We start from the raw sequence: 288,358 nt of genomic DNA on the forward strand, positions 1-288,358 counted from the left end.
GAGTTTATCTCTCCAAAGTCCTCTGCCACTGAGGTGGAGATAGTGTGCAAGGCAGAGGCTCGCCCTATCCCCTGTCAAGGGTTTTGACCCATGTTGAATCAATAGACTGGGTAGATGTGGGGATGAGCTGTCGCCGCCCATTATTCTATCCCAGAACAAACTAAATCAGTAGACTGGGTGGATGTGGGGATGAGCTTTCGCCGCCCACATTCACACCAGAATAGGAGAACTGCGCAGTTGGCACGAGACCACTCCAAAGATACAACCTTCTTGTGGGGGGTTCCACATCACCACTCTACTGTAAGGATGCCATCAAAACAATGTTAAGCAAGGGTCCTATACTATCAAGCAAAAGACCACTCTATTGAAATGCAGTAATTCAAGACAACACAAAAATGGATGCAGTACTGACAAATTCCCCAATGCGGTGCTAGCGGTCTAAAATCTGACAGGGAAACTGTATTTAGGAATTGCAAGAGGGGCAGGGACTTCGAAGCTTGTTGGTTAATTGAAAATCTTAGCCACCTGCTGTTCCTAGAGGCCAAGAGGCTGAGAACTCCTAACACCCCAGAGACTCACCACAGGAGGCAGGACATCACATGGCCCTTCTGAGTGAGAGGGAGGGGGTTTCCCCTTCAGCCTGGAGGAGAGAGACAATAGCCCCTTTCTGTTGAATGGGGTATGTTAATTTTGAGTGTTTCCTGTCAACAGCCCTCTGCCAGCAAGGAGAGACATGTGATCACTGACCCACCCAGAATTCTGGAGGCGGACCCAAACACTTTTGGGAGTTGAATTACAACAAATATATATTTTAAAGAAACAGTGATAACTTATTCTAACCAAATGACAGAAATGTACAACTTTGAGAGTCGTAGTTTGAAAAATGCCCTGACGATTTGAGTCCAAACTCCAATTTGTACCATCTTCTGGGGCAAAACCCTGCTAATTATGAATATTGTAGACAATGTGTTTAAGCTAGAGACATGGAAAGTTACTGGGATATATGTGGAAGGGAAATGTACCTTCGTATAATTTTTGATGAAAATCCCATATTGCACAACCCACTAAAATCGAAAATAAGTTGCCATTTTTGAATGCAAGCTCCTAGAAACGCCAGAGTCGGGACAGGGACTATCTTTAGTAATATATGATGTGTGTACGTGATGTCAAACAACTGTGTACCTGGGAAATATGTATTTGGATCAGGAATAGATTTGTGTGCACATTGACCAGGGGACTGACATTTCTGCAGGTCATAAAAATGACATCACTCTGACACACTATCCCTTCCCAAATCAGGGACCAAAGAATCTATTGACCTATCAAATCAAGAGAGGGGCAGGCTTAGTGATGCTAGCCTCTCCACCCACTTTTTAAAACACATAAAAAGAGACTGCTGGGACAGATAGAGAAATTCAATTCCATTTTCTGCGGGACGCTCTGCCGGGAGACTCCAGACTTCACATCCAGCAATCTCCAAAGACCAGAACTTTTCTTCAGAACTTAAAGCAAGGGCCTAAACCCACAAACTGAGAACTTTTCTCAGCAGGCCTCCGCATCCTTAAAATCATTTGCAAACTATTCAACAGCCGGGCGAGCTGTTTGAATTCCCTGCCAAAAACTTTTGCCGGAACCGCAGACCAGACCCAGACCGCTGTGAGCAGAACCAGAGATCCGGATCGCTGTGAGCAGAACCGGTGCCTGATTGACCCGCTGAGCAGAGAGAACCGCCGCTGGACGTGTTGACCAGATCCGTGACGAGGCCCATTCATTTCAAAATTAGGAGTGAGCATCCGCCAGTACTGTGCAGAACCCAATCTCTTAGTTAAAATAATCTAATCCAAACTATTTTAACCTAATTAGAACAGCCTCCTAGAAATCATGTCATCTGTCATTTGTAAAGCTGCACAACTGTCACCTGTCAATTCTACAGCTGCAAGCTGTCACCTGTCATTTTGAGTTTTACTTTAAATCCGAAAATCTACCTTTATTAAATCGTCTGTATCTCTTGAACCGTTTGGGCTAGAAACGAAATTTAACTTTCATTTTAAAGCTGTGATTCTCGGCTTTCCAACGAAGCGAGAACATGTCAAAATAACAGCTCCATTCTTTCCTTTGTTAAAATCCGTTTGCAACCTGGTAATAACTCATAGAGCATTGCTAAAGTGAGCCTGAACTAATACCAACAAGCATCTCTCGCTCACCCTGAACCTCTAGAGGGAATTCAAAGTAATTTTAGCACCTTTTCACTTCCTTGCAAACCACATTAAAGTAATTTGCCTGTGTTTAAAACTCATCCCTGTTTTCTCTAAGCTTGCTGGGGGAACTGGAACTGTGTATTGCATTATAAAGTGTGATTTGTTGGGATTCTTGAAGACTGTGTGCTCTCCTTCCATTTCTTGTATTGCATAGGGGGGAGTGAATTGTCAAAAGAAAAAGTGATCATATTACCTTTTGCTAAAATCATAACAAGTTATGTCTGTACTGCATTTTATTCCACCTTGCATTTCCTTGAAACCATCAAGCATTTTCAGCTACATCATCCTCTACACTACTCCTAAGTAACCAAATCAGTGTACCCCAGTAACATTATCCATTGTTGATCATGGTCATATTCTGAAGTGTGATATCAGTTATCAATTTATTTATAAAGTGTGATAGATATATATTGTTGAATTGTCCAAATAAACCTTTTAAATTTGCAAAACTAACCTACTTCTTGGCTCAGTGGGGTCAGGGGGATTCTAAGAGGGGGGTGTTATACAAGGGTTGTCATCCAGAGTACTGAACTAGACATAAAAATACATCAATAAGGGTTTTCCTCAGCATCCCAGACTAGGCATTGACTTAGCTGTAGTGTTGATTGAATATCGCTTACACCCCTAACAGTTCCCAGGGAACATTGGGGGTGAACGTCTGCTGGAACAAGGCCTGCCTCCCTGCCAGTCACAATGGTACCCAGAACTTTAATGTGTTGAGGGACATCTGCAGTTATGGGTCAGCCTCCCTATGTGTGGGCACATGGGAAAAATGACTGAAACTTATCCTTGATTCCCTGGAGTAAGACTCCCAGCAACCAAGAATTTAGGCATCCAGGATCCCTGTGTTTTCACCATTACATTAATATGAACTGTGTTTCAAGCCTGTTTGCCTGTATCAAACCATCAGGACACTCCAGAGCTGCCTTTGGCCCTCACACACTCTACAAACTGCTGAATTTTGCATAAAACCACACTAGCTGATCAAGCATTGCCCCATTCAAACTTGAAGCTCATCATTGGACCTATCGCCATAGAACCACCTCTTTGAGCCACCAGCAGTTTTGTTTGATCTTCATCAACAGTTGACCAGACCCTAGGGGATCCTGGGTGATCCACTGAACCAGGACCTTCAAACTCCACACTGGAGCTACTCAGCTAGAACTACAGTCCAGTCACCAGCCAGTTCGCCATTGAACCAACTTTCGAACTGGCGCTGGTGGTCCACATGATGCTCATTTCCCTGAGCATCTCCTTCGAACTGCATGAGCTCCTGTTCAACCTCTGCTTGACATCTGCTCCATGTCTAGAACAACCTGACTGCTGTTCTCGAACTGCTGAAATGCTCATTTGAACCTGTTTGCTGAAACACCACGCTTTGAGTAAGTCATTGCCTCAGCTGAAACTACAAGCTCTTCATTGCATCTGTTGCCTTCGAACATCTGCTCAACATGGCCGCATCTTCACTGCCAATCTTCATTGCAAGTCGAACCGAGCCTGTTCGAGCCCCAACCATTAAACACTGCATGAAACAGTTTGAACCGGACTGCGTCTCCAGCCTCTTCACCACTGAATCAGCCATCAAACTGACCCTAGCGGCACTCACGATCCACAGCCCCTCAAACACTTAATCTAACCAATCCCAGAAGGACTTCAATGCCAGTCACCAACTTCCCACAATATAACCAACTATTAAACCATCGCTGGTGACTCCCTGTGATGAATTGCCATCTGTCATGGGTGTGAAAGCCCTGACTTTTTTTAAATTAAATGATAAAATGATACAGACAATTCCATCTCTAAAAGGGAAATCTGCTAATCAGATTCCACTTTCATAAGCTGGCTGCCAAACGCGTAGTGTGCACTTGCAACCTGCTGAATAGGTATCCCGATTCGCAGCACCTGCTCTACCAGTGGCACAGAGCAAGTTCAGAGGTCACAGGTGCCATCTTCACAGCTGCAGTGACATCCAAGTGTCTTTAGCACAGGGGCTGCATTTAAAATATGCATCCCTGTTCCAAAAACTGCATAACTCTGAAGTTCCTGTCCTAGTGTCACACTATACTGTAAAAACTAGCCAATACATGAGTTAGGGAATGGTCGCTAGCATCTCTCAGAATTACCCCAGCCACATGAAATTAATTTTGCACATATGTCAGCCATGTGGGCCCAGTTCAGCTATGTAAGGGTTATGTGTATTCTCCCAGACAGGCCAGACCCTTTGCCACTGGCAGGAATGTAGCCAGCTGGGAGTGCATCATTGTGTTTCTTTGTAAGGACAGGGACAACCACTTCACAGACTGCTGGCCTTAGAACAGGAATCAAAGGGCACACCCATTCACAAAGAGTCAAGCCTCACACCCGGGGCTGCATTTCTAAAGGACTTTGCTTTTAGAGAGGAGAGAGCGAGGTGGGTTTAGAGTAGTCAAGGTAACTCTGCTAAAGGGAGGCATACTTCCACCATCTTGAATCTCTCTGCCTCTCTTTTTTCTGTCCCTCCACTTCCTCTGGAAAAGGACTTTGGGTGTCACATCAGAAGGGCAAAGGCCACTTATTTCAAGAGCAGAGATTTGACCCCTAAAGCAGGCTAGCTTCAGTCCAATCACGTGGAGACATTTGCCTATAAAAGAAGGGGTCTCACACCATGTCTTTGAAATCATTTTAGAGAACCTTTGGATAATTACTTGAGAAGATCTTGTTGGACCTTTCTGGGAGATGTTGCAATGTATTACCTTGTCTTGCCCTGTCCTGCTGGCCACCTACATATACTGTATGGAATGTTGGGGACTGTAATGATTGGCCACTCAGGAGAAAGTTTGTTGAGTGTTCTATGTGAGTGTTCCATGAGTGTCCGTTGGGGCATGAGATGGGGGGGTGTGAGGATGGCCGGTGGGTGTGCTGCATGCTTTCTGTCCTGTATCATAACAATGAGTAACTGGAACCCTGAACTGTAAATGTGTTCAATAAAGACTACCGGGCTTTATACTAGTGGCTCCACAGCTGGTCTGTGTCTGGACATCTGGCCTTTCTACTTCATTTCAAAATAGGAGAGCTGTCCTTTCCAGAGTCATCCAGGTGTGAGGGGAAAGCAGGTCTTCCAATCAGAAGAGTGTTCTGTCCCCACACATCCCCAGGGACTATTGGGGTTATCTGCTGCTGGAAGAGGACCTGCCTGTCTGCCAGTCCCAGCAGTACACAGGACCTCACCTTGTTGGAGGACCCCTGCAGTTGTGTGCTAGCCTCCCCGTGTATGGGAGCCCAAGAACAAGGACCCATTCTGTCCCTGAATTCCTGGAGTGGAACTCACAGCAACTTAACAAGTGACCACCTGCTGGAGCAAGACTGCCTCTCTGCCAGCCACAGTGCTGTGCAGGACCTCACCATTTTTAAGGACCCCATGCGGTTGTGTGCCAGCCTCCCCTGTATTTGGAAACATGAGAAAAGGACTCATCCTGCCAATGATTCCCTGAATTGGGACTCACAGAACCCTGAGAGCCATGACAGCCAGAATCATAGTGTTTTGTGACATTGAACTGCTTGGAGCATGTTTCAAGAACTGTTCAACACATTTGAACCAGCCTGACCCTCTGTTGCTGCTTGTTGGTCTCTCCTGGTTTGTACACAGCATCAAAAAGTCAGGTTTGGCACTGCTGAACCACCAATAACTGCAAAAAAGGTATTATTGACCGGTAACTGCCCCCTTGGGCCATTTGTGGTCCCTATAAACTGGGTAGATCACTTTTCTGCCTTTTTGCTCACAAGAACATCTCTTTTTTCAAGACCATTGTTGCTTTTGCTTGCCTGTCACCCCTGATTCATTACCCAGAGGGCAGGATCCACTATCTTTGCTTATTCTGTGTCCTTTCCTCAGGGATGGGTTTTGTGTAGTGTTTTTCTAGTTAGGTATCATTGTGCATGGTGTTTTTAATTAACGTGTATATACTTTTATAGAACCTTGATTGGACATTCCTTTATTTTGGACTGTTATACTTTGCTGTGTTGCGTTGCTGCTGAACCACATTCACACCCCTCTTAAGAGTATAGCTTTCCCTTGGTCTATGTTACCACAAAAGGCAAAGGAGATTTATCTCTTGACTGTATCTGTTTTACCTTTATGATTGTGTTGGCTCTTGGTTTGTAGAAGTGTTGGGCTGAGTGGGTGTTTTAGCCTCTACTTTTACTTGTATTCCTGAAGGACATAAGTCAATTCATCACACCCTCACAATCAGCACTTCTTCAACACCGCTCCCTGTTTAGGACAACACTGCTGCTGCACTCAAACCTCGTTGATCCAAACAAACAGCACCAAGAAGCCTGGTTCAACACTGTTGAACCGTCAAGAACTGAAAAAGGTGTTATTGATTGCTAAGTGCCCCCGTGGTCCACCTCTGGGCCCTAGACTCTTGTAGGTCAACTGTAATCCCTTTCTTCACCAAAGCGTATCATTAATAAAATAAAATGTGTTTTTACTTCCCTCACTTTCTCTTTTCTGCCCCTCCACCTCCACTGTCAAAGCACTTGGGTGTGACATCAGAAGGGCAAAGTACACTTATTTTAAGAGCAGAGATTAGACCCCTAAAGCAGGCTAGCTTTAGTATAATCACCTTGAAAAATGTGCATATAAAAGAGGGGTCTCACATCATGTCATTGACATTATCTTGGAGCACCCTTGGATCATCACTTGAGAAGATTGTGTTGGACCCTGCTGGCAGAGCAGGCCTTTCCAGAGTCCCCCAGTTGTGAGGGGAAGGTAGATGTTCCAAATCAGAGGATTGTTCTGTCCCCAACCATCACAAGGGACTATTGAGGGTTATCTGCTGCTGGAACAGTACCTGCCCATGCCAGCACAGTGGTACACAGGGCCTCACCATGTTGGATGAACCCTGCAGTTGTGTGCTTGCCTCCCTGTGTATGGGAGCGTGAGATCTATCGTGTCCCTCAATCCCTGGACTGGGCCTCTCAGCAACCTAAGAAGTGACCAGCTTCTGGTCTCTCTCGCCTCTCTGCCAGCCACAGTGCAGTGAAGACCTCACCCTGTTTAAGGACACCTGCAGTTGTGTGCCAGCCTCCCCTGTATTTGGCAACCTGAGAAAAGGACTCATCTTGTCCACGATCACTTGATTTGGGACGCAAAGCAACCCTGATATGATATATGATGGTTATTTATAACGCGCTTAATACACAGAGGTTTCCAAGCGCGGACCCTGGGATTTAACCTGTGGTGCTCCGTGTCGGCTTGCTTCCAAGGCGAGCATGTTGCCCCTGAGCTATCCTCCCTAGACTGTCTTGGCTCCTGAGAGCCAAGACAGCTGGAATCATAGTGTTTTTCGACATTGAACTGCTTGGAGAATGTTGGAGCATGTTTCAAGAACTGTTCGTCACATTTGAACCAGCAGGACCCTCAGTACTGAGAGACTATGGGTCTCATTACGACAGTGGTGGTAGCCATGCCGCTTTTAGCAGCATGGGTACCCCCATACCGGGTACCGGATACCGGGTCCAGGTTCCCTCAATGGGGAAATACCAGGCCATTCCGACCATGGAGGGCCCGGTATTTCCCCATTCAGGGAACCCGGACCCGGTACATCCCCATCCCCATTCCCATTTGAGCCCCCATATGGCTCAATGGGCATGGGGAGGGTGCTAACAACGGGCCCGTTAATGATGGGCCCGTTGTTAGCATCCTGGTCTGCTGCGGGACCCGCTAAGGAGGACTGGTTTTACCAGGTGTCCTTAGCGGACCCGCAAGCAGACCTCGTAATGAGGCGGTAGGGGGTTAATGGCACCAGCAGCTCTACCGGCGCCATTAACCCCTACCGCCGGGGTCGTAATGAGGCCCTATGTGTCTGAGTGAATTTTATGTATTATTACAATTGCACACAACACCCTAAAGTGCAGTTAGGATACTTTGTGTTCTTATATCTTTTTCTTTAGTGGCTTTTTTGGTTACTTTTACTATGTGCCTGGGATGGGCTGCTGGCATCAGATATCTTTCTACTGTGCTTCATACTTTTTACTTGTGCACATTTTAATTTACCGCAAATGGCTTCTAAAGGTGGTAGCACTCTAAAATGGCTGTTCCACGGGGTTAATGCATGTCAAATGGTCATATTATTCTTTGCCCTTCTTCCTGCTTTCTCAGGTCCATAATTGCCATACATGGGTACCCCTTTCCCCAGGGAAGCTGCTGCCTTCCTGGCAGCGGCAGTTTGTGTGTGAGCCAGATCTAGGTGATGGGACAGTCTTTTCCCAGTCCACATCCTGGTGCCCGAATGTCAGTTTCTGTGAAGATGTTGTGGAAAGTGGCTCTGCATAATTGGATAGCCACTGCCAATTTAAATGAAGCATATCCTTTTCATTGGTGGACTTGGGAGAGGTTCCAGTTCAGATATTGGACAAGATCAGGACTCCTGAAGCCATTCTTCGGATCATCATTTTTTGTGTGCCTTTAGATAATTTTCTAAAACTTTTTTAACCTTTACAAAATGATGATCACTTTTAAAACATGAAAACATATAAACATATATTAAATTAATATTCATGTTCTTTAAAATCCCTTGATTTAATCAATTATTCTAATATAAAAATAATTCCTATACTTAAGACTTCTTCCAATATTATGTATCCAATAATCCATAATAACTACCATTTCAAATGTAAACATGTTACCATAGAACAGATGCCGGTTTAAGGCTTGTCATAAATTCTTCTATAATTCAACATGTATTAAAGCAATCTGTTTGTTTACACAATTCCAGTCCTTAAACGCAGCTAACGATAGTGTTAGAGAGGACACATTTAAAAGAGTTCCAAAATAATAATTCATTCCCCAGAGAGACAATTTGACCCATCACACCAAATATTTTGAAATAACAATCCTCCAAAACCGTACATTTAGTAAGAAGATGCTCTGTTGACTCCAGATCAAGGCTACATAATCTACATAACATTTGCTCTCTTGGTAAATTAATTCAACTCCTATTCTTAATAAGGAAGGTAATACATTAAATCTGATTTTAGAGCAAAATATCTCAAATACCGGTTGTCCCATGTAAAGAGATAAGGGAATGGTTAGAGCCATAAAAGCCTTTGTTCAGAATATTTTTTTTTTACATGCTTTTCTCCTGGAGATGTACAATATTAGATAATCGATCCCATTCGTAAGCCTTCTTTGAATAATCCATTACAAAGAAGTTCAGGGCAGTCAACACATATCAACACATTTTGATGATTATAAAAGCCAAGCTGTGTTTCACCATGATTTATCTTATGCGTTAACATTCTTTTCTTAATTTTTAGCAAAGTACTTAGTAATACCAGGCCTAATTCCAAACGCATTGCTTCTACTATTGTACTCTGTGGCAACCCCAGTCTATGTCGCCAGATGGAACCCTCCAACACTTGGAGCCATTTTAGTTCTTTATTGTTGTACATTTCCAAACTCTATAGAATGCTAGGGAGCTAGTCCCGGATTAGTCCCTCAATAAAACAACCAGCCTCACTAGTGGTAATCTTTCTTACCATCCTGAATTTGTTCAAAGCCCTTGTGGTAACATATTCTCCATTGGCTTCTACTGAATAATTTGGAGTGATAAGGGCACCCAAATATGTATACGTCTTCACTTTTTCAACTGCTTCTCCCTTGATTTTTCAAATAACATTTCTTGAAACTTTCTTATGGCCTACCTCCATGATCTTTGTACATTTCTAAGCCGTTTGCTTTGGAGTATGACTATAGAGCCGCTAGCGCCCTCTGTAAACCGATGGGAGTCTTATCATGTAGAATCGTACTATCGGCATACATAAGCCATCCTATTAGCTTCTTTCCTATTTTTGGAGGAGATACATTGTCCAAATCCAAAGCAGCACCAAGGTCGGCCACATACAAATTGAATAGTGCCGGAGCAAGAACGCATCCCTGCTTCAGTCCATTCCTTGTCTCAACATATTCAGTTATGTTGCCATCCTGATTAGTTTTCAAAGCAGCACATGTCTCGGAGTAGAATTGCCTAACCGTATAGGGCAAATCCTCATCTATACCATGTTTTCTCAGTTTCTCCCATAATCTGAGTCTATCCACACTATCAAACACTTTACCAAAATCCATATAAGCAAAGACTATATATTTTTCTTTCTTAAACAGTGACTGACAAATTAAGTATTATAAGGTCCAGGCTTACCCATCTTTTTGCAGAAACCCAATTAATGTAATTATAGTATTTTATTTGTTGTCTTTTTTTCCCATTGTTTTAATCAATCTAATCGTAGTGTACAATATAATTTTACTGGGGCATCTAACATAGCCAATAGTCTATAATTGGCTGTGATGCCACGGTCACCTTTCTTATGAACGGGAATTAGTAAAGATTTTTTCCAGGTGACTGGGATGATACCTTCTTCTCCAATCCAGTTAATTAATATACCCTATATTCTTGCCCATGTCTCTGGGTGTTCCTTTAGTACCATGTTTGATAACCTGTCTGGGCCAGGTGCTCTCAAAGTTTTCAATTTTGTAATGGCATGATCTATTTCATCGTCCATAAATTGTATTATTTTATCATAATGCATTGGGTTGTTGAAGTGAGCTAGAGGACTATTACTCTTAATACCATATTAATCTTTCACATAAATGTCCAGGTCACCTTTCTTTATTGGGTTCACGAGTGGCTGGTTATTTGGTTGCATAATCTCCTTCACTTTGTGCCACCATTTTCTCAAATTATTGTTTCATAGAAATTTAAGTAAGAAAGTCCATCTAGCAGTCCTACTAGAGGCTTTATGTTATCTTGTCCACACGTTATACTTAGTCTGTAGCTTTCTAATGATCTTATTGCTTTCTAACAAGGAGATACATTAACTTCTTTGTAATTGCTTTACTTTTGAAGGCTCACTCCCCATCTTACACATGCAAAGACAAATGAATATGAAACACCCCAATGGGGAATGAGAGTAAGAGAACAGGTTACAAGAGTTAAGTTTTCTTTATAAAGAATTGGCATCCAGAGAACTCTGCTGCCCTGAGAGTGCTCTGGCAAACAATACAAAGATATTGGCTTATGAAGGGAAAATGCGCCATCACTGACATCACACTATATGGGACTACAAATGCTTGGGATTGGGTGAATAACATTGACACATATATGGCTATGGGTGCTGCTTCATCTGGATTGGTTGCTCCGTTGGTGGGAGGGTGAGCATCACGTGGTCCAGCTGCCAGTATCCAGGAGGGGTGAGGGTCAGTTCTCAGTGACGCAGGGCATACACTAACTAAGCTAGCATAAAAAACTACTACTAGACATATAATAAACAATGACCATTAGTACAAGCTTAAGTAAATCTTCTTTGAACCTATAAATTGCATGCATAAAATCAGAGCATCATTCATTATGACTTATATGGAATCACCAGCCTTAGGGGTCTTGGTCAGTGTGATAACATCAATCATGGGGTGGGTTTGAGCACCCCATGATCGATGGTCAAAGCAACTATGGGGCATGCTGACATTTGTTAGTTCTAAGGTGCAATATACTGAACAGAGGTCTACTTTTTAGTAGGGGGCATACTGGGGAGGGCTTCACAGGGACCACGTGATGCTCACCCTCCCACCAACGGAGCAACCAATCCAGATGAAGCAGCACACATCTCTGGTACATCAAGAGAATACCTTAAGGGGCACAGGGTTATAGTGTCAGTAATTTTCCAACAGCGGGTGGTAGGAGGGCACAGGCAGGTTTGTAGAGATGGACGAGCTACAAGTCATGGTTCGGGCCGGTTCACACACAGGACAGTGATCTCAGAGGAAGAGTGAGATGTTACATTGGTATATTTGTTTTAATTGTCCCGGTGCTTCTGTGAGAAATGGAGCTGTGGAGTTTTCAAACAGAGTGAGAAAAGGTGGGGGCTATGAGCGCGGAGTGCGTGGTGCTGCAAAGGGGAGAGAAGCCTTTTCGTATTATCACAGTGAGGCCTAGTCCAAAGATGGAACCGAGGGCACACAAAATGGACGCCAAGTGTCTCCCACAACAGCCCTACTTAAAACGCAGGCAATGGAGGTGTCCCCTGCTATTGTGCGAGCAAGTGGTCTACATTGTGCTGAACGTGTGAGGGGGCCTAAATGACCCCTCACTCTCACACACTTTCCAAGTCTTTCTTAATATGTCCCTGTTGGCCTTCCTATTTCACAATCATAATACTTTGCCCTATTTGTCATATCATTAGCATAGACTTGTTTTCTTAGTCCATATTTAGTGGCATAGTTGTCTATTATGGTAGCTGTCTCGTGGTTACTTATGTTTACTTCAACTCGGCCTAAGGCCAACTTTGAGTTTAAAGCTGCAACATGTTTGTCACTCCAGCTAATTCTATTTCTGGTGGAATTTACCTTGATTATTCACTCAATTTATGGGACACTATAATCGTGAACACTGGGATAATTTACTAAAAGAATTGTATGATGGCTATAGGGTGACATTTTATGCATAAGTGGGATTTGATCATTATTTGAGTCCACACTCATAAAAACAAAATCAATCCAACTACTACTTGTACCCAACTACTGCTTGTACCATTCGTCCAGGTATAGTGGGCATTTAAGGAGTCAGCACAGAAGGGGGTAAAATATTTAAATTCCAATGTGGTCAAGTTCAACCATTTTTGGTGGGAAATCTTTTTCCCCAAACATATTTCTATATTTACATCTATCAGTAGCAGTTCCATCCCTTGCTGGCCATTATTAGAATTAGCATTGAAGTCTCCAGCTATCATAATCCCACCCTGAGGGTGGTACACCGTGCATTTCATCTGTAATTCAACAATAGCACACATATTTGTCTTTGTTATATCACCCACCCCTCCCCCGAGGGTAATGCAGATTAATCAACAGGGTACTGTGATGGCTCAGAAATGTAAGGCAGACACATTTTTGAGGGTTTTTTCAACAAGGATATTTTTTAAACAAAAGTAAAACATTCAAACCCTATCTTGCCCTACTCTATCATGGTTTCACTGCCTAAACAAACTAAGGAAAAACACTCAAACTTAACATGTCTGGCCCTCACAGTTATACAGTGACATTAACAGAGGTATATGGCAACTTGTATGTAAAAGACTTGTGTGCGCATCACCTTATAAGGTAATGTTCTTAAACTGGGTGAATTCCCCTTCTGTGGGCTTTTAATTCAATGTTAGGTTTAGCACAAAATATTAAGAAAAACCAAAGTTGAAATACAGTTCAAATGCAGTTCCTGGCAATGGTTATTTGGATCAAATGAAATGTCAAGCACTTTCAGTTCAACCCCAGAGAAGACCCTTCTCCTCTGGGAGATAGAGTTCAATAAGTTCATTATAAAAACCATATTGTTTCCATTGCAATTTCAAGTAAAAATATAACTTTGTGACTCAGAAAATATCACAGTTCCTCCTCCTGGGCACCATGAAGCACACCAACATTCTTAGGAAAATATCACAGTGCTCCATCATTGGCTCCATGAAATGTTCCAGCTTCCTCAGAAAAGGTCACTGTGGGTCTCCCTTGGCACCATGAAATGCAAAGTTTGGTTCATAGTACTTTCCTCTTGGCACCATGAATCATTAGGTTTTTGGCTCACATTGTTTTCCTACTAACACCATGAAACATAAAGGTCTTGGCTCTCAGTGCTCTTCTGCTGGCACCATGAAACATGAGACTTCTCTCACAGTGCCTTTGTCCTGGCACTATGGAAGATAACAGCTTCATCTTTTACCAGGGTGTTGGGGAGAATTCTCTGTTCAGGCTGAATTTCCTAACCTAGTGAGTCCCCCAGCAGCTTTGCGGGATTTCTGGAGTTTGTTTTTTCCATCCTGCCAAGAGTGAGACTCTTTTCCTCCCACTCTTGGACATGAATGTGTGTAATTCCTTTGAATGTCAATGTGTTCTATGGGCTATGGGGTCTTTTACTCCATAAGGTCTCATATGTTTTTCTATGTGTGTTACACCGCACCCTACGTGCCGTAACACTGGGGCGTCCTAGCGGACCTCCACCATAGACTCCATACCCGGGGACTGACTACTGTCTCCTCGGACATTTAAAGTCACCATTGGCTTTACTAGACCTAAATTTAATTAACAGAACTAGTACAAACCATCTTATTGTGGATGTGCTAGTAGGGGTAATTCGATTACTCCTGGGTCTGTCACTCAAGGGGGCACTGTCCCGTCCCCCCTCGTCGAGTTTTGGCTGGTGGCAGTGGAAACTACTTGTTATGTTCGACCCCGAACATAACCCTATGGGATTCGTCCCATTGTTGGAGATTGATACTTTTCCTCGTTAATCTCTAACGTACCACCGGTCTACTTATCTTAAATAAGTTTATCGGATGGTATTTTCTGCCAGAACTCGTTTTTTTTAAAATGGCGTCTGTGTTCGTCTCTGTGACTCCTAAACCAAAGGTTGAGCCCTTTGTTCCACTTTTGGCGGGCCTCTGTACAGAGACCCTCCAAAGTGGTGCCATTCTGTCTGGGTTACCACAGGGGTGTGGGAGGGGGTTTAGGCACCCTGGACCGAGTTGCGTTGCCAACTCCGGTCGCACTCTGGATTGATTGGCCCAAGTGGTGAGCCTCCCCGCTCACCACTTAGCGAGTGTTGATTGACAGCTAGGCTGAATGAATGGGGGTTTTCTGCATAAAGGCAGGGCTTTTGGGACTGGATCTTCAGAAGTCGCCACAGGACCTAAGAATCCGACGAGGGTAACGCTGAGCCGACCTGCAACGACGACACCTCCGGTGGAGCCCTGCTGAACCGACTCACCACTTCCCGACGACAGAGGAGATCTCCCTGCCGGAGAGTCTCTTCCCCTGACTGGTGGGAACAACCAGTCCCCTTTGCTTTTTCTTCGCCTCAGGACGTATCAGGACAGGTAGTCGAATTGCCCGTGCAGAGCACCCCGGCAACCGGATAGCCACTACCCCTGTACCGCAACCAAAAGGTGGTGCCTTGTGACGGAGCACTCCGCGGCTGGTCTCTTCCCTGGTGCTGCACCGGACTTCACTTTTCTTCGACGACGAGATCATCTCTACTCTTGGCAAAGACCCGACGTGCATCCACCACCAGGAACAACTGCCCCCGCCGGAGCTGTCTCCCCACAAACAAGGTACCGTGTCTGCCTGGCGTCCCTTTCGATCGGTTCGAGTGAGGTGTCTTAATCCTCGCCTTTCCGTTGGGTCGCCTCCAAGCTTTTTCTAGCGTGTTGTTCTGAACTGGTTCAATCTGCCGATAACAATTTGCTACAAAGACTCAAACGCATTTCCACTAGAGACTTTTTGGGACAAATCGCCTTGCCTCTCTCCGAGTGGGCCTGGCCTCTGAACTTTATGATCTATTGTGGTTCTTGTCTTCGTGTCTTGCATTTTTCCCGTAAAGTATTGAACTGTGTTGACCTCGTAACCTGCCTATTTTTCTCTCCCATCCTAACTGATATTAGAGTGCCATCTAGGTTGAGGTATACACCTATGTCTGAAAATAAGTGATACCGGTAGAACCTAGACTTGTCGAAATATTGTTAGGGGGATTGATCGTTTCTTCTTCGTAGAGTAATTGTAATTGAATTGTTTGCCGTGATAGTGCCATAGTGTTTTCTATAGATGTTCCGTTATAAATAAATACCTTAATATCTTTACACTGAAGCCTTGTTGCGTGTTTGCTTGTCTTACTGTGAAGAATTGTCCTATATTGTATACTCCACATACTGCTTAACTCTTCTTGAGAGAAGTCTGACTGCTCAGCCACAGCTACCAAGTGAATCTGTGTGGTACAGACTGCTACCAAGTGGGTTTACTGCCAAACACCTGTAGTCCTAAATCTTTTGCAGTGGTCCCAGAGGGAACTGTACAGGTTTCCGCCTAACACAGGATGATTCACTCCCAGTCTTCCACCTCTTCTGTCTGGTCCACTCGCCTGCCAGACCTAACTATTTCAAGTGTGTACCCCACATACTTGTCTCTGAAATTAAACTCAACAACTTCTTCCACTTCAAACAGCGTTTGACATTTCTGTACAACGTTAATGTAGACAAGAAATTCACAAATACCCTTTTAGCTCTGCTGGACAAAAGATATCTTTGCCTCCTTTTAAACACCCCTTTCCTTCTTATATTAAGCCACCAACCAATTATCATTCCATTCCACCTCCATTACTTTTAACCATATAAGTCATTGACCAATAACCGTCTCTCTCATACCATAGTTATTCATATACCAGCTTTACCTTTAACAATGTGATGCCAGCCCCCTTTCTTTGGTAGTAATATTTTTTTCTCCAAAATAACAGTTATTGCAGTCTCTTTCGGCTGAGGGCAGAACCTGTTCACCTCTTCGCTTAAGGTAAGGCTTGTTCGGTCTTTCATGGTAACTTAATAGAGGTAAAATGCTTGTATAACAAGATACATGGTCCGGTCTTTACCGAGGCTTGGTAATTGATTTGCAGTCACTTTTATATGCATGCGACCACTCTTAATGTTGTTAAAGCTGCTGCTCGGGTCAGCTTTGTTCATCTTCAATCTGTCACGAGTGAAAAGCAACTGGTACAGTTGCCTGCCTGCATTACCTGCAGGCTTGAGAATGTGCAGCAACACTCACCGGCTCCTCGGCCTCCATCCAAGGCTGCAGTGCTTGAAACTAGGGGTGTCTTCTTGATTGGGCATGATTCTCTCTTCAAGCTGCCTTCGGTTCCACCCCACTGGCATGGAGTTTGTCTCTTCACGACCCCCTGGGGCACACAAGTCTTCATGCACGGTCTCCTGCATGCTTCTCACTGCGAAAACTCTGCAATTGTTCACCTGCATGAACGCTTTTTGACTTTACGCTTTCTGCTGCTAAACCTCTGCAAATCAAACTTTGGGGGGAAAAGGAACAGCTCAAGTTTGGAAACTGGAATAAGTAGATGGTAAATCCTGGTGCCCCTTCTTTCTTCCCACATCTGCGGATTTCACCAGCAAAGTGCCTTTTCATGGCCACCTCTTTCTGCCCCAGCAAATACTTCTGCTGCAACTACTACTACTACTCCTACCACGACTGATCGTACTGGCCTGCACCTGAGGGAGCTTTTTAAGCTTCCCAGTCTTCCTTAGGTGTGGGCTGTTAAGCCTAATTGCCTGACCTTCAGGCCTGTGCTGCTCTTCAGCTCTCTTCTTCATCCCAGTAATCCTGGGATTACAGGACTTGGAGTCCCAATCAACAAAATCAGGTCTAAGTTGAAATTCACAATGTTTAACTTTAGATCTGTTTTGGTTACACATTTTAAAGGGTACTTTATCATGTTTACTTGCAGTAGGAAAAGGCAGTTTACTCAAGCCACCATTTATAGATTTCCTTTCTCCAGGGCTTGATGTTTAATAATTTTAGGTTTAACAGGTTCCGCCTTAAAAGGGAAATTTAAAGATGTGACATCCATTCACCCATATTCCTTAACTTAACGGGAATTATACACATTGTAATGACAATGAGCTATTGAATGATTCAGTATAGATGAAAGGTAATATGGAGTATACCGCGTCTCATTTCAAGGGATCCTTTCACCTTCCTGGGACCTATCACGTCCCAGGTGATTCTTCTACAGTCCACCACCCCCAAGACCAGGATCAGGAACCATCTGCCTTTCCTTGGCCACGTAGGAGGAGACTTTAGGCAGGAGTACATTCAGGGATACATAGGATTCATCACAATACACTTTAGAAAATGTACAACTTTTTCATGGAACTGTATTGCCAATATATTTTCTTTTGCAGTCCTAGTTTCTATCTGCTGCACCACCAACATGATGCGCAATCCAACGACCAATCACCCTTTATGCCTACATAAGGTTCTTGTCTTAGCTAAGCTATTAAAGCACACATACCCATCAAAATAAAAATAATGTAACAACCATGTCTCTTGCAAAACCTAATTGTCATTAACTTTACTTACCTTTTTGAACTTTGTATCAGAACCACTGGCATCATCCAAATCTCTTAGTAAACCTATCTGAAAAGTTAACTTTGCAACTGGTGACTTTACAGCAAAAGGCCCCCAAACTATCTTAGGGCTAGACTCATTAAGTGTTAGGAAAACTGTTCTGCGGTTATTCTAAAGTTTTGTTACTGATTTTCATGTGTCTTACTACTTACCTGTATTACAGTGGGTATTTAATCATATGCTTTCTTCCTTCTCCTAAGGGTGAATGTGGATATGGGTTTTATAGTCAGTGTTTGACAGTATTTGCCTAGAGGTGTATTTTAAAGGCCTAATACATCATTGTGTATTTTACACTTACTCCTCTAACTGGAATTATTGGTGTTGTTCTGTGTGGACTAATTGTAACCATTGTCACAGCCATTTGGAGTCCAAGCCTTGCTGCTCTGCTACTTTACCTTGATTCTGTATGGCTAGACATCAGGGTATCTCCCTTCACCATAATAGCCCTGCCTCCCAAAATCCAACCCTGGGGTTGATTTTGGAAATCCATCTTAACAACAGAGTTTCTGGTGATCATTTTCTTTGTGGTAACCAACTCCTTGGTAAGGTTAGCTAACCTCAGATTACTGTCACTGGTTGGTTGGACCCATAACTTTAATTTGCATATCTTGTAACAAATCAGTGACCACTTTTTACTTCTGCATTATACTGCAGCTCCTTGTTCCTGCCCACAAAACCTTTCACCATATAGCCCATGATTGGACTAGGTCTGGATTAAGCAACCACTTATTTCAAAGCTCCCGTTGTGGACTGTGAAAGATTGCATTACTCACACTCCGGTGCATCTAGTGATGATATTTCTTGGTATCCTCAATAACTAGGGACCAGTCATAGGAAACTGGACACCACATGTCCACAAACTATACTTATTTAATCGTGCAAAGATAATTCAAAACCAAATGGCCAAACCTTAACTTTACTTATCTGATATCTCCAGGTTTATGGTTCTGTTGTGACCTGGCTTTTGTTAGATTTATCTATGTCTGGGTAAGCCACTCATCACCACATTTCACGCCCCGTTTTGTGAGTCATGGTGTAATTCAGAATTCTGTCTTAAGAACTGAAATGTCTTGGTAACATAAATGAATCTTGCTTCATGCATAGTTATATCAAAAGTATAGGGTAGCAGACTATACATTGCTTTACGGAAAACCCAATTTCTATACTAACTGGCGTACTTTGAAACTTCAGTTCTAAAGAGTGAATTCTGAAATACACCTCCCCAATGCCAATAGTTTTTATACTTATAGTTTTTTATTGCATTTTATGTTTAGCATGGAGGAAAGGAATGATGAATGACAGCACAAGGAGGAGGACATTACAGCATGGGAGGGAATGAAGGGCAGTGCTGGGGTGCCGCAGTCACCGTGGGGTAGGAATACAAAATGAATAGCAACACGAGGGAGAATAAAAACATTCAATAGATGAAAGCTAGGTCAGCAACAGTACACGGGAGCATTGTACAATATTTGAAGGAAGAAGTGACTGTGCAAACAGGGACAGGAGTGAGAGGACACTTGAGGGTGGAGCAACAGCACAAACTCATTGACAGTGCAAGGGTCGGTGGAACAACAGCCCTAGAAGGGGAAGCATAGACAACGTAACGAGAAGGATTAACAGCGTAAAGGTTGAAGGGGCAACAGCACAAGGGGGAAGAAGCAACATCATAAGGGGAAAGGAGCGACAGTTAAGGGGGAGGAGTGACAGCACAAGGGGAAAGGAGCTACAGCACAAGGGGAGAAGGAGTGACAGGGCAAGGGGAGGAGCGACAGCACACGGGGGAGGAGCGACAGTGCAAGATGGGAGGAGGGACAGTGCAAGGGGAAGGAGAGAGTGCAAGGAGTAGGAGGGCAAGTGCAAGATGGAAGAGGGAAATCAAAAGGACAGAGGAGGGAAAGCGCAAGGGGAGGAAGAAAAACACAAGGGGGAGGGGGAAGTGCAAGGTGGAGGTGGGAAACTGCAAAGAGGGAGGTGGGAAAGCAGAAGGGTGAGGAGGGAAAGCACACAGAGGAGGAAGGAGAGCACCAGGGGAGAAGGGAAAGTGCCTGTCGTGGTGGGAAAGTACAAGGGGTGACTTGTGTATAGGCGCTTTGTAAATTCCATATAATAGCACAAGGGGGGAAGATCAAGGGGGTGAAGAGGGACAGCACAAAGAGGAAGGAGGGACCGCACAAGGGGGGGAAAGGACAGCGCAAAGGTGAAATGGGACCGTACAAGGGGGAGAAGGGACAGTGCAAGGAGAGGAGGGACAGCACAATGGGAAGGAGGGATAGCGCAACGGGGCAAGAGGGAACATGCAAGGGGGAGGAGAGAAGCCACAAGTGGGAGAGGGAAAGCACAGAGCGGGAGGAGGGAAAGTGCCAGGGGGAGCTGGGAAAGTAGAAGGGGGACAGAAATAGCCCAATCGAGCAACCCTGCATGATGAAAGAAAGATTACTGTACACTGCGTTGAAAGTGACATAGACGCGTGGCATGGTACAATCCCCCTGATTTGGAGAAATGCAATTAAACAAACCGCTATTGAATTACATTGTTTTAATAGAACAAGAAATAACATTTAGTGTGTTGGCCAGTGAATCCACATTATTTCCAGTTGTCAGGCCAACCACAAAGTCAGCTTTCTGGCAACCCCTTATCTCTCTCTTTTTTTCTGTAGCCAAGGTGTTGGTGATATTGTGGGGCCATGCCACCAAAATGCTGCAAAATCAAAAACAAACTCTTCCCTGGGATACGTTCATCCCTGCTGTTGGGGCCGTATTTCAGCTCCTGCTTGGTTGGGAAGCAACTCAACTCCCTGAATTTCTTAGGAGCAGTTACCTGGCCCTTCACTTTATATTTCAGTTTATGGACTCTTAACATCCAAAAGCAATCCCCGCAACACAAATTTGTACCTGTGCCTGCAATATTTGGAGGGCTTGTCCCCTGGCAAACACTGCCCGCTTTCATCAGTAGCATGCCAGGCCAGGGATTAGGAGGGTAGACCTGGGTACATACGAGGCAACACATTCTTATGACTGCAACTATTGCTGACACTCATCTGCAGGCTCCATTGTAAATGCAGAACCATGGATTACTGGTCCTAGCCACACTAGCCACTGGAAGTTCCATTAAGCAAATATGCTTGGACTTCCCATGTGTCCAAATAGTGTTCACATAACACATTCTCATGAGGCTGCTTACTTGCTACGGCCGGCCACTTGATTGGGTGTCGCAGAGATGGAACACACTGAAATAACAAATGATCACTCTTCTGGGTGTGTGCAGATTTTATGGCATATTGGGAGTTTATATTATATACATTCTCTTTTGTTAATAATCCCTGTACCCTGGGTTACTGGGCAGTCATTTGAATAAACAAAGCTGAACATAATATTTTACATATAAATACCACATCATCCTGCCCCTTGTCTTACAGAGCAGTGGAATCTTTGAGCCTGCATTTTGCAGTGAATGAGACATAGGCATGGGCACTACCAAGGCTGGGCACTGGCTGTGGTGATTTGTGCAAGGGATGTGTGTTCAGGAAAAGAACGCCATCTATCTTCAAAAGGAAGACCCATAGTAATTTCCAGGAAACACTGATGTTATGCACAGGTTGCACAAAACCCAGGTCTATTACAAATAATGTATGCGTACAACCAAAACAGCTGAGAACGTGCCACACTGACATCAAACAGTAATATTCAAAGATGAAAACCACAAAATCAGAATAATTTGCTAAACGGTCTAAACATTATTTGTAACTACATTGTGAACATTCTATTGGCTCTTGCATACACAAGCTCTAAGTCAGCAGACATTACGCTAATTGTTTATTACATGTCCCTTCTCTGATTGGGTTAGTGCATTTCCCCATTCTTATTGGTTACTACGTTATCCCATGACATCAGAAGTGCCAACCACAAGGTGTCCAATTAAGAGAACAGTGGAGAGAGTGAGCCTACCCCGTCACCTGTGGCAACATATTACATACATTGAAGACTCTGAACTGTGTGGCGAAAAATCTTGCTTTCTCCCTTTCACTCCGAAGTTCTACAACAGCTCTCCGTCAGGTGGGAGCTCGGCCTTAATGCTATTATATCTTCTCCTGCCCATGCCAAGGACACAAACCTTCAGCTCTGTGCTATTATTCCATGATATGTTTGAGTTACGGTGGAGAGATTGTTCATGGAAAAATACAACCGTGACCTAATTCTTTGGACAATAACTCATTTTTGCTCTGCTCACACCCAGCCATGGCTCTTGGATTTGCTGCAGGAATAAAACCAAATTCAGTCAAGTGCAAGATATGTCCTGAAACCACAACAAAGCAAGGCGGTAATGCAGTTTGCTAATGGCGAAGCCTAACCCTAATGCAATCAAAGATGCCGGAGATGCCCACTTCAATATTGTTCACGTAGTTCATATCGCCTCCTATATTTGTGGCATTGCACCTGCATGTTTACAATGTGAAATGATAATTAACCCGTTGAAGACACATATTATATGACTTAAGTACAAATTCAACATGTCATTAAAGTGAGCATTCCACTCCGTATACGAACATGTGCACATTCTAATATTCAAATTTACGCTTCCCAGAAACCCCACTTGCGTCGATAAACACATTTTGAGAAATTGTGAGGCCAATTCTCGAATTAACAGGCCCACTCAGCCTTTCATCATCACTCAGCCTTTCATCATTCCAAGGTCTATATAATGAGTGCGAGTGAGCTGGTCAATATTGACATCTGTTATTCCCAATACTAATAAATGTCAAAAACTGAGATATCTGATGCCATATGTTATTACTGTAGCAGACGCCTCCTGGGAAAGGCCACCCTTGTAAGCACTCCAGTTCTCTGGTAACAAATGGTTTCTGCCTAATCCAGTCCCAGTGTAAATGTATTTGGGCTGTACTATTTATACCCTGACAAAAAATAGGAAATCTACTGAGTACCTCAAAAACAGTCAATGGTGCACGATTCTTACCTTGCACTGCAGCTTGGTGGCCCAGTGCGCACTCTCCCACCCTTCGGGCTGCAGCAGCAAGTAGATAGCGATGTGAGTGGGCCCCTGGTGGAAGCACAAGCTGGCCGGGGAGCCGTGTGGACAAGGCGGGCTGGAAGGAGACAAGTCCAGACCGCCGCTGATGTTGGTTGGCGGAGATTCGGCAGCCCGGGGCACTTAGCGGCTGGCTCGTCCCTTTCCAGTCTTGTATTGATATTGATATTTTATTTCTATCGCGCTCGTACACAAGTGTTTCAGAGCGCGACTTGTAGTAGGGGGCACGTAGAGAGAGGGAAGCTTCTGGGATCCCAGTCCTCTGCGGCCACTGCCATTGCTGCTGCAAGGTAACATACATGGTGTAGCTGTTCCAAGAGCCAGGTGAGGGAGACGGGGTGTTTCAGAAGAAGTCAATGAAAATTGACAGAAAAATTCACCACGTTCCAGGGTCAAGCTGGCAAGGAAAATGGGTATGTGCACCGACACTAGAGAGGAGAGAAGCAATTTGCCTCTAAACAGAGCTAATATCCAGCTCAGTGGAAGGATGGCCTTCCCTGATAGCGCCTTTAACTTTGGCAACCCTAAACAGTGAAAAAAAACATCACTGCACCCTGCTTTGAAAGTGGCACAGCCAAGTGACATGGTACAGTACTCCTAATTGGGAGAACATTAGTTAAGCCACTATTGGATTACAGCAGCACAATAGAACAAGAAATACCATTTAGTGCGGCAGCTGGTGAATACACAGCATTTCCAGTTAGCAGGCTAACTGCAAAGTCAGTTTTCTGGCAATCCTTAACTCTCTCTCTTCTCTGTAGCAATGGTGTTGGCGATAAAAACCAAAATGCAACATTTTGTTGCAAAACCACATACATACCTGTCTCTCGGCATTGACTAACAAAATCATCAGTAGATAGGCTGGCTCCGCACAGGAGAATGTTTGCCCGAGAGGCAGTTACAGCCTACATTTGATTCATTAGGTTACTTTGATAACTGCAGTCTTTTCTTCCAATGATGATTGCAGAGAGGGTGGACATTCCGTGGCAACTCAAATCTATGGTTTCAATACTTTTACAAAGCATTTTATGAAGTGACTCAAAACTAGATTGCCTCTACTGTTCCTCCTCTGAGAATCCACAGTTTAGGAAAATAGCTTGAATACCAGAACCAATGGCAACATTGCAAATATGGGTTTGCTCCATAGTTTGCAACAATTCTCCAGAACATGCATAACATCAAATCACTTTATTATGCTTTTACTGATTTGAGAAATAATGTCCCTTTTATTAGTTAAACTCTACTTCAGAAGCTTTGCATGCCCTTAAAACAATTGCATGAAGTCAAATATGCTTAATTCCATTGCAAGCAGGATGATTGGCACTTTTAAACTATGCTGAGTTAGATAGTAGAAGAACTGCATGCACCCTCTTGAATAGGACCACGCCTTTCTGCATTTCCACGGGAACAACGCATGTGCACCTATAAATGCAGTATTTAGCAATTCATGCATGGTTTATAGCTGCTAATGAGCACTGCACCCTATCTGCTGATTGGTGTAAAGAGAATAGTAACACAAAACCCATGCAGTAAAAGTAATCCAAGAGACCATATTACCACTGCACTGTTTTGCAAGGTTTATTACATGCAAAAAGGTCTCATACGGTCCTGTCGAACCGAACGGACACAGAGTTTGTCACGCCCCATGAAATTACAGGTTTCACAGCGGAAAACTGCAAATCAGCATACATAAACCAAAATGTTATCACACCACCCTCATTGACTACCACCTATAGAACATGCTAATGTCCCCTATATTCCATGGACCAATTGGCCACACCTTATCTAAACCCATTCCCCTGTTCACGTGGCGACCATTAAAATGAGGTAGGGGATTGGCTAATAAATAAATTGTTACAATAATAAATTGTGACCGTCACGTGATGTGCACCAGTCTGATCCAGACACATTCAAAGTAAAACTGGCAAGGCCAACTCTGCTTTGATGAGACAATGGCCTTCTCATTATCCCAGACGCCACAGCACACACAAGCTGCACAACCGAGCATGTGCTTAATTTATTGGCATCACCTCTGCTCCTCCTATCCCAAATCACGGAAAGTTCCAGACACGGCTCCCCCCTTATCTCCTTCAGATCCCAGGAGCCCAGTAATACTGTTACCAGTGCACCACTGTTGATCCTGAATTCCAGGGATTTATTTGCTTTTGGTTATGCGTCTACTTGTAATTCAAATAAGATGACTGATCCCCGGGTGAGGGCAGTAGTGTTCTTAATGTTTGCCTGGCCTGTTGGCATCATAAAACCTGGCGCCCTACTCTCATGAATTTGTCCTTCAAAGTGTGCATCCCTACCTGCCCTCTCCACAGATAACATTCTGTTCCCACTGCATTCAGAACTCCAGCTGGATACAATTAACATTTATGGGTGCAATGCGTGTTCCTCTGACCTCTGCTTTTCTACAGGGGGACGTAAAAGGGATTTTTCTTGGGACTGAGCTAAACAGAGCCGCAGCTCCACATTAAGGCCTGAGTTCTATTATGTTCATTTTGTACTAGGCCTTAAATTCCAATATGGCAGCACTCCTGCCATGTTAACACACTTACTTTGCTCCTGCCACAATACCTTTCTAACTCCATCTTCCACCTGCTTCAGCTCTTTCCTCATACCTCATTGAAAAACTTTACTCTGTATAAAACTCCTAAATGCAGGGCCTATACCACTGCCCTATCTATAACCTCTGCAACTGCAACATCAATATATTTGTTGCTCCTTCTGTGTTGCTGTATGTGGGTGTCTAATAGTGATATGTGTGCCTTAGGCCACACCAATCTCACTCTGCTCATATTGTGGTACCCACTAATAGGTTAGTCTCAGCCTGAACCTTTTTGCATGGCTGGGACTCTGTAAGTGCATCCCAACATTGGAACAGTAGTATTTTTGGCACTAAGGATTTGGTTAAGAAGTGCATTTTAGTGCTGATGGCTGTATATACATTTTGTTTGTATCATTTTCCATAACAAGAAAACATATTATTATGTAATATAAAGCAAAACATTTTATGATCATGTCACACTGAGCACCATTGCTGGCTAAATACTTGTTCAGGAAATACTGTCCTGCTTCCATCCTCCCATTTCTAATCTATGGTTTTGCACAGAGCCATTACTGTTAGGCACCAAGGGCCCATAACCTCCTCTTTTAATAGAACAATTGTCCATGAGATAAGAAAATAAGGGCAAGCATGCCAGATCAGCTGAGGCTTGAAGGCTGTAGAAACTCTGGCAGACCCCGCAGTATGGTTCACCTTTGTGGCATTGTGCCACAGGGCACTAACGTTACGCAGTTAGTCCTACCCTACCTATTTTGCAGTGGTGTCACTTGCATTGAATTGATTTATGCATATCACTGAAGAAGCAACTGTTCATTTTTATGGGTCAATGACCAGGAAACCAACTCTAGAGTATACGGGATGATGGACAATGAGAAGTAAAGGACAGTGTTAAAGTGACTAAAGTCTTTCAATCTTCTGCATATAATACGGACTTTATATGTAAATGACTCTGTATTTGGCAAACCATGAGTGGCAGTTCAAGCCAGTCACAGCAGACACTCAGTTTATTACTCTGATTACGATGGTGGTGGAAATAATAGAGAGTCAATATTAGAATCAGAATTGATTGCACATGTTCTCCCCAGTACTCCTGCATTGTGATGACACTGTGTTTTCTGGAGGTGTTGAGTTAGAAAGCTCCTACCTTTTGACGGTACATGGTTCCCTTGTGTTATAAGACCAAGGGGGTATTTTTCCATGAAAGGGATTTGTTCTATGCCTTCACAGTGCCCAAGGGAGGTTGAGCGCTTGACAGGCGAATCCCATTCAATGTTGCATAGTGTGTTTAAGATGTGCAATGTATCCCTCAGATTGACCACTCATCAGCTCCATGCATAGTTCACATAATGATCAACCAGCATCTTGAAACCATAATGTGTTTTTGTCTCATGCACCCGACTCTAGAACATTCTTTGTTGGTTTTGCTATGGCCTCCCCTCTCCTGTGATATTGTTGCTTGTCCTCGCTGGATACAAAAAGATCCTGTGGTTCGCTCCTGGCTGATCTTGTGTTGATGGTCATGAAACAACTCTAAGACGACAGCGTTGTGGGCTCAAATGCAGCAGCCACTGAATGCCCCATGTTTCTCTTCTTAGAATGCAGATCACACTTCCTAAGCTACAATCGGAGTATTGGGGTAATTTCACATATCGGGCCACCATGGTCGGTGTGTTGGTGCTAAATAAGATATCTGAAATAGGCACTTGGGAATCTTCCCAATATTACCACAAGACTGCTTGTGGTCTGATCATCATTATCTTGTTTTTGAGCTTTTTTTTTTCTTCTTCTCTCAAGAAAATAGCCATTTTATGAAGCAACCAATTTTCATTAGAAATAATAGGAAGGTCACCACCAAGGCTTTTGCTTCCTTAACTGTTCCATCACTACCTGCCCTGGAAGAGGATATCCCCCTCGCTGATTTCATACACCTTTTTAGGACTACTATCAATCAGGCGTTTGAAACCTTAGCACCCTTGAGAAACTCTTCTCGGAATAAATTAGCACAACATAATCTCTGGTTCTCACCGGGCATCATGTCTGCTTGGACAGCAAAATGCAAAACTGAGCGTAACTGGCAGAAGCATCATTCCGATGCCTCCCTTCATGCCTATAAGGTGGCTGTGAAGGTTTTTAAGAGCACTTTGTTCAAGGCTAAAGAAATTAAATTCAATGCTAGAATTGTTTGTAGTCTTACAGAAACTAAGGGGTATTCCAGTTGAAATGCATTCTGAAGTTGCTAAAAAATGGTGTCAATCGATCCATGATAGCTTTGTCACGAAAATCCAATTACATCAACAATGTATATCTGATCAACTTAAATCACTACACATTTATGAAAACGTAATACCTCACTCTTACATAGCAACCAGCACTGAAACAACCTCTTTTGCCTTTCCAAAAAATTCTGAAAGAGGAGTTACTGATATGGTACTTAGGATAAAACCAACATCATGTACATGGGATACTTTCCGTGCCTCTCTGTTTCAAGAGTTGTTGTGCTCTCTTATGCCTTGGGTGACTAGAATTATCAATTGTTCCTTTTGAAAAGCCTCTGTCAAGGAGGCTTGGATTACACCTTTATTAAAAAAGGAAAATCTTGATCCAAGTGAACCTGGACATTTTTGGGCCATCACAAATGCTCCTTTTGTGTTGAAAATCCTCAACGAAATGGTGTAGGCGCAATAGCAAAGCTTTGTGGAAAAACATAATATTCCTGCACCTGAACAGTCTGGGGATTCATGTGAATCATGGGATCGAGACTGCACTTTTGAATCCAATATCCAATATAGCAGGAATAATTGACAATGGTGGTTTGGCATTATTATTACATTAAGATCTGTCTGCCGCCTTTGATCATGTCAATCACACTCTTTTGGAAGATAGACTGATCAAGGTTGGCAGATGCACTACCTCTGCAGCTTGCTGGTTTAGATTGTTTCTTGGCCCTAGAATTTTGAATGTGACCAAGGAAAATGCGCAATCACAAATGGCTTCTCTCATGTGTGGCGTACCTCAAGGTTCTTGCATTTCGCCATGACTGTTTAATGTTTATTGTAGGCCATTATGTGATTTGTTAGCCTCAATTGGGGTACGGTTCGCAAATCATGCGGACGATACTCAGATTGTGATAGAACTATCATCCACCTATAATAAAGATGTAGACAGGGTCAATTAAGTCTTTAAGGCAATACAGTCTTGGATGGCTATGAATTCCGTGGCTTTAAATAATACAGAAACTGAGTTGCTTATTCTAGGAATTCAACAAATGTTAAAACAACTTGATGCACTTTACAACAGTTTCAGTATCGCAGGTAACAATGTCATGGTCTCTGAATCTGATAAAACATTAGGGGTATTTTATGATTCTCAATTATCTTTTAAAAAACATATCTCTCATAAAATCGTTTTGTTCTTATTTTGTTCATTTGCTATAGTAATAGTCTTCATGTTGGAACTTCTGAATCTAATGTAAAAAGTGTACAGGTAATTCAAAATGTTGCAGTACACACTGTTTGTGGAATTGGTCACCCATCCCAAGTGTCTGTGGCTCGTAGAAAAATGCACTGGCTTTCGGTCAGTCAAAGAACCTAATCAAAAGGCACCATTTGGTGAAGTCCCTCCCTACCTCTCTTCACAGGTCAAGAAGGTTCCCTTTAGGTGGACTCTGCGTTCCAACAAAAATATCTTAATCAACCACAAGTTCTTCTAAGGAGGATTGTTGGCTCAAGCTTTGATGCTTGGGCACCAAATCTTTGGAGCTCTCTTCCTTCTGATCTTAAGGGATGTGTTTTGACTGCTCAATTCAATAAAAAGACATTTCTTTGATATGTGTATAGGTTAAATTACCAGTTATTATTGCTTTGTATCTTCATTTGTCTTTGTTTTGTTGTTGGTCATGTGAGTGCCCTTAGGCTTTTGGGTGAGTATTACTATAAGATAGATAGATAGGTAGATAGATAGATATATAGATAGATAGAGATGGTGTTTCAAAGTTGTTTTAAAATGATGTTTGTTTAGCAATAAGAGAGTTGTTGGGATGTTTCAGAAATCTGCATGTGAAGATCTCATAGTGTCTGGTAGTGAAATTCAAGACGATGGCCCAGCCTTTCTAATATGCTTTAGGTTGGTGTGCCCGGTTTCACCACACCTGACATTTGTTTGTAATTTGCAGTCAACAGAGGTGAGATTAATCTTCCCCATTGATCCTTTTCCACCTTGCTTTTTCTGCCACTTGTTCAAAATTGGTAAAGAAGGCCTGGGGAGAATATGTGCACAGGTGGGCTGGGTCACTACCACCTTGAACTTGGAAGTTACATTCAGCTGGCCATCTACACATTCTTTCAGAAGCCCCTCAAGAGGATTTTGCGGTCTGGATCAAATGCAGGTAAAAAAGTTAGAATTGCTCATAGGTGAACAATTGGAGGGAAGTTCCTACTGGTCAGGTATCCTAGCCTACTTTTTGGGTCTCAAGACCTTACTATGAAGATATGGGAAGGAGGCAGAAGTCCAATCTGGCGGGGATAGATGACATGATTTCTGGAAGTTTTACTGCTTCCCATAGAGGATAGGTCTCAATGAGAGTACCTTATTAAGGTTCTTTGACCTCTTGGTGCTTGTCTTGGTGTTGTTCAGTTCTTCATCTGTCGCACAGTCAAAATCAATCTCCTCTGTATTGGTGGAGACTAGTTTGGCGAGAGTCTGGAGGGGATACAGGAATTCTCAACTGACACTTGACTGTCCAAGTTCCAAGTTTGGGAGTTGTGCACTCAGTTACTATTCTGTCCTTTTCACCCACTGGTAGAAATATAAAGGGAGGTCATTTTACTCACTGGACTAGTGCTCTATTATTATGCATGGATGATGGGGTAGAGTCTCCTATCTCAAGGTCTGTGCTCCCTATTCTGACACCATAGGTAAAGGCCCAGGGATCAACAGATGACTCAAAACCATTTTGAAGTTCATTCTAATTTCATTTATGGGTTTGACTAAAAAAACACTGATAAGAATCCAAATAGATGAACAAACAGTATGCAAGATGGATCGTTAATTTCCTCAGTCCTTCCCTCTCTCCCTTATTCCAAGGCTGTCTCCAAGGTCACCCACAGAATCTGGAGATTTAAAGGGACCCAAGCACTTTTATATTGATTTCCTTGGCTGTTACAGGGTGTCATCCGGTTCTCGCGTTAGTTCTTCGTAATTCTGTTACCAAGCGCTACCACCCAGAAATCCTAAGTTTTCTGAAAAGGATCAGTCTTCAGATGCAGCATCAACAGTTGGGCACCAGGGAACAACAACATGTCCCGTCTGTTAGATCTCAGAAATTATTTGTCTCAAACCAGGGCTGTCTGTTTCAGGGTTACATTGCTTAGTCTCTTGATTCTGCCTTGACTCTTGCCTAATGGCCGCCTCGACCATCAATGCGTTCTTGCTGTTTCTCCTTTTGCCTATCTATTCTCTTCTCAGTTGTTAAAACTTGGGTTTCCCCTTTTCTCCACTATCTCCCTCCTAATGCACTTCTTTCATCTCTTCTCTTTTCTATGTCATGAGTTGTTTGTCTTTCACCTTCTCTCCTTCCTCTACATTTCATGGCTACTCCTCTAATTCCTCTCCTTCAATATTTAGAGTCCTCATCTTGCCATTGGTATCTCAGTCCGACCTCTTGTCTTTGTCCACTTCCTCCTCTCCATTGGCCTCTGCCCCATGTGTGCCCTGCCTATGCTCTGAATAGACACAGGGTTGTCTCAAATATTTTATCAACGTTGTGTCCATCCCCACAGGTATATGACAGGATACCGTGCCTTTGAATCCTAGGGTAAACTTGCCGCAAACTTCCAGTTCAAATCCTGGATTTATTTTATGGTTGCATCCAGCCAAAAAGAGCATATTCAGTATGATTCATTGATCTTATTTGAATCAGATCAGCTCATCAGAGCCCTAGAACATTGTAAAAGAAGTTTACACATCAATGTAAGGTCCTTTGTGGTTTTCTTTTAGGTTCCAAGCGAAGAAGCAGAAAGAGCAGGCTCACACCTGGACCGTATTTTTAAATGGGAAATCATATTGTGCCTCCTTCTAATATATATTGGCCTAAGCCTAGTCACTCTGCGAAGAAAACTGCGTTGCAAAGTTCCAATTTTAGATCGACTTCGCCGCCATTTTAGGATCATCCGCCATTTTGATTTCTGTTCACATATGATTCTGTGTTCTAAAATGATGGACTGTGTTTCCAACTTGTAACAGAGCCTTCCCGACCTTTGCACCAAGTTAATGGTTAGACTGTCCGAGGGCCGAAAGTTTAGACTAGATAATGAGACCTTGTCCCACACATGACTTGTGGTTTTAGGATTGTCTGCACCAATAAGCCTCATCCACGAACACACATCGAAGACAATACTGTGAAAATGTCGAGCCTGGACACGGGCTGTAACACATTGTGAAGGGATATGTGCTAAGGCTTACTGCTAAATCTGGGAATACACTTTGCCATTGTAACTTGTTTGTAATGTAAACCAAATGTAATCCATGTGCATATTATTGCATGAGCCATAAGTGAACTCGGCACGAACACAGATTATTAACTTGCAGAGAAGCTGGACATTATTACTAAATTGTATAAATAAGTGAATGTCCAGATGTCCAGTACCTCTCACTCCTCACACTTAAGGGCTGGTACTCACTGTGATGTACTGAGGGCCAAATAGCTATCTGAATTTGTTTCTTTGTAACTGCGCAGTAGAATAAAGATCTGTGAATCTTTATAGCCAGTGTTTGGTGTTTTTCCTTTTGTGGTACTCAGCCTCGATATTTCCTTTTGCTTTTAAAGTATGTAAAGTATTTCTCTAGGTTGTGTGCCTCTTTATATTGGTGTTTGTTCATTGTGTTTTTAAATTTCCACCAATAAAACAGACAAAAATGTTATTTCTTTTTGTGACTTTTCTCTTTTGCCTTCTAGTAACATTAAAAAATTTGAAAAGGCAGAGCTGAGTTGAGATGCAGTCTGATATTACTGTCTGTTGCAAGACTGCAGCAGTCCACAGAGCGGTGCAGAGTTGTGTTGAGGTTAAAGTCTGACTACTGCCTGTTGTCTGCGTGTCTCTCTACTGTGTTTACAGTTAACCTGTTTGTTTTCATGGGAGAAGAATGAGAAGACTCTTTAAAGACTGCAGCAGTCTTCAGCATGGCTCAGAGCTTCATTGAGGTGCAATCTGAGAGTACTGCCTGTTGCCTGCATGTTTTTTTACTGTGTCTACAGCTAACCTGTTAGTTTCTGTGGGAGAAGAAGCAGCAGTGCAGAGCTGTGTTGAGGTGCAGTCTGAGACGTCTGAGCAGACTGTGGTTACCTGCCAGGATTCCCTGCTTTCAATTTGGGTAAACGTCTCAGCTGCCAATTGTAAAAACCAGCTGGGTTGGGCTAACTATTTCCTTCCATTACCTCTCTCACCTGTGTCTGTGATTAGCCCAGAATTGCCAACCAGGGAAGTGGGGCCAGAGCCAGATACAGTGTTACTTGGAGTGGAGGAAATAAGGCGTGCATCCCCTTTGGGAGTCACCATGAAGCCTCCAGCTAAGACTTCTTCTGAAAAGATCTCCTTGGTTTTTCCTTTAAAAGGAAAACAATCAGTGAAGATTGGTAATGGTCCCGTGTCACCCTCTCTACTGCCACTGGCAGTTTCTGACCTGATGTTACTGATTGCTCAATATTGCCAAAGAGGGCCATTGATGACCAGAGCTTTCTAGATTCTCCTCTGGAGATGGTTCAGATTTTGATTCCTCATTGTCTTTGATTGACTCCTCGCCTCCTTCAGACCTTCCATGAATTCAGCTGTACATTTCACAATGCACCACGGGGGGGCTGCCCTGTGAGCAATCAGTGGTGTAGATAAACCAGGTTTTATGTATTTTAGTATCATTGTATGAGAGTCTTAAAGTTGAAACCAAAGCGAACTCTGTGCTTTCAGAATCCCTTTTCTTCAAATTTGATAACATAAAACTACATGTGTCACCTAAGAATTTGTGTTTAACCAAGCACTATGTAAACTCAAGGACCAAGTATTAACACAATCAGAGAATGCCTCTGAGATGAAGTCCACAGTGGCAGCCTCTGAGTCAAAGATTGGGGACCTTGGCATGGAAATACTGGCCACTAAAGTTGTTATTGCTATGGGCAGGACTGTGCCTTCCCCTCCTCAGGAGGTGGCACTGGTTACTGAGGTCATTTGTGTGGGTGAGCCACGCATATGAATGGGGGGGATCAACCGTGGCCCAGTGATGTTAGGATTATTAAATAGGGCCCTTCCTCCTATTCCCTTGAAAGTGGTAAAATGGAAGGGTCCTCTGAGGAAAAAATAAAAAGAATGTGTCCAGCCTTAAAGTTGAACACACAGGAATCTCTGCAATATTTGAGATCCCTACTCAGTGAAGACAGCACTGTCTAAATCTATTTTGAGATGTTTCTCAAGTGTGGATACATCATTTGCTCTTGCTGATGTCCTCATGGTGGCATCGTCTTTGAACTTTCCTGCCCATGCTCCTTGTGTGGAGGTATTGCTGCTTCAACAATAGTCTTAGTAGCAACATCTAGTCTCCCTAAGGAAACACTGAAGACGATTGATTGTCTCCTTACCTGTAGCTCATAAACAGCCTGTGTTACCCCAGCTGGTGAACATTTGATGCAGAATCATCAAGAAAAGGAGCTGTTGGCAGCAACACTTGGAAAAAACCCAGACCATCTTGGACAGTGGCTCATCTCAGACGAAAGTATGGCTGTCCGCCTGCCTAATACGGCCATTAATAACTATAGAATTAATATGGGTGGCCAATCTGAGTACCCAACATTGGGCCAGGGGCAGTGGGTGGTATCCAAAAACAGGTTAGAGGGATAGACGATGTGATATTTCAGTCTGAACCTTTATACAGAATCTTATTTCTAAGTGTTATCCCAGAAAACAGATAATTGAATCTTAATCAAACAAACATCCTTTGTCTACTCTTGGAAGTGCCATTTTTAGCAGGAATTTAAACACACGATTTAAAGAGAGTACATTTTATTGACAGACATAGGACTAATAGATCTGTTGTGTATTTGAACTCTAAACTTGTTCTTGATATAGTTTAACAAGAACATGAATCCCTAGGGGTATACGGGTTCGACCTATCACAGTATGTAGAGGCAAAACATGATTGATACTGCAACTAAAGGGTTTCGGTATGAGGAACAATTGGATGAGGAAATCCAGGCCCTTAAACATAAGATGACAGCCTCAGAAGAGACTAGTGATTGGTCATGGCTATTAAATGCAACACAATGTTAACAGGAAACAGCCTCAGGCCCCAGTAACAATGCATGAGTGCCCTTTTTCTAAATTTTTTTTGCAACATATGGGGCCACACTCACGTATTCACTAACTCTAGTGCGGGCCGTGAATTTAAGTCCCATATGGTGGTTTGCCTACAGGTGACCTAGCTACAATTTCCACCCCTATTCGCTGGATAATCATTGATATTTCAGGCGTTGAGGCAAATTGAAATGGGTTGCCGGTATGGCAGCCTTTTAACCTTGGTGAGATCAGAGAAAGATATTGTAGTTTTGATGTCTGTGAACTCTTATTTTGTTACTCTTTTGACCCACCTGCAAATAGCTGGAAATGTGATTTTCCATTTTTTGTCATTAATGTACAAGAGGATCTCGGGTCAGGTTGACATCTTAAAATATTTAACAAAACATATGAATGACTGGCGTGACAAAAATATTGATGGACACATAATACTTGTGGGTTACTTAAATTCTGAATGTATTGATCTAATTTACCAAAAGAAGAATAATGGGTGTGATGTAGTACAAGTAAGCAACTCAAGAGTAAACAATGGTTGGGATGTTTGAGGGGGTTGTGCCTGTATCCATTGAGTGAGTCTGTACTGGGAGATATCCCACAACATCCGACTTGTACTAAAGATAAGGTTTGCACAACCATTTATTACATCTTTGCAGGAGGCTGGTTGTATGATAACTGTAGTAAGTTGACCATCACCTCCACCCCATTTAGTGACCACTCTATGTTGATGGATAACATAACTGTGAACAACTTTGAGGATTTTATTAAGGGATTTATATAGTTTAACCAAAGCCGTAGTACTGTAGGATGGGTAAAAAAAAACACCATATGCAACTCCACGTGTATAAAATGGAGGTTGCAATGGAAAAGTGTGCAATGAGGAAGGCTGTTAGGTCTCTAGAGAAACGCTTCGATCTTACCCATGAAATTAGGAGGACCCTGATTAGGTAAACACGTCAGTCATACAGGAATTGGCTCAGTTATGCCTGTGTTGAAAGAAGCCAAGAAGACGCAGAGCTATGTTTGCCACCTTAGGCAATAAAATCGCCCAGGTCTTTTGGTGCCTAATGAATAACTTGCAACTTTCGCAACCACCCAGTTAGGGTCTGAATGACATATTGAACCCATAACTCTTTGATTATGATAACGTCCTTGAGGTAATAAAGAGGATGAGTTCCTCTTGTGCACCTGGCCTCAATAACATTTCGAATTTCATGTTTAACAATGATGCTGAGGCATGGGCTGCAACCTTGATGTGATATGACATGATAGTTTATTTATATAGCGCATATACACAATGTGTTTCAAAGCGCTTCAAGGCAAGGGAGGGAACAAGGGGAAATACAATGACATTCTTACAGGCCATGAACAGTAAGTATATGAAATTAACCAATCATTCTCGGCCTGATGACATTTCAGATAGTGCAAGAGCTTAGACATAGACTAGGAAGGGAGGGGGAGAGTGGGAAGGAAATGGAAACAGACATGTGACTACTGTTCTAGACCTGACAACATTTCTGGTAGAGCCGGAGAAAACAAGAGGTGAGGGAGAGGGGTGCAGAAAGGAAGGGGAGGAACAAAACAAGCGACTATCATACTAGGCCTGACGACATTTCAGATAATGCTGGAGGGGTGTGGGGAGGGAAAAAACAGTAAGGGAAGGGGGGAGGAGACAGACAAGGTGGCTATCATACTAGGTCAAGGGACAATTCTGATAGAGTAAGTGCATAGAAGAAAGTAACAGGCTGTTTTGTTTTAAAGTGTGGCAAGTTTGGGGTCTCTTCCTTGCTTCTTGGTCCATGGCAAGAAGAGAGTTAGAGCTAGCCCCCTAAATTATAGACCGATAGCTATCCAAGATGCAGAAAGCAAGGTTTTTGCATATATCTTGCTGTCCCATCTTGAAGCCTGGGCTTATGAGCAGGTAGATTGGAAATATGGCAAATCAGATTACACAGGAATCTGGGCACATCTTTGAATGGCCAGATCATTAAAAGTATTCAACAGCTTGCATGGGAGGGAAAGTATGACTCAATGTTCATTGCCTCCATTGACCGAACAGCCGCCTTTGATGCTGTGGACCGTAACCATCTTTGCTCCAAAGTACACCAGTGGGGAGTCCCTTTTGGTCTTTAATGGTGGGTTTGTTCTCAGACTCCAAAGTTCAAGTCTGGCTGAATCATTCTGGATCATTATCCCAGCAGATTAACACATTTTGTGGTGTCAGGCAGGGTTGCATATTGCCCCCTGCCTGTTTAATCGTTACATGTCTGACATAGGTGATCATCTAAACTACCTTTATTACCCCAAAGTTCCATCTAAGGCCTTTTTTGTAGTCCTCCATGGACGACTTTCTTATTTTTAATTGTACTCCGGTAGGACTCCAAAAGCTAATTGATGCATTTATTCTCTTTATGGATATTCACGCTCTTCAGACTAATCCAGTAAAGAAAGAAATATTGCAATGTTCTAAGGGCAGGAAAGAGAATGCTTAGAGCCACTTGGGAGAGTGGATTTGTTGATCTATTTAGGATTCATGTTACAATCTGAACTTGATCAAACAAGGCTTCAAGAGTGGCTTAAGAATTGTACCTCAGCATATGCTAACCAATTGGTGAGGGTGGACTCCCGTTTCGGTTGAGACACCTAGAAACTATGTATTAAGAATTACGAAGGTGAAATGGTTCCAAAAATCCTTTATGACATGGATGTTTATCCTCTATCAACCCTGGAAGAGTTGCCAACTCTGGAAAGCTTTCGTCTAGTGAAGATTGTGCATGTACCTAACTCAGTACCGATACATTCAATCAGATACCAGTTGGGTATTGTATCCTTGAGAGCGAGTTTACTTTAGAAAATTATGTCACTGGTGAGAAAGATTTTATGTCCATTGATGAGTTCTCAGTTTGAGGACCTTTAAGTGATGTTGGTGGCAAGAGGCAGTAATTGGTTGAAGGACATTTATGCTCTCTGCAGTGCTCTTCTTTTTCAGATGGCCATTTCCTTGACGAAATTAAGGGATAATCCCTGTAAGGTTAAGAAACATTTATTTGATAATTAATGTATTCAAACAATAGAGAAATTGCATTTGTATCCTTCACTTACCCATCTGCAGGAGGCCCACAAGAAATTAGGACCAGTGGCACCCTCTTTAGCTATTTATACAGACAAGTGTGCAAGACATGCATTTTTGCATTTTAGATGGAACTTGTTTATGACCAAACAGACTATGGTTAGAATTGGTTGTTTTTAGGCGGACCAGACTGAATGTCGGTTGTGTAAGGTTGAGTCTGAATGTGAAACTCTTAAACATCTGTTGGTAGTCTGCCCAGCCTTGCAGGGTATGAGGTGGAACCACTAAAAAACATTCTCTGGACTCTTTGCATTGGGTGACGGAGATCTGGTCTGGTCCGCTTACTTGTCTGGTGATACTACCTCCACCGTTATTGCAGTTACCAATTTTTTTAAAACCTTGAAATTGGAAGAACCCTATGACACATTTATACATTCTTTAGTTTAGGTAGAGTGTGATTCATAGGAGTGAGAGTTTATTTTAAGTTATAGTTATTTTAGGATTTTTTGTATATATTTGATTAAATTGTTTGTATGTTTTTATGACTTTTATGTGTAAGGAATATTGTCTCTGTATCTTAATTGTTTTCTATTCTTGATTGTTAAGGGTTATGTTTTTAACCATATAACAATAAAAAAGGTTTCCTTTTCCTAATTCTTTCCTCAAAAAAATCATAAAAAAGAATGACAAAATACTGTTTTACAATGTCTATGTGTATGGTTGTTGTTGCTGTATCATCTCACAGCTATTCTTATGCGTGTGTTGATTTGTCATGTGGTGCTGTTTGCATTAGTGGTAAAGTGATACATTTTGTGTTAGTATAGTAGGTATTATAGGAATTGTAGTGTAGTTATTGTAGTAATTGGAGGATTTGTAAATTTTTAATCACATGTTGCACATATATCTTCTCAGAATCTTGGGTAGTTTGATTCCCTTCCCTTTTGGAGTCTGAGGATGTACTTCCCATTTTTCTAGGTTCACATGTATAGCACTGGTGCTCTATTCTTGGTATACCAGCAATGGGGAAAGGTGGGAGAAGTGGAGGAGCTGTATTTTTCTTCAGAGGATAGATAGGAGTGTTTCTCTCAGAGGCAGGGGGTGAAGGGCCTTTATAGTGGATGTTGTGGAGACATGGGTGGCAGGGCCACAATTGGATGTTTCAGTAGAACACGTTCCTCAAGTGGGTAGAATGGGCGACAGCAAGAACCCTGGATGAGGAGTGTTGGACTGCTCCTGTCTGGGTATGGGGCAAGGAGATGGAGGACTTCTCAGGGCAGCAGAGCAAAAGTGTTGCTGCAGGTACAGGGAGACTGCCAGGAGGAGGTTTGGGGAGAGTACCCAAACATGGTGGTTCTGCAACAGGTGGTGGACCTTCTGAGAGAGAGAAGAGGTGAAGTAGGTAGTGGATGAAGCTGAGCATATGCTGGAAGAGGAGCCTGCTGCGGCAGAAGGGGCAAAGCAGGCCACAGGGAGCAGTGAACACTTCCTCTGTACACAGTCCACATGTTCCTGTGCATGGGACTATTTTCTCCTGCCACCAGGGAAGACCATGGGTGGGAGAGAGAACTCAGTATTTTTCACAGTGGAGGGATGTGGGAATTGCATTAAGTGGAGGCAGAATGGAAAGGGGAATGGTGACTCGCTGGGGATAGCATACATGGGGAACCACATTCACAGGTGACACAAAGAAGTATGCAAGATGCACAAGTCCACTACCCCTGCTAGTGACCTGGTTGATGCCACCAATCACTCCAGCAGTGGAAAGGAGGCAAAGGTTCTGAGAACTTTCCAGACTATCATGCGACATGCAGAGGTATTATTGTGGGAAATCACCAGGCACAATGAGCTGCACTGCCCACAGTGGTGGTCAGCATGAGGACACACATGAAACTGCACCACTCTTTCCACCTTTAGAGATTTGTGGAGGTGAAAGAATGAGGCAAACATGGGATATGGATTGGCATCATAGGGATTCTACCCCTGAGAAATGTAGCGGTTCTGTGCACTCTGTGGAAATAGCATGCAAACTTAAAATTTTGGATGTCTTTTTTTTTCTATTATAAACTATAATTGAGCGCTCCCCCTTCTCTTATCAACGAAATTGATACTGAAATAAATGAAATAATAATTGAGCGCTCCCCCTTCTCTTGTCCCTTTATGTTCATTGTATATATTAGTAATATATGACTACAGTTTCCTTAGGCTACATCACCGCTAACAAGGCAAGACATCTACTAAACTAGAGATAAAAAGAACATCTTTTTAGATTCCAGCAAACAGTCAACCTTACAGTGTGGGAGAGGGACAAGAAGGTGGAGAAGAGAATCAAGAAGCAAAGATGGAGGGAGAAGAAAAGAGAAAAAATATGCTCTTTATATGCAGAGTCTACCGTGGTGCTCCTCCAATAGAAAATGCATGAAAGGATTAATATTTTGAGAAAGATGCTTTCTTAGTTGTTGAGTCTGTAAATAACTTTCTCGCCTCCGATATATATATATTGCTCAGCCACCACGAGTATGAGGGATGTCCTTCTCTTTCCATAATGAATCCATTGCTCAATTTAAAAATGGAAATAGGATTTGAATTCAGTGGAGTGTTCCTATAAATTATGTATAAACATGATATATCAACATAGGAGCATTATTAATACATGTACATTTTCCTTGAAATTTTAATATTACAAGTCATTGTAAAATGTAGAATGTCTGTGGATGCAGAATTCTTTTGTGATATTGAATATGTGGGCCTCGATATTGGGACAGGTCATTTGACAGAAGTTATGAGAGAAACCTTGGTTTCACTATCTTATGATCAGAACTCCCTAAGGGAGAGGGGATCCTCACGCAATCACATGGCAAAATGCAATGGGCTTATCAAAATGAAGAGGAGCATAATTGGGAGTGCAGTATCTGAATAGAACCAATGATAGTCCCCTGGTATGTGAAAATACAGCATCAAATGATGCTTCATGGATGGAGTAATCAATTATAGGAGGCCAAACACACAGAGAATAGGTTTTAATAATAATAATAATAACATTATTGGTGAATCTGCAAATAAAGGGACCTTGCATGACAGGGGAAGTGCTGAGTTGGGTACTACCTGCACGTAGCTGATGGAAATCTCTCTTGAGAATGCTTTTTCCAGTGGGAGCCTGAGGCAAACAACTTGCCGAAGGCAGAACCACATTGTGTGAGTGGGAAGTTTAGTGCAGGGAACAGATTGGAAAGAGTGCTTACCTGGATGAGCTGACCAGAGCTGTTGATGTCCTTACCTGTCCAGTGTCTTTAAAAGACAAACCAAAAGTGACTACAACATCCCCAGCAAATGTGGCTGTATGTAAACCCCTGATATAAATTGAAATATTTTTAAGGGAATCATTTACCATCTAGGTCACTAAAGGGTGTCTCGGATCTATGAGAAACTTTACAAGAGTATATTTTAAATGGTGTGCTTCAGGAACTATAATTGCAAAGGGGAAATAATATTCTCTGAGTGTAGCCAAATACATGAATTTCAGAGTTTTCACAGGTTTACGTGTATGCCTAGGTTTGTGAGATGGTGTACATCATGTCACAGATTTGAAGGATTTGTTCAACCTCTTGACCTTGGAAGCCCTGGTTTGCATAATGGGCCTCATTATGTGTTTGTTGGTAATTTGGTAGGAAATCTGCCAAATTATGGTAACGCTAATTGCATTGGGCGGTATCTCGGCGCAATTAGCGCTGGGCTACCACCCAACTCATGATGAGGCCAGTACATTCAGCACTGCGCAATTTTAAGGATTTTTGTATAGCCTTTTGTGTCCCTATATATAAAATCAGCATATGAGTAACTTGGGAATATTAGGAATATTTAATTCTATGAGCAAGTACTATCATTACAAAAGATGTAACCTAATCAAATATACAAATTAAATCCAGTTTTGAGGACCTTACAGGCTTCATAACTCAAACTAATGTTAAATGAATTAACTATTGGCTTAATCCATTTAGATCGAATAGCAGGATACAATGGACACGTGAATAGCATGTGACATTTGTCCTTAAACCACATTTTACAACAGGGACAGTTTGCGGATCATTTACAATCCATGTGACTGGTAAACTTTGCAATGGGTAATATATCCATGCTTATTTTGAAGAATTTCTCGCATGGGTAGTCAATGTATTTTTCAGGACCCAATGTGTGATTGGTTGTCAGGCAGTTTGATGCCAGGTGGTGCTACGCACAATAATCCAATTGGTCCTTCAGTGCCCAATCTTCAAAATAACTGATTAACATAGGTTTTGATTTGTTCCCGTATTAACTGTGCTGATCCCAAAATGACTTGAATGCCCAACATAGTGCACCTTTTGTTGATATTCTTAAACCTTAGTAAGGATATACCAACTTGTTTTTAAAGAATGTTGCTGTGCCCCATACGAGAGGTATGCAGGTCATAGTTATTCCACAGCCTCCCCCAATACAGTAGGGGTTGGATAATAACCGTATACTTCACTCCTAAAATGCCCAATCCCAAAGTTAAAGGGATGGAAAGGGTGCTAAATTTGCAGTAACTCAATATTTCTGCACAATAGCTAGCAGCTAGGTGCTGGTACTTTATATATTTCTAGTGCATGGGATAACAGTTTTCCTCCAAATCGGGTGGCAAAGCTAACAACTGCCCCTACATTATTTCACTCTTATCAATTTGGGGGGACCAATTTGATGTATTTTGGAGGCATAGAACAAAATAATAGGTCTCCATATTTTGCATGATCTCCTTATTTAATAAGTAATTAGAAAAAGGAAAACAGTGTTGGACAACTGGTGAACATACCATGATTTTGGATTTCGCGATGTTTCAGAGCAAGTGTTTCTCCTTGCATTTCTGTGCAAACAATTTGTGTTGATATTGGAGGCTAGACAGGCAACTTGAAATTAGGATGACATTGTCTGCAAACAGAAGTAGGGGCCACTTTTTGCAATCAAGCATTGGTGCATCCAGGTTTGTTTGGTCGATGACCTCTGCTCTCATTAACGTAAAGCAGAAATAAAAGGGGGGCAAAGAAGCAGCCTTGGCTCACACCCTTCCTTGCAGGAATTAGGTCAGTACATTTGCCCCTGCCACCCCAGCGTAACACTGAGTTGTTTGATTAAAGACCCAAATGCTATATGGCAGTGAGATATTGGGCTACTGCTCTTGTGAACCCCTTGAAGTAGCCCAACTGCAATTTTAGCGCCAGAATTAGGGCTTCCAAATGGCTGTCCGACCAGTGCATTGAGAGTCGAGCTGGGGATTCAGACAATCACTTCTCTGGCACTAGCCAGACATCTAGCTTATTTTGCAAAAATGCAACAAAGTGAAAACATCAACATGCATCTCCAGCTAGGACTCTCATTCATGGAAAGCCGCCCAAACATATTTAAGTCACATTGGTAGAAATCTGGAAGCATGCTTTGAGAAAGGTTCCCGGCTGAAAGAGGAAGAATGAATTATGACCAGCCTAAAGAAGAAATGAAGAAACAAATTGGCTGCGGGTGGATGGGAAGAAAATGTGTGCTCTACCGTCCCTCACAGTTTATGCTCAGTATAAGAGGGCCCTGGGTGCCCCAAGCCCAATAGTAGATCGAGAATCCATGGAGGGACGAAGACTTCTTCTTAAAGCCATGCTCAACTTGCTGCCATGAACCACCTGGCTAAAGGCTCCACCTAAATACTACTGCAATATGGGTGTAGAGGAAGATTTAGTGCAATTTATCCTGCTGGGTCCATTTTTTAAATGGTAAAGGATAAGATGGTTAAGACCTTATTTTCTCGAAACAAATGTCATATCTTGTAAGGAGGCAATGTTTTTAATTTTTAACTGTAATTCTTAACTGTACCAACTCAATGGGCCTCATTACACGCAAGGCGGTAACCATGCTGGTTGCTGCCGGTATTTTACCGAGTCCGCCATGGTGAATGGCGGAATTACCGCCCCATTCCAAGGTGTGCGGGGCGTTAATTCCCCATTCACCATGGCACTTCCCCGTTCCCATTTTTACCCCCATTCTGTTACCGTAATTACCTTCAGAGTCCCTTTGCGGGTCCTGAACTTAACGGCTGGTAAAACTAGCCGTTAAGTTAGGGACCCACAAAGGGACCTCATAGTAAGGCGGTAAGGGATTACCGGTACCCTTACCGTTACTGGTGATCCCTTACCGCCATCCGTGTAATGAGGCCCAATGTCTTTATGACCTGATTGAATATCTGGATAAGACTTTAGAGAAGAGGCTTGGCATAATACACTTTAAAATATGTTTGTGAGGGAAAGTCTGAAGGTGATGAAGCACAGAGGATGATGCTTTATCTGGACTGTGTTATATTTTACAGATATTTGAAAAAACATTGAGAGTATGTAAGTGGCTTATGCATTTTATTAATGGTGAAACATGAATAACATGTTTAAAGAAAAAGATTAAAGAGCAAAAATAGCTCCTAGTAAATTAAGGGGGATCTGTATATTGACAAGACAGTGCCCCAATGAAGAACATGTAAAGGTGTGAAAAGCAGTCTGTGGATTTATAAAAAACAGGTATATGGTCAGTTTTCCTTTTTTTTTTTTTTACAAATTTGTATATAATCAGGAATAATCTGAACACTGATCCCCAATGGAGGCTTCTTTCCTGAACCCAGCCTGTACTTAATTAAATTATGTTCCCAAGTAAATGTGTCTAACCTGTTTAGGAGTTAACCTTTGGAGTAAAACCTTACACAGGCTATCCAAAAGAGAAACAAGATGATAGTTCGAAGGCAGGTCACAGTCTCCCTGCTTTAAAATAGGAATTATGGTAGCCCCTCTACAGCTATTTGGAATTATATGTTTATTATTTGGTTGGTTAAAATGCTTGCTTAAAAAAGGCACCCACGTGACTGGATCATTTTTAAATAGATCTACAGGGTGGTAATAAGGTCCTTCTGCCTTGTTGCTATGTTGTGACATTAAGGCTTCCCAAACCTCCACATCAGAGAAGTCCAAGTTTGTATTATCAGACCTGGCATAGATCTTAAAATTAGAACAACATATCCAATTTTGGATCACCTTGTTGTATTTCCTCCCCATTATCTGAGGAATAGAATGCCTTAAAATGGTCAGACCATGACTGGCCATTGATATTATTAGCCACAAACTGTCTAAATGTATGTTACCTCTTCTGACAATCAGCCAGAACTGCTCTGTGTTTATCTCTCTATCTGCTCTATCAAGAGATTCCCATAATGCTAGGAAAAGTTAATTATTTTCCTAGCAATACAGTCCTTATTTTTTATTCTTTTGTCAGATATATGGCTGTAATTGGCTTCCTTTATAGATGTTTAGTTCACAGAACAGATCTTGCTTGGACTTCCTGTGTTCTCTTTCGCACCACCGTCCCTTGTTTTGACCAAGTTTCACACAAGCATGTAGACAGAGTAGTCCAATATAAAACCTTGTATTGTATGTACATGCTGAAACCTTAAACCAACAGCACACTACATTTAGAGTAGAAGTATCTCTAGAATAAGGAAGTTATAAGTGAATCCTATGTATGTTTTTCTCTGAAACCAACACTTGTAGATGGGGTAAGAGAAATACAAGCGAAATATATATATATTGTACATTTCTGAAGAGAATATTATGATTTTTGGATTAAAAGGTGATGCAGGAAAGCGGTAACAATTTGAATATTATCCTACACATAATTATATACATTTGTCAAGAATGGTTATATCAATTTGAATTCATACGAATTGTTACGAATTGTTCGTATCATGAATTTAAATGGTTACGAGATAATAGCAGGCAGGTCATTTTCCCCTTCTGTAGCAAGGTTTGTTATATTAGGGGATGGTTTTATGGGGTCAGAAAATCGCCTTTAACTTTAATTTCAATTTATTATTTAAAGAAAAACAGAATTTTCAGATCGGAAATAGCCTGTTTCTTGTCCGAGAAATTTGGGGGAGGGGGATTCTATTCATATTGAATATGTAAAACAGATTTAAAAAAAACCCTCAGAGTGTGTGTGTGTGTGAGAGAAAGAGACACACAGACGGCCAGCCTGACAGATATATATAGCACTTATAGCAAGCATGAAATATGTAACCCCTATTTGCTCCAGGGAGTACAAGTGTTGACAACACCTTGGAAAGTTAAGGTGATTCATAGTTATTCTTCTCAGTGCCACATTGTGTAAAAGCATAAAGATAATGTACATGTCTATGCATATCTAAGGATGTGGCCTTTCCCTCTGTGCACAGAGTCACACACAATACAGCCACACCTCTCTGGTGAGGCTGAAGGAGGGAGAACATTTAGTCTTGACTTCCTCTTAGTGCTTTTACTCAGATGAGATTTTCCTGGAATTTCTAGCAGGTCTCTTCCTATAGGTAAGGTCATAAGTATATTCAAATGTATATTCTTGACATTGCACACACCTAAAACATGATTGTGGTTAATTTGCACCCGGGAAGGAAGCTCAGATTAACAGGTGGCTGGAACAGTGTGCGATAATACACAGTGTACCGCCTGCTGTTTCCAGCCACCTGAGGCCCTTTAATGGGTGGCGCCATCTTGATTGTGCGGAGGCAACAGGGATTCTCTCTGTGCACCACTGGCATTTAAGGTAGATAAATTGAGGCAATGCTGCAGAGAGTTACTATAGGCTTCACGTGAGAGCACTGGCCATAATAAACAAACAGTGATTAACGTGCAAATAGCTATATGGTTCTACCCACCTGCAGGCACTGTGATCAGGCTGGTCCTTACTGTTCTAAATAGACACAGCTAAATATGCAAGCAAAAAGGAAGTACATTTTTATTCTACAGCTCGCTCGTTCAGATACTGCCATACCCAACCACACCCCAGAATATCCCACTCAAACCTCCATTTACCAGTTTCTTTGAACATGCACCGTCTACATCCGATAGAAAAGGCATGTATTTGCTCTGTAGAGCATTGCTGTTCGAGATGCTCAGATAATTGAAATATATACACATTATCTGCATTAGGAACTCATTGACAACCCATATGGTCTCCCACTGAGAGGGCAGAACACTGCTGCCCTACTTAGCACGTTGCAACAAGGTCACATACATGCAGATGGCGGAAACACGCCTGAAGGCAATTAAGCTCTTAGTGCATTCTGCAAATAAAATAATGAAACACATACCAGTGTCGTAGGTGGTCTACAGATAACTATGATGGGGCACTTACAAGAACGCTTTTCAGAACCTATATATATACCAAAACAATAAGCAAACATTTCCAAAATGCAATCTATGAATAAATTATACAATATTTAATAACTACTTCTCAGATAAATCAGGCAAATCCTAATAATTATCAGAAGCATTTATAAGATGTGAACCTGTATAATTCCCATTGCTGTGAATCGTGGACCTTTGCACATATGGTGTCAAGAGATATGATGAATAGCGATCTGGAAAAGGTGTGAAAGCCCTGTATGATTTTTATTAAAAAATAAAATGATGAGGGTAATTCCATCTCTCAAAGGGAAATCTGCTGATCAGATTCCCCTTTCATAAGCACCATACCATAATCATAGAGTGTACGTATGCCTAACTGCATCAGCATCCTGATTCAGAGTGCCTTCACTACTAGTGGCATATAGCAGGTTCAGAGGCAACAGGTGCCCTCTTGATAGCTGAAATGACACCAAGTCGCTTCAGTGCACGGGCTGCTTTTAACATGTGCACTCTTGTTCCAAAAACTACATAACTCTGAGGATGTTGTCCCGGTGGCACATATATCTGTAATTAATAGCCACACCTGAGTTAAGGTATGGTGGCCAGCATCTTTCAGAGTTATCCCAGCCACATTAAATTGATTTTGCACATGTGCCAGCCCTCCTTGCCAGTTCAACTGTGGAAGGATGATGTGTATTCCTCAAAGACAAAGTTAACCCCGTCCACTGACGGGTCTAGCCTTGTGGGATTGCTTCCCTTTGTTCCTTTTTAAAAGATAGGTAACACCATTTCCCCGAAGACAGTCACTTCACAGGACGCTGGCCTGGGAACTGAAACCAAAAGGCTCACCAATTCGCATAGAGCAAGGCCTCACACCAGGGGACTGCATTTCTAAAGGCCCTTTCATCATATTCAGCAAGGGAGAAGGTGGAACTAGGATAGCCAGATATGGGTCTGTACAGTCTTTCGAAAATTCTGCCATCTTGATTCTCTCTGCATCTCTTTTGCATTCCTGTGCCGTCCACTTCCTCTGGAGCAAATAACTTTGGGTGTGACATCATAAGGACAAATTCCACACATTTCAAGAGCAGGAATTAGACCACTAAATCAGGCTACAAAAGAGGAAAGACCTTATGCATATCAGGCTTGGCCACCCCCTAAAGGGGCAGTCCTGCCCAAACTGTTGGTCACATCCCTTCTGCAAGAGACCACAAACACCTTTCGGCCTCGTTGTATCCCTGCTACAGACTCAAGCTACTCCTTGCTGATGTTTCTTTGGATGTGAATGCCTTGTCCATGTTTGTAGTTTCTGCATTCCTGCAGCAATGGATTCACATGCATGTTTTGCAGTTTACATGTCAACACTGTCTGCCAGTGTTGCATTGTCATTGTGCAGTGTTGTACTGTTGCATTGGTGTGTAGCTATGTGGGCCCTATGCATTGTGGTTCCTGGAGTCCGCTGGTTATGTATCAGTTAATTATTAGTTCAGAATGCATTGCTGACATACTACTGCATTGTCCACCTGGGCCTAGTTCTGTGGGTTTGTGGATGCCATGTGTGGTATGAGGGGCCATGCCAGGGCATGCAGTGATCAGTAGTAGTAATGCCCCTTTCACATTGAATTGAACTTGTGCTGCAACATTGTATTTTGTGAAGGAACTTATACCCAAAAAGCATCCATGTACGCTGTCCTCTGTAGTACTCCGTGTACGCAGGCACGGTGCTAATATGCATGACCATGGCATTCGGGGTGGATCCAGGAAAGCAGGTGCAACAGTGTGTTATTGTCAGGTCAGCGTTGCACGTAACCTGCACATTCATGGAGTGGGACTGCTCCGTGTTGCCTCTTTCGATGCCTGTTAAGCCAGAATGATCTTCCTACATACCTATATTTTTTCAGATTTGCCATAGTGTGTTATTGTAAGGGTTGCCATATGGAATACCAATGCATTTAATTTACATATTCCATTTCTCCTTTTTCCCTAATATTTTCTAGCGATATTCAGCTCTTTTCTATGTAATATTTATAACATATAATATATTTAATTTCTAATATTCTTGGCATAAACATGCATTTCTTTATTGTTAACTGTATGTTTTTTTCAGAAGGCATGGTTGAGTAGGATAAAAAAGTGTCAAGTAGTGGGGTAAGACAGAGTGTCTCAGTGAGGTGAAGTAGGGTGGGTAAGCAACATAAGGTACAGTGGCTGGGTGGGGTGAGCTAAATTGGTGAGTAGGTTGGGGAAGTGTGGGTGAGTGAGGTGAGCTTGTTTGGCCTAGTGGGGTGAGTTAGTGTGGGTAGGTGCAGTTAGCTAGAGTGGATGCGCGCAGTGAGGCAGACTGAGGGTGAGCAGGATTAAGGTTTAATAACTGACCCCGCAGTACTCACCTTCAAGCTCAGGGCCCAGCAAGATTGGTAGATTACACCTATGCTGACATTGATCCTGTGATCACTCAACAGTATTGCTTTAAGTTGCCAAACTGTTTTCTTGTCGACTTGTTTCAGCAACCTGTCTACATTCTGGCGCACATGCCTAAAGTAAAGCATAGAAAAATCTCATTGTAGAGGAGCAGGTGGACACATTCTCCCTGGTCTCTGGCCCCTCAGTACCATCCTATTGGAATAATCCCTTTTCTTCAAATTTGATAACATAAAACTACATGTGTCACCTAAGAATTTGTGTTTAATCAAGCACTATGTAAACTCAAGGACCAAGTATTAACACAATCAGAGAATGCCTCTGAGATGAAGTCCACAGTGGCAGCCTCTGAGTCAAAGATTGGGGACCTTGGCATGGAAATACTGGCCACTAAAGGTGTTATTGCCATGGGCAGGACTGTGCCTTCCCCTCCTCAGGAGGTGGCATTGGTTACTGAGGTCATTTCTGTGGGTGAGCCACGCATATGAATGGGGGGGCCCAACAGTGGCCCAGTGATGTCAGGATTATTAAATAGGGCCCTGCCTCCTATTCCCTTGAAAGTGGTAAAATGGAAGGGTCCTCTGAGGAAAAAATAAAAAAAATGTGTCCAGCCTTAAAGTTGCACACAGGAATCTCTGCAATATTTGAGATCCCTGCTCAGTGAAGACAGCACTGTCTAAATCTATTTTAAGAGATGTTTCTCAAGTGTGGATACATCATTTGCTCTTGCTGATGTCCTCATAGTGGCATCGTCTTTGAACTTTCCTGCCCATGCTCCTTGTGTGGAGGTATTGACTGCTTCAACAATAGTCTTAGTAGCAACATCTAGTCTCCCTAAGGAAACACTGAAGACGATTGATTGTCTCCTTAACTGTAGCTCATAAACAGCCTGTGTTACCCCAGCTGGTGAACATTTGATGCAGAATCATCAAGAAAAGGAGCTGTTGGCAGCAGCACTTGGAAAAAACCCAGACCATCTTGGACAGTGGCTCATCTCAGACGAAAGTATGGCTGTCCGCCTGCCTAATCAGGTCATTAATAACTATAGATTTAATATGGGTGGCCAATCTGAGTACCCAACATTGGGCCAGGGGCAGTGGGTGGTATCCAAAAACAGGTTAGGGGGATAGACAATGTGATATTTCAGTCTGAACCTTTATACAGAATCTTATTTCTAAGTGTTATCCCAGAAAACAGATAATTGAATCTTAATCAAACAAACATCCTTTGTCTACTCTTGGAAGTGCCATTTTTAGCAGGAATTTAAACACACGATTTAAAGAGAGTACATTTTATTGACAGACATAGGACTAATAGATCTGTTGTGTATTTGAACTCTAAACTTGTTTCTGATATAGTTTAACAAGAACATGAATCCCTAGGGGTATATGGGTTCGACCTATCACAGTATGTAGAGGCAAAACATGATTGATACTGCAACTAAAGGGTTTCGGTGTGAGGAACAATTGGATGAGGATATCCAGGCCCTTAAACATAAGATGACAGCCTCAGAAGAGACTGGTGATTGGTCATGGCTATTAAATGCAACACAATGTTAACAGGGAACAGCCTCAGGCCCCAGTAACAATGCATGAGTGCCCTTTTTCAAATTTTTTTTGCAACATATGGGGCCACACTCACGTATTCACTAACTCTAGTGCGGGCCGTGAATTTAAGTCCCATATGGTGGTTTGCCTACAGGTGACCTAGCTACGATTTCCACCCCTATTCGATGGATAATCATTGATATCTCAGGCGTTGAGGCAAATTGAAATGGGTTGCCGGTATGGCAGCCTTTTAACCTTGGTGAGATCAGAGAAAGATATTGTAGTTTTGATGTCTGTGAACTCTTATTTTGTTACTCTATTGACCCACCTGCAAATAGCTGGAAATGTGATTTTCCATTTTTTGTCATTAATGTGCAAGAGGATCTCGGGTCAGGTTGACATCTTAAAATATTTAACAAAACATATGAATGACTGGCGTGACAAAAATATTGATGGACACATAATACTTGTGGGTGACTTAAATTCTGAATGTATTGATCTAATTTACCAAAAGAAGAATAATGGGTGTGATGTAGTACAAGTAAGCAACTCAAGAGTAAACAATGGTTGGGATGTTTGAGGGGGTTGTGCCTGTATCCATTGAGTGGGTCTGTACTGGGAGATATCCCACAACATCTGACTTGTACTAAAGGTAAGGTTTGCACAACCATTTATTACATCTTTGCAGGAGGCTGGTTGTATGATAACTAGTAAGTTGACCATCACCTACACCCCATTTAGTGGCCACTCTATGTTGATGGATAACATAACTGTGAACAACTTTGAGGATTTTATTAAGGGATTTATATAGTTTAACCAAAGCCGTAGTACTGTAGGATGGGTAAAAAAAAACACCATAGGCATCTCCACGCGTATAAAATGGAGGTTGCAATGGAAAAGTGTGCAATGAGGAAGGCTGTTAGGTCTCTAGAGAAACGCTTCGATCTTACCCATGAAATTAGGAGGACCCTGATTAGGTAAACACGTCAGTCATACAGGAATTGGCTCAGTTATGCCTGTGTTGAAAGAAGCCAAGAAGACGCAGAGCTATGTTTGCCACCTTAGGCAATAAAATCGCCTAACTCAGTACCGATACATTCAATCAGATACGAGTTGGGTATTGTATCCTTGAGAGCGAGTTTACTTTAGAAAATTATGTCGCTGGTGAGAAAGATTTTATGTCCATTGATGAGTTCTCAGTTTGAGGACCTGTAAGTGATGTTGGCGGCAAGAGGCAGTAATTGGTTGAAGGACATTTATGCTCTCTGCAGTGCTCTTCTTTTTCAGATGGCCATTTCCTTGACGAAATTAAGGGATAATCCCTGTAAGGTTAAGAAACATTTATTTGATAATTAATGTATTCAAACAATAGAGAAATTGCATTTGTATCCTTCACTTACCCATCTGCAGGAGGCCCACAAGAAATTAGGACCAGTGGCACCCTCTTTAGCTATCTATACAGCCAAGTGTGCAAGACATGCATTTTTGCATTTTAGATGGAACTTGTTTATGACGAAACAGATTATGGTTAGAATTGGTTGTTTTTAGGCGGACCAGACTGAATGTCGGTTTTGTAAGGTTGAGTCCGAATGTGAATCTCTTAAGCATCTGGTGGTAGTCTGCCCAGCCTTGCAGGGTATGAGGTGGAACCACTAAAAAACATTCTCTGGACTCTTTGCTTTGGGTGAGGGAGATCTGGTCTGGTCCGCTTACTTGTCTGGTGATACTACCTCCACCGTTATTGCAGTTACCAATTTTTTTAAAACCTTGAAATTGGAAGAACCCTATGACACATTTATACACTCTTTAGTTTAGGTAGAGTGTGATTCATAGGAGTGAGAGTTTGTTTTAAGTTATAGTTATTTTAGGATTTTTTGTATATATTTGATTAAATTGTTTTATGTTTTTATGACTTTTATGTGTAAGGAATATTGTCTCTGTATCTTAATTGTTTTCTATTCTTGATTGTTAAAGGTTATGTTTTTAACCATATAACAATAAAAAAGGTTTCCTGATCCTAATTCTTTCCTCAAAAAAATCATAAAAAAGAATGACAAAATACTGTTTTACAATGCCTACGTGTATGGTTGTTGTTGCTGTATCATCTCACAGCTATTCTTATGCGTGTGTTGATTTGTCATGTGGTGCTGTTTGCATTAGTGGTATAGTGATACATTTTGTGTTAGTATAGTAGGTATTATAGGAATTGTAGTGTAGTTATTGTAGTAAGTGGAGGATTTGTACATTTTTAATCACAGGTTGCACATATTACTTCTCAGAATCTTGGGTAGTTTGATTCCCTTCCCTTTTGGAGTCTCAGGATGTACTTCCCATTTTTCTAGGTTCACAAGTATAGCACTGGTGCTCTATTCTTGGTATACCAGCAATGGGGAAAGGTGGGAGAAGTGGAGGAGCTGTATTTCTCTTCAGAGGATAGATAGGAGTGTTTCTCTCAGAGGCAGGGGGTGAAGGGCCCTTTATAGTGGATGTTGTGGAGACATGGGTGGCAGGGCCACAAGTGGATGTTTCAGTAGAACACGTTCCTCAAGTGGGTAGAATGGGCGACAGCAAGAACCCTGGATGAGGCGTTTTGGACTGCTCCTGTCTGGGTATGGGGCAAGGAGATGGAGGACTTCTCAGGGCAGCAGAGCAAAAGTGTTGCTGCAGGTACAGGGAGACTGCCAGGAGGAGGTTTGGGGAGAGTACCCAAACATGGTGGTTCTGCAACAGGTGGTGGACCTTCTGAGAGAGAGAAGAGGTGAAGTAGGTAGTGGATGAGACTGAGCATATGCTGGAAGAGGAGCCTACTGCAGCAGAAGGGTAAAGCAGGCCACAGGGAGCAGTGAACACTTCCTCTGTACACAGTCCACATGTTCCTGTGCATGGGACTATTTTCTCCTGCCACCAGGGAAGACCATGGGGGGGAGAGAGAACTCAGTATTTTTCACAGTGGAGGGATGTGGGAATTGCATTAAGTGGAGGCAGAATGGAAAGGGGAATGGTGACTCGCTGGGGATAGCATACATGGGGAACCACATTCACAGGTGACACAAAGAAGTATGCAAGATGCACAAGTCCACTACCCCTGCTAGTGACCTGGTTGATGCCACCAATCACTCCAGCAGTGGAAAGGAGGCAAAGGTTCTGAGAACTTTCCAGACTATCATGCGACATGCAGGGGTATTATTGTGGGAAATCACCAGGCACAATGAGCTGCACTGCCCACAGTGGTGGTCAGCATGAGGACACACATGAAACTGCAACACTCTTTCCACCTGTAGAGATTTGTGGAGGTGAAAGAATGAGGCAAACATGGGATATGGATTGGCATCATAGGGATTCAACCCCTGAGAAATGTAGCGGTTCTCTGCACTCTGTGAAAATAGCCTGCAAACTTAAAATTTTGGTTGTCTTTTTTTTTCTATTATAAACTATAATTGAGCGCTCCCCCTTCTCTTATCAACGAAATTGATACTGAAATAAATGAAATAATAATTGAGCGCTCCCCCTTCTCTTGTCCCTTTATGTTCATTGTATATATTAGTAAAATATGACTACAGTTTCCTTAGGCTACATCACTGCTAACAAGGCAAGACATCTACTAAACTAGAGATAAAAAGAACATCTTTTTAGATTCCAGCAAACAGTCAACCTTACAGTGTGGGAGAGGGACAAGAAGGTGGGGAAGAGAATCAAGAAGCAAAGATGGAGGGAGAAGAAAAGAGAAAAAATATGCTCTTTATATGCAGAGTCTACCGTGGTGCTCCTCCAATAGAAAATGTATGAAAGGGTTAATATTTTGAGAAAGATGCTTTCTTAGTTGTTGAGTCTGTAAATAACTTTCTCGCCTCGGATATATATATTGCTCAGCCACCACGAGTATGAGGGATGTCCTTCTCTTTCCATAATGAATCCATTGCTCAATTTAAAAATGGAAATAGGATTTGAATTCAGTGGAGTGTTCCTATAAATTATGTATAAACATGATATATCAACATAGGAGCATTATTAATACATGTACATTTTCCTTGAAATTTTAATATTACAAGTCATTGTAAAATGTAGAATGTCTGTGGATGCAGAATTCTTTTGTGATATTGAATATGTGGGCCTCGATATTGGGACAGGTCATTTGACAGAAGTTATGAGAGAAACATTGGTTTCACTATCTTATGATCAGAACTCCCTAAGGGAGGGGGGATCCTCACGCAATCACATGGCAAAATGCAATGGGCTTATCAAAATGAAGAGGAGCATAATTGGGAGTGCAGTATCTGAATAGAACCAATGATAGTCCCCTGGTATGTGAAAATACAGCATCAAATGATGCTTCATGGATGGAGTAATCAATTATAGGAGGCCAAACACACAGGGAATAGGTTTTAATAATAATAATAACATTATTGGTGAATCTGCAAATAAAGGGACCTTGCACGACAGGGGAAGTGCTGAGTTGGGTACTACCTGCATGTAGCTGATGGAAATCTCTCTTGAGAATGCTTTTTCCAGTGGGAGCCTGAGGCAAACAACTTGCCCAAGGCAGAACCACATTGTGTGAGTGGGAACTTTAGTGCAGGGAACAGATTGGAAAGAGTGCTTACCTGGATGAGCTGACCAGAGCTGTTGATGTCCTTACCTCTCCAGTGTCTTTAAAAGACAAACCAAAAGTGACTACAACATCCCCAGCAAATGTGGCTGTATGTAAACCCCTGATATAAATTGAAATATTTTTAAGGGAATCATTTACCATCTAGGTCACTAAAGGGTGTCTCGGATCTATGAGAAACTTTACAAGAGTATATTTTAAATGGTGTGCTCCAGGAACTATAATTGCAAAGGGGAAATAATATTCTCTGAGTGTAGCCAAATACATGAATTTCAGAGGTTTCACAGGTTTTCGTGTATGCCTAGGTTTGTGAGATGGTGTACAGCATGTCACAGATTTGAAGGATTTGTTCAACCTCTTGACCTTGGAAGCCCTGGTTTGCATAATGGGCCTCATTATGTGTTTGTTGGTAATTTGGTAGGAAATCTGCCAAATTATGGTAACGCTAATTGCATTGGGCGGTATCTCGGCGCAATTAGCGCTGGGCTACCACCCAACTCATGATGAGGCCAGTACATTCAGCACTGCGCAATTTTAAGGATTTTTGTATAGCCTTTTGTGTCCCTATATATAAAATCAGCATATGAGTAACTTGGGAATATTAGGAATATTTAATTCTATGAGCAAGTACTATCATTACAAAAGATGTAACCTAATCAAATATACAAATTAAATCCACAGTTTTGAGGACCTTACAGGCTTCATAACTCAAACTAATGTTAAATGAATTAACTATTGGCTTAATCCATTTAGATCGAATAGCAGGATACAATGGACACGTGACTAGCATGTGACATTTGTCCTTAAACCACATTTTAGAACAGGGACAGTTTGCGGATCATTTACAATCCATGTGACTGGTAAACTTTGCAATGGGTAATATACCCATGCTTATTTTGAAGAATTTCTCGCATGGGTAGTCAATGTATTTTTCAGGACCCAATGTGTGATTGGTTGTCAGGCAGTTTGATGCCAGGTGGTGATACGCAAAATAATCCAATTGGTCCTTCAGTGCCCAATCTTCAAAATAACTGATTAACATAGGTTTTGATTTGTTCCCATATTAACTGTGCTGATCCCAAAATGACTTGAATGCCCAACATAGTGCACCTTTTGTTGATATTCTTAAACCTTAGTAAGGATATACCAACTTGTTTTTAAAGAATGTTGCTGTGCCCCATACGAGAGGTATGCAGGTCATAGTTATTCCACAGCCTCCCCCAATACAGTAGGGGTTGGATAATAACCATATACTTCACTCCTAAAATGCCCAATCCCAAAGCTAAAGGGATGGAAAGGGTGCTAAATTTGCAGTAACTCAATATTTCTGCACAATAGCTAGCAGCTAGGTGCTGGTACTTTATATATTTCTAGTGCATGGGATAAACGTTTTCCTCCAAATCGGGTGGCAAAGCTAACAACTGCCCCTACATTATTTCACTCTTATCAATTTGGGGGGACCAATTTGATGTATTTTGGAGGCATAGAACAAAATAATAGGTCTCCATATTTTACATGATCTCCTTATTTAATAAGTAATTAGAAAAAGGAAAACAATGTTGGACAACTGGTGAACAGACCATGATTTTGGATTTCGCGATGTTTCAGAACAAGTGTTTCTCCTTGCATTTCTGTGCAAACAATTTGTGTTGATCAATTGGAGGCCAGACAGGCAACTGGAAATTAGGATGGCATTGTCTGCAAACAGAAGTAGGGGCCACTTTTTGCAATCAAGCATTGGTGCATCCAGGTTTGTTTGGTCGATGACATCTGCTTTCCTTAACGTAAAGCAGAAATAAAAGTGGGGAAAAGAAGTAGCCTTGGCTCACACCCTTCCTTGCAGGAATTAGGTCAGTACATTTGCCCCTGCCACCCCAGCGTAACACTGAGTTGTTTGATTAAAGACCCAATTCTATATGGCAGTGAGATATTGGGCTACTGCTCTAGTGAACCCCTTGAAGTAGCCCAACTGCAATTTTAGCGCCAGAATTAGGGCTTCCAAATGGCTGTCCGACCAGTGCATTGAGAGTCGAGCTGGGGATTCAGACAATCACTTCTCTGGCACTAGCCAGACATCTATCTTATTTTGCAAAAATGCAACAAAGTGAAAACATCAACATGCATCTCCAGCTAGGACTCTCATTCATGGAAAGCCGCCCAAACATATTTAAGTCACATTGGTACAAATCTGGAAGCATGCTTTGAGAAAGGTTCCCGGCTGAAAGAGGAAGAATGAATTATGACCAGCCTAAAGAAGAAATGAAGAAACAAATTGGCTGCGGGTGGATGGGAAGAAAATGTGTGCTCTACCATGTGTGCCCAGCATAAGAGGGCCCTGGGTGCCCCAAGCCCAGTAGTAGGTCGAGAATCCATGGAGGGACGAAGACTTCTTCTTAAAGCCATGCTCAACTTGCTGCCATTGACAAAATGAACCACCTGGCTAAAGGCTCCACCTAAATACTACTGCAATATGGGTGTAGAGGAAGATTTAGTGCACTTTATCCTGCTGGGTCCATTTTTTAAATGGGAAAGGATAAGATGGTTAAGACCTTATTTTCTCGAAACAAATGTCATATCTTGTAAGGAGACAATGTTTTAAATTTTTAACTGTAATTTTTAACTGTACCAACTCAATGGGCCTCCTTAAACGCAAGGCGGTAACCATGCTGGTTGCTGCCGGTATTTTACCGAGTCCGCCATGGTGAATGGTGGAATTACCGCCCCATTCCAAGGTGTGCGGGGGCGGTAATTCCCCATTCACCATGGCACTTCCCCGTTCCCATTTTTGCCCCCATTGCGTTACCGTAATTACCTTCAGAGTCCCTTTGCGGGTCCTGAACTTAACGGTTGGTAAAACTAGCCGTTAAGTTAGAGACCCGCAAAGGGACCTCATAGTAAGGCGGTAAGGGATTACCGGTACCCTTACCGTTACTGGTGATCCCTTACCGCCATCCGTGTAATGAGGCCCAATGTCTTTATGACCTGATTGAATATCTGGATAAGACTTTAGAGAAGAGGCTTGGCATAATACACTTTAAAATATGTTTGTGAGGGAAAGTCTGAAGGTGATGAAGTACAGAGGATGATGCTTTATCTGGACTGTGTTATATTTTACTGATATTTGAAAAAACATTGAGACTATGTAAGTGGCTTATGCATTTTATTAATGGTGAAACATGAATAACATGTTTAAAGAAAAAGATTAAAGAGCAAAAATAGCTCCTAGTAAATTAAGGGGGATCTGTATATTGACAAGACAGTGCCCCAATGAAGGACATGTAAAAGTGTGAAAAGCAGTCCGTGGATTTATAAAAAACAGGTATATGGTCAGTTTTCCTTTTTTTTTTTTTTACAAATTTGTATATAATCAGGAATAATCTGAACACTGATCCCCAATGGAGGCTTCTTTCCTGAACCCAGCCTGTACTTAATTAAATTATGTTCCCAAGTAAATTTGCCTAACCTGTTTAGGAGTTACACAGGCTATCCAAAAGAGAAACAAGATGATAGTTCGAAGGCAGGTCACAGTCTCCCTGCTTTAAAATAGGAATTATGGTAGCCCCTCTACAGCTATTTGGAATTATATGTATATTATTTGGTTGGTTAAAATGCTTGCTTAAAAAAGGCACCCACGTGACTGGATCCTTTTTAAATAGATCTACAGGGTGGTAATAAGGTCCTTCTGCCTTGTTGCTATGTTGTGACATCAAGGCTTCCCAAACCTCCACATCAGAGAAGTCCAAGTTTGTATTATCAGACCTGGCATAGATCTTAAAATTAGAACAACATATCCAATTTTGGATCACCTTGTTCTATTTCCTCCCCATTATCTGAGGAATAGAATGCCTTAAAATGGTCAGACCATGACTGGCCATTGATATTATTAGCCACAAACTCTCCAAATGTATGTTACCTCTTCTGACAATCAGCCAGAACTGCTCTGTGTTTATCTCTCTATCTGCTTTATCAAGAGATTCCCATAATGCTAGGAAAGGTTAATTATTTTCCTGGCAATACAGTCCTTATTTTTTATTCTTTTGTCAGATATATGGCTGTAATTGGCTTCCTTTATAGATGTTTAGTTCACAGAACAGATCTTGCTTGGACTTCCTGTGTTCTCTTTCGCACCACCCTCCCTTGTTTTGACCAAGTTTCACGCTGGATACTTCTATTCTAAACACAAGCATGTAGACAGAGTAGTCCAATATAAAACCTTGTATTGTATGTACATGCTGAAACCTTAAACCAACAGTACACTACATTTAGAGTAGAAGTATCTCTAGAATAAGGAAGTTATAAGTGAATCCTATGTATGTTTTTCTCTGACACCAACACTTGTAGATGGGGTAAGAGAAATACAAGCGAAATATATATATATTGTACATTTCTGAAGAGAATATTATGATTTTTGGATTAAAAGGTGATGCAGGAAAGCGGTAACAATTTGAATATTATCCTACACTTAATTATATACATTTGTCAAGAATGGTTATATCAATTTGAATTCATACGAATTGTTACGAATTGTTCGTATCATGAATTTAAATGGTTACGAGATAATAGCAGGCAGGTCATTTTCCCTTCTGTAGCAAGGTTTGTTATATTAGGGGATGGTTTTAGGGGGTCAGAAAATCGCCTTTAACTTTAATTTCAATTTATTATGTAAAGAAAAACAGAATTTTCAGATCGGAAATAGCCTGTTTTTCTGAGAAATTTGGGGGAGGGGGATTCTATTCATATTGAATATGTAAAACAGATTTTTAAAAAAACCCTCAGAGTGTGTGTGTGTGTGTGTGAGAAAGAGACAGACACACAGACGGCCAGCCTGACAGATATATATAGCACTTATAGCAAGCATGAAATATGTAACCCCTGTTTGCTCCAGTAAGTACAAGTGTTGACAACACCTCGGAAAGTTACGGTGATTCATAGTTATTCTTCTCAGTGCCACATTGTGTAAAAGCATAAAGATAATGTACATGTCTATGCATATCTATGGATGTGGCCTTTGGCTTGGGGACTTGCACTTTCATGAGGAGGTGTTGGAGTTAAAAGAAGTGCTCGCCTCTAATGGCGACTAAACTATGTGGCGTTTCATCATCAGTTGGGTAAGCCGAGTGTGCCGGAAGTGTTGGCACAAATCTTCACTGGTCTGCTTCTTTAAGTGTGACATGCTCATGTAAAGATGTATCATTGTATTTTGCTAGAATGTAGCAGTGATGCACAGTGCCACTATTCTGAAGCAGTTTAAGAAATGATCAAAAGGCAACAAAAGTGTATGTGGTAACTAGTACAGTTCATTCATTGTTAAAAGCTTGAATGTAATAGTGATATATTGGGATGAATGAGCCGTTGTGCCTGTCATGCATGTTGTGTGGGAACATGTATTGCCCTTGGCTCACAGGAAGCACAGAATAGCTACCAACGTGATTTTTGCCATTGTTCTGTGCAACCTTGCCCTATAACCAATGCATGGTCAACACCTTTCCCTCTGTGCACAGAGACACACACAATACAGCCACACCTCTCTGGTGAGGCTGAAGGAGGGAGAACATTTAGTCTTGACTTCCTCTTAGTGCTTTTACTCAGATGAGATTTTCCTGGAATTTCTAGCAGGTCTCTTCCTATAGGTAAGGTCATAAGTATATTCAAATGTATATTCTTGACAACGCACACACCTAAAACATGATTGTGGTTAATTTGCACCCGGGAAGGAAGCTCAGATTAACAGGTGGCTGGAACAGTGGGCGATAATACACAGTGTACCGCCTGCTGTTTCCAGCCACCTGAGGCCCTTTAATGGGTGGCGCCATCTTGATTGTGGGGAGGCAACAGGGATTCTCTCCCTGTTGTCTCCCCACATCTCCACCCCCTGCCAAACCCACAAAAACAAACCGTACCCTTCCCCAAATCCCTCATTGCCTCCCCATTTACCTGCTGCACCGGAGCATTGTATTCTGGCCCCAGCACTCCTACCCACAGCCACCGCCATGGAGTCCCTCCACTCTATGGCATTGGCCATTTTTTTTTTCAAGAGAGATTAGGCTCTCACAATATGAGCCAAGCTCATCTCCTAAGAAAAAACAAATTCAACTATTTGCACCGCGGCCAACCCTGGGGTGCCAATAGCTATGACGCTCCACTGGAGGGGGTACATGGCCATAATGGCACGCAGCATTCACTGAGACGCTTGCTTTACTCAGGCTTGCCTAGGCTTGGGCTGGCGGGCTGGTACAAGCCATGTACACCCCCAACCCCCGACTGGGGTGTGATTGCTACATTGCAGCGCACAGTATATGCTACTTCCCTCTTTTCCATTTTCATTAGAGTATTTGCCAAGTTAGTGGCTACATACAAAATGGTGCTAGCCTGTTGATCCACTCCTCTAAAGACTCATAAAATACACCCTGAATATCCGTCATTATTATGCAGCATCTAGACTGTATTCTGTGCTTCTCCTTTTCATTTTTTATCCCTGCTTTACACCCACATATATGACACTACAAGGTACAACACTCATTTTTAAGAGTCTACAATGGGAAGTTGCACCACTGGCATTTAAGGTAGATAAATTGAGGCAATGCTGCAGAGAGTTACTATAGGCTTCACGTGAGAGCACTGGCCATAATAAACAAACAGTGATTAACGTGCAAATAGCTATATGGTTCTACCCACCTGCAGGCACTGTGATCAGGCTGGTCCTTACTGTTCTAAATAGACACAGCTAAATATGCAAGCAAAAAGGAAGTACATTTTTATTCTACAGCTCGCTCGTTCAGATACTGCCATACCCAACCACACCCCAGAATATCCCACTCAAACCTCCATTTACCAGTTTCTTTGAACATGCACCGTCTACATCCGATAGAAAAGGCATGTATTTGCTCTGTAGAGCATTGCTGTTCGAGATGCTCAGATAATTGAAATATATACACATTATCTGCATTAGGAACTCATTGACAACCCATATGGTCTCCCACTGAGAGGGTAGAACAGTGCTGCCCTACTTAGCACGTTGCAACAAGGTCACATACATGCAGATGGCGGAAACACGCCTGAAGGCAATTAAGCTCTTAGTGCATTCTGCAAATAAAATAATGAAACACATACCAGTGTCGTAGGTGGTCTACAGATAACTATGATGGGGCACTTACAAGAACGCTTTTCAGAACCTAGATATATACCAAAACAATAAGCAAACATTTCCAAAATGCAATCTATGAATACATTATACAATATTTAATAACTACTTCTCAGATAAATCAGGCAAATCCTAATAATTATCAGAAGCATTTATAAGATGTGAATCTGTATAATTCCCATTGCTGTGAATCGTGGACCTTTGCACATATGGTGTCAAGAGATATGATGAATAGCGATCTGGAAAAGGTGTGAAAGACCTGTGTGATTTTTATTAAAAAATAAAATGATGAGGGTAATTCCATCTCTCAAAGGGAAATCTGCTGATCAGATTCCCCTCTCATAAGCATCATACCATAATCATAGAGTGTACCTATGCCTAACTGCATCAGCATCCTGATTCAGAGTGCCTTCACTACTAGTGGCATAGAGCAGGTTCAGAGGCAACAGGTGCCCTCTTGATAGCTGAAATGACACCAAGTCGCTGCAGTGCACGGGCTGCATTTAACATGTGCACTCTTGTTCCAAAAACTACATAACTCTGAGGATGTTGTCCCGGTGGCACATATATCTGTAATTAATAGCCACACCTGAGTTAAGGTATGGTGGCCAGCATCTTTCAGAGTTATCCCAGCCACAATAAATTGATTTTGCACATGTGCCAGCCCTCTTTGCCAGTTCAACTGTGGAAGGATGATGTGTATTCCTCAAAGACAAAGTTAACCCCGTCCACTAACGGGTCTAGCCTTGTGGGATTGCTTCCCTTTGTTCCTTTTTAAAAGACAGGTAACACCATTTCCCCGAAGACAGTCACTTCACAGGACACTGGCCTGGGAACTGAAACCAAAAGGCTCACCCATTCGCAGAGAGCAAGGCCTCACACCAGGGGACTGCATTTCTAAAGGCCCTTTCATCATATTCAGCAAGGGAGAAGGTGGAACTAGGATAGCCAGATATGGGTCTGTACAGTCTTTTGAAAATTCTGCCATCTTGATTCTCTCTGCCTCTCTTTTGCATTCCTGTGCCGTCCACTTCCTCTGGAGCAAATAACTTTGGGTGTGACATCATAAGGAAAAATTCCACACATTTCAAGAGCAGGAATTAAACCACTAAATCAGGCTACAAAAGAGGAAAGACCTTATGCATATCAGGCTTGGCCACCCCCTAAAGGGGCAGTCCTGCCCAAACTGCTTGGTCACATCCCTTCTGCAAGAGACCACAAACGCCTTTCGGCCTCGTTGTATCCCTGCTACAGACTCAAGCTACTCCTTGCTGATGTTTCTTTGGATGTGAATGTCTTGTCCATGTTTGTCGTTTCTGCATTCCTGCAGCAATGGATTCACATGCATGTCTTGCAGTTTACATGTCAACACTGTCTGCCAGTGTTGCATTGTCATTGTGCAGTGTTGTACTGTTGCATTGGTGTGTAGGTATGTGGGCCCTATGCATTGTGGTTCCTGGAGTCCTCTGGTTATGTATCAGTTAATTATTAGTTCAGAATGCATTGCTGACATACTACTGCATTGTCCACCTGGGCCTAGTTCTGTGGGTTTGTGGATGCCATGTGTGGTATGAGGGGCCTTGCCAGGGCATGCAGTGATCAGTAGTAGTAATGCCCCTTTCACATTGAATTGAACTTGTGCTGCAACATTGTATTTTGTGAAGGAACGTATACCCAAAAAGCATCCATGTACGCTGTCCTCTGTAGTACTCCATGTACGCAGGCACGGTGCTATTATGCATGACCATGGCATTCGGGGTAGATCCAGGAAAGCAGGTGCAACAGTGTGTTATTGTCAGGTCAGCGTTGCACATAACCTGCACATTCATGGAGTGGAACTGCTCCGTGTTGCCTCTTTCGATGCCTGTTAAGCCAGAATGATCTTCCTACATACCTATATTTTTTCAGAAAAATTGCATTTGCCATAGTGTGTTATTGTAATGGTTGCCATATGGAATACCAATATTTACATATTCCATTTCTCCTTTTTCCCTAATATTTTCTAGCGATATTCAGCTCTTTTCTATGTCATATTTATAACATATAATATATTTAATTTCTAATATTCTTGGCATAAACATGCATTTCTTTATTGTTAACTGTATGTTTTTTTCATAAGGCATGGTTGAGTAGGATAAAAAAGTGTCAAGTAGTGGGGTAAGACAGAGTGTCTCAGTGAGGTGAAGTAGGGTGGGTAAGCAACATAAGGTACAGTGGCTGGGTGGGGTGAGCTAAATTGGTGAGTAGGTTGGGGAAGTGTGGGTGAGTGAGGTGAGCTTGTTTGGCCTAGTGGGGTGAGTTAGTGTGGGTAGGTGCAGTTAGCTAGAGTGGATGCGCGCAGTGAGGCAGACTGAGGGTGAGCAGGATTAAGGTTTAATAACTGACCCCGCAGTACTCACCTTCAAGCTCAGGGCCCAGCAAGATTGGTAGATTACACCTATGCTGACATTGATCCTGTGATCACTCAACAGTATTGCTTTAAGTTGCCAAACTGTTTTCTTGTCGACTTGTTTCAGCAACCTTTCTACATTCTTGCGCACATGCCTAAAGTAAAGGATAGAAAAATGTCATTGTAGAGGAGCAGGTGGACACATTCTCCCTGGTCTCTGGCCCCTCAGTACCATCCTATTGGAATAATAGACAAACAGCCACAATTGGGGACCCATGCATGAATCCTTGCAATATTTCTGTACCACGTCCAGTATATGAGAGACAATATGCACCCAGGAAACCATTTAGAGTGTACCCACTAGATGATATAATGGAGGAAAGTTACCAAGAAGGATGCTCATTGCCGAGCTGTTGAAATGCAGCCATGAACAGAATCAATGTATGTTAAAACAAAGTCTGAGAACAGTGAAAGAATGTCATAAAGAAGATATAAGAAACTATGGTGAAACAATATGAAAATACTTAAGGATGACAATGTCACTGAAGAACTAAAAGAAATGTGTAGTCAATGATACCGTTAGATTTAGAGAATGAAGTGACTCAGAGGACAGTAACTGTAAATATGCCAAAATGCAAGTTAGGAAGAACATATAGAAGCTTGCTTATGAGAGGTATATAGTCAAGGTTTAGGATGACCATTAGAAGAAGATGGACGATGGCTCATGTCAAGCAACCCAGATATCTCAAAATAAGAGCCCAGGATCTTAAAGTGAAAAGATGATGAAGAAGTTGTTTTTCCCTTGCAAAGTAGAGGAGTACACAGGCGTAGGACCAAGGATGCTATTTCGAAAGATGAGGGAAAAGTACAAAGGGAGTCAAATGAGCAGAGCATGTGCAAAGGATATATTTCTCAAGGTTAAGAGGACCAAGAACATTTACGGATGCCAAATATTGGACAATTAAATGTGCACACAGTTAATATGGGATAGAGGAGCAACTGCATCCAATATAATTGAATCAGATAGTGTTGAATACACTGTCAAAATGGACACATTCATTGTCTTGTAACACATGATGAAGAGCTTGCAAACAAGGACTATTCATTAGGCTTGAAGCTTAGAAAATGGTGTGCCTACACTCCCTCTAATGTTCCAAGACTGTGCAGACTGGCAAGGTCAATCTTTAAACAGAGGAAATTGGGATGCTGCCTACTGATGAGAGGGTGGACTAATTGGAAAAGCAATGATAAAGGTGACGTATCTCAAAGCACCTAGGTTTTGTGTTTATGTATGTGCTGCTAGCGAGATGATTGTCCAAGGTTGGATTTGGGTTGCCAACCAATTAGAAAAGCCTACCATGCTCTTTTACATACAATGTTGCAAGTATTATTTGCAGGGATGTCCTATAGGGGTCACCAGGGGTCAGACTTGCGACCCCCAAAGTCTGCCTTGCTACCCCTCTGGTCTTCCTTGCTACCCCGAAATGTTCTTTTTTTTAAATGTCTTTTATTTTTTATTAAACAGGCTCCTGGGCTGTGGCCAGCAGCATGTGGCTTTTTGTTTCTGGAGTGGCTGTTTTTTTCTGATAGCTGTAACTGGTAAGATAGCTTGAGCGTTCATTGCTGAAATGTGTGTATGTAATCTGCAGGTTGCAGATTGGACTCCCAGCAAAGTCAACTCACCCTTTCAACCTGCTGAGGTTGATAAATGAGTACTGTAAAGACATGTATAGCACTTTGCAAAAATATGATAACATTATTTGTTGCCATTTGCCAGTATAACATAGCATTATTGATAGCATGCAAAGTACAGGATTTACAACACAGCCAAGCCCAATTTAAAACTGCAGAAATTCATAGCACGCATAGAAACTAATAGGCCGATTCATGGAATAATTAGCACGGCGCAAGTGGGCAAAAACGTGCGAATCGCAGTGGAATAGCGAAAATCGCAGTGCAAGTGCGAAAATCGCACGAAAAGCAGCGCACATCGATTCATGGAAGGCCGTGCGCGAGAAAACCAGCGGATGTGCGATAAAAAAGTGCGCGGCGCACGTTGGCGCACAGACCATCTAACTGCGTGCGCCAGGTCACAGCGAAAATCGCAAAGGCCACAGCGAAAATCGCACATAGCGCGGCGCACGCAACAAAAGTAGGCGGAACACTGGCGTAACACTCGGAATGGGGAACAACTTGCCAAAACGTGGGCGTCACGGGGGAAGTACAGGGCACAAGTGCGCGGAACGCCCACACGCTCGCCTACAACACGTATTCATGGAATAGAATAGGGCAAAAAAGCACACGGTCAAACCAGCGCACAGGCACAAACACGACCGCCACAAGAAAGCAGGCGGTAGCGTCTCTGCGGCTGTAAGAAATGTGCGCCAAAAGGTATATAGTATAGCACCTATATACTGCCATGATGAATGTCCTATACTGTGGCCCTCCAGGACAAATGACGTGCAAAGGGGTACCCACAAACACGGACACCCGCTGACAAAAAATCCGTGTTTGTGTATACCGGGGTGCGCGGGAAGTCTCACACACGATTACATCAGGGTACGTGTATTTCAGGGGTGCGCGGGAAGTTCCACACGCGATTCCAGCAGGGTACGTGTATTTCAGGGGTGCGCGGGAAGTTCCACACGCGATTGGCCCAGTGCGAGCAGGGTACGTGTATATCAGGGGTGCGCGGGAAGTTCCACACGTGATTTCAGCAGAGTACGTGTATTTCAGGGGTGCACGGGAAGTACCACACGCGATTTCATCAGGGTACGTGTATTTCAGGGGTGCGCGGGAAGTTCCACACGCGATTGGCCTAGTGCGAGCAGGGTACGTGTATTTCAGGGGTGCGCGGGAAGTTCCACACATGATTTCAGCAGGGTATGTGTATTTCAGGGGTTCTGGGGAGTACCACACGTGAATTGGCCGTGTGGGTCCTCCCAGGTGTACGCTCCACAACCTCCACGGACCATGCAGGCAGCCCAAACCACGGGGGACTACCCTGCACCCCTGCTCATGTCCCGCAGGCAGCCCATCCACCATGGGCATGCCCCCCAGCCAACCCACATGTCACCTTGCACTACTGATCAACAATGCATGTCTCCCACCACCCCCACCCCCCAGCCACCAGGGGCACCCACCACCAGGCCCCCACTCATGTCTCCCACCACCCCCACCCCCCAGCAGTGCAGGGCAACCCTCCACCAGGCCCCCACTCATGTCTCCCACCACCCCCACCCCCCTGCCACCATGGCCACCCTCCACCAGGCCCCCACTCATTTCTCCCACCACTTCCACCCCCCTGCCACCATTGGCAGCCCCCACCAGGCCCCCACCCATGTCTCCCACCACCCCCACCCCCAGCAGTGCAGGGGCAGCCTCCACCAGGCCCCCACCCATGTCTCCCACCACCCCCACCCCCCAGCAGTGCAGGGGCAGCCTCCACCAGGCCCCCACTCATGTCTCCCACCACCCCCACCCCCCAGCAGAGCAGGGGCACCCTCCACCAGGCCCCCACTCATGTCTCCCACCACCCCCACCCCCCTGCCACCATGGCCACCCTCCACCAGGCCCCCACTCATGTTTCCCACCACCCCCACCCCCCTGCCACCATGGCCACCCTCCACCAGGCCCCCACTCATGTCTCCCACCCCCCTGCCACCATGGGCAGGCCCCCACCCATGTCTCCCACCACCCCCACCCCCCAGCAGTGCAGGGGCACCCTCCACCAGGCCCCCACTGATGTCTCCCACCACCCCCACCCCCCAGCAGTGCAGGGGCACCCTCCACCAGGCCCCCACTCATGTCTCCCACCACCCCCACCCCCCAGCAGTGCAGGGGCACCCTCCACCAGGCCCCCACTCATGTCTCCCACCACCCCCACCCCCCAGCAGTGCAGGGGCAGCCTCCACCAGGCCCCCACTCATGTTTCCCACCACCCCCACCCCCCTGCCACCATGGGCAGCCCCCACCAGGTCCTCACAATCCCCAATCATGTGCGTAATGGTCAGCCTCCACAGCCAAAAAGCCCTACCAAGTAACCCATTCACCCACATGGAAATGGAAATCACATGTTACACCCCCAATGTTCATGAAGCTAATGAACCCATGTCCGTCACACACAATGGTTGCAATTGAATGGAAAAACACCCAACATGACATGCATGAAACCAATGAGATGATACCACACAGTGAAGTATGGAAACAAAAAAATTGTATTGAAAAAAATAAAGAATGCTAAAGAAAGGAAACAAACTACAATGGGAATGAGAAAAAATAAGCTTGCTGTCCGTATAAAAAAAAAAACTGCAAATCAGAATCCAAATAAATTTTGTCCAAAGTCAAATGTAAAAAAATCTCCATGCAATAAAGAACTATGTAAAAAACTACCAAGGGTCCATGAGCCCAACTGAACAAAGGAAACCTACTAAATAACCTACCTAAAAATCAACTATATACAAAAAGTGGAGCAGTGTCCGTCGACTCCAAATCATAATAAGAAACAAAGGAAACCTAAAACTAAAGAACTATATACAAAGGCGGCGGGCAAGTCCAGCGACTCACTCCGTGGTGTCCCGGGCCAGGGCATCATCGAACTCCTGTTCGATGTCCCAGAGGCGGTCCAGTTCCATGGCCCGAGGGTCCGCAGGGACGACGCCGTGTCCTCCTCCAACCCCCTGCGGATTGCCTCGAGGCACTCGGCCCGCCTCAGGGCCTCCGCATGGAGTTCTCCGCCCTGACCATTGTGAGCCGCGCCTCTTCCGCCCGCCGCCGCTCCGCACCTATGGCGTGGCCCAACCGCTGCCACACGGAAGACACTCTCTGTCCTGGGTCCCCCTGCCCTCCGGCCGATGCCTGCCCCTCCGATGTCGAAAGCCCAGAGCCTTCATGTCTCCCACCATGTTGCTGCTGCTGCTGCTCTGCCTCTGCCCGTGCACTGCCTCCTGCTGCCTGCACATCCTCCGCCGGCTGGGGTGCAGTTGTTGATGTGGTCACCCCTGCTGGACCTCCGACTCCCGACTGTGGCAGGGATGCCTCCTCCACCAGCCTGGCCGCACCGTCAGAGGCAGCTCCACAGGGCACCCAGGTGACTGATGGGTGGGAAGATGGCACAGAGGACGACTGGCGCGTAGGGGGTCCAGTTGAGGAGGGGGTTGGAGCAAGCCCCATCAGACGGCGGAATCCGGCCTGGGTGACCTGTCCCAGCAAGCTGACGTGGTCAACAAGCCATTCGAGATGACGTGCAGTCTCTCCATGAAAAGACTGCAGGTCACCTCGCATGGCCCGTTGACGCAACGCCACACCAGCCAGGACAGGCTCAACCCGGACCTGGATGGCCACGTCTGCAGGCAGAGGAAGGCCAGTTGACGTCAGCTCATCCCCTGCCTGAAAACGGGTCTGGACGTAGGCATCCCTGCTGGTGCAAGATGATGCAGGGACAGGATCGGGGACAGGATTGCACACAGGCACCTCCGCGGCGGCCTGTGCTGCCTCCTGTCCCTGGTCCTGCACTGCACCACTAGCACCAGTGGGATCCCCACCTCCAGACCCCGTCTCTGGTGCTTGCACGGCCTCCTCCTCCACCAAACCCCCCACCAACCTGGATGACTCCGTGCCATCTTTCCCTGTTGGGCCCTGTGGGGTCCCAGCTGCCCCTTCTGCTGCCGAGGAGTCCAACTGCAACCTCCGCCTCTTGGACCTCCCCCCGGCAGCTGCGGCCTGGGACGCGGCACCGGACTCCTCACTCCCCGACGAGATGACAACACGGGAGGGGAGCCTGGCCTTGCGTCTCTGGCTGGTGATCGGATCCCCGCCGCTGTGCTCCACAGCACCTTCTCCGCCCTCTTCATCAGTTGACGCTGCAGACAGGGAGAAACAAAACACAGGCATCAGGGCACTGTACAATGGACACATACACACATGACAGTTGCACATGAGTGGCATTGGCAAACCTCAGACATGTCATCACAATCCCCAACACACATGTCACTGCAACTCGCACACATGAGCCATACCACAGCCATATCGCAACTGCCACCACCATCCCTACACATACAACAGCATCAGCAGCCAAAGGGGAGCCAGACATCACATGCAACACAGGAAGTGCACAACACATGTACACCCACCACCACACTTGCATGCATGTCTACACCTCTGCCAAGTGTTGCACTGTTCAGACGGGCATCCATGTCACATCTGCCAATCAGGCTTCCACATACCGCTGTCACATGCATCCATGTTGCATCACTGTTGCACCCTTGTCAAATACACACACATGCATCCCCACCCATACTCGACCCCATACAAACAGATGTGCAACCTGCACAATACCGAATAATCGCCACACGCACTGCTCACAATCAGGATGCATGTACACTCACCACTCGACTCCAGACGGGTCTGCTTCTCTAGGACCTGGACGTGGAGCGCTGGGGATATGCGTTCCAGGACCCCCATCTGTTCTTCCGACAAGTGGCCCCGGCGCCCCTTGGCATCCGCTGCCTTCAAGAGGCGCCGGGCCTTGTTCAGGGTCCTGGACCTGAAGTCCTCCCAGCGCTTCCTGACATGTTGTAAGTCCCGGACTGCCACCCCCTCCGCGTTGATGGCAGTCACGATGTCAGTCCAGATCCGAGTCTGTCCTTCCTTGTCGGCGCGGGAACTTCCGAAGAGGGCATCATACTGCCCCAGGACTTGCTCCACCAGGACACCAACTTCGGTGGCACTGAAGCTGGTGCCCCTCTGCCTCTCTGGCCGGGGGTTGTCAGTGGTCACAGATGGTGTTTGCCCCGACATGACAACCCTAGAGGCAGGAGTGGGTGGGCAACTGGGTCCTGGGGCTGGGCTGTGGAGCGATGGAATTCCAGTCGGGAGTCTTCGATTCCAGCAGGGGTGGTCACAGCAACAGCACCCCTGGCTGATGTGCAGGCAGCAAATGGCAGTGCACGTGGGCAGCAGGCAGTCAGGCAGCAGCAGATGGCAGGTGGGAGCGTGCTCGGGGCTCTGGGGGGCAGTAGTTCGGCCTTCTGGGCAGGAGCGTGGTCTTCCGTGTGCTTACGCGTGGCCAGCTTGGTACGGAGTGATTTGGCATGTGAAAATCCTGCACGTCAGCGTGAAAATCGAGGAAAGGCCCTTAGCGCGTCAGCACGCATACGCGATTCTATTGGACCAAAGGCCCTCAGCGCGTAAGCGCGTCTGTGACGTGACCCGCACGGGTGTTTCCCACACAGCACGTAATGACAGACCACACATGGAAAGACTGCACGTCCGAGTGTCATCGCGTGTAATTGGACAAAAGTGCGCGTAAACGCGATTGGCCTATGTACCTGTATATCTGGGGTGCGCGGCCACTTACACACGTAAGTACTGTATCCCGGGGTGCGCGGGAATTTCCACACGCTATTGGACTGGGTACTGGATTTCAGGTGTGCCCGGGTCACACGCTCGCCTACAACACGCGCAACGCATAAATTTGCGCGCTAACAAAATAACAAGCTCAGACCCAGGATGAACATACCGTTCCTAGCAGCAGTGGGCGTGGGCTACCAAAGGAGGAGGAGGAGGATAGTCAGGGCCAGAATATTCACACCCAGAACCAGCCTTTTCGGGATGCCTGATGACCAGGTGCATGGGAGGTACAGGTTTCCACCCCACATTATACTGGACCTGGTGAGTGAGTGGGAGGATGACCTCACATCACCCACCCTGTGCTCCCAAGCACTCAGCCCCCTGGAGAAGGTCCTCAATGTACTGCACTTCTTAGCCACTGGATCATTTCAGCGGACAAGTGCCATTGTGGGTGTTGTATCACAGGCCACCCAGTCACGCTGCCTACACCAGGTCTTGAACATCATCACTGCACGCCCATCAGTCCGCAGGCACATATACCTGCCCAGAACACCTGCAGAAAGGCATGCTGCCGCCCTGGATTTTTACGGTGTAGCACGATTCCCCAAAGTGCTAGGTGCCATCGACTGCACCCATGTGGCTCTACGTCCCCCCAGGGCATCAGAGCACATCTATAGGAACTGCAAGCACTGGCATTCCATCAACGTGCAGGTAGTATGTAATGCCAAGGGAATCATCACCTCAGTATATGCCAACTATCCCGGGTCAACCCACGACAGCTTCATTTACCGAATGTCCACCCTAAGCCGGGACCTAGAAGCTGGGCGGCATGGCGATACATGGCTGCTTGGTGAGTATCAATGCCACTGCACATGCATGCATGTCAGATACTGAGCAAAAGGTCACAACCCCACCAATGATACCAATCACCACCTCCACAGGGGACAGTGCCTACCCTCTCAGCCCCCACATGATGACGCCAATTCGGAACCCCACCACGCCACCCGAGGTAAGATATAACACAGCCAACATTACAACCCGGGGCATAGTGGAGCGCACATTCGGAGTGCTACAGTCACGCTTTCGCTCCCTTGACCGTTCTGGCGGCCAGCTGTTGTACGCTCCCCCAGTAGTGTGCAGGATCATAGTGGCAGCATGTGTCCTGCACAATGTTGCAACACGCCGGGGCCTGGCCGTGGACATGGTGGTGGCACCACATCCCCAACCACATGCACAGCCGCTGCGCATGGGAGGGGAAAGGGCATGGGGGAGGCAGCCCGTTTACAGCTAGTGGCTAATTACTTCACATAGAAATCACACCCCTGTGGAGTGCACACTGCCCTGGCACATTCCATCTGACAATCAATGATGACTCAACCTGACACTGATCCTGAATGTCTGGAGAATGAACCGTTAAAACCATATCAGCCTGAGATTGTTCACCTGGAAGTGTCACAATGTGTGCATCCCTACCCACACAGACACCACCAATGCAGTTTTGTGAAGTAACACATTCAAGCAGCTAAAATAAATACCCATTTGCAAAATGCAACAAGAGGACAGTGCCATGTCAGCCAACCCAACCCCAGCACCGCCACACGACACACCGTGCCATGTCATGCTATTTGCAGGTAAACAAAGTAATCCCCACAACATGACACTAGTGTCACAATGTACAGTGTCCCTATTAGAAACTTTCAACACCTGAAATGCTCACAGTAATGCCGGACCAACAACAAACTTGAGCAGGTACTACCATCAACATGACATCACAAATGTTAAATATTAGTAGTCTCACCACCTGGAAATGCCTGCACTCCCACCACTGTGCAGTGTTGGTGCCATGTAGAGTTGTAGGTGCACTGCTGCCAACATGGACCCCATCTCCAGACTAGAGGGCCTTGTGTAGACATGAGGAAGGGACCTGCAAATTGGGAGGTAGACACAGAAGATAAGTTACACATCAATGCAACATGCAGTGTACAACACAACAGCAATATGCACTAGGAATGTATACACAGTATTGACTAGACTACCCACACATGTAGTGGGAGTCCAATGTCACCATGTACGTCAATGTCACTTGGGCACACCCTTTGCAAGCCCATGGTAACGGGAAGCAGGAGGGGTGTGTGTGACTCAAACCCAAGCATCTGAACCAAATACATTACAAGCCTGCATGTGCCCAGCCACAATGCAGCGTATGCCCACAGGAACCACGGAAGCCAACAAATCGTCCCAAAAAAATTGGGAATAAAATAAATAAAAATAAAAATAAAAATAAAAAACAATCAAAAATGGCCATTGATCGGCCCGGAGGGGTTGGGGAGGCCACCCAGGAGGTCCGAGGACAGGATGCACACCAGAACCCACCTGCGTGGATCCTGGGGAAAAAAAACACCTCCCTGGGCTCATGGCCCACACGGCTACCCTATTGTGGGAGTATCACTGCTGTCGCTATTATCACCCTGTGCAGCTGCATCCGGAGGTGGTTGCACTATGGGAGGCAGCCCACGCAAGGCCCTAGTCTGCTCCTCCATGGCTGCAAGCATGTGGGTGTGGTAGGTCTGGTTCTGGAGGATGAGTGTGCGGAGGTCCCCATGCAACAACTCACGGGATGCCCGGACCTCCGCCCTCGTTGCCTGCATCTCAGCTGAGAGCGTACGGGTGAGACGCTCCAGCTGCTGTTCTGTCCTTTGGTGTGTTGAAGCCTCAAGCTCAACAAGAGTCGTCCTGAGGTGAAGGAGCTCCTGCCTCAGGGCTTCCCTGTGGCCCTGGGACTCAATGGAGATGGCCTCCTGCAGAGTCACCAGTGCCGCCCGCCTGTCCCTGTTGGACCCCAACATGTCCTCCCTGTGTGACTGGCAGATGGAGTCGGTTGCCTGCTCTAGTCGCTCCATCAGCCTTTCAGGGGGGACATGGAAGTGGCCACCCTATCCATGGCCTGAACCATCATCTCGGATGATGCTGCCTGTTGGGTTGCCATACCGTAAATGGATTGCTCCCATGCGGTATTGCCAGGTGGCATACGGCCACCACGTCGGCGGGCACCACACCTGTCTGGCACTGCCTGAGGCTGCAGGACTGCATTCCCCCTCTGATCTACTGGCCCAGGAACAGGATCAGATGTCACGGAGTGTGACCCTGCATCCGTAACCACCAAAGGCGAAGCTGCCAACACAGACATCCCCATTGAGGGTTCTGACCCTGGTGCAGGTGGGTGGGACAGAACAGAATCCCTCCCTGAAACACTCACCTGCGACGGCACGTAGGTCTCATCCGAATCAACACCTGAGTACAGCTCGGGGGAGGTGCAGCCAGAGACACCCCTTGAGAGCACGACCTGCAGCAGTTGTGGGTTCTCACCCACCACCACACCACGTCCCTCACTGGTGGTTGGTCGGCCTTCGGACCTCTCCTGGGTTTGCACCATCTCCACAACCCCAGCAGTATCAGGTGCGTCTTCCCCTGCAAAGACACAAAAACAAAGAAATGGAAACAGGCATTAGCACCATGGCACACAATGAGGGCTGAGAAGCAAGAGAACCAGTACTTGATTGACACATGTCCCACATGACTAAAACCCTCCCATGCATGCACCCTCACTGCGTATGAAGGTCAGGCAAATGGCACACACTGATGACACCAAGATGGAAGATGAACACATTTTCTGCATGCTGCCTGGCAGTGGCATCACACATTGGCCTGTGATTGCCAGGTGAAACACACATGCCATCACACAGATGGCATGTACCATTGCTATTGAGTGAAGATGGAGAGGAGGGCAGCACCTATTCATTCAGTCCAGTTCCCGCATGTAATAGCTTTTCTAATTCAAACAGGTCAGATTCTTCACCTGGAGCTGCCAGTCCGAAATGGTCCAATTGCACAGGGACATGTTTGAACAAATGATATCCAGGTAACAAAGTCACTCCACTTTACCATAGCCATGTCAGACATGTGACTAGAGGACTGCGACATGCCTAGTAAAAGTGGTGGAATGCAAACAATCTGACTAAATGAACAGTGAAAAATTAAGCAACAATGTTGTGGCAAGGTGACACTTCAAGGGCAACTGGCGTGCAGTTGGGCTAGATGTCTACTGTTGGCAGAAGGGATACTGCTATGGCCAAATGCAGCTGCGCAGGATGTATTGCATGAAGCACATTTCTGACCCATACGACTCAGGCGCACACACTCTCACCTGGCACACAAACAGAAGCCCTCACACACACCATGCACATGGATGACACACACATGCATGTGCACTCACCGGACAATGCCTCGTAATCAGCCAAATCTCCCACGCCTTGGATCTGTTCCTCCGTGACGTAGGTCCCAGCGACTGACTCATGTGGAGTGAGTTCCATGTCTACTACTGGAGACCCACCTCCAGTCACTAGAGTTGCGGCATGACTTGAGGCCAGCTTACTCTTTGCCCTGCGCTTTAGGTCATTCCAGCGCTTGTAGCAATCATTGGCTGTGCGCCTCACGATTCCAAGGGCACTTACGATGTCCGCAACGGTCTGCCAGTGTGCCTGGCGTTGTGCAGGTGTGGTCTTGGATCCTGCAACAATGACCATCTCGTTGTCATGTGCGGACACATACTCGACAAGTGCATTCAGTTTGTCATCCGTGAAGCTGGGCTTCCTGGACGGGCCGGACTGTGTAGCCGTGTCTGGGGCATCAGCCTGTGCCGTACGAGCACTCTTCCTCTTCCGCTTGGAAGGTGGTGGTGATCCTGAGTGTCCTGTGCCGCTCTGGACACTAGGGGCAGGAGCCCTGGTGGACTCTGTATCAGGAGTGTGGGATTGCACACTCAGCATGGGAGTTGGTGCAGGCATTGGCTCTAGTGTGATGGTGTCAGGGGGAATGTCAGCAGCATGGACTAGGACCGACACTGTCCGGGCTGGGTGTGTGAGGGCTGGGGTGGATGGAGCCGCAGCTGCCCCTGCAGCCTCTCCGCCCTGCCTACTTGGTGCAGCAGATGACCTTGCTGCCCCAGATGCATGTGGCATGGTGACATCAACGTGCACCAGCACACGTGTCATAGGCCTGCTGACCTGGAAGTCAGCCATGGAGTCAGCCAGGTCTGGTGCCACAATGGGCTGGTCCAACAAGGGCTGAGCATGGATGGTGTCAGCCACATCAGCCTCAACGGGAGGGGGGGGATTATGGGTGCCCTTGACTGGTCCTCCACACATGGGGGGACAGGCTCACCCTGCAAGTAACGACCACGTCCCCTACCGGATCCACCACGGCCACCACTTGTGGCTCTTCCACCTTTGCCACCCTTACCGAATCCTCGCCTCCCAGCCATGGCACTGATGTTAATGTGCATATGGGAGTGGCTGTAAACTATTGTCCTGGGCAATTGGGGGTCAAAGGGGTTGGGTACCAGATGGTAATTGTACCCTAGTGCTCTTGCAAGGCTGATTGTAACCCCTGGGGAAAGATGACGGGTCACGCTACGCACAGGAGCCCCAAAAAAGGGAGATGACGTGCACGCAACCCCTCCTAGACCACGTGTGCAGAAAGAAAAACCTGCACTACGCTGTGGCACCCAGTAACACAAGAATGAACGTATGCGTGTCACACGCAGCCTAGAATGACCTCTGAAGGGGTAGGCTACACACGGGGCAAGCACAGATGTTCGATACGTGCATGACTCACCGTCTGCCAGGTAAAAGAGCGTGAAAAAGGAGCGCGTTTGGTTGGCAACACCTCCGCCAAAAGAAGATTTGTACGCTGTCTGAGGAGACAGGACAACAGTAGAAGGGAACACTGTTTGAGGGAACAGGCCCAGGTAAACCAGTAAAAGAGAAAAAAGAGAAAAAGCTGTCAGAGGTAACAGGGAATACGAACTTGAAACGCCGTGAAGTAAATCGCGTGTGAAACGACAAGAAGTACAGAATTCACCCACTCGCTCTCCACGAAAAGCACGTACAAGGAAATGGTGTTCTACACGTACCTTTTATACAGGCCCACACGTCCAGCGTCACTTACGCGGCGTGTACGCGCTAGGGCCATTTCCACCAATTACACGCTTTGTCACTTATGCGTGTAGGGCCATTTCCACCAATTACATGCTTTGTCACTTCTGCATGTAGGGCCATTTCCACCAGTCACACGCGATGAGACTCTGACGTGCTGTCCAATTACACGCGATGACACTCGGACGTGCAGTCTTTCCACGTGTGGTCTGTCATCACGTGCTGTGTGGGAAACACCCGTGCGGGTCACGTCACAGACACGCTTACTCGCTGAGGGCCTTTGGTCCAATAGAATCGCGTATGCGTGCTGACGCGCTTACGCGCTAAGAGCCTTTCCTCGATTTTCACGCTGACTTGCAGGATTTTCACGTGCCAAATAACTCCGTACCAAGCTGGCCACGCGTATGCACAAGGAAGACCACGCTCCTGCCCAGAAGGCCGAACTACTGCCCCCCAGAGCCCCGAGCACGCTCCCACCTGCCATCTGCTGCTGCCTGACTGCCTGCTGCCCACGTGCACTGCCATTTGCTGCCTGCACATCAGCCAGGGGTGCTGTTGCTGTGACCACCCCTGCTGGAACCGAAGACTCCCGACTGGAATTCCATCGCTCCACAGCCCAGCCCCAGGACCCAGTTGCACACCCACTCCTGCCTCTGGGGTTGTCATGTCGGGGCAAACACCATCTGTGACCACTGACAACCCCCGGCCAGAGAGGCAGAGGGGCACCAGCTTCAGTGCCACCGAAGTTGGTGTCCTGGTGGAGCAAGTCCTGGGGCAGTATGATGCCCTCTTCGGAAGTTCCCGCGCCGACAAGGAAGGACGGACTCGGATCTGGACTGACATCGTGACTGCCATCAACGCGGAGGGGGTGGCAGTCCGGGACTTACAACATGTCAGGAAGCGCTGGGAGGACTTCAGGTCCAGGACCCTGAACAAGGCCCGGCGCCTCTTGAAGGCAGCGGATGCCAAGGGGCGCCGGGGCCACTTGTCGGAAGAACAGATGGGGGTCCTGGAACGCATATCCCCAGCGCTCCACGTCCAGGTCCTAGAGAAGCAGACCCGTCTGGAGTCGAGCGGTGAGTGTACATGCATCCTGATTGTGAGCAGTGCGTGTGGTGATTATTCGGTATTGTGCAGGTTGCACATCTGTTTGTATGGGGTCGAGTATGGCTGTAATGTGTGAGACATGGATGGTGCTTGTGTGTGTAGGCTTGCATGGCAAGTGCAGTTGTGCGTGCACACATGTTTGGATGAATGTGTATGTAAGTAGACATGTCCGTCATGTCAGGCATGTATGTTGTTTTCGGCTGCATGTATGAGCACTGTGTACATGTGCATGTGTGTGTATTTGACAAGGGTGCAACAGTGATGCAACATGGATGCATGTGACAGCGGTATGTGGAAGCCTGATTGGCAGATGTGACATGGATGCCCGTCTGAACAGTGCGACACTTGGCAGAGGTGTAGACATGCATGCAAGTGTGGTGGTGTGTGTACATGTGTGGTGCACTTCCTGTGTTGCATGTGATGTCTGGCTCCCCTTTGGCTGCTGATGCTGTTGTATGTGTAGGGATGGTGGTGGCAGTTGCGATATGGCTGTGGTATTGCTCATGTGTGCGAGTTGCAATGACGTGTGTTGGGGATTGTGATGACATGTCTGAGGTTTGCCAATGCCCCTCATGTGCAACTGTCATGTGTGTATGTGTCCATTGTACAGTGCCCTGATGCCTGTGTTTTGTTTCCCCCTGTCTGCAGCGTCAACTGATGAAGAGGGCGGAGAAGGTGCTGTGGAGCACAGCGGCGGAGATCCGACCGCCAGCCGGAGACGCAAGGCCCGGCTCCCCTCCCGTGTTGTCATCTCGTCGGGGAGTGAGGAGTCCGGTGCCGCGTCCCAGGCCGCAGCTGCCGGGGGGAGGTCCAAGAGGCGGAGGTTGCAGTTGGACTCCTCGGCAGCAGAAGGGGCAGCTGGGACCCCACAGGGCCCAACAGGGGAAGATGGCACGGAGTCATCCAGGTTGGTGGGGGGTTTGGTGGAGGAGGAGGCCGTGCAAGCACCAGAGACGGGGTCTGGAGGTGGGGATCCCACTGGTGCTAGTGGTGCAGTGCAGGACCAGGGACAGGAGGCAGCACAGGCCGCCGCAGAGGGGCCTGTGTGCAATCCTGTCCCCGATCCTGTCCCTGCATCATCTTGCACCAGCAGGGATGCCTACGTCCAGACCCCTTTTCAGGCAGGGGATGAGCTGACGTCAACTGGCCTTCCTCTGCCTGCGGACGTGGCCATCCAGGTCTGGGTTGAGCCTGTCCTAGCTGGTGTGGCGTTGCGTCAACGGGCCATGCGAGGTGACCTGTAGTCTTTTCATGGAGAGACTGCACGTCATCTCGAATGGCTCGTTGACCACGTCAGCCTGCTGGGACAGGTCACCCAGGCCGGATTCCTCCGTCTGATGGGGCTTGCTCCAACCCCTTCCTCAACTGGACCCCCTACGCGCCAGTCGTCCTCTGTGCCATCTTCCCACCCATCAGTCACCTGGGTGCCCTGTGGAGCTGCCTCTGACGGTGCGGCCAGGCTGGTGGAGGAGGCATCCCTGCCACAGTCGGGAGTCGGAGGACCAGAAGGGGTGGCCACATCAACAACTGCACCCCAGCCGGCGGAGGATGTGCAGGCAGCAGGAGGCAGTGCATGGGCAGAGGCAGAGCAGCAGCAGCAACATGGTGGGAGACATGAAGGCTCGGGGCCTTCCACATCGGAGGGGCAGGCATCGGCCGGAGGGCAGGAGGACCCAGGACAGGGAGTGTCTTCCGTGTGGCAGCGGTTGGGCCACGCCATAGGTGCGGAGTGGCGGCGGGCGGAAGAGGCGCGGCTCACAATGGTCAGGGCGGAGAACTCCATGCGGAGGGCCCTGAGGCGGGCCGAGTGCCTCGAGGCAATCCGCAGGGGGTTGGAGGAGGACACAGCGTCGTCCCTGCGGACCCTCGGGGCCATGGAACTGGACCGCCTCCGGGACATCGAACAGGAGTTCGATGATGCCCTGGCCCGGGACACCACGGAGTGAGCCGCTGGACTTGCCCGCCGTCTTTGTATATAGTTCTTTAGATTTAGGTTTCCTTTGTTTCTTATTATGATTTGGAGTCGACGGACACTGCTCCACTTTTTGTATATAGTTGTTTTTAGGTAGGTTTTTTAGTAGGTTTCCTTTGTTCAGTTGGGCTCATGGACCCTTGGTAGTTTTTTACATAGTTCTTTATTGCATAGAGATTTTTTTACTTTTGACTTTGGACGACATATTTTTTTGGTATCTGATTTGCAGTTATTTTTTTTTAATACGGACATGCAGCTTATTTTTTCTCGTTCCCATTGTAGTTTGTTTCCTTTCTTTAGCATTCTTAATTTTTTTCAATACAATTTTGTTTTCATACTTCACTGTGTGGTATCATCTCATTGGTTTCATGCATGTCATGTTGGGTGTTTTCCCATTCTATTGCAACTATTGTGTGTGACGGACATGGGTTCATTAGCTTCATGAACATTGGGGGTGTAACATGTAATTTCCATTTCCATGTGGGTGAATGGGTTACTTGGTAGGGCTTTTTGGCTGTGGAGGCTGACCATTACGCACATGATTGGGGATTGTGAGGACCTGGTGGAGGGTGCCCCTGGTGGCTGGGGGGTGGGGGTGGTGGGAGACATGGGTGGGGGCCTGGTGGAGGGTGCCCCTGCACTGCTGGGGGGTGGGGGTGGTGGGAGACATGAGTGGGGGCCTGGTGGGGGCTGCCCATGGTGGCAGGGGGGGTGGGGGTTGGTGGGAGACATGGGTGGGGGCCTGGTGGAGGGTGCCCCTGCACTGCTGGGGAGTGGGGGTGGTGGGAGACATGAGTGGGGGCCTGGTGGAGGGTGCCCCTGCACTGCTGGGGGGTGGGGGTGGTGGGAGACATGAGTGGGGGCTGCCCATGGTGGCAGGGGGGTGGGGGTGGTGGGAGACATGAGTGGGGGCCTGGTGGAGGCTGCCCCTGGTGGCTGGGGGGTGGGGGTGGTGGGAGACATGGGTGGGGGCCTGGTGGAGGCTGCCCATGGTTGCATGGGGGTCGGGGTGGTGGGCGACATGAGTGGGCGCCTGGTGGAAGGTGCCCCTGCACTGCTGGGGGCTGGGGGTGGTGGGAGACATGAGTGGGGGCCTGGTGGGGGCTGCCCATGGTGGCAGGGGGGTGGGGGTGGTGGGAGACATGAGTGGGGGCCTGGTGGAGGGTGCCCCTAGTGGCTGGGGGGTGGGGGTGGTGGGAGACATGGGTGGGGGCCTGGTGGAGGCTGCCCATGGTGGCAGGGGGGTGGGGGTAGTGGGAGACATGAGTGGGGGCCTGGTGGAGGGTGCCCCTGCACTGCTGGGGGGTGGGGGTGGTGGGAGACATGGGTGGGGGCCTGGTGGGGGCTGCCCATGGTGGCAGGGGGGTGGGGGTGGTGGGAGACATGAGTGGGGGCCTGGTGGGGGCTGCCCATGGTGGCAGGGGGGTGGGGGTGGTGGGAGACATGAGTGGGGGCCTGGTGGGGGCTGCCCATGGTGGCAGGGGGGTGGGGGTGGTGGGAGACATGAGTGGGGGCCTGGTGGGGGCTGCCCATGGTGGCAGGGGGGTGGGAGTGGTGGGAGACATGAGTGGGGGCCTGGTGGAGCGTGCCCCTGCACTGCTGGGGGGTGGGGGTGGTGGGAGACATGGGTGGGGGCCTGGTGGAGGGTGCCCCTGCACTGCTGGGGGGTGGGGGTGGTGGGAGACATGGGTGGGGGCCTGGTGGAGGGTGCCCCTGCACTGCTGGGGGGTGGGGGTGGTGGGAGACATGGGTGGGGGCCTGGTGGAGGCTGCCCATGGTGGCTGGGGGTTGGGGGGGGTGGGAGACATGGGTGGGGGCCTGGTGGAGGGTGCCCCTGGTGGCTGGGGGGTGGGGGGGTGGGAGACATGGGTGGGGGCCTGGTGGAGGCTGCCCCTGGGGGGTGGGGGGTGGGGGTGGTGGGAGACATGCATTGTTGATCAGTAGTGCAAGTTGACATGTGGGTTGGCTGGGGGGCATGCCCATGGTGGATGGGCTGCCTGCGGGACATGAGCAGGGGTGCAGGGTAGTCCCCCGTGGTGTGGGCTGCCTGCAGGGGCCGTGGAGGTTGTGGAGCGTACACCTGGGAGGACCCACACGGCCAATTCACGTGTAGTACTCCCCAGAACCCCTGAAATACACATTCCCTGCTCGCACTGGGACAATCGCGTGTGGAACTTCCCGCGCACCCCAGAAATACACGTACCCTGCTCGCACTGGGACTATTGCATGTGGAACTTCCCGCGCACCCCTGAAATACACGTACCCTTCTCGCACTGGGCCAATCGCGTGTGGAACTTCCCGCGCACCCCTGAAATACACGTACCCTGCTCGCACTGGGACAATCGCGTGTGGAACTTCCCACGCACCCCAGAAATACACGTACCCTGCTCGCACTGGGACTATCGCGTGTGGAACTTCCCGTGCACCCCTGAAATACACGTACCCTGCTCGCACTGGGACAATCGTGTGTGGAACTTCCCGTGCACCCCTGAAATACACGTACCCTGATGGAATCGCGTGTGGAACTTCCCGCGCACTCATGGAATACACGTACCCTGCTCGCACTGGCCCATTCGCGTGTGGAACTTCCCTCGCACCCCTGAAATGCACGTACCCTGCCGAAATCGCATGTGGAACTTCCCGCGCACCCCTGAAATACACGTACCCTGCTTGCACTGGCCCATTCGTGTGTGGAACTTCCCGCGCACCCCTGAAATGCACGTACCCTGCAGAAATCGCGTGTGGAACTTCCCGCGCACCCCTGAAATACACGTACCCTGCTTGCACGGGCCAGTCGCGTGTGGAACTTCCCGCGCACCCCTGCAATACACGTTCCCCGCTTGGCGTTTGCTGTTTGCCAGCCCGGTGAACTGGTCCAGGGTTAGCGCAGCCCTTTGCGATGATTTAGCGATTTTGATGGCTTTTCCTTGCGCAAGGGCGTTCTTGGGGGCGTTACTGGCGCTGCTGCAGGGTCGCTGCGATTCTCTGCGCCATGGCTCGTTTGGAAGCCTAAAATCCATGAATACGCTGTGCGCGGAAATCGGTTTTAGCGCACGTGCCTGGCGCAGTCAATCGCATGCGGACACTCTGCGCCAGCCGCTTGCGACACATTTCTGCGAAATTCTATGAATTACCCTGATAGTGTGCTGCCACGTCAAATAATGAAGTGCACCATTTCTTTTGATGCTTCATGCATGGAAACATACATTAGAATATACATAACTGACTAACAGTATTTAACATTACTAAAATACTAATTCTAACTTTTCTAACATTAAAATGCAGTCTTCTATGCAGAATGAGGTGAAATCCATGTTTTGGTGGCACTGCTGAGATTCATTTTTAAACGCACACTGGCGTTTTATTCAGCTTATGGAGAACAGAAAGAATGCAAATAGCAGGAAACAGTAACAGGGAGGCCGAAGGGTTTCATTGTTCTGAAAATGGGGCCTGCACATTTTTTACTATGATTGGTTGAAAATGTAGGCAGACAAGCTATGTCAATAAGGGGACAGATAGGAGATTTCTTGGTAACAAGAAATGTGGAGAGGAGTTAGTTGCTGCTGGGCTGAGAAGGCTAATGGGGATTCCAGGGGTCAGAGAGCTGGCTTTGAGATATTCAGCCTGCGCTCCCCACACAAGCTTACTGAAGAATTGCACGCTGACACTGGGCCCGCAGTTGCGAATACAGCAAGGTTGTGTGGGCGACTTCAAAGAAATACCAATCTTGGTAAGACAAGTGCAAGTGAGGAAAAGATAAAGAATGCTGTATTTGTGGCTAATATTCATTACAATGTAGGGAAGTTAGGAAATCATTGAATGTTTTCATTATTTTCAGAATGTGGGAACATTAATCCATGTTTCAAAAATACCTGTATGTTCTGTTTTATTTTCTTGTATTGCAGATGTTGCTGTGATTTAACTCATGGTAAGACTTGGTGACTTGTAAATAAGCTAACATACTTCTTGTATTTATACAAACTGATGGGATTTTGTGTCATTCATGCATCTGTTTATTTACATGGGTGATGTATAAAGGGGAGGCTCATATCAGTGCAAAACAGTTCTCGGTATGGTGAATGTTTCCTTCCTTGCATGCTGATAGAAGGTGTCTGTTCTGATACATTGTAAATAAGCCAGTAATGTCTTATGGCACATAGATTACTTGATGTATATAAACCTTTATTACGAGCAACAAACTATAGGTGGCACTCTGAATAAAATCATTGGGTTCTGATAAAGTGCATACGTCTGGGGCTCTCTACAGACAACTAGGAGGTATTCTAATAAAAAGGGAAGGTTTGTTTTATGATGGGGTTATAGTATAAAAAAAGGAAAACCATGCTCACCACTATACCACAGAAATAAATACTGCAAAACAAGATACCACTAAAATTACCACCAATATAAGCTAATAAGGTATGGTCACTAAAATAGTGTGATGCCAAACCCAATCTAAATGCAAGAATAATGTATCGCCAAATTACAGCCAATATTTTTACGGTAAGAAAATACTGCCAAATCCCAAATTTAACCCAATAAAACAAAATCTCTTACAAATAATGGTGCGTTGGCCGGAAAAGTGACTGTAGAGCACCTACGGGCTGTGGCAAGTGCGTCTAACGCTACCATACGTGCATTAAAGGGAACCCATTTTATGAGAGCAGTGGACACTGGGAGTGAATCTCAGAATGTCCCAAATGGAGACCACATTCCCAGAGTTAGTACAATATCTGGAGGCAAAGCTATATGCACATGGGACATGGCCATCAAATAATGCCAGAGAGTGGCATGACCGTATCTATGGGGAAGTGCAGAAAGAACCATTGGACCGCATTTTTGCAGAAGGTAGCATAATCCAGGTCTGTCTTTTGAGATTATTAAATGCTGCTGATAAACATGCAGAGAAAGATTGTCTGATACGGTTATGTGCCAAGACATGGTTCATTTTAAATAGGTCTCTGTGAATGCAAAAAAGTGATGCCAAGCTGATTAGCAGATTAAAAATTGAACTAGATGGAGCTAGTGAACAGGAGGAAAGGAGGAAAAGTTAGGAGCAGAAAGACCTCGACACTCAATTGTCCCAAAGAAAGAAACAGTTTGATGTTAGTGAGCAAGAAGTAAAACACTTGAAAGGATTGGTAGATCATATTAGACAAGAGAAAGATGAGGTTATTTTGGAAAGGCAGATCTTACAAAAAGAACATTTTGAGAAAGAAAGTGATCTTCAAAATGCTGAGCAAGAGATAGTTAAAATATTTCAAGAAAGAGACAAAGAGTTCAATGAATGCCAAATGCAAATGAGCGATGTGCAAAATGTGATTAATAAGATGGGTGATGAAAACAATTACTTGCCTAAGGAGGCGGATCGGCTCCTTAAACAGTGCAAGGATTTGGAACAGCAAATATACACTTCCAGGTCTCTGGACAAACAACAGGGCACCACATTCAATGGAATTGAGGTGAATTCTATTTCTACACGGAGAGATAGTGCCCCAGTGGCTGTGCCGGTGCATGAACTTGGTTGTAGCGCTCTTGAGGGATTTGTCGCACACATTGGGGGCTGCCACCAATCCCATATGCCTGAAACAAGGGTTGAATCACAAAGTAGTGCAATCCCAAGTATCGCAATAAATAGCCCTATCAAAATAATGAAATCAATCAAGGCCCTAATAAAACCATTCAAAAAAGGAGGGGAGTGCTGCATAGAAGACCACTTAGAAGTGGTGCACGATATATTTAAAGCCCTCCAGATACCTAAGGAACAATACAGACAATTCTTTCACTTAACTCTGGACGCTCTCACACCCCGTATCATTAAGGGAACTAAATGAACAGCAGAACATGACATGGGCAGAGTTTGAAAAGAGATTAGGTGTCATTTCTCTCCATTCCAATCATTACAGGAGGCAAAGAAAGTTGCATACATGATTACAGCTGGGCCAAATACGTCCCCTCGACAGTTTTTGCAAGTCTTAAAAAAAGCTATTTCTCGCTTTGATGTATCTTTTGATTCCAATTCCAATGAGTTTAAAACTGCCTACTTCTACGGGTTTCAGAAAGACATTATATCACAGTTAGTCTGCAAATTTAATCGTGACAAGTCCCTTGAGTGGATTGTGCACCAATATACAAAACTATATGAAGTGCTGTACTGTCAGGGTAGAGAGAGTGATAAAATGAAAGATACTAGACCAAAATCTAAAGAATCCTCGGCAACAGTAATGGAGATCACGTCCGCTAAAATGACACTTGAGTCCGCTCAAAGTCCAGGCAAAAATAATGTGACAACCGAACAGAGGGGTAATCAACAGAGGTTGCCGCTCTCTGCACCGATGTTTCAGTCACATGATCCTAGTAATAGGGAGAACTACATTAGCCCTGGGTACTTAGGAGACAGGCCCTGGGCAGGATATCAGCCTGATATGTCAGGTATGAACAATAATCAGAGACAAAATCAAGAACAAAGAAATAATGGTCCCTACCAGACATGGGGGGGGGACACAGAGCAGATTTGACCCCAACACCATGAAATATGGTAATCAGGATAGACCCCGGTATGTGGACCGATTTACTGAAAATGGGAATCAGCATGGGGGGCAATACTCACAAAATGAGAGACCGGACATGAGGCGGAGTATGAATTATGCTCCATCTCAATACAATCAATCACCGCCTCCAGGGAACTAAAACCAAAGGATAGGTGCACCCCACTTCCCACCCCACATGAATCAAGAGTTCAGAAACAACCCCAATAGAAATCACTCTCCTGAGAGATATCAGAATAGATTCAATCAGGGGGAAAACAACCCATATCGACATAGGCCGCAGAGAGAAGTGTCTCGAGGGCCAGGTGAAAATGTTGGCTGAACAAATAGGAAAACTCTGTTCGGTTCAAAAACAGTCATCAATGGAGGGGGCAGAAGGCCATGGCAGTGACCCGGTGGCTTCCGATAATAAGTGACTAAATATTAATGATACCTGCATGATAAAAAGACACATTTCCCTGATCTGGTTTTACATAATGACTCCGAGCTGTTTAATGATGCAAAAACGAAAATACCTCCAAAAGAACAAGAGGCTGAAATTGCAAACACATCTAAAAAAGAGGTTTGGCTTAACCTGGAGTTAAATCAAACGTTGGATATTTGCACAAATGAAAAAGGAAAACGAGAGAAACTTGAAATTCCAAGAGAACAAAGAGACAGATTTAATGCATGATTTCATGCATGGGTAATACAATTGATCAGGGAGTAAGTGTGAATGTTAGAACACTCTCCCTAGACAATCAAGACGCTAATAAAATACAGGCAGGAAGAATAAGTACTCAAAAGGTGGGTGCAGATCAGTCACCTGAAGAATTCTTTGAACCACAGATTTTTGAGGAAATTAAAAAGATGGGGACCATGCCAAATACCCACAAATGCCCAGAATTAGAAAATGACAAATTATCAGGTGATGTTTCTACGTATATTCAGTCAGAGGATTGTAGTGTGAACTCTTGTGATCCCCCGATGGAAGGGCGAACCGTGGCCCACTCCAAAGGACCCCTGAATATGGGGAGATGAGTAAGGTTTCTCAAACGGAAATGGACAGAAAGGAGGGAAAAATGTCCTTTCATTTACCAATGTGCTTAGCCAAAAGTGAGAAGGGTCTGAGAAAAGTGAATCCTGAAATCAGTAAGAATTCGCAATTTTTGTGTGTGTTAGAGGAAGTTGAATACAGATATTATGCTCCCATTACTGTGGAGGAGAAATGCAATACATTTGCCATGATTGACACAGGTGCACAGGCCACAATTATGTCCAAAGAATTGGTAAAAAGTATCAATGAAGGGAGATCTCCACAGAATCAGATCACAATGAGGCAGTGTGAAGGCCCAGTGACTAACTTTAACAGTGAGGAGGTGCCTTTCGTGGGTGTTACCGAAGTTGACATACAGACAGGAAAACACAGAATGAAACAGGAAGTATAGATCACATCTATTTGTGAAATTCCATTCCTGATGGGAACAGATTGCCTGAAAAGATTATCTCCTCTCATAGATGGGGTAAATTGGGTACTGGGGTCTCTAACCAAAAAACCACTAAGACCTAAGAAAATAAAGTTCCAACAAAGCAGTGCAAATGAATGCCATACGGTCGCCAAGTCGAATGATGCAGTGGAGGTATACCTACAGAATAGCTGTGTACCTAGTGTCACTGTCATTTTGATTTGTCAGGACAAAATGCAAAGTGAAAAAGAAAAACAATCTGTGCAGATTTATTTGGACCCTAGGAAGAAATGGCAAACTGAAATAGATGAACACACATTGCACTTCTATTTAAAAGAGAAGAAATGCAAACAGAACACTATTCCTAAAGCAGACACAGAAAAACACATCACCACCATTGCTGAAATGCACATGGAAGATGAGCAGCCATGGATTCACATTGGTGGAAATGACCTTTGGTGCTTGAACAGGAAAGGAGTTTTATTAATGAGAAACTACTGCGGAGAATAATGGAAAGGGAGGAGATCCCGAAATTTTGAATTAAAAACCAATATGTCTCTGGTTTGGACAATCCACATTTTGAAAATCGAATTGAAGGAAGGTGCATGATAAAGATTAACATTAGACAAAAAAAACACTAACAATGTGTGGATAGTGAGTGGAACACAATTATTTTTATATGAGCAATGATATCATGCATAGAATGTGTATGGTGTTAGATGTTCTTAAACAGAAAATATGGTCCCGTCTAGGTGGGCCTGCACCCGGATTTGGAAACAAGAGAAAGGTTTATCTTTGTGCACAATTGGTACCATATGCAATTGAATTACAGGTGAAGAAGGATATTACTATTCCTGCATTTACCAAGCAGGTTGCTATAACACTAAAATGCAAGAATGGACAGCAAATGAAAGATGCTGATGCATTTGTGTGCTTGAATGAATCCATGAAACAGCAAGGCCTGGATTATGAATATACCCCATTGATAGATTTCGGGGAAGGGTCTGTCAAAATTATGGTGAATAATAAATGGTGTCAGGATATTCATTTAGAAGAGAATTCTTCATTAGGAATGGCCATACAAAAATAACATTATACTGCAGATTTCAATACCATGGTGATTGGAAATATCCCTGAGAGATGTGTAGATGCACAGGGTGTGTTGCCAGAATATCTGGATTCTCAACCCAAAGGGATCTTTAAAATTCAATCTGGGTACCCTTATGATTCCAACGAGACAGTGTGCTGTCACTGAGAGAATTGTATAATATTTGATATAAATGAAAATGAAACCGAAAATCAGCACATTGAAGTGGAAGATGATGTGGCAACATTTCTAAATGTGACAGCTTTGCAAAGAGATACAGCCACACAGTTAGAAGAGAGCACAGAGGTGCCTCCACTGGAGGATTTCCCAGAATTGTCAAAAATGGTAGAGGAGCAGATTCTGTTAGCAGATGCATGTGATAGCGAAGAGGACAAGAATGAATTGAGAAAAATATTTATGGTGTTTAAAGACGTTTTTGCCAAAGATGCATATGATTGTGGTCTAACTAATTTACATGTTGCCACATTACTAGAGAGGTGTGGTAGAAATGCAGTATTTGTGCGCCAATATCCATTGCCACTTGCATGCTTAGTGTCATTGGCAGAGATAATTAAAAACTTGGAGTCTAGGGGAATTATCAGGCCCATTCATAGTACCTCTAACACTCCTAATTTGGGTGTGTTAAAGCTGAATGGTCAGTGGCGTCTGTGTGCAGACCTGAGGGAATTAAATAAACGAGTGCTGGTGTCCAGATGGCCACTGCCATTCATTGATCAATGCCTTGCTCAAGTGCATGGCTTAAAGGTGTTTACCACATTAGATATTACATCTGGATACTGGTGTGTGCCCTTGGCAGAGGACATTCAGAATTTATTTTCATTTTCATTTGATAAAACACATTATGCATGGGCTAGAACACCATTCGGGTATGTCAATAGTGGGAGCGAATTTGCCATATTTTTGTGAAAGGCTATGCCAGATGCAGCGGAAAGAGGAACTATAGTTTATGTGGACGATGTCCTGATAAAAAATGAAAACTTGAAAAGCCATTTTGATGAAATTAAACATGTACTTGACCAATTGCAAAAGGCAGGTGCCAACGTATCTTTGCAGAAAGCACAATGGTACAAGAAATAGGTCATTTCCTAGGCCATGAGGTAACTGAACATGGGCTAAACCCACAAAGGCAAAAGGTAGAGGCCATACAGAAATGAAAAGATCCTAGAAATGTGAAAGGTTTAAAAAGTTTATTAGGAATGACGGGATATAATAGGAAGTTTGTTGAAAATTATGTTGAAATTACTCAACCATTGGCTGAGCTATTGAAGCTGAATACGCCCTGGAAATGGGAAAAGGAGCAATCTGAGGCAGTTGCTAAATTGTAGGAATGTCTCATGAAGGCAACATGTTTAGCATATTCCATAAAAAACAGAGATTTCTTTATAGAAATAGGTTTCACTGAACATTGTATGTCAGCATTATTATCTCAAAAACATGATTTGAACCACAAAACCATTGCTTATGCAATTAAGGCATTTTCCCAGGTTGAGATTAAATTCAGTGAATGTGAAAAGGCCATTTTGACCACTGTGTGGGCGTTGCAGCATTTCCGGCCCATTGTTCAAGGGGAAAGGTAATGAGTGAGACAAATCATCAACCATTGCAGTTTTTACCAAGTAAAAGGATTAGGTCAGGCAATTTAGCACAGTCCAGAATGACTACATGGACATTGGCATTGCAAGGCTTTCCTGTAGAAGTGAGGTATGGCCAGAATAAAAAGAGCCCAGTTGCTCAAGGATTAGCAGATTTACATGATTGTGCAGCTGAATGTGTATCAGATGAAATAGAGGTAGAATATAGTTTGCTGGAGTTTGAAAAATCACCCCACAAATCTTTTGATGAAAATACATGTAAGAAATTACCAACTGTATATGTTGATGGATGTGCCTTTGACATTGAAAATGACAGCAATAAACATTTAGTATCAGGGATAGGAAATGTCTGGTTGAAATGTGAGGATATTCCTAGTATACAGATGAGAATTGGGGCTAGGAGTAGCCAGGTAGTGGAATTAGAAACCATTTATAAAGCAATTACTACTGTAGTTGATAATAAATTCAGTGAAATTGTCCTGGTGACTGATTCTGATTATGCACGAAATAGCTTTGTAGAATATTTGCCTGGCTGGAAAGCAAGAGGCATGCTTACATATAATAAAAAGCCCCTCAAACATGGGAAAAATGATGCAAGCTATGGACAAATTAGTGTCAGGGAATGATTAACAATATACTGGAGGAAAATTCAGGGACATTTAAAAGCTCCAGGAGAAGATAAGGAGGGAAATGATGAAGCAGATCAATTAGCCAAGATTGTGGGCTGTCATGGGAGCGTTGTTACCCATTGAACACTTAATTGGTGAAATACAAATAGATGCAGTTACACGCTCTAAGACTCCAAAAGAGGTAGAACAACCAGTAGAGCAATGGAGTCATGATACTCCAGATCAAGATCTGATTAAGGCGCAAAAAGATGATCCAGTATTGGGGATCTATTATAATCATTTGATAGACCCCGAACTAAATCCTTTAACTGAAAATGATTGTACAGGGAAAGAAGAGTTGAGGGTGTTTTTAAAGAATATAAAACAAATTAGACTACAGGGTGGACTTATGATCAGGGAATACATAACAGGACAGATACAGTGGGTGGTACCCCTTTCATTTAGAGGGCTAATGCTACACCATGCACATGATGCAATAACTGCAGGAAACAGAGGTTCACAAAAAACTTTAGAAATACTGAAAGATTATGCTTACTGGCCACAAATGTCACAAGATGTGGATTTATGCACTAGGGGGTACCTGGTATGTGCCCAATTTAAACCCGCTTCACCAACGCATAGAGCTCCACTGACGGAAAAAGAGGCTTCACTCTTCCATGGTCAGATTTGCAAATTGACTATGTAGGGCCTGTAAAAAGGTCGAGTAGGGGGAACCGTTATCTTTTGACCGTGGTCTGTTTGATGTCGAAATGGGTACAGTGTATCACTACACCCAATTGTAGTGTGCAAACAGCAGCTACATTACTGGTAAATCATATAGTTTCAATATTTGGATTACCACAAAGAATAGAGTCAGACAGAGGGAGTCATTTCACAAGCGCCTTAATGATTAAGGTGTGGCAGATATTGGAGTGAAAAGGAAACTGCATATTGCGTACCGACCCGCCTCTTCTGGAAATATTGTACGCTGCAACAGGTCTTTTGTGGAGATATTAAAGAGGTTTGTAGCGGAGGCAGGTTCCAGTTGGGATTTATGATTACCTCTGGTATTGATGGCAATCAGATCGACTCCTGCTAAAGCAATAGGTATCAGTCCTCATGAAGTGTTATTAGGAAGGAAGATGGTACTGCCACAACATTTATTATACAGGGCACATGAGCAGACACTTGTGAGTGCATCGACAGTTCATGAATATGTGGAAGAACTGAGGAAGCATTTACAACATGCATTTGCATCTGTGTAGCGAAATTTGGAGAGAGCTGCTGACAGTGCAAAGTAATATTATGATTAAAAAAAAGACGTCTGCGAAAGAGTATAATGTAGGGGATCAGGTATATAAGTTTCATTTTGGAAAAGGTAAACATAAAAATTCTAAATTTCTTGTGGCCTGGCAGGGGCCATTTTGAATAGTGGATAAGGTGTCCCCAATAGTTTACAACATATTAAAGACAGAGGGTGAAATGGTAACAGAACAATTTGTTCATGTTAACCAAATTAAGCCCTGTCACCCCAAGCATGAAATCAGGAGGATTGAGCAAGTACAAACAGCTTTTGTGCCCTGAATACATGGCGAAAAAGACACATTGGCTGTCTTCATAGTGTAGAAAAGCCAAAACCAGTAGGTAACACTTGAGCAAAATCACTAAGTTCAACTTGAGTAAGTCTAAAGAGATTTCTGTGTTTGCACCTTTGTAGGGAATCTTATTGGGAGCGGACAGTGAAAAATCTGGAGACACCCTAACTCCAAATGTACACATAGCCGAAGGCTAGGTAATAAACTGAGCCACGCTGTTGCTCTCCTTTGGGTCCCAACCGGGATGTGGAGATTTAAAGTAATTTCATAAGTGTTTAGTTACTCATTATCAGGTATAGCAATCTTGATTGAGAGTTTTACAAATCATCACAAATGACAATGTTCGTAGTTTTTGTGTAACCAATTTAACTCAAAAAGATGAGTTTTTAAAAAACCAGTCACTAATAGTTTCTTAGTGAGGAAGTGGTCATAACATTCTTAAGCTATTGACTTAAATTGCCAATTCATTTCAGAGATTGTCTCCTTCATCAGGATGAGTCAAATACTTAATTTGAATAATTCAATGAAAAACATATAAGGAAAAAACGCCATTTGTGCAAAGTATTTGTGCAAAAAGTAAGTATAACATGACATACCAATTGTTGATTTTTTCAATTGTCATCAAGGAAAAGTGGAAGAAGGAGAAACGAGAAAATAATAAAGAAAGATAAATTAGTGAGGTGAAAGCAATTCTCTAAAAAATGAAAAAGTGAGATCTCCTTTGCAAAATTACCTGAATGGTGTATGACCTTGTATAAATCAGGATAAATCCAAATCCTGTGTTAATCAGGATGGCTTCTAAAACTACCCTGAGCTGGTGATATGTGGCGGCTTGACAACATCTGCTGGACAAAGATATACGTGGTAGTATAATTGTAAGTGCTTAGGTCAGTGGTAAAAAGAGAAGACTGCTCTATGAAACGTACAAGGCTATTAATGGAGTTGACAACTCGTGTCTGCGTTCTGCCGAGCGCTGAGTGTGTGTGAGGAGCCGAGGGCTTCCTTGTAGTTAGGTTGCTAGGCAACGGGACTACTTTCTTGAATTCTATGCCGCGTCACATGCAGACGACATGCAGCGCGGAGGGAGTAACAAGGTAGCACTGTGTTGTAAGCACAGGATGCGTGTGGAGAGCGGAAGGCTGACTTGTATATCTGTTGCTAAGAAACAGGGCTGCTGTGTTAGCATGGAGCTGTGTCGCGTGCTGGTGAAGTCTGTTATAAACTGGATATAAAGAGAAATTAGAAGAGTGAAAATGAAGATCATGAGAGATAAGAAATAAACAGAAGAAATACTACTAAAAAAATTATAAAAATAATGTCTTCATAGTGTCCCACACAAAATAAATATATATATATATATATGGATATGATGTTTAGGGTGGAGAAAAATAAAGATGACAATACTACATTTGAGAAAAGTGTAGTGATAAAAATTGATAGAAGATGCTGAATTAGGTTCAATTACTATGGTACAATGCTGAAATATTTTACATGAAAATTGTTTTGATGTATAATGATGTAATATGTATGTTATTGTTTTTCTCTAACATGTTCTTAGTTACAGGTATCAGAAGACTCAATTGGAATGTTTTGGACAACATTTTGTTTTTGTGGGGTAGAAAGGACAACATTGGTATTTTGCTATGTACTTAATCTGTCTCTTTTCTATTTAATTCAGACAAATTAACTGGTCTTTGATTGGGGTTGGAGGTCACAGGACAGGAGGACACGAGATATGATGGAGTCCTGGAGTCTGCAGGAGGAAATTCTAAAAATAAAACGGGCTGGGGCAAAGACCAAGTGTGCAGGACGGATGACATTGATGATGGCACCAGCAACATGAATAACGATTCTTATGGTTGCAGGGAATCTTTAAGCCATGGAAGCATAGGTTGTCATTGAGCCCGGACCAGCATCTGGCATTGCAGTGGAGGAAGCGCCTAGGTTTATTATGTGTCATAGAAGAATGATTTTCCAGAATATATATAGACCCATGAACCCTGATCATTTAATTGAAAATTGTATTAACAAAACTGGGATTGTAACCAACCAGACTAGAGATTGGCTAGAATTGAGAAAAGAGGACACTAAGCAGACAATAAGTGATATGGTAATGCAATAAGAAAAGACATTTGTGAATTCAGCTGATATAAAGAAAAGGAGGTGAAGGAGAGGGGCAGTAATGCTTGTGGTCTTGTGGTCTCGATGGTAATGTCTATTATTGGAGCTGTAATAGGTACTAAGATGTCAACAGCTAGTGCCATTTCAGTAGGGACATTGAGTGCCAAAGCACAACAATTGACTTATGATCTGGAAATGATCCAAAAGACCTTGGATGAAATTAGGGGTGAATTGGATAAACATGTGAAATGTTAATGAAACTGTGGTATTACTAAATGAACACACTGAAACTCTACAACAAAGCACAAAAGTAATAATTAAGCATGACCAAGGTGAAATCATGAATGTAATAAATCCTCTTGATTGTTGACAAATTCCATGAGGGAGGTCCAAACTGCAATTTCCCAATTGATTCAAGGACATATACCGTTATATTTTGTTTCGCAAGATATTGTTTATCAGATGATGGAGAGGATCACAAAAAGGGAAATAGAAATAATGCAGGTGAAGGTTGCCATTATATGTGAATTTAGAAAGAATGGAAATGGGGGTTTTGCTGTGAATCCCATATATAGCCCTGAACTTATTTACCAAACTAAGTGGGTACATAATGTGGGCTTTTGGCAAGAAGGGAAATACATAAAAATTAAAAATCTAGAGGTGGTGGCATTTCAGTCATGGGAGCCTGAGGTTTACTTGATTCCAAACCTAGAAACATGTATAAGGTTTAAAAAACAAAATTACATGTGTCCAGGTGAACCGTTTGTTCCTGATGCTACAGATGCTATCTGTGGTTTCAAATCTGACCCAGGTGTATCAGGAGGATTTGAAGTGATCTTTAGCAATTTGGGTGGTGAGGAGTTAGCACAAGCCAAACTGGTTAAAAATAAATGGTTGGTCAGCACCTCTATGAAGAATTATACTGTTACACATTTAAATCACGGAACGTTTGTTGTCAAGCAATTGAAATATAATGTATTTTACTTGCAGGGTCCAAAAGATACAATTGTCTCGGTTGGGGGTCTAACGTTATTCCATATTGCAAATGATATTTGGGAAGGCCAAATGGAAAATATTGAGTTTTTTCAAAGAGATACATTTCCGATAGATCCGGATGTAGAATTTTTATTGAGTCATAAGGAAAAGCACACTATTAAGATGAATCTGAGGAAGCACAACATTACAGTTAGTAGTCTGGGTGTAATGGAGGTAGATGTGTTTGACTGGGGAACCTGGGTGGAACGCACTATGGTGGGTTTAGCAGTAGCGGTGTTAGTGACGGAGGATGGTTGATTATTTTGTCTATAAAGATGAAGATGTTAATTATGATATTGGCAACAATGGGAAATGAAAGATATCCCAATGCGCATACATTCTAAGATAAAAGAACAACTTTGGTTTCCTCCAATTATGGATTTGGGTAACAAAAATTGTCGGAAAAGGAGGGTATGTAAGGACATGCATAGCATTTCGCAAAAATATAATAGCATAAATACAGCCAAGCCCAATTTAAAACTGCAGACATTCAGAGCAAGCATAGAAACTGTGCTGCCAGGACAAATAATGATGTGCACCATTTTCTTTTTGATGCTTCATGCTTGGAAACTACATTAGAATATTCATAACTGACTAACATTATTTAACATTACTAAAATAATAATTCTAACATTAAAATCCAGTCTTCTATGCAGAATGAGGTGAAATCCATGTTTTGGTGGCACTGCTGAAATTCATTTTTAAATGCACACTGGCGTTTTATTCAGCTTGTGGAGAGCAGAAAGAATGCAAATAGCAGGAAACTGATTGAAACAGTAATGGTGAGGCCTAAAGCTTTCATTGTTCTGAAAATGAGGGCTGCACATGTTTTACTATGATTGGTTGAAAATGTAGGCAGACAAGCTACGTGCATAAGGGGACGATCAGAGATTTCTTGGTAACAAGAATTGGGGAGAGGAGTTAGTTGGTGCTGGGCTGAGAAGACTGACGGAGGTTCTAGGGGTCAGAGCGCTGGCTTTGAGATATTCAGCCTACGCTCCCCACACAAGCTTTTCGTGCTGACTCTGGGCCCGCAGTTGCGAATACAGTAAGGTCGTGTGGGGGACTTCAAAGAAATACCAATCTTGTTAAGACAAGTGCAAGATAGGACCAGATAAAGAATGCTGTATGTGTGGCTAATATTCATTACAGTGTAGGGAAGTTAGGAAATCATTAAATGTTTATATATGACATTATTTTCGGAATGTGTGAACATTAATCCATGTTTAAAAATACCTGCTTGTTCTGTTATATTTTCTTGTATTCCAGATGTTGCTGTGATTCAACTCATTGTAAAACTTGGTGACTTGTAAATAAGATAAAATACTTCTTGTATTTATAAAAAAAAACAATGGGATTTTGTGTCATTCATGCATCAGTTTCTTTACATGGGTGATGTATAAAGGGGAGGCTCATATCAGTGCAAAACAGTTCTAAAGCAGAGATTCATGTGTTCTATAGTGAATGATTCCTTCCTTGCATGCTGATGGAAGGTGTCTGATCTGATACCTAGATTACTGGATGTAAATAGGCCAGTAATGTCTTATGGAACATAGATTACTGGATGTATATAAACCAGTAATACCAGCTACAAATTATAGGTGGCGCTCTGAATAAAATTATTGGGTTCTGATGAAGTGAATTAGTCTGGGGCTCTCTACAGACAACTAGGAGGAATTCTAATAAAAAGGGAAGGTTTGTTTTAAGATGGGGTTGTAGTATAAATATAGGAAAACCATGTTTACCACTATACCACAGAAATACATACCGCAAAACAGGATACCACTAAAATTAACACCAATATAAGCTAATAAGGTATGGTCACTAAAATAGTGTGATGCCAAACCCAATCTAAAGGCAAGAATAATTTATTGCCAAATTACCGCCAATATTTTTACGGTAAGAAAATACTGCCAAATCCCGAATTTACCCCAATAAAACAAAATCTCTTACAGTACCACCACAGGTTGGGTGATATTGTATGTATATTTTTTCTATAGCGTAAGTGCTACATAATAATACATCCTTATCGTTTGGCCTTGGACGCCCGCTTGCATTCACAGTAATTTGGTAATATGGGTTTATATGCGGTGATGTCAATGATACATATGGTGATCCATTGTTGTATACATGTATATCCTTTTACAGTGATATTGTAACCATATTTTTGAAGGGTACTTAGAAACAGTGCTATGTGATCTCACTTCCTGTTTTGACAAGGGGTGAAAGGCTGTGCTCCATCGCTTACCGTGATGTCATTTTGGGGTTGGGTCAAATGACATCATTTCCTGTAATGTCATTGGAGTTCAAGGATCATGTGATGTCACTTCTGCTACCCCTGGCATTTTGGTGAAATGAAGTCCCTGATTATTCCGCTGTCATATTATTTGCTGTAATCAGTGAGCTATGTATGTAGAAATAGCTCACGGCATGTCCTACAGACAAGGAGCAGCCAATGAGATATTAACCCATATATAATTCTATATGTAGATATGTTGCCCTAACCAATCTCTCCCGCCAATAGGTTTTATGGTTGGCCATGTAGGATGATGTCGTAGATGACACATCTAGCATTATATGAACTAAATATAATCAAAAGGGCATTGTGATCCCGCATGAATCAAGTTTATGAATGATGATCCACCCTACTTTCCTGCATAAACACAATGGGCCTCATTCCACGGACGGCGGTAAGGGTTTACCGGTACCGGTATTTTACCGGTACCGGTAAAACCTTACCACGAGGTCCTTTGCGGGTTGGGGATTTTAACGCCAACCCGGAAAGGGACCAGGGAGATTATTACGATACCGCAATTTGCAGTGCCGTGATTAGCACCTTCCCCATTCCCATTATGCCCTATGGGACAAAAATGGGAATGGGGAAGGGCAATGGGGAAGGGGGAATTACCGCCCCACCAACCTTGGAATAGGGCAGTAATTCCCCTTTCCACCAAGGCGGTGCCGGTATTTTACCGGCATGGACCAAGGTGCTAATAGCACCTTGGTCCACCGCCGTCCGTGTAATGAGGCCCAGTGTTTTACCATCTTCTTTGAGTCTGTTCTGTTATTTGGTCTAAGATATTTTATTGGTAATTCCATCTAGCACAAAGATGCTTCAAGGTACTAGAGCACATTTGGTAGCAGTCTGGATGGTTCAGGTCTAATCAACTTAGAGCCCAGACTTAGACTCCTGGACGATCGACGGCTCCGGCCACAAGCAAGATAATTGCAGAGTTTCCTGCGGAGAGCGGCGTGCAGAGAGCGGCGCTCCAAGGGTCATTCCCCCTTTAACAAAATTCCTGTCCCGTCCCTTCAGGTGCCCCGTGGATGAAAGGCAAACTGGTCAATTGAGGGAGATTCGATGCCGATGGACTCAAGCTGAGCCACGGATGTAAGACCATTGCAGCTGGTAAAAATATAGAGGGGGAGGAACCTATAATTGTGTTATTTTGTATATATAAGAGACATAAAGAGTAACTGGAGTTTGAGGATTATAAAAGGAAGAGAGATAAGAATAACTCAAATTAACTGGTTCAAGAGAAACAGAAAGGGCACACTCTATAGATCCATATTGTTGCATCAAGGATTCTTAATGGCAGAGCCAATTAGAAGAGTGTGTGTCAAACTCCGAGAGGGAGTAATAAAAAGAGAGGAGTTACATTTATTTAGACAGTAAAGGAAGACATATGCAAAGGAAATAAATATATATATTGAAAGTGGACATATGTGAAAGGTATAATATGTTTGTATAAAGGATAACATGTTTAAAACGAATGACAAAAAATAAGAAATAGTAACACTAAAAATATATTTTTTTTTTCCCTTCAATTTTTTGGACAAAGGATTGACATCAATCTAATAGCTAGAAATAGATTAAACCAAAATATAAATGAAGAAGACAGTTTAAAGATAGTAAGAAACAAAGAATGATATAAAGATAATGAACGTAAAGTGTACATGAAGGAGCAAGAAGAACAGTGTCAATAGTCAATAGACGTTTAAAAAAAAAAATCAACAAAGGTGGGAACATATTCTGATTTTCTGGAATAAGAGTGGCGATTGATGGTGCCTGCTCAAATATATTAAAACAATATATTTTATAAACTTGGAAGGAAGAGGAAAAAATTGGGTAAGTATTAGCCGTCTGAATCGACTTGTCATCATGGAAGAAACATGTCTCACACATTTATGCAGAACATTACAATGGTATACAGCCAAAATTAGGCAGTATCATTCCGAATGGAATACAGGCACGGCCAATAAAACATTTATGTCCTAGCCTCCAGGAAGTTTGTTGTCAAATACAGTATTACATAATCTGGTGGCATATTTGCATGCCACATTTAAGGCAAAGAAGCTAGAGAAAAGATTGGCAGTATTAGAGCTTTGGACAATGTACCAGAATGAGAAAGACAAACCAAACTATAGGAAGTGGATGCTTAGTCAGCATAAAGGGGGAAGGGTAAAGCCTCCAGCTCCTCTTTTCCCTCCTGAGAAACAAGACATAGAGGATAAAGAGAAGGGATTTTACACTCTAAAGGAATTTAAAGCAGCAGCGAGGTATGGTAATCCACCATACAAACCCACTGCCTATACCAGAGACAAGACAGAGGAAGATAGTAAAAGTAAAGAACGCAAATAAATACAGAAACGAGATGAAAGTGCACAGCATTATGACAAAAAGGATAGACAGAATAAGCAGATAGAGACAGAGGACAAGGCAGAGAAACAAAAATTAATAAAGGGTATAACGAAAGGTACAACAATAGCACAAAACAAATGGATGGGAGGATAAATACTGCTGAAACTGGATGATAAAAGTATTGATGGAGTTTGAAAAAGAGAGGAAAGAGAAGAGCAAGGTGAGAAAGCAAAAGCAAAGGAAGAAGAGAGGCTATACAAAGAAGAACGCGACAAGGAATGTAAATGAAGGGAAGAACGAAGAAAGCATGAGGCAAAAAGAGAAAAGGAGAGGCTAGAAGAAGAGAGACAAGAAGAAGTAGAAGCCCAAAGATTGAAAGTACATAGTTTGCAAAGAAGGCAAGAGGAAGAGAAATTAAGGAAATAAGGAGAAGAGAGGAAGACATGAACAGGATTAGGGGATTTAAAGATGAGATTGCATATGTATGCCATAGAAGCATGATACCCATAGAAATGCAAGAACAAACTGAAGAAGGGAGAGGGTCACAACCGCCCCATGGAGGGTTCCAAGAATTATTAGACATACCAACATAGAGAGAAAAACGACACAGAGACCATAGGAACAAGGATGGGGAAGTTATATAGACAAATAAGGGATAAGGAAGGATATACAAGTCAAGAGGGTTATCGTGGAACCATCTTTAGAGAAATAGGAGGAAGCTTAGATGATGTCAGAGCAGACGATCCTAGACCACTATCTTTAAATACTTTAGATCTTGATGATGCAGAAGAGGACAACAGCCATACGAGTTGGGGCAAACTAATGTCAGACAAAGAAAATAAACAAAATGAGAGAATGCAAAAAGAGAGTGCATATGGATTTTCAAGAGAATCAAGTGTAGGCAATGGGGTAAAATGGTTAGATCTAGAGGACCCTATAAAAAGAAAACCAGAACCAATACCATATACTGAACAACCACAACTACGATGGCACAACAGCAGGGATGCGTTCCAGCCTATGTCAGCAGATTGAGGGCAATGCCATGTAGAAAACAAGCAGGCAATGATAATGCTGCCTGGACAACAAGGAGTATGGGTAGGTATGAGCAAGGACAAGGGTATTCACAGTTTCAACTATGAGAGAAAGGATGGGTCGACCAAAATATATATTATGGCCACAGATGGATAAGGATAATTTAAAATGCACACTGCTGAGTTTGACTTCCGCTGCAGGAAAATGGATTAAGGAATTAGAGAAAAGGACGTCAGGAATGACTTCAGCTATAGGCGACATAAAATGCCTATTATAAGCTAACCTGGGGGAGAGAGATGATGACATTTGGAAAACAGCAGGGTATCCAAAAGTAACTGCTCAAAACACAGTGCATGATGGAGCGCCCTTTAATAATTGTAGAGCAGACATATGGTGAGTGCTTAGTGTACAATATCCAGATACATCGGATATTGGAGTGATAATGACTAGGAAAATGAAGGAGGATGAATACCCCCATTGCTTTTATTCAGGATAGTTGGAGTGTGGAGATGCACGAACTATGGGATAAAACTGTAGCATTATTTTGCCAAATATTATGTGAGGGACTGCCAAAACTAGTACAGAAGCAGTTATAAAAATAGGTGGGAATGGAAGCAAAACTATGACCAGAGATACAATTGGAAAGTGTGCATTATTGCAGAATGCTAAAAGAAAAAGATAAGAATAAAGCTGAGGGTATAAAGCAAGAAGAGTCAAAGTTGGTGCAGAAGAAATGGCCAAAGTTCGCCATAGAGGGAGCAGTGTTGACAAGTAATGATGGAAGCATGGCAAAAGTGATGCAGTTCCCGCAGCAAAATAATATAGCCAGTGCCCAAGATCACAATGAGTATAATTATATGCCAAGAGGCAGAGGGAATGGGCCTCGAGGATGAGGACAAGGAGGATCTAATGGAGGACAACCCTTAACATGTTTGAATTGTGGAAAAATAGGACATATGGCTAGAGAATTTAAAAGCACAGGAGGCATGCAACAACAGAATTGGCAATCTCAAGGGGGGGGTGGGATATGATCCACAATACAATACAGATACACAAGGTTATTATGCCCAAGATCACATGCAGAATCAGGCACATGCGCTACAACCACAGCAGTTTCAGCAAGTGCCAGTACAGACACAATTGTCACAACTCCAGCAATTCCAACAAGCACCAATGCAGACACAATCATTACAGGGGCCACAACAGCAAAGACCTATGAACATGCAAAAGCACTCACTCAACAAATACAATACATCCAAATGCAACAGACAGGTGTTTCACAATGGCAAAGGGACACAGGAGCTACACAAGTAGCAAAACCCAAATTAGGGAGTGTGACTGTGGTGGGAGGGAATAATTTCACAGGCACTGGGGTTCATTTGTACCCACAATGGTATAGCCCACAGGAGGACTTGATGTGTTCTGAACTATCTGGAACACCAGAATCCCCAATGGAACCAAGGGTCAAGGTGACGATATGATGCAAGACATTCTCATTACTCGCAGACAGTGAAGCGACGTGTTCCTGTGTTTGTGAGGGAAAATATCCGATGTCTGGCATTAGCATGAATTCTCAGGGATTTTCTGGGGCGACACATTTAGTTCCATTTACAGACGAATTACCCATTTCTATAGGGGAACACGATATGTCTGTGCTGTTGCTATACTCTAAACAGACACCGGTAAATATACTGGGATGTTATTTAATGACAAAGCTTAACATGATGATATCTTTTACTGATTAAGGCATAGTGTGTTCAACCCTAGGGATACATTATATGAATGTGAGGGCATTTATATTTGCTTTTACAGGAACTAAAGCTTGAATGGGAGTCCCTCTAGACGAAGAAGTGTTTTTAAATGGAGTGAGCATTTTATTCTCATGGTTACCTATATTGGCAGGTAAAATAATAAGGATGCCTGATACATTTTGTTCAGGCCAGAAATTCCTATGGATGATGAGGAAGGGCATGTTATTCCTCTGGAACTAGAAACAACAGTGGTAAGAAAAGTAAGGGTGATACTTCATGGGACAGGTGGTGAGGGAAGGAGATGGAGAACAGTGATATCTCTTAATGAAGGATCTAGACTGAGAGACTTGACAGATGAAGAACTGTTTAGGGATGACTATTCAGATGATGAGTTAGTATTCTTTATAAGTCTCACTTATTGGATTAAAGCAAAGGGCATAGAGATACCACAGAGAATGGCCTTGGTAAAAATGAAACCAACATTTTTTCAGGATGACTTGGAAAATGTGGCAAGTATTTTATGGACTACAAGTCCATATGACGTGGGCCTACTGAAGGGAGTAGCATCAGTGAAAATGAAGCTTAAACCAGGAGCTATTTTTCCACGTGCAAAACAGTATCCGATGTCCAGAGAATTGGATGAGAGAATATTCAAAACTTTGTCCGCCCTAATGAAACAAGACATTCTCTTACCATCAGATTCTCCTTGTAGCACAGTTGTGTACCCTTTCAAAAAATCAAAGGGGTGTGTTGAGATTCCTACAAGATCTTCACCCCCTAAATCATATAGTCAAAGCAGAGTTTCCTTTAGTTCCAAACCCTGTGACACTATTGTGCAAAATTTCGTCAACAGCCGGGTATTTTACTGTTGTCAATTTTAAAAATGCATTTTTCTCAATTCCCCTACATGAAGATTCACAAGCTTTGACTTCCTTTTCATAAAGAACGATTTGTGTGAAACATGCGTGTTTGCCTCAGGGGTGCTGTATGTTCCCTTCTATTTTTGATAGAGTCCTTCAGATGGACTTGGGAAATGTGCAAGCTCAAAAGTGCTGTCATTTCATATGTGGATGACATTTTGTGTGCAGTGAGACCAGTGTGCAGAGGAATGCAACCAGACATAAAAGCATTATGCCTTGCTTTTACACACTATGCACCATTTAAAATGAGTCTGTAAACATGCTCCTGTACACTTAGTGCAGCATTTACCATTACAGATTGGTTGGCGGAGGGGGTTAGGTGCACTGGTGTCTCTTCATTGAGACAACATTATTTAAATGTCCATCACAGTTCAAGCCTCCACTATTTAATGTATTACCCTTCTTACAGTACATTTCAATTGTGGGTTTTGATTGTTTTTCAAACTCTTATTGTAGGATGTGCAACTCACACTTTATTGAAGATGTCTGCTTTTATTTTTACCTTCATCTTATTCTGTAGTTTTGTAATAAATTTGAGTAACAAAACAAGGACACCACATTCCCACTTGACCTTGACAGCTGCAAGTCTGTATCAACAACAAAATGGAACAATGCAACATACAAACTTACATTTTCAGAAACATTATGGGAAGGGCTCACAAAAAGGTGTTGCTGTGGACTAGGAAATAAAACATAATTTTGGATGGCAAGTATCTTTGAACCTTTGCGTCTGCAGTTTTTATACGCAGGGAACACCGGGCTTGATCCTACCATAGGGCCTAGGTATTTTGCAGCTGCAGTGTAGATGAGCAATAACACATTCACATATATAAACATTCACGCGGCTTGAAACCTCCTGAACATGGGCCCTGTGAAGAGAATTGAGAGGTATTGATATTGATATTGATATTTTATTTCTATTGGGCTCATACACAAGTGTTTCAGAGCGCGACAAGGCAAGGGAAGGGGAACAGGGAGAACAAAAACAACGATCTTACTAGGCCCAGTGACATTGAGAACGTGCAAGTGCAAGGTAGAGGGGAAAGGGGGAGAAGTGCATGGAAGGGGGAACAAAAGGAGAGTGCGGAGCGAGAAGGACAAAACAAAAACAATAATAAAATAATAAATAAAAAGGCAACTAACAATGGGAGTGCAGCCAGCAAGTGGCAAGTGCTGGGTTTATGGCAGGTCTGAAAGTGCAGGAAGAAAAGGGGAGGGCTGTATGGGTACAGGTACAGACCCCAGTGCACGGGGTGGCCCGGAGGCAGTGCGTGAGGGCGGCAAGATGAGCAGGTACCTGGGCCCAGAGGACAGAGGGTGGCCAGGTGCATGGTGCCGAGGGAGAGTAGAATCATCAGGGGAGAGGAGAGGAGAAGGCAGAAGATAAGAGGAAGGTTTTGAGGTGCTTCCGGAACCGGAGATGGTTCTCCTCAAGTTTTAGAGTGGCAGGGAGGCTGTTCCAGAGGGAGGCCCCAGCCGAAGACGGAGATCTACCCCCAGCTCATTTCTTTGGGAAACGACTGACCCTGAAGGAGTTAGAGTAGAGGAGCGGAGTGCTCGAGATAGGAGGTATTTGCAGAGGGAAAGCTGAAGGTATGTTGGACCCAGGCCCCAGAAAGCCTTGTGGACAATGCAGAGGGTTTTGAATTTAATACTTGCATCCACTGGGAGCCAATGGAGAGATTTCAGAGCTGGAGAGATACGATCCCAAGGCTTGAGACCAACAACAAGTCTCGCAGTCCTGTTCTGGATAAGCTGTAAAGGGCGGAGAGTGGAGGCAGGTAGATTAAGAAAGAGGCTGTTGCAATAGTCAAACTTAGGTACAGTTAGTTTCTGTTTAGGCATATTAGCAATGGGAAAAAGAAGTACATCAAGCAGAGGTCACTGGACAAGACAATGGGTCTCACATCAGGGCAAGGGTTGACGTGAGTATAGGGATATTAAAATTGTCAATGACAGGTCCTGTAGTTGTCCTGGGCCATGTTTAATGACTAGCTTGCAGATGTTTAAACAGTCTGTTTGCACCAAAGCAGACTGATATCGGGAACCATTAGACTTCTTACATTTGGCATATTTGAACTTTTGATGCAGGAGTTTCACTCGCCCCTTGCTGAATTGTCTTGCACTATTTAAGTATCACTAAGGGCCGAGTTACCTTTGCTGGGACTGAACTGGCGTCAGATGGAGGTGATGGACTTCACTGGTGCTTGCACATGGACAATCAGTGATCAGTGATAGACTCAAACACTACATCTGTAGGTTAGTTGCCTCCAGAGTGGGTGATAGGAAGAGAAAGTACCTCCCATCTTAACACACATAGTATGTCTAGCTCAGGAAAGACTGGGGTTTCCAGCCAAATGGTATATCTGTTACCACCCCATTGAAGTCCTTGCTACCAGTACGTAAAGGGATTTACACATTTCTTCCTCATCAGTTGCATGAACTGCTATGCAACCAATGTGCAAATGTGTTGTTGTGTTTCTCTCCTTATCGCTCTCACTGTACAAATTAAACAATATTTTTCCTTTCATTTTCCCACTTTTACCTTGCAATTACACAACTATTTTAAAATAATATACGTTTATTTTTATTTTTTTATTTAATTCAGTTGTATCATATTCTCTGTACTTAGGAGTGAAGTTCAGTCTGTAAAAGTGATGTGTGAATGGCTAGGCTTTCCATCTGTTTCCATGCCAGCCTTTAATCAGAAATTAACCATTCTGGACGTATCAAAAACCACCAAAAACGATCCGAAGAAATATCAAGGTGCAAACTGATTGAAATGTGCTAAAAAAATTCAGTTTTACACAAAGCATCCACTGATAAAGAGCATTAATTTCAATTATTGGGACAACACCCAGGGCGCAGAAGCATCTCATAGCAAGCCATTCACCCACTTCCAGTCACAACAAACTAATCTCTTTTTGATTAAAGTGTTTTGCAGCAACAGTGAGAGACATTAACAAATGGACTTTGCCTAATGCGCATCTTCTTATGTATCCTATCACGGAAACATAAGACCATCCCTTATTTCTAGAAATACGGATAAATAATAATGAAAAACAACATCATATTGATCTCTCTCGGTTTCAGCCCCAAAGGGCACTGAGTAGTAATTTATCAAGTGAGTTTCATGGGATGCTGCTGGGTCACATATGAATAAATCAAATATATTTCAGCATGAGTGTTTTGTATGGGGAATGCATATGCTGACACAGAAATATTGCAGCAGTGAGGGTAGCTGGCAAGAGCTTTTTTATATAATGCTAGCTAGAAACACAATTTAAGGTGCAGGTCACGTTGGGAGGAGCATGAACACCTTACATGGATAAGCAAGGAGAGGAAAATGGGCATCACTACGAGTCTGGGCCAAAATCAGCAGTAACTCCACTTTCACACAATTAGCATTACTGCTATGAGGAATAGCGGAATTAGTGATGTATTCCGCTTTGCAGGCACGTGCTCCGAACAACAGCGGTAACAGTAATCCCACACTACCAAAAACCACAGAAAACCTATTAAATGGCGGCATTTTGGCCAGAAATCTGCTGAATTTTTGTTACCGCCATGCCTCTCCGGCAGGTGGAAATTTGTCATTGCTATATGATGAAACAGAGAGCGGCCATTTTGGAAATCACAATTCATCAAATATCTGGACAGAAAAGTGCCGTCCAAAATCCCAGGAAATGTTTTAAAATTTCAGGAGGAAAAGGCAATGGCAGGGTGCCTGATATGAGGCTGTGTAAGCTTACATTATCTGGGCAGGAGCTCACAGTATTAGCAGAGCCGGTGGTGGCCCACTGTGAGGTGCTATATGGGGCACAAAGCCGGAAGACCAGCCAACAGCGCAAAAACAGCATATGGGTTGAGATCAGGGACAAGGTGGTGGCTGTAGGCCACATCCAACTGAAGGATGACAACATGAAGAAGCGGTGGAATGACCTCAAGGGCAGGGTCAGGAGCCTCATATCCCTCCAGTGAAAGACAGTTGCCACTGGAAGTGGTACAGTTGAACCATTGTAACTTAGACCCTAGAAGGAAATGGTCAGTGAGATCTTGCATATTGTTGGGATCGAGGGCGTGGGCATGGGCGAGTTTGGAGCCAGCAGCCAGGATGAATCTGGTGAGTACCTTATTGAAAATGGTCCCATACTTAGAAGTACAATGCACTTAAAATTGCACATCACAACTACCCAGTGTCCACACCGTGGTCACCCATTCACAGGCAGCACAGCCATCATTCAACCATTTGATGACCCCATGTCCATGAATGCACATCAGTGGATGACTGTGTCAGACCCACAAGGCCATCAACTACAACGCTCTATATAGACACACGTTGAGACATGCATGTCTGACATCATGTCCACCTAATTCACACACAACTAAATGCACTGCAATCACCAGACTGCACACCTGAAACCAGGCATCAAAACAGTCCCGATGCACTTCTGGACAGGACACCATGTAGCTCAACCCATCCGAGGGTTGCACGACCGAAGCAAGCAGGGCACCCCACACCTGGCACCTGGATGCCCAGATACAATGCATGCTATGAACACAGTGCCTGACACATGATGCAAGCCCCCCCAGGAGGCCCAATACACAGTGATGACATAGTACAAGTGACAGCGAATGTTGAATAGCCATGCATCTCAGCACCAAAGTGTTATTGCACATTTCAATTTGCCACAAGAGGCACTCAAGACACGCAGGAAACAACAGAGGAGGCCAGGCCCTCCATGTCACCTACAGCAACCAGTGCCAGCAAGCAGAGAGGCCAAGGCAGTTCACGGAGTAGGAGTGTGCCACCCCAAAAAAGGCACCATGTAAGCATGACATTGATGGGCACACTAAGCGTTCAGGTGGATACAGCCATGGGGCCTCTACAGGATCCAATCGTGGAAGCAGCGCCAGCATCAGCTTGTGCAATTGTGGACTCACATGTGAGCCAAAGTGGGTAAGACAGCTGGCAATCTCAGAAGCCCACTGCAGGCACCACAGACATACAGGCTGAGACTGCATCCCCCGCATTGAGCCAGCCACTTTTTCCATGGAATCCTCCCCCTGAGAAGCCTCTCCCCACTGCACACACTGCCTTCCCATGGGTAATCCCACTGTGCTTTACATTATGAAGAGGATTCCTCTGAGGAGCAGGCTGAGGCTGCTCACCGTTTAGTGCACAATGATGTCCATGGCAGTGGCCATACACCAGAGCCAGTGTGTGGCCCCACGCAGCAGGCCATCTGGGAACATCTACACCGGATGGAGCAGAGGCATGCAGAGATGGTGTTGGGACTGTGTGTTCCTTATTTCCATGAGTAAACACAGTTGAATCACAATCATTTGAAAAGTATTTATTTTATGGTGTTGAAACATGTGCACTCATTGCACGTATGGGCTGGATATGTCCCAAGTCAGAAGAATTTGTCCAAGAGATCCTGGCAGACCATTCATCATTCCCTCACATCCCCACGTATGTCCTGTGGTGCACTGTATAGACCATCAATGTCTTCCTCATCTGAGCCAGGGGGGAGGGTCCTCATCTGGAGGTATTTCTATGTTCCTTCGTATGCACAAGCTGTGCATCATTGCGCATATGGCTACTATTTTGCGTACTTTCTCTGGGCTGTACATGAGTGCACTGCCAGTGTGGTGCAGGCCCCTGAATCTTGATTTCAGCAATTCAAATGTGCGCTCAGATCATGACCTGGTCCTCCTCTGTGCCTCATTGTAGGCCTCATTGTAAGTTCCTGTGGTGTGCCAGGGTTCCTCACAGGTGTCATCAATCATGGTAACTGCGGATAGTCAGTGTCACCCTCAAGACATGAATGGACTGTGTGAGACATGGCGGTGTGTGGGTCGGGAAACATTTTTATGGTCCTGAGGTGTTTACCCCTATGTGCAGAACTCAGTGCATGTGCATGGTGTACCTTGTGTGCATCGTGATTGATGGGACTTGGCCTACATGGAACACTTGCAGTCATTCACATTGTGGGAGTTGCCAGACATCAAGTATTTGTCAATGCAATGTCTTCAGCTATGCACTTGTCGCTAATGGTGTGGCAGTACGCCATGTACAGACCATGACAATGCTTTCATGGGTTTGACGGGTGCCCTGATTGTGCCATGCTGCCTTGCATTGCAGGATGCCTTGTGTCGTCACATGGTGACAGTATGTGTACTGTGATGGGTCAGTCAGGGTTCTAGCCTGTTGTGTGCATTTTTGTTGTTGCTTCACGGGACTTGTAATTGTTTCACATTGCTTCTACTTACATACCCCAGTTGAGTGACAGTGTGTTGGTAATGAGGTCTGTGTACTATGTACTCACAGGCCAGGTGAACTATCCTCTGTGTCTCACCATGTATGCTGGTAGGGTGTTGTTCCTCAGTATCATGGAATCGTGTGTGGCACCAGAGTATGGGGCACACTAGTGGCTGCTTGCGAGACATGTTCCGTTGCCTCGGGGGGGAACCAATGCCATATGTGTGAAATTCAATGCTGCTATGGTATTGGGGAAATGGGCAATGGTGTAGAAACTTGCCTTTGCTACATAGGCATGCCACATGAGGACTTGGTCCAGCACCTCGGAGAAAGTGGTCTGTGACATCCCAAACAGTGTCCCAACTGTGTACTGGAATCCACCCGTACCACAGTAGTGTAAGACTGACACAAGTTTCAGCAGGTGGGGGATGGCAGGTCTGGTTGCAATGGCACTCTGTGGTTCAGCCTGGATCAGAGCTAGCAGTTCTGTGATGGTGGGGCAGTCTAATCGATATTCGGTAACTAATTGGCTGTTTGTCAGTGTCCATGGGCCGAGCAAGTGTCATGGATATCCTTGGCAACACAGGTCTCCTGTGCCTTTGTAGAGCCTATCTCCTTCCCTGCTGTGGTCTTGCATCCTGCTGTAGCTGGATGTATAGTAGGAGGTTGTGGCACCCCTAATTGAGGTCTGCTTGTGGCTGCATGTTGACTGGATGTGTTCCTGGGGAAGGTGATGCCCGTTTCTGCTCCTCCTGAGTGGTTCTGGTGCACCCGTGCCTTGATTTCTGGCAGCTGCATACATGTACCGCCACATTTTTGATGGAGGTAACTGTGGTGTGTTTTTGGCGGTATTAGTGCTAATTTTTGATGGTAATTCCGCTGATTTTGAACTTGTAATGTGGGAAAAATGTATTTTTGTTTTTGGTATTAATTACACCAATGGAATTCGACCCAGTGCTAATTGCACTCATTCTTGGAGAAATTACTGCCGGAGGTAATTACGTTGGAGGTAATTCTAGCACTGGATATACTGGCAATTATTCAGTAGGTCGTGATCTTAAAGTTGTCAGTAACAGAATTACTGCCGATTTTACCACTTACCACCAAAAGGAGGCCCAAAACATCTAAAGGCAACACCTCTGACTATGTAGTAGTTGATATATTTTATTTTAAAAAGAGTATAATTTTCAAAGTCTAGCCGAGAAAATATGGTGTATAGGAAATGTATTTTATTAATGTATGGAATAATATAACCGGAACATTACAATTACAGGTGGAGAGACTCTGGTTCCTCTGTGTTTCAACAAACCAGTGATAGACTTAATCCACACAACCGGATGCATGCTTCATATCTATCATCTTTGCCCATACCAATCCTAGTAGTGCAGCCTCAACTATGGACTATACACTCACATATCACTCCCTGTCCAGGTGTGAACGACAGGCCCATGCTTCACAATGTATCCTGTGTAAATCAGTAGACCACAAAAAAAGTCAATACAACAACCGTTGAATTTCAAAATAGCTGCTACATTGTCACAGTAAGAGCAAAAATCAGAACAAACACAAAAGTGTTGCTTGATGTCCACCACATGAACTAATCAATGCAGTCGAGTAGCTGTCCTTAAAAAGAAAAGAAAAACGCCTGGACATCAAAGAATGTTACCGTGTGAACAGCCTTTTACAGAGTATTGTTTCATGTACTAAAAAATATTTAGATAGTGTTTGAAGAGCCAATAAAATCCTACAATGGGGACATAGTCCCAGAAAATTGGGTTATCCAAACCACAGACAATTTCAGTTTCCTGGTGGCAAAGGTTTTACCAGGAGGACACTGCACAGTAGGACAGACTTCCTAAGTGGGCCCCCACAGAGCAACAGAATGTTTGCTGAGCAACACCCATTCAAGAAATTGAAATATTATTTGTGTGTTTCTACCCCTACCGACAGGCTACATGTTAATAATATTTAGACAAGGGACTGATGCCCCACTGCGCAAACCACTCACTTATAAAAGAAAGCAGATAGACAAAATGCTGCACTATATAAGTTACTGGGCTTCTGCGCATGGACCTATGACAATAGGCCCTATGTCCCCAAACAGGCCTTGCATAAGAAAAAGAGAAATTAGTTTGTCTGTCCAATGCACCAAACACTCAGATACTAAGCTTTGAATGATTAATGACATTATTTCTATTCATTCTTTGCCTGAATATATTCTCCACACAATGGGCTTCATCACGAGTTTGCCAGTCCGGAAACAAGGGTGCCAGCAAGCTTACCGTCACCCTTGTTTCCGGATCGTCAAACTCTGAGTCTGCCTGCAGTGGCCGCTGTGCCCGACAGGTCTGACCCTGCTGGCCGCAGTGGCCATGGTGGGCAGACTGGTCACAGAAGCACTGGCACCGTTGCTAACAGTGCCGGTGCTTCCGTTTCCCCACTCTAACATAACATAAGATGAGACACCCTATGGGAATTACAGTGGGACTTACAATTTTCCGGCGCCTGATTTCCCGTGCTGCCGGACTTGTAAAGAGCCTGTGGCACCGGGAAGTCAGGTGCTCGTTAAATATTACAGGTCTGGTGGCAACCCGCCGGTAGTATCGGCAGTGTTACCGCCGGACTCGTAATGAGGCCCAATGTAAATGTTCAATCTTTTTCCAATTGTATTCTTCACACAATAGTAGTGTTCGATCTTTGCCACATGATGATAATATTCAGTCTTTGCCACACAATGATAGTATTTAATCATTGCCTTGCCAACACGTGTTTTAACCTAAAAGCACATTAGTATTGATCAGGGCTAATCTCAACATTGAAAATACAACATCCAAAACAATTGCAATCTTCTTTCACAAATGTGACTTGTGAATCTTCAGATATCTTTTAGATACCTTTGACCCAATTTGTTGGTTCCTTGTATCTTTAAGCTTCTGCAAATTCCCGCTCCTAATGTACCTATGTCCGGCTCCTATTAGCCCAACACATATGGACCCCTTCTTGAAAAGCAGACATGTGTACTGCACAAATCTGGCTCGGAATGAACATTATCATCATGTGGCAAAGATCGAACACTACTATTGTGTGAAGAATACAATTGGGAAAAGATTGAACATTTACATTGTGTAGAGAATATATTCAGGCAAAGAGTGAATAGAAATAATTTCATTAATCATTTAAAGCTTAGTATCTGAGTGTTTGGGGCACTGGACAGACAAACTGATTTCTCTCCATTTTAATATTATAATGCACCCATGGAAGGGTGAGCTATAGTGTATACCAGGCGAGTCTGATGCAAGGCGGGCTTCAAAAATACCATCCTGAGTTTATAGTGCCATTCTGGTGCCCCAGGTGAGCAGCAAACATAGTCTGGCCACCTGACATTCACTTGTGCGAGCCACAAATAACTGTGGGTTACTTTTTTTGAGAGGATTGCCTGGATCTATCTAAGGTACTCTGCCATATAAGAGCCTTTTACTGGCAAGGTCTGTTAAGGTTGGCTATCAGCCTGAACAGACACAATATACAGCGGGAACCGTGTGCCTCGACACTAACCATGGTGCTGATCTGTCTTGCTGGACGGCCTGTGCTTAGTAGTCATGGTTAACCATTCAGCTCAAGTTGAAAGAGATTGGAACAAGTTCCCACCCAAAATGAAGAGGCCACCAAGAATGGCCTGTAATAGTCCTTCTATTATATCTATGTTGTTTCTTAAGGGTACTCAAGTAGCCTTCCTTTCATTTTACAGCATTTTCCAAGAGCTGCATGAAGCAAAGCCATTGACACATTATGCAGATTCCAAGCCATCTTTAATTCGATTCGGTGACCAGCGTTGGCAAAAAAATGAACTGTGATTCAAAATGGTTACAAACTGCTGAGTTATTTACTATGAACTACAGCTGCGCACATTTTAAGTAGCCAAGCCTACAAGACCCTTTTGATGAGCAGGATCCTGCCTTAGAAAATTGATCGTTGCAGGACATCTTCCAAAGATTCCACCATTGGAGAATGCTGCAGGCATGTCAACATCTCAAGGCCTGTTTCTTCCGCTGGAAACGTATCACCCTCTCTAAAGTTTGTAGTCACCTCTTCTTTAGAAGAGCACCACTCAAATAGTCTGACTGATGACATTAAGCTTTCAATAGGAAAATACTGTGACATGTTTCTGTGTAAGAAGAAATTCCTAGTGTGAGCTGAGAGCGAACGTGTGAGCTGCTCCAGCTGCTGTTCTGCCCTTAAATTACGGGAAGCCTCAAGTTCACTTAGTGTCTGCCTGAGGAACTGGAGTTCTAACCTCAGGCTTACATGTGGCCCTGTGACTCTACAGAAATGGCTTCCCGCAGAGTCCAAGTGCCGCCCGTCGGTCCCTGTTGGACACCAACATGTCTTCCCTGTGTGATTGGCAAATGGAGTCTGTTGCCTGCTGTTGTTGCTCCATCTGCCTTTCAGGGGGGAGAATGGAAGTGGCCACCCTCTCCATTGCCTGAGCCATCATTTCAACTGATGCTCCCTGTTGTGCTGCTATACCGTACATGGAGTTTTCCCATACAGTATTGTCGTACGGCCATCGCGTCGGCGGGCACCACACCTGTTTGGGGCAAGGCGATCTGCAACTTGCTGTGCCGGCACTGCCTGAGGCTTCATGACTGCATTCCCTCTCTGATCTGCTGGCCCAGGAACAGGATCAGATGTTGTGGAGTGTGACCCTGCATCCATAACCGCCAAAGGCAGACTTACCAACACTGACATTCCCATAGAGGGTTCTACCCCTAGTGCAGGAGGGTTGGACAGAACAGAATCCCTGCCAGAAACACTCACCTACGACAGCACATAAGTCTCATCATCCGATTCAGCACCTGAATCATAGAGGTCTGGGGAGGTGCAAACAGAGACACCCCTGGACAGTATGGTCTGCAATAAGATTGGGTTTTCACCCACCACCACACCACATCCTCCACTGATGCCCGGTCGTGCCTGAGATTCCTCCTGGGTCTGCACCATCTCCTCAACCTCAACAGCATCAAGTGCGTCATCACCTGCAAAAACATGAAAGACAACAAATGGAAACAGGCATGAGCACCATAGCACCCACATAGGCCTGACAAGCCAGAGATCCAGTACATGATTTACACAAGTCCCACATGACAATAACCCTGGCAATCATGCACTGTCAATGAGTTGGAAGGGGAGGCAAAAAGCAGACACTGAGGACACCAAGATGGAAAAGCAACACCTTTGCTGCATGCTGGGTAGCACTGGCATCACACATTAGCCTGTGAGTGGCATGTCCAATACACATACATGACACATGTCAGCACACAGATGGCATTAGCCTAGCCATGGTACATTTGATAAGTACAGCCACATGTCAGTGAATGAGTACTGTCACCCATCCATGTGAGATAGAAATGATGAGGTGAAAAATGCTAAACAGTGTGACAAAATACAGTGATCGCAGGCAGATGTACACATCAATGGTTGGTCACTTCAACATGACAGGAAACAACTATCATGTTCCACATTCAAACAGGCCCCAAAAATTAATGTGGGCAGGCCAATACTCAATCAGCCTGAATGGTCTAATAATTCACATAACAAGGCAACAAATGTGGGCCAATGTGGGGTGTAATCAATGACAGAAGCATGTCACATATGTGGCATTAGGGCTGAAACATGCGTTGCAAAAATGGGAGAATTGAAACAATCAGCCTGAATGAACACTGAAAAATTCAGAACAATGTTGTTGCAAGATGACAGTTCAAGGGCAACTGCAGTAATGTGGCGCTAATTGGCTATTGTGGGCAGAAGGGATATTGTCATACCCAAATCCAAGGCCGGTGAATGTTTTGGAGGAAGCACATGGGTGACCCATACCACTCAGGAGTACACACCCTCACTTGGCACTCAATCAGAACCCGTCACCCAAACAACATACACATGGAATACACACACATGCATGGGCACACACCGGACAATGCGTCGTAATCTGGTAGGTCTCCCATGTCTTGGATCTGTTCCTCTGTGACGAAGGTTCCAGCAACAGACTCATGTTCAGTGAGTTGGCTGTCCTCTGGTGGAGACCCACCACCAGTCACCAGAGTAGAGGCATGATTTGAGGCCAGCTTGTTCTTTGCTCTGCGTTTCAGGTCATTCCACCACTTGTAGCAATCATCAGCTGTGCACCTCACAAATCCAAGGGCACTAATGTGGTCCGCGATGGTCTGCCAGTGTGCCCTACGTTGACCAGGTGTGGTCTTGCACCCTGCAGTCACCACCATTTCACGGCTTTGTTGGCCACAAGTGCATCAAGTTCGGCATCATTAAAGCTAGGCTTCCTTGACGTGCCGGAGTGTGTAGCTGTGTTTGGAGTCTCAGCCTCAGCCTGTAGTGCCAGAGCACCCTTCTTCTTCTTTTTCAAAGGTGGTGCGGATCCTGAGTGGCTTACGCCGCTCTGGTCAGTAGGGACAGAAGCGCAGGTGGACTGGGTACTAGAAGTGTGCAAATGCACAATGACCATATGTCTTGGTGCAGGCATTGGCTGCAGGGTGATGTTGGAAGGGCCAACTTCGGTTTGATGGACATGGACCGACACTGTCCCGGCTGGGAGACTCAGAGCTGGGGTGGATAGAGCTGCAGCTGCCCCTGCAGCCTCCCCACCCTGCTTACTTGGGGCAGCAGATGACATTGCTGCCCCAGATCCATGTGGCCTGGTGACAGCAACTTGCACCGCCACACGTGGCTTAGACTTGCTGACCTGGCAGTCAGCCTGGGAGTCATCCTGTGCCGGTTCAGGTGCCAAAATGGGCCAGTCCAACAAGGGCTGAGCTGGGATGGTGTCAGCTATATTTCCCACAACCATGGGGGGGGGGGCATGGGTGTCCCTGATTGGTCCTCTACACACAGGGGTCGAGGGGCACCCTGCAAATCCTGGCCATGTTCCTAACCGCGCCCAACACGCCCACCTTTTGGAGGTCGGCCACCTTTGCCTCCCTTACTGCTTGGTCGCCTCCCAACCATGGCACTGATGTTGTTGTGCATATGGGAGTTGCAGTAAACAATTGTCCTGGGCAATTGGGGTGAAAGGGGTAGGGTACTAGATGGAATTCATGCCCTAGTGCTCTAGCAAGGCTGTATGTGACCCCTGGGGGAAGATGACGGGTCACGCAACGCACAGGCACCCCAAAAACAAAAGCACACGTGCAGGCAATCCCTGGTAGACCACGTGCGTGGAAAAATAAACCTGCACTACGCTGTGGCACCCAGAAACACAAAAATAAGCGTACACATGTTACACGCAGCCTACAATGACCTCTGAAGGGGTACGCGACACACGGGGGCAACCACTGTTGGAAAATACGTGCGCGACTCACCGTCTGCCTTGAAAAAGAACGTGAAAAGACGTGTGTGTGTGCATAGGCAACACCACCGCCAAAAGAAGAAAAGAACGCAGTCTGAGGAAACAGGGAGTACGAACTGGAAACGTTGTGAATTAATCGCGTGTGAACCGACAAGAAGTACAAGATACACCCGCTCGATCTCCACAAAAAGCACGTACAAGGAAATAGCGTGATACTCGAACCTTTTAAGCCAGCCCACACGTGAAACATCACTTACGTGCTTACGTGCTAGGGCCCTTTCCTCCAATAGCATGATGACGTGCAGTTTTCTCACGTGCTGATTCACTATGCACCCGTGTTGTGGGAGTACAGAATTTTTCTAATCGTGTACAGTGTACCTGCCAGTAGTGTACAGGTTGCACATGTGTTTTGTAGGGACATGTATGGATGTGTATGTACAGGGGTGCGAGGCTGACACATGTGAGTCCTCTCATGTGTGAGACACATGGATGGTGTATGTGTTGGTAAGCATGCAGGCCAAATGCAAGTGTGGGAGCACACATGTTTGAATTACTGTGTATGTACGTTGGCATGGTTGTGGTGTCACACATGGATGGTGGTTCCAGCTGCATGTATCTGCACTGTGTACATGTGCATGTGTGTGTATTTGACAGTGTGCAACTGTGATGCAACATGGATGCATGTGACACTGACATGTAGAAGGCTGAATGGCAGATGTGACATGGATGGCGATCTCATCACTGCGACAGTTGGTGGAGAGGTACACATGCATTTGTGGTGGCCTGTGTGCATGTGTTGTGCACTTCCCGTGTTTCATGTCACATCAGGCTCACCTTCGGCTGCTCGTGCTGTTGTTTGTGTATGGATGGTGCTGCCTGGTGCAATAATGCTGTTGAATTGCTCATGTGTGTGAGTTGAAATGACGTTTGTTTTGGGGAGTGTGATGCCATGTCTGAAGTTTGACACTGACACTCATGTACAACTGTCATGTGTGTATCAGTCCATTGTCCAGTGCCCTGATGCCTGTGTTCTATCTCTCCCTGTCTGCAGCGTCAACTGATGAAGAGGGCAGAGAGGGTGCTGTGGAGCAAAGCGGCAGGGATTGCACCACCAGCCGGAGACAAGGCCCGGCTCCCCTCCCAGGTTGCCATCTTGTCAGGGAGTGAGGAGTCTGGTGCTGTGTCCCAGGCTGCAGCTGCTGAGGGTAGGCCCAAGAGGTGGAGGTTGGAGGTGGACTCCTCAGCAGCAGAAGGGGCAGCTGAGACCCCAAAGGGTCCGACGGAGGAAGATGGCACAGAGTCATCCAGGTTGGTGGGGGGTTTGGTGGAGGAGAAGGCCGTGGAAGGGACACACACAGGGTCTGGAGGTGGGGATTCCACTGCTGATAGTGGTGCAGTGCAGGGGCAGGGACAGGAGGCAGCACAGGCCGCCGCGGAGGTGCCTGTGTGTAATCCTGTCCCCGATCCTGTCACTGCATCATCCCGCACCAGCAGGGATGCCTACGTCCAGACCCATTTTCAGGGAGGGGATCCGCTTACAACAACTGGCCTTCCTCTCCCTGCAGACTTGGCTATCCGGGACCCGGTTGAGCCTGTCCTGATTGGGATGGCGTTGCGTCAACAGGGCGTGCGAGGTGACCTGCAGTGTTTTCGTGAAGACACTGCACGTCATCTCGAATGCCTCATTGACCGCGTTGACCTACTGGGACTGGTCACCAGAGCTGGATTGCTCCGTTTGCTGGACCTTGTTCCAACCCCCTCCTCACCTGAACACCCTACGCGCTAGTCGTCCTCCATGCCATCTTCCCACCCATGTATCACCTGGGTACCCTGTGAAGCTGCCTCTGACCCAGCGGCCAGGCAGGTGGGGGACACATCCCTGCCACAGTCAGGAGTCGGACATCCAGCAGGGGTGGCCACAACGACAACTGCACCCCAGCCAGAGGGGGACGTGCAGGCAGCAAGAGCAGGGGCACAGGCACAGGCACAGCAGCAGCAGCAACAAGGTGGAAGCCATGATGGCTCGGGCCATAGACATCGGAGGGGCAGGCATCGGCCAGAGGGCAGTAGGACCCAGGATTACAAGTGTCTTCCATGTGGCAGCGGTTGGGCCACGCCATAGATGAGGAGCGGTGGCGGGTGGAAGAGGTGCATCTTACAATGGTCAGGGCGGAGAACTCCATGCGGAGGGCACTGAGGCTGGCCGAGTGCCTCGAGGCAATTCGCAGGGAGTTGGAGGTCAACATGTCATCGTCCCTGCGAACCCGCGGAGCCATAGAAGATGACCGCCTCCAGGGCATTGAGCGGGAGTTCGATGATGCCCTGGCCCGGGACATCGAAAAGTGAGCCGTCGGACTAGCCCGCTGCCATTGTAAATAGTTTTTAGGGTTAGGTTTCATTTTCGTTTTCCTTTGATTTGGGGTGATTGGACTATGCCCCACACATTTGTATATCGTTTTTTTCTTAGGTAGTTTCTTAGGTAGGTTTCATTTCTTTCGTTGGGCTCATGGACCCTTGACAATGGATTGTACATAGTTGGACAATGGATTTATTTATTTATTTGAACTTTTCATTTGGATTTGAACATGGATTAATGGATTTTTCTTTTTGACAATGGATTGTACATAGTTGGACAATGGATTAATTTGAACTTTTTCTTTGGATTTCACCATGGATTCATGGATTTTTCTTTTTAAGTTTCCTTTGGATTTGCTTTGGTGGAGGGAGAGTTTGGACTATTTTTCTTTTGGATTTCTTTGGATTGGTTATACCTTTCATTTACTCATCTTTTGGACATGCTTTTCATTTCATGTTTGCTATTTTTTTATGCTTTCATTTCATTGCTTTATTTTTGTCGATTATACATTTTGATATTTTACTTCCATGTGTGTGATTTGCTCATTGGGTTCATACATGTGAAAATGTGGGTTTACACAATCAATGCCAACCAGTGTGTGTGTGTGACGGACATGTGTTGATGTACATAGTTGACTTTTGGTTTGTGTCTTGAGATAGGCATGTCAGTGTGGGGTGGATTGGGAAATCATTGCGTCAAGACTGGGGTGGCGTGCTGTGGTATTTTGCTGTAGAAGTGGGCCATGATTGTGTGATTTATGTCATGTAGGGGGGGACATTAGTGGGGGCCTGCTGGCAGGTACCCCTCACTGCTGGGGGTTGGGGGCGCAGGGGGACATGAGTGCGAGATGAGTGGGGGCCTGCTGACAGGTGCCCCTCACTGCTCTGAGGTGGGTGTGCAAGGGGACATGAGTGGGGGCCTGCTGGCAGGTGCCCCTCACTGCTGGGGGGTGGGGGTGCAGGGGGACATGAGTGGGACATGAATGGGGGCCTGCGGGCAGGTGCCCCTCATTGTTGGAGGGTGGGGGTGCAGGGGGACATGAGTGGGGGCCTGCTGGCAGGTGCCCCTCACTGCTGGAGCGTGGGGGTGAAGGGGGACATGAGTGGGACATGAGTGGGGGCCTGCTGGCAGGTGCCCCTCACTGCTGGGGTGTGGGGGTGCTGGGGGACATGATTGGGGGCCTGCTGGCAGGTGCCCCTCACTGCTGAGGGGGTGCAGAGGGACATGAGTGGGGGCCTGCTGGCAGGTGCCCCTCACTGCTGGGGGCGGGGGTGCAGGGGGGCATGAGTGGGGGCCTGCTGGCAGGTGCCCCTCACTGCTGGGGGCTGGGGATGCAGGGGGACATGAGTTGGTGATCACTAGTACAAGGTGACATGTGGCCTGGCTGGGGGGCATGCCCATGGTGAATGGGCTGCCTGTGGGACATGACCAGGGGTGCAGTTTTGTCCCCTGTGGTATGGGCTGGCCGCAGGACCCGTGGAGGGGGTAGAGGGCACACCTGGGAGGACCCACACTGCCAATTCACGTGTGGGACTCCCCGCGCACCCCACTGGATACACGTACCCAGCTCTGACAGCAAAATTGTGTGTGAAACTTCCTGCGCACCCCCAAAATACATGTACTCCACCTGCACAGGGCCAATCGCGTGTGAAACTTCTTGTGCACCCCCGAAATACACATACCCCACTCGCACAGGGCCAATCGCGTGTGAAACTTCCCCCGCACCCCCGAAATCCACGTTCCACGCTCGCACAGGGCATACTGCATGTGAAACTCCCCGCGTACCCCCCAAATACACGTAGCCTGCTCGCACAGGTCCAATCGCGTGTGAAACTCCCTGCGAACCCCAGTAATACATGTACCCCGCTCGCACAGGCTCTACCGCGTGTGCTAATTCCAGCGCACCCCAGGAATACACGTTCCCCACTCGGCGTTTACTGTGTAGCAGACCTGTAAGCTGCTCCAGGGTTAGCGCAGCCCTTTGCGCTGGATTGGGGATTTTGATGGCTTTTACTTGCGCGAGGGGCGTTCTTGGGGGCGTAACTGGTTCTGCGGGATGTTCTCTGAGCCAGGGCTCTTTTTGCCTTGGGAATTCCATGAATACGCGGTGCGCCAGAATGCTGTTTAGCGCACACGGCGGGCGCACGCTGGCGCACGATCCCTCTCTGCGCTGCTTGCGTGCGCTGCCTCTGCGCTGAAATCTATGAATTACTCCCTTAGACTTTGGGACACATTATGAGTTGGGTGGCAACAGCAGAAAATGATGGAAAACCGAAATGATACATGTCACACAGAAGAAAAGCACTGTGAGAATCTGTGTGCGGAAAAAGTTAAAGAATCGGCCTGCAGTAACTTTATGCAGATTTTTGTATTATCTGCATGTTGTATTCTCATTGACAAGTACTGCCCACTTCAGAGTTGAAAAGTTCACTCAAATCCTCCAAAAATACATCACCCATTGAATTCCACTCTAGAGAGAGCGGTAAAGGCTTACATGCATCTCATAACAGTACGTTAATGGGAGCATAACAAATGAAGGCAGCAACAGATAACACATGCCTGAACAATTCTGTCATAACGAAAACAATTTGGTCATTCACCACACATGCATTATGATACCCCTGCACCTCCACAAATCACACAGTACATTTGCAGAAACCGTTGTGTTTGTGACAGTCACATGTTCAAATGAAAAAGCGAAATTCTGCCCAACAAAAGAAAAATACCATGAAAATGATAGGGAAGATGCTTATTAATCAGCAAACAGTCTGTGTCAAAATAATGTGACAGGCACTTGTAACATTTACCCCCTGCTTGCATTCTAGTCCTGTTCTGTAGACAGCCCATATGTTTATGTTTCAACATACAGCCTACACCACTACCCTCACTTGCACTGCATGACATGGTCAGCATTATGCCCCTGCAAATGGGAGAGGGGTGGCATGATCTCTGCTTCCAAAAGATCAGGACTTGCCCAACTCCCTTGGAAGCAGACCCATAACCCCGGTTCCGAGTGCCAGCCAGTCCCAATTGGGACCTTTTGGACCCTGTCCTGGCGCCAGTGGCACCAGGCTCATAAAGATGCCCAGTCCCAGCGCTGGAAGCGCCGGGCTCATAATGCTTGGGTGGACTTACCTGCAGCAGACCATGCTGCTTACTTACCTGCCAGTTGAGCCCCTGATCCTCTTCTGTTTGGGACTACTTTTCCTGTTGGGTGGGGCAGGAGCCACGCCCTAGGTTCAGTACACTGGAACTCTTCTGGAAAGCAGGAACTCTTTTCTTAGGCGAGGCTGTGGAAGGAGACACCTAAGCACTACAGGAGGCTATTTAAACCACACCCGATGGATGAATCTTGCTTTGTGTTATTCTGCATTCTCTGCAGCAGAACGCTCATCGTGTCTTCTGCTTCTGATCCTGGGCCTAAGGGAACAAAGGCTTACCATCCTGGAATCCAGTCTTCAGCAGCACCTGTAAAACAAAGAAAGAACAGGTTAGCACTACGGTCTTCAGTGGCAGCGCATCTCTTACCTGGTCCATCGGCTGTCACCAACGCCTCGCGCTGCATTCCGGCATCTGAAAGACAAAGGCTTACCTACTCTTCGCATGCTCCGGAGGTCTTCGCACTGCATTCCGGCATATTAAAGACAAAAGCTTACCAGCTCTTCGCACGCTCCGGAGGCCTTCGGCGCTGCATCCCGCATCTGAAAGACAAAAGAAGGTGCGTTTAAAGACATTGGGCAACTTTATTACTCACGTGCCATTACTCCTTCCCACGCCGAATCCAGTGGGTATTCCAGCACCCTTCAGCTTCTCTAAAGCTCCGAACTTGTACCTGCAAGATAAAAGGGACAGTTAGTGCGCATCGTGAAGCAGGCTACAAGTGCTTACTTACGTGCTTCCAGGCGCTTCTATTCCTCACGCGGGTTCGATCCTCAACTCTCATCAGCCCGCCATCCGCAATCGCCGGAACCCTGCAAAACAAGAGATATCATTACAAAAGACTTTTAAGACATTTGAAGTGCCCAGAACTTACCGTTCGTGCAGTTAACGACGGACAGCAGTCCTCTGAGGTCAAGAGGCCTGCACCCTTATCCAGTGAAGAAACTGGTTACGGCACCCTGCCCCGAGGCAGATGGAGAGCTCGGCGTTCACTTACCTAAGGTGAGGGCGTTAACCTTTGGGGTTCTACAGGAGAAGAGAAAGGGAAGAGGAGAGAGGCACCCAATAACCCCAGTTCATTAATCCCATATTTTCTATCTGCAGACATCTTACTCTTCGAGTCAGACATACAGTGCACAGAGGTCCAGCCCAAAGAGCCAACCGTGTGTTACACATCACCTTTGAAGATACGGCATTCACCCAGTCAAGACCGGCGCCTCTGCGGGAATCAGGTGAGCGTTACAGAACACAAAGCCCACCGCAAAACTCCCACCCAGGCGCTATGGAAACCTCGGATACCGACCAGCTAGCCCAGTCACTTGGGGAACTAAGAGCAGAAGTGCATGCAGCCTGTCAGGAAACGAATGCTGTAAGAAGGGAACTGATTATTTCCAAGGAGCGAACAGACGATCTCGCTAGACAATTGCTACAGTCACAAGCCGGACAAACTCCGTTACCCGCATCAGGGGCAAATCTTCCTTCAACATCCTCTACGAACCCAGTACAGATCAACCTACCTGGGAATGTACCTCTGGCTCCGCCCAAACGATTTTCTGGTGACCCAAAGAGGTTTGCGGTATTTATTAATCAGTGCCGGTTGCACTTCTTATGCCGGCCAGCAGCCTTTCCAACTGATCAAGCTAAGGTAGCTTTCGTGCTTTCGTACCTTAGCGGCAATGCGGCAGACTAGTCGAACCCTCTAGTTAATCAAGATGATCCGGTTCTCCATGATTTTCAAGCTTTTCAGTTCAGTATGGAAAAACTGTTTGCAAGACATTCACAGGGGCAGGCCTTGGACAATGAGCTCCTTTCATTGCGACAGGGTAATCAAGACCTTTTGGCTTATATTGCGTCTTTCAACAGACTGATAGTGGAAACTCGATGGCCTGAGGACAAAAGGATTACGCTGTTTTATAGAGGTCTACGTGGAGAGCTCAAAGATGTGCTAGCCCAAGTAGTGAATCCCCCGCAAGACTGTTCGGACTATATTGACTTAGTCGTTAAAATAGACCACAGACTGCAGAACAGGAAGGCCGATCGTTCCAAGTTTGATGCTCGAGTATTTTCCAAACCACCAACTCCTACCAAAGGAGTAGTCTCCGGGGAACCCATGCAAATAAGGGGCCTGAAAGGACCACTAACACAAAGGGAGCGGGAAAGGAGAAAACAGCTGCAATTATGTCTCTATTGCGGAAACTCGGGGCACTTTCTTCGAGACTGTCCGGTGAAACCAGCCAAGAAGGCAGTAGGAGCTGCAGTTACCAGGGTCACAAACTCTGAGCAGAGAAACGACCTCGCCCGACAAGAATAGAGGTCCTCTTGCCGAGCGTTAAAACCAGTTCTGTGACCTCGCATTTCGTGATACCTATGGTCCTCATTAGCCCTGAACATCCGGATCGATTACATGCGATTGAAGCTTACGTCGACAGCGGTGCCATCGGCAATTATGTGGATCATGAAATGGTTTTGAGGATGAATCTGACTCTTTGTCCAAAGGCTGTAAAGGATGTCATTACTACGGTGGATGGTACGGAGATAGCCTCCGGACCAGTAACGCATACCACCCAAGAAGTGACGCTAGTAAGTCAAGATGGACACCATGAGAAGATCATGTTCGATGTGATCAAGGCTCCTCAGTTCCAGATTATTCTAGCAATTCCTTGGTTAGAGAAGCACAATCCCCAGATCGATTGGCGAGCAAGAACGGTTCAGTTTCCAGAATGTGTCTCTACTTGTCACCCTCGACCTGGTGTTGCACTGGCAGCAATTTCCTCGGAGGCTCCCCAGTTACCTCCTGAATACCTAGAATTCCAAGATATTTTCCGGAAGGATCAGGCTAACTCTCTACCTCCTCATAGGTCTTATGACTGCCAGATAGACCTGATACCTGGATCTACTCCTCCTTGTAGTAGAATTTATGCCCTCACCGAGCCTGAGAATCTTCACCTCCGACAATACCTGGATCAATACCTAGCGAATGGGTTTATTCGTCCTTCCAAGTCCCCTGCTTCCTCAGCTTTGTTCTTCGTTCCAAAAAAAGAAGGGGACCTTAGAACTTGTATAGATTATCGTGCCCTGAACCAGATCACCGTTAAGAATAGATATCCGTTACCTTTGATCCTGGAACTCCTGGACCAAGTCAGAAAAGCATGCATATATACAAAGCTGGATCTTAGAGGAGCCTACCACTTGGTACGAGTAAAAGAGGGCGATGAATGGAAGACGGCCTTCCGCACCAAGTATGGGCTATTTGAATATCAGGTCATGCCCTTCGGACTTTGCAATGCCCCGGTCGCCTTTCAATATTTTATGAACGATGTCCTCAGAGAGCTCATAGATGTGTGTGTTGTTGTTTACATTGACGACATCCTCGTTTATTCTTCATCGGAAACTGAACATCGGAAACACGTGAAAATGGTCCTCGAGAGATTGCGTCAACACAAACTTTTCGCTAAGTTGGAAAAATGTGTTTTCAACGTGACTGAAGTTGAATTCTTGGGATTCATATTATCACCTAGCGGAGTGCGTATGGATTCAAAGAAGGTCGATGCAATTCTGAAATGGCCATCGCCATCCTCCGTAAAAGGTGTTCAAAGCATGTTAGGCTTCGCTAACTTTGACCGCAGGTTCATCCCCGAATTCTCTCGAATAGTCCAGCCCATCACCGCCTTGTTAAAGAAAAACAAACGTTTTGAATGGTCTACCGAGGCGGAACAAGCTTTCCAGAATTTGAAGACTAGATTTATCTCTGCACCGATCTTAAAACATCCTCGCCCAGAACTCCCCTACATCGTTGAAACTGATGCTTCGAGCCTTGCCATGGGGGCAGCTCTATCACAAAAGGACCCAGTAACCAATCAGTTGCATCCCGTGGCATTTTGGTCCCGCAAATTCTCGCCTCCTGAAATCAATTACACTATTACTGATAAGGAACTTCTAGCTATCAAGTCCGCCTTTAAGGCTTGGCGGCATTATCTTCTGGGGGCCCGACACACCGTTACTGTGATTACAGATCACCGAAATCTACAATATTTGAAAACCGCAAAAGCTCAATCCTCTAGGCAACTCCGTTGGGCACTATTCTTTGCCGAGTTTGACTTCATAATTACCTATCGACCTGGTACAAAAAACGGTAAAGCTGATGCCCTTTCTCGGATGGGAGTGGAAGAACATTTGATCAATCCTAAACCTGTACCTATCATTCCCGAACAAAGAATTCTGGGTGTAATCGCCACACAATCCATAGAGGAAGTTAAGGATAAAGCCAGGCTACTGGTAACTCCAGCAGACATACAGAATTGGCATCTGCAGGGAAAGGACTTTACGGTGAAGGACAACCTATTATATTTCCAAGAACGGTTATACCTGCCCAGCACAGATTTACAGAAGAAGGTAATCTCTTGTTATCACGATTCTTTAATGGAAGGACATCCTGGTATGGCCAAAACCTCGGAAAAGATCAAGCGCTACTTCTGGTGGCCGTCTTGGAAAAAAGATATCAGAGACTTTATAATGTCCTGTGGAGTATGCGCCCAAAACAAGAGTCAAAAGGAAAAACCAGCCAGCCTCTTACGCCCTATTGACATCCCACCTCGCCCTTGGCATACGCTTTCTATGGACTTCATCACCGATCTACCTCCATGCTCCGGATACAATACGATCCTAGTAATCGTGGACCTATTCTCCAAGATGGCGCATTTCATTCCACTCAAAGGCTTACCAACAGCAGCAACTCTGGCCCGAGAATTTCTCGAAAACATCGTCCGACTGCACGGTTTTCCTTCAGTTCTAATTTCGGATCGAGGTAGTCAATTTATTTCTCATTTTTGGCGAAGTTGCTGTCGGTCGGCTCAAATTGATGTGAGACTTTCGACCAGCCACCACCCTCAAACCGACGGACAAACCGAGAGGACCAATCAAACTCTGGAACAGTATTTGCGCTGCATGCTACAACAAACTGAAAAAACTTGGAAAGATATCCTTTGGATAGCCGAATATGCCTACAATAACTCTGTCCACTCGGGAACTGGGAAGACCCCGTTTTTTCTTTTATACGGTAGTCACCCTCGAACCTCGGAGTTGGATCCACTCCAAGATCTTGGAACACCAGCAGTAGACCACCTGCATTCTACAATCACCCAAGCCTTTAAGGAAGCCGTTTCTCACCTTCAAAGGGCTAAAGAACAGTACAAGAAAGGAGCAGACCAACATCGGAAGGAAGCCCCCCAATATCAAGTAGGAGATCAAGTCTGGTTATCCACCAAATATCTACCTCTAAAAGGACCACGCACATTCAACCCAAGATACCTTGGTCCCTATTCCATCACTACCATAGTAAATCCAGTAGCGGTCAAGTTGGACTTGCCCCCTCACATGAAGATACATCCGGTCTTCCACGTCTCTCTATTAAAACCCGTGCAACCTCAAACCCGACTAACTAAATCTCCAAAACCTATTCTAGTTGATGGAGAACTCGAGTTTGAAGTCAAAAGCATCCTGGATTCCAAGATCTCCAAATCTAAACTATTTTACCTGATTGACTGGAAAGGCTACGGTCCCCAAGAAAGATCCTGGGAACCTGCAGAATATGTCCACGTGCCTCGTCTAATCAAAAGATTTCATCGAACATTTCCTAACAAGCCAAAACCCCCGGAGAAGCCCGGTTTGGGAGGGGCCTTGAGGGGGGGTGCTGTCATGATCTCTGCTTCCAAAAGATCAGGACTTGCCCAACTCCCTTGGAAGCAGACCCATAACCCCGGTTCCGGGTGCCAGCCAGTCCCAATTGGGACCTTTTGGACCCTGTCCTGGCGCCAGTGGCACCAGGCTCATAAAGATGCCCAGTCCCAGCGCTGGAAGCGCCGGGCTCATAATGCTTGGGTGGACTTACCTGCAGCAGACTATGCTGCTTACTTACCTGCCAGTTGAGCCCCTGATCCTCTTCTGTTTGGGACTACTTTTCCTGTTGGGTGGGGCAGGAGCCAAGCCCTAGGTTCAGTACACTAGAACTCTTCTGGAAAGCAGGAACTCTTTTCTTAGGCGAGGCTGTGGAAGGAGACACCTAAGCACTACAGGAGGCTATTTAAACCACACCCGATGGATGAATCTTGCTTTGTGTTATTCTGCATTATCTGCAGCAGAACGCTCATCGTGTCTTCTGCTTCTGATCCTGGGCCTAAGGGAATAAAGGCTTACCATCCTGGAATCCAGTCTTCAGCAGCACCTGTAAAGACAAAGAAAGAACAGTTTAGCACTACGGTCTTCAGTGGCAGCGCATCTCTTACCTGGTCCATCGGCTGTCACCAACGCCTCGCGCTGCATTCCGGCATCTGAAAGATAAAGGCTTACCTACTCTTCGCATGCTCTGGAGGTCTTCGCACTGCATTCCGGCATCTGAAAGACAAAAGCTTACCAGCTCTTCACACGCTCCGGAGGCCTTCGGCGCTGCATCCCGCATCTGAAAGACAAAAGAAGGTGTGTTTAAAGACATTGGGCAACTTTACTACTCACGTGCCATTACTCCTTCCCACGCCAAATCCAGTGGGTATTCCAGCACCCTTCAGCTTCTCTAAAGCTCCGAACTTGTACCTGCAAGATAAAAGGGACAGTTAGTGCGCATCGTGAAGCAGGGTACAAGCGCTTACTTACGTGCTTCCAGGCGCTTCTATTCCTCACGCGGGTTCGATCCTCAACTCTTATCAGCCCGCCATCCGCCATCGCCGGAACCCTGCAAAACAAGAGATATCATTACAAAAGACTTTTAAGACATTTGAAGTGCCCAGAACTTACCGTTCGTGCAGTTAACGACGGACAGCAGTCCTCTGAGGTCAAGAGGCCTGCACCCTTATCCAGTGAAGAAACTGGTTACGGCACCCTGCCCGAGGCAGATGGAGAGCTTGGCGTTCACTTACCTAAGGTGAGGGCGTTAACCTTTGGGGTTCTACAGGAGAAGAGAAAGGGAAGAGGAGAGAGGCACCCAATAACCCCAGTTCATTAATCCCATATTTTCTATCTGCAGACATCTTACTCTTCGAGTCAGACATACAGTGCATAGAGATCAAGCCCAAAGAGCCAACCGTGTGTTACACATCACCTTTGAAGATACGACATTCACCCAGTCAAGACCGGTGCCTCTGCGGGAATCAGGTGAGAGTTACAAGGGGTGACCAGGGGCCCCTCCCCTCCTGGGGCAGGCGACTCACTCAGAGAAAAGTCAGAGCCATCCCTGTCCTAGATGCAGGAAGTGAGAGTTGGGGGAAGGAGGAAGTCCCCCACCCAATGTGCCATGAATGTCAGGTGGTGCCTCTCGGTACTCTTTTTGGCCGATGTTTTCTTTTTCTGTTTCAGAATAACTTTAGAAGGCACCTAGGAGCAACCAAAAAAAATCAAAATGGAAACAAAAGAACAGAATCAAGAACAGCCAGGGAATGGGCTAGGACGTTCCTTGTCAAACAAAAATGAGACACCCAACACCCGATTTGACAATCCCAGGTGAGTGGTGGGGCAACAGAAAATAAACTGTGAGTGAGGTGCGACTGCATGTGGACAGGAGAGAGACATAATTCCTCCACCTACAGAATTGGTAACAAAACTCACTAGCACTGATGGATAGCCACTGGGAGAACAAGCAGCCAGAACTCGTGGCTGCTACCACAACTTCAGAGACGGCCAACAACATTTTGCTGGGAATGTGGGAAGGACAGAAAGGGGTTTTAAAGCCTCTCACCTGTGTTTACCATCCTCTGGGAAAAATACAGGTATAGGCTGGTTACTATAGTCAGGTGACCACTGCAGACAATGGAAGGGAGAGGTGGACAGAGCCAGCGGGACCACCTTAAAAAATGGAGACAGAAGGAGAGGAAGGGTGTAGTGAGAGGTGAGCAGATGGGTGTAGTGAGTGGTGAAGAGAGAGGTTGATGCAGTGAAGTGTGAGGAGAGTGGTGCAGTGAAAGTTAAGGAGAGAGGTAGGAGAAAGGTGACAGGAGAAGGAGACAGTGTGTGAAGACTGGAGGGGAAGCAGGCAGTACGATCAGGAAGATGAGTGAAAGAGAGCGACTGAGGGTGAGACTTCTGGATTGCATTTAAAGGCCCTAGACCGAAGCCCCTCACCTGAACAGCAGCATTTAAACACTGCCACCAAAAACAGCTTTTTTAGTTTTGCTTTTATTTCATCTGAATGACACAAGTTTCTGCATTGCAACCGAAAAAAGCCCTGCTTTGTTTTTATTTCCTTTGAATGACAAGAAGTTCTACATTGCAACCAAAAAACAGCCTTGCTTTACTTTCTTTTTACGTGAATGACCAGAAGTTTTACACTGCAACTAAAATATCCCTGCTTTACTGTTATTTCACATGAGAGGCAAGAATGTCCACACTACAAAGAAAAACAGCTTTTGTTTTCCCTTTCACATGAACTGCAGCCCTTTAAACAATGCAAACAAAAAACGGCTTGACTTTTTCTTTGTGTTCATGTCAAATTAAAGAACCATGCGAAAAGGGGGCCTACCCATCATTATCAATGGACTAACAGTAAATGTGAATTCACCCAAAAAGGAGAGAAATCCTATGAAATCCTAAGAATCCTATGACCTGCAAGACAGGGTTTTAAGTATTAAAATAAAAAAAAGTCCTGTACACGTGTGAAATAATTAACAGCTTTAAAAAGCCACAATGGAAAGATAGCACTGCTCATGCAGAAAATGTCTGGGAAATAGGATGTGGGTGGTTCACCAGAGCCAATGTACATTATGTTCCCACCCACACAACTCCAGTCACATTTACAGAGACACTTACTGCCAGAAAAAAACAGTTTGGGCTGAGGCAGGAGCTTCAAATACAAAGCCCCACTTCCTGCTGAATATCACATGTATCCTATAACATTCCCGCCATACAAATGTGATGCTGGAGACAGCATCATAATTCCCTGCTCTGCAGACATGAAGGCAGGAGCCCAAATATTTCAAAGGAGGCAAAGAATGGCTAAAGCTTGACCAGGAGGTGTGAGCTCCTTGTTGCACCCCCTTCAAAAGAACCCACACCACTCCAAAGAGACTTATAAAAAACTCTGGTTACATGCTGAGCCCAGGGAGACATATGGCTGTGGGGGGAGGAATCAGCCCTCCCACAGGTGGAATAAGACACTCCCAAGTTACATTAAAAGACTGATTTCATTTTAGGCATTTTCGCAGCAATCAGAAAAAGAATCAATTTAATTGTATGCTTTTTGTTCATGTAATTGCCAGGCGGTTTTAAAGAGACTAACTACATTTCCCTAGGACTTTGGGGACTGAAATGGATAGTTACGACTAGTTTCTGGCTGATCTGAACAGGTGAAAAATATGACAGTTGATGAAAAGATGGAAGATGAAATTAGGAACATGCTTGATCATTTTTCGATTCATAACTGATATATATTTTATGAGAAGGACAAAAACGTGCTAAATGGCCATGCTACATTGTATGGATTTGGCGATCGATTTATCTAATTCCCCAGGACCAGCTAAAATCGCACATCTGCTTCATATGGCAATGGCTAGTAGAATTATTAGGTTATGAGACATAACTAGTTTTTGCCAAAAAGTGGTAATGAGAACAAAAGAATTGTAATAAATGCAAACAGACAGAAGGTGCTCTCTTCCCTCGAACCAATCATGCCAGAGGGCGGAGAGAGGTATGGTAAACTGTCCTATCCGAGCGGCAGGGATAATTACAGGGTACTCCACCTAGATTGTCAAGTTAGTGATGGCATTCATGCTATATAAGGGGGACTGTAATAGGACTACAGGGAGAGACGCACCAAAATCCGGGGAGACAGGAGAAGGACGACGGAGAGAAGGGGGCTAAACCTTACCATCCTTGAGAGTGCAGTGACCTGACCCCTTACTATGGCTGACGAGAGTGTCCTGAGATTCAGCTAGCTTTCCTGAATCCCAAACCAAGGTTTGTTTTGTAAGTAGCATACACCCCAGCTCTAAATTGTATAAGTCCTTCATTTTTGTAGCATAGCATCCAATAAAACCCCATTGAAAACCCCATTGACAATCCCAAAAATTGCCAGTGTAATTCAGTTACCTTCCCACAGAAGAATCTATTATTAGCCTGTGTATGTTAGTAGATCTCATTTGAAAAACCTCTCAGTTGTCTGTGTAAATCTTTTGTATTTTTTTAGGTGAATCAATATATTCCCCATTGAAATTCACGGTACAAGATTGTTGAAATTTGAAATTAACCATCTTGTACCTGGTGTTGTATTTAATTATTATAGTCATTGGTTTGTTGCCTAAAATGAATTAATCTCCTTGTAACTGAAAACCAAATTTGTCTGTGCATTGTGTGCATTACCAAGCAAATTCCTATTTGCATCTGTCCTATCAAACCCAAACCATGGTTCCCATTGTGAGCAATCCCTTTTTGCCTAGTAGTCTACAGTATCTGCCTATGTCCTTGTCATTAAAAAACGATTTTCCCATGGTAAGTGAAACCCCTTCACTGAGCTGTCTGTCATTGTAAACCCAGTGTAAAAAATTTCTATTTGCCACTGTATTTTCCCTTTTCATTTTCTATCTCACAAAACCCAGTATCCCATTTCATTTATTTTTTTGCCCTGGTGTGCTGATTAATATTCTCTAAACCTTCCCTATCTCCTAAGTCTAAGCGATCCGAATGTCCTTCTATTCCGTCCTTTAGCAGTTGTGAGTAAGAATAAAAATCCCATTCTGTCATTTTACTCCAAAAAACGGGTTTTCACTTTCTTTGCTGGCTTCCCATCTGGGGGTGGTGGGCTTTACCCCAAATCCGATTTTCTCTCTCTATTCCTTCTCCTTGCCACTGCCTTCTATTCAAAGGAATCAGGTTTAATTGATGTTTGGGGGTGAGTGTTGCAGGGAGTGCTAAAACCGTGGTGCTATCACTTTCACCCTGATGGCATTTTTTTGTTTTGTCATTAAAACAAAAGCGAGGGAAACCGTCTATTTCAACCTGAGGGTGTTTTCCAGTTTTGTCATTTAAAAAAAAGCGAGTGTAACGGTCCATTTCAACCAGATTGTATTTTCCTGTTTGTTATTATAACAAAAGTGAATGTAACAGCGCATTTCCACTTGGTCGCTCTAGATAGGATATTGCATTTTTGTTGCCACAATTGTGGTGGCTGCTGTTTGTTGACTATTTTCCTTTTTCATGAAATAATAAAGTAATAAATATTTTATTGAAACACTCCGGCCTGGTTCCTAGTCCATTGTGACACAGGGTGTTTGTGGAGGGTGGGTGCGAGACGGGTTGGAGGCCTACTCAAAAAAAGAATCTGTGGGTTATTATTTAACATAAAAAGTGCTTTATTGTGCGCCACATTCATGTCGGGGAAGGAAACCCTGGCTGGAGTGTGCCGTGTAATAAAACCGTGACAGACTAAACCAGAACTTCTGAGATTGTCACTTTTCCCATCAAGCCACATTGACAATCCTGGGGAATGTTAGGATCGGGCACCTCTAGAACATCTCTTTGGAGAGCTAGATAGATAAGGCTTTTGCCTTTTGGCTCTCATTACTCTTATTACCAGCTAGTAGTTAGCTAGTAGGCGGGGCGACCTGGAATTTAGGAACACCTGGGCGAGAGAGATAGAGAGAGAAAGCACATGGGAGGGAAGAAAAGGACATCCATTTGAGAACCCCCCCTTTTACCAGCCCGATGCAATATATTTAGCAATCGTTATCTTGACAACTCTTCTCATACTAAATAATCTACATATCTCAACTGGTTTAAGAACATTGATACATATTGGACTTACACGCTGCTACTTCTCTCCATCCGTCCACCAAGCTCCAGTCAGCTGAAGGAGTTCATCCACAACCGAAGGGCACCCATTTGCCCTGCCTTCGATGCTGTTGGGAGGCGTAATAGGATTATATGCATTTAAGACTGATTCGATTTTGGAAATTAAAGGGCTTTCGTATGTATTGTGTTCTTTAGAGTATTTATTCAGATGACTACTGAGCCAAAAAGTGATCCCAGTCCTAGTTTTGGGATCGGTTTGGCGTTGGTGAATAGACCATGCCCCTTTTGGAAAATAATTCCCATCTGCTGTAGTTTTGAAGAAAAATGTGTTTGTTACATCTCTGCTATCTGTCAGCAAAGCCTATGCCATGGGTGCGTAGCACACCAAGTCCTGCATTATCATGGCAAGATCAAAACTACAGCTACCTCAATGCAAAGAATGAAAATGGGACTGGTGGGATACACCCACGGGATGTGGGTCCACTTGACAGAAGCTTTTCACTTTCAAAGTGAAGAGAGCTACTTCGACTCAGCATACTAGCAACCCATTCAAGCCCGCAGTTTCCAGTGCGCCTTAAAAGCAAACCGTTTGGAGCAAAGTATTTATTGAATCTCGCACATTAGCACAACAATCTCACAAGCATCAGACATATGTAAATGTTTCTACTTTTTTTATATTGCTTAAATGCATCTGTTGATAGGTAGTGATGGGGAGATGCAAGTACAGTTTTAGTTTTATCTTTGCAATCCAAGTCTACAAGTCCTAGAATGCAAAGATGAACCCAGGACTCAACCAGCATCCCCCACGTGGAATGCGTCATGTCGGCGTGTAGTAACAAAAATTGAAGAATTATGCAAGTGGCACACTGCTCGCTCTGTGCTGGGTGGGTATTATTCTCTGCATGTTCACAATTAGGATACACACTGTACTGTCTGCTGCACGAGTTGCAAGGCGGCTTGATGGGCACTATATTACACACCAAAATAGATTGTCATTGTGTTTCAGTTGTTGGTATTGGACAGAGGGAATAATTCCATATGGCAGATTCACCTGTCCCGGAACATTCCCAGGGTGCACTGGCAGCACTGAGAGGTGGTCCCCAACTCAAAGACGTGTTATCGTTATACATATATGCCTATAAATTGGCCTGGCGGCTGACCAATGAATTCCAAAAAAACCCTTAAACCACTCAGCCAAACTGGAGATTTGTCAACCGTAATCTGGATACCCTGATACTAGAAAAAACAACCAAATCATGCATAACATGTCTTTCCTCAGACCATACGCTGATGTTCTGTTCTTACCTGTGTGTGCTGATCTCCCTCACTGGAGAAACAATTGTGTACAAATACAAATGGAGGGCTTGCTAGTTCTGCAATCATGTTTAGTCGCACCACTGTGACCCTGGTAAAACTGACCACCATGGCCATTTTGCTGTATGTTTACCACATTTTTAATGGAGACAAGCCTCATGCCTCTCTTGTACACCCCAGAACTCTAACATTATATTAAAAATTAATATGGTGTGGTGTTGCACAAATGATTCTTCCATTCTGATATTTTGTTTTTATTTTCAAACCTGAATCATCCAGACCTGCATCTTCTCATGGGAGTTCCTTCCTTCCTGTGTTCTCAACTTCAGTAAACAGTACCATCATTGTGCAGCTGACATCCAGCCTTATCTGTGATCACTGTGGGAGGTAAATGAACATGAAGCAACATATTGAAAATGGATAGCATATGCTAATGATATGTTAGTCCTTATCTATTCATGCATTGCGGCCTTGTCCAAAGGATTGCTATCTTTCCATTGAATCAGAGAACGCCACAAAATTAACTTCAAACTGTATGACACTGAACACATGCTTCACTTTAGTTCTTTTTCGGGACATAGGGGTTTCCTTCTTTTTAGGGGCAGAGTTTGAACAGGTTACAACTTTAGTAATCTCTCAAATTTAACCTATAACCATGACAGATAGGACTGGCATAAAAGTAAGCTACAAAAATAAATACTTGAAATCACTGCTTAGGAATACTCAGTGCTCCAGATAAGATTTTGAAATGGGACTATTTTACTCCCTATTTTGTAAACTTGGAAGTAAAATGATTCTTAGGTAGTAAACATGTAAATCCGAGCATTTTGTAAGCAAGTAAAAATGCTTTACCTGAAACATAAAAAATGTGTTTCTAATAATTATGTTGCATCTAGTTACTCATACACATTAAAAGATACATGTGCGTGTCTACCGATTGGGCAGTAACAATAGTACTTTCCTCCTGTAGTACTACGTGCACTACCTCTCCAAACATCTTTGGAACTGTGTGTGTGTGAAAGCAGGGGCTGAAGGTCCACTGTGTTTCATATTTTTGGTTGGGAGGATTTGTAACCTCTATTTTAATTTTTGGGTGTATTAGCTTATTTTCAGGTAGCTCTAAGCCAAAGCAATACATTTCAAATGTGTCTCCTCTTTGGTATGCAGAAGTGGTGCCCCCAAATAAGTGTGAAGAACAAAACAAGCCAGGAGGACATTCAGGAATCCACCATTTGCTTGAATAATAGCTTCTGATTTAGCAGTACTAAAAGAACAAACATGTCTACGCCTACGGGAAAGCCCAAGAATCAAAACAAAGGTCAATCCTTGATATTTTTCCTCCAAAACCAAGAGGAGTTGGCCTTACTGCAGGCTCTGATTCAAGCTAGCGAAAGAGGTTATCTTCTGATGATACCTTGAGCGGCAGTTCAAGCACAGCTGTACATGTTGTCCAACCATCGGCCAGCACATCAACTCTTGTTGGGAGAGGAGCTGCTTCTTCAGGTGCAGACAGTGCATCAACAGCTACATGTGCTGACATTGGTCCAATATCTTCACATGCTGACACTTTGTCTAGAGCTCTTCCTTCCTTGGTTGGCTGAGATAGCATCTCGTTCATTTGTAGTGGCCACTGAAGGCTCTTGTTCAAGTGCAGACATTGCTATGATGGTTTCACATGATGCTTACCTAAGCAATACTTCAACTTTCCTGGATAACGTTGAATGTTCTTTCAATCCTGATATTGAGGATTGTTCTTCCTGTGTTAGCATGTTTTATGATCCCCCCATTGTTGCTTGGTCTTCTGACATTTCACTCCCTGGGGAGAACACAGGCAGCTCTTGGTTGCAGAGCGATGACAGCAGGCAGATGCGTCAAGCTGAGCAGGGCATTCCAAGAAGATCTCCAGCTTCCAATTTAGATGACAATGTGGTGACTGATCTGTCACTAAATCAATACAGGGACCTGTACATCCAGAACTTCCTACATACCCTGTAACTGCTTCCTGTAAGTTTAATGGAGTCTACAAAACATATCCTTAGATGGAGTATTCAGTTCTGAAAGATAAAGTATACTGCTTTGCATGCAGGCATTTTGGTTCTACTTCTGGAGTAGGATGGCATGCACGTGGCAATATTCCATTAGTTGACATTGGCTTCAGAAAATGGGAAAAGACAAGGCATGCTTTAAAGACACACTCAGATTCTGATAAGCATAAATCTTCAGTTGTAGCTTGGGCAGACCTTAAGCTTGTTGTAAGGATATTTGGCGTGTTACAGCACAGAGTACAGCACTACTGCACAGGTAGCAATTTTTTATGCAACACCACTACATGGGTGTGGTGCATTGCTATATGTGTTGCCAGAGTAACATGGACATATAAGTAAAGACAGACTATTCAGTCAAAAACGATTTTTACATACAAGATGCAAATCCATTTTTTACAGTTAAAAGCACACATCTGCACATTCAAAATGCACACTATTTTTCACCTGAAGTGCCTATGTTGCAAGAGACACATTTGAAAATTAATAACTAACCTTATAAATAACTAACCTGACTAATAAAACTTCATTTAACATAACCCACTAATAAAAATGTGTCTCCAATGCAGAATTAGGCCTACTATGAAAGTGAACTTTTAAACGCACATTCATTTTTTTCTCTGCTGCTCTGTCCACATAACTACAGGAAGCAAAGAGCTCGAAGGAACAGGAAATCAGTTTGTTACAATTGCCACTGTAGAAGTGAGCCATTGTGTAGTGAGGGAGGAGATGACATGATTGATTCTGATTGGAGCAGCGTCATAGCAAGTATCATGCTAGAGGCTGTGATTAGGACTTTGCTGGAGAAGCTTGAGAAGAGGGGGAAGGAGGCGACATCTGGCAGAGCTGGGAGAAGGATCTCTTTACTGGCTGGGGCATTCCTGCTGCAAAAGCTGAGAGTTCCAGGCAATAACCCCGGTTTGAGAACGGCAGACGCTTGTTCTCACTGGGGTTGATCTTCAAGGGAGCCAAATTCAGAAAGAGAATAGCCGGAGAAAACTCATGCTGAACAGAAAAGGTAATTATAGAAGCGAGTGGGAGCTGTGCGAAAGTGTGCGAAACTGTTCAGTCAGTGTATTAAAGGGAGTCTCAGTCTCTTATCAGCATATTTAATGTTACCAATTGAATATATTCTCGCAGCTCTCTGTTCATTTTATCACAAATAATGTTGTACCATTTCATTTATTTCTGTAAAAAAAATTAAACTGTGTTTAAAAGAAATTTCTATAATACAAAAATATTTGAAAACAGATAGCTAGTGTGTATTATTTCTCTCTTTCATTTTGCATGGGGAAAGGTTTAAACGTGGGTAGATTTTTAAACAGTGCAATTGTCATTTTAAAGCAGATGTGTGCATGATTCTATTCAGTATGGACAGTTGTGAGTGACTGTTTGTAGCATAGCCTGTTGGAGGTACATGAGTCAACGGGAAGAGAGACTCTCTGGACACAGTTCCCTACTGTATATAAGGTAGTGGAAATTACCACAAAAATACCACAATAGCCCATGGTGGCACACAACACTAACACTGAAAATATGGTATCCCTAAAATGTAGGCCTGAGGTCTCTCTAGTGATCAAGAACAATCTAGATAAAAAACAAGGGATGTTGGATATTGGGGCCACAAATAAACCAACCACTATACCAACCAACCACGCAAACTACCGCGCATATCATCTAAATAGGTCTGAATTCTGAAATAATGCAATGTATTATTGTCATGTGTGACCCAATATGAATATAGAGAGTGATTATTGCTAAAGGTATTTTGGCGGTAAGAAAATACTGCAAAGCCCCAAATATCCACAAAATACCCAACAGTGTGCAACAGACTATAGACCCTCAACACTCAATTGTTTAATTGCCAGAAAAGGTTGGGGACCAAAAGATTGAAGAGAATCATCAACATGTGCTGCAGTTACTAAGGGTTGTATGTCTTTTGGGTTGTCAAGGGCTTGCTTTCCGAGCCACAGACGAATCACAACATTCCCACAATAAGGGAAACTTCATAGAAATATTGTGTTTTGCTGTCTGATAATAATGAACTTCTTAAAGTAAAAATGGCTATTAGATATGGGCACTAAACATCTCCTAACTATCAAAATGACATGATATAAGTTGTGGCAAATCATGTACGTCAGAATATTGTTGGGAAAGTGACAAAGCACTTTGCAGTGTTGGTTGATGAAACCAAAGACATTTCACATAAAGAACAGATGAGCTTTGTGATTCGGTTTGTAGATAAAAATGGGAACATTCAGGAAAAAGCCATGGGCTGCTACCACATGGAGAAGTTGTATGCCTCCAGTTTAGTGGCATCCATTGACGACTTTTTTACCCAAAGCTGGCATTGACTGGAAGAACTGTGTGCCACAATACTATGATGGGGCATCGGTTATGAGTGGCTGTTTCAATGGAGTGCAAGCGAAAATAAAAGAAATTGCTCCACAGGCAGTTTACATTCACTGTCATGCACATTGTCTAAACCTTCGGTTAGTACAAATTATCACTAACATACAAACAGTGAAATATTCTTTCTCAACTTTGCAGGCTGTGCATGTTTTCCTTTCATAAAGTCCTCCTTGTCACAAACTCCTTGTAAAAGCTAAAAAAAAAGCAGTCTGGTAGTATACGAATTAGAAAGATTTGATGGCACTAGATGGTTTTATTGGTACACTTGTGTTAAAAAATACAGGTTCGATTTGTGACCATTGCAGTTGTTCTCAATGCAATAGAATCACAACAACATAACAAGCAGGCTTGTTCAGAAGCCAGGGGACTTCTCCGAAATATGCTGAGATTTGAGTTTTTGCTAACTTTACTAAGTATGTCAGCAATTCCGAAAAAGATTCATGTGTTATCTCAAGAACTTCAGAGAAAGTATCTTGATTTGCCAAATGCAAGTGAACTAATTGAAGTGACATGAACTGACCTAGTCAACCTTCGAAAAGAATGCCATTATGTGCAAATCAATGATGCAATTGAATTGGAAGAAAAATGTGCTATTGAAACAGTTGAAGACCACGACCGAAGAGCTTTAGCATTAAGGCAGCACCAACTGAGCAGTGGTGTACACAAAATGTGGGGGTCCCCTGTGAGCCATGCTAAGGGCCCCCCCAACTCGGCAACAAATCACAGGTCACACCACACTCGTGGCCAGCCTAGATTACCACGCTTGTGCAATACGCACAAACGTGCTGCTGCAGGGGTATGCCACACACCTCACTAGGAGAAAGATATAAATATGTGTTTTAATGAAATATACAGCACACTTTCTGAGAAAAATTGGCTAAAAAGCCATAGTGTTTGCAATTGTTTTGTAGGGTAGCACCAATCCAATATATGCAAGTCACCAACAGTGCACAGGAACATTAATTCCACAATGAAAACATGTCCAACTGACTGCACAATGTAGACCAGTGTAGACACGTAATAACATTACAGTAAAGCATGCCATGCCACATTTAGACATACCTAGACTGGTTGCACCAAAATGCCAGTCAAAGTAATAACACACATCAAGATGAGAGCACACATTCAAGCCTGCGTCTCATCGGCCTCTAACAACATGGCCAAACTATTTCAAATATGCAAGGGACTGGCGAATCCTGTTGCAGCCTCTTGCTCTTCTGCTCCCTCAACAGGCTCGCTGTATGGCTTTGGCCCCTTGCTTCTCCATTAAAACTGAGGACATCCAGAAGCAGCTCAAAACGTTCCTCTTCTCCTCTGCTTTCTCTCTCTCCCTCCCCTGTTGCCCTACCTGATCTACCTGTCTGCTGTAGCAACTGGTTGCTTGGCTACCCTCGGTCTCACTGAGTCCATGCTCTTTCTTGATCAGTCACCCTTGCACTGGCTCCGGGCCTACCAGGCACTAAGGGGCTGTAACTGTAAACCTACAGTCCCTTGTTCTCCTTGCACTACCCAGAGCCACACTACCCTGGCTGCACTTACTCAGCATTGCTGCCTTGTTTTCCCCTTCCCTCTCCCTTGCACTTCCCCCCTCCCTTTCCCCTTGCACTTCTCGTTCTCGCACTTGCACGATCTACAATGACACAAGGCCTAGTAAGATTGTTTGTCTTGTCCTCCCTCTGTCTTCCCTCCCTTCTCTTGTCATGCCTAGAAACACTTGTTTACAGGCGCGTTATATATGACTTATCATATAATTTAATCACAGATGCCCAGAAAAATATACAATGCCGCAGTAAGAAACAGCTAGAATGGCAGAACCCAAACACCAGTCCAGCCAAGTAATTACACTTAGTACGACTGCTTTAACAGAAATGCCCAGTTAAAAAAAGTCATATCAAACTGAGAAATGACTAGACTGGCTTAACCAAAATGCTTCTCTAGTCACTAATACCACATATCATGCCTGCTTAGCCTGGACATGGACGGCCATTATGATTTATTACACAATCCCTCCCCCCCCACACATCCCATCTCCATCCCAACCCCTACTCCAACCTCCAAAATTAGCTCCTTGGCCCAGAACTACCTCCACATCTCTCTTCCTTATCCCAGTGCTTACGTATGAGGCTCCTTGCCTCATAGGTAAGTACTGGGATGAGGAAGAGTGGAACTAGGAGTAATGAATTTTACAGGTAGCTAAGTCAGGCATTATTCACATGTATCTCTACCTCATCCCAGTACTTGTGTATGAGGCAGAGTGCCTCATAAACAAGTACTGCCTCATACACAAGTACGGGGATGAGGAAGAATAGGGCTAGGGGTAATGAAGATTACCAATAAGTAATCAAGGCATTAAACACAAGTAGTTTTGCAACACCATTGAGCTGACTGGGTTTCAGTACTCGCCACACCCCTGAAATTGTGGGATATGTTGACTTGACCTGGCTGACCTACAGAGTAGTTGTCGGACAGAAAAGGACACAGATGTTAAACGACACATGGGTTTCGCTGCTAACAAGGGCCCGGCCCAGCAATTACTAACGTACAGCATTTCACTGTTAGTATCTGCATTAAATTGCCACATTTTTTAGGCAATTGAAATCATGATGTGGGTTTAGTACTTGCATGCCAGGGGAGTGATTGGAAGGGTAGAGAGGGAACAGGAGACTGGTCATTCTCCCAGCAGTCCATAAGTGGATGCTTTCAGACTTAAAGGAGAGAGTTAACTGCTTGTAACATTGAAGCTGCACTAGAATAGCCTAATTAAAATGTGTAAAGAAGTTAAATGCCCCCACACAAATGGTTAGCCCCCGAAATGTAGGTTTTGTTGCACCCCTGAACACAAGCACACACACCATTCACCAAATATACACAGACACACCCAGCCATCCATACATTTAAGTGTGAATGCTTTCACCATACAGGCACACCCAGGCGGCTACCCATACATGTAAGTGTACACCTTTTCACCATACAGGCACACACACCCAGGCACCCACCCATACATTTTAGTGTGCACCCTTTCACCATACACTCACACAGGCAGCCACCTATACATTTAAGTGTGCACCCTTTCACGGTAGATGCACACATGCACACTCAGCCACCCATGCATTTGTGTGCACCCTTTCACCATACTCACACAGGCAGCCACCTATACATTTAAGTGTGCACCCTTTCACCATACTCTCACACACGCACACGTCATGGTGTTGAGGTGAGCCACAATACATCAAAAATAAATTGTTTCTTTTTGAAGTCCCTCTGACTTCCTAAAGAAATTCTTTCCCTTAAAAACCGAACCATAACAGAAATCATTTCTTTATGAAGGCAAAGTGACTTCAAAAATAAACTATTTCTTTTTGTGGTCATAGGGCAACACCACCCCATGACATGGAGGCCTCCAGCCTAGGGTCTGCATGTTATGGTGTGGGGATAGCCCCCAGACTTCAAAAAGAAAGTTTCTTTTTGTATTCACTCTGCTTTAACAAACAAACTTTAAAAAAAAATAGAAAACATTTCTTTTGCATTTCTCTTTACTCCAAGTGGGGCTCCCTCCCAGGACAAGGGCTGTGGGGGCCCCTGTTACACCAGTGCAACTGAGAAGCAAACTAACAGAATACTTTGTTGGTACTACTGTAGAGAAGAGGCCTGGACATTATGAGCACGCTGAGGATAGAATGCCACAGACTGACTGGACGATTAAAGAAAGAGGTGTTTTTCTCCACCTTGGACAGGTTTGTAAGAGAGTTGGATGTACATTTTATAAATAACATGGGGCTAATCATGGAGGCTGCTGGCATGTTCAATCCAAGGGCTAAAAATGTCTTGGACCATTCATCTGCAGATGTTCTTGCTGAGCACTACCTAGGGCCCCAAGTAAAAGTAGATTGGATTGCATTTGTGCCTTGCCACTGCAAGTAGCTTTTTATCTGACAAGACAATAGCAGGTATTCACTCTGTCAGGTACTATCTCCATACATCACCAGGAGGCTTTTCTGAGGTCCTAAACCTGCTGGATCTGGTCCTTGAATTGCTAATTACAACTACAACAAATGCGAGGTTCTTCTTCTGTGAAAAGAGTTAAAAACTATTTGCGAAATAGATGTGGAGACAAGAGACTTAGTGAATTATTGATAATGGCATGTGAACCTATGGAGATTGATAAGGTACATTTGAGTGATGCCATTGACAGATTTGCTGACATGCAGCACAGGACGTATCCCCTGGAAAGATGAACCATTATATTCTTTGACACTGCTGGGTTATAGCTCACCTTTCCAGTAAGGTCCTTCTTTGAAAGTCACACAGACCTAATCAGCACCACACACAGTCTTCAAAACCATTGGCTACTGTCCTAGACTAGCAGCCTCTTCTCCTCATGAAGTCAGCCATGATACATCACTCATGTACTACAACCAGTTTATGGGTCTTACCTTCAAAACGCTGCATGGTATGCTGTTGAGTTTTGTCAGCATCCTATTGTTTTCCATTGAGCTAAGCAACAATGGACCATTAAATCAGAAACATCCCAATTAAGAAGGGAACCACATACACTTAGAGACAGTCGTGTGTGTCCTCAAAATGGCAGCATCTGCCACACTGCTGGCATCCTACAGATTTTCAGTGTAAGCAATGGCGAGACATTCAATCAACATTTTCCTGTGAAGCCAGACAGGCACTACTAGTAGCACAGCCACAAACATCTGCCAACTGCCAGTTTCTGAGAATTTGAGTAGCCTCCATCAGCATCTTCTTGCCAACTCAGCCAGAAGCTGCAGCACAGTTGGAGTTTTGTGTCATGAAATCATTTGCTATCCCGTCTGGCTCTTCTTGATTTCCAGTCAATGAAGCAATGAAGAACCATTTAAGCAGCATCTTCCTTTTAAGCCAGTCAGCAGCTGCCCCACAACTACAGTTCTGTCTTCAAAATGCCACAATGCCAGCACCGTATCCTTGATTTTTATTCAACCAAGCAATGATGAGACACACCCAGTCAGTGTCTTCTGTTAAAATCATCCAGGCACCATCAACATCACAGCCAGTTTTCTATGACATCAAAACAGCACCTGCCATACTTACAGTTTCTTCTCTGCCAAACACCTGCAGCTCCACTACCAGAGTTCTGTGTCTTGATCTGCTGCCATTGAATACTCACAGCCCTCCTCTCTGGTTTCTGGTCACCTAAGCAACAACCTGCCTTCCAGTCAGAATCTTTGCCTTACACGAGGAGAGGCATGCACCATTTGTTCCACAGCCCAACTCTTTTGCCATTGAAACAGCAGCACTGGGCACGTCTGTCAAGCCATTGTTCTGCTCAATCTGGTAAGAAACTACATGTTAAGTCTTATGATCAGAGTGAAGGAAGAGCAACTGTTGGGCATTGTCCCCAAATCTATACAATAGTAGTAATTGTTGGAATGTGTACCATTATGGAGAGGTGCAGGGTGTAGAGGATAATGAACATGTGGGAACAGAAACCTAGGCATACAAAGAGTGTTGGCGAGTGTGGGAGTAATGCAAAATGGAGCCACGATTATTTTCTTGTAAAGTATGGGGACAGGAGTCATGAGGCTTTTGGTACTGAAGTTGGCATCACTCACTAATGCACTGTATGCCTTGAACACATGTATAACTATCTGTTGGCAGCCAAAATAACACAAGAACAAGTGTAACAACAGAAGCCTCACAAGAGTACAAGGAGGAAGATGGAGTCTTGATCTCTGTTTTCTGGATGTCAGTATAATACCTACCCATCTTTCAAATGTGTGATGGACACGGCAGGTTAGCAGGCAGAGTACTCCAAGAACTCTCCATTTCAGATTTTGGGTAAAGATGCAGCACTCAAATGGCAAAGCAGAAGCACTGCATAAGTGGAATAACATGTTTTCAATGTTGGTAATGAGGTTTTGTAACACATCAAACTTCTGAAGAGCTTGCATGGTAGGATGTGTATCTGAAACAAACCTATTATAATTGTTTGAAAGTGTGAGAGTACAATGCTAGTAATGTATAGAAACAAGAACTTGAAATGTTTTTTCATTTTGAGTTATGCAAGAACTTTGAAGAGATACAGGAAGATGATCAGATAGCAGTATTTGCCAATGCACTAATCAAACCCATTTTAAACTTAGCTCTCGTTTTTGAAGTAGATGAAAATCGGAGACGTCTGGCTTTTCTGTGCAGGCGTAATAAAGTCCATGAAACAACTACAAACAGTACAACTCAACACTGAAGGTAACTTTTTGAATCAGAAGAAAGTGGAGTAAGTGCCCAAATCATTGAAGACTGTGGATACCATCGACTGGAAGAATACATGTTCTCTGATGAAATATTCTCCCTCTCCCCTTTTATCCTGGCTTTCCCTTATCCCTATACCCACCTATCCGCCCATGTCCCCCAGAATGTGATTGCTCTCTGTTGTCCTGTTGAACTAACAGACAGATCCACATAAATAGGGGATTTGGGGTCATACATTTCCCATGGCAACAAGGGCCTTGACACACTGCTACATATGATGATCCATTATTGTATGAAATGTCACTATACAGTGATATTGTAACCATATTTTTCTTAGTGTACTGAGGGATGATGCTTTATGATGCCACTTGCTGTGATGTCATGTGGGGGCATCGTCAAACTCCTTCACTTTCTGTGATGTCACACGGGGTCAGGCTGAAATGACATCACCTACTGTGATGGCACTCTTGGGGGAGTGGCAATATGATATCACTTACGCTACCCCTGGCATTTTGGTGAAATTACATCCCTGGACACTAGACAAAGCTTAAACATGGTTAGTTCATCCGATACATTTTAAATGTTTTGTTCTGGTGTTGCAGGTTGTCTTGCTTTCTTACATTAACTTTGGGGATGTCACTCAGAAGCTTACTCTATTGCTTTTCACTGAAATCAGTGTTAAATAGGTACTCCAGTCCTCCTGCATTTTTCTAAATGACACATGTCATCACGCAAGTCTTTATGTAGTTTCACTACCAAGATGGTCTTTAAATCGTCTGTTTTAGAGGTGATTACAGATATTACATAATGGACTGCCAGTTCCCAGAAGAATGTTATGGAATATTTGGGGCATACACAGACTTTTAAAGTTTAAGGGGCCGATTCATGGAACAAACGTGCGCCGAAAATCTTCGCGCAAGCAGGCGCAAGCAGGCGCAAGCGGAAAAAAACAGGCGCACGCGTGCGATTCATGGAAGTCCCTGCGCGTGTTTACCACGGGATGTGCGTCAAACCCGTGCATGGCGCACACGTCACTGCAACATCCCAAAAGACGTGCGCGATGCGCACAGTGAAAGAGCACAACCTCGGCGCATACACCAGAAAGTGGGCGTAACACGGGGCGTAACGCGCAGAATGGGGAACAACTCGCGAAAACAAGGGCGTAACTGGGGATGTACTGCAGGGAAGCAGACGGAACGCCCACACGCACCCGAACCACACGTATTCATGGAATCGAATAGGGCAAAGCCACGCACAGCGAAAGACACGCACAAGCCGATAGACGTCCGCCACACGAAGGCAGGCGGTAGCGTCCCTGCGCATTACAAAAGTGGCAACATACAGCAATTGTGCGAGCGGGGCACATGTATTTCGGGGTTCGCGCGGGAAGTTGCACACACGAATGAGCGGGATACGTGTATTCCGGGGGTTCGCGGGAAGTCACACACGTGATCTGGCCTGGGGGAGCGGGCTACGTGTATTTCAGGGGTTCGCGTGAAGTTCCTCACGCGATCGGGCCTGGGGGAGCGGGGTACGTGTATTTCAGGGGTTCGCGTGAAGTTCCTCACGCGATCGGGCCTGGGGGAGCTGGGTACGTGTATTTCAGGGGTTCGCGTGAAGTTCCTCACGCGATCGGGCCTGGGGGAGCGGGGTACGTGTATTTCAGGGGTTCGCGTGAAGTTCCTCACGCGATCGGGCCTGGGGGAGCGGGGTACGTGTATTTCAGGGGTTCGCGTGAAGTTCCTCACGCGATCGGGCCTGGGGGAGCTGGGTACGTGTATTTCAGGGGTTCGCGTGAAGTTTCTCACGCGATCGGGCCTGGGGGAGCGGGGTACGTGTATTTCAGGGGTTCGCGTGAAGTTCCTCACGCGATCGGGCCTGGGGGAGCTGGGTACGTGTATTTCAGGGGTTCGCGTGAAGTTCCTCACGCGATCGGGCCTGGGGGAGCGGGGTACGTGTATTTCAAGGGTTCGCGTGAAGTTCCTCACGCGATCGGGCCTGGGGGAGCTGGGTACGTGTATTTCAGGGGTTCGCGTGAAGTTCCTCACGCGATCGGGCCTGGGGGAGCGGGGTACGTGTATTTCAGGGGTTCGCGTGAAGTTCCTCACGCGATCGGGCCTGGGGGAGCGGGGTACGTGTATTTCAGGGGTTCGCGTGAAGTTCCTCACGCGATTGGGCCTGGGGGAGCTGGGTACGTGTATTTCAGGGGTTCGCGTGAAGTTCCTCACGCGATCGGGCCTGGGGGAGCTGGGTACGTGTATTTCAGGGGTTCGCGTGAAGTTCCTCACGCGATCGGGCCTGGGGGAGCGGGGTACGCGATCGGGCCTGGGGGAGCTGGGTACGTGTATTTCAGGGGTTCGCGTGAAGTTCCTCACGCGATCGGGCCTGGGGGAGCGGGGTACGTGTATTTCAGGGGTTCGCGTGAAGTTCCTCACGCGATCGGGCCTGGGGGAGCTGGGTACGTGTATTTCAGGGGTTCGCGTGAAATTCCTCACGCGATCGGGCCTGGGGGAGCGGGGTACGTGTATTTCAGGGGTTCGCGTGAAGTTCCTCACGCGATCGGGCCTGGGGGAGCTGGGTACGTGTATTTCACGAGTTCGCGTGAAGTTCCTCACGCGATCGGGCCTGGGGGAGCGGGGTACGTGTATTTCAGGGGTTCGCGTGAAGTTCCTCACGCGATCGGGCCTGGGGGAGCGGGGTACGTGTATTTCAGGGGTTCGCGTGAAGTTCCTCTAGCGATCGGGCCTGGGGGAGCGGGGTACGTGTATTTCAGGGGTTCACGTGAAGTCCCTCACGCGATCGGACCTGGGGGAGCTGGGTACGTGCATTTCAGGGGTTCGCGTGAAGTTCCTCACGCGATCGGGCCTGGGGGAGCGGGCTACGTGTATTTCAGGGGTTCGCGTGAAGTGGGGTACCACTCACCGTCTGCCTTGCGTGTAGTAGAACGCGTAGCCAACACCCGCTGTGAAGTAATAGCGTGTGAACCCCAACGGATGGAAAACACACGCACCGCACGAAAAGCACGTAAAGAACATAAAGGCACGCGGGATCTCCAAGCCCTGCCAGGGCAACGCCCGTGCGCAAAACGTCACAGACGCGCTTACGCTGTAAGGGCCTTTGGTCCAATGAAATCGCGTAAGCGTGCTGACGCGCTTACGCGCTAAGGGCCTTTCCTCGAATTACACGCTGACGTGCAGATTTTTCACGTGCCAAATCACTCCGTATCAAGCTGGCCACGCGAAAACACACGGAAGACCACGCTCCTGGCCAGAAGGCCGAATCACTGCCCCCCAGTGCCCCGAGCAGCCTCCCACGTGCCATCTGCTGCTGCCTGCCTGCCTGCCTGCTGCCACCGTGCCCTGCCATTTGGTGCCTGCACATCAGCCATCTGCAGGGGTCCAGTTGCTGTGTCCACCCCTGCTGGTACAGAAGACTCCGACTCGAATAACATCGCTCCACAGCCCAGCCCCAGGACCCAGTTGCCCACCCACTCCTCCCCCTGGGGTTGCCATGTCGGGCACATCCACATCTGACCCCAGTGGCAACCCCCGGCCAGAGGGGCAGAGGGGCACCAGCTTCACTGCCACCGAAGTTGGTGTCCTGGTGGAGCAAGTCCTGCGGCAGTATGATGCCCTCTTCGGATCGTCCCGCGCCAACAGGGAAGGACGGGATAGGATCTGGGCCGACTGTGTGGTTGCCATCAACGCGGAGGGGGTGGCAACCCGCACCATCCAGAAGGTCAAGAAGCGCTGGGAGGACTTGAGGTCCAGGACCCTCATGAAGGCCCGGCGCCTCGTGGAGGGGGGCCGGTGCCGCATGAGTTCCATCCAGTTGAGGGTCCTGGAATGCGCACACCCAGCGCTCCACGCCCAGGTCCTTGAGAGGGAGACCCGTCTGGAGTTGAGCGGTAAGTGGCCAAGCATTGCTGTGTGAGACAGGGCATGTTGCAGTGTGCTGGTTGTCTGATACTTGCCTTCATGTGTGACATAGGCCATGTATGCATGTATGTGTGCAGGGACATCATGGGAATGCATGTGCGACCTGTAATGTGTGAACCACACGGTTGTTGCATGTGTTTGAATGCGACAAGGGGAGCCCTGTGCAGATTGCACACATGAGAGCATGGCAGTCTCTGTTCCTGGACATGGGTGGGGGCGAGGGATGGGTGCTGATGCCAGATACATATGTGGTATCCATGTCTGTGTGCCTGACCTGCGTGTCTGTGTCTTGTGAGTGCCATGGATGCATGACACATGTCTGTGACAATGTACAGATTCACTGATGCAGCCTAGTCATCCTTGTATGCACTGTGATTGGGGTGTACGGGGCCAGATGGATGTGACTGAGGTGAAGTGTGTGCATGTGATAGGCATGACCCATGATGCATGTGAGTCCCATTACATTGTATGATTCGAGAGTCCATTGGACATGCATTGAAATGTCCATGGCACGCACCATGACTGTCACTGTGTGTGTTTTGCCTGGACTGACACATGTGTTGTGGTGTGACATGATGGAAGTGTACTTTGACAGTGGCACTCATCTGCTATTGCTTCCTGTCTAGGGGACCATTGTACAGTACCCTGATGCTTGTGTTCTATGTCTCCCTCTACGCAGCGGCTAGTGAAGGAGAGGGCGGAGACGGCGCTGTGGAGCAAGGCGGCGGGGATGCCCCCACGGCTGCAGCGGAAGGGGTGGGTGAGCCCCCACAGGGGCCTGCTACGGCGGTAGACGGCGAGGAGCCATCCAGGTTGGTGGTATCCACAGAGGAGGAGGAGGCCGCCACTGAGGCGCACATGGGGCCTGGTGGGGGCATCCCTGCTGGTGCAAGTGGTGCAGTCCAGGGGCAGGAGCAGGAGGCAGCACAGGTCACCGTGGAGGGGCCTGTGCATGTCGCTGTCCCTGAACCTGTGGGTGCACCACCTTGCACCAGCAGGGATGCCCCGTCCCAGGCCCGTCTGCAGGTAGACTCCCCTCCCTGTCATCTGACTCCCCTCCACCTGCGGACGAGGGGACCCCTGGCCGTGTGGAGAAGGTCCTGATTGGGGTCGCGATGCGCACGGCTGTGATTCGTGATGCCGTGCGTGCTTCCCAGGAGGAGCACGCACGTCATCACGAAGAGCACCGTGCCGACGTGGCCCAATTGGGATCGGCCATGTTCGGGGGTTTCCTGCATGTGTCGGCCAATCTGGCGGCCCTCTCCTCCTCTGTGGAGACTATACGCCAGTCGTTCTCCTTGCCGTCTTCCGGCCCAGATGCCACCAGGGCCCCCTGTGGACCTGCCCTGACCAATGCAGCCAGCTCGGTGGGGATCCCATCCCTGCCACAGTCGGGAGTCAGAGGTCCAGCAGGGGTGGACAACACAGCAACTGGACCCCAGCAGATGGAGGATGTGACGGCATCATCGGGCAGGGCACGTGCACGACGGCGTCGGTGGTTTCCATCATCCTGGATGCCGTCGTGCTGGCAGAGGCAGTGGCGTCGGAGGCAGCAGCAGGCTCGACGTGGGAGGCATCATGGCTCGGGGCCATCAAGATCAGAGGGGCAGGCATCGGCCGGAGGGCAGAAGAACCCTGGGATGGTAGTGTCTTCCGTGTGGGAGCAGTTGGTCCAGCGGATAGGTGCGGAGCGGCAGCGGGCGGAAGAGGAGCGGCTCACCATGGTCAGGGCGGAGTTCTCCATGCGTCGGGCGTTGAGGCGGGCTGAGTTTGAGGTGAACATGGGGTTATCCCTGCGAGACCTCGGGGCCAGGACAGAGTCCCGCCTCCAGGACATCGACATGGAGTTCGATGATGCCCTGGCCGGCAACATCACAGAGTGAGCCGCAGGACTTGCCCGCTGCCATTGTATATAGTTATATAGTTAGTGGTAGGTTTCCTTTAAAAAAACATTTTTTAATTTGGTTGCGATTGGACAATGCGCCACTTTTTTGTATATAGTTCAGTTTTTAGTTAGTTGACATAGTTAGGTTTCATTTGGTTGGGCTCATGGACCCGGGATTGTCTTGTATATAGTTCTTCTATGGATTTCTTGATTTTTTGGATTTTTTTCATGGACATTCATCTTCTTTTTGTTGTTTTGCTTTGTGGTTTTTCTAATTTCATTTCCATTCTAGTTGATTTTCAATACATTTTTATTTTCATCCTTCAATGTGTCGTATCATCTCATTACTTTCATGCATGTCATGTTGGGTGTTTTAACATTCACTTGCAGCCATTGTGTGTGACAGACATGTGTTCATTTGCATTATTTACATTGGGTGTGTAACATGTAATTGCCTTTGATATGTGGGTGGATGTGATAGTTGGTTGGGCCTTTTGGCAGGGGAGGATGGCCATTACGGACATGATTGGGGATTGTTGGGACCCAGGTGCAGGGGGGCATGGATGGGACATGGGCGAGGGCCTGGTGGAGGGTGCCCCGCAATGCTGGGGGGTGGGGGTGGTGGGGGACATGAGTTGGACATGGGTGGGGGCCTGCTGGCAGGTGCCCCACAGTGCTGGGGGGTTGGGGGGGTGGGGGACATGAGTTGGACATGGGTGGGGGCCTGCTGGCAGGTGCCCCACAGTGCTGGGGGGTGGGGGGGTGGGGGACATGAGTTGGACATGGGTGGGGGCCTGCTGGCAGGTGCCCCACAGTGCTGGGGGGTGGGGGTGGTGGGGGACATGAGTTGGACATGGGTGGGGGCCTGCTGGCAGGTGCCCCACAGTGCTGGGGGGTGGGGGGGTGGGGGACATGAGTTGGACATGGGTGGGGGCCTGCTGGCAGGTGCCCCACAGTGCTGGGGGGTGGGGGTGGTGGGGGACATGAGTTGGACATGGGTGGGGGCCTGCTGGCAGGTGCCCCACAGTGCTGGGGGGTGGGGGGGGTGGGGGACATGAGTTGGACATGGGTGGGGGCCTGCTGGCAGGTGCCCCACAGTGCTGGGGGGTGGGGGGGGGTGGGGGACATGAGTTGGTGTTCATTAGTTCAAGGAGACATGTGCCTTTGCTGGGGGGCATGCCCATGTTGGGTGGGCTGCCTGCGGGACATGACCAGGGATGCAGGGTAGTCCCCTGTGGTGTGGGCTGCCTGCAGGGGCCGTGGAGGGTGTACAGGGAACACCTGGGAGGACCCACACTGTCAAATCACATGTAGGACTCCCCGGCACCCCTGAGATGCACGTACCCTGCTGAAATCGCGTGTAAAACTTCCCGCGCACCCCTGAAATACACGCGCCCAGGCTATTCGCGCATGAAACTTCCCGCGCACCCCTGAAATACACGCGCCCAGGCTATTCGCGTGTAAAACTTCCCACGCACCCCTGAAATACACGCGCCCAGGCTATTCGCGTGTGGAACTTCCCGCGCACCCCTGAAATACACGCGCCCAGGCTATTCGCGTGTGGAACTTCCCGCGCACCCCTGAAATACACGTACCCTGCTGAAATCGCGTGTAAAACTTCCCGCGCACCCCTGAAATACACGCGCCCAGGCTATTCGCGTGTAAAACTTCCCGCACACCCCTGAAATACACGCGCCCAGGCTATTCGCGTGTGGAACTTCCCGCGCACCCCTGAAATACACGCGCCCAGGCTATTCGCGTGTGGAACTTCCCGCGCACCCCTGAAATACACGTACCAAGCTGAAATCGCGTGTAAAACTTCCCGCGCACCCCTGAAATACACGCGCACAGGCTATTCGCGTGTAAAACTTCCCGCGCACCCCTGAAATACACGCGCCCAGGCTATTCGCGTGTGGAACTTCCCGCGCACCCCTGAAATACATGCGCCCAGGCTATTCGCGTGTGGAACTTCCCGCGCACCCCTGAAATACACGTACCCTGCTGAAATCGCGTGTAAAACTTCCCGCGCACCCCTGAAATACACGCGCCCAGGCTATTCGCGTGTAAAACTTCCCGCGCACCCCTGAAATACACGCGCCCAGGCTATTCGCGTGTAAAACTTCCCGCGCACCCCTGAAATACACGCGCCCAGGCTATTCGCGTGTAAAACTTCCCGCGCACCCCTGAAATACACGCGCCCAGGCTATTCGCGTGTAAAACTTCCCGCGCACCCGTGAAATACACGCGCCAAGGCTATTCACGTGTGGAACTTCCCGCGCCCCCCTGAAATACACGTACCCTGCTGAAATCGCGTGTAAAACTTCCCGCGCAACCCTGAAATACACATGCCCAGGCTATTCGCGTGTGGAACTTCCCGCGCACCCCTGAAATACACGCGCCCAGGCTATTCGCGTGTGGAACTTCCCGCGCACCCCTGAAATACACGTAGCCCGCTCCCCCAGGCCCGATCGCGTGAGAAACTTCACGCGAACCCCTGAAATACACGTAGCCCGCTCCCCCAGACCCGATCGCGTGAGAAACTTCACGCGAACCCCTGAAATACACGTTGCCCGCTCCCCCAGGCCCAATCGCGTGAGAAACTTCACGCGAACCCCTGAAATACACGTAGCCCGCTCCCCCAGGCCCGATCGCGTGAAAAAGTTCACGCGAACCCCTGAAATACACGTAGCCCGCTCCCCCAGGCCCGATCGCGTGAAAAAGTTCACGCGAACCCCTGGTATACACGTAGCACGCTCCCCCAGGCCCGATCGCGTGAGAAACTTCACGTGAACCCCTGAAATACACGTAGCCCGCTTGCCGTGCTGGTACAGGGTTAGCGCAGCCCTTTGCGCTGGATTGGGGATTTTGATGGCTTTTCCCTGCGCGGAAGGCGTTCTTGGGGGCGTAACTGGCGCTGCTGCAAGGTCGCTGCGCCACTGTGCGCCACGGCTGGTTTTGGTGGCTGGAATCCATGAATATGCTGTGCGCGGAAATGGGTTTTGGCGCACGCGGCTGGCGCAGGGATTCGCACGCGCACACTGTGCGCCAGCCGCGTGCGCCACTTGTGCGCTGAATTCTATGAATTACCCCCTTAATGTTTCTTCAGGTCGATATGTCACAGATTATTGTTTTACCACAGACTTGTACATCGGGATTTTTTAAATTTAGGACATTTGTTGAGTATCTCAGTGGAGGCTTTGTGCATATTTTGATAGCCTATCCATTGGTTTCTGAAGATTTACAGAATTAATGATCACTCCTTTGCATCTTGAGAATCAGGCAGGCCCTCTTAACCTGGGGTTGGATGGCCTATCAGGGTGAAGTCCTACCCCAAGGGAAAAGATGGCAATTGGGAGGGCCCCAATCCCTTTTTACTGAGGTGGATGTTATTACCAGAGACGATCCAACTTGTATTAAAAAGCTATTGATAGATAGATTGAAAGTGGAAAATGGGGGGGAACTATAGGAAAAGGCATTGTATGGTATTATCTACAGCATGCTACAAGAGATGGTCCTACAGAATACCTGGAATGGGTAATTATGGAACAGCATAGCTCTATACTAATACGTTTGAGAGTGGAAATGCTGCCAATAGCCACCCAATTGGAACAATGGAAAAGGGGCAGTATACAGTTGGGATGCCCTTGTAACAAGGCAAATTAAACCATTCTGCACTTTACCTATTTTTGGTCATTGTTTAAAGATAATAGGAAACCCCCTCTTGTGATTATATGGAAACAACGGAACACTAGAAATGTCTACACCACACAGAAAATGATAATGAATTTAGGAGATCCCTGTATTAGCTGGACATCCACATCATTTTTAAGCAAGACTCTTAAGAGAATGTTTTGCATTTCAAATGATTAAATCAAGTTATATTATGCAATCTAATGTCATGATTGGGAGACATTCAACAAGAAAAGTACAGTTTTATGCTCATAAATTATGTAAATGGATTATCGTTGGCTTAATTGTTATTTACATGATGCTATTGTATAAAATGTATGGATTTCATTCTGAATTAAGTGAAAGTAGTGAAGTGATGATGACGATAATGATAATAAATACAAATAGCATTTGCCAGTAATAATGCTAATCAAGGTGAATACAAATGTAGTAAAATACCATATGACATTAAGGGGGTAATTCATAGAAATCAGCGCACAAGTGGCGCACGCGGCTGGCGGACAGTGTGCGCGTGCGGCAGTCTGTGCCAGCCGCGTGCACCAAAATCCATTTCCACGCACAGCGTATTCATGGATTTCAACATCCATAACCAGCCGGGATGCAGAGTAGCGCAGCAACCCTGCAGCAGCGCCAGTTACACCCCCAACCCCTTCCCGTGCGTCATGAACAGTGCACAAATCCCGTACATGCCGCACAACCCACTGGACCAGCATACAGCCCCCCAACCACGAAAACGTCCATAAAAATCCCCCATCCACCCCCATCCACCAAGCATTGAGGGGCACCTGCCAGCAGGACCCGACTCATGTCCCTCAGCACCCCCATCCACCCAGCATTGAGTGGCACCTGCCAGCAGGCCCCGACTCATGTCCCCCAGCACCCCCATCCACCCAGCAGTGAGGGATACCTGCCAGCAGGCCCCGACTCATGTCCCACAGCACCCCCATCCACCCAGCATTGAAGGGCACCTGCCAGCAGGCCCCGACTCATGTCCTCCAGCAAACCCATCCACCCAGCAGTGAGGGGCACCTGCCAGCAGGCCCTGACTCATGTCCCCAGCTCCCCCATCCAGCAAGCATTGAGGGGCACCTGCCAGCAGGACCCGACTCATGTCCCCCAGCAACCCCATCCACCCAGCATTGAGGGGCACCTGCCAGCAGGCCCGACTCATGTCTCCCAGCACCCCCATCCACCCAGCAGTGAGGGACACCTCCCAGCAGGCCCCGACTCATGTCCCCCAGCACCCCCATCCAGCCAGCAGTGAGGAGCACCTGCCAGCAGGCCCCGACTCATGTCCCCCAGCACCCCCATCCCATGCAGCATTCAGGGGCACCTGCCAGCAGGCCCCGACTCATGTCCCCCAGCACCCCCATCCACCAAGCATTTAGGGGCACCTGCCAGCAGGACCCGACTCATGTCCCTCAGCACCCCCATCCACCCAGCATTGAGTGGCACCTGCCAGCAGGCCCCGACTCATGTCCCCCAGCACCCCCATCCACCCAGCAGTGAGGGACACCTGCCAGCAGGCCCCGACTCATGTCCCCCAGCACCCCCATCCAGCCAGCAGTGAGGGACACCTGCCAGCAGGCCCGACTCATGTCCCCCAGCACCCGCATCCACGCAGCATTCAGGGGCACCTGCCAGCAGGCCCCGACTCATGTCCCCCAGCAACCCCATCCACCCAGCATTGAGGGGCACCTGCCAGCAGGCCCCGATTTATGTCCCCCAGCACCCCCATCTACCCAGCATTGAGGGGCACCAGCTAGCAGGCCCCGGCTCATGTCCCCCAGCACCCCCATCCAGCCAGCATTCAGGGGCACCTGCCAGCAGGCCCCGACTCATGTCCCCCAGCACCCCCATCCACCCAGCAGTGAGGGGCACCTGCCAGCAGGCCCCGACTCATGTCCCCCAGCACCCCCATCCACCCAGCATTGAGGGGAACCTGCCAGCAGGCCCCGACTCATGTCCCCCAGCGCCCCCATCCACCCAGCTTTGAGGGGCACCTGCCAGCAGGCACCGACGCATGTCCCCCAGCACCCCCATCCACCCAGCATTGAGGGGCACCTGCCAGCAGACCCCGGCGCATGTCCCCCAGCACACTCATCCACCCAGCATTGAGGGGCACCTGCCAGCAGGCCCTGACTCATGTCCCTCAGCACCCCATCCACCCAACATTGAGGGGCACCTGCCAGCAGCACCCGACTCATGTCCCCCAGCACCCCCATCCACCCAGCAGTGAGGGGCACCTGCCAGCAGGCCCCGACTCATGTCCCCCAGCACCCCCATCCACCCAGCATTGAGGGGCACCTGCCAGCAGGCCCCAATTTATGTCCCCCAGCACCCCCATCTACCCAGCATTGAGGGGCACCAGCTAGCAGGCCCCGACTCATGTCCCCCAGCACCCCCATCCAGCCAGCAGTGAGGGGTACCTGCCATCAGGCCCCGACTCATGTCCCCCAGCACCCCCATCCACCCAGCATTCAGGGGCACCTGCCAGCAGGCCCCGACTCATGTCCCCCAGCACCCCCATCCACCCAGCAGTGAGGGGCACCTGCCAGCAGGCCCCGACTCATGTCCCCCAGCACCCCCATCCACCCAGCATTGAGGGGAACCTGCCAGCAGGCCCCGACTCATGTCCCCCAGCACCCCCATCCACCCAGCATTGAGGGGCACCTGCCAGCAGGCACCGACGCATGTCCTCCAGCACCCCCATCCACCCAGCATTGAGGGGCACCTGCCAACAGACCCCGGCGCATGTCCCCCAGCACACTCATCCACCCAGCATTGAGGGGCACCTGCCAGCAGGCCCTGACTCATGTCCCTCAGCACCCCATCCACCCAACATTGAGGGGCACCTGCCAGCAGTACCCGACTCATGTCCCCCAGCACCCCCATCCACCTAGCAGTGAGGGGCACCTGCCAGCAGGCCCTGACTCATGTCCCCCAGCACCTCCATCCACCCAGCATTGAGGGGCACCTGCCAGCAGGCCCCGACTCATGTCCCCCAGGACACCCATCCACAAAGCAGTGAGGGGCACCTGCCAGCAGGCCCCGACTCATGTCCCCCAGCACCCCCATCCACCCAGCATTGAGGGGCACCTGCCAGCTGGCCCCGACTCATGTCCCCCAGCACCCCCATCCAACCAGGATTGAGGGGCACCTGCCAGCAGGCCCCGAATCATGTCCCCCAGCAACACGAAAGGAAGCTGCACAATCATGGGCCTCATGTGCATCAAAATACCAGAGCACGCCACCCCAGTCTTGACATGAAATGATTTCAACAATCCACCCCACACCGACATGCCTATGTCAGGACACAAATCAAAAGTCAACCATGTACATCAACACATGTCCGTCACACACACACACTGTTTGCAATAGATTGTGTTAACCCACATTTTGACATGCCTGAACCCAATGAGTGAATCCCACACATGGAATTAAAATATCAAAATGTATTATGAACAAAATCAATGTAATGAAATGAAAGCCAAAAAAATAATACAAACATGAAATGACATGCATGTCCAAAAATATGAAAAAGGAAATGTAGATCCAGTCCAAAGAAATCCTAAAGAAAAATGGTCCAAACTCTCTGTCCACCAAAACAAATCCAAAGGAAACGTAAAAATAAAATTCCATTGCTCCATGGTGAAATCCAAAGAAATTGTACACATAAATCCAATGTCCAACTATGTACAAGCAATTTTCAAAAGGTCCATGAGCCCAACAAAAGAACTGAAACCTATCAAAGAAACTACCTAAGAAATAACTATACACAAAAGTGTGGGGCATAGTCCAATGACCCCAAAATAAAGCAAAACGAAAATGAAACCTAACACTAAAAACTATTTACAATGGTGGCTGGCTAGTCTGACGGCTCACTTTCCAATGTCCCGGGCCAGGGCATCATCGAACTCCTGCTCAATGTCCTGGAGGCGGTACTCTTCCATGGCCCCGAGGTTTCGCAGGGACGATGCCATGTTGGACTCCAACTCCCTGCGAATAGCCTCGAGGCACTTGGCCCGCCTCAGTGCCCTCCACATGGAGTTCTCCGCCCTGACCATTGTGAGCCATGCCTCTTCTGCCCGCCGCCGCTCCACACCTTTGGCCTGGCCCAACCGCTGGCCCACAGAAGACACTTCCAATCCTGGGTCCTCCTGCCCTGTGGCCGATGCCTGCCCCTCCGATGTTGATGGCCCCGAGCCATCGACGCTTCCACCTTGTTGCTGCTGCTGCTGTACCTGTGCCCTAGCTCTTGCTGCCTGTACGTCCTCCTCCGGCTGGGGTGCAGTTGTCGTGGTGGCCACCCCTGCTGGACGTCCGACTGCCGACTGTGGCAGGGATGTGTCCTCCACCAGCCTGGCCGCTGGGTCAGAGGCAGCTGCACAGGGTACCCAGGTGATACATGCGTGGGAGGATGGCATGGAGGACGACTGGCGCATAGGGGGTTCAGGTGAGGAGGGGCTCAGAATAAAGTCCAGCATACAGAGGAATCCAGCCGTGGTGACCCGTCCCAGTAGGTCAACGCCGTCAACGAGGCATCCGAGATGACGTGCAGTGTCTTCATGAAAACACTGCAGGTCACCTCACATGCCCCGTTGACGCAAAGCCATCCCAGGCAGGACAGGCTCAACCCGGTCCCAGATTGCCACGTCCGCAGGGAGAGGAAGGCCAGTTGTTGTGCGCTCATCCCCTCCCTGAAAACGGGTCTGGACGTAGGCATCCCTGCTGGTGCAGGATGATGCAGTCACAGGATCGGGGACAGGGTTACACACAGGCACCTCTGCGGCGGACTGTGCTGCCTCCTGTCCCTGCCCCTGCACTGCACCACTAGCACCAGTGGAATCCCCACCTCCAGACCCTGTGTGTGTCCCTTCCACGGCCTCCTCCTCCACCAAACCCCCCACCAACCTGGATGACTCCATGCCATCTTCCTCCGTCGGACCCTGTGGGGTCTCAGCTACCCCTTCTGCTGCCGAGGAGTCCACCTCTGACCTCCGTCTCTTGGACATACCCTCGGCAGCTGTGGCCTGGGACGCGGCACCAGACTCCTCACTCCCCGACGAGATGACAACGTGGGAGGGGAGCCGGGCCTTACGTCTCTGGATGGTGGTGTGTTCCCTGCCGCTTTGCTCCACAGCACCCTCTCCGCCCTCTTCATCAGTTGATGCTGCAGACAGGGAGAGATAGAACACAGGCAACACGGCACTGTACAATGGACTGATACACACATGACAGTTGCACATGAGTGGCAGTGTAAAACTACAGACATGGCATCACACTCCCCAACACACATGTCATTTCAACTCACACACGAGCAAATCAACAGGAATATTGCACCAGGCAGCACCGTCCATACACAAACAACAGCACAAGCAGCCGAAGGTGAGCCTGACGTCACATGAAACACAGGGAGTGCACAACACATGCACACACGCCACCAGACTTACATGCATGTGTACATCTCCACCAACTGTCGCAGTGATGAGATCCCCATCCATGTCACATCTCGCATTCAGCCTTCTACATGTCAGTGTCACATGCATCCATGTTGCATCACAGTTGCACACTTGTCAAATACACCCACATGCACATGTGCATAGTGCAGATACATGCAGCATGAACAAGCATCCATGTGTGACACCACAACCATGCCACAGTACATACTCATAATTCATTACATGTGTGCACCCACACATACATTTGCACAGCATGCTTACCAACACATACACCATCGATGTGTCTCACACTTGATAGGAATCACATGTGGCAGGTTCACGTCCCTGTACATACGCAGCCATACATGTCCCTACAAAGACATATGTGCAACCTGCACACTCCTGGCACACCACAACATGCATAGCGTCCGATCAGTATGCATGTACACTTACCACTCGACTCCAGATGGGTCTGCCCCTCAAGGACCTGGACTTGGAGCGCTGGGCGTATGCGTTCCAGGACCCTCATCTGGTTGTTGGTCAGGTGGACCCGGCACCCCTTGGCATCTGCTGCCTTCAAGAGGCGCCGGGCCTTGTTGAGGGTCCTGGACCTGAAGTCCTCCCTGCGCTTCCAGGCATGTTTGATCTCGTGGACTGCCACCCCTCCTCGTGGATGGCAGTCACGATGTCCATCCAGATCCTCTTCCATCCTTCATTGTCGGCACGCAAACTTCAAAAGAGAGCATCATACTGCCCAGGACTTGCTCCACCAGGACACCAACCTCCCTGGCACTGAAGCTGGTGGCCCTCTGCCTCTCTGCCTGGGGGTTGCCAGTGGTGCCAGATGGTGTAGTGTCTGACATGGCAACCCCAGAGGCAGGTGTGGGTGGGCAACTGCGTCCTGGGGCTGGGCTGTGGAGAGATGGTATCCCAGTCGGGAGTCTTCAGTTCCAGTAGGGGTGGTCACAGCAACTGCACCCCTGGCTGACATGCAGGCCCCTAATAGCAGGGCATGTAGGCAGCAGGCAGGCAGGCAGCAGCAGATGGCAGGTGGGAGCATGCTCGGGGCTCTGGTGGGCAGGAATATGGCCTTCTGGGCAGGAGCGTGGTCTTCTGTGTGTTGTTGCGTGGCCAGCTTGATACAGAGTGATTTGGCACGTGAAAAAAATTGCACGTCACTGTGTAATTTGAGGAAAGGCCCTTAGCGCATAAGCACATCTGTGAGTTTGCGTGCACGGGTGTTTCCCTCAACACGGGTGCATAGTGGATCAGCATGTGAAAAAACCACACGTCCATGAGTGAATGCGTGTAATTCGAGGAAAGGGCCTAAGCGCGTAAGTGACGTGACGCGTGCAGGCGTTTCCCTCAGCACGGGTTAAAGGTGAGCGGGGCCAGCAGTTCGCTGTACATGCCTTTCGTGGAGACCGACATGTGTGTTGCTACTTCGTGTTGTTTTGCGCGCCATCAAAACTTCACAGCGGATCAAAGACGTATCTCTTCTTTTGGTGGGGGTATTGGCTACGCGTGTTTTTCATCATTGCGCTAGTCTGACGGTGAGTCGCGCACGCTATTTTTCCCACTGCGGGTGCCCCTGTGTATCGCATACCCGTTTCCGAGGTCACAGTAGCCTGCGTGTCCTATGCGAATGCGTTTTTCGTGTTCCTGGGTGACACCGCGTACTGCGGGAAGTTAATTCCTTTTTTTTTTTTTTTTTTTAATTTGTTATAGCTGGTAAACCAACTTTTCAAATATTCCGTTCATTTTCATAAAACATAATCAGACATCTATACTTACAAATGGCTTAAACCTAATTGTACAAAATTGAGACAACAAATATTCATACATAGTCTCTCTCAACTTCCATGTCACATGTTGGTTACTCTTCACAGTTATCAAGTTTTAGTTTCAGGAAATATTATATTTAAAAATTGTACAATTGCAATCTGTATAGTTATTCTCGGGTTAGAGAATAAAAGATTCCATATTTGTGTATGATCTGTATTGCTCTGAACAGACATTTTTTTCCCAAAACATTTGACTCTCATATCATGTAACGCAGTGCACTCAATTACAAGATGTTGTAACGTTTCTCTTTGGTCCTTAATTTGACAATATCGACAGAAGTTCTGTTCCTTTGATATTACTTTCCTTCTAAACAAGATGTCATTTGTTTCATACTGATTTAGTCTAAATCTTAGATATTTCTGTCGGCATGCAAGTGACGGAAATTTCAACAGATACTCAGATATAACACCATATCTTTTAATACCAAATGCATCATAATTGAAATCTTTAAGTCTTGTACAAAGCTCCATGTTACCAATCCAATCAGTTTGATAGATTTTACTTTTTGCGCGATCAGGATTGGTCAGAAGGAGCTCAATCGATATAGAGGCATCGGATGGCGCATTTAGAATGTGATTTCTCCACTTCGTTGATATGCCATTTTTTGCTGTTAATAGATTTTGGGCCAGTACATTTAAGAAGCTGGGCTTCCCTAAACCATCCAGCATTTTTCGTAAAAGCGCACACTGCTTCCATACCAAGTGAGCATACAGAGACACCAATCCCAATTTGAATCATAATATTGCCAATGGTGTTCCAGGTGAAAGTGATAGGACAGCTTTCCAACATCTAGCTTCTAAGCTGTCCCAAAACTTGCGATTTTGTGGCACCAACGCCTCAACTCCATACAAAATAATCGGTATTACCTTGGACTTATAAAAAGACACAATGCGTTTCAATGAGAACTTCCCAAATTTTCTTAGGATAATTTTCGGTTGGGATATCAAGGCACTCAATTTTCCCCTAATTTCACTAGTCATCGTGCTTAAAGTTTTCTTGTGTTCAATGTACACTCCAAGATACTTGTATTTCACAACTTCGGCAAGTTCACAGTTTTGAAGAGGCTATTTTAAATGGTATTTTTTAGAGATATTGTTATTGCAAATTAGTATTTGAGATTTAGCTGTATTGATGAGTTATTTGCCACTCCGTAAGAACCTAGTTGGTTTAGCATATTTTGTAAGCCAATAGGTGTACGAGACAGCAAAACCAAATCATCTGCGTATAGTAAATAGGCAACCTTTTGGCGACCTATATGAGGCGCATCTACTACACAGTTCATTAAGGCAGGACCTAAATCAAGGATGAAGAAATTAAACAGGAATGATGCGAGAGCACAACCCTGTTTCACCCCTCTATGTGTAAGGATGGCTGGAGATAATTTTCCTTCCATATTTAGTTTCACTCGCATAGATGTGGTTGAATGTAGTAACATCACTAGATTTACTAGAGATGTGGGACACTGATGTTGCCTAAGTTTAGCTAGGAGCATGGATCTATCTATAGAATCAAAGGCAGATTTAAAATCAACGAACCCTAAGTATAGAGCGAGTCCACCATCAACTTGTTCAGACTGTATCATTGTCAGGGCCAAGATGTTTGGTATCGTGCCCATGCCCTTCACAAAACCAGATTGGAAAGGGTCCCTTAGCCGATTTTTATCCACCCACTCATTAAGCTCTTTTAATATGATTCTACAGAATATCTTAGCAGGAGCATCCAATAAGGAGATTGGACGGTAACTCATCGGAAGTTGACGGTCACATTTTTTGTAAATAGGAACTGTAATTGCTTCAGTCCACGACTTAGGCAATTTTTGATGTTTATTTATGACAGAAAATATTTTACAAAGAATGGAACTCCACACTTCAGGGTGCTTTTTCATCACGGAGCTTGAGATCCCGTCAGGGCCCACAGCGTGTGACTTACTTGAGGTCATAATTAGTTGCCTTATTTCATTCTGATCAAAGCAGAGCCAAATACTCAACTCTTCTTGAGGGTTTAGAATGGGCTTCATGTTTGTAGGTAATGCATACAGTTGTTGGAAGTGTTCAACCCACTGGTGCACCTCAACTGCTGTTGTTTGTAAATCCAATTGGTGGACGTTGTTTGCTTGATTTAGTAAGGCCCACATGTTTTATATATTTTTATCAGCTAAAGTTGATAACATAATAGCTCAATCTTTTTGGTAGAGTGAGGCTCGATGTCCTTTCAGCCAGTTATTATAGGCCAAACGCACTTTTTTAATGAGAACCATTCTGACAGAGAGGGGATGCCTTGATAGACTTCTCACTTTGGCACAATATGCTCTTTTCCTCATATATATGGCTCTATCGAAAGTATGAAGATGCCTTTCTCTTTGCAAATTAGATATCTTTTGTTGACTGAAATTTTGCATGACATTACTATATATTAGACCTATGTCAGACGTTTGTCAATTATTCAAGTTGTTTGAGTCATATAAAATTTGATTAAAGTGCATCAAGGCATTCTCCGTCCATCATAAACGGTTGTTCCCACCATTTACCACTAAACATCCACCCTTGGATGTCTTTGGCTTATTGTAAATGGCTTCTACCACTACTTGCCAACTGCCACACACATATTATGATCACTTTACATGGTTGGAGTCACACAAAAAGATTGCATCGCTGTCCATAGCGCAGAATTTACATAAATGAAGTCAATTGTTGAAGAGGAATTTCCTCTCTTCCCAGTCGGCGCTGGCGGAATATCTGACTTAAATGCTCCATACAAAACTTGCAAATTTCTAAGAGTGACTACAGATTTCCATTGCAATAGTCTTTCACTCTTTTGCACACCATTATTTACCAGACAATTCATATTCAGATCTCCCGCTAGGATGAAGTAAACAATATTTTCATCGGCAGACACTATATCAAATAGATTGTTGAGATCCCTAAAAAAACACTCAGATGAGATGGCTACCGGGTTCCAGTATATGTTCAAAATCGCATACACAACACCATGGATCACCGCCCTAACAAGCAACATATGCGCATTTGGCATTGCCCAAAGTTTTGATGAGGATCCTGGTCCATCTTTCAAAGGCCAAAACAAGACCCGCTGAAGGTCTACCTGCTACAGCTTTACGGGCTGGGTTCAGATGTATCTGGTACCCTGACCAAACTATAGGACTTGTTAACCAGGTCTCTTGAAGTAAAATTACATCAAACTTGCCTAAACCACTCTCATCATTATTCAACAGGTGTTTAAATCCCTGCGATTTCCAACTGACCAAAGCAAGGGGAATAGAGTTTGAAGGGCTGATTAGCTAGTTCGAATTTGCATTACAATTACAAGCACAAAAATTCCTCTCCTGCGATCGTTGCTTTGTTTCTAGAACATTCAGAGTCATAGGTTTAGCTTTTGCCACAGATTCCATGCTACTTGCCAAGACTGGATCTATTACACTATCCACCTCTAAACTAAGAAGCGTACTGCAGGAGGTTAATTCCCTGCACGTAGGCTTCAGGGGTTGCATGCACGGTTTTACTGCAGTTCTGGGGTGTCTGAGCGTTGCGTGACCCGTCACTACATCACCGGGGTCACATACAGCCTTGCAGGTGCAGGGTGCTGTTAACATCTTGCATCCCACCCCCTTCACCCCAATTGCCCAGGACAATTGTGGTGTACACCTCCCATTGGCACTCCTCCATCTGTGCTGGCACTACTCCATCTGTGCAAAGGTTGGGAGGCCACCAAAGGTGAGGGGCGCCTCAGCTGAGCATACTCCTCATGGCGGGTGTGATCAGGGATGTGGCCAGGGTGACCAGGGAGTAGGGGGACTCCAGGGTGTCCAGGGTGGCCGCAGTGGGGGAAGAGGCAAGGGTGCGCCACTTGTGCACAATGTTGTGCCATGTGTCGGTGCAGTCATGCCACCACCCTCTGTGGTTCAGGGAGATGCAGCTTCTGCATCTGGCACTGGAACCCGTGTAACACGGCAGTCTGTTTCATCGACTGCCACAGGCTCAAGGGTAGTGGTAGCTGCAGGTGCAGCTGTGGACACCAACACCCAGGCTCAGGGTCTGCCAGCGCAGGCAGCGTTGGCACTTGAAGAGTCCTTGGAAGATTTCCAACAGGGCAGGAGGCAAACCATAGGTGCACGCAGGGCTGCCCTGACCGCGACACGTGTCCCTGGGGCAGTAACTCCCCGGTTGTGAGTCTGCCAACCAGGACAGTTGCGGTCAATGACCCTGCCACAGTGGATGTTGCTGTGTAGGGTCCATTAAAGGGCACCCAGCTGCCACTGACACAAGTCAGGCCTTTGTCGTCCCTCCACCTGCCACTCCCTTGGTTCAATCCACCGGTGCCACTGGCCATACTGATCAGGGCGGCATTTGTCAGCCAGGGTCTGCGCCACAATCCAAGAGGAGGTAGGTTGCACCTGCAGCACAGGCTGGGACCCCACACACAGCCACAACCTCCTGCATGTCGAGGAAGAAGCCTTTCTGCAACCAGGAACTGGACTTCCTCTTGGACTACGTGCGGGACCACAGCCGTGACATGCTAGTGGGGCCTAATTGTCAGACTATGGCTGCCCACCATGATACCCACTGGAAGCAAGTTGCAGAACATGTGAGTGCATTCGGCCATGAGGTGCACACGGCGCAAGAGTGCAAAAAGCGTCGGAATGACCTCAAATGCAGCGCTAAGGCTAAGCGTGCCTCAAATTACAACTTGACTCTGGTGACTGGCAGTGGGCCTGCACCTGAGGAGGAAGACCTCACTCCGCATGAGTCACTCGTTGCGGAGTTCATACCATCTGAATCAGCCGAAGGAGTGGGAGAGAGGCAGGACTTTGATGCCCAGTTCAGTGAGTGTTGCTGCGTGTTTGTTGAGGACATGTGTGTTTTACTTGTGTGATGTGTTGTGCATGACTGCCACTACATGTCGTGTGTACATGGTTCTGATGTGCAAGTAATGCAATGCTTCACTGATGCATGGCTGCTCTGCAGGATGGTGGACATGTGGAGTGGAGGGGGACTGTTCGCATCACCACTATTGCACCCTACTCACATGCTGGTCACCAGGATGCCCCTCCGGTCCATGTTCCAGCTCACTGGCCCTTCTGCATGTAGCCTGGGGTGACCTTGCTCTCAGCCCTAGGACTATGTCATAGCATGACTGGCGTGCATGTGTCCTCTGCCTGCATGCGGGTACTCCACGTAGGCATGCTCCCTTGCCCCTCCACCCCCCTCTGCACATTATTTTCAATTTTGCACTGGTCTGCTTCAATTTTGCTGTTGAGTACTTGCCTGTTCATGAGTCCTGTGTACATGCTAACTTCCACCAGCCAATCTGCCAGACATATGCTGTGGGGTACATCCTTTGTACTTGATGCAGGGTGTCTCACTTGGACTGTGCAGAGGTCAGATGCCCCGCAGGGACATGAGTGCCCAATCATGCTCCATGTGGATTCCATGAATGCTCCTATGTGTCCTTGACTGGATGATCATTGTAGTACGTGTCCAGGGTGACCTACATTGCATGGCATTTCATCAGCCTTCCCATGGCCACTGTGGCTTAGTCCTGCGTCGCACACATGTTTAAGGTGTGACCGTCTGTGTGGGTCACAGGCCTCAGCCTGTTTCATGGCCAATGACTCTGTCCAACTGGTGTAGTGTCTTCTTCACACATGGGTATACTCCTGAGAATTCATCATGTGTCCTGCTTACTGTCCCATCATCATCTGCTGTGTTGTCACTTGACTCACATGATGCAATTTATGCTAGTCAACACTGTCTGTCAATACACAGGTCTATGGTCATCCTTTTGATGCCATGCAAGGCATCCCTGCATTTGCACTTGGGGGGAGGGGTGGTTTGCTTGTAGCCATGCTACCCATTGCATGCACATTGCACATGATGACTGAAGTTGACCTTGCACTGCCTTCCCATTGTCTGATACACATCATGAATACTTTTACATGTGGATAGTGAGTAATGTACAAATGTGCTGCACTGCATCGACCCACTTCAGAGCGATATAACACCCTTTTGCATGCCTAATCACAGAAGCAATGTCAAGTTGACCCAGCATGCATGGCAGGTTCTCTTTTGTGTTTGACATGTCTGCTTCATGTGTTTGGTGTCTGTGTGGTGTCTATGTGTGTGTGTGTGTTGTGTGCTTCTAACAGGTGTAGTGACCTTTTTTCTCTCTACTTTCCAGATGATGACACAATGGAGCCAGAGGATGGTGTTGTCATGCCAGGCACAGAGTTGTTATCACTACAGCAACCTGGCACAAGTGGGGGTCGTGGGGTGGTAGGCCACAAAAACCCACATGTGCTACAGTCCATCTTGTCTTTGGCTGGTAATGAGTCCAGCCCTGATGACCACTCTGACGTCAATGTCGAGTTGGATGTGCATCATGTCCATATGACAGGGGGGAGTGATTCTGATGTGGGCACTCCTCTGTCCGTGACACCTGCCCTGAGGGGTGAGACAGTCTTGGAACCTCTGCCTGTGGTGGATCGGGACGCAGGGTCACCCTCAACACCAGTCACTGATGTGCCTGGGCCATCACGTCGACGGGGGCATGTAGTCGTGCAGCCGCAGGCGGTGCCAACACAATGAGGACACCCGGTCCTTGGGTCCCGCAGGTGTCAAGCCCAGCAACGAGGTCGCTGCGTGCAACCACTGTATACTGAGTGGGAGCAAGACATGACTGACCAATTCTGAATGCCAGGGGGCAGCAATGGAGAACATCGCTGCGAGCATGGTGCGTGTGGCGCAATCTGTGATCCCCCCTGCTAGGCAGGTGCTTCTCCAGCAGCAGGTGGCATGGTCCACTGCCTGCTCGCTCAGGCTGGGCATGGCGGACTCAGACAGGGCACGCCAGGCTGAAATGTTGTCTCTGTGTGAAGAAATTGCTGCTCACGCAGAGGCACGCATGGAGGCCCTGAGGGAGGAGTATGCTTCCCTCAGATCTACCCTGGGTATCCTTCTGATGTCCCAGAGGGAGCGGTCAGAGGAGAGGATTGCGCAGCTTGAACATAGCATCTCAGCTGAGCTACATGCTTGCCGGGAGGTGCATCAGTTGTCCAGCCAGGCCTTGCCGGAGGAACTCTGTGTTGCACGTGTTAACTTGCAAGAGGAAGCACGCGTATCATGTGAGGTTCTGCATGCAGACCTACATGTCATCGCCGCACAGAACCAGGCTCACCCGTCAGGCAGACTTGGTGCCGACGAGGGGCAAGCTGCGGCTAGGTGTGGTCAGGCTGCTTTGACACGTCCTCCTTTCCAGGAAAAGCCAGATTCGGACGACGAGGTATCTCCCACATAGGTCGGGCTGTGCAGGCGTTGAGCCCATGGAGGTTTTTTTTTCCTCAACATCATCGCATGTGGGTGTTGAGCAGCACCCTGTACCTCCCCCCTCCTGGGTGCCCCCCCCGGGTCGTATGTGGCCATTTTTGATATTTCTTTTAGTTTAGTTAATTAAGTTTCTATTTGATAGTTAGTTTAATTAGGTAATGTAGGTTTTTGATAGTTAGTGTAATTAGTTATATCTCGGTCAAACCTGGCCCCCTTTCTCCCCCCATGTAGGCGGTTGTAACGCCACCCAGGAATCCTAGTTTGCTGTAGGGGGTGAGAGAAAATAACCAAAAAGGGAGAATATTTTGAGTTTTTTTTAGAAAATGGCAATATAATGTTGTACAAAGAATCCTGTGTTTTTTTCCTTGTAGGAGCTAGCAACAAATGGTTTTCTGCGCTGAATTCACCATTTTCCAGGATTCCAGGAACAGGTTGAGTGGAAACCAAAAAAACATATTTTGATATGCTAATCAGCCGTTTTGTGAGAGGTAGGCGATTCTGGCCTTTTTTGTTGAATAGGACATGCTTGGACGGAATGGAAGAAAAGGGTAAGAAAGCTGAATGTGAAGCCAGAAAGACATACATTTCTGAAAAGTAGACAAAATTCCAGGTTTAGGAAGGGGTGATTTGTGCAGGTCAGGCAACAACTATGTAGGGAAAAATTCCATAGTTTGGGGTAAAATTCGGAAAATGACAGAAGAAAACACACAATTTCCACACATTTAACTCTGGTCACCCACCGAAACACGCCGCCAACAACACATGGCCTATCTTCCCGCATTCCCACAGGTGTCTCAATGAAAATGGTACCTCATATGTGTGGATGCACCTACCTGGGTGCAAAGGGAAAAGCCTAAATAACTGGCAACCCCAAGTCTTTCATCAGAGCAGATTTTGCTCATGTGGCCAATGTACAGATTTGGGCCTATGATGTGGAAGCCACCAAGGAAAACAGGGAACCCCAGGCATTTTCCAAAAATAAGACACCCATTGGAATCCACAGAGGTCTGACGTGCGCAAATAGGTCTATAATTTATTACGCACAATCCCCGGCAAAGTCTGAAATTTGGTAAAAAAAACCACAATTTCTGCACATTTCACTCTGGTCACCCACCGAAACATGCCGCCAACAACACATGGCCTACCTTCCCATGTGTGTGCCCATCTGCCCAAGGGGGGGCAAATCGTACTGCCCTAGTCTTGGGGGGGTCCTGCAGCAATATTTGTTGTGGCCCTCTCCCCCACCCTAAGTGGATGGGGGCAACTCATGTAGCCCTCCCTGGGGCAGATTCTGATGGCTAGTGGACCCACCCCTACCCAAAACTCTGTTTTATATTTCATTTATTTTTAAAAAAATGTATTTATCCCTCTTCCCTGGGGGCAGGTGATCCCCCATCTGCCCCCTTGATATTGCCCCCATGCTTTGGGGGTTGGGGGGAGAGGGCCGCTTACATTGTAAACAGCCACTCCCTCCACTTTAAAAAACAAATCCCTGGTGTCTAGTGGCATTGCTGGGCGCGGATCGAGTGAGCCGCGCCCAGCAACGCTTCAAAAAAGGTGTCCTTGACAACACCTCCCTCGATCTGAACGGCACAAGATCCCTGCTTTGCAGGGATCGCACAAAACAAAGTGCCTAAATGGACGAGCTATCTTGTCCTTAGCAACACGGAGGTAATGCCAAGGACGAGATAGCTCGCCCTTGGCACTTAAGAGGTTAATCCTTCATACCCCATTTTAGTTTAACAGGAAAGAATAATGGGAATTAGCACCCACTCCAGATCTGTGGTGGTAATTCTAAAACCAAAAAATAAAAATAAATCAGTTAGAATACCCATAAAGAATTCCATTAAACTCATAATTTAGCCTTTTATCTTTGGAGGCATTCAACTCTGGTTCAACATTCCAAAGCAATGCAGATAAAAACACCAATGTCATCAAACAATTGCTGTAGAGAAGGCATCTATTGGCTTGTGGAAATATGGTCTACATGCTAATTGGGTGCCTATGGATCACTGACAATTGACTTCTAATTCAGCTTCCTCGGTTTCCTGTCATCACACAACCCCTTTCTGGGACCACAGAAATCACCATCATCTCTGAACAACTTTTCTATGTGACGTGTAAGACAACCATCATCACACACTAACAATCAGGGCAAACTATAACATTCAACATTTCCATTTTAGAGCACATTTTGAAGTCATTTTGAAATTCCCATCATCAACTACTATGTCTGCAGAGATGTTAACCTTATCAACATCACATAAAATCACTGTGTGGTCTTTAAAATAATTTTTGTGATATTATTGACCTTCACACTCCCTCGTTCATCTTAAATTCTGTATATCAACCAACTAAAACTCCCTTCAGAGTGGCATGGCCAGTCATAACACCCACAAGGGAAAACCACCCGCATCTATTCTGTGACCCCCCCATGTTGCATTGCCACACCTACCCATGTTCATAAAATGAATCCTGTATTTCATGGAACAACACATACATGGCCCATATATCAACACAAAACCCACATGTCCAACTCACTCTTTGTCTTAGCAGCTCACAGAAAAGAAAACATACACACCCACTTCTGTACTAATTAACACTTCAGGATTTGCAGATCAGATTTGCTCTGCTCCCACCAATCCCCACCTTCCTCTATTTCAGTACGTAATGCCAAAAAGTCACCAAAATAGCTTAAGTCACATACTACAAAATCCATTTACAGCACATTGTTATATACCATCTATGACTTTAACATTGTTGCACATCATCTCTGTGCAGGTGTTGACAATATTATTATCACACTCTACCACTATGAAGACTTTAGTAGCATCCTTATCAATCAAAACATTCATGTGAGGACTAATCAAACACCATCTCCGTGGAGTCTTCAAACTCATTTGTATCACACACCATCTCTGTGGGGACTTGAACACCCTTATAAACAAACACACAGCATCGATCTGGAGACTTTACATTACTATATTCAAACACCCTCTCTTTGGGATCTTCAACCTCATTTCTATCACACACCATGTCTGGGGGAGGGTTTAAAAGCATTATGATCACACACCATCTCTGTGGGGACCTAATCATCACCATCATCACACACAATCTCTGTGGGAACCTTAAAGCTGTGATAATCGCATGCCATCTCTATGGGACTTCAACATCATTTTCACAATAAATACATGAACTGAAATGTGGTCTTCCATAGTGAACCTTTTGCATTTTGCTGGTTTTATTGCATGCAATTTTCCTAGAAAACTGGTGAGGTTGGGGTTTTAGTGGGTTAGAGGGGGAATTGGATGCAAAACCAGCATTGTTGATGTGTGGAGGCCAGAGGCAGTGCCTGAGTCCTCAATGCCAGTATGGTACGGTGCAGTTTGTGACAGTGGCACTTGTATTTCTCTTTTATTCAGACGGCAGAGCCCAAAATCTATTAAATGACAACCCTTTGATATTTGATTTTCTACTGCCTTAGGGGGTGAGTCAAATAAATAGAGATGAGATCTTTGGCAAGTCTGCATCAGGTTAATTTGGTATTAATAGACATAAGGCTGCCATGTTTGGGGTGGAATATGTGTGTGTAGTGTAAGGTGGTAGGAGAAGGAGGGGTACATAATTTTAGATGGGGAAGGGGGTGATGATTTATTAGGACAAACATTGAGGAGTTGAATACTAGACCTCTCTGTGGCCGCTGGGCAGACTTTAACAATATTCTTATCTCACACCATCTTTGTGGGGACTTTAGTGTTATCATTATCGCATAACATCTCTGTGGGGATCTCAACATCTTCGAAATGACACAACATCTCTATGGGGATTTTAGTGTTATCATAATTGCATGCCATATATGTGGAAACCTTATTTTGTACTTGTCGTTTTTGTGTATGTTATTTAGATTTCTATAGCGGCTAATGCCTGAGCGCTTAACATCATCATAATTACACACTGGCTCTGTGGGGACTTGAGTGTTGTCATAATTCTACACATTTCTGTGGGGACCTTATAATTCTACATCATTTCTGTGGGGACCTTATGATCATTGTAAGCACACACCATCTCTGTGGAGACTTTAGTGTTATCATAATCATTTGCCATATCTGTGGGGACTATATTTTCTCTTTGTATTTTTTGTATTATATTTGGATTATATAGCGGCTAATGCCCAAGCGCTTAACAGCACTACAATTACACAATGGGCCTCATTACACGGTAGGCGGTAGGGACATACCGTTACCGGTAAGGGATTACCGGTATCGGTAAATCCCCTCCCCAATCACGACCCGGACATACCGCTATTAGCGGCACCGCAAAGTACGGTGGCACTATTAGCGGCAAGTCCGTGAGCGCGCGGCCCCTAAGACCGGAAATAGCAGCATAGCGCTAATATCACGGCATCACGAGCCATGCGTACATGGCAATACCGGCATGTAGTAGACCCAAAGAACCCTTACCGGCAAGGCGCTAATACCGGCATCGCGAACCACACGTTAAAAGAGCACAGCAGAGTTCCCACCTGCCACAGGTGGACAAAATCTGCACAGGTGGAGGCAATGGAGACTGGCAGCACATAAGAGCACACCACACCCCTCCCCACACCCATTCCCACACCAAGATGGATGCAATACTAGCAGCATTACATGGGCTAGAGGACATGATTGCTGTGCAGCAGCTACAACAACAGGCAGCACAGAGGAGACGCAGGAGGAGGAGGAGGAGGAGGGCAAGACAGGCGCAGCAAGCACCACCAGTGCACCTAGTGATACCACAGAGGCAGCCACCAATTCCCAGGATCAGAGCCAGTCCAGTCAACCTAACCCCTGAGCAGATACACACCCTGTACCGTCTGGACTGGGATACCATCACCACCATAGTAGACATGACATACAACGACATTGTGAGTCTCATTGACATCCGTACTGCCATCCCCCCTCTACTGAAGGTAGTAACAGTGCTCCACTTCTTGGCCACAGGCACCTACCAGCATACGGTAGGTCAGATGCATGGCATATCACAACCAGTATTCTCACGCACACTGAACCAGGTGCTCGATGCCCTCCTGCAGCACACAAGTCAACACATATACATGCCACGGACTGCCCAGGAGATCTCCAACACCAAAGTTGGCTTCCATTCACTGGCAGGCATCCCAAGTTGCATCGGGGCCATCGACTGTACCCATGTAGAACTGCTGGTCCCACATGCCAATGAGGTAGTGTACCGTAACAGAAAGCAATACCACTCCATCAACGTCCAAATGGTATGTGACTCCAATAAGATCATCACACATTGCTGTGCCCGATATCCCGGTTCAACCCATGATGCAATGGTCCTGCGGAACTCGACAATACCATGATACATGGAGCGACATGCTGGACAACGTTCGTGGCTACTTGGTGAGTAGCAGGCCGACCACATGTCAGTGTGATGTGGATTGTGAGTGGGGGGGGAGATGCATACCCCAACTGGCCGTGAATGGGGGGGGAGATGCATACTCCAACTGGCCGTGAATGGGGGAGGGGGAGATGCATACTCCAACTGGGCGTGAACTTGTGTCATGAGAAGAATGGACATACATATTTGCATCACTGTACAGTGAGGCAGCCCACAATGGACCAGAGACAAAACCACATGCCGGAAGTGAGTGCCACGGCAAACATATCAATCCATTACGCCAAACAGGCCATTCCAAACAACATGCACACCGCACAACACACCATTCCCCCATTACACAAATCAGCAACATGCATATCAAAATCACAACTGAAATGTACGCTGAACAACATCAGAAATGGTCCGCGCACATGAGTGCATACAAATGGATCCCCTGTAGCCATTGTGGTGAGGCACACCCGTACCCCACCACAGAATTGCCATCAAACAGTATGGGGACATCAACTAAGGAATGGCAGTGTACTAGCAGTGTGGCACTAACGTTGCCAGGGCCAGGAAACACAAATCACTTAAACTCTGGCGGGACATGGCAATCCCTGCTGTATGCATGCATGGTGCATGTCCACTTGCAAGGACCACCTCACCTTCCCACATTGCAGTTACCCTGATTGCCATGCGTGCTTGGATCAGTGGATGTCGTTGAATATGCAATGTTTGTTTGTGTGATATGTGCACGCTCCACATTATGTAGACACTTACACATACCCATTGTTGCACCCATGCAGGTGATGCAGGTTATCCCCTGAAGAGGTGGCTCCTTACCCCTGTGCGGAACCCACAGAACAGGCACGAAGAGGACTACAATCATGCACACACCCGTACCCGCGTGGTGATCGAGCAGACATTCGGCCTATTGAAGGAACGCTTCCGGTGCCTCAGCAGGTCGGGCGGGGCACTCCTGTACGGGCATGAGAAGGTGGCCAAGATCACCATGGCATGTGTCATGCTTCACAATATGTGTATCAGACGGAATGTGCCAATGCCCCCTGACATAGAACTGCGACCACCGTCTGAGGATGATGACGGGGATGAGGATGGAGGAGAGGGGGCTGCAGGTCATGCAGGTGGCGATGCCCATGAGGGACGTGCTGTGCGGCAGCACCTGATAGACCATTGTTTCTGATGCACATGGATTAGGAGGGTGCAATTGGTGTTCAGCTCAGGGCACGGGGTGTATGGAGGACATAATCACAGTGCACCCTTCAACAATAAAGCACACATACACAATTATCAATGTCCAGTCATGTGATTATCCATGCCATTACGTGTGTATTGAGCATTATGACATTCAAACGTGCATGTACCCTCCACCCCAACAACCCTCACCCCCCTCCCCCCACAACTCCCCCAAACACCCTCACCCCCCTCCCCCCACAACTCCACCGAACATGGTGTGCACATCAGTGCTGCATTAGTTCCCAAGTGTCAACAGGGACAGGCTGGCCCTACTTCCCTCCTCCACTACCACCATTGGGGGGTTGTGAGTCTGACCGCCGCAAGGACCGGCTGGACCTGCGCAGGATGGTTGTCTGGTCGGAGCTAGTAGACGAGGGCGTGGCTGGTTGATCTGCTCCCTGTGAGTGACGCATGCTCTCCATCGCCTCAGCAATGCGCGTTAGGACCTGCCTCACAGCGGCCATCTCGTCACATAGGCGCGTCGTGTTGCTGTCCATGGCAGCTTTCATGTCCCTTGACAACACCCGGATCTCCTCCCTGGTCGAGGCAGCCTCGCTCACTTGCCGGGCAACCAGGGCATTGAGCTCCTCCTGGCGCTGGCGTATCAGGCTCATGGTGTCGTCTGCGGCCCTGCCCCTGTTACTCCTCGGCGCAGCTTGCTGCATGTGGCCGACATCAGGTGAGCTCGCCACGGGACTGAATGACCCATCCATTGCATCTCCGGCATGCACCTCATGGATGCTGCCATTGGATGTGTTGCATGGGCTGTGGAGTGGGGACAGCTGGGGGCTGGGTGTACGCTGCCCTTCCGGTGTCGGACATGGGTCGTCCACATCACTCATAGGTGCCGTGGCTGCTGCTTCCCCAACGGAGCTATTGGCTGCGGACGGCGTGCCTTCTGGCACTGGCTCCTGAGTGGTGGGGGTGGGTGGTGGGGGTGCTGCCACAGTGTCGGATGGCATTTCAACCCTTGGTGTGGTCGTTGCGTGGGTGGCTTTTGAACGCTGGCCCACTCCAGATATCCCAGTGCCCCTCGATGTACTGGGCCTGGTGCCTGCATCCTTTCCCTTGGCCTGCTTTTTGGGTGGTGGGGCCTGCGTTGCAGAGTCCAGCTCCTCACTGTCAGATTGTGACCCTGTGGGGGAGCAAGACAGGGATAACATCAGTGATGGGTCAACGTGCATCATGCATATGTTGTTGTTGCTGCAGTTATTTGGATTTGGACATCTACTTTGGGCCTGCAGGTTGTTGGCCAGATGGGTGGGTCATCCGGACATGTGTCAGGGTGACACGTGTGTGAGGTGCTGCATGCATGTGGTTGTGTGGGGATGTGCAGGGCATATATGCAGGGTTGTGTACATGTGTGTGTGATGACCCCATCCATTAGCTGATTCCCAATTCACATTTGGGGGAGGGACTCATGCTTGGCATTGCTGTGTCTTGCGTGGTCACTCACCTCCGTCTGACGTTGTTGCCACGCCACACTCCATTCGGCCCACTCCCTCAATGGATTCTATGCCAATGGTGCTGGCACATGTCTCCTCCCACTCCTGCATCTTCATCGGGGATCCACCTCCGCCTCCTGTGCCCATGGCCAGATTCCTGTTGGCCGATAAAATGCTGCGTACACGGAGGCGCAGATCATCCCACCGCTTGCGCACGTCCTTTACGGTGCGGGGGTGGAGCCCACCGCACTGACTTTCTGCGCCACCTCAGCCCAGATTTCCTTTTTTCTCAGGAGTGCCGGGCGCCGCATGTCGCTAGCGAACACTACGTCTGCATTTGCAGCCAGGGTGTCTGCCAGCATTTTCAATTCCTCGTTTGAGAAGCGTTCTTTGCGCTGGCGCGCATCGGCTTTCTTTAGGGCCTTGGGCATTGTTTGTTCTTCTGGGATGTGGTTTTGCCAGTCGTGGTGTTGCTGCAGGTCCTGAGTGCAGGGGATGGCAATGGATTGTGTTTTTAAAGATGGCCGCCGGGCTCTTTCCCGTTCCGGTGCGATGGCGCTATTTCCGGTTCCGGTGTTTTATGGTGACCGCTAATAGCAGTGACCGCTAATAGCAGTGACCGCTAATAGCAGTGACCGCTAACAGCGGTGGCCGCTAATAGCGTGCAGCATGAGGGCGGAGGTGCTATCAGCACTTTGGTCGGAGCCGGTAAGGTGCTTTTCCGCCATGGCGGTGGGGTCATTTACCGTCATGGCCCTATGCGCGTGTCCGCTAACTCGTAATGGTACGCTATTAGCGGTCTCCTACGATGGCGGACACGCTAATAGCGCCATGACGGTAAATCACATTTTTTAGCGCCTACCGTGTAATGAGGCCCAATGTCTCTGTGGGGACTAGTCACACACCATCTCTTTGGGGACATTATCATTGTAATCACACACCATCTCTGTGGGGACCTCAATATTTTTGCAAGTACACATTGTCGCTGTGGGAACAGTTTCATGATTATCGCACACAATCTCTGTGGAAAATTTTACTTTTTCCACAATCAAACATGACCCCTCCACTATTATTATACACATTCCAAAAGAAGAAAGCAACATCATTTCCATTACACCATTTCTAAAGAAGCGATACGAGTTAGCAGGGAAGATGATACCTGTGAAATAATTCAATCTGAATTTGAATGATGTGTTCCTTTTTGGCCACATTGTGTCACCCTGGGTCAAGCAGGTCATGTCCTGTGCCTAATGCCAGAAACTAAGTGCCTGTTTAATGTAAATTAAACAGCTTGTGGGAAATGCCAAACCTTCAAAATGCATATGTTGTGATAGCTATAAAGCAGGCAGGTACTCACATGTATAAATAAAATTGTATAATGTATATTGTGCCCTATAAAGTAAGCATTTTTCCATTTGCTTATGATGTAATAAATCCCAAATAAGAATAATAAAGTAAGTCCCCACAAGCATGGTAATACGCATCCAAGTCCCGGAAAAGATGGTACTGTAACGTGTGTGTGAGTGTGTGTGTGTGTGTGTGTGTGTGTGTGTGTGTGTCTGTGTGTGTGTGTTTAATCCCCGGTAACAGCAGCATTTTTTACTGTGCATCTATCATAGATTCTCAGTAAAAAATCCTGTTGATTTTTTTTTAAATGAAGATATGTGTTATTAGGTGGTAGGCTGGCCTTTTGGGGTAGCCACTCTAGCCATTTAATACTGTGACATGCCATTTATACTGTGCATCTATGATAAAGCAAGACTCATGTTATTAAGTGGCTAAACTACCATTTTGCTACAGCCAATTTCGACATGTGTTCATATAGTGGCATTTTTAATGGCAAAGCCAACTGAAATATGTTGCCACATGGGATTGCTGGCATATATTGGTGCAGCCAGCATGGAAATGTATGCACACATCCAGCATGAACATGTTGTCATAAATGCATATATTGTAGACAAAGCCATCATGAAAATACATTGGGAAAGGCTCTTATACCCTGTTGGTGACTTGCATTTATTGTACTTTTGGATTGGAGTAATACTACAAAACCAATTACAAACTGGCCAACTTTGTACACAATTGTTAGAAAGGGTGCTCTCTAATGTTCTATTTTAACCCATTATTCAAGAAATGTTATTGGAGAGGGGGAACAACCCGATCCCATCTTGCCTCATTTGTGGTCCATCGCTACCCTCAGTCACTCTGGCATACTTGTGGGAAATAATAACGCCCCTCCAATAAAAAAATAAGCAAGCCACCCTGCTACCTGCGGTGCATGGCATGCTTGTCCTTATCACCCTTTTGATGTGACAGTAGTTGGTTTGCATAAAATTATTTCAGTAAAAAGCATGTTCAGGGTTATTTCTCCGAACCAACGTCCTTAATATGGTGGGTATTTATGAGGGCATAGACAATTTAGCATCTTTGTAAAGTTTGCAATGTTATGCAGTAAACATTTTCAAAGTGGAATGCACATTTTTGACAGGAGTGGCATAAGAAAACAAGTCCACTTTCCCATGCAGCTCTATGCACTCTCCGAATCACAGCTTTGCCCGAAACCACATAGTTAATAGTTAGAATGAACATTCAATGTCATCAATCAATACTGTGGATGTATTAAAACATTAAACACATATAACAAGTACAATCTACACGTGTCCCGGCTATGTGGAGGCTGTAAATTACTCCTACAGCTTTTTTTTCAGGATTTAGATTTGAGTGGCATACCTGCCTAGAGTTCCTGAGTCTTTATAATTCGGGCAAAACTGACTAGTGCGTTCTACACGTTTCTAAATAGTGGCTATGTCAATAGAAAACTAAAAACAATTTTTTGGTGTTGCTTTTTGGATATCCCTTAATTCAGAAGTGGACAATGTTTAGGGTGATATTATTATTTTTTTATTTCTAAGTGCATTTTAGGTACAACACTTATCACAAATGCATGCTTGCACAGCCAACACAATGATCAGCAAATAAACAAATTCACAGCTTCTACGTAATCAGAACAGTTATAATAAAGACAAAAATAATTGGACCTGTGTCTCTCCAAAAGCAGACGGCCACCATATAGAAATCCTGGTGTTGAGTTGGAGTTCTTTGGACCCCCATAATAAATAAAACCGAATGATGGCTACTTCATAAATCTATCAACCAGCCTTCAAGTTGGAATAACTCAAACAAACAAAATAATTACACGTGCGTCGGCCGGCATCAATTAGTTCTGGTGCCCAAAAAAGAGTGCCGGTGTTGCCCACCAGCAAACACCGGCACAAATTAAGCACTGTAGTGAGCACTAGTTCACCCGTCATCCCCATCTCTCTGCTGCAAGTGTGCATATATGGTGTTTTTTAAAGTGCGGCCCTAGCTGGGAAACTATGGAGCACTAATAGGGTTGCATGCACAAGGAGGGTACAGGGATAGCAAATGGAGTTGAAATGGGTGGAGAGGGCAGGAAGGAAGCTGCATAGGCTGAAAAGTGGGGTTGAATAGAGCAATGAGTGACTTGCGACATGGGTTCTTTTCCTATCCCTGCTGAAGAGTAGGATTGCTCCCTACACTCACAGCATACTGCTTCTTTGTTACTAGCTCTGCCTTCTCTGTTGCCACGCTAGGAGGGCATGACTAGTTCTGTCAGGCCAGGTTTAAAGGGGTGCCGAGGTTGGGTCCCTGGTTCTCTGCCAATGAGTGTTGAGTGCTTCAGTTGTCTTTTTCCAGGACACCACACGTAGCCGCACAGGAAGACACTTTTGAGCCCACCATGCGCCACCAGCCTGAGCTCAGACGGGATACCTCATCAGACCCGCTAATTGGGTGCTTTCAGAGAGGGTTGTAGGGTTTCCTAAATGCAGGCGAGCCCCCTCCCTCTCCATGGAGATGGCTTCACCATTTGTGGTCGGCACCCAATCAATATGAGAAGGCTGAATGTGTCTAGTCAAGTCAGCCAATTGGAAGCGAGAGGCACTATGACTAGTGTTGCGTTGCGGTTGAATGGCTTGGGTTCCGATGTGATCATCGGGTTCTTACAGTACCCGACACTTGTTGAGAAATTCCCACAAAAACGTCTGAAATCCTATAGCTTCTTAAGCATTTTTGCAACTACTTCGCATTGTAGATTTCAATTGTGTGAATTTAAAAGATGTGCATAGCATTCACTGCATGGTGGGGCAATGGCTAAGTGGAATGGCCTAGGATTCGGGAAGTTTTGTGACAGGTTTTCAAATTATTTACAAGCTGGTGTGGCATCCTCATTAATGTAATGCACTGTAGCTTTCATATTAGCCACAGTCCCTTGTTAGTCACGTCCTGGGATTGGCTGAAATTATTGTCCACTGCACTCAGCAGGGCATGGAAGCGGGCATTTGCCAAAGGCTCCTCAGAATGTTGCTCCCTGAGGTGGAAATGAAAAATACAAATTTAAAAAAATTAAGAAACTCCTTTGGAATCCACCCTGCCTGCAAGGAATAGAGTGCTGAAAGACTGGCTGAGCTTCTGGGTAGATTGGGTGCAGGCGCGGCCCCTGTGTTGTTGCCAATGTTCCAGAGCAGCTCCCATACATGGACCACCTTCCCGAGTGAGCAAGAGGTAGGTCAGCCCAGGCAGCAGTTGAAAGTTAATTCCCTGCGCACGCGTGTTCTGCATGTTGAAGGTAAGCATTTTGGGCTGGGGCCAAGCCTGATTTTAATATGGTCTTTCCCCTTTTGTAATGGCTTGGCAGACCAAGAGTGATGCTCTGGAGTGTCGCCCAGAGGTAAATTTTTGTTCTGAACCTTCGAGCAATCACCTCGTTTTGCCATTGCTGTGGCCCATAAACCAATGGTCTGTTAGGATCGCCAGCAATTCATCACAATTCTTTGTTGCAGAGGAAGTTCTTTTATTTAGAGTGCGTCCTTCGTTTCCCTTTACAAGAGGACATACTTTGTGCTGCAGTGAATTGTTTGATCACTGACGAGTTAATTATAAAAAGAAAGCTACTCACCATTGAGACTAATCTAATGTATTGTTTGAACACTGACGAGTTAATTATAAAAAGAAAGCTACTCACCATTGAGACTAATCTAATGTACTCACAGTTACCCTTCCTACATACTGTATGGGCGTCCCTGCATTTCCGTGTGTCTGTATATATATATATATATATATATACATATATGTATTAGGCTGTCTCAGGGGATTGTGTCTGTGTGTGGGCGGGAGGGGTGTGTATATGCAAAAGTAATCCGAAAATGTTTGTATTTCTTTAGCATCCTTGAAAGTTCACCAGGTTTGGTGTGTGTCTTTGAATCTGGACAGGAAAATTGTTTGCTAGATATGATGAACCTATGCTAATCAGGTAAAATGTTACATCAAGCACGCATCCCATTTCTGCCTGTGGCCTCAACTCCCCGGCACGAAAGGAATCCTTCCTGCCAATAGAGATTAAAGAGGCTAAAAGGGAACCGTAGAGCAGGGACATTAGGTCATCATAGCCATCGTCCTAACAGGATGTAGCCCATCCCTGACCAGGTGGACAGGGAACTACCACAGCTTAGAAGCACTGGTTCTCCTGGGTGTTAACCAGTCCCGGTTTCCCATCGTGAGAGACGGGTTGTGGCACTGTGACCTAGACCCTTTGAGAGATGGTCGATGTGGCACTACATCCTACATCTGATGATAGTTGGTTGTGATGTGGTTGTCAGAAATGAGCCTCTAGGATCTTGAATGGGTTGAAGCTCCTAGAACCTGTTATTGCTACCTGCAGTTGATGTGTTGAAATACCAAGAACATGCTGGTGCAAATCGTGGATGAATGAGTGCCAATAGCTGGGTGTTGTTGATCATGGGTGATGCATTGGGACACCTAGAACCTCCTGCTGCTGGGATACAAAGCGACACTACAGTGTGACACCTAGCTGCTATTGATGACGATCATGGGTGATGCAGTGGGACACTTAGAAGTCACATTGAAAATCTGTGAAAGTTAAAGCGGGCAACACAATAAAGCACCCTTTCTTTGAAAATGTCCCACCCATAAATTATAAACAAAGTCTAATAGCTTAATAGGTTTGCTTTGATGTCCTTAGTTGAATGTTATTAAAACCATACAACACGCTGGAGGTTTGTGACGAATCTCCAAACCAAAGTGAGTTTATGACACAACTTATTTTATTGTGCATCTTAAAGCACTGTAAATAAAGGGGGTAAATAGATATTTTGCCTTTTGCAACTTATAGTTTTCCATTCAGGATGTGGAAAATAAAACCAGACTGATATTATGTTGGCCTAACATGCTGCTATAAGTATTTACATGTTGTCATGAAGCTTGTATGTAATTTGTGTATTTTGCAAGTAAACTATATAGGACAGTATTATTGTAGGTCTTGTTGACACCCAAAACTTAAATACTTGTTCCATGTAAAGTGAAAGTGAGCGTCCCCCAATAAGGTTAGTTAACCCCCTTCAATGAGAGACAATAATGGACACACCCCAGCAGGGAATGAGACCAAGACCAAGTGCGGGTGAGATATAGAATGTTTTATTTAAATCGATATAGGGCGTGCAAAGGACTCTGCAAACTCTGAGAGCGCTCTGTCTGACAATAGCTAAGACAGTCATATTTATTACAAAAACACGCCATGCGCGAGATAAGCTATAGGGGGCACATAGTCGTGGGGATTGGATGGCGATGACTAGCTACTATGTATAATGTAGGTGCGGTGGTCCATGATTGGCGGAGATCCACGTGGTGGCATCACGGAGTGCTTGGGTCAGCTGGGCTCATCAGGGTGGAGAGTCAGGGTGCAAGCTGTCCATGTGGATACATTGCTGCAGTGCTAACAATTTGCCCTTGTGGCCCTTCGTACACATTCATCACAAACTTCTATGTCAAGTTACCATATAAATCCTACAACACATCAATCTAATACCAGGGGGAAAACACAGAAAAACAGTATGTAATACGAGGCCTCCTCAATACATCACCATAAAGTTGCCATTAGCAAAGGACCCAGTCTCGTGAGTCCAGGTGTCTTATCAGGGGGCACAGGTTGGTCTACCTTTATTATTCTAATTCTGTTAGATGTAGTGAGGGATAGTTTTACGGTATGTTAGTACAGGGGTGAATAACTGTCTCCATGGCCCGTTAAGATTAGGGTGAAATGAAATACTATTGGGTAAGTAGGGGCACATACCTGGCACCTTAAAAAGCGGCGGGATTCGGGACCGGGTGGCTCATAATTCTTCTTGGCCTGGTCATGGCGGTACACAATGATTTTATGATGGCATCTGGTGTCGGAGGCATGGGGGGAGGTAAATACTTGGTGCGGGCCCAGCAGGAATGCGGGGAGGTGTAGCTGTAACGTTCCAGCAACAGAAAACTAGGAACCATCAATCCCGGCCGAGCCTTGGGGGGAGGAAGGGAGTTGAATGTGCAGCTCTCTAGAAGGAGGGGGAGATGGCCTTGTAACTTTTTGTGGGTCCCTGTTTACTGAACAGCATGAACACTACTATAGAGAGGGTTGCTTAGACTTGGGGCATTATGTAAATTGCATATCGCTACGATTTGCGTGTCCTCATGTTTACAAGATCAATAGAGAGAAAGTTATCATTTACCTCATACAACATTTTTCATTCTGTTGCTTGGATCCCATGAGGAAAATGAACACGTGAGGTAGAACCAGGTTGGTGGGTGCATCGATCTCAGTGACAAATTACAACATTATGTTTCTGTAGGAGAGATACATTTTTCCTTTTAATTATTACATCTGTATTTTTTCTTTTCATCCACTCTCCCATCTTGTCCTCGTATGGCATTATCATAGGCTTTTCGAACGTCTGTTAAATGTATCCAATATCTCAGCCCTTTCACTTTCACAGCCGTCGGTGTGCAATACACTACCTCGAATGGGCCATGAAATCTTGGAGCATTCCACCTACGAACGAAACACCTCACGTATACCATCTCCCCCAGCAGTAGTTGGCCTGTTGGACCGTCTGTGATAGATGTTGTTGTCTCACTTTGTTCCTCACTTGTGAACGGGGGTGCGAGCTGTTTTGCTATCATACGGGCTGCTTTTGTGAGCTTTGTCAGATAGTCATTAAATTCTTCACCTAATACTGTTGCACTTCTGTGGGTGTCTGAATGTATGGGGAGTGGAGAATTTGCCGAATGCATGCGTCTTCCTGTTACAATTTCATGGGGTGACAGATGGTGGTCCTTGCTGGGCTGATTCCTCAGCTCAAACAAGCCAAAGGCAAACCGTGCACCCAATTTCTTTTTAGTGTAAAACATAGTGCTCATGTTTACAAGATCAATAGAGAGAATTTACATCGTACAACGTTTTTCATTCTGTTGCTTGGAGCCCATGAGGAAAATGAACATAAAATGTGAGCTAGAACCAGGTTGGTGGGTGCATCGATCTCAGTGACAAATTACAACATTATGCTTCTGATCAGATAACGAGTTCAACTAACATTCCAGTCAACAGCAGGTGTGGCTCAATACTTTAAATGGTTCACATGTGTCACTTACAATGATATCATACACGGGCATTTTATACATTGCTTTTTAACCATACTACGATAGCAGCAACCATGGGTCAGTAAATGGCAGATTTGAGTGTACATACATTTGACACCTTTACACAGAGATGTCTTGGGGTGGGCAAGAGTCGTACCATTTTAATATGGGCAATCGGCCGTATGGGTTTTAAACCTTTTCACAAATGGCTTAGCAACATAGATAAGACTGGGAGGCACAGGGATTTAACATTCAGGTTTAACACTTTCAGCCGGGGTAACAGGGGTGGGGGGGTCATGAACACCATATATCATGAACGTGGTGTCTATGGGGGTCAAGGTATTTTTCATAGGGACAACGTTGTTCTTTCCTAGACCCCAACTGAGAGTCAGATCACCGCCAGGGCAATGATGTACTGCGGAAGGTAAATGATACAGTGTTTGTTCTATTACTTGGTCGCATCTAGTTGCTCGTGAGAACGGGCCTTCAGCAGAGCTGCCATGGGGAGGAGGCTGGGGGAAGTGCAGACCTGCTGTGCATGATCAAGCAGGGGTGATCTGCAGCTTCGGCGGGTGGCCTGTTCCACAGAGGCCTGGGTGTAGTATACTCAAAATGGAGTCTAAGTGCATCACAAAATGGAGTCTATGTTATGCTACAAGGTGAGCGTGCAGCCTCACGTGTCGATGCGCAGCCATCCTGCATCCCGGGCCCAGGCGCATAAGTGGCTGCTGACGAGTCATAAGCCTCACGTAGGAGAGGGATGTGAGGGAGGGGGGTCCTATAGACCAGTCCTCCCATACAAAAGCGTGGAAGAAGGTGGCACTTTTGTTCCCAAATTGCAGAGTGGGTTAAAATCCCTGCTTCGCTGTTCAGCATAAGTCTGTGATCCAGGGCAAATAATGTAATCTCACCCTGACTTCAAATGCAAAAAATGTTAACATTATAAGTGATTACGTTTACGCCCTTAAGTTAAAATAGGACAGTTTTAATAAGTGTAGAGACACATTGGTGTACCCTGGTCCTCCACTGCTACTGGCTCCAATAATGTCACATAGAATTGCATTATTGCTGCACTGTCCCTCCCTCAGTCTTGGAGTCGTAACACTTGATTTGACAGGCAGACATAGTCCCACCAGCCAGTCAGTGCACCAGAGATGTGTGATGGGCTGGTGGTCGGCCGATCTAGGTCTAGCACTGAACTGGTCCGGGCTGCCCGCACTGTGGGCGGCACCCACCGGCACCGGGGCCGGCTTTATGGGGCCAAGGTTGTTTGGGCCCTGGCACTTATTTTTTTACAAATTAAGCACCGGTACTAGCACTTCAGCTTCCATGTGGCATTCTTATCCCCTGTGTCCCTTATACATTCTCCTGACAATGGCTCTCATTACAAGTAATTGCTGGTGTGTGCCCAAATGTTGTGTTGAGCTGCCTGTGGCTTTCAGTTCGCTGTGGTGTGTACCTTCGCAGGTTGTGAGAGACAGTGCGGCATCTCCTGGGCTAGAACAGTTGCTAGAGTCCCATGTGTTACAAGTTGTTTGTCTACAGTTAAATACATTCTAGACTTGTTGCCCCGTACACTGACTGGGGCTTATCTTGAGTAAAGAAGTAAACATGCCTGGGCATGGAATGGTTAGTGAGAAAGACTTTCCCTTATGCGTTCTTACGAAAAAGTCAGCTGAGTTCTAAGAGGCAACCCCATGAAGAGAGGCCAATGTATAACATATAGGGAACGCTACATGGTAGATTCTATGGTGAACGTTAAAGAGATGCTTCACGTCAAATGGTGCCAAGTTCACTGTCTGCCATTGGTTTGGCGCAGGACCTACTGGTTTACCAGGTCTGAGCCTCTTTTGAAGTATCTCATTACTCCTGGATTTTTAAAGAGTACTGCTAATGGAGTTTAAAGTGACAGAGTCTTTATAGTGTAATAAAACCTTTTAAGATGTACTTCAGGGGCTTCTAATCCTCTCAGCTACATAGTAAATATAATGAGCATAAAACCAATGCGTGCAGCTGTTGTGTATGCCACTTACAATAACAGAATCGCAGCGTGGCGAAGGACCAAAATAGCATCTGCTGTTTAGAGTCAGCCACTCTGAGCGCACCGGGTTTGCAAATCCGCCATTAAACTGTTTGTGCTTATTGATTAAAAAAAAAAAAAAAAAAAAACGTTCATAAGATTATGTTGACATTACAGCTGAAGGAATATCTGTGCTAGCTTTCACATAAAAACGTTATAGCACTACTTCAACAGTGACAAGTACATATTTTAAGTTGTGGGGTACTACCGAGAACAGATGTCATGGTAAAAAAGTTGACGCGTTATATAAAAGGGTGCTACAATTAAACACAACAATAAATAAAGCTTTTAAACTAAATATCGCCTTTTCAAAAGCATGCAAACCACGAAGGTCTCCGATTAATTAGATGACATTTAGGAGAGCAATGCATCGGGCGTCTCGTGCCGGTCTTTCAAGCTACATACCTTGTGTCAACCAACATCTTAAAATTATTATTCAAAGCCATGTTCGGCATGGTTCCAAAAATCACCTTACTGACTCCAACAACTATTTAATATGACAGACATCTTAAGAACGGCCACCGAAATGTTGCAGGAGGCCCCATTTCATGTGTGACACCAACATGGTTTTATATAATGCAGGCTGGAACATGTAGAGCCATGTTTTCAATGGGAAGGTTAAGCTACATATCCCAGCATGCAATACCCAAAACCAAAACCGGCTGCAGGTGTTAAACATAGCCTGGGTCACTTTGTGACTATGATTTAACGATATCTAATATAAACTCATGCATGGGATTGCAAATGCTAGCACATAAGTAAAAACATTAGGGTCAGTGTTTAGAGCACTCATCGTGATAGTGGGGTTTCTTTGATTTCTTGTTGAATTTCACAATTAATTAGGAATGGGTCTGAAGTTATATTCACCCATGGTGTGATAAAATGACTACTGCTCTGCTGTGCCTACATCGCTGACTGAGCCCTCACTACTACTAAACCAGCAGTGATCCGAATCATAAAGGTAAAACCAACAGATACTGACGGGTGTACCTCCTTCACCTTTTGTAGTAACGTGGGTCGAGGGAAGTCTGGACTCTCAGGAGGGGTGTGAAGTGATAACAGTAACACCCCAAACAGCATTACAACAAAGACTCCAAAATAAAAGAACGTGAAATCAAGTTTTTTTATTTAAAAAAAATATATATAATGTAGTTAAAATAACCAAAAATGCAAATAAGTACCTAGAAAACCCACCCCGGTAAGAGAACACAGAAAATGTAGAGACTAAGGCCCTCATTCCAAGGTTGATGGTAGTCATGGCGCTATTAGCACCATGACTACCACCAATAACGGGACCGTGTCCGGTCCCGTTCAATGGGAGCTTACCAGTCTAGTCTGACCTTGGTGGGACTGGTAAGTCCCCATTGTAAAAGCCATTCCCCATTCCCATTTGAGCCCCTATAGGGCTCAATGGCAAGGGGGAAGGCGCCAATAACGGTACTGCAAATTGCGGTACCATAATTGGCCCGGATTTCCCTTAACGGGACCCCTCCATAAGGCCTGGTAAAACCAGGCGTTAAGGAAGGGACCCGCTAAGGTAACTCGGAATAGGGCGCAAAGGGATTACCGGCACCAATGTCCTTACCAGTGCCCGGTATGCCTTTGCGCCCGCCTCGTAATGAGGCCCTAACACTCTGGGTACTTTAGAAGGGATAAACAGCAATGTCAGTTTAAAGGAGATGTCTTTAAAAAGAAAAGATGCAGAAGAGTCAGGGCGTACAGGGCCTTTCAATAATAGTACCTTTTTTCTTGGCCTTGGATAGTTTGAACTGGACTTCTAAATGGTTTTGTCAGGGTTTAAAAGGGTTTGAGATGCATCGAGTTGTGTTGATCCAGTTGGTGATTCGGGTTGGAGTCAGGATTCTGTGCAGTTCAATGCAGCGTTCGTAGGGCGTAGAGTGTCAAACGCTGTTTGAAGGTAGTTTAAGGCTGTGCAATCAGGATATCAGCAGCAAGTGGGCTTGTGATTGCTGAACTCCCAATCCAGGGGCTCTATACTCCACTCTTCCCAATCCTAGGAATCAGGCGTGCACCTGCAGGTGTTCCTTCAACTCCAGTGAGGAGGCTTGTTCCAGCGCATCTGGCAGACTGGAATGCATTAGTCCAAACAGTTGTCACCCCCAAATTGCCCCTGCCGATGGTTAGGAGACATTACTAGTGATTGTTTCATTGGCAGCCTTGTAGACAGTCATGCTATCCATTGACACATTGCCCTCAAATAGCTGGGCTAAGCTCCTAGGGTTGACAATGGGATGATATTGAATTGACGTGGCTTTAATAATTGTGTGCTCCTATTAGTCACTATACTACTATAACTTACTCCTAGAGTTTACCCTGCCACCAGGCAGACAAAGCAACAATTATTACATATAAGAGCAGAGGTACAGAAGTGAAAATGCAGTCTCTGTCTGCAGTGACCTTGAGTCACAACAGCTGCCAGGACTGCACATGTGACCTTTTAACCTACCCATTACAATTGAAGATCAAGCACTGCAGTTGTCAGCACACTGGTGCAGTAAGGGCACATGTATGCACTATGCTTTTGGCATGGCATTTTATGAAAGGAGTAAGGACCAGATGAAATGATGTCAAGTCAGAGTGGAGCTGACAAAGGCCTACTGATGAAGTCCCGAAGGTAGAATAAGAGGAAATAATGAGTTCCTCATATTGACTCAACAGTGCAGCAAGGTTAAATCAATGTTTTCATTTAAGGGCATCTTTCCAGGTACTGCTAGGCCTAGAAACGTTTTGTAAAGCTTGCGTTGAGATGGAAAAGTCTAATATAGGCTGCTCTGTTCAAAGCTATAGAACATATCACAAAGCACAAACAGTTGGATAATGTGAGAGGGCCATGTCAAGTAAATGCCCTGATGGGTGTGGTAAGTTTGCAAATAAAAGCGATAGGATCAATGGTTGTGCATTAGAAACACTTATGGGAACGATTGGATCTGTCATTCAACCAGCCATTAAAATCCCCTTCGATTGTGACGTGTTCAAAGTCAGTAATCAGAAACGTCAGCCGGGATGCAGAAACCTCCAATAGAGTGGTGGTCTGTACATAAAACAACTATAAAGGTGTCAAACAAAGTATTAGAAGTTGAGGGAAGCAGTTTACAGCACAGAGGCTTTTAATACTTGCCAATCCACCTCCCCATTTACAGAGGAGGTTTGATTGTAGCAGTTCATACCTGGAAGGTGTCACACCGTGGATAGAGGGAGACCTATCCTCATAAAACATGTGTTCTCTGAAAAAAAGCAAGTTTGGAGCATTTGTTTCAATTCAAAGATGTATTTATGTTCTATGGTTGAGAGAGCAGAGTCGATATTAATTAGGAGTACATTTCAAGATGGATAGGGGTGCTGATTGACGGCCAAAAAGGTAAGGAGGTTTGCATAGTTTACCCAATTGTTATAAAAACACATATTTACAGAAACTCATCAAGCAGGTTAACATGTTGGCATTCTTTTGAAGAAGCCCATGCTGACCATACATACATGTTTATATGTTCCTGGATTCAATCAATATTGTAAAATGTGTAACATTTTACAAATTGAACAGTTGGAATGGTGGTGTTAAAGTTAAAACTCTGGTTATGTTCCTTGGTCCTGGAATTAATTTCTCATGGGTTGGTTCCATGTTCAATATCACTGATTTAGCAATTACTCCCACTTTAAATTAACAAATAACATCACAAAAAAGATCCTGCTTGCTACTTATCTAGGTTAATCCATTGGGATAATCCTTATATGCCTGAAAGCATCTTCAGAAATACAGTGACAACTTTGCATAGCTTTCCACAAATTTAGGTTACTCACTTTTATTTCTGAAAGCGGCTTTTGAAATACAGTGCAAGTATAATTTACCCAATCCCATGTAGATGGATCGGTTGCAAGTATTGCAAGTATATCAGGATTTCCAACATCTTCTTTATAACCCCTACAATCAGTCCTGCATGTTGAAGTTAGTCTGGTGGCAGGAAAATAGAAATAGAATATTATGACCCCAATATTATGTTCCTTGCAGTGGGTATTATTAAAGGGCCATATGCATTTCAAAATGTGCTGTTCAATCTACATGGCCATAATAATGACGTTGCCAGTTTAATTTGCTAATATGTTGTGCATTCCAGGTCAATCCACTCCACTCGAAGACACAATGCAACTCAGTTGGGCTTGGAAAGTGCAATCATGAACAATCTTGCAAGCCAGCTATTTCAGTTTACCTGCCATTGTAGCTCATTACAACTATCACTGTGGGCAAAAGTATTCAACTGAAGAAATGGCAACTGCACCAAAGCTTGGCTTTGTATTTTGTATGGTTACCTTGCTCCAATTGCAGACATACATTAACAGAATCATAGAAGGAAATAACTCATATGTTTTCTAAGGTGTTTGTTGAACGATATGCAAGGGAGGTGTGTTGAACATTCAGCTGGTCGTTTTGTTAGTTATCGATTGTAGCTCAAAACATGACTATGGTTAATACATATTGAAGAAAAGAGATGGCAGGAAAATATGACACTGACATTTCTATATGCGAAAGAGCAAATAGCAAAATGCTACTAATTTGTTCGAGCAAGCTACACTGCAACCCGAAAGATCATTAAGCTTCATCCCAATACTTTTAAGAGTTTAAAGAATGTGTAGTGTTGTGGAAACTTTCCAAAAACAGGTGCACCTCACATCCTCAAGCACATAGGAGGGGCTTTAAGCACCATTTAGATTGCCCCAAATGTCCACAATATCCCTGAAAGCCTTAAAGCTCACAGGAAGTTCACGGCATCTGAAGTGATTTGAGGCAGTTTGTGACTCCAACAATACAGTAAGTAAGGCCTGTGGCCAAAATGATCGGTGTTAGCTATCTATATAGAACCTGTAGATCACGTGTTGGAATGCTGGATCGGGTGCTTTAATCTTTCATCCTTCCTGTTTTAATTTGTTTAATTTAGTTTTATTGAAAGTAGTGAAACATAGCCATACAACAGAAACAAACCGTACAAATTGCATATAAGAAAAAAGAGGATAAGCCTTAAAGCATAATATGAGAGAAACATTAGTTGACAGAAGGCACATGTATATACATGTAAAAGTGCATCACATTTTTATATGGGGGACAGGAAATAACACAAACAGATGCCAACAAGAAGGATGGGGGAAGCAGGACAAAATAATACAAGGGGCTTTAGTATTCAAGGAAGAGTTTTACAAATAGAAAGAAATTCGAAAAATGCTTTCCATGTCAATTCATGTTTGTGCAATAGAAACAGTATTGAGAGAATACATCTTTCTAATCTATGGATAGTGCATATAAAGTTCGGCCAAATTCTATGTTCAATATGATCAAGATTTTTCCAATTGATAGTAACACTAACATGAACAGGTCAAACAAATGACAGGTATTAATGTTTAATACATGCTGCAAGAAAGCACTCCCAAATAGAAGAAATCTGAAATTAAAATCGTCCTGCATTTTGAAAATGAGTCTTTAAGTATTCCAAACCTTTCGCCAGAATTTCTTAACACATTTACAATTCATGAGAATATGTTTTAATGAGGCTTTGGCAAGAGTACAACTCCAACATTTGTCGTTTTGAGCAACCTTGCTCTTAAATAGCTTGGCTGGAGTAATAAACACTCTATAATGAAAAAAGTATATTGTTTGGGTCAAACTGGCAGATTTGGTGATGAAAGAAATATTCTTCCAGACATGTGGCCAGTGATCTCTTCATCAGTTAAAATACAATCCTGTTGCCAAGCCAACTGACAACCCAACTGGGGATCAGAGACATGCCTCATTTAAGAATTTTGTAAAACATTGAGGCTGTAAAATGAGGATTTTGCAGGTCTTGTAGGCTTTCCTCACAAGGAGGAGATGTGCTCAACAGAAAAGTTTCAAAGTTATCCATCACAGCATTTATCAAAATAGACAACTGGTGCAAAAGGGCAAATGGAGAAGAGAATTTCACTCTATGTTCGTTGAAGGTAAGTGGTGTCCCCTGACTGAATAATTAGTGCTCAAATGAAATGCCTTTATAGAACCAAGCTGTCCAGAAGACAATTTTGATGTTTACATGTATCAAGTTATTACATCCGAGATATTGTGAGACAGATTGAGGTGAATCTGAAATGTATAAATACAAACTAACATGTTTGGCATTGATAATAACATTTTTGCATTTAATACATCTATCATATTTCATAAACAAACAACTATCTGTCAATGACACAGGAAAAACCATTTTATTTTTCAAGCGTCACCAGGTCTGTGCAAAGTGAGACTCACTGAGCATTAACTATATTTGAGCTTGCTTTAACACACATGCAGAATGATATTTCTTAATGTCTGGAAACCAAAAAACCCATTTTGAGCAGATCTCTGGAGTTTGCCCAGCAAGATTCTCTGTTTTTTCTTACCCCATAGGAATTTAGCTAAACATGAAACTCATGATTTATAGAATTTGGAGGGAAGTGGCAGAGGAAGCATATAAAGGGTGTACAAAACAATTGGAGATAACATAATCTTGATGGACTCTCGACATTCCCAACAGTACTCAAATAATGCAGACCACAAATCTGTAAACTCAGTAACCATAGACAACAAAATTTTTCTATTTTCCTTGATCCTATCTTTGGAGGAGGAAGAAATATGAATGCCCAAATATGTAATCCTCTTTGGGCACCATTTCATACAATAGGCCTGAATATGGTGTTTGGAGCTGTAAGCATTAAGGGGTAACATTTCTGATTTGTCCATTTTAAGCTTATAGCCTGAGTCTAATGAAAAGTGCGTAATTGTAGCCAACAGACTTTGTAGGCTAGAACTGGGATTTTTGAGGACTAGAAGAACATCATCTGCCTAAGCGGCTGATTTACAGGCCGATTCATGGAATAATTAGCGCGGCGCAAGTGGGCAAAAACGTGCGAATCGCAGTGGAATAGCGAAAATCGCAGTGCAATTGCGAAAATCGCACGAAAAGCAGCGCACGTCGATTCATGGAAGGCCGTGCGCGAGAAAACCAGCGGATGTGCGATAAAAAAGTGCGCGGCGCACGTTGGTGCACAGGCCATCTAACAGCGTGCGCCAGGTCACAGCGAAAATCGCACAGGCCACAGCGAAATTCGCACATAGCGCGGCGCACGCAACAAAAGTAGGCGGAACACGGGTGTAACACTCGGAATGGGGAACAACTTGCCAAAACGTGGGCGTCACGGGGGAAGTACAGGGCACAAGTGCGCGGAACGCCCACACGCTCGCCTACAACACGTATTCATGGAATAGAATAGGGGAAAAAAGCGCACGCTCAAACCAGCGCACAGGCACAAACACGACCGCCACGAGAAAGCAGGCGGTAGTGTCTCTGCGGCTGTAAGAAATGTGCGCCAAAAGGTGCGCCAACAAATAGCACCTATATACTGCCATGATGAATGTCCCATACTGTGGCCCTCCAGGAAAAATGACGTGCAAAGGGGTACCCACAAACACGGACACCCGCTGACAAAAAATACGTGTGCGTGTATACCGGGGTGCGCGGGAAGTCTAACACGCGATTTCAGCAGGGTACGTGCATCACAGGGGTTCGCGTGAAGTTATTCACGCGATCGGGCCTGGGGGAGCGGGCTACGTGTATTTCAGGGGTTCGCGTGAAGTTTCTCACGCGATCGGGCCTGGGGGAGCGTGCTACGTGTATTTCAGGGGTTCGCGTGAAGTTTCACACGCGATCGGGTCTGGGGGAGCGGGCTACGTGTATCACAGGGGTTCGCGTGAAGTTCCTCACGCGATCGGGCCTGGGGGAGCGTGCTACGTGTATTTCAGGGGTTCGCGTGAAGTTCCTCACGCGATCGGGCCTGGGGTAGCGGGCTACGTGTATTACAGGGGTTCGCGTGAAGTTCCTCACGCGATCGGGCCTGGGGGAGCGGGCTACGTGTATTCCAGGGGTGCGCGGGAAGTTCCACACGCGAATAGCCTGGGCGCGTGTATTTCAGGGGTGCGCGGGAAGTTCCACATGCGAATAGCCTGGGGGCGCGTGTATTTCAGGGGTGCGCGGGGAGTTCCACACGCGAATAGCCTGGGTGCGTGTATTTCAGGGGTTCCGCGGGAAGTTCCACACGCGAATAGCATGGGCGCGTGTATTTCAGGGGTGCGCGGGAAGTTCCACACGCGAATAGCCTGGGCGCGTGTATTTCAGGGGTGCGCGGGAAGTTCCACACGCGAATAGCCTGGGGGCGCGTGTATTTCAGGGGCGCGCGGGGAGTTCCACAAGCGAATAGCCTGGGTGCGTGTATTTCAGGGGTGCGCGGGAAGTTCCACACGCGAATAGCCTGGGCGCGTGTATTTCAGGGGTGCGCGTGAAGTTCCACACGCGAATAGCCTGGGCGTGTGTATTTCAGGGGTGCGCGGGAAGTTCCACACGCGAATAGCCTGGGCGCGTGTATTTCAGGGGTGCGCGGGAAGTTCCACACGCGAATAGCCTGGGGGCGCGTGTATTTCAGGGGTGCGCGGGAAGTTCCACACGCGAATAGCCTGGGCGCGTGTATTTCAGGGGTGCTCGGGAAGTTCCACATGCGAATAGCCTGGGCGCGTGTATTTCAGGGGTGCGCGGGAAGTTCCACACGCGAATAGCCTGGGCGCGTGTATTTCAGGGGTGCGCGGGAAGTTCCACATGAGATTTGACAGTGTGGGTCCTCCCAGGTGTACCCTGTACACCCTCCACGGCCCCTGCAGGCAGCCCACACCACAGGGGACTACCCTGCATCCCTGGTCATGTCCCGCAGGCAGCCCACCCACCATGGGCATGCCCCCCAGCAAAGGCACATGTCTCCTTGAACTAATGAACACCAACTCATGTCCCCTTGCACCCCCACCCCCCAGCACTGTGGGGCACCTGCCAGCAGGCCCCCACCCATGTCCAACTCATGTCCCCCACCACCCCCACCCCCCAGCGCTGTGGGGCACCTGCCAGCAGGCCCCCACCCATGTCCAACTCATGTCTCCCACCACCCCGACCCCCCAGCCACCAGGGTCACCCTCCACCAGGCCCCCACTCATGTCTCCCACCACCCCCACCCCCCAGCCACCAGGGGCACCCTCCACCAGGCCCCCACTCATGTCTCCCACCACCCCCAAACCCCAGCAGTGCAGGGTCACCCTCCACCAGGCCCCCACTCATGTCTCCCACCACCCCCACACCCCAGCAGTGCAGGGGCAGCCTCCACCAGGCCCCCACTCATGTCACCCACCACCCCCACCCCCCAGCCACCAGGGGCACCCTCCACCAGGCCCCCACTCATGTCTCCCACCACCCCCACCCCCCAGCCACCAGGGGCACCCTCCACCAGGCCCCCACTCATGTCTCCCACCACCCCCACACCCCAGCCACCAGGGGCACCCTCCACCAGGCCCCCACTCATGTCACCCACCACCCCCACACCCCAGCAGTGCAGGGGCAGCCTCCACCAGGCCCCCACTCATGTCACCCACCACCCCCACCCCCCAGCCACCAGGGGCACCCTCCACCAGGCCCCCACTCATGTCACCCACCACCCCCACCCCCCAGCCACCAGGGGCACCCTCCACCAGGCCCCCACTCATGTCTCCCACCACCCCCAAACCCCAGCAGTGCAGGGTCACCCTCCACCAGGCCCCCACTCATGTCTCCCACCACCCCCACCCCCCAGCCACCAGGGGCACCCTCCACCAGGCCCCCACTCATGTCTCCCACCACCCCCACAACCCAGCCACCAGGGGCACCCTCCACCAGGCCCCCACTCATGTCACCCACCACCCCCACACCCCAGCAGTGCAGGGGCAGCCTCCACCAGGCCCCCACTCATGTCACCCACCACCCCCACCCCCCAGCCACCAGGGGCACCCTCCACCAGGCCCCCACTCATGTCACCCACCACCCCCACCCCCCAGCCACCAGGGGCACCCTCCACCAGGCCCCCACTCATGTCACCCACCACCCCCACACCCCAGCAGTGCAGGGGCAGCCTCCACCAGGCCCCCACTCATGTCACCCACCACCCCCACCCCCCAGCCACCAGGGGCACCCTCCACCAGGCCCCCACTCATGTCTCCCACCACCCCCACCCCCCAGCCACCAGGGGCACCCTCCACCAGGCCCCCACTCATGTCTCCCACCACCCCCACCCCCCAGCCACCAGGGGCACCCTCCACCAGGCCCCACTCATGTCACCCACCACCCCCACACCCCAGCAGTGCAGGGGCAGCCTCCATCAGGCCCCCACTCATGTCACCCACCACCCCCACCCGCCGTCCACCAGGGGCACCCTCCACCAGGCCCCCACTCATGTCTCCCACCACCCCCAAACCCCAGCAGTGCAGGGTCACCCTCCACCAGGCCCCCACTCATGTCTCCCACCACCCCCACCCCCCAGCCACCAGGGGCACCCTCCACCAGGCCGCCACTCATGTCTCCCACCACCCCCAAACCCCAGCAGTGCAGGGTCACCCTCCACCAGGCCCCCACTCATGTCTCCCACCACCCCCACCCCCCAGCCACCAGGGGCACCCTCCACCAGGCCCCCACTCATGTCTCCCACCACCCCCAAACCCCAGCAGTGCAGGGTCACCCTCCACCAGGCCCCCACTCATGTCTCCCAACACCCCCACCCCCCAGCCACCAGGGGCACCCTCCACCAGGCCCCCACTCATGTCTCCCACCACCCCCAAACCCCAGCAGTGCAGGGTCACCCTCCACCAGGCCCCCACTCATGTCTCCCACCACCCCCACACCCCAGCAGTGCAGGGGCAGCCTCCACCAGGCCCCCACTCATGTCACCCACCACCCCCACCCCCCAGCCACCAGGGGCACCCTCCACCAGGCCCCCACTCATGTCACCCACCACCCCCACACCCCAGTAGTGCAGGGGCAGCCTCCACCAGGCCCCCACTCATGTCACCCACCACCCCCACCCCCCAGCCACCAGGGGCACCCTCCACCAGGCCCCCACTCATGTCACCCACCACCCCCACACCCCAGCAGTGCAGGGGCAGCCTCCACCAGGCCCCCACTCATGTCACCCACCACCCCCACCCCCCAGCCACCAGGGGCACCCTCCACCAGGCCCCCACTCATGTCTCCCACCACCCCCACCCCCCAGCCACCAGGGGCACCCTCCACCAGGCCCCCACTCATGTCTCCCACCACCCCCACCCCCCAGCCACCAGGGGCACCCTCCACCAGGCCCCCACTCATGTCACCCACCACCCCCACACCCCAGCAGTGCAGGGGCAGCCTCCACCAGGCCCCCACTCATGTCACCCACCACCCCCACCCCCCAGCCACCAGGGGCACCCTCCACCAGGCCCCCACTCATGTCTCCCACCACCCCCAAACCCCAGCAGTGCAGGGTCACCCTCCACCAGGCCCCCACTCATGTCTCCCACCACCCCCACCCCCCAGCCACCAGGGGCACCCTCCACCAGGCCCCCACTCATGTCTCCCACCACCCCCAAACCCCAGCAGTGCAGGGTCACCCTCCACCAGGCCCCCACTCATGTCTCCCACCACCCCCACCCCCCAGCCACCAGGGGCACCCTCCACCAGGCCCCCACTCATGTCTCCCACCACCCCCAAACCCCAGCAGTGCAGGGTCACCCTCCACCAGGCCCCCACTCATGTCTCCCACCACCCCCACCCCCCAGCCACCAGGGGCACCCTCCACCAGGCCCCCACTCATATCTCCCACCACCCCCAAACCCCAGCAGTGCAGGGTCACCCTCCACCAGGCCCCCACTCATGTCTCCCACCACCCCCACACCCCAGCAGTGCAGGGGCAGCCTCCACCAGGCCCCCACTCATGTCACCCACCACCCCCACCCCCCCGCCACCAGGGGCACCCTCCACCAGGCCCCCACTCATGTCACCCACCACCCCCACCCCCCAGCCACCAGGGGCAGCCTCCACCAGGCCCCCACTCATGTCACCCACCACCCCCACCCCCCAGCCACCAGGGGCACCCTCCACCAGGCCCCCCTGCCCCCAGGTCCTGACGATACACAATCATGGCAGTAATGGGCAGCATACCCAGCACAAACACCCAGGCAAGGATTGCATCCACCCACATAGTGAATGCAATTACATGACACAACCCCAATGGCAAGTATGTAAATGAACACATGTCCGTCACACACACATACACAATGGCTGCAAGTGAATGTCAAAACCCATATCATGACATGTATGAAACCAAAGACAAAATAAGACAAGTGGAAGTAAAAATAAAAAATGTATTAAAGATCAAAAATAAGTAAACAAATCAAACATACAACTATGTGGATAATAAAATAAATGGTCCATGTCGGAGAACAAAAGTAAAAATCAAAAAACGAAAAAGGAATACAAAAACAAATGTTGACCAAAGCAATATCAAGTAGAAGCAAAAGAATGAAAAACCATTTCCACATGGTGAACACAATAATGAAAAAAAGAAAATGTTCCTTCAAAAAACAAACTAAATACAGGAATGTACCAGGGTCCATGAGCCCAACACCATAAAGGAAACCTACTACTACCTAATGAAAAAAATATATACAAAAAAGTGGCCATTGTCCGAGCGGTCCAAAATAATAAAAACAAATAAAGGAAACCTAACACTAACTAACTATATAACTATATACAAAGGCAGCGGGCAAGTCCTGCGGCTCACTTGTTGATGTTGCTGGCCAGGGCATCATCGAACTCCATGTCGATGTCCTGGAGGCGGGACTCTGTCCTGGCCCCGAGGTCTCGCAGGGATAACCCCATGTTCAGCTCAAACTCCCTGCGAGCTTCCTCGAGGCACTCAGCCCGCCTCAACGCCCGACGCATGGAGAACTCCGCCCTGACCATGGCGAGCCGCTCCTCTTCCGCCCGCTGCCGCTCCGCACCTATCCGCTGGACCAACTGCTCCCACACGGAAGACACCACCATCCCAGAGTTGCCCTGCCCCTCCGGCCGATGCCTGCCCCTCTGATCTTGATGGCCCCGAGCCATGATGCCTTCCACGTCGAGCCCGCTGCTGCCTCCGACGCCACTGCCTCTGCCAGCACGACGGCATCCAGGCTGATGGAAACCACCGACGCCGTCGTGCACGTGCCCTGCCTGATGATGCTGTCACATCTTCCATCTGCTGGGGTCCAGTTGCTGTGTTGTCCACCCCTGCTGGACCTCCGACTCCCAACTGTGGCAGGGATGGGATCCCCACCGAGCTGGCTGCATTGGTCGGGGCAGGTCCACAGGGGGCCCTGGTGGCATCTGGGCTGGAAGACGGCAAGGAGAACGACTGGTGGATAGCCTGCACAGAGGAGGAGAGGGCCGCCACATTGGCCAACACATGCAGGAAACCCCCGAACATGGCCGATCCCAATTGGGCCACGTCGGCACGGTGCACTTCGTGATGACGTGCGTGCTCCTCCCGGGAAGCACGCACGGCATCACGAATCACAGCCGTGCGCATCGCGACCCCAATCAGGACCTTCTCCGCACGGCCAGGGGTTCCCACGTCCGCAGGTGGAGGGGAGTCAGGTGACATGGACATCCCCTCTACCTGCGGACAGGCCTGGGACGGGGCATCCCTGCTGGTGCATGGTGGTGCACTCACAGGGTCAGGGACAGCGACATGCACAGGCCCCTCCACGGTGACCTGTGCTGCCTCCTGCCCCTGGCCCTGGACTGCACCACTTGCACCAGCAGGGATGCCCCCACCAGGCCCCATGTGTGCCCCAGTGGCGGCCTCCTCCTCCTCTGTACAAACCACCAACCTGGATGGCTCCTCACCGTCTCCCACCGTAGCAGGCCCCTGTGGGGGCTCACCCACCCCTTCCGCTGCAGCCGTGGGGGCATCCCCGCCGCCTTGCTCCACAGCGCCGTCTCCGCCCTCTTCTTCACTAGCCGCTGCGTAGAGGGAGACAAAGAACACAAGCATCAGGGCACTGTACAATGGTCCCCTAGACAGGAAGCAATAGCAGATGAGCACCACTGTCAAAGTACACTTCCATCATGTCCCTCCACAACACATGGGTCAGTCCAGGCAAAACACACACAGTAACAGGCATGGTGCATGCCATGGACATTTCCATGCATGTCCAATGGACTCTTGAAACATTCAATGATATGTAACTCACATGCATCATGGCTCATGCCTATCACATGCACACACTTCACCTCAGTCACATCCATCTGGCCCCAAACACACCAAACACAGCGGATACAAGGGTAATTTGGCTGCTTTACTGAATCTGTGCATTGTCACACACATGTGTCATGCATCCATGGCATGCACAAGTCACAGACACGCAGGTCAGGCACACAGACATGGCTACCATATATGTACCTGGCATCAGCACCCATCCCTCACCCCCACCCATGTCCAGGTACAGAGACTGGCATGCTCTCATGTTCAAAATCTGCATAGGGCTCCCCATGTGGCATTTCAACACATGCAACAACCATGTGCATCACACATCACTGGTCGCACATGCATTACCATGATGTCCCTGCACACATACATGCATACATGGCCTATGGCACACATACAGGCAAGTATCATAGAACCAGCACACCGCAACATGCCCTGTCTCACACAGTAATGCTTGGACACTTACCGCTCAACTCCAGACGGGCCTCCCTCTCAAGGATCTGGGCGTGGAGCGCTGGGCGTACGCGTTCCAGGACCCTCATCTGGATGGAACTCATGCGGCCCCGGCCCCCCTCCACGAGGCGCCGGGCCTTCACAAGGGTCCTGGACCTCAAGTCCTCCCAGCGCTTCTTGATCTTCAGGACGTCGCGGGTTGCCACCCCCTCCGCGTTGATGGCAACCACACAGTCGGCCCAGATCCTCTGCCGTCCTTCCTTGCTGGCGCGGGACGATCCAAAGAGGGCATCATACTGCCCCAGGACATGCTCCACCAGGACACCAACTTCGGTGACAGTGAAGCTGGTGCCCCTCTGCCCCTCTGGCCTGGGGTTGCCACTGGTGCCAGATGTGGAAGTGCCTGACATGGCAACCCCAGAGGCAGGTGTGGGTGGGCAACTGGGTCCTGGGGCTGGGCTGTGGAGCGATGTAATCCCAGTCGGGAGTCTTCAGTTCCAGCAGGGGTGGACACAGCAACTGGACCCCTGCAGATGGCTGATGTGCAGGCACCAAATGGCAGGGCACGGTGGCAGCAGGCAGGCAGGCAGGCAGGCAGCAGCAGATGGCACGTGGGAGGCTGCTCGGGGCACTGGGGGGCAGTAACTCGGCCTTCTGGGCAGGAGCGTGGTCTTCCGTGTGTTTTCGCGTGGCCAGCTTGATACGGAGTGATTTGTCACATGAAAATCCTGCACGTCAGCGTGAAATCCGAGGAAAGGCCCTTAGCGCATAAGCGCGTCAGCACGCATACGCGATTCTATTGGACCAGAGTCCCTCAGCGCGTGAGCGCGTCTGTGACGTGACCCGCACGGGTGTTCCCCACTCAGCACGTGATGACGGGGCACATGTGGAGATACTGCACGTCAGAGTGTCATCGCGTGTAATTGGACAAAAGTGCGCGTACACGCGATTGGCCTATGTACGTGTATTTAATGGGTGCGCGGCCACTTACACACGCAAGTACGTCAGCGAACCTGTATCCCATGGTGCGTGTGAATTTCCACACGCTATTGGACTGGGAACTGGATTCCAGGGGTGCGCGGGTCACACGCTGTATCCCGTGGTGCGTGCGAATTTCCACACGTTATTGGACTGGGAACTGGATTCCAGAGGTGCGCGGGTCACACGCTCGCCTAGAACACGCGCAAAGCATACATTTGCGGACTTTAACAATAACAAGCTCAGACGCCAGGATGAACATACCGTTCCTAGCAGCAGTGGCAGTGGGCTACCAAAGGAGGAGGAGGAGGATAGTCAGGCCCAGAATATTCACACCCAGAACCAGCCTTTTCGGGATGCCTGATGACCAGGTGTATGGGAAGTACAGGTTTCCACCACACATTATACTGGACCTGGTGAGTGAGTGGGAGGATGACCTCACATCACCCACCCTGTGCTCCCAAGCACTCAGCCCCCTGGAGAAGGTCCTCAATGTACTGCACTTCTTAGCCACTGGATCATTTCAGCTGACAAGTGCCATAGTGGGTGGGGTGTCACAGGCCACCCAGTCACGCTGCCTACACCAGGTCTTGAACATCATCACTGCACGCCCATCAGTCCGCAGGCACATATACCTGCCCAGAACACCTGCAGAAAGGCATGCTGCCGCCCTGGATTTTTACGCTGTGGCACAATTCCCCAAAGTGCTAGGTGCCATCGACTGCACCCATGTGGCTCTACGTCCCCCCAGGGCATCTGAGCACATCTATAGGAACCGCAAGCACTGGCATTCCATCAACGTGCAGGTAGCATGTAATGCCAAGGGAATCATCACCTCAGTATATGCCAACTATCCCGGCTCCACCCATGACAGCTTCATTTACCGAATGTCCACCCTAAGCCGGGACCTAGAAGCTGGGCGGCATGGCGATACATGGCTGCTTGGTGAGTATGTATGCCACTGCACATGCATGCATGTTGGATACTGAGCAAGGTCACAACCCCACCAATGATACCAATCACCACCTCCACAGGGGACAGTGCCTACCCTCTCAGCCCCCACATGATGACGCCAATTCGGAACCCCACCACGCCACCCCAGGTAAGATATAACACAGCCCACATTACAACCAGGGGCATAGTGGAGCGCACATTCGGAGTGCTAAAGTCACGCTTTCGCTCCCTTGACCGTTCTGGCGGGCAGCTGTTATACGCTCCCCCAGTAGTGTGCAGGATCATAGTGGCAGCATGTGTCCTGCACAACGTTGCAACACGCCGGGGCCTGGCCGTGGACATGGTGGTGGCCCCACATCCCCAACCACATGCACAGCCGCTGCGCATGGGAGGGGAAAGGGCACGGGGGAGGCAGCCCGTACACAGCTAGTGGCTAATTACTTCACATAGAAATCACACCCCTGTGGAGTGCACACTGCCCTGGCACATTCCATCTGACAATCAATGATGACTCAACCTGACACTGATCCTGAATGTCTGGAGAATGAACCGGGAATACCATGTCAGCCTGAGATTGTTCACCTGGAAGTGTCACAATGTGTACATCCCTACCCACACAGACACCACCAATGCAGTTTTGTGAAGTTACACATTGAAGCAGCTAAAATGAATACCCACTTGCAAAATGCAACAAGAGGACAGTGCCATGTCAGCCAACCCAACCCCAGCACCGCCACACGACACACCGTGCCATGTCATGCTAATTGCAGGTAAACAAAGTAATCCCCTCAACATGACATCAGTCTCACTATGTACAGTGGCACTATTAGAAACCTGCAACACCTGAAATGCTCACAGCAATGCCGGACCAACAACATACTTGAGCACGTACTACCATTAACATGACATCACAAATGTTACATATTAGTAGTCTCACCACCTGGAAATGCCTGCACTCCCACCACTACCAACTGTGCAGTGTTGTCGCCATGTAGAGTAGTAGGTGCACTGCTGCCAACATGGACCCCATCTCCAGACTAGAGGTCCTTGTGTGGACATGAGGAAGGGACCTGCAAATTGGGAGGTAGACACAGAAGAAGAGTTACACATCAATGCAACATGCAGTGTACAACACAACAGCAATATGCACTAGGAATGTATACACAGTATTGACTACAGACTGCCCACACAGCTCATGGGAGTCCAACGTCACTGTGTAAATCACTGTCACTTGGGCACACCCTTTGCAAGCCCATGGAAACGGGAAGCAGGAGGGGTGTGTGTGACTCAAACCCAAGCATCTGAACCAAATACATTACAAGCCTGCATGTGCCCAGCCACAATGCAGCGTATGCCCACAGGAACCACGGAAGCCAACAGATCGTCCCAAAAAAATTGGGAATAAAAGAAATCAAAATAAAAATAAAAATAAGAAACAATCAAAAATGGCCATTGATGGGCCCAGGGGGGTTGGGGAGGCCACCCAGGAGGTCCGAGGACAGGATGCACACCAGAACCCACCTGCGTGGATCCTGGGAAGATAAAACACCTCCATGGGCTCATGGCCCACACGGCTACCCTATTGTGGGAGTATCACTGCTGTCGCTATTATCACCCTGTGCAGCTGCATCCGGAGGTGGTTGCACTATGGGAGGCAGCCCACGCAAGGCCCTAGTCTGCTCCTCCATGGCTGCAAGCATGCGGGTGTGGTAGGTCTGGTTCTGGAGGATGAGTGTGCGGAGGTCCCCATGCAAAAACTCACGGGATGCCCGGACCTCCGCCCTCGTTGCCTGCATCTCAGCTGAGAGCGTACGGGTGAGACGCTCCAGCTGCTGTTCTGTCCTTTGGTGTGTTGAAGCCTCAAGCTCAACAAGAGTCGTCCTGAGGTGAAGGAGCTCCTGCCTCAGGGCTTCCCTGTGGCCCTGGGACTCAATGGAGATGGCCTCCTGCAGAGTCGCCAGTGCCGCCCGCCTGTCCCTGTTGGACCCCAACATGTCCTCCCTGTGTGACTGGCAGATGGAGTCGGTTGCCTGCTCTAGTCGCTCCATCAGCCTTTCTGGGGGGACAATGGAAGTGGCCACCCTATCCATGGCCTGAGCCATCATCTCGGATGATGCAGCCTGTTGGGTTGCCATACCGTAAATGGATTGCTCCCATGCGGTATTGCCGGGTGGCGTACGGCCACCACGTCGGCGGGCACCACACCTGTCTGGGGCAAGGCGAACTGCGCCTTGCTGTGCCGGCACTGCCTGAGGCTGCAGGACTGCATTCCCCCTCTGATCTGCTGGCCCAGGAACAGGATCAGATGTCGCGGAGTGTGACCCTGCATCCGTAACCACCGAAGGCGTAGCTGCCAACACTGACATCCCCATGGAGGGTTCTGACCCTGGTGCAGGTGGGTGAGACAGAACAGAATCCCTCCCTGGAACACTCACCTGCGACGGCACGTAGGTCTCATCCGAATCAACACCTGAGTACAGCTCGGGGGAGGTGCAGCCAGAGACACCCCTTGAGAGCACGACCTGCAGCACTTGTGGGTTCTCCCCCACCACCACACCACGTCCCTCACTGGTGGTTGGTCGGCCCTCGGACCCCTCCTGGGTCTGCACCATCTCCACAACCCCAGCAGTATCAGGTGCGTCTTCCCCTGCAAAGACATGAAAACAAAGAAATGGAAACAGGCATTAGCACCATGGCACACATTGAGGGCTGAGAAGCAAGAGAACCAGTACTTGATTGACACATGTCCCACATGACTAAAACCCTCCCATGCATGCACCCTCACTGCGTATGAAGTGCAGGCAAATGGCACACACTGATGACACCAAGATGGAAGATGAACACATTTTCTGCATGCTGCCTGGCAGTGGCATCACACATTGGCCTGTGATTGGCAGGTGAAACACACATGCCATCACACAGATGGCATGTACCATTGCTATTGAGTGAAGATGGAGAGGAGGGCAGCACCTATTCATTCAGTCCAGTTCCCGCATGTAATTGCTTTTCTAATTCTAACAGGTCAGATTTTTCACCTGGAGCTGCCAGTCTGAAATGGTCCAATTGCACAGGGACATGTGTGTACAAATGATATCCAGGTAACAAAGTCACTCCACTTTACCATACCCATGTCAGACATGTGACTAGTGGACAGCGACATGCCTAGTGAAAGTGGTGGAATGCAAACAAACTGACTGAATGAACAGTGAAAAAGAAGCAAATATGTTGTGGCAAGGTGACACTTCAAGGGCAACTGGCGTGCAGTTGGGCTAGATGTCTACTGTTGGCAGAAGGGATACTGCTATGGCCAAATGCAGCTGCGCAGGAAGGATTGCATGAAGCACATGGCTGACCCATACGACTCAGGCGCACACACTCTCACCTGGCACCCAAACAGAAGCCCTCACACACACACCATGCACATGGATGACACACACATGCATGTGCACTCACCGGACAATGCCTCGTAATCAGCCAGATCTCCCACGCCTTGGATCTGTTCCTCCGTGACGTAGGTCCCAGCGACTGACTCATGTGGAGTGAGTTCCATGTCTACTACTGGAGACCCACCTCCAGTCACTAGAGTTGCGGCATGACTTGAGGCCAGCTTACTCTTTGCCCTGCGCTTTAGGTCATTCCAGCGCTTATAGCAATCATTGGCTGTGCGCCTCACGATTCCAAGGGCACTTACGATGTCCGCAACGGTCTGCCAGTGTGCCTGGCGTTGTGCAGGTGTGGTCTTGGATCCTGCAACAATGACCATCTCGTTGTCATGTCCGGACACATTCTCGACAAGTGCATTCAGTTCGTCATCCGTGAAGCTGGGCTTCCTGGACGGGCCGGACTGTGTAGCCGTGTCTGGGGCATCAGCCTGTGCCGGACGAGCACTCTTCCTCTTCCGCTTGGAAGGTGGTGGTGATCCTGAGTGTCCTGCGCCGCTCTGGACACTAGGGGCAGGAGCCCTGGTGGACTCTGTATCAGGAGTGTGGGATTGCACACTCAGAATGGGAGTTGGTGCAGGCATTGGCTCTAGTGTGATGGTGTCAGGGGGAATGTCAGCAGCATGGACTAGGACCGACACTGTCCTGGCTGGGTGTGTGAGGGCTGGGGTGGATGGAGCCGCAGCTGCCCCTGCAGCCTCTCCGCCCTGCCTCCTTGGTGCAGCAGATGACCTTGCTGCCCCAGATCCACGTGGCATGATGGCATCAACCTGCACCAGCGCACGTGTCGTAGCCCTGCTGACCTGGAAGTCAGCCATGGAGTCAGCCAGGTCTGGTGCCACAATGGGCTGGTCCAACAAGGGCTGAGCATGGATGGTGTCAGCCACATCAGCCTCAATGGGAGGGGGCGATGGGGGGGGGGATTATGGGTGCCCGTGACTGGTCCTCCACACATGGGGGGACAGGCTCACCCTGCAAGTTACGACCACGTCCCCTACCGGATCCACCACGGCCACCACTTGTGGCTCTTCCACCTTTGCCACCCTTACGGAATCCTCGCCTCCCAGCCATGGCACTGATGTTAATGTGCGTATGGGAGTGGATGTAGACTATTGTCCTGGGCAATTGGGGGTCAAAGGGGTTGGGTACCAGATGGTAATTGTACCCTAGTGCTCTAGCAAGGCTGAATGTAACCCCTGGGGAAAGATGACGGGTCACGCAACGCACAGGAGGCCCAAAAAAGGGAGATGACGTGCACGCAACCCCTCCTAGACCACGTGTGCAGAAAGAAAAACCTGCACTACGCTGTGGCACCCAGAAACACAAGAATGAACGTATGCGTGTCACACGCAGCCTAGAATGACCTCTGAAGGGGTAGGCTACACACGGGGCAAGCACAGATGTTAGATTCGTGCGTGACTCACCGTCTGCCTGGTAAACGAGCGTGTAAAAGGAGCACGTTTGGTTGGCAACACCCCCGCCAAAAAAAGATTTGTACGCTGTCTGAGGAGACAGGACAACAGTAGAAGGGAACACTGTTTGAGGGAACAGGCCCAGGTAAACCAGTAAAAGAGAAAAAAGAGAAAAAGCTGTCAGAGGTAACAGGGAATACGAACTTGAAACGCTGTGAAGTAAATCGCGTGTGAAACGACAAGAAGTACAGAATTCACCCACTCGCTCTCCACGAAAAGCACGTACAAGGAAAACGTGTTCTACACGTACCTTTTATACAGGCCCACACGTCCAGCGTCACTTACGCGGCGTGTACGCGCTAGGGCCATTTCCACCTATTACATGCTTTGTCACTTCTGCGTGTAGGGCCATTTCCACCAATCACACGCTTTGTCACTTCTGCGTGTAGGGCCATTTCCACCAATCACACGCTTTGTCACTTCTGCGTGTAGGGCCATTTCCACCAATCACACGCGATTACACTCTGACGTGCAGTCTTTCCACGTGTGCTCTGTCATCACGTGCTGTGTGGGAAACACCTGTGCGGGTCACGTCACAGACGCGCTTACGCGCTGAGGGCCTTTCCTCAGTTTTCACGCTGACGTGCAGGATTTTCACGTGCAAAATCACTCCGTACCAAGCTGGCCACGCGTACGCACACGGAATACCACGCTCCTGCCCGGAAGGCCGAACTACTGCCCCCCAGAGCCCGAGCACGCTCCCACCTGCTGCTGCCTGACTGCCTGCTGCCCCTGCACTGCTGGGGGGTGGGGGTGATAGGGGACATGAGTGGGATCCTGGTGGGGGCTGCCCCTGGTGACTGCGGGGGTGGGGGTGATAGGGGACATGAGTGGGGGCCTGGTGGGGGCTGCCCCTGGTGACTGGGGGGGTGGGGGTGATAGGGGACATGAGTGGGGGCCTGGTGGGGGCTGCCCCTGGTGACTGGGGGGGTGGGGGTGATAGGGGACATGAGTGGGGGCCTGGTGGGGGCTGCCCCTGGTGACTGGGGGGGTGGGGGTGATATGGGACATGAGTGAGGGCCTGGTGGGGGCTGCCCCTGCACTGCTGGGGGGTGGGGGTGGTGGGAGACATGGGTGGGGGCCTGGTGGAGGCTGCCCCTGCACTGCTGGGGGGTGGGGGTGGTGGGTGACATGGGTTGGGGCCTGCTGGCAGGTGCCCCACAGTGCTGGGGGGTGGGGGTGGTGGGAGACATGAGTCGGGCATGAGTGGGGGCCTGGTGGAGGCTGCCCCTGCACTGCTGGGGGGTGGGGGTGGTGGGAGACATGAGTGGGGGCCTGGTGGAGGGTGCCCCTGGTGGCGGGGGGGGGGTGGGGGTGATAGGGGACATGAGTGTGGGCCTGGTGGAGGATGCCCCTGCACTGCTGGGGGTGGGGGTGGTGGGTGACATGGGTTGGGGCCTGCTGGCAGGTGCCCCACAGTGCTGGGGGGTGGGGGTGGTGGGAGACATGAGTCGGGCATGAGTGGGGGCCTGGTGGAGGCTGCCCCTGCACTGCTGGGGGGTGGGGGTGGTAGGAGACATGGGTGGGGGCCTGGTGGTGGGTGCCCCTGGTGGCTGGGGGGTGGGGGTGCAGGGGGACATGAGCAGGTGTGCAGGGTAGTCCCCTGTTTTGTGGGCTGCCTGCAGGGGCCGTGGAGGGTGTACAGGGAACACCTGTGAGGACCCACCCAGCCTAATCGCGTGTGATAATTCCCACGCACCCCTGTAATACACGTACCCAGCAAAATGGCGTGTGATAATTCCCACGCACCCCTGTAATTCACGTACCCTGCCAAATCGCGTGTGATAATTCCCGCGTACCCCTGTATTACACGTGCCCTGGCTAATCGCATGTAAGACTTCCCGCGTACCCCTGTAATACACGTTCCCTGGACAATCGCGCGTTGAACTTCCCGCGTACCCCTGTAATACACGTTCCCTGGACAATCGCGTGTTGAACTTCCCGCGTACCCCTGTAATACACGTTCCCTGGACACTCGCGTGTTGAACTTCCCGCGTACCCCTGTAATTCACGTTCCCTGGACTATCGCGTGTTGAACTTCCCGCGTACCCCTGTAATACACGTTCCCTGGACTATCGCGTGTTGAACTTCCCGCGCACCCCTGAAAAACACGTACCCTGGCATCCTGGCTAATCGCGTGTATAACTTCACGCATACCCCTAATATGCACGTTACCCGCTTTGCGTTCCTTGTTTGGCAGCCCTGTAAACTGGTCCAGGGTTAGCGCAGCCCTTTGCGATGATTTAGCGATTTTGATGGCTTTTCCTTGCGCGAGGGCGTTCTTGGGGGCGTTACTGGCGCTGCTGCAGGGTCGCTGCGATACTCTGCGCCACGGCTGGTTTGGGAGCCTAAAATCCATGAATACGCTGTGCGCGGAAATCGGTTTTAGCGCACGTGCCTGGCACAGACAATCGCACGCGGACACTCTGCGCCAGCCGCTTGCGACACTTTTCTGCGAAATTCTATGAATTACCTTGTGAGTTTGCCCATCCCCTGAATGAATGCCCTGTAATGTTGGGTCAAGTATAATGGTTTCTAGGAAATTCTCTAGGGCTGACATAAATAGAAGAGGATAAAGGCATATCCTTAGCTGGTATTTCTAGACAAAGGAAAATAAAATGACATGTGTCCATTAATCTAGGTAGCTTTTATCCAATTTGAATATAGCACTTTAATCATGGATAAACATGGATTGCCCACGACATGCCACCTGAGTGTTTCAAACGAAAAATCCCACTCCACCCTATGAAATGCTTTTAATGAATCAAGAGCTATTGCTGGATAGGGGTCTTTTGGATGCTTAACAATATCCAAAATATCTAAAAATAATCTTATATTAGAGGAGGAGAGTCTACCCTTTACGTAACCTAATTGTTTACTTTTAATTAAAATAGGTAAGATGGGAGAAGTCGATTAGCTAAAATCTTTGCAACAATTTTACAATCAGCATTAACAAGGGAGATAGGTCTATAGCTTTGGGGAAGCTCAGGGTCTTTATTAGGCTTCGGGAAAACAATTAGCATGGCTTCTGAAAAAGTCCCTTACAGGAGGTATTCCTACCCACCCTCAAACTGAATGTATTGGAGATACACCCCCTCCCCCTCAAACCGAATGTCAATAATTTGTTGGATTAATCAAACTCTAAATGTTGCTAAAATCAGAAATGTAGTGCCTTTCAGAAAAGCACTTTAAAGGGGATCTATTTTGTGGGGTTAGCATGTTGTGCACAGTAAAACATATGTCAAGTAGTACATGCTTATTATAAGTTATTAAAAATCTAGATTAGAAACTGAGCAGGTATCAAGTTTTGAGTGAAAATAGGTAGGTCAGGCATTTTGTATGTATTCGGGCAGTCTTGTTAAAACAAGTCAGCCAATTCTAAGATAGATGCTTGAGAATCGACAAAATGGTCTATATTTGCTAAATTATGATGAGGTCAGTGGATAACTTTTTTCATAGAAGTTCATCTAGAGGACACTGGTGTAGAATGAGTTAGATTAAACATGTTCAGACTAGATCTGAATGACAGGTAGGCCAACTAATCACAGGCAGGAAAACGGGTTGTACATTGATCATGCCATTACCTCACCTCTCTAGATTGTATGTATAAAAGGGCGTGAGAGCTCAGGGGAGTTTTGAGTTCCTGATTTTTCTTCAGCATGCTGTATCCTGTCCTCTGCTCTGCTGCAAAGAATAAACAGATGACTTTGAAACTCCAATCTGGGTGTCTTGATGTGCTTCAGCCTCTCTTTCCTGATCCCGAGGTAACAGGACCCACATAAGGTTTTAGGACCTTCTCTTCAGTCCCTTCAGATTTACAAAGTGCAACACAGTGAGCAAAGAGCTCATGTAGTTTAGGGACTAGCAATTATTATTTGAAATGTGTAAAGAAATCAATAGAAAAATCCATCTGGCCCTACAGCTTTAGCTTTTTTAGGATTGTGTATTGTCTGATGTATTTCGGCTTGGGTGAGAGGATTATTTAACAAGCTTAGATCAAGGGAAGGATAGGTGGATTGAGATAAGTTCCAAAGGAAATCTTTACAGAAAGGATTACTAGGATTTGATTCTGAAGTACAATTGTAGCAATTCTAAAATATATCATTAATGTCCTTATCTGCAGACTTTTTATTGCCCATAGTGTCTTTAACTACCACCGGGATTCTGAGTATATTGTCTTTCAAGGGCTTTCAATTGTTTTAAATAGCTTCAGAATCATGTTTCAGTTTCTTCTTTTTCTTAGCTACATGGGTGATCATTTGTCCCCTCAATACAGCCTTGTAGAAGTCCCAGTTGTTTGTAACAGAGATATCTTCATTTTTACTGCGGGTGAAGAAATTATGATGTGCATTAGTTAGGTAAGACATGAACAAATCATCTTTTAAGAGCGTCAATTTAAATTTCCGTATGCTTGATTTGTGGTTATCTTGTGTGTCTTCAAGAGTCACATAAACAGGGGCATGATCTGATAAGGAGATGCAATCTATGCTGGTGTGAAGCAGACAATTGGACATGGGATTTGGAAAGGAAAATATAATCAATTCTGGAAAAAGAATAGTGTGGCCTAGAATCATAAGTAAACTCCATATCTGAAGGATGAGTCATGCGCCAGGCATCAACCAGGCCTAGTTCAGAAATTGTTTATGTGATTTAGAATCCTTAAAGTGCACCTTTGTCTTCATATAAAAAATGGGTCAATGATGTCATTACAATCCCCACATACAATACAATTATGAGAATTGGAATAAAATAAATAATATTTTAATTGCGACCAGAAGGCCGAATCAGGTGAAGTAAGGCCATGAACATTCAGAATGGTATATCCCACAGAATCAATCAGGATTTTTAGAAGCAACCATCTACCAAAGTCTGATTTAATAACTTTGCAACTAAGGGCTTTGTTAATTAGGGTGCAGGAGCGAACACCTTACCAGGTTTGATTTCCATTAGTGCGCCCGAGAAGATGCAATATCTGGTAGTGTGGCTGACAAAGTAGGTGAAACTGAGATTCTTTAAATGTATGACCTTGTATCCCACTTGGTCTTTGTTTCCTGTGTATTTTGAATTAGGGTGTCTCCTTATTCGTCACAGCCAGCTCCTTTTTTAATTTGTTGACAAGGAATTTTCAGAGAATTCGAACTTCTTCACAGAAACGAATATTTGAGAAATGTGAACATTGTGCAGTGGTGCCCACTTTTTTTGCTTTCTGACAAAGTAGGTGAAACATATGACGGATAAGACATGAGGCACTTGATGCTGAACATGAAACTGGAACTGGCAAGGTGGTTGGAGTTGAACTTGCCTCTTTTGGGGAAAGTCAATGCTATCCAGATGACTCTGGTGCCTCTGCTCTGAGTATGCTGCCTCTTCGTGTGAAGAAGTCACATTTCTTGGAGATTGAAAGACAGTTGCAAAGATTCTTATGGGATCGGAAACAGCCACACCTGAAACTGTGGAAATTACAGCTGCCTTGTGAATGTGGGGATTTAGGAGTTCCAGACCTTGAACTGTACCATCTAGCTTTTTCAGCAATTGCATGGTTACCATTTCTGGAGTGCCTGGTGGTTGGGCGCAGGCAGAATCTAGTTTGAGCATGCCACTGTCCCCAGAGGCCCTTTTGACGACTGATAGTGCCAGGGACAGTGTTCATTTGCCTGCAACAGATTTTCTGACATGGACCCGGCACGTGCTTGACGGAACAATTGGTGAGGGCCCAGCAATGTCCCCAAGAATGTCATAATGGATGAATAAGAAGGTGCTGATCGACGGGAGGACCATTTTCTGTGCCCCTTGGTTTTTGAATGGTGTGCAGTGGTTTGGGGACCTATTTGAGAACAATGATTGGATCCCCTTTGGCAGACTTTCGAGAAAATTGAATCTTCCCAAATGCTCCTATGGGGAATATAGAATATTGCAGCGATTGGGAATATTGCAGTGAACAAATGAGATGCTCTAAAGGAACAGATATAGAATTGTAATGGAAAGAGTCATTTTCCTTCAGCAATGTACAAGGTTTTGATGAACAGGGCTGAATGAACATTTACTAAGGACATGGTCAGATGCAATTGGCACAGACATGTCGGAGGTCAAGTGGGAAAAACTATGCAGAAATGTGTCCCTGACCTCATTGGACCTGGGTGAGTCGGTGCAGCAAATAAATACATATATAATGTTTATTGGACACCAACCAGGCTGAGTGTAAGAGGTTTGATTGACTCTGATGCCTGCTGGGGGTGTAGTCCTAGGTCAGGCTCATTTGAACACATGGTGTGTGAATGTTGTAAAGTGCGCGTGTTCTGGAGTGAAGTCACGAAGACAATGAACAAGGTTTTGAGAACAGAATTAAACTTTGATTTTGTGACCATTGCTGTGGGATAGGATGAACTTTTGGAAGATTTGAAATACCCACAGAAGTGCTGGTTGTTTAGGGTCTCCCTCTCTCTCTCTCTCTCTCTCTCTCTCTCTCTCTCTCTCTCTCTCTCTCTCTCTCTCTCTCTCTCTCTCTCTCTCTCTCTCTCTCTCTTTCTCTTTTTCTGGGGCAGGTTCCTTGACCTGACATAGCAACATGTTTTTTATTATTCTTTCTATTTCTGGCCTTTGTTTTTGTACTGAAATGTAAGTATTTCAATAAAAATGTCAATACAAAAAATTATGGTGATGACACCATTCTTTTTCTCACACTCCTTACTAGTAAATACTTGGCCCACCCATAACCTTTTGAATTTAGCAGCTTCCACATCTGACAGGTGCATCTCCTGAATAGAAGCAATTGAAGGGATTTTCAGGTAAAATAGGAAAGTACTTTTTGTCTTTTTATAGTATTATATAAACCTTTAACATTTCAAGAGAATATATTTAATGGCATAGGGGCAAAACATTGTGAAGATAAAAATCATACTTATATGTAATTAGAACTGAGAAAAGCAGCATGTAGGAGATACTGAAGGTTGTTCTCAATCAGTAATAAAAGTTCCATCCATAAGGTGCATTAAAATTATCCTGAGGGAGAACATATAACAAGCGAGGAAACAAAAGGGATATGGGAAGACAAAAGAGGTCAAGACAAAATTAAGCCATGGTAAATGGCAATTTTCAACTGATAATACAACGTGGCTAACCGGAAACAGCCACACCAATTTGTGTTGACTAGTAGAGACATTGGAGGTGGAGCGCCAGGTGAGATGAAGCTAACTCCCACTCCAGTCCAAGAAAAAAGAGATCATAGAAGTATTCAGCTCATACCATGAAAATATTGTTCAGACTGATATGTGGTCAGAAGGGAGGTATCCATTTCCTCCATTTTGTAGACTTGAATGAAGTGTCTTAAATCTCTCTGGTTTCCCAAATGTGGAGGTATGACCTTTAAGAGTGTGTAGAGGAGCAGGTAGCTGCTTTCTCACTAGTGCCCGCCCCCTCACCAGCATCATCCTGGAGTGGTCAGAGAAGAGCAGTAAATGGGACCCCCTGCATCGTTTCCATACCACATTGAGTGTATGATAGACGTTATGCACTCAGATAACCATACATAATGCACCCTCACATTGAGCCAGTGGAAGGATGCCACATGGACAGATGCCAGCACACACATATGGACATCATATATTATAGCATTAAGTGAAATCCAACGAGGGCAGGTTGATGTCATTACGAAGATGTATGAACATATGTTGAAACAATATGAAAATATTTAAGAAGTAACAATGTAACTGAAGCACAAAGAGAAATTTGTACTAAAAGCTAAAGTAATCATGACTACAAAGAAGATGAAGTTACTTATTGATCAATAACTGTAAATACCTACGCAAGGTAGAAAGGAAACATTTAGAAGCTTGCTACAAAGGTATATATAACGTGGCTAGGACTGCAATGATAGGAAAATGAACACCAATTCATTTCTGCTACAACCATCCCACCTCAGAAATAGACTAAGGCTGAATGATCAGGAGACACAAAACAATAGTTCAGTGTGCAGAGCCGACTATGAGTCAAGCTTGGCCCAGAAAAAAGGATGCATTTTAAGGAATAAGCACAGAGCACAAAGGGAGTTACATGGATAAGCTCTAAATATGGGACATTCCACATAGATTGAAGAATAAGAAAACATCTACAAGAGCCAGCTGTTGGTCAATTAAAATTGTAAAAAGTTAATATTAGATAGAGTGAGGAAGTCTCTAGAGGCCAAGAGGAGCAAGTGCATCCAGAATAATTAAATCAAATAGCAGAAAACAGAAGGCTGAAATGGACAGATGTGTGGTCCGCCAACATGTGATTTCAGAGCAGAGAACAAGGGCTACTCATTAAGCCTCAGATGAAGATAGTGATGTGCTTACCCTCCCTTGAATGTTCCAGGCCAGTGAGCAATCAAGAAGGTCAACTACAAAAGGAAGACATTAGCTTATGACCTTCCAATGAGAGGTGATGGACCAATTGGGAAACAGGGAGTAGTCTGATGGGAATCAAAATGAAGTTTCATTTTGCTTGTGTGTGGCTAAAAGTGTCGAAGTCCATGGTTTGGATAGCATGCCACCCAATCAGTGGGTTTGAAGGACAACCTAACATACAATGTTGCACAGACCAATATACTGACAGTCAATGATGCACACATTTTTATATAGTCTATAAGTAGATACGATCCCTTAACCAATCCTTCCCCTCAATAGGTTTTGTATTTTGCAACATAGAATGACGTCATAGATGATGCATATTAGGGTATGAAGACTTTGATTTTATTTTATTTTATTTATAAAGCGCAGAAACCAGGCCCAGGGGCAACTGCGCGCATACTCTTAAACATGTTACAAAAAGCAGTAGTTACCGTAAGTTACAAAATATACAGCATATATACATGTACCGAGGGGTACCATTAACAGAGTATAATACAAGAACAGAGCAGAGAGAAATGCATATATAAGTCCTGTACCCCACATGGAGACTGGACTGTGTCAAGGTCTCATAAGTCTTGGGAGAGCAGCCATGTTTTAGCATTGTTCTTGAATGAGTGGAATGATGGTTCAATTCTGATAGGTGTGGGCAGGGTGTTCCAGAGTTTGGAGGCAAGGACAGGGAAGCTCACCCCACCGGCTTTTTGGAGTTTGCATCTAGGCACGATGAGGCTGTGAGTTTGGGCTGCTCTGACAGGTCGAGTGGATGTGTGGCGTGAGAAGCGAGCAGACAGGTAAGGTGGGGCATTGCTGCTCAGACATTTGTGAGTCAAAGCTAGGGTTTTCAGGGCGATTCTTTGTTTTACCGAGAGCCAACGTAAGTCCAATCTGACAGAGGAGATATGGGAGCATCTCGGGATGTTTAAGGCTGCCCTTAAGGCATTATTTTGTACAGTTTGCAATTTATTGAGGTTAGACTGACTGGTCCCTAGGTAGAGAGCACTGCAGTAGTTGATTTTGGCCATGACAAGAGTTCTGGCGAGTGGGATGCAGTTGGTGGAGTTTAGGAAGGGTCTACAGGCAGTGATAAGTTTGCAAGTATAGGCCGAGGCTGACCTAACTGTATTTGTTTGTCTGTTCAAGGAAAGCGAGGCGTCAAGATAGACCCCTAGCGTCTTAGTGTCTTTGGAGACTTTAATGTCATTGCCGTCAATAATCAAGGACTTGTAAGTTTGATCTAATTTGGTGAGCCGATGATTTGATGCTAGAAGTAAGAGCTCAGTCTTATCATCGTTAAGGCAAAGTTCGTGATGCGCCATCCAGGTCTAGATGACCGAGTAAACATCATTAAGGGCTTTGGTGTCAGCTGTGTAGTCTCCTGTGATGGGGATGAGTATCTGGGTGTCGTCCGCATAGTTAGTGTAGGAGACACCCAGATAGTCAAGCACATCGAAGAGGGGCTTGGTGAATACGTTATACAACGTAGGGGATACACACGAGCCTTGAGGAACGCCACAATGAATAGGGGAGGGATCCGCTGAGGCCAAAGGTGAGAAGACCCTCATGGATCTATTGCTCAGGAACGAATGGATCCAGGCATTGGCAGAGTCGGAGAAGTGGGCTGCAGATTTGAGATGCTGGCAGATTATTTGGTGGTTGACCAAATCAAAAGCCGCAGAGAGGTTGAGGAGACGGAGAAGAGCTAGCTTCCCCTTGTCCTTTAGTGACTCCATCTGAGTTTTCAAGTCAATCAGAGCTGACTATGTGCCATATTTAGGGCGGAACCCTGATTGTCTTTAGCCCAGGAGATTGTTTAGTTAGAGGTAATCATGAATCTGCAGGTAGGCTGCGCGGTCCAGGATCTTCAGCAGGAATGGGACTGTAGTGATAGGTCTGAAGTTAGTTGGGATATTAGGGTCGAGGGAGGGTTTTTTGAGGAGTGGGATAACCCAAGCATCCTTTAGGTTGTCGGGGACAGTACCCATCTTGAAAGAAGCATTTATGAATGCTGTAATGAACGGGGCTAGCTCATGAGATGCTTCCTCGATAATAGGTGCTGGGCAAGGGTCGCCTTGGCAATTGGATGGTTTTAAATTGTTTATGATATTTTCTACTTCGAGAGTAGTGAGTGGGGAGAAGGAGAAAGGTTTATGAGGAGGATTGGCTAAATGTGTATTAAGTGTAGGTGTGGTCGGTGGTTGGTCAAGCTGTAGGGATTTCTGTTTGTCCCTGATTTTAGATTGGAGGGTGGCAATTTTACCCAGGAGTGCTGACTTAATATTGGTGCACCAAGTGTTGTCTTTGGAGCAAGAGTCAGGGGGGGGGCTGCAAGTGTCTCCAGTTCCTTAAGGATATTAAAGAGTTCCTTAGTGTTGGACTGTGCTGACATAATGTGATTATTGTAAGAATCTTTTTTTGCCTGGAGTACAGCTTCCTTATAGTTAAGGGTGGCTATCTGAAGACCGTCCTTGTGGGCGTCGGAGTGGTGACTTCTCCAGGGTGACTCTGCAGTGCGTTTCTCTTTGCGTAACACTCTAAGCTGGGGAGTGAACCACAAGTTGAGGTGTGCTCGTTATTTGGGTTCTGTGTAATCAAGCTGCTTTATGAGTGTACATCAGTCAAATGTTTGTCAGGTCTCCCTACTTTGAATAAAGTAGTGTTTTGCCATATTCTTTGAGTCTGGTTATTTGGTCTGTGATCTTTATTTGTAATTCCATCTAGCTCAAGAAACGCTTGCAGGTGCTAGAGCACATTTGGTAGTGGTGCAGGTGGTTATGGTCTAATCAATTTAGGACCAGATCCAGACTTCCAGACAATCGACCACTCCCACCATTAGCTAGATGGTCACGGAGCTTCCTGCAGAGAGCAGATCACAAAAAACATGTGTTAGAAGAGACAAAATTCCTGTTCAGTCCCTGCAGGCACCCCGTGGATGAAAGGTGAACTGGTTGATTGAGGAAGAGTCGCTGCTTGGGTGCTTCAGCTGATCCACAGACCTAAGTAGAACATCCATAGTGGCAAAAATGGAGGGATGGATTGTGTTGTAAATAATAAGTATAAATGTAACAGGAATTTATGAGTGGTTATAAAGAGAAGAAGTAGATACCTTGATTCCTGGTTCCAAGAGGGACAGAGGATGGTCACTAAAAAATTCAAGATTCCTGATGTGAGGCCTGCAGAAGAGTGTGTATAAAACTCCAAAATGGAGTGGAACAGAGAAGGGATACATTTACTAAAATAGTAAAGGAAGGCGTTTGCAGTAAAATTTAAAAGGTGCACATGTGTGGGGTTATGTAAATGTTAATATCATGTTTTTGTTGTGTTTAAACCAATGAATATAAAACAATAGTAACAAATTAAGGTAATTGGTTGATTCTTTTACGAAGAGATTGACGTCAATAAGAAGGATATAAATTGAAGGAAATTAATATATAAATAAAGAAGAGACTCTTAAAATACTAATAAAATAATGAGATGATAAAACTTGATAGAAAGGGTAAACGAAGGAGTAAAAGAGAATAGAATTGCATATATCTTTAAATAAAAAAGTAAGCAGTTAAAATAGTTCCTTTGGAATTATAAACAGTGATTGATGGTGCCTGTGCCAATTGATCAATGTGGTATATTTGATAAAATAAAGACCCTGATAAAACATTGGGTAAGTATTGGCAGTTGAGATCAACTTGCCATCATGGGGGACACTCCTCTTTTATATTTCTGTAGGACACTGCCAAGATATGTAGTGAAGATAAGGAAATATCATTCAGAATGGGTTTGCGGCACAACCAAGAAGACACTCGCGCAGTGTCCTCAACAGGGGTCACTTTCAAAAACCAATATGCGGCATATGACAACTTATTAGCACGCCACCTATAAGGCGGAAATCTTACAGAAAAGCCTGGTCCTTTTATAGTTATGGAAGATATACCAGAGTGAGAAAGAAGATCCAGCTGAGAAGGAGTGGATGCTTAATCAGCATAAAGCACAGGATAAAATGCCTTTGGCTCCCCTTTCCCCTCCTGAAGACAAGAGCGTAGATATAGAGGAGAAGGGATTTTATCCTTTAATGGAATTAAAAGCAGCAGTGGGGTATGTTAATCCAATGTATGTGCCCCCCGCTTATAACAACAAGGATAATGCAAAAGAAAGCAAAAGCAGAGAACACAAACATATATTAAAACACGATTAAAGTAACAGACGAGTACAGAACATGGTGAACCCGTAGGGCCTTTAAGCGAGGTAGCACTATATGCGATGGATGTGGATGCAGATTTTACTCTTACACCAATAATAAGACTGACTCAGGAAGTTGGCAAAAACATAACTGTTTTAATTGCAATTGTCTTAAAACAGGGAATACAACAGACAACAACGGACGTTTGCTCAAATCTCTCTCGAGAACTCTCAAAGCATTTCATAAAAAATTACATTTATATAGTAAAAATTTGTCATTATTGACATCATACTATGTGGAAAATAAGGAAACCTACTTGAGGTTGCGGTAGGATTAAGGGGAACATCTAGGTATACTTTCTATGGGGGACAGGATTGTGATTGGGTCTCTAAGGTCAGTAATGGACGACTAATGCGCCTTTGGATCCAGAGCATATATGAAGTTGCACAAGGGGTGGGGAGGGCTGTGTTCAATAGTGATTGTCCATGTTGCAGCATTGGTGATTCCGAAGAGTGAATTGAACATTGGAAAGTTTACAAAAGCAGATGCTCACCTGAGAATGAGGAGATCAGTTGAATTTCTCAATCGAACAAAGAGGAGGAACTACTTTTCAGCCAAATCAATAGAAGCCTTTGATTCTATACCATATGAACACATGTTGTTTAGTCAGTTTTCTGCAGTATTCGCGACAATCGTCATGCCAGGGATCCACATGATAGCCAATGCCAAATGGTTACAGATTACCAGATGGGAGCTAATGCAGACGATCAACGCTATCATAAAGGGATTCAAAGCTATCAAAGAAGAATTGAAAGACATAAGTCTGATGACCCTGCAGAATAGATATGTCTTGGACATTATTAAAGCCATGGATGGAGATGTTTGTGCCATAATTGGAGAATCATGTTGTACATTAATTCCTTCTCATGATGAAGTGAATTACAGAGGCCATAACGATGCTTGCACATCAAGTTGGAAGACGAAGTAGAAGATATTGCTGATGGCATCTTGTTTGCATCGATCTTCTCATGGGTTCCACAATGGATGGCAAATATTTTCAAGTTTTTCGGAGCATTGTTGGTGATGATCATATTAGGATTCTGTGTGATCAGAATAATATTCAAACAGTGTAAGAAGACAGCAAAGAAAGTAGTAGGAATGAAAATCATGACCAATGTTGAGTCAAGGTTTGGACCCAAAGAGCTGACAGCTGAAGAAATCAGAAAGTATATAGAAGCAAGTATTCTAGCACCTGAGGGAATAACGTTCCTGTATCCAAGAAATGACAAGAAGTATGTGGGAAGATGGGTTTACTGCAGCCCGAATGGACAATGTAGTCACATGACCTGGAGTGTTGATGAACATGTAAAATCAGCAGGATCTCTGAAAGGAGTAATGAAGCGATGGACTGCGAAGAAGCACTTTTTCAGACTAGGATCTCTAGATGTGAAGACTGATGGGAGAGTGGTTGATGAATCAACCAGAGGGGGGAGTGTAGAGGAGGAGACATATGCCTCTACCAAAAGTTCCCCCCATTCTTTCTATGTGTTGGAAACCGGAAATTGCGACATGCACAATGCCAATAATGGTCCCTACACCGCGAAGAACCCTTGAAACAAGGAATCCATTGGGAAAACCCTATATGATATACCCGTGGAGAAATGAGAGTCTTTTAAAGGAGATTCGGGAAGAAGTGTGAGGATGAATAAAGGAGAAGACTTGTGAGGTCACAAGAAGCAGAAATGACTCACCCAGAGGGGATGCCAATGAAGAAAATATATAGACCTCATAGAATCTGATGGCGAAGTGAAGAATTGAACAACATTTCATGTGTGGAATGAAGATTGCACTTGTGGAGAGCACTGAAGAAAATGCAAGCCATTTTATAATTGTACAGATGTTGAAACGCAAGTAGATTAAGTAATCATGAGGCTGGCTATAAGTAGTGAATAGACTGCAGGCAATGCCACCAATATCTATATATCTGTATAGAATCTGGATGTTCCACGTCATATGTTAGCACACTGGGACTCCATGAGCAGAAGGGCTGAAAGTGTGGCATAGTAGAAGAAAACAGCTGATGATGAGGGAAGATTTGATAAAGGTTGTCTGGCCTAGTGTCAAGGGTTGGGGCAGCCAAGAAACTGTTTATCAACTTGAGAAGATACAATGAACGTGAGAAGCGAGGCAAGTTCCTGTTGAGATGTAATGGAAAAACACTAGAAGTGCCAGGTTCTATTTCTTTAATAGTATTAAATACAAATGAAAGAGCTCAAACACGGTCTACTGTCACATGGTCTAGATGAAATAGGCTTTGGCCGAGACTTGAAGATAAGACCATTCTCAAACTCCCTTTTATTCTCAGGTGCAGTGATACTTTTCAAGGCTGAGTTCAAAGAGAATTCGAACGGCAGACAGCAGGAGTGATGATGGATGATGGGCTAATAGGGTGGAGAGGTATGGTCAACTCCAACCCGCAAGTACCTGGGGTACCAGCTTGCATGCTACTGGAGTGTGGAATTTTCCAGAAGGATACAAGCATGCCAATCAATTGTAGAGGGCCGCATTGTAAAGATTCCTATAGTTTGAAAGCCAATGAAACATTGTGTATTTCATGACGACGAAGATGACTTGCATTAGGGGTGGGCATAGCCGTCCATGTTTCATCCTTCATTCCTGGCAAATCGAAAATTCGACCGCACTGCAGATTCAGTCCAACCTTTCTTATGCCATTGTTTCTGAAACATAGTTCTGCACTAGCCAGAGACACTATCTGCAGTGGGCCACCTTTATCATCACCCCATGTCAGCAAATTTGAAATCTTTGCCCTTCCTCCCATCCATCTGCAGAACGTACTGTTCCCTTGATTTGCATCTGGCCTCTCTCCTTTCATCTTTGTATTTCTTCAGAGTCCTTTCCTTGACAAATGAACATTTTGTTTATTTCCCATCTGATTCCTGCTCCATTCTTTCCAGGCTGTTCATACCTTATCACATGCTCTCTAGTGTGTGCTCTTGCCTTTAAATCTTGCACTTAATCATCTTCTTCTGGAGCTGTCCACTCGGTCACCCATATCAAGGAGGCTGTTCGACCCTGGAACTGACCTCTCATATGCCAGAGGGCAAGGTGTGTCAGGCAGTAAGCTTTCTGGGCTGCTACTTCTATAGCTATCAATATTTTTATTTATTTTTATTGTTTACATTTAGAAAGCGCACAAGGCGGACCTGGGGCATCGTGGCGCTGTTACATTAGGGCTTACGTAGTTACAAGAGAGAAACAAAACAACCATAACAGTGCATTTACATGATGTTCAGCTTAAAACTTAAAGATTCTGAGGTTGTTACATGGGAATCAGCTATGGCTTATGATGATAATGTTTTATGCGGGATAAGCTAGTTGAAGAGCTTGGTTTTTAATGATTTGCAGAAATCAGCATAGGAGGACTCATTCCTGAGTGTTGTGGGCAGGGAATTCCAGTTTTTGGTGCTAGATGTAGGAAGCTGGAGCCTCACGCATTGCTTCTTTTGAAAGTAGGGACATAGATCTGATTGGAGTGGTGGGCTCATTTAGGTCTATCAGAGGTGACTCTGATTATTTTTTCTGATAGGTATGGGGGGCTGTGAGTGATAGGCACTTGTGTAATTACAAGGGTTTTAAAGAGAATGCACTCTTTAACTAGGAGCCAGTGAGCATCCCATCTTGCCTGGGAGATGTGTTCCCTTTTGGGAATGCTTAGCGCAGCTCTGATGGTATTATTTTGCATGACTTTTAATTTGTTGAGGATTTTGGCTGACTTGCTTGTGACTGGACGTTACAATAATCCAATTTGGCACCAATGGAAGCTGTGGCTATCGTGAGGCAGTTTTTGGTTGAAAGGAAGTGTTTGACCGCGTTGATGATTTTGGTAGTGAGTACCTACCAGGAGGATTTCTGTTTTGTCCCCATTGAGACAAAGTCCATTGGCCGCCATCCAAGCATGGATGGCAGCATACATATTACACAATGTAGCTGTGTCTTGTTCGTAAGAGCCAGTGAACGTTAGGAGGACCTGTGTGTCGTTGCCATAGTTTGTGTATGCTATGCCACGCTTATTCAGGTCATTGAAGAGAGGTAGAGTAAAACTATTGTACTGTGTTGGCGAAGCGCATGAGCCCTCTGGGACTCCACAGTGGATGGTGGTTGGTGTAGAGCAGGCATGGTCCGAGAACACTCTCATGAGTCTCCCTTGAAGGAAGGAGATGATCCTGGATGTGGTTTCGGGGGAGAAATGGGATGCATTCTTGATTGTCTACAGAGGGTCTCGTGGTCAACGAGATCAACCGCTGCAGACAAATCTAGGAGCAGGAGCAGTGCAGACTTGCCTTCCTCCATTATTTCCCTTAGTTGGATCTTTAAATCGAGTAAGGCAGATTCTGTTCCGTGGCCTGGGTGGAAGCCTGATTGCCTGTTTCCCAGGTTGCTGTTAACTTCCAGGAAATGTTGGATTTGGGCATATGCAGCTTTGTCTCGAATTTTTTACAGGAACAACACAGTAGTGATGGGTCTATAGTTGGTGGGTGATTCAGAGCGCAAAGATGTTTTTTTTAGCAGGGGGCAAACCCATACCTCTTTCAGGCAGTCAGGGATGGTGCTAGAGTTGAATGAGACATTAATGAATTCTGTCAAAAATGAGGCTAGTGTGTGTGCACAATCTTTGATAAGATTGGCAGGGCAGACGTGCCCTTGCAATTGGAATGTTTGATTTGCTGAATGATGGCTAGTCCTTCTGTCTCTGTTACTTCTCTGAAAGAGAAAAGTGTTTTATCTTTGGTGTCTGTGTTTGTCATTGTTGAAGGGGGCAGGTAGGCTTTGGGCAGGGCCTTATAGTGAACGTTAATATTTTCCTGCAGGAGCGCAATTTTTTGTAGCATAGCTGTTTGGATGCTGGAGCACCAGGCTTCATCTTTCACAAGATCCTGGGTGCTTGCAGCTGGTGTGGACATTTCTTTGAATATGACAAACAGTTCTTTTGATTCTCATTTGGCATTCAAAATTCTGTCATTATAAACTGGCGATTTCGCTAGCGTGATGGCTATTTTGTATTGTGAAGCGTATTGTGAAGCCTGTATTTTGTAAGCAACTAATGTGGATTCCTGTGAATCTGCGTACCATTTGGTGAGCGCACTGTGCTTGAGGGAGCGTAGTTCTTTGAGCTCTGTTGTAAACCAAGAGTTTGCATGTTTCTTCCCCTTAGCTTTCTTGCTCTGTAGCAGGGCAATGGTGTCCACAGCGGTTTTGATGGTGGTGTTGTTGAATTCAACCAGCATCAGGGAGTCATTGGAGAATGGGGGATTGAGACCCGGAACCTCCAGAAACGGAAGGATCCTGTCTCTAGTGAGGTTACGTGAGCTTCTAGCTAAAGCTGGTGGGGCGGGAGTGTAATGTTTGGGAGTTATGCTGGTGGTCGGGATGCAGACGTGAATAATGTGGTGGTCTGTCCATGGGGATGGAGTATTGGAGCTGATATGAGCTTCACAGTTCTGGTCCGCTACCCATTCTAGAATACGTCCTTTGGATTGGGTAGGGTTCAAGATTCTTTGTTGGAAGCCCATGTCCTGGAGCGCTTTGGCTAGGGACTTGGCTTGTTTATCTTTAGGATCATTGAAGCCCAGATTATGTCCTGCAGTAGGATGGATTTGTGGTGTTTTCCAAGTTTTCGCCTATTATATGGAGTACATTTCCGTGAAAGTCCAGTAGTGGGCCTGGGGGGTGGTAGAGGTATGGATAGCAATAGCAGCATTAGGTGAGAGGGCAAGTTTTACAGTTAGAGAGTCTGCAATCCCACCTAGCGGTGAGTTGGTTTGTCCAACTGCAAGGGTTTCCTTGACTATGAGGGCTACTCCTCCACCTTTTGCAGTTGGTCTGTCTTGTCAGAAGATGGTCTAGCCTGGAGGGAGGGCTAGGGAGATGGCTGTTCCTGAGGCTTCATGAAGCCATGTTTTGGTTATGGCAAGAGCATCTAAATCCAGGTTGGTGAGTAGGTCATGTATCTCTATGGCATGTGCTTGGAGAGAACTAAGAGCTGGCATTGTCTTGTTCTTGCTTGCAAAAGGCATATGGATTATAGTATCCTTGTGGGGAATAGTTAACACCAGGGGTGAGTGGATCGGGAAAGCAAGGGTTGTATTAGCAACTTTTGTTTAGCGACAGCTGATGCATGGTATGAGCGCATGCTTAGTAGTTGATTTGTAATAGAAGTAGGTCTAGGGCATTTGTCCTGCTGAGGGGGTTCTGTGCGACACCTCAACCTGGCTCGTCTGCTTGCTAATAGGTTAAGGCAATGGTTGGTAGTGATGGGTGTCTGGGCATGGAGTGTGAAGGGTTTGCAGAAGAAAGATGGCAGGAAGAGGGTAGGGGCAATGTCATCTGAGTTTGGCAGTTCATTCTCCATCCTGGGTCGCTTTGAGAGCTAGGTGGGCAATAACTATGGTCAGGAGCCGTGTCTCATTGAGGTGCTGGGAGACACAGTAAGCGCTGTGGGTGCTGGAGCGCAAATATTTGTAGAAAGTGGAGATACTCGTGGAGCTATGCACTGTGGCAGTCTGGTATCTTAGAATTCCCCATAGTATAAGTTATGAGAGCACAGGCATAGCAACTCTCCTCAGAGGTTCTTTCTCCTACCTGTTTCATGTGCTGATACCACATGTTATTACCCAAATGTGCTGTACTGTCTAGATAATTATTTAACTCATGATCATCTTTCATTGTGCTTCTCCTGTGTCTCCTTCTTGCAAGAAGGGTGCGTGCATAATGCTCATGAAGTACATCAATAAGAGTCCTTCCTACAAGAGGTATCATAGGAACATTTGTCAGAGAAATGGGTGATCTTACATGTGTCACTGGTGTAGGGATAATCACAAATGGCCTTGGTCTTTCTGTAACAGATCATTCTGCATTTGTCACTGGCGTGCGAAGAATCAAAGGGAGTTCTACTTTACTTGGACCAATAAAATAGACAGTATGGATTAGTAAAATCAGAACAACAATAATAATGTTGAACATGCATACATTATGTACCAATACATTAGTCCCCACCATTTACGATTCTCCACATGTCGTTGAATTTGTTCCCTTTCCAAAACTGTACCATTCTTGACAGCCCTCTGTGTGCCTGTGTACTGCTTTAAGGAAAACACCTTTTTAATCAGACAGGCTTGTCAAAATGATCATGTAACTGCATGATCTGTTTAAGTATCACCACAAGTAGTCTCCTAATTACAGGGCCATTTGTAGGAGCTTGCAGAAAAACATTTATATTAGCACTATGGCCAACAAGAGCAGGATAACCTCAAAATATGTAAACAAAGACAGGGATAAGCAGTCTATGGGCATCAGCATCTGACAGGACCATGGGATTAACCAAAGAGAAACTCAGTGAGGAATGAATCTGGCAACTGCTCACGTTTCCAGTCGTTGAACTCGAACTCCAGATTTGTCGTATTTAGTACATCAACACTTTCTAATGTCCATTCAAAGATTCCTGCGACTCAAGAACTTAGCCTTGCACTCCAGCTATAATATCTATAAAGAGTGTCCGGGTGAGCCACAGTCCAAATGCACACTTGCATCTATTTAATCGACAACCTTGGCGTCCTTCTTCCTCGTCATCGATCGAGTCTGCACGTGCTGAACTTCTTCTTGTCTTGCATACAAATCAATGGTTGGGTTGAGTCGGTCTCATCAGCGTAAGGCTTTATATCACTTAAGTGGATCCATGTGCATCTCGCTTGGACTTTAGCTGCTGAGGGAGTAATGTTCTCAACAATGTGGGGACCATTAAAACTGGTCTAGTGTGATAATGCAATACATGGATGACATATTGGTGTGCAGTGAGACAGAGGAAAGGTGCAGAGAAGACTCAGTTAAGCTCATGACAATACTCTCAGAGAAAAGGTATAAAGTAAACAAAGAAAAGTTACAATATAGTCAGGAATGTGTCTTGTATATAGTACAGTTAATCTCTCATGAGGGGAAAAGGTGACACCTGAAAGAGCAGAAACAACCAAAAAAAAAACTCATTACCCAACACAGTGAGGGAAACCCAACAATTTTTAGGCTTATGTAATTACTGTAGATCCTGGGTGTTTGATTACAATACATACATTCAAACAGTCAGGTAGAAAATAACACATTAACATGGACGGATCAAATGACTTTAGGATTTGAAGAATGCAAAAAGAAATAGTACAGCCACTGTGTTGGGGATTCCAGATTATCATGAAGAATGTTACTTATTCTCCCATTCAAATGGAGAAGTTATGACAGCAGTTCGCAAACAAAAGACAACATTAGGACATGGGAACAAGCCATTAGCTTATTATAGTGGGATTGTAGATCCAGTTATGAAAGGACATTACCCTTGTGAGCAATCTTTAGCGGCTTCTGCATTTGCAATGGCAAAAGATTCAAGCATAACACTGGGGTGTTCAATAATGGTATTTGTAGAAAATGCATTATTTGCAATTTTAGAGAATCCCAAAGGTACTTTGACCACACAAAGAGATGCTGAGAATCCCCCAAGTTAGAGAAAATGCTTTTGGGAGGTAGAACGTTGTCTTTATTGATGGATCATTGAGAATTGATAAAAACCACTGGGGTAAGGCATATGGGATGATCAGTAGTAAAACTAAATAGAGAGGGTGAATGGGAGGTAGTGACAAGTGTGAGATTCTCCTTGATTTATTCAGCACAGTCTGCAGAATTAGTGGCACGCATCGAAGCGCTGCAGAGATTTGAGGATGAGAAAGTGACAGTGTACTCTGACTACGCCTATGTGACATCAACTGTGCATGCAGGTTTGGCACGTTGGAAAAGGAGGGGCATCCTTCATGCAGATAGTACTCCAGTGCAACATGCAGTCCTATTAGATAGGTTTATCAAAGCATTAAGTCTTCCAGTGTCCCTAGCAGTCAGAAAATGCTCTATGCATTCTAAAAGAGCAGATGTAATTTCCTGTGGAAATGAAGCCGCAGATCTAGAGCCATAAAAAGCAGCCTATTATCCACCTATGTCAACTTTGGAAATAGAAGATGTTAAACAAATGACAGGATGAGGCATGTTAGTAAAGAAGGGCTTTAACATGATCTCTACGGTACAGTTAATTGAAATATAGGGCCAAGCTTCGTAAGAAAAGCAGTGTTAGGGACAATTCTCAAGAATGGCTAATTTCCCTTACCTACTGAGTCCCTCAAGAGATTTGCTGGATTTCTAGGATTTATTTTTTTCACCTGGTAAGAGTGTGAGCACATTTCCCCACTCTTACATGTGTTTTGCTGTGTGTGTTTAACATTTTCTTGTGTTCATAGACTGTGGAGCCTCACCTACTCCATAGGCATCATCTTTTGATTGTGTGTTGCACAGCATCTTCAGTGCAGTGACACAGGGATGTCTTTTAGACTTCCAAACTCAGACTCCATTTTCTGGGACTGACTACTGTCTACCAGAACATGTAAAGTTGCCATTGACATTATTAGTCTTTTAAAAATCCACAGACCCAGTATACCCTATCTTAAATAGAGTACTGGAAAGCGTTAATACTAATCCCTTTTTGTCTGTTTCTCCTGGAGCCTTGTTTCGCTCCCTTTTCATCAAGACTTGGCTGGTGGCAGTGGTAACTACCCTATTTTTCCTACCGCAGTTATCTTAAATAATCTTGGTATTGCTTCAGGCTATCTTGGTAGCCTCAGACTTAAACCCGCTAGATCATATACGTTTCTATACAGTTCCGGCTGGTTTTATTTGCCATTTCTTTGTGAAAATGTCTTTCTTGTGCTTTACTCCGCGCGCCAAACCAGGTTTGGTTCCTTTGTTCACCGCCTTTTCGTGGGCTTCTGCACAGAAGGCCTCCTTAGGTTTCTGAAAGTCTGGGTAAGCAGGATGTGAGGGAGGGGTTTTAGGACCCCAGCCATGATTTCCCTTGGTAACCCACGTCGCACTCCTGTTTGATTGGCTAAGTCTGTTTGTTTGTTTATTTATTTCTAATGCGCACCACACCTGGAGGTAGCAGGGTGCACCAGTAAGAAGGTGCAAAGATTTCAAGGTTACAAATGTGTGCAAGTTACAGAATCGTACACAGAGACACAGGATACATTACAAATAACATTAAAATGCAATGTATCATTGTTCAAATACAATTATAAGAATGTAGTTTATATACAGTTGAAGTAAATGGGGCTGGTGGCCAGAGGTTGGTGGGAAAGGCGACGTTGATAAGAGGGTGACAAGGTGATTAGGGGTCATTAGAGTTGATGTATTTAATAAAGTTCTTTGTAAGGTGTAGGTAAGGTTGGTCAACTCTCAAATTATGGGGCAAGGAGTACCAAAGTTTGGCAGCCTTCACAGGAAAGCTGTTGCCACCAATCATGGTACGTCTGAATCTTGGTACTACAAGGCAATTGGCGTTGCCGGCTCTGGTCGGTCTGATGGATGTTCTTCTATTTAGTTTATCCATAAAGTAGCTAGGGGCAGCATTGTTTAAGACTTTATGGGTCAAGGAGATCATTTTTTAGCTGTATTTTGTTGTTGGTGGAGAGCCATTTGTGTTGGCATCTAATGGAAGAGATATGTACTCTCTTGTTTATGTCAAGTACAGCTCTTAAGGCATTAGGTTTTTAGCCTCTGGATGGTAGCTTTGTTAGCACCGCTGTAAATGGCATTGCAATAATCAAGTCTGGAGAGTATTAGAGATCTAGGCAAGATCATACAGCTGTCATTAGAAAGGAAATGCTTACCATCTCTTATCAGCTTACAAGTGTAGGCAGTGGTTGAAGCCAAAGATTTTACTTGTTTATCAAAGGACATAGTTGAATCAAGGTAAAAACCAAGGGTTTTTACTTCCTTGGATACCTTGATAATGTTTCCGTTGATACTGAATGAGGAATATTCCTTGCCTAGTTTGTTAATGTTAGAGTGCGTGCCTAGGATTATCAACTCTGTCTTATCATCATTCAGGCATATACCATGGGTAGCCATCCATGCCTGGATGATAAGATATACCCTATTCACCAACTCCAGGTCCTGACTATGATCCCCAGAAAGTGGGGGGAGAATATGTGTATCATCTGCATAGTTAGTGTAGGTGATACCCAGAAGGTCCAGATCATCCAACAAAGGTTTGGTGAAAATGTTGTATAGAGTCGGGGAGACACATGATAGGTGTGGGGTCCGCCGCTGCCGAGGGGGAAAACACTCTCATGGTTCTCTCGCTCAGGAATGATTCTATCCATCCGATAGCTTCGGTGGAAAAATGAGCTGCAGAGTCTAAATGTTTACAAAGGACCTTATGGTCCACGAGATGAAATGCAGCTGAGAGATCCAGTAAGAGTAGAAGTCCTGTCTTCCCTTTATCTCTCAACTCCTCGTCCCGGCGGGACAGCCACCCCACTGTGTGATTGACAGCCAGGCTGTGGAAATGGGGGAAAACTGCATAAAAAGCAGGTATCTAGGTTTGGAAAGGCAGAGTCACCACTGAAAAGGAAAAAACCGACGAGGAGCTGACAGAAGAGGACCGCTACAACGACTAAACTGCCCGGTGAAGCCCTGCTGCAGCTCCGAATCTTCAAGCTCCAACGACAGAGAAGATCTACCAGGAATCTTCTTCTCCTGAGCTGGCGGGACTAACCAGTTCACCCAAACTGCAAGCCAGGACTCCCTCCTCTGGTCGAAATTGCTATACAGAGCTCAAGTGAACCGGATAGCCAGGAAGGTCGGACCCTGCTTGGGTTTTAAGGAGCGCACCTTTTATTTGTTGCTTTGCTCTGCTGCTGGTTTCTTCCCTGGGCAGTGCTGGTCCCTCCAGTCTCCCTACTTCATGTCAGTCCGACAGTCGCTTCAGGAAACGTGAGCCTGCAGGAACTGTTAGGAACGTCCGCCTCAGCTCCAGCTTCTTCGCCATTTAAAGGTACTGTGCAAATCTGGTTGTTTGTTTCGTCCAGCTGCGGTGAAGGTGTGTGAAACCTTTCGCCAATCCGAGGGCTTGTCCTTCTCTACTCTTTAAATTAACTTTTCTGCCGACCAACGTCGTCCAGAACTCTTGGCAAAGACTTAACCGCGAACTACCCTGAGTTGTGTGATCTTGAGCAAAAGACTTTTGTCCTATTGACTTTGGCCCTAAGCCTTTTTGATTTGATTCTATCACTGTAGTTCCTCTTTGTAGATTGCCCTGCTTACTTACCTGTTGGTGCTGCTCAATTTTTACCTAACTTTGTCTTTCCCTCCCTTTTTAAATTACTGGATTGCCATTTTGCTCATACTTGATTTTGAGTTTAACTTGTCCAGAATCTATTGGGAGTTGTGTGGTGTATTAAGAGTGTGATTTTTCAACTGCTTTAATTTAGTGAAATGTTTTACAACTGATGTGTAAATAAATGTATATTCTGTTACTCAGAAACCTTGAGTCAGTGTTTGTTTGAATCATAGTAATTGCTGTCCTTTGTGTAACTATTGATACTGCTCACTTGCTCTTGAGATAAGTCTCGCTGCTCAGCCATCGCTACCACTTTACTGTGTAGTACAGGCTTGTACCAAAGGGGAATTTGTACTGTCACTTGTAGTCTTAAATGTGTGTGGTGTTCCCAAAGGGTACTGCATATAATTCTGCCTAACAAGCAGGATTTATGGAAAAACTGGGGTGTTCTTTAACCCCCACTGAGGCAATTTGGGGACAGGATAGCACTGGGAAGCCAGTTATGCCTCTAGCATTATTAAGAGTAGCGCAGAAGCAGCTTCACTACCCAGCACACATAACTCTAGAGTCCGGCTGCTACTATTGCAGAAAAGTGGTTTTCCCTTAATCTATAAGAGCATGGGACACAGTTAATTGTAAATTGCATCATGTGTCAGAAATGTACTGCAGGACACACTTTGCAAACAGTAAGAGGAGCAATTCAGACCCAACAGCCCCTTTCAGCATTCACATATAGATTATGTTGATGTGCTCCAGACATGAAACAGCTACAGATAGATGCTGGTCGTGGTATGTCCATTCTCAAAGTGGATGGAGGCAGGTCCATGCATGAACCCTTATGCCAGAAGTCCCTTGTGCGCTAGGTGTTCGCGAGATGGGGTGTGTGCGAGGTCCTGTGGTTTGACAATGGATTGTATTTTCAAAATGAACTATTTGGACAAGTAGTTCTTTTATTAGGGATTAGACACACTTTTGTATCCACTTCTTACCTTCAAAAGAGAATAGCCAAGTTAAAAGTAACTCTGAAGAAGGGATGGCTATAGTGTATACCCCTAGCACTATATGCATTAAGAAATCAGCCCAGTTCAGATCACCATCTAACTCCTCATGAGTTGGTGACTGGAGGCTGTGTGAGAACCCCACTTGTTCCTCCAACTAGAGTAAGAACTGATACCCATTGTTTAGCGAAGGCATTACGTGACATGATGTTTGATTATCTAACAAAAATGACTGCAAGTATTTCTTTCATGTCTCAACAGAGTAAAACCAACAGGGAGGCGTCAAAAAGAAGAGACCAGCATTTCTCAAAAATCAATTAAAGACCAGTGGTTCCCAAAATTTGATAAAGAGAAGATAGACTTGCTGTTACCCTGAAACTTCTTTTAGATAGGATTCAAGATACAATGAGAGAATAATCTGGAGACTGAAGAAGAGAAAAAAGAACAATATAACTAATTGTGCATGCTGCTTATCATAGTGACAATCCACACACTCGTGTATGCTGTTTTTTACTACATGTAACAGATTTACACAGCCCTGATATGAAGATGAGTAAATATAATAATGTGTCTTGGAGATCCCAAAAATAATTATTTCATTTGGAGAGTGATAATTGTGAACATAATACAGTTTATGATATAAAAGTGATTAAAAAAGAGAAAACATATTTGCATATTAAAGTAATACTGCAAATCGGGGAGAAGTGCAGGAAAAGGAAAGTAGCTGTGCAAATATAAAGAGGAGTTCCATTGCCCCTCCAGGAACAAAGTTCTACTATCCCAAGGATCATAAGAAATATGTAGGACGTTGGATATTGTGTCTGCCATCTGGAGAGTGCTGTCACATGACCTGGAGTGTGGATGAACATATAAAGAATTCAGGCGGCCTGATGGGGGTGACAATGATTTGGATCCCAAAGAAACGATCATGTGAAGAGATAATAAAGGAGAATTAAAAACAGTATGAAGAGAAGATAAAGACAAATGATGATGTGACGATGAAGCAAGGGACTAAAAAGATTTGGTGGAAGATTCAACCAGAGGGGACAATATAGAGGAGCAGGTAGCCATTTTCTCATTAGTTCCCACCCCCTTGTCATACTAGAGTTGTCAGAGAAGAGCAGTGGATCATATGATATGACCTTTATGTGCACAAGTGTTTCTAGACGTGACAAGACAAGTGAGGGGGGACAGAGGGAGGACAAGACCAAACGATCAAATGATCTTACTAGGCCTAGTGTCATTCAGAATGTGCAAGTATGAGAGCTAGAAGTGCAAGGGTAGTGGGAGGGAGGAAGTGCAAAGGAGAGGGGAGGGGAAAACAGGGCATAAATGCTCTGAGTTAGGGCAGCCAGGGCAGCGTGGCTCTGGGTAGTGCAAGGAGAGAGGCACTGCAGGGTTACAGTTACAGGCCCAGAGGAAGTGCAAGAGTGACTGATCAAGAAGAGTCTGGCACCCAGTGAGACTTTGAGAGTAGCCCAAGCAACCAGTCGGAACAGCAGACAGTTAGGTCAGGTAGGTCAGCAAGGGAGGAAGAGATAGAAAGCAGAGGAGAAGAGGAAAGTCTTGAGCTTCATCTTCAACTTTACGTTCTCTGGCTCAAGCTTGGGTGGGGCAGGGAGGCCATTCCAGAGGGAGGAAATAGATCTACCCCACTCTCTGCCTGGGCAACCGTCTGACCCTTAGAGAGTTGGAGGTAGCTGAGCGAAGGGCTCAAAAAGAAAAGTATTTTGGAAGAGAGTGTTGTATGTAGTGTGGACAGTGCAAAGGGTCTAGAACTTGATCCTTGCAGCCACCGGGAGCCAATGGAGAGATGTCAGGGCTGGAGAGATATGGTCTTGCAGGCCTTATCTGGATTAGTTGCAGGTGGCAGATAGTAAAGGCAGATTGAGAAGGAGGCTGTTGCAGTAGTCCAGTGTAGAGAGAGCCATGGCTCTGGACATAGCAAGCTTCTGGGGGAAAGTGACAAAGGCAAGAGTCCCTTTGAGGAGGTGCAGCTGGTGGTGGAACTCCTTGGTGACATCCGAGATGTGAGGAGAGAAAGAGAGAGTAGAGTTGAAGATGACACCAAGGTTTTTTGCCTCATAGGAAGGTGAAGGCAGAGGGTCCAAGGCAGGCAGACAGAATGAGAGAAGGAAAACACGGTTCCCAATGAGAAGGATCTCCATTTTACTGGCATTAAGGCAGAGATTGTTGGAGGTGCACCAATCCTGAATCGCGGATAGACAGTCAGGAATGATCGAGAGAGGAGCAGAGGCTGAGGGGAGCCTGGAGGAGAGCTCAGTGTCATCCGCATAACAATAGAAGTTACAGGAGAAGGTGGAGATCAAATGGGCCAAAGGGGCAAAGTAGAGGTTTAAAAACCAGGGCAAGAGGATAGACCCCCTGTGTCATTCCCATACCACATTGATTGTATGAGAGACATTATGCACTCAGACAACCATACAGAATGTACCCACATTGAGCCAGTGGAAGGATGCTGCATGGACAGATGCCAGCACTCACCTATGGATATTATGGAGCATTGAGAAGAATCCGTGGAGTGCAGGGTGATGTCGTAAGTAAGATGTATGAACCTATGTTGAAACAATATGAAAATACTTAAGAAGTATCGATTTAACTGAAGCACAAAGAGAAACATGTACCAAAAGCTAAAGTAATCATTAATACAAAGAAGATGAAGTTACTTATTGATCAATAACTATAACAAACCCAAGTACAAAGTTGAAGCAGAAATGCAAGAACTGTGGTTGTGTATAAAACTGTCAGTGGATGTTACACTGAGGTTGGTTGAAGTTGTAGCATAATTTGGAACAAAGAAGGTTGTTCCCACAGTAACAGGAGTACAAGAGTGGTTGTCAAGATGAAAGCAACATCCCAAGAAGTGGAATTCTGACAATTGCACTAAATGTACTGGAAGGGTCATAGCCATGTGAGAAGTTGTAAAAGGAGAAGTTGTTAATCTATTCCTTGAACTTTGGCAAAACAGTGTTGGAAAGAGGATAGCCAGGATTACCACTGATAGTATTTTCTTGGCTGGAACTGGAAGAGGATTTTTTCAACTGAAATCTGAAGAACTGTTACCAGAGGATTTTTGTTTGATGAACTTTGGTTTTATTGGGAATTTACAAGAACTGGTTGAAGAATGTACTTTTTCTTTAGAACATTTTGGAAATTTGACTTTGGACAATTCTGGGGAAGTGATTTACCCAGGGCAGGTGGAGGCCATCCAGATACTGGTTGATTTTTGTTTATTCTTTTGGGTTATTTTGAACTACTTTGAATGTTTTGTTGTTTAGTGTGAGAGCCAGTTTGTATATGTTAGGAGTTATTTACTTAACCTTTACAATAGGTAGGGAATTCCCTGATAGAGTAGGATTAGCAAGGACATTTTTGAATCTTTTTTCTTTAATAACATGTTTGTGAAAAGGCCACATGCATCTGCACACGTCGCATTACGGCCCCCTCAAATTCCAGAGTAAGGTTTCCATTGGCTGTTCCTGATGTTTTTGTGAGTGTTTTCAAGTTCATGGTGGTGCTAAAGAAGTGTCACTTGTTTCTCAGTTCTTTTCTTCCACTTTCTGTGCATAACCGATGGTGTGTCAACCTAGGACTTCCTTTAGCATGGCTCAAATAAGAATGGTTGATATTCTACTGTCATCATGAAGGTTTTCTGATGATCCTGTATCTGTTGGAAGAAGGAGTTGACTCCTAGTAGTTCGATATTGAGTATCCATGTTGCGCCTTTTGAAATTCTGCCCTATGTAAGGCAAGCCATTATTAATGCATAAACAAAACGATTCATCGGGACGATTGATGAAGTTGTGCATGTTTAGAAGATCAGTTTGCTTGTTAAAAGTATGCTGAACTTGCAGTATTTTTGATGGGACCCTGAGCAAAATGTATAAACCCTCTGTCTCCTGAGTTTCAATCACAAAATATAAGTCGATTTATCTCATCCATCACCTGGTTTAGAAATGAGGACACTTTCCTCATGGCAAGCCTTCTCTGATTGTAACCTCTGTCTATAGTGGTGTCTTCAATTGTGTTGAAGTCTCCTCCTAATTTAGCTTGCCTTGTGGTCATCAGAGTAGTTTCCTCGCTAACATATGGTAGATAACTGTTCTCTATGACTCATAGTGTATGTTCACAATAGCCATGTCTTCACCATCAGGTTCCCTCAGGATTATCAAGTACATATCCCATAAATCAATTGACTATGTCCTCTATGAATTAAAATGGCCATTCTGTTTGAGGAGAATAATTAATCTACCCCAGATTTCCATACCCTGGTGTCATCATTTTGGGTGAAATGAATCTCTTGAAGCATGATAATGCCACCTACCAGAGATTTATAATAGACACATCACAACACACTTTCATCTCTAATGTGCTTCTGAACAGTTCCTAGTATGAAATGTGGATGGTGTTCAAACTCTAATGTTGCAAACTATGTCCAGGTGCAGTGGCGTCCTGGCACATGGACTGTACAATAACACTGAACAAGACAAACATTCCCAATTGTGGGAGCTCACATCCCCTGCACTCTATCTGTGGCTTAGATGAGCCAAATATTTCCATTCAGGTTTCTAGGTAGGTTCAGTTGTATAATCTATGGTGAAGTCAATAGTTATAGTAGAACAATTTCAAAAGATAATTTCATTACTCAGTGGTGAAAGAAACATTTCATGAGCATATCAGTACATGTTTAATTTTCAAAAACAACAATAAAACTAAACCAAATGTGTTTTGCGAAACAATTCCCTTCTTCAGGGGTATATTGCTTTTCAGGTTCTGCAAATAATCATATGATAAGTAAAATAATCATAAGGATGTTTAACGCAGAGTATCTTGAAAGTAGGCTTGATAATTAACCTCTATTATTCTGGAATCGGTCTTAGTGTCAATGCGGGCAGTGGAATGAGCTCATATCTCATCAGGATCTTCACTGACAAGGAGTGCAGCCCCTCACCCAATCATAGTCTCAATCATGAATTACAAGTATAGAGATGAGATCCTCTGATGGGCCTGAAAGAAAAGATACTTTGCCTCTAGAATACCAACATTTACATTTACCCAGACTTCACAATAGCAGTCCAGACAGTGAATAGAACATTCCAAGACATTAAAAATGGGCACAGCGACAATACAATCCTTATTGAATGATGAGATGATGCACACCATAGCACAGGTGAGATGTGTAGTGTTTGAGGTAATTCACCTGAGCCCACAGGGAGGGGACATTCAGAGGCAACTAGCACAGAGGGAACTGTTTTGGATATACTAGTTAGATGCAGTTAACCCCTTGAGGATGAACAATGACTTTTTTCGGAAGCCTTATCTATGATAAGACTGTGAGAACATTGGAGAGAGATATATGTATATGTATTACTGATCTATACCATCCACAGAGGGCATCTGTACCATCACATATGATGAGGGATGTTTGTAATGTGCTATGGTATGTACAGAATCAGGTCATTTGGGCATGGATTCCATGAAGTAGATATTGCAACATTGAGATATTTGACAAAGCACAGTCTTGTAAAGCTTGTAATGGGAGTACATTGTAACACACAGTGGCCCTCATTACGACCCTGGCGGAAAGTAACTGACCTGACCGCCATAGCGTAAATAGCGTTTCCGCCATTGCACGACGGAGTAAAGTGCGGCTAATTCCGACCCATCGGGCATGAGCACTACGCCATGGCGGAAGTGCAAAGTCCGCGATGGCGGAAATGTCCCCAGAACGCCCCTCACCGCCGTCGTACGGCGCCCTAGGTGCAATTCCGCCACCCATCATAGCGGTCACCGTAATGAGCGGCAATCGGAAAATACGGTGACCGTAAATATACGGAAACGGAAGTAAAAACATGGTCCCGGGACGGGAAACAGCACGCCGTACACCTATAAAATCAGAATTCCCACACAACCATTAAAAATACTACCCTGAGACACATCCCAACCCGTCATTCACCCTAGTGAAAGCAATAAAAATGGGAAAAGTAGCGAAAAAAGCGTGCGACCGCAAGCGGCAGGTCCACTTCTCCCGTGAGGAACTCACCGTGCTCACAGAGACCCTCCAGGAGAATTCTGCCGTCGTCTTCTCGACGCAAATGACCAGGACGGCACTTGCGAACAAGAAGGCCATATGGGCCCTGGTGGCACAGCGGGTAAGTGCGGTGGGGACCGCACCCCGCAACCCACAGCAATGCAGAAAGCGATGGGACGACTTGTGGATACGCGTACGGAGCATACTATCCGCCAACCGTAACATTGCCACAGCTACCGGGGGAGGATCGGAATCACCCATCAAGTTGACCCCCTGGGAAGAAATCTGTGCCTCCACCATTGGAATGGAGAGTATAGAGGGAGTCGGAGGGATGGAGAAAGGAGTGCAGACATCCGAAGAATCAGGTAGGTGGCCCAAATAAAACAATGCTAAATCCACAATGTCCAATCATGTGAAGTACCATGTGTCCACATAGTGCAACAGAAACACATGGCCAGGAGAACGTCCACATACAATGGGCTGATAGCGCACTTTAAAAGTCACATTAAATACATAAATAATTAAAAATCCTAAAAACACCCTCTACACGTGCAGCAGGCACACCCTAACTGCAGGCTGCAAAACAACTGCATCCTCATTCCACACAAAAATGAAACCACCTCCAAGGCCCTGACCCAAATCACCCTCAGGTACCACCCCAATGCATGTGATACATTGCCATTCCAATTTCCACAGACCCATTAATAACGCTCGCCCTCCTTTACTCCACCACAGGGTCCGATTCAAACGACGAGCTCCAGGACACCCCTACCAGCACACCTGCAAAGAGGGCCAAGACCAACGGCCAAAGACCCTCCACCTCAGCTGCACGGATCAAGACACGGCAGCAGCACAAATCAAGTGGCAGCACACAGGAGGGGACTTCAACAGGCACCCCAGCAGCCAGCATGCCCACAACAGCACCACCACAGGTCCCCCCAATGGATGCCACAGAAGGCACTGCTTCTGGTGGCAGCAGCACCATAGGTGACACTGCATTAATGGCAGCATGCTCCGACACAGTAAATGGTGATGTCGATGTAGGATCCATCCATGACCTGTCTCAATCCCCCTGTTTGTTTCATCCCGTACACCATGAGGATACCACGCAGGGGCACCCACAAGATGACGACTGGCCATCCCCCACAAGCCCTGTGGCAAGGCAACATGAGGTGATCAGCCCCTCTGTGACACCACCGCAAATGGCCATGGCACAGCAGAGGCAACAGTCCCTCGACCAGGTGATCGTGCAACAGCAGCAACTGGCCACGCTCCTCAAGGACCATGCTGATGAATGTGGGGGTACTAAGGCAGCCATAGAAACATCAACTGAGACACTTAGGGCAGAAATGGAGAGAAGTACAGAGACACTAAGGGCACAAATGGAGAGAAGCACCGAGAGCCTGAGAGTACAAATGGAGATAAGCACCGAGAGCCTGAGGGGGGAACTGCATGCGACGTCCAAAGACGTATGTGCTGAACTTGCCGCTGTGCGCCGTGTGCTCACTGAGCTCTCACAAACCCTTAGGGGCATGCATGGACGTGAGCAGGCAGAGACATCATCCGTTGCAAGTTCCGTCCAGGGCAGCCCCCAACGTAGATCTGGGAGGAACCTGCGCTCCACAGGCAGGGGTGCCCCTGATACCCGGAGAGGGGGCTTGCAATAGCGTCTGCCCACTGACAATGAGCATCTTTGGACACTGGTGTTCGGGGGGGAGGTAGGAGGGTGGAGGGGGTGTGTTGGGCTCACTTGGGTGGCGGGTCGATGGGGTGTGTAACATAATTTCACATATGCTATAAACATTGCACAATCATCCAATGAGATGTGTGGACATTGATCTTTGTGTACGAGGCCTTTATAGGCGTACAGTCCATATTGTGCATGTTCCAGACACACACAGTGCCACAAGTCCCGTGTCCATGTATCAGCCACCAGGCGTGAGTGCTAGAAGCATGAATCTATGAGAATCTGACGAATTTCACGGCCCTCCTGTGCCTCGCAGACTCCTTGAGGTGCTGCCACATCCCCACCCTCATCATGACCATCTTCAGGTGCTTGCAGTTCTGCGTCAGGGGGCATGGGCACATTTTTACGTACGCACATGTTGTGTAGCATGACACATGCCATGACCATCTTTGCAACCTTCTCATGGCGGTACAGGAGTGCCCCGCCAGACCTGCTGAGGCAGCGGAAACGAGTCTTCAGTAGGCCGAATGCCTGTTCTATGACTACACGGGTACGTGAGCGGGCATGGTTGTAGTCCTCCTCATGCTGGTTCTGTGGGTTCCGGAGTGGTGTAAGGAGCCATCTCTTCAGTGGATACCCGGCATCACCTGTATGTGGACAATAAAGGATGTTTGTGGAATGACATTGCTACGTACGCACCCCCCCCCCTTCCTGCCAGGTCATTGCCGCATCACATACCCCACATTATCATGCATGAAATGAGACTCACCGAGTAGCCAGGATCTGTTCCCTGCGTGTCGCTCCATGTAGCGTGGTATTGTGGAGTTCCTCAAGACCATAGAATCATGGGTTGATCCAGGAAATCGGGCACAACAATGTGTAATGATCCTGTTGGAGTCACACACCATTTGTACATTAAGAGAATGAAATTGTTTTCGGTTGCGGTACTGGGACTCCATGGCATGTGGGATGACCAATTCCACATGGGTGCAGTCGATGGCACCAATGCAACCCGGTATGCCGCCAAGTGCATGGAATCCCACTTTTGTGTTCGTAATTTCCTGCTCCGAGCGTGGTAGAGAGATGTAGTCGTCTGCGTGCTTCAGGAGGGCATCGAGCACTTGCAATAGTGTCCGTGAGAACAGTGGCTGTGAAATGCCATGCAACTGTCCGACTGTGTGCTGGTAGGTGCCTGTGGCCAGGAAGTGGAGTACAGACACCACCTTCAGTAGGGGTGGGATGGCGGTTGGGCTATCTATCATGCTGACAAGGTCAGCGTGTGTCATGTCCACAATGGCGGTTATGGTGTCCCGGTCCAAACGGTAGAGGGTGTGGATCTGCTCATCAGTGAGGTTGAACGGATGTGCTCGGAGGCGTGGGATTGCGGGCTGCCTGCGTGGTGGTAGTGGCTGTGCTGGTGGGCCTTGCTGGCCCTGCCTTGCCCTCCTCCTCCTCCTGCGTCTCCTCTGTGCAGCCGGTTGTTGTAGTAGTTGGTGTTCGTCTTCTTCTTGAAGTTGTAGTACTTGCAGTGCTATCAGGTCCCCCAGGGCCAACATCGCTAGTCCTGCCGGTAGCATTTTGGAGTGGGTATGGTTGTGGGAGGGGGTTGGGTGTGCAATTTATGTGTTTTCAGGCTGTATAGCCTCCACCTGTGGTGATTCATTCCACCTGTGCAAGCTGCAATCCCCTTTGGGCGAGCACGTCCCGCACACAACGCTGCAATTCGACGCATGGCATCTTGCTATTACAATCATGTATTTAATCCCGATGGCAGTGAAATATTGGTTCATATGTTCATTCTGCTATGGTCCCATTGTTTCACATACTATCTTTGCAGTCGCGAACAAACTTGTGAAGGGTCAGTGGAATGTAGTACTCGATTAACGCTGGACCCTCATGCAGCACTGTACCGAGGTTCACCGACGGGCGGGGCGTCCCATTTGTGAGTGAAGCCAGTTGCCATTTTCACACACTGCCGCACTACATGGATGGATTTGTGATTTCAAGCGGTCACAGATGCCTTTTCGACGTGATGTTGCAAATGAGGAATTCGAAGGACAGCGCTTTCGGTTTTCAGCTAGCGGCGAGGAGACGCCCACAGGTCTGACTGCAGATATAAAGTTCTATTGTTTAATGTCCTTCGGACAGGGGCCATGGCGAGAATGCAATGATTGATATGAATAGTATGGTATGCGCAATAGCGTAGTGGACGATAAGGCAGGACGTTCCCAAATACATGTTACTTCACAACACTGGAATTCCGGGCTGGAGCACAGTGGATTTTGCAGACTGCATTACGCACAGACTCAATGGAAATTTCACATGTTATGTGAGTAAATAATCAGGCGTTTTCATACCGGGATGAGGGAATGATGTATGGATGCATGGACAGATGATTTAATGGAGAGTTTGCCATGTACAGGGCTTTTTGGAATCTATCCACTTCCCCTGCGCTATGTGATGCAGGGCTGCCATAGTGGGACCATCGTCTATCTGCCCTTGTTGAACCCTCCCTGTCTCGACGCGCCTTCCAACACTTGTGTCTATGCACGTTACTAATCCCATCTAATGGATTCTGTTTTAACAGACGCATGCACACAAACACTCGTTTGTAATAGTGTTTTCACCTCGATTTATATAGTTATGATTCGCAAGTGAATTTTGGGTGGGAATAATCCTTTTGAGTGGGCTAGCATGCATATGGCTGTGGATTTAGTGTGATCATTGAAGTGAGTAATTCAAATGAAGTTCTGATGCCCATACTATTCTTTTTCATTTCATTTGGGTGACAGGTATCTCCTCCCCTTTTGCCGCTGCCATCTGTATGCCACTCCTGCAGATGGCTTTTACTCCCGACACCTGCTGCTTCGTGTTAATCAGTGGAGCACCATTACGATCTTATGGGACGATCGCCAATGGGCCACATGCCCTTACGCAGTACTAGTGGCTAGGAGCAACATATCGACCTTTCAGCTGGACTAGTGCCTACCTAATGGGACGGCCCTGCGGTTCTAGGCGCTTCCATGTTGCCTTTTTGAACGTGAATGTAGCCCCTGTGTACCATGAAGGAACAGGGCGTCACACAAGAAGAAGCTGGTCATTTATTGCGGATGCAGCCCACAATAATGAAATATATTTTGGAGTTCATGACCTAATAGCTGTATGGGCTTGGTGATTTTGTTGTGCATTAAATTTTGATTATGATATTGACCGTGTAGCGTTATTCTTTGCAAGTAATGTAGCATATTCCTATTTGTGGAGCGATGTATTGTGAGAAAATCTGCATTGGGTTCCGGCTTCTGAGTATAGTTGCGTGGTACTGTACTGGGCGCGTTTGCCTACGAAGCCCAGTGAGGTCAGGGATAGGGGCTGCCATTATGACTGTTTTAATGATGTCATGCTCAGGGGCGGGGGATTAGCTTTTGTGTAACAGATGCCGGTCAGCCAGGTGGATTGGTGGAATGATGTGATTATCAGAATATGGCTGGTCACAGGTGCCTGTGTTTGCGTGCGTTTCTTGGAGGGAGACTGAGGTCATGTCCATTGGAATAGCTTCTGTATTCGTGCCATCTGTGCCCTGCAGCTCCCATTGGCCCCTCTTGAGATGAGCCTGGCTGCTCAGTCACTCTGCCAACTTGTGTGGTACATGCTTATGCTGATGGTTGGTTTGTTTACTGGCAGGAGTACAGGGCTGGTGCAGTCTCACTCAGGATACTGCTTTGAATGTTGCCTTACACTGGTGTCAAGCGATGGGGGGCCTGTTTTTGTTTGTCTCATATTTCAGTTCATGTTGCTGGACTTGAACCTTCGCATGCCTGTGCTGCATCAGTACGGCAATGGTGCCATGGCAAATATGGATGGCCACTCACAAGGCACTTGGAGCCCCTAGATTCATTTGTTCGTTGGCATGCATGGGTGACTTGTACATTTCACTGGTTGCATTGTGACTTCATTGCACCTACGAGGAGTTGTGCAATGTGGCCAGGGAGTGGTGTACAGGCACTCAGTAGGGCCTTTTACGGTTGGTTCGCGATACCGTACTTCTCACCATGGCAGAATGGTACTTTCCACCATGCTTGATGGCGTTAGGTATATGTCCGCTAGGGTCAGAATTCGCGTACCGTTGCGTCATGTTGGTAATTACGGTTCGGCATGGCGCGCGTGCGCGTACTTGGTGCGGTTAGCGTTGGCGTTCACTACGGTGTCGCTAATGGCATCGTACTTTACGGTGACGGGTCATAATCGCACCGAGCGCTATTCGATGGCGGTATTGCATTTCCGCCATCGTTTTTCGATTTCCGCCAGGGTCGTAATGAGGGCCAGTGACTCGTGGAAGCAACTGGTCCCTGATGAGACACATATGATGCCAATTTGTTGTACATGAATTGAGAATTTCTTCATTCTGTCGAGATAGAACCTAATCTAACAATTATATGTGTGATGTGGCTGAGCTGATACATTTGATTGACTATTTCTCGTGATAAACTACCTTTACAATAATTAAAAATAGTCCATAGGCGCCTCTCTGCGAGAACAAACATGGCCCAATTACCTGTTCTTTGGGAAGGTACCCACTCGAGAGTCCGCAGCCACACTTTAGCTCACTGTACCTTTCACAGATAGGAAATAACTATTTGCATATCAGTCTTTGTCCCACCCACAAGGGCAGTCCAGCACCAAAATGCTATGGCAATTCCGTTCTGAACAAGAGTACCAACAGCAACCCCATAAACGTGTATCCCGCCAGTGCTCGCGTTTTGCACATCCACTTTGCTTCATGGACAACCCGGTTCTGAGTATAAAAAGTCATAGAATCATTTTTCGGAATTAAAATTCTTGGAAATCTATTCGTGAATTAAATGGTTTATAAATAGTATTATGAACGAACTGTCTTATACATCTATGTATGCAAGCGAGCCCATTCAGTGGCAGTAACTGCACATTTTCATGTTGTGGCCACTCAAAGCACTTATTGAATGAATAGAAACGTCTTCGTTTTTTGGGCAGCAGAGAGAGTTTGTATTCAGTGAATGTAGATCTGTGTGCCATCTTTCTTTGTCCAGACCAAATATTTTTGCTAATCAAAAGTCTTAGAAAACTTTTGAGGCAATAGAGGGCCTTCCGTGGATGTAACTAAGTGTATACACGTTTTTTGGCAAATCCAAATTGATTATTTTATGTTGAAAATTCTTACTATTCTGTGGGTGTAGGGAGAGATTATAACTAAACATGCAAGACAAATAGGAGCTATGTGTCTAGTAGGTTTGTTTTCCTCCAGCACTGCAGCTGCTGTTTGCACCAGGGGGCCAGAATTGTGAATGAAAATGTAAAGGCCTTCTGCAGCACCATCTGGTTAGGAGATAGTAGCACCTGCTCAGGAACTGCAGTCAGAGAGGAGCTTCTGCCACCTATCCTTGTGTCTTTGTGACAGAAAGTGGAGTAGTGCAGGTTGCCTTTACTGATGAGCTATGAAATCCAGCACACAGTGTAAAGGATCATGATGTGCGAGGAGAAATCTTACAAAGTGTAAAAGAGCAGGAATGGGAAGTTCCTCCTCACCACCAATCACATTTAGTGACTCCATGAATACTGATAAGGAGATAGAGCATTATTATATACCATGGAGTACAGGCAGAAGCAACACATGATTTCTGAAAACACTGACACTTGGGAGGAAGAAACCCACAAAGTCACTACTTCACAAACCACCCCACCACAAACTTCACAGTTGGATGCGTCTGTGGGCCAAATCTTAGCCCACCACAAAAATCCAATGTGTGGCATTTCAATCAGGTCAAAAATCAATAACCTCTGATAAGGTGCAAGAAAACAATTTGTTGGAATAAGCCTAGAACGAGCTTGGATACCACAACTGCAGGCTTCCTCCCTCCATTCACTATTCCACACCTCGCCATTAGTGTCACCCGAGAAAACATTGATGATGCGCCAACTTAGTTCTGGATGCTGAGCCTCTACTCCACTGCCCACAGTAATACTGTCCCTAAGCACTATGTCAGGGTGATTGATGCATTTGAGCATGGACACAAATATATTGCGTTGCATGACAGAGTCCTCTTTCTCAACAATACCCTCATAATAATAATAATAATAATAATAATAATAATAATAATAATACTAATATTGACCTTCTGCTGCATATTTCTTTTCAAAATCTCTGGTTTCCATTTGTTCATGTGTATAAAGTCCATCATTGCTGGAACATTTCTAGTTGACATTAATGTTCAGGCAAGATTGTACCAATATAGTTAAGTCAGGCACTAGACCATTCTGACATCCAGAAAACCCATTTCAACATGAACATGTGGATAGATCATTGACTAAGTGGCTCATTTCTTGATCCCCTTTCAACAGCAACATGGCTTCTTTTTATGTTGAAAGAGAACTCGTAGAACACTGATGAATGAGGCCCAGTTCTGCTTTGTGCCACCGTACAATAATGAGACAGACGGAAATTAAGTTCCTAGAAGTCAGGTAGCAAGTGCCAAAAACCTCTGTGCCCAACATACCACCACCAGAGATATCAAGAACATTGTCTTCTTCATCATGAGGGAGTTCATTGCTCTCCTCACATGCATCACCTGACCCATCTTCTGTGAACACTACTGATAGTGATAGAATGGAACCAGACAGCCTCTGGGATGCATGCCTCACACAATCAGGGATCCTCTGACCTCAGTAATGGTCTGGCAGTGCCCCATGTCGAAAAATTGACTTTCCCTAAAATGAATGAGCATTACATTTAAGTCAATACAACAATCCACAGCCAATACTCCAGTTCTGATAATGAAGATCTGTTTTCAAATGTATTTCGATTCACACACTGAAAGGTGGAGTAGGGTTATTTAGTAAGGTTGTGCTAAAAGTGAATAGCTCTAATGTTTGACTGCTGGTGTAAGAGAAGAGTGACTGTCATATGATGATGAGCTGTCATTACTGTTTGAGCTGCTATTCTTGAGTCTTGCTACTACATCCTCCTCATGCTATGTTAAAATCAGAGTAGTTTAGGAAGAGTTAGCATTCAACAGGTCTACGAGCCACCAACAGGACATTATTTCTTAAGTTATTTTATTGTCTAAAGCACGGACCTAGCTTGAGAGTTGTGGAGCGATGTACGTGATGGTGGGTAGCGATCATTTTGGGTGACATCTTTTAGAAATGGTGCAGTACTGAGTTGCAATCTGTGTGTCCTTTAGAATTAGTCCTTGGTTAGGCATTATTGAAAAGGGATCTTTTTAGGATGGGAGAATTGTGGGTGCATTCTGAGCTGATACAGGGATTTGCTTTGAGATGGTGGGTGCATGACAAGGCAAGGATTGTTTATGGGTCCTCTCTTTGTGGGATGCTTGATTGATCACTTGTGCCAAAAGTGTGTGCCACCAGATGTGTAGGGCTTTGCAGATGATGCATGCAGTCTTGAGCACTATACTACCCTATAGACTAAGCCAGTGTAGTTTGCATAGGAAGGGATGAGTTGGTCACATTTCTGCACACCCGTAATGAGGTGTGATGCATTGTGGTAGACTGTTATTAGGGGAGCCAGGTAAGAAGCTAAGAGCCTCCCATGGGCGTATGAGAACACAAGGCCCTGCACTGCAGTCCGGAAGTCCTGCGGCCTCATGAAGGGTTTTGATTTTGTTAATGGTGTACATTTGGAACCAAGCTGTTTGGGCCTTCGTGCCTACATGCTCCTGGAAGGACAGACTGCACTTGATGAGGAAGCCTATGCATTCTTCTGAATATGAGAGTTGTAGATCAAATCCTAATTACAAATCATTGAGCCATTGTTGGACAAATAGTTGTTTAACTGGGGACTGATGAGTATTAATTCAGTCTTGGAGGGGTTAAAGTTGAGGTGGACAGTTGACATCCAGAAGTGGATGGTGGCTAGTCAATCACTGGCATGCCTGATGTCCTGATCGCTTTTTGCGCTCATGTATAACTGAGTATTGTCCATGTATTGGTGGATGATATATTGGGATTTTAGAGGAAATGCCCAGAGGCACCATGTAAAGAGCTTAAAGAGGATTTGTGTAAAGCTGGCGCGGTGCAGGACTCTGCAGGGGACTGGAGGTTGGTTGGAACACAATGTGTTCCTCTATACAGCCTGATATCTGCTTGAGAGGTAGGAGGTAAACCAGTCATGTCAGATGTGTTGTTGTTCGATTCTGGCGAGTATTTAAGTAGTGACTACCTTTTCCAGGATTTTGCCTATAAACACCAGTTTTGTAGTGAACTGGAAGTTAGCCAGGTCATCTGGTTCTGGGGTCTGTTTTTTTCAAAAGATGTTGATGGAGGGTATCCAGGAACTATCTTTCAGTGAGGGGGGTGTTAATGATGCCTAGGAGTGCATTGAATTTGACATTTACATTTTTGTTATCTTTCCCGATTAGGAGAGAGAGGGTTCTGCAAAATGTATTGTAAAACTGACTTCCATTTTATATATGCAAACTTGCATCTTTTATCACTTGCTCTTTGCCTTCTGATACGTTCTCTTGCTCTGCAGCAGTTCACCTTCCCTTTCTCCTTCTGTGTGCCCCATGGGTGAACATGACACAGACTTCTATTAATTTGATAGCTCCAGCTTGAAGAGTCATCCCTTCAGTTGTCTTCCCATAGTACTGTGTTTTATGGCCTATTGCTAATGACCAGCTGCATGAGATTACACTTCTGTGTACTTGTCATCTGCAGCAACCTTAGCTTAGCTCTGGGAAAAGCAAATTCAGACCATCCTGGAATACATATATTATGGTCAAATGTTTTGGCAACTAAAAATGATTATGTGTATTGTGTTGCACAGTCTGGAGAGGGTAGAGGGAATTAGTCCCCATTAATTCTGCATGCATGCTTATATGTTGCTACTGATTCTGAATACATAGGTATCCCTCTTGGAGACTTTAACCTCCACCTGTATGCTTCCTGTCCCTCCTCTGGACTCTTTCGCAACCTCTGCAACTCTCTCTCTCTTTCCATTCTCCCCTCTGGCCCAACTCACTCTTCAGGTCACACTCTGGATGTTCTGATCACCTCAGACCTCCCCTATCCTATCTATCCCCCTCACCACTCCTCTCTCCTGGAGTGATCACCTTTTCCTTTCCTCCCATCTCTCCCCCTCTACCCCTCAGGCCAAGCCAACTCCAACACTGCCACCCATGAAGCGTGTGTCAGTTGAGGCTTTCACCGCCACTTTCTCTCCCCCTCCTCCTCCGCTGGCTGACTCACATCCTGACACAGCCCTTTCCATGCTCCACTCTTCTATCTCTGATACTCTTGATGTTCTTGCCCCTGTCATGAGGATCTGCTTGAAGTCCAAAGCCAAGTGCAACTCCTGGTATGACTCTGACCTCGTCACCCTTAAATGCAAGTGCAGGGTGGCTGATAGGAAATGGCTAGTTTCTTGTACATATTCTGATAAACTGGCCTGCTGCCCACTCCAAAGGCAGTGTCGGCTCTCTGTCCACACGACGAGACCCCACAACCAAGCCTGCGTCTCTGCGGCATCTAAACACTTGGCCGAACTCTTTAAAATCTGCCAGGAGCTGGCCAATCTTGCTTCAATCGCTATATTTCATTTCCCCTCCCAGGCCCTGTACATGGCCCTGGCTTCTCATTTCATCTTTCAAACCCAGGTCATCCTGTCCACCCTCTCGTCCTCTCCTCCTTGTCCCTCTACGCTCTCCTCTACTTGTGGCCCCCCTGTGGCCACCTCTCCTCCTCTCTTCCTTTCCACTGTCCTCCCCCGATGCTTTTTCTAGACAAGTCTGATCTATGAAAGTCTCATCAAAACAGGTTCTTCCCTGTTCTTCCAAAACCATCATGGACCACATTGACACCTCGCTCCTGCCCTGGCTGACCTTTGCAACCACTAATTCGCCACTGGAGCCTTCCCTTCCCCCCTGAAGCACTTGTGCACCCTCTTCTCAAGAAACCCTTAGCTGGCCCCTCGTGCCCGTCTAACTATCGCCCAATCTCCATCACTCCTTTCCTGGGCAAACTTCTGGAAAAGCTGTGCATCTCCCAGCTTTATCTTCACACTGAATCTGTTGGTTGTCTCCATGACCATCAGTCTGGCTTCCATGCAGCCAGATGCACGAAACTGCTCTCCTGAACATCTGTGAAGACCTGCTCTCTAACCTTGAATCTAATCTCCCCTCTCCCCTAATCTTACTCGATTTCTCTTCTGCCTTTGACACGGTCAACCATGCCCTCATGCTCAGTAGTCTCTGTTATAACCTGGGTATCATCGATCATCCTCCCAGGTCCAACTTGGATCCTTCCTTTCCATTATTTCACTCTCTACCTGTAGTGTTTCCCAAGGGTTTAACCTCTCTCCCTGCCTGTTCACCCAACAGCTGGCATCTCTCGCCGAGCACATTGCTGCTCTCTGCTCCAACTTTCAGTGCCATGCGGATGACACTTAGCTTGTTTTCAGCCTCCCCTCTGCCACCTCTTCTCCTTCTCTCTTCTCTGACTGTCTGTCTGCTATCCAGGAGTGGTGTGCCACCAACGATCTCTGCCTTAAGGCCAGTAAGATGGAGAATCTCTGCATCGGCACACCTGCACCCACCTTTCCTGTCACTCTCTGGCCGGACTCCCTTGGCCCTCTTCCTGCTCCCACCTGTGAGGCTAAGAACCTTAGGGTCATCTTCGACTCCACACTCTCCTTTTCTCCTCACATCTCGGATGTCTCTAAGAAGTCAAACTACCAACTGCACCTCCTCAGAGATATTCTTCCTTTCCTCTCCTTCCCCCAGAAGCTCACTGTCTCTAGAGCTCTGGTTCTCTCTAGGCTGGACTAATGCAACAGCCTCTTTTTAAATCTTCCTGCTTCTACTCTTCGCCCTCTGCAACTCATCCAGAACAGTACTGCGAGACTTGTCGTTGGCATCAAGCCCAGGGATCATATCTCTCTGCATTTGCTCCCAGTGGCTGCAAGGATCAAGTTCAAGACCTTCTGCCTTGTCCACAAGGCCTTCTGGGGCCCGGGTCCTCAATATCTCCAACTCTCTCTTCGTAAATACCTTCCTTCTCAAGCTCTTTGCTCCTCCACCTCCAACTCCCTAAGGGTCAGTCGCTTCTCCAAGCAACGAGTTGGTGGTAGATCCCTTTCTTGAGCTGGGGAACTCCATCTGGAACAGCCTCCCTGTCTCTCTGAAACTTGTGGAGAACCATCTCCGGTTCTGGAGGCAGCTCAAGACCTTCCTCTTTGCTTCTGCCTTCTCTCTTAATCTCCCCTGCTGACTTCCTGTCTGAAAATGCACTGGTCACTTGCCTGCCCTCTGATTTCGGGCCCAGGTCCCTGCCTGCCCATTTGCACATCCGCACTTTGGTCTGTATCTGTAACCCTACCATCCCCCTACCTGCACTTTTGGACACCTGCTGTCTGCACTTACCCTTGCACCTGCCACCTGCTGGCCACACTTCTTGTTATTGTTTTGATCGATGTATAGCACTGCCCCCTATACTTTCCCTTGGCACTTTTCCCCTCCCCCCTCCGCTGCACTTGCGTGATCTCAATGTCACTTGGCCTAGTAAAGATTATTGTCTCTGTCCTCCCTCTGTTCCCCCTTCCTTGTCTTGTCGCGCCTTCAATCACTTGTGTATGGGCGCGTAATAAATGCCAAATCATATCATATCATATCATAAGTGAGTGCTGCTATTTTCCACAGTTTAATTTTTGGAAACCTGTTGGTGGAGACTGGACAGAAGACTACTCACCCCACTAGCTGAGAGCCACCGTCATGAGCATGTTACGTGTTCTCCCTGTTATATGAAATATACCCACATCCAACATGAAATATATGTGTGTTCTTGCCACTAGTTGAGAGATGCCAACATGAGAATGTGTTGTTATCACTGCTGTCTGAAGGACACCAATATGAGATAGTTTGATTCTCCCTGGTAAGACCTGCCAACATGAGACTTTTTAAGGGCTGTCCTCGCTGCCTGTGAGCCACTAAGATGATAATTTGCAAGTTCTCCCCATGCTACACGAGAGTGTACCAGACATAACATCTATCTCAGTGTCTTTTTAAGGAAGGTGAGTGAAGGGCAGGACATGACCATTTAAACAGAAAACAGATCACCCTGGGGACAAAAAGGTATTTACCCAGGAAAGGTCAGCAAAGCAAGTATGTAGACAATAGTCGTAAGGTAGAGCAAGAGGGGAAAGCAATTGCTGGGGACGTGTTGGAGTCCCTTGTAACTTAATGGGATTGAGTTGGCGGGCCAACTGCAAAGTAAGTATGCTGGTGGTGTTTTCGTTGTCCTTTGGGAGTTTGAATGGTGGAGTATGGACATGGAGGACAAAGGAGAGAAAGTGAAAGGATGCACAGGGTGGGCAAGGGACGGGAGGTTGTGAAGGCTACTAAGTTAAATGATGCCAGGAGGAAACATAGGAGCAGCTGGATGGTGGAGTGCTAGTGCATTTAAAAATATGATATGCCTTTTAGTGTTTGCCCCTTGCCCAATTTAGTGGGGGTTATTGAGGTGATTGGAATAAAAGTGAGCCTCTGGAGCACCGCAGATGGTAGTGTCTTTCAGGTTCCAACAGCTCCCCACCACCACAATTCAGATATCCATGCCAGAACAGACTATCACACAGGCTGCTTTTATGTATATGTAGGTACAGCCACCCTTTTAATTGCAAGGGGCAAGGAGCCAACCAAAGCAACTCTGCTGCAGCTGGCACAAATGTCTGTGTGTTGGCCATGTTCTCACACTGCCTTCCTCTATGTCATGGTGGCAAATGACCTGCATCTCCAGCCATGCCAGGAAGATGCGTCCTCAACATCATTAGAGGAGGTTATCATGCCGACATGGTGGCAGACGGCACATGTGGGTAAGCAGTCAGTTTAGGTGACATTAACACATTGCAATCATGCCTATTGCCGAAAGCGCAATCTCCTTGCCACGCTTCACTTCCGTATTGCTAATCTCGGACTCAACTGCACATGCCTCTGCCTTGAAACATGAACCCCTTTGTGATAGTGTGTTAAACCATTTCCCTGGCACAACCCGAACAATAAAAAAACAGAGAAACCTGCTCTGTGGCAGCCGATGCATATTCCAAACGTGAAAACCTTCGGTGGGTTTCAGGTGTGATTTTGGGGTGTCTCTGGTGCCACAGGCGATATCACTAGAATGTTGACTATTGAGAGCACTATTCGTCTCATACCACAGGGTGATCATTTATACAGGGGTTGTTCCGCCCTTAATAAAGTTCGTTGTTAGTCTTCATGAAGGTGTTCTGAAAGTGACCCAAGTGTAAAGTGCACCACAACTGGAACGTGCAGGATGTCATGCTTTATACACCTGGTTTCAGTGCAGATGTATAATACTCAGAAAATACCCAAAGACATGTGATCCTTATTATATAGCCACATCACGGATTGGCATGTTCATACTATTATTCAAAAACAGTATGCCTGTGAAAATGCTAAGGTATATGGCTTGACTTCTTTGGAATAAATATCAACAACATATTACAACATTGAAGCTTCTATTCATAAAATGTGTGTCAAACTATCAGGCTACGTATAACGCTCTTTAAAGATAAAAAGAAGTATGCTTTGAATCTGGACTGGAAGGTATAACTATATATTTATCACATGGTCAAAGCGCTTGAGGGGTTGTTCTTCTTCAAAAAAGATAACTAATCTATCCTGACCTTTATTTAAATTAGACACTTTAGAAACAAAACACACCAACTTGAAAACATAAGATGATTATGTTTCTGCCCTTGACCTTATTAGAGATCTTCTGAGGGTGACAAGAGTTCTTCAACCAAACTGTAATATAAATAACTATAATGAAAAAGTAAAATTATTGAATCTCCCAAAAATATATACGAGCAAAGATTTCGATCCCTGGCAAGACCCATAGTTTCGGGGTATATAGTTAGCCACGGTACACTTATCTCAGTATGCAGGCTCTTTCTTCATATGTCATTCCAAGCATGCTGTCAAATCGGATGGTACAGGCATGCTCATTGCATTAGATGAGTTGCGTGACTCATCTGCTCATCAGTATGGATATCGAAGCTCTTTATGCAAAGATACACCGAATGAAATTGTGCAGACTATGCGTAGTACCCATGGCAACAACAAGGGTTTTCATATATTGTGGTTTATGTCATCTTCGTTCTATGCAAGGGCATGTGCATATGAACAACATAAGGGAAATTCATATATGCTTAAAGGAGACTAAAGGATGTATGGAGAATATGATCACTTCTAAACCTATAGCATCCCACTTTACAACAGCAGGTCATATGGAAACCCATTTGAAATGGTCCATTTTGCAAGAGGTCAAGTATCCTGTGTTGAAATGCCTTTTGCTCTTCAAGAGTACAATGGTGAGTAGTGACTCAGCACCCACACGTATACAAACTAAGAATGAACCCAATCGCAAAGGTAAAACAGGCCCAGGTAGGATGTGTACCTCCTTTGCCTTTTGAGGTAAAAATCGACCGAGGAAAGTCGATACTCTTGGAAGCAGTGTGAATGTGAGACAGTATTAACCCAGCCAGCGAGATCAACCAATTAAGGTTCTATAAATATATTAATTTTTTTTACACAAATTAATTGTATGCTTACCTATCCAAAACACTATCAAAAACCCACCCTGTAAACGACGACAGAAGATGCAGAACAGAAATGTATAAGCACACTTAGTACAGAGCGGAAAACAGACAATAAATTCAACAATGTTGTTTATAAACATGTCTTGATGCGTGCACAAGGAACTTAACCAGTCTCTAGGGCTCTAAAGGTGGACCACGGGGACAGGGTCACTTGATTCCTATGTTAGGCAGATTAATAGTGCTGAACCAGGCTTTGGACTGTTGCACTTTGGGGTCGAAACAGTTTAAAAGGAGTCAAGTCATATTGGTCCCATGCGGCGAGTCAGCATCGAGTCGGATTCGAGCAGGAACAGTTTGACAGTTATTCATGGTTCAAAATGATGAGTAACACTGGTCTGAGTTGGAATGGTATGGTTTACTGTTTGACTCAAGCTTTGATATGACGTTCTGGTGGTTCAATGCTTGGTTTGACGCATCAGTTTGAAGTTGTCTGCACAGAGCACTGGTGCCAGAGCCAGACAGGTCGCAGGGCTCAGCTCGGGCAATGCAGCATCAAGTTGGTTCGATGATGCTAGCACTGGTGGTCAGGGTCGGATTGGGACAAGAAATAGGCCCAGACACCCAAAAAAAGTGGCCCAAACCGCGCCTCAAAAAAAGTGTCCCTCAAACCATCATCTGTGAATCACCACCCAAAAAAAGTGGCCCAAACCGCGCCTCAAAAAAAGTGGCCCTCAAACCATCATCTGTGAATCGCGTCAATTCACAAATTTACAGAAAATGCTACTTATGGAGGGTTCCTGTGTCTGTTAGATTACAACACAACTCATAAAATAACATAACTGTGAATACAGTTCTGTGACAGTGTCCACAGCTCCGAGGAGCGGGAGTGGCATGAACCAACCACCCCCACTGCGGTTTTGGGACCTGCTGCAAGTCGATGCTTAATAATAGAGATTGATTTGTAATGTATTGCTGTATTCCTTGTTTCGTTAAGAGGATGCAAATTGCTAAAGGATTTCCAGATAGTAACGCTCTAGAGCAGGGAACTGGGATTGCAGTAAACAGGTAAAGGTCATTTGAATATAAGCTTTCAAATAGACAGCAACTGCAAGGGCTTGTAAAAGACAATGTGTGTATGTGAGTAAGACTTGATACAGAGTGAACACTGACTGAGGAATCTGTGCCCAGCAAAGCGCAACGCTATAGAAAGGAATGCAGTGCCTACCACGCTTCTCACCGCGCAAACACAGATGTTTCTACAGAATCAGGACCATTAATGAAACACTACCTTTCACCCGTGGACAAAACAGGAAGTGGGCATCAAATAGCATTATTCCTAAGTAAAGTACGAAAAATATGTTTATGATTTCACTAATGTGATATACATTTCATACAATAATGGATCACCATATGTATCATTAACATCTGTGTGTATGGATCCATATTGTGAAATTAATGTGAATGCAGGCAGACGTCCAAAGCCAAATGATATGTTATTGTATAGCACTTACGCTTAAACTCTTTTTATAGAACAAATATGCATACAGTATCACCCAACCTGTGTTGGTACTTATTAATCATCCTCAGAAGGATGAAAGGCTGAGATGGCCTTGCTGGGATTCGAATCTGCAACCTGCAGATCACACACACATTGCAGCAGGGAGCGCTTAACCCAATGAGCAATCATATCAGCTATAGTGAAATGAGCAATTATTCTATAGTGGATTATACCATTAAACTGGTAACTGAGATTTAAAGCAGACAAGTTAAGTTCATCTGCAGGTCTGGTGCAAATTTGGCCTCATGTGAAGCCTGCATGCATCTACTTTTCAGGCTTCGGAATCGGCATGTCAACAAGGCAGTGTCGTTTTACTTTAAAAAATACGACTAACCTTGGGCCTACCATTCCCAATGAAGTATTGCTCACTTATGTTGCGGTTTTCATGTGTGGGTTTTCATGTTTCTCATGAGTCCTGGTCTGGGCACCGCTCCGCTGTACCAATGCTATTTACATTTCTAACATCCTAGACCCGTGGGAATTTATGTCTGTCTGTGCGCGCCAATCTGCAGGCTGCAAGCTGCAGCACAGTCCTCTCTGCGACCTGTCAGATATTAGTTGCTTTCAATTTTGCAAAGTGACGTACAACAAATGTGTTGCTTGCTTCCTGCAAAGTTGGAAGCAATTTTAATGTGCGCGCCCCTGGCCCAGCCCACCCCTGTAGGCAGCCTGGGAGTCTACCACTAAATGACGCACCCCCCTCTCCCAAACAATTCAGTTGGGAAACCACAGAGAGCCGTGCATGCAAACAGCAGAGCATTTGTAGACACAAGGCAGGATTTCACCCCGCTATTGGGGTGCAGTTGCCCCACACGGGCATTACTGAAAGCCAAGCCAGACACAATGGCTCACACCCAAAAATCTGCACATCAGTGCAAACACGACTGTGCCCGTACATGGTGCAAAAACACAACCTTAGAACCACAGCAAGGGAGCAACAACAGTCTGTTTGAGGGGCTACACATAGCAGACCAGATAACACACAAACCCCACACTCATAGTCTTACCTGTCCCCTCCTCATGCCGGCTCAGCTCCCTCCATGGTCCAAGTTTACCATTTCAGATCCTCCGGCAAGTGCTTGGTTATTCCATGCGAGAAGGCAGAACAGATGCTGTGGATCTTTTCGGGAAAAATAGCAATTTCTGCCTGGGAGCTGACGATCCACAAAACACATTCAGTGCAGCATGAAAGGACAATTCCTTGAGGACAGAGCCCTGTGTTGTGTCCCCAAATGCACGGCACGCACCCCTAGCAAGGGCTGGGGTGCCAGAGAGACACGCAGAGGGAGATGCAGAAAATGGATCAAAAATGCGATCTCTCTGGGCTGCGGCTGCTGTGAAGGCGGGCAGGCTGTGTGCCTCTGAGCAGAGCCTGCACTGGCACCCACCAAAGCCTGATGAGAACAGGGGTGGCCGGGGGCCTGATGCCTCCCTAGGGTTTGTGGGCTGTTGCTGCCTTTCACAGCATTGGAGGAAATGGTGCCCTCTCACCGGAACGGGAGGCGGGAGCAAGGGATGGAGCTGAAAGACCAGGCTCCTCCAGCAGCCTGCCTTGCTGCTGACCCAGGTCCTTTCAAGGACGGGCGGGCATGGTTTGCAGGAGGATGTTACTTTTTTACAAAACACTGGGAGCGGACCGGCTGAGGCCAACCCAGCCCGCTCCCAGTGTTTTGTAAAAAAGTAACACTTCCTTTACCTTCACTGGAAAGTGGCGGCTGGTGCCATGGATTCTCGCACCAACTTGCTGCCTGCAGGCCCTGACCATGCAGAGCAGATCAGAGTAGGCAGGGCCTGCAGGCAGCCCTGAGCCAGCGCGAGACTGGCCCAGGCTTGGGCTTGAAACCAGCCTCTCGTCCACCTTCAAATGATTTCGGTCTGGCCACAGGCTGAACGGCCGATGGGCCAATCATACCCTGCTGGTGGTTCAAAGTTTGAATGAATGCCAAAGGCAGCAATGATGGGTCCAGCTAGTCTGAATATGGCAGTTATGGTTCAAGTTTGGATCAGTTGGTTCAAGGTGATAACAACAGTAATCCTGCTCTGGGTGTTAATTCACACAGGATGCTGAAACAACTACCACTGGAAGATCTAGGACAAGATGAACCCTTTTCAGTCTCTGCTCTGCCAGTTTAGGGAGGGTTGCAAGCAAATTGGAAGACCTTGATCCTCAGCAAGAGCCACCATCAATGTGCCCTGGTAATGGGTAAAGAGCAAAGCTTGCCTCTGCTGTCAAGTTCTCCTTCTTCACCTCAAAGGCAGAGGATTTGGAAAGATCAACTCTCTTAAAAGAGGTCAACATGAATTCTTTCTCAAGACCTTGAGTCTCCAAAAGTGATTCAAAGAAGGCGTTGGAGGCTCCCTATCTTATAGACAACATGCCACACAGGATTGAAGGAAATTCAGTCTGCTTTGAGAGTTCCAATCCTTGTGCTTGTGAAAAGTGCCCCTTTTCTTCTGATGTCATACCTAAAGTGCCTAATTCCACAGGAATTGGAGAGGAAAGGAAGGAGATGAACGCCTACAGAAAAGTAAGATGGAGGGTCCCTTCATCAAGCGTACCCCCGCTCCCTGACTGCCCAAATTCTGCCATTTTCCCAGCCTGAAGATCAGAGTTACTGATGTCTGGGAGTAACAGACACACAGCAATTGCTCAATTGGAGGTAGGAAAAATAGAGGAGAAAGCAATTAGCTGTATTGGGTTCCATAGGTACAGCTCTGAGGACACATAGACCACCCTTGAAGAAAAAAGCCCATGAGGAAAGGGAACTCTCAGGTCATGGGACAGTCACTGTGCCCTACCTCCAAGTTACACAGAACCCCAGATTCACACAATTGTAGACAAGTCAAGGAGACAGAATATCTTGGTGATCATGCACTGGAGTAATCCTGTGTCAGCAGAACTGGAAGGGGCCTAGGGGGAGGGGGATGCACTGTTAGCTTTCAACAGCAACTGGATCCTCTGGATCCTTACCCTCTCAATGTGCCCTCTCTTACCCAATAAAAAGTATACACTCAGCAGAGCAGATCCCTACTGCAGGCCTACTGTAGCAGGTGCCCTCGGCACAGACTTCAACAAGATCATCCTACAATCCTTCATCAAGATCATCCTACAATCCTTCATCATGATCATCCTACAATCCTTCATCAAGATCATCCTACAATCCGGCAGCCTGAGAGCCCATCCCACAGCACATCAGGCACAACTTACAGTCCTCTCCACTCTCCATGTCCTGGAAAGGTTGAGTGTGGTATTTGGCTTCCACTGTCCTCTCCATTAGCACAATGCATCATTCTAAGCCTCCTTACCCCTCTGTCACTGTTCCCATTGCAACCTGCAGCATTCACGATTATTCCCCTGTGGGCTGAGTCTGCCATGATTGCCAGATTAGACCAGCTATAAGCTTCATGGAGCTCCTTCTTTCAACCTCAATTTACAAACTAGGGTCTATCTACTTTGGAAATATTAAAACATTTCTAGTGCTTTGTTGTTCCACGGTGTGTGTGGGTGTGTGTGTTTGAGGGTATCATGCTCTAAGCAGCATTGTGTGATTTTTCTAATGCAAGGCACATCCATGCTACACATATTTCTAGCGCCGGCCTATCTGTGATAGAAATAGCAAACATTCCTTACTAGAGGTGTGCCTGACGTAAGCGGACAGCTGGATTCAACCACAAGTCTGTCTTGAGATTCGGGATCACGAAAGAACCACACCTCTAATTATATAGATACTGAGCAATGGATAATCATTGGACACATTAAATGACGTTCCCCCAGTCTTAGTATACAGGGTTCCTGACCAGTGAATACGTTTCAATGTGATACAAAGCTCATTCCTTGACCCATGCATTTACCAACAAGACATATGGAATCCTGTTTAGACAAGCAACAGCAAATGCATATGCTTTAGAAAAATAAAGGATATAATGTTTACTGCATATATTTTATGTAGCTATCCTTTTTATAAGCTAGTATTTTTGGTTTCATTTAATTCATGTGTGATTTATTTTAAATAACATTGTTTAACATTATGTACCACAAAAAATATCAAAATAAAATACACAAAATGAAAACTACACAGACATGCGACAACTTAACATAATATTAAGATATTTAATTAACATAATTTGCTTGCAGGGTAAGAGGCACAAGTAAGAGGCCACAATAACACTGATTGGCCTCATGTTTACAGAAACCCTGCATTCTATCCGAATCATGCTCCACAATTCGCTCTTTGCCGATATGAGATAGAAAGATGGATCAAGTTGAATCACCTCTGGTTGATGTTGCCCTTTAATACGATCATCTGTTATTAAGGAGTTCAAGGCCGCAGGTCCTTTAAGTTTGAGCAAAACTGGTAGACGTCTCAATCAAGCCATTGCTTTCCAAGAATGTAACCCTAGTTCCACTTTGAGAGCTTCTACAGGAATTGTTTGAGGTAGCCCCAACATTTGTTTATATGGTTCATTTTGTTGACCATGTCATGTAGCCACCTGCCCAGACCTCTGCCTCATAAAAAATGGTCAACAGTAATTTTACTGTAATAAACTAGATTAAAGGTAGCAATGAAAACCCACCTTGCTTTTTTTTCAAAAAGCAACATCATGTTGACCAGTTCTAGACATGTTCCATTCACTGCTCTCTATGGGATACCCATTTAAAACTGTGTGTGAAGGATATCCCCTAGTATACAAATACCTCAACCACTTCTAATGCACGACCACCTAAATACCACTGGACGCTAAATTTATTCGATTTTACATTACCTTAGAATTCAAGCAGTTTATTTCTAATGTACTGATATCATTGAACTTTTCTAAAGAGTTAAGCCATTGCTGAAGCCCAAGTTGTGCCTGATCCATGGTGAGAGGAGCATCAGCATATCCACGCCGGTCAGCTAACTTCAATGGCCAATTCCTTGCCTGTATCAGAGACTCACAGGTTAAACAGAATAGGAGCAAAGACGCACCCCTGATTCAGACTAGGGATTTCTTAACAAACTAAGCCATCAACAGTTAGCCTTATTTAGAATTTAGTGTTCACATGTCATTGTTGACTTGTTGAATAAAGTATAATATTGTAGAATGTGTTTCCCCCTCAATAGCGTTGGACCACACCTTAGTTTGATCTACTTTATCGAAGTCCGTAGAGAAGTCATTGAATGCCACACACAGAGAAAGTTGATGCTAGCTTGCCATTTTCTCTACCATAGCAGGTAACGCAGTGGGTGCCCATGGTCATACTTGCCTTAAAATTGATCTGATATTATTTTCTTAAATACACTGATTAAACAGTTTAAGTCCTAGGCTTGTTACATGGTTGTTTTAATATAATGGGACTGATATATTTAATTTTTAATGATGATGGAATAATTCCAGCCAAATGTGTTGCTCTGAATAAGCAAGCAATACCTGCACTGTATAGTGTCAGCTCTCAGTAGAATGTTGCATATTTGAACGGGCCCCAGCTTTCTAGACAGTGGTAGTCTTCCAATGATATGTATTATTTACTAGCTGGGTACCCGGCATTACCTGTGCCCTGATCAAGTGGTGTCTAGTGTGCCCTGGAGGATGTTGGTCTTGTCCTCTTATCGGCAAGTCTTGATTCAGTTTGCTCTGGTGTCTTCCCTGGAGGATATTGCTTGTGTCCTCATTGTGATGCTGAAAATGCATTGGAGGGACAGGGCCTCCCTGTCCTTGTTCTGCAGTCCTTTTCATGTGTGTTCTGTATTGTTTTCTGCCCTGGAGTCCATTTGAGACTCCTGGCAGTGCAGCTCTTCCTCTTTTTGGTTTGGTGTACAGACCCTTAGGATGACCCAATGGCACCCACGGGTGGGTGTACAACCGTGTGTCCCTAGTGTATGTTTTTGGGCACCTGTGTGTGGCCCACAGAACAGGGTATAGGCTGGTGGCAGCCCCATGCTGAATTTGACAGGTGCTCTGAGTATCCTCCATTTTGGGATACCAAGGCCCTGCCATTGGAAACAGTTAATTCCTGATAGGAGACAAGATGGCCCATGCAGCCTCTTGCTTTTTATTGCCTGTTACCTTGTTTTTACAAAAGTCCTGGGAAGCCCTGTCCCTTCCCCCTGACTGGCTGTTTGGTGGAAGTTCCATATGTGGTATTGTGGGGAAGTCCAGGCCAGACTGGCTGGAGCATTCCCAGTGACTGTATGTTGTGGGTACACCGTTGGAGTGGAACCTGGGTGAATGGAGTGTGTGAGCAATATGCACTTCTTGTTATGGGTGTCTGATTTCTGGTATGTGACACAACGACTGAGACAGCCCACCCCGAAACTGGTATGAATGCAATGTAGAGTGCTGAATGGCTTTGTACTTGCCCCAATACACATTCCTTGTTGTGAGTGTCTGAGAGGGAGGAGAATGGCCTGAATGCACTGTGAGCCTGATTGACTGCCTGCTTGCATGAATGCCCTTCTGGATGATTGGCTGGCTGAGTGTGACCCAGCAGAGTGAATGACAGACCAAACAGTATATCTGGGGCCCTCTCACTGATGGATATCGTTCAGAAGCTGAAGTCGAAACTGATGCTTAATCTTGAAGCCGAGCCCGAAGAAGAAGGTTGACTGCTGTTACCTTCACCGCAATCTGAAAGCCGTGCTGTCAAAACTGATCAAAGAGAGGACCTGGTTAGGAGACCTCTTCCCGAGCTATGAGGGACCATTGTGCGCCGATAACCTTTGCCAAAGCGCCCTGAAAGTCAGCCTTCGGAAGACTGTAACCCAGAGATGGGGACTGCCGAGGAGAACTAAGAGAAGCACTGGACTGCTGTCCCCCGTCGTCAACCAGGGTTTGCAGGTTTGCTATAACCACTGGAGGCCCATCGAAGCCGCGTTGGGCTGAAGTACTATCCGCTTGACTCCGAGCCGCCGACTACCGGAGCTGCAACGTTCCATTGATAAAGACACTTTGAATTCAAGGATGCTCTCGCCAGCACCGCCAACCACTTTGTCCCACCAGAGAAAGTCTAGGCTGCTGACGTGCGAGGAGCATCTGCCGGTGGGTTTCCCGCCACCCAAAGACCGCAGAGAGACCAATGACCCAACGCCCTTGCTGGGCCAAAGTTCTTCAGTAATTCTTGCAGCAACAAACTATTGTCATCGAGGTGCATTGCACACGTCATCTTCGCAGGATGACCACGACTGATCGTCGATGAGCATCACCAGGACCGAAGCTGCTGCCTGAACATCTTTGCTCATAATTTCTTTGAGGGATCTAGACTATCCGTGGCTCCTGCGTTAAAGGGAGCTACTCCAGAATGATCTGTCAATGACCCGACATCCAACTCTGCTATTCCAGGTACATTGGGACGGTAGACTCTTTTCAGAAGGAAATAATACTCCTATAAACAATATATGGACTGGCTTGTATGATATCTTTAAATACAGGTTGCCCAGGTAGGGGCCAGTATTGTGCCTATTGTTTTAACCAACCTGCTTTCCTCCTATGTCTATTGTTGGTTCACATTATTAACTGATTTGTATGACATTTGAACGGAGTACAGTTGATGCATTTTAATGAAATCAAAGAGTAATTGTGGTACCACATAGAAACTGTATATATTAGCCATTATAGTATTGCCAGAGTACAAAGTGTGTTATTGTGATTGTGTATATAACTTGAACCCTATTTATATAAAGTACTGTGTTTTCACTAACATAGTGTGTGGACATTCCTTTGTGGGTACTTGGGGACTACACTGTACTTAAGAACCAGCCTGCATCACCTCCTGAGAGCTTAAGCTTTGATTGCTCGTCCAAAGTTACCAAATAGAGAATATTGGCTGGAATGCTCTGTGATAGTACTCTGCCATACAGAGAGCAGGCGTACAGATACCCCCTCCAGTCTTTACACACATGTCAGCAAGTCTTGCTTCAGTTTGCTTTGGCATCTCATTTGCCCTGGAAAAAGTTGCTCATGTTCTCTGGGCGGCAAGTCGTGCTGTTGTTTGTTGTTGTGTTTCAGAAGCCCTTGCTATAGATTTTTGCTTTGCATCAGCTGGAGCTTTGCCAAGTGATGTTCGTCTTTTGTGCGGCATGTTTCAGTTACTCGATGGCTTCAGCACATTTGAGAAAATATCCAAGCAAGATTGATTGATTGATTGTGCTTCCTTCTCGCGAATTAACTTAAGTAAACTGTAACCATGTCATTTCCCATATTTAGAGTGGGATGATAAAAAAGAATTTAAATTGTTTTTTTAAAATTCCCTTTAAAAATGCTTCAATAAATCCTTTTGAACTGTATGTAGTAGTAATAAATTTCAAAGGAATAACCAACACATCAAACATTTTGCTTCAGGCACTTTTCCAAATGTTGCCTCCTTCTAGTACTTACTGTAGTTAATGGGTGTGGGCATCAATAAACGAGGGTGTCTACAGAGTTATTATTTTGCATCCAAACATAGATTGCAATCTTACCCCAGACAAATGAGGAATACATGCACAATTTGGAAGCTGTGGGTTCAACGGTGTGGATTTGTATAGCCAACAAACATACACACACACACATCCAAAAAATATTTTGCATACAAAATGTTTCCCTCCAAACAGACTACGATCTCGCACCAGGAGAAAGAGGAATCCATGCAAAATGTGGTAGACGTGGGTTCAGTGGTGTGGATTTGTGTTGCCAGACAAACATACATACACACATACATACATTCAGCTTTATATATTAGATGTAATAGTTCTTTTAGACAACCAATGCATTTCAGTATTCATATTGCTTGACTGGATATGCATCCTTCTCAACCAAAGTTAAATGTAATATAAGCTCTCCAGACTTCTTCTGCAGTTGAATTAGCTTGATGAGGCTGAGTTGTCAATTTTGGTTGGTTTACTAGCTCACAGAATGTGAATCTGCAGTAGTATATTCAACATATTTTTCCTTACTTCAATAGAGAGTAAACCCTTTGATGGCACATGGAATTGTGCTATAGTTGCTTTTACTGACGTATTAGGTTGGTAGAGTCCAGCATATCAAGATCAAAATTATTATTTATATGTCTGAAATGACCCATTAGTTCTCTTCTTTTTTCCACTAAAGCTGCAGAGTAAGGTTTTCTAGCCCCAAACTTGTGTTTGTGTCTAAGCATTGGGTTAGAAGTTTGGACACATTCCATAAAGTTTTGACCTCACCATCCATATAAATGAGTACAAGCAAAATTGAATACATATGAGCAGATTGTATATATTACACATACCTTGGAATTTAGATGTTCAGTCTCCTAGTTTAGTCTTTATTTCTCACAGCACTCTGCTGAGTGTTCTGAACACATCTATCCCAAGAGTAAGATAGGTAGACCAAAATCACTTTATTAAGTTGCAATTGAAGAGCAGCATTGGCTTCCTTTGGGGAAGGCAGACGTCTCTTCAATATATTCAGATAGTGCCAATAGATAGATAACATTAGAAATTACACTGAGCAAATATACAGAAAAATCCACATTCTTTATTAAGAATTACACAGAAAAGCACATATAAGCTCAAATGAGTATTTTGGAGGAGAAACCAGCACACAGTAAAAACCCTGCCTGTATAAAAAATAGTAAAATCACCTTAGCGTAGACCCTTCCCGCTCCTAAGCTAATGTAAGACATATGCCTGTTGAGAAACTCTACACATTATACTGTAAAGGGGGTGGAGAGAAGACGGATTCCTAAACAGACTGCTAAGTAAATACACATATCCTGAAATCCCCATCTGAGTGTATTGATTGAACGGTTGTTCACAACATCCTTTATAGGCACATACACTTTAAAGGAAAAATGTTATGGATATATAATGCGTAGCATAGAGGGAGTGGAAGAGGTCAAACTAATTACAATCCAGGCACACAGGCCCACGCTAAGAGACAGTATATACACACTGTACTGGCCCTAGCTAAGTCCCAGTTCACCTTTACATTCCCTCAGAAACATAGTATCCACAAGTGGTTATTATAATATCTGGTCATCCTACAGGAATTGAGTGAAATGTATTCAGGTATTACATATAATTCCCTGATAAATCACAGGTGAGTACCAGTCAGTGGTCCTCGAAAAATATCTAAAGTGAGGTAATATGGGTATTAGGCTACCAATTTGGTCAAAAGTGCGGCAAACATGTTGACACCAAAAGTAAAACACTACTTCCACTAGCTAAATTGGGTACACATAAAGCATTACTGCTGTTGGGAAGGGTGCAGCCGCGTACCACCCCCTAGGCACTTTAGAGTGCAGTGAGATGCATTTGAAGCACGATGATGGCCAGGGGGCAGGGAGATGGTGAAAGGACCACCTTCCAATATAAAAAACCCACTTCAATATAATCAAATATAATCAACCCACATAGGGCTCAGGGTGCAAGCAACATTGCTATTTTGCTTAGAATGTTAGTAATCATAGATAAAAGACAAGGCCTGCACAGTGAATGTGGCATTGCATGCAGTAGGCCCACATTGCAAGACAAGGGGAAGGCAAAGTTGCTCAACACCAAAGAAAAAGAGCATTGGCAACTAGGAGAGAGTGAACTTTGAAACTCTGAATTTTACAGATGTTAGGGCTATTAGGCCGCGGTTTGATAGTTCCCCTAAAGGCAATGGTCAACTAGGGGGGCTCAGACGTCATGTTACTGCCCTGTTATAGCTGCTACTAATGATGCACATCCCAAAAAGAGTAACACTGACAGGAGGACATCAGCAGAGGTTCCTCTGTACACAAAATAAAGGTAAGAAACCAGGGATCCCAGCCAAAAGAAAGCAACCTATGTAGGGGCTAACACAGTGGGACCATACTATCCCCAAAATAGAATTCTGCCTTAACGTGCATAGATCACCATTTCCCAGGGCAGCTCTTCCTGTGTATTTGTGATATGATGCAGACACAATAGTCCACGGTTGCCCATTGCTTGGGGGTAGCATTGGAGAGCAGGTGCCAGGGGAAATAATAGAAATAAAAAGTAAGGGATTGATGGAGTTACAGTATTGGAAACAGTAGAGTTTCTCAAAATCAAAGGAAAAGAACATTGGAAACTATGGAAGAGTAAACATTTGAAATATTACAGATGGCAAAGGTTTTAAGCAAAAGCGTGAAAGAGAGAGAGATAGAGAAAGATAGAGGGGGGATTTGCCCGCCCACCACACAATCTGGTTCATGAAATTCAACCATTTCTCTGAATGATATCGAGAGGGATAGCAAAATGAGTGTCAGAACAATAAAGTCAATATCAGGAATTATTTACTTGGCAGCCATGTAGGAATGCACTTATCTCAACTGTATTGCAATTAAATCAATCACAAAAATAGTTGATATGTTGGGGAAGTACATTTATGGGGTGTACTAAGGAGAAGAATGAGGGAGTAGACCAAACCCCATGTTCCTCTCCTTAAGAAATAGTCCTGATGGTTTGTTTTCGGTTTTCAGTTTGAGGTGTGGGTCTTGCTGGCCATATCTCAAAACTCCACACACCCTCTATGCTTCTGCTGAGGATAAACCTCTTCAAATAGATAAGGAGGAAGATACATCCTTATAACCTTCTGGCATTCCAATGCATTTTCAATCCCTTGCCTTTCACCTTACTACAAATATAGTAGCTTGGGGGGAGCTGATTTCATCCCTTTCTCTGTCTTCCCGGGTTCACTAAAGCCTCCTACCCATCTGGGAGGGCGGGGCACCAGTGCGCCATTCAGGGTTCGGAATGACATAGACCTACCCTGTGAGCCTGGGGACAGCTTCAAACCTGTTCTGTCTCCTCTATGAGAAGCATTGTAAGGCACCCTGCAAACCACCATTGTTGTGTGGGTCAGTCGCCTGTCATGTTCGTGCCACTTTGCAACAGTTATTAGTAATGTTGGTGCAGCTGTTTGTGTAAGACAGCCTGTGCGTAGACACACTGATTCCACATCAGTTACTCTACACGTTGATGCAAAAATGTTTGAATATTTATACTACAAGTGGATGGAGCATTTCGCTGTCTAACCCCAGGCCTGGACTGGCATATAGGGCAACAGGGCAATGCCCGAACCAAAATGCAAGTGTGGTCCGGTTTGTTTGGTCAAAGTGGGCCACTTTTATGGCCCATGTGGGCCAGTTTGATATGTTACTTCACCATGTGGCTAGAAGTTTTGGCCAGTGTTAATGAATAAATGTTCTTTAAAATGCACAATTTGTATCAGATTGTATCAAAAACCTCCGCCTGCCGTACTACTCAAACATTCTGTCAAAAAAGGAATGAACTGCCATTTGCAACCAAGGGCCACTTTTTCATTAGTGCCCGAGACAATTTTATGCCCCAGTCCGACCGTGGCTAACACGCCAAAATTGAGTGCAGGATTTCTATGTCTATGCAAGCAAGTGTGCAAGCAGGCACCAAAGTGCTGGCTTAACCACTGACAAGTTCTACTTGGCGGGCGTTATCATTGAGACATCAGGATCTCGAACCTGACAAATGGAGCTTCACAGATGGTGGGCTGTCTGGAGTCTGACTGCCTGAGGAAAGTCACATCCTGAAGGAGGTCCCATCCTGTTATAATTAATAAAGGAGTTGACACGGTTTCTTTAACTTGTGATAATTGTTTCATTGAAAATTCAAGTACCGACAAATATGTATGTAACATATTGCAGTTAAAGATGAGGTTTTACATAATGTGAGCACCTAAGATTGGGCCTCATCACGAGCTTGGCGGTATCCCGGCGGTAAATGCACTGGGATACCGCCCAACGGTATTAGCGTTACCGCAACTCAGTCTGGCGCAAATTGTGCCGGATCCCTTGTTGCGGTGGAACTGTTAATCCCATTTATTTTTAGTCTATAGGAATTATTGGGGCTTTTTGGCACTATTACTGCCGGGGATAATAGCCCTGGCAGTAATAGCGCTGAAATTGGCCAGAAAGCTGGAGATTTGCCTCCAGCTCTAGAGGTAAATCTCCACCTTTCTGCTCCAAATTTGGGATTGGGCAGAGCAGTAATGCGGCAGTAATGGGGTTACTGCTGCATTTGTATCCCTCTGTCCAATCGTGATTGTCTTGAAATAGGGAGTTCAGTATCACACAGGTTCATGGCTGTTCTCGTCTAATTTAAGAGGAGACAGGGAAGTAGACATCTCTGCATTGCTTTCCTGTTGAATTTGTGCTTGTTTTTATTGAGAGACAGGATGTCATTTCAAACATAAATTACAGGCAGTCAAACGGTGAGATGCCTTCATACAAGAGAATTTTTGAAATGCATGACTGAATGGTGAAGTGGTCATATATAGTGGTGACATAACAATATTTATAATGCTGAGAGCCTGGGGCCTGTAGCTGCATAGCTACATATTACATATTGCAATCTTGAGGGTAGCATGCAGGAGTGGTGGTTTGGGAAGTTACTTTGCATAGGAGGATGGGGGTTGTGGTCCTTCCATTGCTACAGGGTGCAGTTTGAGCCTCGTTTTAAATATTTCTACTGAAGATATGTCCTTGATTGCTTGTGGGAGAGATTTCCATTGCAGTGGAGGCAAAGAGGGAAGAGGAGTGAAAGAGGAGGATGCACAGGGAGGTGTAGGGGACTTGTAGGTTGTGAAGACATGAAGAATGGTAAGTACCAGAGAGAGAATGCAATCAGGTGCAATCATTGAGTTATAGATCATTAAACCATCGGTAGAAGTATGATGAAAAATCATCTGATTATTAACTAATTATGAGTTTGGCGGTGTGGCCAAAAACAGTGGCAATGCACTGCTGAACTATGTGTTTGGAGTTCAGGCAAAGGGAAAATCTCCAGCAGAATGCTGGAAGTAATTCCTCTGCCTTACCACCAAATAACAGCCAAAATAGGTGGAATTACCAAAGACGGAATTACCACCGGTATCCCCATGAAATACTATGGACTCCAATAAATGGTTCCAATCCCCATAATTTCTTTAATGGAGTGGTGGGGGGGATCCCCACAACCCCAGGTCCTAATAACCCCAGAAATTATCCCCACTAATAATATCGCCTATGGCCTTACCCCATGACCATATATATGGCGATATTATTGGTGGGGATAATATTACCTGATACTCAATAAATGGATACTTATACTGCCTACCAGTACTTGTAACCCGGTGGCAATTCCAAATGTGTAATGTGGCCCATGATCTTTACTAACCAAAATCAGTCATTAAATCAAATCTGTCTCGTGGAGTCAAAAATTTGAAATAATGAAGGAAATTAAATACTTGGTCATGGAGATCTGTAACACATTTAAGGAAATAAAATAGAATTTTAAAAAAGCCAAAAAAGCACTTATGCTAAGAGTTCTGTTGAGACGTGTGAATAGTAAGATTGGAGGTTTTTCATTGATACCTATGCGAATTTCGTATATTCAGAAATGTGTTCCAACTATTATGTGCAGGCTTGAAATATTCACAAATAATGTGTATAGGGAATTAGCATAACTAGAAGGAAAATGTTGGTGCTCCTGTATTGGCTTGTCCAAACATACCTCTCTATCTCTTATGAGAGTTGAGCTGGGTTTTACCTAATTCAGCACCATTATTGAGATAAGGACTGTTCATTATGTAATACTCATATATCCAGATCAAGAGAGAGCCCAGTGGAATGAACTATTGTTAACACAAATACCTTCCTTCTGAAGCCCTTCGATTAGCTACCTCCAACTCTCTAAGGGTCAGACGCTGCTGCATGCAGAGAGTGGGGGGTAGATCTCTCTCCTCTGCGTGCCTCCCTCTGGAATGGCCTTCCTGCCGCTCTCAAACTTGAGCCAGACCACTTGAATTTCCAGAAGCATCTCAAAACTTTCTTCTTGTCTACTTTCTCTCTCTCCCTCCCCTGCTGACCTACCTGTCTAACCACCCTCAGAGTCTCACTGGGTACCAGGTTCTCTCTTGATCAGGCACCCCTGCACTGACTCTGGGGTTCCATGCACTTAGGGGTTGTAACTGTAAACTCTACAGTCCCATGCCTCCTTTCACTTACCAGAGCCATGCTGCCCCTGTGCTGCAATTCCTCTGAGCATTGCTGCCCTGTTTTTCCCCGACCCTCGCACTGGTACTTACCTCCCCCTCTTCTTGCATTTCTAATTTCTCACACTTCTCCCCCTTCGCCTTGCACTTCTCATTCTCGCACTTGCACGATCTGAATGACACAAGACCTAGTAAGATCGTTTGTCTTTTCCTCCCTCTGTCTCCCCCCCCACCCCTAGTCTTGTCGCACCTAGAAAGTCTTGTGTACATGTGTGTTAGAAATTACTTATCACATGATATCATATCATTAAAAGGATTTATACTGGATAGTGACAACCCTTTCACTGTTCATTTAAAACAACTGAAAAATAAAGCAAAAATCTGGGACTGGTGTAGAAATGTCACATTTGTTCAGACAAGGGATTGCTTTTGAGAATATTATAAACATATTCCCACATTTGGTTTCATACAAAAATATATTACGCTATTCCTTGTGACATTTCTTCCTGTAGGCTGTGCAAGAATTCTGAAATTAAAGAAACTATGAAGCAGTTTGATTTTGCCTGCCAAGCCATTTTTAGTATCAGGTTTTTCTTTTTTGTACATTTGTACAAAAGGAGGGTTTCGGAGAAGAGGACGCCTGACCTAAATGTATGGTGGGAAAACAAATGAGTTTAATTTCGGCAATAAGTCAGTTATGGCATTCTATTCAGTCTGCGCTCAGATTTCTGACCAAGTTATATCCTAATAATCTATTGTTTATGTATCTTTTTTTAAGTTTGTGGAGATTATTGAAGAATATATTTCTTCTTGTGATATGATCTTTTATATAACAAATGGATGTGGCGATCTTTATGGTATTTTCAATGAAAAATTGAAATGATGATGTGTGTCCTTGTTTTACTTGTTTTGTATTATAATCATTGTACAATTGTTTATATTAACAATGTATACACTAAATAGCTTATATGGTCTAGGTCATACATGGCCTAAACCATGAATGGATTTATAGATGATTAGCAAAATTGTAAAGAGACAGCAGTTTTGCATTATCAGCCGTCCTATCATTAGAGTTAAAGGAGGATCCGGAAAGATGAAAAGTGTGATTTTTGTTTAGGGCAACAAACAAATAGAGGGATAGACGCCCAAGCTTGCGGGGTGGTGAGGAGTTTAGGGCAGGGAGAGATTGGAGCGGGGAGTGACGGTTTGGTGTTTAAGGCCGAGAGAAAGATTACTTCTGTCTAGGAAGGGTTTAGCATGAGGTAGTGTAGTGCCAACTAGAGGTGGATGACATTTAGGCAGTGTGTTACACATGCAGAGAATGCAGGGGTAAAGGAGGGGAAGAAGAAGACTATTTGAGTATAATAGTGAAGAATTAATATTCAGAGCCAAAATATGAAATTAGATTGCCAAGAGAAGAGGTATTTTGAGTAAATGGGACTGGGCGTAGGAATGATCCTTGAGGAACACCTCTGGGAATGGGTACTGGGAGGAGGTTCTGGAATTGCATTAGATGAAGGAGTGTTCAGAGATAAAGGAGAGCACACATTCAAGGGCAGTTTCCCTGCAGCCAAGGAGGGAAATAGTGTCAAGGAAAGAGGGATGATCCACAGGTATTGTGTCCTTTTGCCGACACCCGCTTTTCCGATGGGTGTTTTGCCGCAGGAGTTTTACCGAAAATGTCCATCGCCATTTTTTGGGAGGGGGCAGTGGGAAAGGATTAAGCAAGGGTTGGGAGAAGGGAAATAAAAAACGTATACTAAATTAAGGGGGGTTTCGGGTGGAAACCCCCCAAAAATAATTTAAAAAAAAGTCAATTAACTTTTTCTGCAAAACTGCAGCCGCAAAACACCCGTTGGAAAAAAAAGGGTTGGCAAAATGACATGGAACCGATCTAAAATGGCAAAGGCAGCACAACGGTATAGGAGAATAAGAAAGAGGGGAAGTAAGAGTGGTGGTTGGTGGTAAGACAACTGGTGAGGTGGATGAGTGCAGTGTCACTGGATTGTATGGACTAGAATACAGAATGGAAGGGGTCAGCTAGAGAGTTTAACTTAAGATAGTTGACTATGTGTAGTGTTTGTGTTGCGTTTCACTCAGCTCCTGAGCAGTCCTCATGGAAAATTGCACAACATTTGTGCTTATCCACGAGTGACATATTTCCTGCTTCCTTGGTGTTCTGCATGACCTTCAGATTTACCTCTGGCCTGTTTGTAAGATTACACGTGGATTTACTACAGGACTTGTAGGCTTCCTTTTGAGATGTATTTAGTTTAGCATATCTGCAGCTTTGATTCCATTAGTTCTGTGGGCTAACTGCGGTTTCAACTTTTCAGCAACCCTGTGCCAAAGATTTGTTCTGTGAAACTGTAATCTCAGCTGTATCTACACCTCTTTCTCTGGCAGCCATGTCCCCTCTGTCAGTAAAGCGTGAGATTATTATACCTATGTTATATGTTTCAGCCACTCATTCAGAAAGAACTTCCTATGCACACTCTCACTGTTGTCAGATGAATGCCCAATTGGACAAAAAGAGGCAGAACCATTAGTGGAAATGGCATAGTGATGATCATATCAAGAAAAGAAAGTTAATGCCTAGGCTGTTTGAAACTCCACCAGGCAGGATTCTGTTTGGGTAACATCGGCCATTTCTTCAAATTCACTGATGGTTTGTTTCTGAAATGCATGTGATTCTTTCCATGTCAACCTTTCAGAGGTACATAGGCTGCATACTGCATGGTGCCTCACTGTACCAGCTAAGTCTTGATACATCCAAGCTATTCTCTTATGTGATGTTTTTTGTAATGATGTCTGGTGTGCCATTTTGTAAGAACCTTGTGTTAAAGTATTTCAGAATTCTGAATATCGCATGTCCTACATGACTCAGGTGCCCAAACTGTTGTGGCAAAATGATCCTGTTAGTTTGCCAGCTCCCTATATATGCATGATTGCTGTGTTTCCTTGGTAAATCAATTCCTTTCTGCTATGTGTTGCTTAAGAATTGGGCCTGTTGTCTTTATGATTTCCCCAGGTGTGAATTATCCTGGCAGCATATTAGAGGACTGTCTCTGGATATTTGAGAACGTGATCCTCTCTAATAGATTTGATGATGCCTCACTGCTGCCGTGACTTCAGATTCTGACCTTTTCAAAATAATAGTGATCTTTTTTCTTATTAATTGAGATATGATATGATTGTCTATTTATATAGCGCCTATACAAAAAGTGTTTCAAAGCGCTTCAAGGCAAGGCAGGGAACAAGGGAAATACAATGACATTCTTACAGGCCATGAACGTAAGAATGTGAAATTAACTATCGTACTCATCCTGGCCTCATTTCAGATAGCGCAAGAGCTAAGACATAGATAAGGAAGGGAGGGGGAGAATGGGAAGGAAATGGAAACAGACAGGTGACTATTGTACTAGGCCTGACGACCTTTCTGGTAGAGCCTGAAAATAATAAAAGGTGAGGGAGAGCAGTGCAGAAAGGGAGGGGAGGAACAAAACAGGAGACTGTCGTACTAGGCCTGACAACATTTCAGATATTGCTGGGGGGGGGGGGGGGGAGTAAGGAGAGGATGGGGGAGGAGACAGACGAGGTTGCTATCATACTAGGTCCAGGGACAATGCTGATAGAGTAAGTGCATAGAAGAAAGTAAGGGGAAGAGGAGAGGAGTTGGGAAAAGGGAGAAAGAGAGAGGAGGAGAGAACAGCGAGTAAGCAGTCAAATAGAGTGGAGAAGCAAGAGGGGAGAGCAAATACCATTGCAGAAGTCAGCAGTAAAACATAATGTTGCAAGCCAGGATATAAAATGAAAATGGAAACAGCATGATTCCGGGTCACCATGAGTACAAGATGCAAATGAAGTCCAGCATGAGAGTTGAGAAAGGGTGATGCACCAAGAATCAATGAGGTCCGTACAAGTCAAATCCAGCATTGGCCACAAGACGGTGATGATGAAACCAGAATGTATCAGGGCAGACTCCTGCTGAAGTAGGCTGGAAGGGGGAGCAGTGTAGAAGAGTCAATCAAAACAGGCAACATCTGTGTGCGAGAAGGCATGGGGGGACAAGGGAACATCAAAGGGGGACCAAAGGGAGTGGGGATGGCCTGTGGGGACAGAGGGAGTAAACACATTTTGGTGCATGCTTATCAGCTGTCTGAGCAGGGGTTCGGGACCTGGATCCTACTGGTCCGAACAGGAATTGCCCTTTTCTTCGTCTGCCCTTCACTTCGGATGCCCGGGCAAAAGACACCCTTGATCTTAGAGTTAAGAACAGGAAGGAAGTAGCAGGGCTAAGAAGGTGGATGGTGCTTAGGCCAGGTGAACTAGATCCACTTGCACCTGCGCCCCATATGCAAAGGAAAAGAGGCTGGAGGACTCCTCAAGTAGGGAAAAAGGGCAACAACCAGGAAGGCACCATGTGTGCAGGGCTTGCTAAGTGGGGGAAAAGAGTGGCAACCAGGAAGGCACCAGGTAGGCGGGGCTTGCTAAGTGGGGAACAAGAGCATTAACCTGGAAGGCACCAGGTGGGCGGAGTTTGCTAAGTGGGGAAAAAGAGCAATAGCCTGGAAGGCACCAGGTGGGCGTGGCTTGCTAAGTGGGGAAAAAGAACAGCAACCTGGAAGACACCAGCTTGGTGCGGCTTATGCCAGGTGACCTAGATCCACTTGCACTTGCTCCCTATCTGCAAAGGAAAAGAGGTTGTAAGGCTAATTAAATAGGGGAAAAGAGCGGCAACCAGGGAGGTGGCAGGTGGGTGGGGCTTGCTAAGTGGGGAAAAAGAGCGGTAACCTAGAAGGCAGCAGGTGGGCGGGGCTTGCTAAGTGGGGAAAAAGAGCAGCAGCCAGGAATACACCAGCTTGGTGGGACTTATGCCAGGTGACCTAGATCCACTTGCACCTGCTCCCTATCTGCAAAGGAAAAGAGGCTGGGAGGCTCCTTAAATAGGGAAAATGAGTGGCAACGAGGAAGGCGGCAGGTGGGCGGGGCTTGCTAAGTGTTGAAAAAGAGCAGAAACCAGGAAGGCACAAGGTAGGTGGGGCTTGTTAAGTGGGGAAAAAGAGCGGCAAACCAGAAGGCACCAGGTGGGCAGGGCTTGCTAAGTGGGGAAAAAGAGCAGCAACCTGGAAGACAACAGCTTGGTGGGGCTTATGCCAGGTGACCTAGACCCACTTGCACCTGCTCCCTATCTGCAAAGGAAAAGAGGCTGGAAGGCTCCTTAAATAGGGAAAAAGAGCAGCAAACAGGAAGGCGGCAGGTGGGCGGGGCTTGCTAAGTGGCAAAAAAGAGCGGCAACCAGTAAGGCAGCAGGTAGGTGGGGCTTGTTAAGTGGGGAAAATGAGCAGCAAACCGGAAGGCACCAGGCAGGCAGGGCTTGCTAAGTGAGGAAAAAGAGCAGCAACCTGGAAAGCACCAGGTTGGCGGGGCTTAGGCCAGGTGACCTAGATCCACTTGCACCTGCTCCCAATCTGCAAAGGAAAAGAGTCTGGGGGGCTCCTTAAGTAGGGAAAAAGAGGAGCAACCAGGAGGGCACCTGGTGGGAGGGGCTTGCTAAGTTGGGAAAAAGAGCGGCAACCTGGAAGGCACCAAGTAGGCGGGGCTTAGGCCAGGTGACCTAGATCCACTTGCACCTGCTCCCAATCTGCAAAGGAAAAGAGGCTGGAGGGCTCCTTAAGTAGCGAAAAACAGCAGCAACCAGGAAGGCACCAGGTGGGCGGGGCTTGCTAAGTGGGGAAAAAGAGCTCCAACCGGGAAGGCTGCAGATGGACAGGGCTTGCTAAGTGCGGAAATAGAGCAGCAACCCGGAAGGCACCAGGTGGGTGGGCCTTGCTAAGTGGGGAAAAAGAGTGGCTACCGGGAAGGTGCCAGGTGGGCAGGGCTTAGGCCAGGTGACCAAGATCCACTTGCACCTGCTCCCCATATGCAAAGGAAAATAGGCTTGAGGGCTCCTTAAGTAGGGAAACAGAGAAGCAACCAGGAAGGCACCAGGTAGGCGGGGCTTGCTTAGTGGGGAAAAAGAGCGGCAACTGGGAAGGCACCAGGTGGGAGGGGCTTGCTAAGTGGGGAAAAAGAGCAGCAACCAGGAAGGCACCAGGTGGGCGGGGCTTGCTAAGTGGGGAAAAAGAGCCGCAACCTGGAAGGCACCAGGTGGGTGGGGCTTAGGCCAGGTGACCTAGATCTACTTGCACCTGCTCCCCATTTGCAAAGGAAAAGAAGCTAGAGGTCACCTTAAGTAGGGAAAAAGAGCAGCGAACAGGAAGGCGTCATGTGAGAGGGGCTTCCCAAGTGGGGAAAACTAGCAGCAACCAGGAAGGCACCAGGTATGCAGGCCTTGCTTAGTGGGGAAAAAGAGCACCAACTGGGAAGGCAGCAGGTAGAGGGGGCTTGCTAAGTGGGGAAAAAGAGCGGTAACCTGGAAGGCACCAGCTGGGCGGGGCTTAGGCCAGGTGACCTAGATCCATTTGCACCTGCTCCCCATCTGCAATGGAAAAGAGGCTGGAGTGTTCCTTATATAGGGAAAAAGAGCGCCAACCAGGAAGGCACCAAGTGGGTGGGTCTCGCTAATTGGAGTAAAAGAGCGGCTACCTGGAAGGTGTCAGGTGGGCGGGGCTTAGGCCAGGTGACTGATATTCACTTGCGCCTGCTCCTCATCTGCAAAGCAAAAGAGGCTGGAGGGCTCCATAAGCAAGGAAAAAGAGCGGCAAAATGTAAAGGTGGGCATGGCTTGCTAAGTGGGGAGTAAGAGCAACAACCAGGGAGGCACCAGGTAGGCGGGGATTGCTTATTGGGGAAAAACAGCAGCAACCGGGAAGGCACCAGGTGGGCGGGGTTTGCTAAGTGAGGAAAAATAGCATTTACCTGGAAGGGACCAGGTGTGCGGGGCTTGCTAAGTGGGGAAAAAGAGCCACAACCTGGAAGGCACCAGGTGGGTGGGGCTTAGGCCAGGTGACCTAGATCCACTTGCACATGCTCCCCATCTGCAAAGGAAAAGAAGCTGGAGGGCTCCTTAAGTAGGGAAAAAGAGTGGCGTACAGGAAGGCGCCAGGTGAGGGGGGGTTCCTAAGTGGGGAAAAAGAGCAGCAACCAGGAAGGCACCAGGTAGGTGGGCCTTGCTTAGTGAGGAAAAAGAGCGGCAACCGAGAAGGCAGCAGGTAGGGGGGGCTTAATCAAGGTGACCTAGATCCACCTGCACCTGTCCCCATCTGCAAAGGAAAAGAGGCTGGAGGGCTCCTTAAGTAGGGAAAAAGAGTGGCACCCCAGAAGACCCCAGCTGGGTGGTGCTTGCTAAGTGGGGAAAAAGATTGGTAGCCAGGATGGCACCAGGTGGGCGGGCTTGCTAAGTGGGGAAAAAGAGCAGCAACCAGGAAGGCGGAGCTTGCCAAATTGGCAAAAAGAGCTGCAACCGGGAAGGCAGAAGGTGGGCGGGGCTTGCTAAGTGGGGAAAAAGAGTGGCAAACTGGAAGACACCATGTGTGCGGGGCTTAAGACAGGAGACCTAGATACACTTGCACGTGCTCCCCATCTGCAAAGGAAAATAGGCTGGAGGGCTCCTTAAATAGGGAAAAAGAGAGGCAACCCGGAAGGCACCAGGGGGCTGGGGCTTACTAAATGGGGAAAAAGAGCAGCTACTGGAAGGTGCCTTGTGGGTGGGGCTTGCTAAGTGGTGCAAAAGAGCAGCAACCAGGAAGGCACCAGGTGGGCGGGCCTTGCTAAGTGGGGAAAAAGAGTGGCTACCTGGAAGGTGCCAGGAGGGCAGGGCTTAGGCCAGTTGACCCAGATTCACTTGCACCTGCTCCCCATTTGCAAAGCAAAAGAGGCTGGAGGGCTCCTTAAGTAGGGAAAAAGAGTGGCAACCAGGAAGGCACCAGGTGGGCGGGGCTTGGTAAGTGGACAAAAAGAGCTGCAACCGGGAAGGCATAAGGTGGGCAGGGCTTGATAAGTGGTGAAAAAGAGCAGCAACCAGGAAGGCACCATGTGGGTGGGCCTTGCTAAGTGGGGTAAAAGAGTGGCTACCTGCAAGGTGCCATGTGAGCAGGGTTTAGGCCAGGTGACCAAGATCCACTAGCACCTGCTCGACATATGCAAAGGAAAAGAGGTTGGAGGGCTCCTTAAGTAGGGAAAAAGAGCAGCAACTAGGAAGGTGCCAGAGTGGGTGGGGCTTGCTAAGTGGGGAAAAAGAGCTGCAACCAGGAAGGCACCGGGTAGGCGGGGCCTGCTTAGTGGGGAAAAAGAGCAGCAACTGGGAAGGCACCAGGTGGGTGGGGCTTGCTAAGTGGTTAAAAGGAGCAGCAACCAGGAAGGCACCAGGTGGGCGGGGCTTGCTGAGTGGGGGAAAAGAGTGGCAACCTGGAAGGCACTAGGTAGGCGGGGCTTAGGCCAGGTGACCTAGATCCACTTGCACCTGCTCCCCATCTGCAAAGGAAAAGAGGCTGGAGGGCTCCATGAGTAGGGAAAAATAGTGGCAACCTGGAAAGGTGGGCGTGGCTTGCTAAGTGGAGAAAAAGAGCAGAAACCAGGAAGGCAGGGATTGCTTAGTGGGGAAAAAGAGCGGCAACCGGGAAGGCACCAGGTTGGCGGGGATTGCTAAGTGAGGAAAAAGTCTAGCAACCTGGAAGGCACCAGGAGGGCGGGGCTTAGGACAGGTGACCTAGATCCACTTGCACCTGCTCCCCATCTGCAAAGGAAAAGAGGCTGGAGTGCTCCTTATGTGGGGAAAAAGAGCGGCAACCAGGAAGTCACCAGGTCGGCGGGTTTTGCTAAGTGGGGTAAAAGAGCGGCAACCTGGAAGGTGTCAGGTGGGCGGAGCTTAGGCCAGGTGACCTATATCCACTTGCACCTGCTCCCCATCTGCACAGAAAAGGGGGCTGGAGTGCTCCATAAGTAGGGAAAAAGAGCAGCAACCTGGAAAGGTGGGCGTGACTTGCTAAGTGGGGAAAAAGAGCAGCAACCAGGAAGGCACCACGTAAGCAGGGATTGCTTAGTGGGGAAAAAGAGAGGCAACCGGGAAGGCACCAAGTGAGCGGGGTTTGCTAAGTGGGGAAAAAGAGCAGCAACCAGGAAGACACCAGGTGTGCGATGCTTAAGACAGGAGACCTAGATCCACTTGCACCTGCTCCCCATCTGCAAAGGAAAAGAGGCTGGAGGGTTCCTTAAGTAGGGAAAAAGAGCAGCAACCCGAAAGGCACTAGGGGGCTGGGGCTTGCTAAATGGGGAAAAAGAGCGGCTACTGGAAGGTGCCTGGTGGGCGGGGCTTGCTAAGTGGTGCAAAAGAGCAGCACCCTGGAAGGCACCAGGAGGGCGGGCCTTCCTAAGTGGGGAAAAAGAGTGACTACCTGAAAGGTGCCAGGTGGGCAGGGCTTGCCAAATGGGGAAAAAGAGCGGCTACTGGAAGGTGCCTGGTGGGCGGGGCTTGCTAAGTGGTGCAAAAGAGTGGCTACCTGGAAGGTGCCAGGTGGGCAAGGCTTAGGCCAGGTGACCAAGATCCACTTGCACCTGCTCCCCATCTGCAAAGGAAAAGAGGCTGGAGGGTTCCTTAAGTAGGGAAAAAGAGCAGCAACCCGGAAGGCACCAGGGGGCTGGGGCTTGCTAAATGGGGAAAAAGAGCGGCTACTGGGAAGGCAGCATATAGGGGGGGCTTGCTAAGTGGGGATAAATAGCAGCAACCAGGAAGGCACCAAGTTGGCAGGGCTTGCTAAGTGGGGAAAAAGAGCGGTAACCTGGAAGACACCAGGTGGGCGGGGCTTGCTAAGTGGGGAAAAAGAGCAGTAGCCTGAATACATCAGCTTGGTGGGACTTATGCCAGGTGACCTAGATCCACTTGCACCTGCTCCCTATCTGCAAAGGAAAAGAGGCTGGAAGGCTCCTTAAATAGGGAAAAAGAGCAGCAAACAGGAAGGCGGCAGGTGGGCGGGGCTTGCTAAGTGGGGAAAAAGAGCGGCAACCAGGAAGGCACCAGCTAGGTGGGGCTTGTTAAGTGGTGAAAAAGAGCAGCAAACCGGAAGGCACCAGGTAGGCGGGGCTTGCTAAGTGGGGAAAAAGAGCAGCAACCTCGAAGGCACCAGGTTGGCGGGGCTGAGGCCAGGTGACCTAGATCCACTTGCACCTGCTCCCAATCTGAAAAGGAAAAGAGGCTGGAGAGCTCCTTAAATAGGGAAAAAGAGCAGCAACCAGGAAGGCACCAGGTGGGCAGGGCTTGCTAAGTG

The sequence above is a fragment of the Ambystoma mexicanum genome, chromosome 7q, assembly GCF_040938575.1.
Source record: "Ambystoma mexicanum isolate Mex_15411 chromosome 7q, UKY_AmexF1_1, whole genome shotgun sequence".
NCBI classification, from domain to species: Eukaryota; Metazoa; Chordata; class Amphibia; order Caudata; family Ambystomatidae; genus Ambystoma; species Ambystoma mexicanum.